Below are 288,358 nucleotides of genomic sequence, written 5' to 3'. Positions count from 1 at the left end.
CATGCACACAGGCATTCAGTGCTTTCAAGACAACAGCAGCACAAAACACAGTAAGATGTATTTTCTCCAAGTAAGTTGGTCGTTTTCCCTTTACTGCATCTTTGAAAGAAAAGAAATGCATTTAAGGACCTACAAGTAATCCATGGACTGTGTTTTCCAGTCACCCCATCCTCTTTCATGAGTCCTTGTTCATGCAAGTGATCTTCTCCCTGCATGGATCCCTCTCTCCTATACCTCCTCCTGCCCTATTTCTGCCAGCAAGCAGCTATATGAAGTGAAAGTGTTAGTCGCTCAGTCGTGCCTGACTCTTTGCAATCCCATGGACTGTAGCCCACCAGGCTCCTCCATCTATGAAACTTTCCAGGCAAGAATACTGGAGTGGATTGCGGTTTCCTTCTCTGGGGGATCTTCTTGACTCAGGGATCAAAACCGGGTCTTCCACATCACGGGCAGACTCTAATGTCTGAGCCACCAGGTGAGACCAAACTATATCAAGACTTAAGTCAAATGTTACTTTCTCCATAAAACATTCCAGAATCATCTGCTCTTTCCACCTTGCTCATCTAGCAAATGGTATGCATGCCTGCTAAGTAGCTTCAGCTTTGTTTGACCCTCTACAACTCTATGGACTGTAACCCGCCAGGCTCCTCTGTCCTTGGGATTCTCCAGCCAAGAATACTGGAGTGGGTTGCCATGCCCTCCTCGAGGGCATCTTCCCAGCCCAGGGATCGAACCTGAGTTTCTTATGTCTCCTGCATTGGCAGATAGATTCTTTACCACTAGCGCCACCGGGAAACCCCAGCACATGGTGTGCCCATCTGTAAAAATAATTATAGTTGCCCACACATACATAGCACTTACTTTGTGCCAGGCAGAAGTCTATATGCTTTATGTACAACTCATTCAATTCTCACACCTACCCTATGAGGAAGACAAACAGACACTGTTATTATCCCCATTTAATAGATGAGAAAACTGAGACACAATGAGGTTAATTGACATGTCCAAATATACTCGCAAAGTGATAGCAGTATGATTCAAAGCCACACACTCCAACTCCAGAGGCAGAGCAAGCCATTCAGTACCAGATTCTATACCACATTGTTTTATAATTAATATTTATTTAGATATCTATCTCTCAGTAGATAGTATGCTTCTTGGTGACAAGGACTGACTCTTTTTTTGCAAAACAAATAACTTTTTATCGAAGGATCATTGATTTGCAATGTGTTAGTTTCAAGTAGACAGCAGAGTGATCCAGTTATATATGTATGAAACTTTTTCAGATTCTTTTCCATTACAGGTTATTGCAATGCTTTATTGCATATAGTTCCCTGTGCCCTACAATAGGTCGTCTTGTTTACCTATTTTGTATGTAGTGGTGGGTACCTGTTCAACCCAAACTCCTAATTTATCCCTTCACCCTCCTTTCCCCTTTGGTAACCATAAGTTTGCTCTCTATGTCTGTGAGTTTATTTCTGTTTTGTAAAAATGTTCATTTGTATCAGTTTTTTAGATTCCATATAAAAGTGATATCACATGATATTTGTCTTTCTCTGTCTGACTTACTTCGCTTAGTATGATCATCTCTAGGTCCATCCATGTTATTACAGATAAGGACCATTTCTTAGTCATCTTTTTTCTTACAGCCTGGTACAGACCTGGCCCATGACAGATAGTTTAATAGTGAATAAATGTATTTGTTACTTGGTCTCTCTGCTGTTTACTGAGCATGTGGTGCCTGGCACCTCCCTTCTCCCTGGATCTCCCCAGCTCCCATTCTTCTCTTAACACCCACTAGAGCATCTTATTTCCGGCCTGTGTTCCTCAAGTCCAAATAAACTCTGAGGTGTATCTGTCTACCATTGGGGCTGTTGGTGGGATAGAGATGGGCCCAAATGACTTCTAATAAATACAGTACCTAATGTGCATATCTCAGCTTCAGGTTTAGACATGACCCCTCCTTCTCAAATTTCTTTGGTTCCCCCATCTGCTCGTTTCCACCATTACCACAAGCTGTCTGCCCAGAATTACTGGAATAGAGGAGGGGAACAGACAGGTAAGTGGGATGCTTATCCAGGGGGCTATTCATTCAAAAAGAACCTGACACACATGGAAAGTCTTGTCCCATAGCCCTCAAATACACATTTGAAACATGCAGTTTTGTTAAAGAATCATATCTCCAAGATAACACAGAAAATATAGGCATGGCTTTCACAATATACATTCTCTTTCTCTTAATAAAATAAGTGGCTACCATTAACATCCAACCACTGTATTAAGCCCTTTACATGCATTATCTTTTCTAATTTTCACAAAAACCAATGAGGGAAGCTATCCTTTTCATCTTCATTTTACCAATGAGTAACCACAAGCTCAGAGAGTTTAAATAATTTGCTGGGACTTCCACAGCTAGCAAAGGTCAAAACCAGGATTCCAGCCTCAAGTCCAGAGCTAAAGTGCTCCACACTTCTCCCTGTGGCCTCCTGGGTCACTTTCAATTGACTCCTAATTTCTCTAACTCTCATCTGCCCAAGAGAAAAACATGGGGGAAGAGAAAAGAGAAAAAAACAAGAAGGATAGGAATTGAAGAAAAAGAAGCAGATTAAGATGGAAAGGAGAGAACAGGCTGTAGAGAAGACATGGGAAGATAAAGAGGAACCAGCCTGGCTACTGTGTACCCCTGACGTCGTTACGTTCAATGCCAGATATGAAACTGCCGAGTAAGTCTTTTTCCATTTGTTTTATTTTTTAATTTATTTTTAAAAATTTTGTTCATTTACATTATTTTTGGCTGCACTGGGTCTTCGTTGCTGTGCGTGTGCTTTCTCTAGTTGCAGTGAGTCGGGGCTACTCTGGTTGTGGTGTTTGGGCTTCTCATTGCGATGGCTTCTCTTGTTGCAGAGCGCAGGCTCTACAGTGCCCAGACTTCAGTAGTTGCGGCATACGGGCTTAGTTGCCCCACGGCATGTGGGATCTTAGTTTCCAGACCAAGGATTGAACTTGTGCCCCCTGCAGAGGAAGTGCAGGGTTCTTACCACTGGACCACCAGGAAAGCCCCTCCATTTGTTTTAAATAACAAAATTCAGTAAATGCACTTCGGTGGGACATGGTAAGGCTGTGTCCCATATGAGCCAAGGCTGTCCATGCAGACATGCCCTGTGGGCAGAAGGAAGACCCAGATGGAGAGAACCAGAGATGCTGACCAGCAAGGTTGATGTAGTTGTTCTTCCTAAATCTCCTTTCCATATTTTTCTGTCTATCTCTTTCTCTTAATGTGAATGCATGGAAGTGTAAAATTGAGTCATTTAGTTAGCAAAATTAGGATTAATCTATGTAATCTTCTGTTTAGCCCTGCAGGGTTAACTCAGTAAATGTAGTTAGTGTGTGTGTGTGTGTGTGTGTGTGTGTTTCCACATGCATGCACGCGCGTGCTCAGTCTCATCAGACTCTCTGCAACCCCACGGACTATAGCCCACCAGTCTCCTCTGTCCTTGAGATTTCCTAGGCAAGAATACTGGAGTGGGTTGCCATTTCTTCCTCCTCCTGACCCAGAGATCAAACCCGTGTCTCTTGAATCTCCTGCAGGCAGATTATTTACTATCTCGCCACAGAGAAAGGTCTGATTAAGCATCATCAGATGCAAACCAGCCTATTCTATGTCCATCTTGTATTTTTCTCTCGGGAGTCCTCCACACCAATATTCCCCACCTGATTTGGACAATGTGTTAGAAATAGTCCCTAAATTTCTCTGTGTGTAACTGAGCAGGGCCCTATGGGGCCTTCCCTCCACCCTAGCACCATCTGCTTTCTCTGAAGTACCTATTGAATAGATAATAGTATTTGATGCACATTTCCTGAATTGTTTTGCAGATATAAAAACAAAAACAAACAAACAAAAAAAAACCCACTAAATGAAAGAACTACTTGATGAGCCTGAGCACACAGCCCCAGGCCTCCTGAAGCCTAAGGACTGATCACGTTCACCCCTGTAACACTACCCTGCTCCCTCACCATCAGCAGATCAGAGAATTGGGTTGGATAAGATCCATCTAGTACCCTTCTACCCCCACCTCCCTTGCCTGGCTTTTAAAAATCCTTTGCTGAAACCCCCCAGGGAAACCCTTTATAGAGCATGAGGCACCCATCTCCTTGCATGGCCTTGCAGTAAACTGTTCTCTGCTTCAAAGTCCCAACATTTCTGTTTGTTTGGCCTCACTGTGCATTGGAAACACAAACTTGCGTTAACACATGTCTTCACATTTCTCAAGGAGGAGGGAAAGCTTGTGTTCATTCCAAGTGTGTACAGTTGGAATTAAGAGAGGCAACACTGGAGCTCAAGAGGAGAGAGGAGGACTGGGAGTCCTGGCCAGAAAACAAACTGCCCAAATAAATACAGGAAGTCCAAGAAAAGGCAGAATATAACACTCTTTAAGGGACTAACAGTCTGTGAGCAATTAGCTGTATGACTGCAGGCTAATCAGCAACCTCTCTGATGCTTTTATCTGCAACAAAATAAGATGTTGAACTCTAAGATCACCAAGATACTCATCTGGCTATGGAAGCCAAGTTCTGCTAATCCATCCCGAGATTTTTCTGAAGAAAAATAACATCTTCAAGACAAAGGAGAACAAGGAGTGATAGATAGGAAATTACAGCCTCACTGCTTTCTCTTGATGAAAAGAGACCAATTCACAACCAAGTATCCTACCTACTGACCAGGAAAAGAGCTCTGGATATAAGCCAGTCATTTGTATTTCAGCTTTTCACTAGTGAAAATACTTGTCTATTTTAATTGAAGATTGAATTTGCTTAACTACTGAGTTGGTTTAATAGGCTGGCATTAGAATAGAAGATCTAACATGTATCTCTGTAATTTATCGTTTTTCATTGTGAATTCGATCATACATTTTGTATAAGTGCAAATGTAAAACATTTTGATGCAAAATTCATAGAGCAGAAGTCTATTAAAATGAAATTAAAATGGGATCCTTTCTCTTTGACAGCTAAGCTCAATAACTTTAGTCTCAGATTTATTGGGTTGGCCTAAAAGTTCATTTGGGTTTTTCCATAAGATGTTATTTTTAAGCACTGGACTATAGGTGGGGGTTGGATTAGGGGTCTAGGTAGGGGGAGTTTGTCTCAGCACCCCCTCCCTTCCCCGCCACACCCCAAGCCTCTCTTCTTAGCCTCCAGGTTGGAATGACCTCCCCAGTCACCCCCACTCCTATTTTATATTTGATTTTTGAGGGAAGGGAAGGGGAAGGGGAACCTTTCCTCCCTGCATTTTTCCACCTGTGATAACTCCCAGCTTGGCTTTGTCATTCTCCCAAAACTCCAGCTCTCCAGATAGCCCTCCATCCTATTTGCATCAAAACTCAGCGGCCCTGTCCTCCATTTCCTTAGGGCTGCATTCCTGAGAATTTGCAGTCGATTGTGCTGGCCTCCTAAAGGCCTGAATGCTCTGCAGGTGCATTGGTAGAAAAGGAGAGCAGGGGGAAAAGGAGGAGGTAACTCTGTCCAGGATGACTTTACCCTCTGCCCCAAAGCCTGGAGGGCAATTCCTGGTGCTCACCTTAAAAGGGTTCTTAATAAACAGGAGTGATTTCAGAGGCAAATACTCTAATGTATGCTCAGAAATATGATCAGTTATTTGAAGAGAGTCATCCAGGCAATAAGCACTAAGCAAGCTTGTCATATAAGAGAAAATTCAAGTATTTAGAAATGTTTAACATGGAAAGATACAAGCATCTGAATGCAGAGTTCCAAAGAATAGCAAGAAGAGATAAGAAAGACTTCCTCAGCGATCAATGCAAAGAAAGAGAGGAAAACAACAGAATGGGAAAGACTAGAGATCTCTTCAAGAAAATTAGAGATGCCAAGGGAACATTTCATGCAAAGATGGGCTCGATAAAGGACAGAAATGGTATGGACCTAACAGAAGCAGAAGATATTAAGAAGAGGTGGCAAGAATACACAGAAGAACTGTACAAAAAAGATCTTCACGACCAAGATAATCACGATGGTGATCACTCACCTAGAGCCAGACATCCTGGAATGTGAAGTCAAGTGGGCCTTAGAAAGCATCACTATGAACAAAGCTAGTGGAGGTGATGGAATTCCAGTGGAGCTGTTTCAAATCCTGAAAGATGATGCTGTGAAAGTGCTGCACTCACTATGCCAGCAAATTTGGAAAACTCAGCAGTGGCCACAGGACTGGAAAAGGTCAGTTTTCATTCCAATCCCAAAGAAAGGCAATGCCAAAGAATGCTCAAACTACCGCACAATTGCACTCATCTCACATGCTAGTAAAGTAATGCTCAAAATTCTCCAAGCCAGGCTTCAGCAATACGTGAACAATGAACTTCCTGATCTTCAAGCTGGTTTTAGAAAAGGCAGAGGAACCAGAGATCAAATTGCCAACATCTGCTGGATCATTGAAAAAGCAAGAGAGTTCCAGAAAAATGTCTATTTCTGCTTTATTGACTATGCCAAAGACTTTGACTGTGTGGATCACAAGAAACTGTGGAAAATTCTGAAAGAGATGGGAATACCAGACCACCTGACCAGCCTCTTGAGAAACCTATATACAGGTCAGGAAGCAACAGTTAGAACTGGACATGGATCAACAGACTGGTTCCAAATAGGAAAAGGAGTATGTCAAGGCTGCATATTGTCATCCTGCTTATTTAACTTATATGCAGAGTACATCATGAGAAATGTTGGGCTGGAGCAAGCACAAGCTGGAATCAAGATTACGGGGAGAAATATCAATCACCTCAGATATGCAGATGACACCACCCTTATGGCAGAAAGTGAAGAGGAACTAAAAAGCCTCTTGATGAAAGTGAAAGAGGATAGTGAAAAAGTTGGCTTCAAGCTCAACATTCAGAAAACGAAGATCATGGCATCTGGTCCCATCACTTCATGGGAAATAGATGGGGAAATAATGGAAACAGTGGCTAACTTTATTTTTCTGGGCTCCAAAATCACTGCAGATGGTGATTGCAGCCATGAAATTAAAAGACACTTACTCCTTGGAAGGAAAGTTATGACCAACCTAGATAACATATTGAAAAGCAGAGACATTACTTTGCCAACAAAGGTCAGTCTAGTCAAGGCTATGGTTTTTCCAGTAGTCGTGTATGGATGTGAGAATTGGACTGTGAAGAAAGCTGAGCACTGAAGAATTGATGCTTTCGAACAGTGGTGTTGGAGAAGACTCTTGAGAGTCCCTTGGACTGCAAGGAGATCCAACCAGTCCATTCTAAAGGAGATCAGTCCTGGGTGTTCATTGGAAGGACTGATTCTAAAGCTGAAACTCCAATACTTTGGCCACCTCATGCGAAGAGTTGACTCATTGGAAAAGACTCTGATGCTGGGAGGGATTGGGGGCAGGAGGAGAAGGGGACAACAGAGGATGAGATGGCTGGATGGCATCACCAACTCAATGAACGTGAGTTTGAATGAACTCCGGGAGTTGGTGATGGACAGGGAGGCCTGGTGTGCTGCAGTTCATGGAGTCGCAAAGAGTCAGACATGACTGAGTGACTGAACAGAACTGAACTGAACTGAACATGGAAAAGAAGTTTCTTAGAAAACCAAATATCACCCAGGAAGAGGTATCTGATTTGTAATTTTGACTCCAGAGGGAAAGTAAAAAGAATAAGGGTAGATTTCAATTCCATTTAAGAAAAATCTCTGAAAACGTTAAGAAGTACCTGTTAGTGGAATTGAAACAGGAGGGAAGAGGGATAGGGCACAGCCTTTGAAAGAATGACATGACCACCGGACCTGACAAAAACTGGTTAGATCCAACTAGGTCCAAGATGGTGGGAGATTCAACTTCCTGTGGAACTTAAGACTCATTATACACGTACTGTAATGCATTAACTAAATGACACACCGTAACAGTTCTTAGGCCAACACTAAAAGGCCAAAAAATTGGGCAACCCTAAAAGCCCAATTCCTGGAAATCTCTGCCCCTTCCCCAAAATAGTTGGACTAATCCTTCCACTTACTAGACTGTGAAATTACACAGCCCGTAAAACCTAATCACCTCACATTTCAGGCCCCCTGGCCTTCCGACATACCCACACTGTCTGCGGAGTGCATTTCTCCCAAGGCTGTTCTCCCCTTTTGAGATAGACCACATTCTGTCTCTTATTGTTCAGTAGCTAAGTCATTTCCAACCCTTGGCAACCCCATGGACTGCAGCATGCCAGGCTTCCCTGTCCTTCACTATCTCCCAGAGTTTGCTCAAACTCATGTCCATTGAGTCAATGATGCCACACCACCATCTTATCCTCTGTCACCTCATTCTCCTACCCTTAGTCTTTCCCAGCATCAAGGTCTTTTCCAAAGAGTCAGCTCTTTGCATCAGGTGGCCAAAGTATTGTAGCTTCACATTCAGCATCAGTCCTTCCAATGAATATTCAGGGTTGATTTCCTTTAGGATTGACTGGTTTGATCTCCTTGCTGACTAAGGGACTCTTAAGAGTCTTCTCTAGCACCACAATTTGAAAGCATCAATTCTTTGGTGCTCAGCCTTCTTTATGGTCCAAGTCTCATATCCGTACATGACTACTGGAAAAACCATAGCTTTTACTAGGTACACATCTCCATGCATTCTGTTTGTGGAATGTGCATCTCTCAATAAACATTCTTCTTACCTATTGTTTTGTCTTTTATTGAATTCTTTCTACATGAGACTTAAAGAATCTTTTTTTTAATTTTTAATTTTATTCATTTATTTTTTGACTATGCACAACAGTACGTGGGCTCTTAGTTCACTGAACAGGGGTGGAACCTGTGCCCCCTGCTTGGAAAGCACGGAGTCTTAGCCACTAACTACCAGGGAAGTTCGACATAAAGAATCTGAGCTTTGTTAAGTCCTGACCCCAGGTGTGTGATTTCAGTTAAAAGACTGTGGGTTCAAGTCCTGATCTGGGTTCAGGCTGGGTTCGAGTCTGGCCCATTGGTTCAAGTCCCATCGGGGTAGGGTGGTTTCAGCACGGTCTACTCTGAGATCAGAAACCTGTCTGGGCTCCAGATAATCACATAGGTTAACCAGTCACACTGAGGAGTTATTTTTGAAGAGGGAAATTGAATACTCTCTATGGTCAAGCACTGGGCTACCTTCTGAGGATGTAAAACTGAGTAAGGTATGGTTTCAACCAGGTAAGAAAGAGATATCAACAAGTAACAATGCCCCCAAGTAACTCACATCACTGGCCTCACCAGCCTACAGCAGAATGAGATTCCAGTTACTTTTTATATACTACACTTATTCCAGCACCATGCCCCACCTGCCTAAATTCCAGAAATAAACCTCCTTGAAGTGTCTCTCCAATTAGTCTCCTAGGATAAAGCTTTCTTATCTGGCCAACAAGGAAAAGAGCCTTAACAATTGAAAACCATGGCAATCCTCGTAGAGCAAGCTCCAGAGTGACAGTCGCAGCTGCAGGGGAAGCTTTCTTGGGACCTCGAGTGGGAGTGGAGGCTCCTGCTTGAGGCCGATCAGGAGACTTGCAGGGTGGAAAAAGAGCTTCAGAGTTCAGTGGCTGAGTAGATGCAGTTTGACCTGGAATTGATCTGGTAGCTGAATCCCAACCCCCAAAGGACCTGGTTTGCCCAGAAAACACGGCCAAGAAAAGTTGGATTCACAGGGGAGAAGTGTGTACCCAAAAAGGGTACCCGAAGTGGTGAGCTTTCTTTAGAAGACAGTTTCCAAGCCGAGGATAGCCGTGGATCTGTCTGTCTAACTCTCCCATTAGCCATCCAAGCAGAAATATGCTGATGACACTGACCTGCTAAGGAGGGAGATGAGAACATAAGGAGGGAGATGAGAACAGAGGGCCTCCCAGGTGGCTCAGTGGTAAAGAATGGGCCTGCCAAGCAGGAAACACAGGTTCAATTCCAGGGTCAGGAAGATCCCCTGGAAAAGGGAATGGCAACCCGCTCCAGTATTCTTGCCTGGAAAATTCCATGAACAGAGGAACCTGGAAGACTACAGTCCATAGTGTCACAAAGGAGTCAGATACAACTGCGTGATTCAACGCACAGAAATATGTTGATGACACCATGCTGCTAAGGAGGGATAAGAGAACAGACAGGTCTGAAGGACGAGGAAGATTTTCAGGAGGAGTCTCGTTATGCATGAGAGTTTCTTGCCCAGATTTAGGAAGTGCGACCAGCCTCAGCTGTTCATTCTCAGTTTCTGAATGTCGGTGGTTAACACAATCTTGTGGCCTCTGGCCCTTCTTACCTGCATTTACTCACATCACAGTGCAAACCTGAACCTGCAAAGTCAACATCACCTCTGCCGGTCCCGTTTCCCTTTCCAGTCCAGACACGTCTCCTGGGTCAAGATGCCAACCAAGGACAGATGAAATTCCTTCTGCAGAAGTGACCCTAAGGCTCCTTAGTGATCCTGAGCGGGGATTTTATTTTACTATTTGTCGTGCAAACAGGATGCCACCTATTTCAGGCACAACAGAATAATACACCTCACGGAAATGCCAAGAAGTCCTGGAGGGGGAGGAAATAGCCTTGATTCTGGACAAAAAGAAAAATTGTACTAATAATACTACCCCCAAAGAAACCACTTAGAGAAGTCAGATGATTTTCTAACACAGAGAGGCTGAAGTAAAACACCACGAACTAGAATGGATGCCAAAAGGAGGTGTCTTGAAAGAGTCAATATTGCAGCATTAATACCCAGATGGCTCTCTCTAGGGCACGCAAAGTCTGCTGGAGAAGGAAGTGGGTAGGAGGCAGGGGAGAAAGGCAGCTTCACACCAAGCACGGAAAAGAAAATATGCATTTAATTTGAAGCTGTCCTCCTGGGCTCCCCACTGTGTGAGCCCACCAGCAAACAGTGGAAGGGAAAACAGTAACATTCTGGGCTTTGTGTGTGTGTGTGTGTGTGTGTGTGTGTGTTCTCCCTTCTGTGAACTGTTACACGGTTCACACGTGTTACCAGGGCAGTGGATTCCAGAGGGGTCCTGCTGAACAGAGGCTCCTCTTCTTTGAATTACTCATCTGGGGGAAGAAGGGGAGGGATGTCCTGTAATCAAACTATTTCAGAAGAACTGGATTCAGCAAAATTTTAACTGTTTGTTTACTGCAGAGTTCTTAGACTAATTTACTCTGTTAATGTACATTATGACTTTCCAAACAGAGAAATATGTGGTGTTTCTCCAATTTAGATGAATGGGTTCTTTCTTGGGGTGCTTTCTGGATCTAGAGTTCTGGAAACTCGGCCTTGAAACATCACAGAAGCAATCCTTTATCCCCGTATCTGATCTGTCATTCAGTCTTGAGATCTGCCTCGTGGTCGCCACATCCTTACACCCTGATCCCAGCAGCCACCGCCTGGCTGAGCTGCCTGGGTCTGATTCTTCATCCCAAATTCTATTCAACATCTTCCCCATGTCTTATCTGACCAAGCCCAGTCTGACTCCTCCATCTGCCTTTGAGATCCTGCAAAACTGTCAGCTTTCCTTTAGTCTTATTCCAAAATAAGAATGAACATTTCGGGAGGGCTACGTACACAGAACTGCTTTCACTTTACTTCTTTTTTCAGAGATGTATTTGTTTTTAATTGCTTTACAATATTGTGTTCGTTTCTGCCACACATCAACATGAATCAAAGCCATAGGTATACATATGACCCCTCCTCCTGAACCTCCCTCCCACCTCCCACCTGTTCCCACCCCTCTAGGTTGTGACAGAGCATTGGATTTGACCTCCCTGAGTCATACAGCAAATTCCACTGGCTATCTATTTTGCACGTGGTAATGTATATGTTTCAATGTTACTCTCTCAATTCGTCCCACCCTCTGCTTGCCCCTCTGTGCCCATAGGTCTGTTCTCTATGTCTGTGTCTCTATTGTTGCCCTGCAGATAGATAGGTTCATCAGTACCTCACTTTACTTCTGTTAGCTCATTCAATCTCACCCCTCCTACAGCCTCTCTTAAAACTTGACAAATGGGAAATCCAGATAGAGAGAAGTTCAGTTACGCGCCCCAGGTCACCAGACTAACAGCGGCTGAGCCACAGTGTGAACCTCTCAAGCCCAGCTGCCAAACCAAAGCTCTCTTGCAGCCACAGCTGCCTGCCTCTGCACCCACCTGCTTGTCTCTGCTTCTCAGGGAGCCTTCCCAGCTGAGGAGCCTTCTCTCCCTGACCTTGTTCCACTGCATAAAATGGATGAGACTAGGTCCAACCTTGAAGGCTCTAGTTAGCCCTGTTGAGGAGTTTGGACTTTGCTGGGTGGGCCACAGAGAGCAATCAGAGGATACAGGAAGGTGTGTGGCAGCATTTAATGTGTGCTGATGATGGCCTGCTCCAGAGAAAGGGTACCAAATAAACTGGGCTGTTTGACAAAATCGGAGAAGGTTAGAGGCTCAGGCTAACACACACAGCCCATAAATGAATGAATTGATTGCATTCTCACAGCCCTACCTGTGCCCACTCTCATCACCCCCCATTTCACAAGTGAAGAATCTAAGGTACAGAGCGGTCAAGGAGTTTGCCCTATGTGACCTAGCTGGAAAGTGCTAGAACCAGGATTAGAGCTGAAACTGTTTCTAAAGTGATCCTCTCATGGTATTTCCCAAGTGAGCCTTATTTTGCTTCTCCTGAGAGTTTTCATACTGTTCTTTAAATTCTTCTCTGTGCTCAAGATATTCTGTGACTGTGTTTTGGCAGACTGGAAGGGGACAGGTTGGCTGCAGTGAACCTGGGAGAAGCTGCTGCAGGTGACCCCTCCTAGGGATGTCCTGAATTCAGGCAGAGGCTGGGAAGAGGCAGACAAGTGGGCAGATTTGAGAACAAGCCAGGAGGGAGACCCAGCAGGGACTGAGGTTGAAATTGGGGTGAGGAATAGAGAAAGGAGAAGGAAGACTCACCCCCAGCGGTCAGGCTGGACTGGGAGCTCTTCAGTGATTATTGGACTTCCTGGATGGTTCAGCTGGTAAAGAATCTGCCTGCAATGTAGGAGACTTGGGTTCTATCGCTGTCAGGATGATCCGCTGAAGGAGGAAATGGCAACCCACTCCAGTATTCCTGCCTGTAGAATTCCAGGGATAGAGGAGCTGGGTGGGCTACAGTCCATGGGGTTGCAGAGTCAGACACAAGTGAGTGACCAGCACTTGCACAGCGCTTATTGCCTTGTTCGGAGGTTACCAGAGCATCCTCCTGGCTGGACCGCCTGGCTCCCGTTTCTTCAACCGAAATTCTATTCTGCACACAGCTGACATCCTTTTCTTTACCAAATGGTGAATCAACTATGAGTACTTATAATGCACCCTTTTATTATTTTTCTTTCTAACAGAAATAGAAATTACCAGGAGACATATGTCACACACAGTGCTAGGAAGTAGAGAGGATGGGAGAAGACATGGCTAAAAGTACTCAAGAAGTTTTCTCTGCCCCCAAGTGTCCCCTCATTGATGCCTGAAATCCTCCATATGAGTCCTGAGACCCTCCAAATAGGAGATCTTGGAACACATGGAATCTGATATTCTAATTATTTATATGAGGACACTGGACCCAGAGAGATGATGTGATTGGTTCAGCTCACCCAAACTCATACTGAACCAGGGTTTAAAAGTACTTGAATTCCCTCAACTTTCTCTCTCTAAATTTATTTATTTGGCTATGCTGGGTCCTAGTTGCAACATGTGGGATCTAGTTCCCTGACCAGGGATAGAACCCAGGCCCCGTGCATTGGAGGCATGGAGTCTTAACCACTGGACCACCAGGGAAGTCCCAATATTCTCTCTCTAGAATCTTCTTGAATAAGGGAAGGCAAGGCAATACTTTGACATTCCCAGGACTTTTGCCTGAGTTCCTGAGTGGCTTTCCTCTGTTTCCAAAGGAAAGTTGCACAGGAAACTGCTTAAGACAGGGGTCCTCAACTTCTGGGCCATGAACCAGTACCTCCTGTCAGATCAGCAGTAACATTAGATTAGAAATAAAATACAAATAAAATAAGTGTAATGCTTTTGAGCAGGAGAAATATCAATAACCTCAGATATGCAGAGGACACCACCCTTATGGCAGAAAGTGAAGAGGAACTAAAAAGCTTCTTGATGAAAATGAAAGAGGAGAGTGAAAAAGTTGGCTTAAAGCTCTACATTCAGAAAACGAAGATCATGGCATCTGGTCCCATCACTTCATGGGAAATAGATGGGGAAACAGTGGAAACAGTGTCAGACTTTATTTTTCTGGGCTCCAAAATCACTGCAGATGGTGATTGCAGCCATGAAATTAAAAGACGCTTATTACTCCTTGGAAGGAAAGTTATGACCAACCTAGATAACATATTGAAAAGCAGAGACATTACTTTGCCAACAAAGGTCAGTCTAGTCAAGGCTATGGTTTCTCCAGTGGTCATGTATGGATGTGAGAGTTGGACTGTGAAGAAAGCTGAGTGCTGAAGCATTGATGCTTTTGAACAGTGGTGTTGGAGGAGACTCTTGGGAGTCCCTTGGACTGCAAGGAGATCCAACCAGTCCATTCTAAAGGAGATCAGTCCTGGGTGTTCATTGGAAGGACTGATTCTAAAGCTGAAACTCCAATACTTTGGCCACCTCATGTGAAGAGTTGATTCATTGGAAAAGACTGATGCTGGGAGGGATTGGGGGCAGGAGGAGAAGGGGACGACAGAGGATGAGATGGCTGGATGGCATCACCGACTCAATGGACATGAGTTTGAGTGAACTCCGGGAGTTGGTGATGGACAGGGAGGCCTGGTGTGCTGCTATTCATGGGGGCGCAAAGAGTTGGACATGACTGAGTGACTGAACTGAATTGAATGCTTTTGAATCATCCTGAAACCATCCACCGGCACAACTCCCATCCGTGGAAAAATTGTCTTCCACAGAACAAGTCCCTGGTGCCAAAAAGGTTGGGGACCGCTGGAAGAGGCCGCCAATATTTCATCAAAAGAATTCCTTTTTCTGCATTGAGCAGCAAGGATGGTGCTCTCGGTCCTTCTCCAAGTTGCAAAGGGACATTGTCCTCAGGGTCGCCATTACTCTCTCTACTCAATCCTTTAGGGAGCAGTCTACACAGGGTGAGATGGTTAGACAGCATCAAGGACTCAATGGACATGAATCTGAGCAAATTCTGGAAGATAGTGAAGGACAGAGAAGCCTGGCATGCTGCAGGCCATGGGTTCACAAAGAGTCAGATACAACTTAGCAACTGAACAACAACAACAACAGACCTCATTTAAACATCCAGGAGTACAACTCTGCCTTGGCTGAAGCAGATGGGCCCCAGTCCTCAAGTCTTAAATCCTTAGCAGGGAGGGATTCTGTCTAGCTCAGCTCCCTGCCTGGAGATAAGATTTTATTGTCCCTAATTTTTCAGACAAGGGCCTGAATCCCAGAGAGGTTAACCGACTTGCCCACGGTCACACCTCCAGTAATTAGAACAGTCACTTAAGGTTATTACCTATTTAGACTCCTAGTGGCATAGAATGTCAGTGCTGAGAGTGATCTTACGAGAACAGGGACCATATTTTCAGAACCCAAAACTAGGACATTTAGTTTGGCAAACCCAAGTGCCCTTATGGGGGCAGAGAACACATTATTAGAATTGGTGATGGCCCAGAAAAAGGGGGATGTATGGCTGTGGTTCTTAGACACCATCCAATCCAGTACCCCTCATTTCACAGTGGAGGCGACCGGAGCCCAAAGAGGCTCAGTGACTTGCCGGAGGTCGTAGGCAGAAACGTTTTCTGTTTTCTCAACTCTGAAGGTTGAGTCAACAGGGCGTGGGTGGGGGAGTAAAGAAGGGTCCATTGTTCCAGGCCGCTTGCCCTCCAGTGGACTGACTTGACCCCACTGTGCCTGCCTTAAGCCAGAGTGGGTGCGGCTGTCCCCTACACACCAGAGAAATAACATTCAAAGCCAGATAAAACTTGGGGTCTTGAGTTCTTCCAGACCTGGGCAGCAAGGCTGAAAGGAATCTAGAGAACTAAAAGTCCTTTTCCTTCAGGGGGTACCATTCGACAGAAAGGATATGCTACTTTCTGGGGTTTTCTTTTTTTCTAATTTCTTCCCAGAAACAAGATGTTAAAATGACAAGATATAGCTAATTACTCTTCCAGCTTTCTAAATTCTAGTGTAAATCAAAGAAACAAGTCAAGTTGACACATATTTAATAAGGATCTGCATAAGCCCTGTCATGAGAGAGGCACTATAAATATGTATTATTAAATCTTCAATTTGCCCCTAACCCTTGCCTCGTGCACTGCATGACCTCATTTTATATTTAGTAGCAGAAAAGGAGACCAAAGAACCAGCTCGAGCACTCAGGGTGAGCCCATTCCCAGCTAGTTCCTTTGGCCTGGAGGCCCTCAATCTCTAGATCAACATTCCTTCCCACATTAAAAAGTGCATTTTGTCGTGACCTTTTAACACCGTGGCCATCCAAATGAGGACTCTGAGCAGCAGATGGAACCCTTCCAAGAGTCTGCCTAACCTCTCCTCTATGCAAATGCTGATACTCTGCTGATGGAGAAATTGCTCCCGGAAAACCAATTTCCTCCTTATCGTCTTACAGGCTGCTGGGATACACCCTGCTGTGTAGGCTGGGCTCCTGGGCTGTTACCACACCATCCCCATCCCCGCAGAAAGAGGAATTGCTGAGAACCGCCTGCCCAGACTGAGAATTCAGAGACATGTTTGAATGGGAGCTGTGTTCCCACTCCCCAGTTTAGAAACTGTTTTCCTGAGGCTTATTTTCCAGTGTTCTAGTTGCTTTGCATCCTCGGGGCCCTGGAGCTAGCATTCTCAAAGCTTTGCCACCCACAATCCACCCGCTATTGTCAGGGTTCAACAAGCGTTTCATTCACTCCTTCCTTCATTCATTTCCTCTGAATTTGTTTCCAAAGGACCGTAACCTGCCATTCAAGCCCACCCTCTATTCCACTGGCAAAGAATCAAGACGGGAGGTGAATGGCCAGCCTGCACAATGGGCTCCCCAGCTCTGTCCAAATGACAGCACGTTTCCGTGTCCACTGTTCAGCCCAGCCTTCAATCCTGCCTCGGGTGAAAGCAAGTGACAGCGAACTCGAGAAGAGCTAATAACAACCTGATCTCCCAGATAGCATCTTCTTTAATTATTTAGAGAAAGGGACAGTCGGGTTTAAAGCCCGTCCTGTTCCAGTTCTTTTGTTAAAACCCTCTTAGAGTCAGTGACAGGTTGTGCAGCTGAGACTAGGAAGGGGCTGAGGAGGGAGTCCGGCAGGAAAGATGCTTTCTGAATGGAAAGGAAGGATGAGGCGAAAGACCCTTTGTTTACAGGACAGTTATACACATGATTTCTCTGCCAAAACTCCAGCAAACACGACTGATGGATTGTATTTTGCATTTTAAAAATATGTATTTATTTATTTGGCGGCACTGAGTCTTAGTTGTGGCACACGGGATCTTTAGTTGCAACAGGCAGACTCTTAGCTGTGGTATGTGGGATCTAGTTCCCTGACTTGGGCGCCCTGCATTGGGAGTGCAGAGTCTTAGCCACTGGATCTCCAGGGAAGTCCCACCTTGCATATTTTAAAGAGCGGATTAGACAAAGCCAAGAGAACAGCCAAGTCTAACTTCCATGGAAACTTGTTGGTGCCTATGGATGTAACAGAGGAAGCAAGATCTCCGGAAGCAGCTTTAAGGACCAGCTGTGCCACTGACTAGTTGTGTGATGTGTGTGTGTATGTGTGTGTGTGTGATGTGTGTATAATGTGTGTGTGTTAGTCACTCAGTCATGTCCGACTCTGCGAACCCATGGACTGTAGCCCACCGGGCTCTTCTGCCTGTGGGATTCTTGCCCAGGCAAGAATACTGGAGTGGGTTGCCATTTCCTTCTCCAGGTGTGATGTGGGATGGGTTATTTAACTTCTGTAAACCTTCTGTTTCCTCACCTGAAATAAACATCATAATAGCTATTCTAGAGGTGATCTGAGGATGAGATGAGAACAGCTTACATAGTAAAGGCACCATAAATGTTATCTTAAACATGAATTTTGTGGCTGTTGTTTTGTTGCTAAGTTGTGTCTGATGCTTTTACGATCCCATGGACTGTAGCCTGCCAGGCTCCTCTTTCCCAGGCAAGAATACGGGAGTGGGTTGCCATTTCCTCCTCCAGGGGATCTTTCCAACCCAGGGATCAAACCCCTATCTCCTGCATTGGTAGGTGGACGCTTTACCACTGAGCCACCAGGGAAGTTAAACGTGAACAGGGCAATCCATGAATTGGGGAGAAAGAAAGTCAACCAAGTGACTACGTGGACTGTTTTAACATTGTTTCTGTTGGATTTGTTTCCTTGCTGGACTTCATGTCCTGGAATATGCACTTGAATTCCTCACACGAATTTAATAAACACGTGCTTAATGAGGATTAGATGCAGCATTATAGTGGCGTTCTGGGTCTTTCGATTTGAGGTCACAAAAGGAAATTCAGATACAGATCTGGACGCTCACATGCTTTCTCAGTTGATAGGGGAAGCCTGGAGTCAGCTGCTGTTCCTTTCATGAGAGATAAAGTACCAGGCATGGGGAACAGGGGAGAAGGCTGATAGGAGAATGCAGACTAAGGAATCAGCAACATTAGAATAAACAGAACAACAACAACAACAAAAATAGAAGCGTGTTCCCCAGTGAAATCAACGCCTCCTCCCTCGTCTCTCCTGAGCCCTGTGGCTGCAGTGGACTTGTGTCTGCAACACTTAGCACAGTCCTCACCTGGACAAGATGATGTCCAGGTGTTGAAGAAAGTGACAGGAGGATAAAGTTTACTTACTAACACCTGGACAGAGTTTAATCTTGTGTGTGGCATCTCTCTAAGAACTCTATAAATATGAAGTTGGTTAATCTTCAACATAGGTATTTTATGGTCCCTGTTTTACAGCTGAGGAAACAGAAGCCTGACTGTAATAGCTATGTTTATTAAGTATCTCATATAATAATAACAAACATAGCTATCGTCACCCTGCTTATTCAACTTATATGCAGAGTACGTCATGCGAAATGTTGGCCTGGATGAAGCACAAGTTGGAATCAAGATTGCTGGGAGAAATATCAATAACCTCAGATACACAGATGACACCACCCTAATGGCAGAAAGCAAAGAAGAACTAAAGAACCTCTTGTTAAAAGTGAAATAGGAAAGTGAAAAAGTTGGCTTAAAATTCAACATTCAGAAAACTAAGATTGTGGCATCCAGTCCCATCACTTCATGGCAAATAGATGGGGAAACAATGGAAACAGTGACAGACTTTATTTTGAGGGGGCTCCAAAATCACTGCAGATGGTGACTGCAGCCATGAAATCAAAAGATGCTTGCTCCTTGGAAGAAAAGCTATGACCAACCTTCTAGCACATTAAAAAGCAGAGACATTACATTGCCAAAAAAGGTCCATCTAGTCAAAGCTACAGTTTTTCCAGTAGTCATATATGGATGTGAGAGTTGGACTATAAAGAAAGCTGAGTGCCAAAGAAATTATGCTTTTGAACTGTGGTGTTGGAGAAGACTCTTAAGAGTTCCTTGGACTGCAAGGAGATCCAACCTGTCAATCCTAAAGGAAATTAATTAGTCCTGAATATTCATTGAAAGGACTGATGCTGAAGCTGAAACTCCAATACTTTGGTCACCCGATGCAAAGAACTCACTCATTGGAAAAGACCCTGATGCTGGGAAAGACTTTAGGTGGGAGAAGGGGACAACAGAGGATGAGATGGTTGGATAGCATCACTGACAAGATGGACATGAGTTTGAGTAGCCTCTGGGAGTTAGTGATGGACAGGGAAGCCTGGCATGCTAAAGTCCATGGGGTCGCAGAGTCGGACACGACTGAGTGACTGAACTAAGTATCTATGATGTGGCGGGGTTTTAATGTGTCTTCAATGTAGTCCTCAGAACCCTACAAAATGAAGTTATTATTACTCCATTTATTTTTAAAATTTATTTAAAATTTATTTTGGGGGGTTCGCCATGTGGCATGTGGGATCTTCCCTTACCAGGGATCAAACTCATTCCCCTTGCACTGAGAATTCCCTATTACTCTATTTATTAATACTAGTCTTTTACAGATGAAGAGTGAAGTTCATGGAGGCTCAATGCCTGTAATGCAGGAGACCCAGGTTTGATTCCTGGGTTGGGAAGATCCCCTAGAGAAGAGAATGACTACTCCAGAATTCTTGCCTGGAGAATTCCATAGACAAAGGAGCCTGGCAGGTCCCAGTCCATGGGGTTGCAAAGAGTTGGACAAGACTGAGAGACCAACACTTTCAGTTACTTCCTTGTGGTCACACAGACACTGAATGGTCTGATTCCACTGCTCCCGACAGCCCCTGGACCTCCAGGATACACTCACTACCCTCAGGAGGTGAGGTGAGATCAGAGATAAAGGCTCCATCTAACATAGACACAAGTGACGTCAAAGTAAAGCAAAAATATCCTAAGTTCTAGCCTTCCCTCTCTTGCCCATCACCACTCCACTGTGGGACTGAAGCCCCGCTTGGCTGGGTGGTTTGGAGATAACCAGACTTACAGAGAAACCTGAAGTGAGATTCTCTCTCCTCCTCCTCAAACTACACCCTGTTCTGGACTTTTAATGACAGACATTCCACTCTGCTGTTGTCACCCTTGTGACCCCAGGCTGTCTCGGTCCTTACTCTGCCTTTATCTCAAAGATGAAAAAACAACCGCCTCTAGGAAGGGAAGAGCTCTGAATGAGGTGAGAGAGACAGGAGGAGAGCCGTGGCTGGGGAGCATGACAAAAATGAGGACCAGGGACCCAGAAGTGGGACTCAGAGGCATGTTCCCAGAGGGGCAGCCGACCCATGCAGGGTGAGACCACAGCCCACGCTCTGTCCGCAGACCGGAGCCCAGCTTCCAGAGCTGAAGTTGGCGACCTGCATTGACAGGTGCCTTCTCCAGGGCAAGGCGCTCCACAGTCTCAGGGCAGGAAGAATGAGCAGACAGCCAGGGTCTCTGGTTAGATGGTGGTATGTCTCCATCTCTTCTTGCCTCTGGGCCATCACTAAAGGTCCAGTGTTCGGCCGGTGCTGCTTGGAAGCCTCACCTTTTGTCCATTCCCGAGGGCTGAGGCACACCTGGCCCAGCAGGTTGGAGCTGGGTGGAGCGCTGAGACTGCCCTGACCCAGGGCAATTGTTACCTGGAAGGGCCAGAGCACAACCTTCAATCACGTCTCACCTGCGGTTGACATTCCCTTCCCCCAGCTTAGGGGCTTGGGTCCTTCTGGGCCGGACTGGAACCGGGAGAGCCTCTTAGCCAAGGCTTGGGGAGGATGAATTGAGACATGGGAAAAGAGGCGGCCTGCAGCAGCAGGTGGGGAGTTAGCAGGGAGTAACCGGTCTGGGACAATTGCCTAGAATAAACACTGTTGTCTGCCACAAGCTTTTCTGTGCCAGCCGGGGCCTGCTGAGCTGACCGTGCTTAAAGGGCCAGTTGCCGACCTAACAGAAGCAAGCAGAGATCTGTCCTGGGGGAGCTGATGGTGGCAGGAGCAGGGGTCAGGGGATGGGAAGTAAGTCTGAGAGCAGAGCATCCTGGCCCCAAAGGAAGGCTGGGAGTCAGGCTCGGTGACAGACCGTTCTGACCCAAGGCTGGCTGCCCGCTGTCATCTGGGATTGTTCAGTTGAAAAAAATGAGACCAAACCAGAAACAGAGCAGCCTCTCTCGATGTTTCGGGCTGAGTCTGCCTTTCACCCACTGCTCTCTCACGCCCAGGAATTCACGTGCTGCTTCATTTCCCCCTGTGGTCCCTCCCAGTCTCCATCCACCTAAGTGCTATCCTTTTCTGCCACAGGAAACTCGCACCCTTCTATTCTCATCTTCACTCCTCTGAAACCCAAACTGTGAAGACGAAAGATTTAACCATATTAAAATCCACACTTTACCCTCATTTTACAAGCAGTGATGTAATCCGTCTCCTGCTTCCTGGGGGAGGATGCATGGCCTCCTTCTCCATCTCCTCGTGTAGCAGGAAACTACTACCTGGATTCAAGGCCCCCTAGACGAGGGAGCTGTGGTTACCTGGAAACTGATCTGCAGTAAATACGCCTCCAGATTGAGTAGGGATTGTTTGGTCTTCTGGGAAACTGGTTTTACCTCTCTGCCCCAACCTCCGCCTCTGCTCCACCCTGAGGATATTTGAATTCAGGACTAGTCACAAGGATGTCCTGGAGCAAAAGCTTTCAGGACCCCAGTCAGTCAGGTGGAAGTTCATCTGGAGAAAAGAGAGGTGTTCTCTAAGGGAGAACCAAAGAGATCTGTTTGTTTTGTAAGAAGAGTGAGGCAGAGAGGAAGGAAGGAAGGAAGGAAGGGACGGAGGGAGGGAGAGAGAGAGAGAGAGCAGGGGTAGCTGGGGTGCTGCAGGATTCTAACTTGTCTGCTTTTTCTCAAGGTGCAACTTTCACCTGAGAGGGAACTAACAGGGCAGAATAAAACTGGGGTGGGGGGCAAGTCTAGCTGGGGTGTGTGTGTGATCAAAACAGTGGTGTTATACCATGTTTGGGGGCTTCCCTGGTGGCTCAGATGGTAAAGAGCAGATGGTAAAGATGGCCTGCAATGCAGAAGACCTGGGTTCAATCCCTGGATCAGGAAGATCCCCTGGAGGAGGGCATGGCATCTGACTCCAGTGTTCTTGCCCGGAGAATCCCATGGACAGAGGAGCTTGGTGGGCTACATCCATGGGGTTGTAAAGAGTTGGACTCAACTGAGTGACTTTCTGCCATAAGGGTGGTGTCATCTGCATATCTGAGGTTATTGATATTTCTCCCGGCAATCTCGATTCCAGCTTGATTCCCTTATAGCAGAAAGTGAAGAGGAGCTAAAAAGCTTCTTGATGAAAGTAAAAGTGGAGAGCGAAAAACTTGGCTTAAAGCTCAACATTAAGAAAACGAAGATCATGGCATCCAGTCCCATCACTTCATGGGAAATAGATGGGGAAATAATGGAAACAGTGTCAGACTTTATTTTGGGGGGCTCCAAAATCACTGCAGATGGTGATTGCAGCCATGAAATTAAAAGACGCTTACTCCTTGGAAGAAAAGTTATGACCAACCTAGATAGCATATTCAAAAGCAGAAACATTACTTTGCCGACTAAGGTCCGTCTAGTCAAGGCTATGGGTTTTCCTGTGGTCATGTATGGATGTGAGAGTTGGACTGTGAAGAAGACTGAGCGCCAAAGAATTGATGCTTTCGAACTGTGGTATTGGAGAAGACTCTTGAGAGTCCCTTGGACTGCAAGGAGATCCAACCAGTCCATTCTGAAGGAGATCAACCCTGGGATTTCTTTGGAAGGAATGACGCTAAAGCTGAAGCTCCAGTACTTTGGCCACCTCATGAGAAGAGTTGACTCATTGGAAAAGACTCTGATGCTGAGAGGGATTGGGGGCAGGAGGAGAAGGGGATGACAGAGGATGAGATGGCTGGATGGCATCACTGACTCGATGGACGTGAGTCTGAGTGAACTCGGGAGTTGGTGATGAACAGGGAGGCCTGGCGTGCTGCGATTCATGGGGTCGCAAAGAGTCGGACACGACTGAGTGACTGAACTGAACTGAACTGAACTGAGTGACTAACACTTTCACTTTGTACCTCCTTTGACTTATTTCCCAGCCAAAGACCATTCAGAAAAACCCTTAATGATTTCTTTCAGGAAATGTGTAGCACTTGTTCTGTGTCAGCTTTATCTTTACATCTCTTCATGAGAAAGGCAGCCTGAATACAAGTTCCTGGCTTCCTTGAAGGCAAAGTCCCGCCTGCCTAACCTAGTGCATTACATACAAGGCATTAATGAACATTTCTGACTTGACTTTTCCGGGCTCCCTGGGCTCCTCTTATTTGGTTTCATAGTAGCCTCTGTTATGACATTCCTTGGCAGAGGCTCTTAGCCTCCTTGCCATGTCTAATCAGGAAGCTCGTGACAGAAGGGGTAGCGAGGGTCCTCATTAAACCTTTTTGCAGTTTCCCACCTACTAGGGGAGGTACCACCAGCCCAGAGGCCAGCACCAAGACACTCAGGCAGAAGCACCTTTAGGGTTTTTACCATAAGTTCTGGCAGAAGCAGCTTCCCAAAGGAAACGTGCTGGTTATTGTACTAAAGTTTTGCTCTAAAAGGAGGAAGCTAAATATGGTGTCTGATGCCCCTAAAGGCTTTTGGGAAAGTTTTCTTTCGGGGCCAGAAATGGGTCTTTCCGTAAGGATAGAACTCAGCCAATCAGAGCTTTCTCTGATGATGTCATGCTCTGCCAACAAATTTTATTGGTGGGAAGGCTCTGAGGTGTTGTGAGGGTGTAGAGTTTCCACTGCAAGCTCAGGGGAAAATTGTGGCTTCGTTTAAGGTTCTACAGAATTCCACGGTGCTTATATTTCCAACCAAGCTGAGTTTATACTTGGCACTTGTTAAAAATTCGGGAAATTGAGAAACTTTCCTTTTTCCCTGTTGTCAAAAGTTGTTGATTCCTCAGTGGTTGGCTATTTTCCTGTACATACCTTCAGCAGAGACCTTGGGACGATGCTCAGCAGAGAATCAGTCCCTGATAGTAGACAGGGAATGACGTCACCGCAGGTTAGCTTGTAGAAAGGCATCTTCCGGTGAGGATGTTAGCGAGCAGGCTGTGTGCATGCATATATTTCCATCTGATGGATTCCCAGGCATGCACGTGCCGTAAGTTCGCTCTGCACAGAGATGCAGAACTGAAAATAGCTCAGAGCTTTTTTCCCCCTCCTTTCCATGTGTCCCCAGCTCCCCCAAGTGAAGCCCCTGCTGTCTGCCTGTCTAGGCTGGAGTTAGCACGCCAGCGTCTGTACTGAAGGCTAGTGCTGGTACAGTTTACCTCGAGCTGCGGGGGAGTTCCTTGGTTACCTGCATCCGTGGGCTGGGAGCAACAGCCCATAACCACACATTAAAAGGATGTCTCGGACTGACTCACAGTCTCTGTTATTTCAAACAGCAGGCCGTTCCGCCCCCACCACCTCTCCCTCAGGATAATCGACTCCACCCTCACCTCCTCCGGGAAACCTCAGAGGAGCCCCACCTTGCCTCAGCCTTCCCCATCTTCAGTCCAGTCCTCTCTTCCAGCTTTTATCCTTGTCACTCATCTTCCCAAATATGTGACACTTAATTACACTGTCTCAAATTGTGTTAGTGACTTATGAGTGTGCTTACATATTTCAGCTCTTCGAGCTTCTCTGTACTAACTATATTTACTTTCCCCCTGTCACATATTAGAGACAGTGCTGGGCATGGACTTGAATGCCCTGGGAATAAATACCGGGATAGGGACTTCCCTGTGGTCCAGTGACTAGGACTATGCGCTCCCAATGCAGGGGACCTGGGTTTGATCCCTGGTCAGGGAATTAGATGCTTCAACTAAGAATTCTAATACCACAATGAAGATTGACGATGCCTTGTGCTGCAACTAAAACCTGGTGCAGCCAAATAAATAAAATGGGATAATGACATTTGTGTTATTATTATATTGGTATTTTGTAAGATTAAATGAGATGATGCATGCTTGACATATCATTGGAGCTTGGTAAATAATAGCTGAATCTGAATCCTAGCATGTAAACTCTTTAGGAATTATATATGGTTGTTATTTAGTCACTAAGTCGTGTCCGACTCTTGTGACCGCATGGACTGCAGCCCACCAGGCTCCTCTGTCCATAGGATTCCCCAGACAAGAATACTGGAATGGGTTGCCATGCCCTTCTCTAGGGGATCTTCCTGACATAGGGATTGAACCTGGGTCTCTTGCATTGCAGGCAGATTCTTTATTGACGGGGCCACCAGTCATCCCCCAATGCCTAGTCTCTGAGGATAGAGACATTTAATAAATGTCAACTGGCATACCTTGATTTTTATTTATTTATAGTCAAGCCTCATGGCCTCTGGGATCCCCATTCCCCAACCAGGGATCAAATCCCGGCTCTTGGCAGTGAGTCCTAACCACTGGACCACCAAGGAATTCTCATACTTTGATTTTTAGGATACCTTTCTAGATCAGACAAATTCTGCAAATGGGTAATTTGGGGCATCAAGGAATTACAATGAGAATGAGTTAATATCATTTGATATTTAAGCATCTTCATCCGATGGTTCCCCCTGGTTTGGGAGGGAACTACTTTTAGTGGCATATTCAGGACCAAGGCAAGCAAGATCGTAATAAGCACATGGAGACACACTTGTCACTACAACAGACCTTTGTCCAGCTACTTCCTCCTATACTTCTGACAGTTCTTACTTTCAGCTGACACTCAGCTAATTAATTCCTACAGAGGTGTTAACAGATAAGGCATGACTGATAAAACATTTGCTGATAAAGGCTTGAGGACCCAGCCTGACTTGCTTTGGTGGACATCCTATCATATCTGCAAAGTGGCTTCTAAAATGTGAATGTGTTTCTCTACAGTCTCAAAGGAAACATTTTACTTGAGTCATAGACGAGGGCTTCCCAGGTGGCACTAGTGGTAAAGAACCCACTTACCAGGAGACAAAAGAGACATGGGGTCAATCCTTGGGTCAGGAAGATCCTCTGAAGAAGGAACTGGCAACCCACTCCAGTATTCCTGCCTGGGGAATCCCATGGACAGAGGAGCCTGGTGGGCTACAGTCCATGGGGTCGCAAACTCTCACCATCCCCAGCCACTTGCCGGGGTCCTGGTCCAGCCATTGAGGTCAGCGGCAGTCACTGCTGCCTTCCTGAGGTCAGCCATGTGTCCCCACTCCCTTCACAGTGTATGTCTGGAATGATGCCTGATCCAGCCTTCAGTTTTCCACGAAGCCCTGGCCCCTTGTTTAGACTGTGGGCTCTTTTTGTGGGCCATGGTGCTGCTGAGTTGGTTTCTGTTGTCTGTCTTACCTGTGCTAAGTTGCTTCAGTTGTGTCTAACTCTGTGCAAGCCCATGGACTGTAGCCTGCCAGGCTCCTCTGTCCATGGGATTCTCCATGGGCAAGAATACTGGAGTGGGTTGCTATGCCCTTCTCCAGGGGACCTTCCCACGTCTTACCCTCCAAGTAAAACTGATGACAAGTCACAGTCTGCTTTTTCTTGAGAGCAAGACCCAAACGGTGGTGCACATTTGAAGTGAGTTGTTCCAGTCTCACTTCCATCCACACTCCACTTTCTTGGCTTTTTATTCTGACACGAATTCCCACCTTTGGCACTGTCTAGCCCTGGCGGTCTTCCGAACTTTTTCCATCCTATTTGGACCAGCTCTCCTCCCCAGTTTCTAGCCAGCTCGTGCGTCCGCCTGGTATTTCCCTGATCTTGGGGGACAGGTCCACGTTCTACCTCCCACTTCCTCAGAAATCCTCATTCATTTTCCTGGCAGCCATGTCCTATCTCAGTCCTGTCTTTCCTCCCTCCACTCTGGCTCCAGCTGAGACTTAACTTGGTGCACTAAAGAGCACAGGAGAGGGAGGAGGACACCTGTAATCTTGGCCTCACCTTTTCCCAGTTTCCTCCTCTTCCTCACAGCCAAGGCCATTATTGATCATTTAAAACTCTGTAGCAAGCCTGCAACCATATATTCTGTTGTGTGTCTGTTTTTAAATTTTATTTATTTACTTTGGCCGCACAGTGCAACAAGTGGAGTCAAAGCCACCCCACCTCCCCGCTCTGGCCCTGCCTTCCCACCCCCACCCCGCCTCCCCCACCCATGCCTCCCCACCCACTCCCACCCACCCACCCCTTCTCCCTGTAGTGGAAGTGTGGATTCTTAACCACTGGACTGCCAGGGATGTCCCTGTGTGTGTATTTTTAAAAATCAGATTTAAAGTCTATTGTTTACTTGTCATGCTGTAAACTGGGAGTTTTGGATGAGGAAATGTAATCACCAGATGTGGCAGAGACAGTGCTCATGAGAAGCCCCATATGCTCCCCGTTTCCCAGCCTCCCTTGCAGGTAGCTGAGGGCTATGTGCACACTCTGGCCAGCAAACTAGAAACTAGACAAGAAAATATCATTTCGACCTCTCTGTTCCCCTGCGTTGACCTTGAGAGCTGCATGCTGAGATGGCTCCTTGAGCCACAGCTGATGACAGTGGGTCACCACTGACCCACACTGGCTTTTACATGAACAAGAAATACACCATTGGTGTGTTAAGGCACTGAAATTTTAGGGGCTTTTCTGTCTTCACAGCATAGCTTGACATCACTCTGACTCACGCAAGTGTGGAGGTTTATTCCTGACAACACCCAAGAACTGCTTTTTAGATAACTTAAAATGTATAAAAATTATCAGTGCTGATCATGGAAAATTATAAAATACAAATAAACAAAATGAAAGAAAATTAAAATCATCTATAATCTTATTAGCCAGAGATAAATACTGTTAACATTTTGGTGTCTGTACTTCATGTCTTTTTTCCCCAAGTCTATATAAATATATATTTATTTATTATTCTGGAATCTATTTCCTTACTTGACAAAATATCCTGTACATTTCCCCAAAACAATAAATATTACTCTATGACACAGTCTTTAATCACTGCGTAGCATTGCATATGGCTGTATCATAATTTATACACTGTTGGTGTCTGTATTCCTCTGCTTAAATTTTTTCAGTAATGTTTCTGCTCCTTTTCCACATATTTTATCCTTTACTTCCCCTCCCACTCACAGACTGACTCTATCCTCTACGTTCGTAGAATGCAAATGAGACATTCCAAAAATAATTAAAGTGGCCATGAAATTCACAAGGTGATATTTTTGGATGGGAAAGGAAGAAGTAAAGTTTTTGCAATGTACTTATCCTTCTAATTATTATTGTTATTATTAATCTTATTTGCTTGGGAAATCCTAGTTTTTATTCTCTGAGTAGTAATAAATGACGTGGAGGGGGCAAAGGATATGTCAGGATGGGTAGCAGGAGGAAGCTATTTAAGTTAGGATTAGGTGTGGCTGCAAGAAACAAAACCACATCAAACTCAAACAAACAGTAGCTTAAACAAGCAGAACTCTATTTCACTCTCAGAGAAGAGTTTAAAGGCAGGCGCTTCAATACCATACTCTATGGAGTATCAAAGCCAGACTTCTACTTGCTTTCCTAAACATTTTCTTCCACTCCCAGTCACCTCACAAAGTTCATACGATTGCGTTAACTCCAGCCATTACATCTACAGTCCATCATGAGGAGAGGATATTTTTAAAAAGGAGAAGAAAATGTCACTTTTTTGGGGAAATTGAACATATTATGTCTCTTTAGTCATTTGGTCACCTGTGGATGCATGAGAAGCTGGGAAATATAGTCTTCATCCTCAGTATTCATGTGCCTAGCTAAAATTCAGGAATGTTAGGGCCAAAAAATAAAGAATGCTATGGACTTTCCTGGTGGCCCAGTGGTTAAGACATGCTTCCACTGCAGCAGGCATAGTGGGGAACTAAGATCCCACAAGCCCCATGGTGCTGGCCAGGAAAAAAAAAAGTTATTGCCATAGAAGAAGGAGACAGTAGATATTAGATATCGGTAGACAATCAGATATCTCTGCCATTTGAACCACCAGATGATTAATAAATATCCACGTTTTTCTAAAGTAAATAATTTAATTTAACTGGATGTAACTATGAAACTATTTTAGTCCCTCATGGAGGAGGATCAAACTCAAGGAAAATATAGATTACACTAACAGTCAAATGTAATCAAACTCTTGCTTTGAATGAATGGGCTAAGTAAATACACATTCAGCACTTTACTCCCTGCAGGATTTCTGAAATCAGCCAGCTTCCTCTGAATGAACAAATGTTAACAGAAAGAACAACTGATAGCTCTGAGCACCTTCGTTGGCACCTGGTTCCATCCAGACGGAGCTATACAACCCATAATGAGCTGCAGATTCTGAGGCACACCCAGGTCCAATTCTCAAATCCCTCAGGCAGAGAAAGGGAGAAGGGTAGGTGATATGGAGAGATGAAGAAAGCCGGAGCCTTTGCTCCTGCTGCTTTGACCGTCTAGACTCTCTTGTCACTTCTCTACATGAAAAATAGCTGAGGGACTTCTCTGCTGGTCCAGTGGCCAGGACTCTGCACTCCCAATGCAGGGGGCCCGGGTTCGATCTCTGGTCTGGGAACTAGAGTCCACATGCAACAACTAAGACCAGACCCAGGCAAATAAAGAAATATTAAAAAAGGAAAGAAATGTTGCTCTTCTTTCTCATCATTTAAGGTACCATTCAAATATTTGCTTCTCGTGATGCTTTTTCTCTGACTTTAATTTTGGGGTCCATTCACTCATCCATTCGGCAAATACTGAGAAGTCTATCACAAACCAGGATTGGTACTTGGCACAGGGTGGGAGGGACTTGCCAGTGAACTAGACAAGTTTGTGCCCTCAAATCAACAGTAATTAGGATGGCTAGAGTAGTATTACCCCCACTGTGCTGGGTTATCTGTCTAAACAAAGGATAGAGAGCTTCTGGAGAGAGGAAACCTGGAGTTTTAATGAACAATTACTTATAGAGTGCTCACTATGTGCCAGTTACTGTTCTGTTTTATGCACATTAAGTATATTGATTCTTTCAAGTCTTGTAACAATCCCATGAGTTATAGTCTCATTGTTACTTTGAGTGTGTGTGTACTTAGTTGCTCAGTTGTGTCCAACTCTTCTGCGACCCCATAGACTATAGCCCCTCAGGCTCCTCTGTGCATAGTATTTCCCGGGCAAGGATACTGGAGTGGGTTCCATTTCTTACTCCAGGGGAATTTCCCAACCTAGGGGTCAAAATATCTCCTGCTTTTCCTGCATTGGCAGGTGGATTCCTTACCATTGAGCCACTTGGGAAGTCACTGTTACCTTATTTAATAGATAATGATACCATAGCATAGAGAGGTTAAGTGACTTTTCACAAGGTCAAAGAACCAGCAAGCAGTGAAGCTAAAATAAACACACATTCAGTGCTTTGCTGTGAGTTTGGCTCCAGTGTGCATGCTTCATTAATATGCCGTGTTTTATTATGATTCACACTACCTGAATTCCTAGGATTTAATAAAATGCCTGGAACATCGTAGATATTCAATAAACATATGCTGAATAGAAATGAGCCAGCTGCTTGACATTAGGCAAGTTATCCTTTCTGAAGTAGAATTTCTACAGAGAAGAAACTGGACTTGGAGATCTCTGGAATTCTTTGAAACTCTCTGTATTTGTTCCCCATTCACGTAGTACATAACAGATCTGAAAGAACTCTTAAGGGATCATCGAATGGAGTCCTAGAGTTCAGCCTAATTTCATCTGTAGCAGGTTAGGTGGGAACTCCTATATTGATCATGTTTTTAGGATGTCTTGCATCTAAGGAGTAGATGATTCATAGATTCTATAAATGATGTACTATACCAGGATAAGTGGGGTTTCCCAGGTGGCGCTAGTGGTAAAGAATTTGCCTTCCAATGCAGGAGATGCAGGATAGGCAGGTTTGATCCCTGGGTTGGGAAGATCCCCTGGAGTAGGAAATGGCAACCCACTCCAGTATCCTTGCCTGGAAAATCCCATGGACAGAGGAGCCTGATGGGCTACAATTCATGGGGTCACAAAGAGTCAGATATGCCTGAACAGGCACACACGTTCCAGGATAAATAGGATATCTAAAAAGTTCCTTCATTGGGTGCAAAGGTAAACCGCTTTTCTCTTGCACGGACAGTTTTGTAACAGAGTATTTTGGTCACATTTCACTTCGGTTTTAAGCAGCACTGGATTATGTTCTGAACTGCTGCGGACTCGTAACAGATGGAACAATGCTTCTAAGACCTCCAGTCTTTGTAAATGTGGCTACAAGCAATGCATTTTCCCCAGTAGGCTGCTCTAAATTACCTTTTTTCAGATTTCACATTGGGCCCCAAAGACCTCAGGATACACTGCCAGACCTTTGACCAAAGCCAGCAAAATCCCCTTCCTCTGACCAAATGCCAGCTTTGGTCACTACAATTTGGCCGTTCTTCTTCCCCCCACAGTCAGCTGGCCTTCACGTTAGCCTTCCCCACCCAGCTCCTGCTGCCTGGTAATCCCTGAATTGGCAGGACTGCCATCTGTGGTGAGTAACTGTCAGACAGGGGCAGTGCACCGGGCTAAAAGTGACTGTAAGGGAGAGCATTAGTGGTCATGAACTTCCCTGCAACTCCAACAGTTGTATTCTCTGTGGAACAGGGCTGTGTGCCCTTGCACTTGAGGATCTAATGTATTTTCATTATTTGCTTCATTCTGAAAGTCTCTGATGTAATGACTTATCATTTTGCAGCAGCAAGAATTGAACATATGCCCTGTGAGTTAAAAAAAAAGTTCACAGTGGATATAAAGTATAAAGTTCACAATTAAGTCCTTTTGCCAGTTAGTAATCACAATAAACTGTGGAAAATTCTGAAAGAGATGGGAATACCAGACCGCCTGACCTGCTTCTTGAGAAATCTATATGCAGGTCAGGAAGCAACAGTTAGAACTGGACATGGAACAATGGCTGGTTCCAAATAGAAAAAGGAGTACATCAAGGCTGCATATTGCCACCCTGCTCATTTAACTTATATGCAGAGTACATCACGAGAAACGCTGGGCTGGAAGAAGCACAAGCTGGAATCAAGATTGCCGGGAGAAATATCAATCACCTCAGCTATGCAGATGACACCACCCTAATGGCAGAAAGTGAAGAGGAACTAAAAAGCCTCTTGATGAAAGTGAAAGAGGAGAGTGAAAAAGTTGGCTTAAAGCTCAACATTCATAAAACTAAGATCATGGCATCTGGTCCCATCACTTCATGGGAAATAGATGGGGAAACAGTGGAAACAGTGTCAGACTTTATTTTTGGGGGCTCCAAAATCGCCGCAGATGGTGACTGCAGCCATGAAATTAAAAGACACTTACTCCTTGGAAGGAAAGTTATGACCAACCTAGATAGCATATTCAAAAGCAGAGACATTACTTTGCCAACAAAGGTCAGTCTAGTCAAGGCTATGGTTTTTCTAGTGGTCATGTATGGCTGTGAGAGTTGGACTGTGAAGAAAGCTGAGCACTGAAGAATTGGTGCTTTTGAACTGTGGTGTTGGAGAAGACTCTTGAGAGTCCCTTGGACTGCAAGGAGATCCAACCAGTCCATTCTGAAGGAGATCAACCCTGGATGTTCATTGGAAGGATTGATGCTAAAGCTGAAACTCCAATACTTTGGCCACCTCATGCGAAAAGTGGACTCATTGGAAAAGACTCTGATGCTGGGAGGGATCGGGGGCAGGAGGAGAAGGGGACGACAGAGGATGAGATGGCTGGATGGCATCACCGACTCGATGGACATGAGTTTGAGTGTACTCCGGGAGTTGGTGATGGACAGGGAGGCCTGGCGTGCTGCGATTCATGGGGTCACAAAGAGTCAAACAGGACTGAGCGACTGAACTGAACTGAACTGAAGGTTAGTCAAACACCTAACATCTTGTCATGGCTCTCCTTGGGCATCTAAGATTTTTAGAATTTTTTTAAAATTCACTTATTTGGCTGCACTGGGCCTTAGATGCAGCATGTGGGATCTAGTTCCCTGACCAGGGATCGTACCTGGGCCCCTGCACTGGGAACATGGAGTCTTAGCCACTGGACCACCAGGAAAGTCCTTGGGCATCTACGATTTGGTCTCCATTAATTTTCCTGACAACCCAGTGAAATTCTTTGACTATTATCCCAATTTTATGTAGGAGAGAATTCTATGTTCTAGTACTAGTCATCCATATAAAAATAGTTGAAAGTCTAAGAATGAGTCTTTCTCCCTGAGGTTTATTTTGTAGGGAGGAGGGATAGGGGCAACCTGTGGGTGTTGAGGTGAGTCCTAGCACACACCATTGTAGGAAGGCTCTGCTCTTGACTCATGTATGGATTTCTTCCCTTCATCTCCAATCTCTAGTTTCATTCCTTTCCTCCTTGAATTCTTGTAAGTAACATAGTGTTCTGTATGTATGTGTTTTCTATTTACTTATATGGCTTATTGGGCTGATATCTCATTTTCCTCCTTACTCTTTTAAATTTAAAAAAATGTATAAATGGAAAGACATCTATTTTTTAAATATTTATTTATTTTAGTTTTTGGCTGTAGTGGATCTTCACTGCTATACACAGACTTTCTCTAGTTATGATTAGCAGGGGCTGCTCTTTGTTGCGGTGTGCGCAGGCTTCTCATTGCAGTGCCTTTTCTCTTGTGGCGGAGCGTGGGCTCTAGCGCGTGTGGGCTCCGTAGTTGCAGCTGCCAGGCTCTAGAGCACAGGCTCAGTAGTTGCGGTGCACGGGCTTAGCTGCCTACCCTGTGGCATGATCCCTCATTCCAGACCAGGGATCAAACCTGTGACCCCTTTACTGGCAAGTGGATTCTTTACCCTTGAGTCCCCAGGGAAGTCCCTCCTAATTTTTAAAATCAAAACTATGTTTTTAATATCCATCCATATCACTAACTGTATATCTAGTTCTATGCTTCAATCTGCAGCATGCTATTGCGTAGGATACATTCTTAGTATTTTAGTTATCCAGTCCCCTTGTTATGGACACTAGGGGGATTATATATATAAACCATATATATATATCTCATATCTATATGTGTAGAAGTGATGTGCCAGAGCACATATGTAAACTCCAGCTTCACTAAGTACTGACAGATGGCTTTCCAAGTGACTATACCTGTTTTTCCTCCCACCACCAAGCCAGACTGTGGCATTATCTATCAAAGTATTCTTTGAATTGTTTTTTTTTGATTTCTTAAGTTATTGTATGGTTGGACAATTACTTGGAAGTATTAGCAAAAGAAAGGTAGGGGGACCTGGATGAGTTAGGGCCCCCCTTAGGCCTCTCCCCCAGTGATCCACTTCTCCCATCCTCCTGTCTTCCTCGAATATCTAGAACCTGCTGGAAGAAATTTCCTCTCTGAAAGTGAAAGTCACTCAGTCATGTCTGACTCTTTGCAACTCCATGGACTACACAGTTCATACAATTCTCCAGGCCAGAATACTGGAGTGGGTAACCTTTGCCTTCTCCAGGGGATCTTCCCCACCCAGGGATCGAATCCAGGTCTCCCACACTGCAGGCGGATTCTTTACCAGCTGAGCCACAAGGGAAGCCCTTCCTCTGAATCTTCCCCCTAAACAGCTTTTTTCCCCTTTTTCTCAGAGTTTTTACCATGTCTCGACAGAGTGTCTTTCCTGTTTTCTGCTCTTAGAATCCAAATTCTTCCCACTCTGGCAAGGTCCAGTTTAAGACCTAGTTCTTCCATGGAGCCTGTCTAATGATTCTCATCTACATGGGTCTCCTCTCATTTTGATTCTCTCTCTCTCTCTCTCATTTGAGGAGTTTTAAGATGCTTTTGAACTGTGGTGTTGGAGAAGACTATTGAGAGTCCCTTGGACTGCAAGGAGATCCAACCAGTCCATTCTGAAGGAGATCAGCCCTGGGATTTCTTTGGAGGGAATGATGCTCAAGCTGAAACTCCAGTACTTTGGCCACCTCATGTGAAGAGTTGACTCATTGGAAAAGACTCTGATGCTGGGAGGGATTGGGAGCAGGAGGAGAAGGGGACGGCAGAGGATGAGATGGCTGGATGGCATCACTGACTCGACGGACGTGAGTCTGAGTGAACTCCGGGAGTTGGTAGCATGCTCAGACAGGGAGGCCTAGAGTGCTGCGATACATGGGGTCACAAAGAGTTGGACACGACTGAGCGACTGAACTGAAAATATTTAATGTAACTGTTTTATGTTCCAAAAAGAAAGATCAGACAAATGAAATATGTCATATCTGGTCAGCCTTATCACTGGTTTCTTTTTTTTTTCAATTTTTATTTAATTATTTGGCCACCCTGCACAGCACATGAAACTTCCCCAACCAGGGATCAAACTGCCCCTTGCAGTTACAATGCTGAGTCTTAACCACTACGACACCAGGCAAGCCCATCACTGGTTTCTTTACTTCATCTGACTTGCACTTTCCCAGCACCTGTGGGAGAATCAGATATTCTGGGGTGATCTCACCCATCCCCTCAAGTCAGTCCTCCATAGGATTATAGAAAGATTTCACTAACAGAAAACACCTAGAACAAGCATTACACTGGCAAAGCATGCATGCGTGGGTCTTGCAAAATTCCTCTCATGGGTTACATGTGTCTTTATTGACTCAGAGTTTGTGGAGTTAAAAATGTGAGGTGAGTTCCAGATGCATCTGTGGAACTCTCTGCTGAGCTTCGGCCTGGCCCCTATAGTGCTGTCATCACTGATCTTTCAACAACCACCTGCTCATTTCCTGAGCAAACATAGTTCCTGCAGAAAATGATCTCTTTCTATCTCTTTCCCATCATCCACCCACCGAAATCAAATGAATCGGGAAACACACCCTTTCCCACCACTGATACATGATATTGTTTTCCATTCTTCGTTTTTCCATAAAACAGTTTGTAACAAAAATTACTAGTTCCTAAACCAAAATTGACTTTCTTCTTTCATACAGTCAAAACTTTGACATTATTCAGGATGGCATGAATCTAGCTTATAAAAGTACATTTTCCAAACTGTTTGGCAGCTGGAGTTTTACATGACAGTTGTTGTTGCTGTTCAGTGGCTAAGTCCTGTCCAACTCTTTGTAACCCTATGGACTGCAGCACACCAGACTTCCCTATCCTTCACTATTCCCCAGAGCTTGCTCAAACTCATGTCCATTGAGTCGGTGATGCCATCCAACCATCTCATTCTCTGTTGCCCCCTTCTCCTCCTGCCTTCAATCTTTCCCAGCATTGGGGTCTTTTCCAGTGAGTTGGCTTTTTCATCCAGTGTTCCAAGTATCGAACCAGGGTCTTCTGCATTGCAGGAGATTCTTTACCATTTGAGCCACCAGGGAAGACCAAGTGACAGTTATTGCCATTCAAATAAAAGCCCAAGTTACTGCCTAAGACTTCCAATGATGTTCTTTAAACAGAAATAACTCAGCAGGTACTCACCAAGGCCCTTTGTCCTTTCTTTGTATTCCTCCTAGACTGTGGTCATGATGCCTGGCGAAGAGGGTGTCACTTGGGTATCATGAAGATAACTGAACAGAAAGATAAAAGGAAGCTGGGTCTCTGATGATGTCTTGCAGTTACCGTACCCACCTTGGACTCAGTTCCTCTAGGTGCTTTGTAATGTAAGAAATAAAAACAAAACATTATCTAATTTGCTCAACCACTGGTTTGAGGGTGTTATCTATTACACGCTGTCAGACTCAAATCCTTATAGTCATTTGTCTCTGACAAACCTTTTCTCTCGAACAGTCTTGCATTGGATCCAAGGCAGCTTGGTAGGAAAACAAATCTGATTTTCCTTACAGAGAGCCCAAAGGTTCTCCAGGTCAGACCTCCTAGTGCCCACTTATCACAATGTGCGCTCTGCCTCTCTCTCACCTTATGAACCTTCTGTAGCTGATATGGGATATCACGCAGTGGCTCAGACATTGGTAACTCTTCCTTGCTGGTGGAGAACTCCCCCAAGGATAAAGGCTGAAAATGCACTTTCTTGATTTGCTAAGTTTCTTGCTATGAGGGTATGAACGTGCGGCCTGCTTCTGTCCAGGGAGGTTCAGAAGGGAAAGTCACTGGGATGCTCGCTTCTCTAATAAAAAGGGACCTGTGAAGAACAAACATCCCTTCCTTTTCACTGGAAGCATTGCTGAGAAATGCTGAGTCATCTTGTGTTCAGCGACACGGTGAGAACAGAAGTCCTGGATGGGAAGGCTTGGGTCCCAGACATGCCTCCAATGTCTGGGACACCGATTCTGAGCATCAGCTACCTTTGAACATCTGGCTTTTGTTTATTCCACTTTTGAGTATACTCTGTTACTGGTACTTCAAAGAACTCTAAATGATACAATAGTGTCAGAATAGGACTGGCTGCCATCTTCAGAATTTCTAGGTCTGTTTATTTTAAAAAAAAACTTTTTATTTCATAAGGGACTATAGCAAATTAAAATGTTGTGATAGTTTCAGGTAGACAGCAAAGAGATTCAGCCATACATATACACCTATCCATTCTCCCCTGAGCTCTAGATCTGTTTCTTTAAATTCCTCGTTTCCTTTGCCATGTAGATACCTGAACAGCCTGTGTTGCTGGTCATCAAACAAGCCCAAACAGGTCTGAATCTGCAAGGAGTGTAGTGCAGGGATTATGCTGGGACTCTACAATGTAATCTCTATTCTAATTCTTGACTTTTTTCATATTATAGATTTTAATATAATCACCACCTTGTGGTATGTTACTTTAAAAACAGTAAAAGAATTTGGATGCTTGATAAAAAGTCTTTACAAGGGAAACAGGATTGCTATTAAATATCAGAAGTATATATAAAAAAATCTACAAATAGGAATTAAAATATGTGGAGTCAAACTTTTATTACCTAATTGAAATGTTTGAAAATATTTTGCAGGTTTTTTTTTTTTAATCAACAATGAATAGCCTTCAAGCAAGATACCAAAGAGTAAATATTTTATTTGCTAAAAATAAGTATTGTCTTATTTCTATGGGTACATCCTAATATATTAATATTTGCAGATGAGATATTTGCTCCTAGTTAATCTTAGTGTAAAGTGAGCATTTCAGTCAATTATCTGAATAGTCTCAGACGAAACACTGGAATGATAAAACTTCTCACAGAGATTTGGGCAAGTCAGTGTGCAGTCTTTGTTTTCTTCCTGAAGAAGATACCATATGACCAAGAAGAGTGCTCTGACCTGTTATAATTAGGAAAAATAATCCAGTATCTCTGTGTGTTACAACCATACATTGTTACAAAGAATGTTCAGTTTCTTGAATGTCAAAGTGGTATTCCAAGAGGAAAGACTGCTGGATAGAGATTGGGAATTCTCTTTTAAATGGGAGTAACGAATTTAGTTGGGCAAACTCTGGGAGATAGTGAGGGATGCGGAAGTCTGTCATGCTGCAGTCCGTGGGATGGCAAAGAGTTGGACACAGCTTAGAGAGCAAACAATAACAGCTAATTTAGTAAGGAAATAGTGGGTTAGCCTAGGATTCTGGGTCAGTCAGAAACCAACCCTGATCTAAATAAGATTTAGAATTCTATGTGTAGTTATTACTAGAGGACTTTGACCACTCTTTGATTTTTATTCTGCTGGCAAGAACCCCAGGGAGGTGGTGGATGACAGGTGTCTCTTACCAAACCCCCAACTGCGACATTACCAATATTAATCTCCATTCAAGAGGCACTGGACAAAGGAGAGTTTTTGTGACTTGAGTGTACTGTGCTTTCCTTGGCAATACTCAGGCCATGGGAGAGCACATGACTGAAGCGCTATAGCCATAGAATCAGAGCAGAAAGGAATCAGAAGAGTTCGATCATCTTCATTTCCACAAATGACAAAGCACCTCCAGGAGTGTTATCCGGGCAGCTTCCACATGAAACCTCAGATCGCTTGACTCATGTACTTCCACATTCTTCCAGTACATTATTGAACCAAAAGGCTATTAAGAGAGTAATGCAGAAAAAATGAGATGCTCCAGGTTTGAGTGTCAATGATGTATATGAATTTACTCTGAAGAACACTGGAAATTGGAAAGGAATTTGCTACAGGTCTCAAAATCGAGGAAGACTTCACCAAAAATGCCAGAAGATTCCCCAAATAGTCTCAAGTTGGGTGTGATGGACTATAAACATCATGCTCACTGTAAGGAAGTTGTTCATATCTCCCCATTTTCAGGATTCTGGCCAACAGTGTATAAAAACCAAGGACTGGGCAGCAAGGGGTTCAAAGCCTATCATTATTAGGACTTTGAGGATGGCTAGATTGGAAATGGTGCGACTGGAGTTAGGGGGAGGGGTTTGCTTGACGGCAGCAGGTCTAAAAGAGACAGAGAGACAGCTAAGGGCAAACATGTATTGGGTTGGTGTGTGTGTGTGTATGTGTGTGTGTGTGTTAGTCACTCATTTGTGACCCCATCAACTGAAGCCCACTGGGCTCCTCTGTCTATGGGATTCCCCAGGCAAGAATACTGGAGTGGGTTGCCATTTCCTTCTCCGTTGGGTTGATACTGAAGTTCATTTGGGTTTTTCCATAATGTCTTATGGAAAAACCTGAATGAATTTGTTGGTCAATCCAATATTTACTGACTAAGTTTCAAAGCTGGGACAGTTGGTATAGATGGATGTCAGGGTCTCTCTAGTCGCACCAAGGTAAGGCACTCTTCCTGTTCATTATAGGTATTAATATTATTACTTACTCTTTTAATAGGTACAGTAATTTGCCTTTCCTTTGTCTCTGTTTTTTAAAAATTACTTTAACTCTTATAGACAACCAACAAGGGTCTACTGTACAGCACAAGGAACTTAACTCAATATTCTGTAATAACTTATATGGGTAAAGAATCCGAAAAAGAATGAAGATATGTGTGTGTGTTTAGCTGCTCAGTTGTGTCCAACTCTTTGTGATCCCATGGACTGTAGCCAGCCAGGCTCTTCTGTCCATGGGATTCTCTATCCAAGCATACTAGAGTGGGTTGCCATTCCCTTCTCCGGGGGATATTCCCCACCCAGGGATGGAACCTGCATCTCCTGCATTGCAGACAGATTCTTTACTATCTGAGCCACCAGGGAAGCCCCCCCCCCCCACCCCCACACACACACATGTATAACTGAATCACTTTGCTGTACACCTGAAAATAACACATTGTAAATCAACTATACTTCAATAAAATTTAAAATTTAAATATGTGAAATCCATGGCGTCATTTCCCTCTCCAGGGGATCTGTGAAGTCCACAGGGTTGCAAAGAGTCAGATATGACTGAGCAACTAACACACTTTAGGAGCTCTGCTAATGAAAGCTAACATACTAGCTTTAATACTATTAGATTAATCAACTCCATGTGAGCAACTGTGAGTGAGTGAGTGAGTGAAATCACTTCAGTTGTGTCTGACTCTTTGCGACCCTATGAACTGTAGCCCACCTGGCTCCTCTGTCCATGGGATTTTCCAGGCAAGAATACTGGAGTGGGTTGCCATTTTCTTCTCCAGGGGATCTTCCTGACCCAGGGATTGAACTCAGGTTTCCCACACTACAGGCAGACTCCTTACCCTCTGAGCCACCAAAAAATCCCATGAGCAACTGTGATGCTCTCTCAATTTACCTGGCGTCTCAAAAAAAAAAAAATTTGCTGCTTTGGGAGGTAAAAGGTTTTTTTAAGAAAAACATGGACCTGTGCTTAGAGGAAATGGGAGGAACAGGGCACACCATGCCTGCTGCTGTTTCTATCAGGGTGCCTCATCCAGGTGAAGGGACAGGGCCAAACAAACAGCTTTCCCGCGTCTGCCAAACGCCCTGGTCACCGCTGTGGCCTTGCCAAGGGTAGGGCTCTGCTATAGACTGTGCGGAGCTGAGAGCTGAATACAGATTCCTTTTCTGTGCCTCTGGCCCGTGGAGCAGGCTTGTCTGGCCCAGATTGCACTTGAATAGATGAAAAGAATCTGTTTTCGCCTTGGCCTGGGGCCTGCAGTCGAGACCACAAAGGCTAGCACAGACACACAGGAGTGGAAGGGCAGCTAAGAAATCGGAGAGAGGAAACTTAGGGGATTTTGAGAAGAAATAAACAATCCCTCAAGAACCTTTCCAGCTGATGTAGATTATGAGTTATTCGAATGGCCCCTTTGCTCTCATTTGGAGAAATGAAAACTGCAAAGATACTTGTTACAGCCTTCTGTGGGTTCACCAGACTGCTCTCAATCTTTTAAAGAAAATCTAGGTAAGAAGAAGGTTACTGGGGACTTCCCTGGTGGTCCAGTGGCTAACACTCTGCACTCCCAGTGCAGGAGGCCCCAGTTCAATCCCTGGTCAGGGAGCTAGATCCCACATGCCACAACTAATACCTGGCACAACCAATAAATAATTTTTTTTTTTAAAAGGGAAAGGTTACAGGCCTAACGGTGGGACCCCGGGAGATGAGAAACATCGTGAACAAGAAGGATTTCTCCCCCCAAGCTTGATCCAGGAATGCAAAAGTTTAACCAAAATTAGAGAAATGCTGGTCCATGCATGATAAAGAGCTTGGGAAAACTGGCAGTGATTTTTATCAATGTGCTTTGTTTGTTGGGTAATTATGAGAACCAGTCCCTTTGTTTAAAAAGAACTGTCTTTAGAGTAGTTGGGAAAGCAAGTCCTTACTCTCTTCCTATTTTGGTTAGAACCAATGAGATGGGATTTTTTTTACATGGGAGCAATGACTGTGCCTGACGTTTCTGCCTGGAGGGCTTGGTAGAATACAGTCCCAGGTGTAATCTGGAGGCTCTGTCTGTAGCCCAGACCCGGGATGCAAAAGGAAGTAGGGTCTGCAAGGCCTAAGCTCATGAGGAAGCTCCATCCTTCCAGTTGTGAGAATGGTTACTCTTGGCTATTTCCACATGATGGGAAACACTATGTGTTTGGGGGAAAAAAAAATATGTAGATCAGAGACCATCAGGTGAGACCTCTTCCATGTTTTTTCCCTCCAATTTATTTCTGCCCTTGTTGCCTATATGCTTGTCCCTGGCCTTTGCTATTGTGTTGTTGTGGTTGTTTAGTCGCTCAGTTGCGTCTGACTTTGTCACCCCATGTCCTGTAGCCTGTCTATGGGATTCCTCAGGCAAGAATATTGGAGTGGGTTGCCGTTTCCTCCTCCCGGAGATCTTCCCAACCCAGGGACTGAACCCAAGTCTCCTACTTGGCAGGCAGTTTCTTTACCACTGAGCCACCTGGGAAGTCCTTACTATTGCATGAGGTAGTATTTTTGTATGTCAAGTGTGGGAATTACTGTGTTACCACTACCCAGGGAGCATGTTAAAATGCAGACTCCCAGGCCCTGCCCTGGAACTATTGAATCAGAATATATGGGAGGGAGGAGGAAGGTACATCTTATAATGATCTCAAGTTTGAGAAGTGGACCTCGGAGGGCTCAGAGACATGACTCTAAACCACAGTGTTATGGGGTATTACGTGGTCTTAGGCAAATTATTTAACCTGTCTCAGTTCTCTGGGCAGCAAAACAGGACTCACTATACCTACTTGATATTGTTGTTGTAAATATTTATGACTATATTTTAAGTCAATGTACATATGATAGCATGGGGCAGAGTTAGTGTTCATTCTACATCAGAGATTGTATTTGCTGTCATCTGGATAAACCTTGAAGGTCAGAGCCTCCTGAAGTGGCTGCAGGTCAACTGGTTTAAACCTACCATGTCTGTCCCCCTTCACCCTTCATTACCCAGTCCCCCCACACACTCTGCGTTCATGAGCCAGGAAGAGCCAGCAGATAGAAGCCCTGGTCCCAAGGTCAGGACAGATTCTCCCTTGCTCTTGAAACTGCTCCCTAGCCTTGCTCTTCTTGTTTCTCTGTGCCGGCTCTTCTCTCTGGCTTCTGCATCTGCTGCATTGCTCAATGAGGTGGCCTCCTCAGGCTGCCTTGGATGGCTTGGGATTCTTGTCTCTCTGTATCTGCACGTTTTCTCTGTTTGGCATTACTCACAATTCTCTGAGGAAGACTCCCTCATCCATTCTCTTTCCTGTGGATCTCCCAGTGGTGCGACTATGTTCTCCATCAGAGGATGAGAATCTGGACAAACCACACCTTAAGTTCCAGTTCTCTGTGAGTAGACATAGACCAAACGATAGAAAACAACTGGAGTATTTGTTTAAAAATAGTGGCCTCCTAAAATTACAGCCTTTGGTCCTTACTCCATTTTATGAAAGCCTTTGTATGTTCTTTTAAAATACATCCCACTCTTTTGGGCTTTCCTGGTGGCTCAGTTGGTAAAGAAACTGCCTGCAATGCAGGAGACCTGGAGTTCGATCCCTGGGTCGGGAAGATCCCCTGGAGGAGGGCATGGCAACCCACTCCAGCATTCTTGCCTGAAGAATCCCATGGATAGAGGAGCCTGGTGGGCTGCAGTCCATGGGATTGCAAGAGTCGGACACGACTGAGTGGCTAAACCATCACTACTCTTTTGCCTTTCAAAGCTGAAATGTAGGTTTGTGCTGTGCCTTTTCAGGAAGGATGGTGTGCTCGGTAGCGTGTGTGAGAACAATTAAAACAGCACTGTGAGCAAGACAGCTTCCAGCCGAAGGAGAAGGCTTTTAACTGCTCAAAGCTTGAAATGCCAACTACTTGTGAGTGGGTGGTTATGATTTCTTTCTCTTTTTTCTTATAATTGTAAAGCTTCAGTGACTGGGTACTCTTCTCAAAAGAGCAGTCTAGGAAAGAAACATCTCCAGCAAAGTTGTTCTTCCTTAATGGTTGAGTGAAAATGCAAGCTATATAAAAGGAACATGAAGTAAGAATTTCTTCACTGAATCCCAAAACACCAAGTGTAAACGGATTCATTCTTATGTCTTTGTGATGGAAGGAGCTGTAAAATATTAGGGTCCTTGGTGCCCAGGTGTGAGATGGAAGGAATGGATGCATTCAGTCATTTCCCCAAGGTTGCTCTGTGTGAATCTCTGGTGGAAGCAGAACTTAAGTTAACAGCAGCAATTAGCACTTAAGTACCAGTTAGCCCTTGACATCGCTGACCCTCAGTCTCTGGAGAAAGATGCCACTTCTCGTGAGAAATAACTTTTTCTCTGTGTCTCTCTCACATACACACTCACACAGTTGCATAGAAACAAGAAACTTCACTTCTCCTTAGGTTCTGCCTTTTACAGACTAACTGGTATATGCTGATCACATACCTCAGAGACACACTGATTGGGACATGTGAGTAAGGAAAACTATACCATCTCTCAGGCTTCCCTGATGGCTCAGCGGTCAAGATTCTGCCTGCAGTGCAGGAGACCCAGGAGACAAGGTTCAATCCCTGGGTGGAGGAAATGGCAACCCACTCCAGTATTCTTGCCTGGGAAATCCCATGGACAGAGGAGCCTGGCAGGCCTCAGTCCATGGGGGTCCCAAAAAGCCAGACAGGACTGTGCACACATGCACACACATACCATCTGCATGGGGATCAGAGTGCACCAGACCAGAATTCTGAAGGCCACCAACCACAGTTATACTGCTTAGAAGTGAAATAAAAAGGGAGGCCTCAGGTTAACTCAGTCACAATGCAATAATGAAGACAGTACAGCTCAGTTCAGTTCACTTCAGTCTCTCAGTCGCGTCCGACTCTGCGACCCCATGAATCGCAGCATGCCAGGCCTCCCTGTCCATCACCAACTCCCGGATTTCACTCAGACTCACGTCCATCGAGTCAGTGATGCCATCCAGCCATCTCATCCTCTGTCATCCCCTTCTCCTCCTGCCCCCAATTCCTCCCAGCATCAGAGTCTTTTCCAATGAGTCAACTCTCTTTTTTTTTTTTTTTTAAATGAGTCAACTCTTTACATGACTGTAAGGTAAATAGATTTACATTTACAGAAACCTCCCTCAAAAAATGTACAATATAAGAAACATGAGAATAAAATTAATGAGTATCTGGATCAAGTATTGAGGGAATAAGCCATGACTGAGTATGTTTCCTATAATAAACTAAATTTAGGTAATAATTAGTACCAGGTAGCACTAAATGTGTTTCCAACTGCTCAAGGATTTTAGTCAATTAAAAAGTGTTTCAGTTCTACAACCTGAATGGGCTCTGGAACTTTTCTGGTTTGATCAGCCAAAACTTGGGGCTAAGGCCTGAGCCTGGAACCCAGCTTTGAGGCCCTTCTCAGGACTTCCTGGGCTTCCCAGGTGGCGCTAGTAGTAAAGAATCTGTCTGCCAATGCAGGAGATGCAAATGATGCAGGTTGAATCCCTGGGTTGGGAAGATCCCCTGGAGGAGAAAATGGCAACCCCTCCAGAGTTCTTGCTTGAAAAGTTCTGTGGGCAGAGGAACCTGGCCTGGAGGGCTATAGTCCATGGGGTTGCATAGAATTGTACATGACTGAGTGACTGAGCACAATCTCAGGATTTCCCAAACAAAGGCTTAAGTTGGACAGCACTTAGGGAGCATCTCTCCTGGTGGTCTCACTTTTTAACTAGACAAAATTCTTAAGCCACCGGCAAGGGCGGTAAGCATGGAATTCTAGGTATCAGCTAGCAGGTGAGGGAAGAACTCACAGGTCCAATAGTAAGAGAATATTAGAGGAAGTATGATTGGGACAGATGATCATACAAAAACATTGTAGATAAATATTTATCGACATGGAAAGTGAAAAAAACTTGTTAAAGAGAAAAGCAGATTGCATACATTATTTTCAATATGATCTGTTAAAATTTTTATAGAGAGACGTGTTTATGAAGATATGTAGGAGAAATATACCAAAATCTTAGTAAGGAGTATCTCTGAAGTGTAGAATTAGATTTTCCTATGCTTCTGCCATTTCTAATTTTTAAACAATGAGCTTGTATTGTTTTATCTTAAAAAAAAATCTTTTATTTTTACTTTCAAATATAAGACACTATTCAAAATGTTCCTGAATAAAAAGGCCACTTTTATTTAAAATAAGCACCAAGGTCCATACTTCCTTTTATCTCCTCAAGTAAGGAGAGATTCAGGGGCAGCTTCATAATTCATCAATCATTCATGTCTTCATTCACAATCCAGGTGTCGGGTATAGGAATTCAGGCAAAATAAAGCTGCATCCCAGGTTCCTGGGATGAAGAAGAGAAGGCAGGAAATTTCCATGGTGCCAGGCTAGCAGACAGAGTCTCCGATGGTAGTCAGCTACTGTAGTTCCTTTCATTTCAGACATACCCAGAGGATATTTTTTGGGGTGGGACATTTCAGGTCACCTCCTTGGGGTCTCCCTTGGCCCCTACTAGGGTGGCCTCTAACCCTTTCAATTGATTCCCTGACATAGATTCCTAGAAGCGTGGTCTGTTCTATAAAAGTATAAATTTCCGAGAAACAAAGTCACTTTAGCCTGAAGACCAGGTTTCGAGGCTGTGCATCAGTCGACAGTGGTTATGTAACGGTTTGTCTTTGTTCCTCTGGCCATCTGTGACCTCTCCACTCCTTCCTGCTGACACCATCCCCAACAGAAAAATAAAATCTGTTTAGCCTAATGTACCGCCTTCTCTCCTGAGCCTTCATGGAGAATAATAACAGCAGCTGCATGACTTTTGCTTAATGTAAATACTTTATTTACTTTTGTATTTAATTTATGCATCTGTCCAGTGTTTGCACAGCTGTTTGATGTCTGTGTGCCCATAGATTAGCCTTTGCTGATTTGATCCAGCTTAAACTGTAAGTGCTGAGAAACAGAGGGGGCTCTCAGTGCACTTTACCCAGCCTCCAGCATGATACCATACAGATGAAAACTTAATTAAGAATTCTGGAGGTTGAGACATCTCCTTGAAGGTATCTTTCTCCCTTGATAAGAACAATTTTACCTGATCTGCTCAGACAAAATGTGACTTTACATCAAGGCGACATTGTGGAGGTTTTTTTCTCTTCCCCAAAATGTACCAAATTATTTGGGGAAGTGTAGGATATGAGATTCAGCCTGGATGCAGGGCTAGTAATTATGGGATGGGTTGGGATGGAAAATTGCTCTTCCTGAGGTTTACTTGTCCATCAAAAAACCAAGAAAGGACTGGGTAGTGTAATGGCAATGGTTTGGTTAACCCATATCCTTGGAACTTAGTTTGCATGCCCGTACCTGAATGTGGACTAGTTTTTGATGTTGTCTTGTGGAAAGAGCTGAGGTCAGCTGTACCGGGTACGGTTACTGGAGGCAGGGGTGGGAATGCAAGGGCAAGGACCCCCCCACCCCCACTCTGCCCAATCTTTTCCCCTCCAGTAGGAGAGTGGGGAGAAAAAACAGTGGACAGGGATTTCTGTTTGGATGGGCTCTCTCTTATAATGTACAGGTATCACTGTCCTTCAGTAATGCTTTTCTCCAGTTTTATGTGACCTGACCATCAACATCCATTTTCTTTCTTTCTTTTTTTTTTTTTTTAAGATAAGGGACTTCCCTGGTGGTCCAGTGACTAAGACTCAGAGCTTCCAGTGCCAGGGACCCTGGTCAGGGAAATAGATCCCGCATGCCGCAACTAAGGCCCAGTGCAGCCAAATAAAATAAAAATAAATATTTGAAAAAATAAAAAGAGAGATAATAAAGATCAAGTACAGGTTGAATTTTAGGCAGAATTTGAATTTCTCTGTGCCTCAGTCTCTCTCAATGTGATTAGTGCCTCACACCTTGATAAAGCCTTAGACTTTGAAAAGTGAATACAAAGAACAGAAAACTGAATTACCTAAAGTGTAACTTTCTCAGAGGTTTGACCCTCTCTATCACTCTGCAACAAAGTATTTTGTAGAACTCTGAAACAAAGTATTTTGTTGCCATGAGTAAGATGGTTGCCATTGCTGTTTTGTTAAAATTCATCAAGAACTAAAGAGAAATACTTTTAAAATTAGATCATGGCTCAGGAAAGAAGGAGTGAACTGGTAAGTTTGGGTCTGTTATCAACTTTGTTTGAGACTGGCCTTTTATATCACTGAGGAGTAATGCTGTTTGTTTTCAGCATAAAACCCATAAGAGAAAAAATTGAGTGGGGAACAGGGGAATAATATTTTGATAGGGTCATTTTATTGTTTTGTCTGATGCATTATGACCTCTAACCTCCAACATATTTAGGGATCATTCATACTTAAACACAAAATAACTTCCAAAACCAAGTGCAAATGTTTGTTTGTTTGTTTTTTAAAACCCAATAAAATGGCATATTGGATTATTCTTCTCAAGTTGCCCAGGAAACTTAGTGTTGACTGCAGTAAGTTTCAGAAACATACGTGCATTCTCAGCCAACATGTATTTTGAATATAGCAGAGAAACATGGTTAAGACCTTCTGAAATGCATTGAATCTGGAAACTGGAAGCCAGAAAGGACAAAATCGTGGGAGGGGAATGGCAGGGAGCACCCTGGGAAAGCAGCAGCCCTGGAGTTGAATGACCTTCCTTTGAACCCGAGCTTTCCCAAGTCACTTTCCCATGCGCTTCCTCAACACTGGTTTCAGTTCTTTAGATCTCATAAAAGGCTTGGGGCTGGGGAGCATCACCACACAGCTGACTGGAGTGCTGATTCAGGCAGGGCTCGGAGGGAGGGCTGGAGATGCAGTGTTTACAGTGAAATACTGTGTGAGCGTGAGTGACCATGCATGTGTATGTGTGTGTGTGTGTGTGCATCTCTGTGTGTGTTTTCTCATAAGGAGTAGTGACATCTCACCACTGCCACAGCTGCCAATGGGAGATTTAGCTTTCTCCAAGTCACCTCAATTAAACATACATTTTAAATAAAGCAGCATGCTTGAGAGATACAGCTTCAAAAGCTCCTTGAGACCTGATTCCTCGTCTAAGCATTTCACTGTCCCTTAAGGATCTCATATAGAGAAATGTTAGAGTTGTCTCTTTGTTCATTCTTTCATGAGCCGCTACGAAATTTTGCTTGCAAAGAAGTGGAATTAATACTTCTACAAAAGCTTACATTTCAATGTGATTCCTTTCACTTCCTCGTCTAAGTTCACATCTTAGAAATGGACTCTGTAGAGCTCAGACAGTGGGTGAGACACTCGTATAACCATCTTGCTTTGCTATCTTAGGACATCTTTTCTGATCATTTTAGAAATGCGGAGTGATTTTCATGGGTCTTATGGGTTCCATCCCTGGTCAGGGAACTAAGATCTCACATGCCGCTCATTTCATCTTCATTTCAAAACATTAGGCAAAAAGAGTTTGGAAAACATAATTATCCCGGGTAATTTCCAGATTTCCTTTCTTCCAAAGCTTTTTCATAATAATTTAATTTTCCTACTTTTATGATACCAAAGTAAAGAAGAAATCAAGCAGGGCCATTTTGCAGATGGAAAAAAAAAACAGATGTTAATTGACTTATTTAAGGTTGCATGGTGGGACAAGATGAAAAAGGAAAGGGACAACTAGTTCCTTAAGTTTACCACATTTCGTTCCAACATGTTATTTCGGTTGGAAATGAAAAGGCACTTCATATAATTTGCTTTTGATTTTCTGTGTCTTTAACGTTTATATATTACAAATCTAATTGCAAGGTTAGAGTATGATTTTTTCCTTAAAGTCATTAAATTATTCATTAATACATACCCTTCTCTGCTGATTTCTTGATATAAACTTAGATTTTTGGCATAATTTATTTTGATTTGATCTGCAGTGAATTGCAAATAATATAATTTTTTAATTTGCACTTTTTCCACTTGTCATAAAGACACATCTATAGCAATAAAGAACAGCAGAAAATAAGTGAGGATATAGATTCTTTATTCTGACAATACCATTTATGCGTTTATTTGGCAACATGGATACAAAGGTGAATAAACAAATTCCTGCCCTAATGGAATGTTCATTTTGGTGAAAGAGATAAAAAATAATCAATTACAAAATACAATCATGGAGTGAAGGGGACAGAGAAGGCAGAACTATTTCTTTTATTTACTAATTTTTTTTTTTAATGTATTCATTTGGCTGTGCCAGATTTAGTTGCAGCATTCAGGATCTTTAGTTGCGGCGTGTGAACCCTTAGTTGCAGCATGTGGGATCTAGCTCCCTGACCAGGGGTTGAACCCAGATCCCTGCATTGGACGCATGGAGTCTTAGCCACTGGACTGCCAGGGAAGTCCCCAGAACTATTTAAGACAGCAACTTGAAAAGGTTAATTTAAAAGCCAGGAGAGGGTGGCCCTCCGTGGTTTAGGGACTAGCTGGAGGCTGATCACATAGCCGGAGCAGAGTGAGTGGAGAGGTGAGTAGTGGCTGAAGTGTGTGCTATGATTAGAAGCACAGAGCGCTGAAGAGTTTGAGCAAGAATAACCACATCTTAAGAATAGAAGTAGCCAATGCAGGAGACTCAACACATGTAGCTTCAATCCCTGGATCAGGAAGATCCCCTCGAGGAGGAAATGACAAGCTACTCCAGTATTCTTGCCTGGAGAATCCCACGGACAGAAGAGTCTTAGGGGCTTCAGTCCATGGGGTCGCAGAGTTGGCCAGGGCTGAGCACACATGCTCACACTCATGGCTACCTAAAATAAGGAGACCAGCCAGCCAGGAGAGAGATTGGAGGCGGCAGACGAGGGTGTCGGCAGTTAGGAAGGAGGGAAGAGATTGGATTCAGTGTATGTTTTGAAGGTAAAAATGGAAGGTCCTGCTAAAATCAATGTGGTGTTTGAGAGAGTTGTTTTTTGTCCTGAGACAGGGAAAACTTGAAGGAAGCAATTTTGGGCTTCGGTTTTAATGCTGAAAGTTAATGAGTTCTGCTTTGTTCACATGAAGTTTGAGATATTCAAACAGCGGTGTCACAGAGGCAGCTGGACATAGGAGCCTGGAGTGCTGGTGAGAGGTCAGGGTTAAAGATATACAACCGTGAATGGAGGTTATTTAACGGAGAGGGCTGTAGGAGACTGCTCTGGGAGAGGGCAGAAAGAAGAGGAAATGCACAAGGTCAGAGCCCTGGGGCAAGTCGACATTTAGAATTCTGCAAAGGGAGAAGGAACCTTTGGAGAAGACAGAAAAAGAGCTACTATCTGGCTAAACATTAAAGAGTAGATATGTAGATAGGTACAGCTGGTGTTAAAGTTCAGAGTCTGAAAAAATCTTTGTGGGAGTGCAGCCTAAAGTTCTAAATTATTGTAATGGAGGCTAATGAAACAAAATGTGACCAGGAGAGGACAGAAGATGGTAAGTGTATCATTTTAACGATTGCCCTGAAATTTAGCACTACTGACCACTTCCTAAAATGTTGCCTAATAGTAGTTTATTCTTATAAAGTGTTCAGTGTTGAGAGAGTTTACTTCATGGGCAAGCAGATTAACTGGGAGGATGCTACGTGCAGACAACATACCTTTTTTCAAATATCTATTTTGTTGTCCCGGAGAAGGAAACGGCAACTTACTCCAGTATTGTTGTCTAGAGAATCCCATGGACAGAGGAGCCTGCTGGGCTGCTCTCCATGGGGTTGCACAAAGTCAGACACGGCTGAAGCACCTTAGCATGCATGCATGCACTGGAGAAGGAAATGGCAACTCACTCCAGTATTCTTGCCTGGAGAATCCCACGGATAGAGGAGCTTGGTGGGCAGCCGTCTGTGGGGTCGCACTGAAGTGACTTAGCAGCAGTAGCAGCATTTTGTTGTCCTGTTTAACAGGGACATAATATGGAGCTGGCTCCTCTGGCCAGGAAGAAAATACATTAAAAAAGGCAATGTCAAGGGTCACTTTGGGAAACTTCTCTCCTAAGTGTGGTTGGTTTATTTTTCTCAACTTATTTTTTCTCAAGCCAGCTGCTGAACCTTCAATTTGGGGATAAGAGTAAGCTCCCTCTCTCCCCCTTGTTCAAATTCCCAGGCTCTTTCTAAAACTCAAGGTTAGGCAAGCAATGCAGTTGTCTCTGTGGCCGCCCTCCACGCTGGCTCAACTTGTCTGCACCGTGACGCTGCTTCAGTGCCTGGAGGGGACCGCAGTGCAACAGATCCTAGATGCCAGGAGTGAGCCCAGATGCTACTGTCCGGAAGACGACAGTGCCAAGGCCGAGAAAGGAGGCCAGGCGGAGGCCTCCCACAGCTCCAGACACAGAAGGAATTTGCCATTTCCCTCCCCAACCCCCGCCTCTCACCTTGAGAACACTGAACCAAACCAAAACAGATGCAGTTACTGAGCATTTTATATTCAGATAGGCTTATTCTTCTTTAGGGAATGTTGCAATTATTGGAACATATGTCTTGAATCACTAGAAGTGTTCTTAGGACAAAGGTAATCGGTTACAAACTCTGAAACACGAAGTTCAAACAGCTGCAGGGTTGCCCAGAAATCACAGCCTTCAGTTGCTCTGCAGGCATAGCAAGAGCAACTACTTATTCATAGGCTCTCTGGATGCTTCTTTCCAAGGAGGGGGAGTGTTGGCTTAGAACTAGAGTAAGAAGCATCAGCACCCTTGAGCTTGCTCAAACACCCCTGACATCTGGAATATACAGGAGGAATCCATTTGTTCTTTCTCTGAACTTGATAGAATACCAATGTGGGGAAAGCTACCAAGATGTTCTGAAACTCTAAAATGGAATATGTGTATCCAACATACACATAGATCCCAGTTCCTGTAGGTATTACTTACCCTCTTTACCAGCTGAACACATACCATTTAATATTTGGCCAGTAGAGCTGAATCCGGGGTATGATGACCAAACTCTGGAATGTGAGGGCCTTCCAAAAGAATTTGGAATGCCATGATCTTAGTTGAGAGTATTCAGGGATATCCTTTGGACCATAAGATCAAATCATTCAATCCTAAAGGAAATCAACCCTGAGTATTCATTGGAAGCACTAATGCTGAAGCTCCAATACTTTGGCCACTTGATGCAAAGAGTTCACTCACTGGAAAGATTGAGAGCAGAAGGGGGCGACAGAGGATGAAATGTTTGGATGGCATCACCAACTCAGTGGATTTGAGTTTGAGCAAACTCTGGGAGACAGTGAAGGACAGGGAAGCCTGACATGCTGCAGTCCATGAGATCAAAGAGTCAGACATGACTTAGCAACTGAACAACAACAACAAAGGGATAAGAGCCTTGGGCAAAACTCATCTCTCATGGTGGCTTGGTTTAATGTCCCATCCTGACCTCTTGACATCAAAGGAGATTTCTGTTTCATGCTCACCAATCCCCTAGGAAAAACACATGCTATTAATAACCCTCTCTGTACACTCTGCACACTCATCCCTCTCTAGCAGAGATAGCTCTCTGTGGTCAAAAGGTGAACCAATGGAACTCCTGCAGTTTGGAGAAAGAGTAATTTTTAAACTATGAGTTTGGATGAAGCTGTAGGTCTCCAGTTTTCTTCACTCACCTGGCTGTTTCTCCAGCACTTGGGAAGTACTCGTTTAGACCATTATAGATCCTAAGTCTACCTGTTTCAAGTAGATGGCTATCAAACCAGGATGTTGAGTTGTTGTTTAGTTGCTAAGATGTGTCTGACTCTGTAGACTGTACCCTGCCAGGCTCTTCTGTCTACTGGATTTCCCAGACAAGAATACTGGAGTGTATTGCCAAGCCCTCCTCCAGGGGATCTTCCCCACTCAGGGATAGAAACTGAGTCTCCTGCATTGGCAGGCAGATTTTTAACACGGTGCCTACCAGGATACATTTCTTTAATGTACGTGTCTTTAAATTTTCCCATCCAAGTCTGTGCCTCTATGCGAATCTCATTCCATCCCTTCCCTCCTTCTCTGCTAGAAAACATTCTGAATCTCCATCATTAAAGAACCCTTGATTATACTGAAGCTGGCAGGAGTGACATTATTGTACATGTTCACTCCCTAATTTCTCTCCAGGATGTGCTGAAATCCTGCTTCACATCCATGCCCTTGAAATCCTGCTAACTGTGGTCAAGGCCACGTTTTATATTCAGTGACTCCCACTGACATGACTATATGCTGAGTGGACCCGAATCACTGCAGTGACATTAGACGATGCAGTATTTGGCATGGGTGGATTTGAGTACTGAGTTAAATTATGGAGGCTACCCCCCTCCCAACATTCAGATCCCAAAGGAGTCAGAAGGAGTGAATGGTACATATACAAAAGAAAAAGATCAAAACAGAAAAGGGTAGCATGTCAAGATCTGTTCTGTTACACAGACCGCTTGTTGCAGGTCGAAGTATTGCGCAGCCTTTAGAGGTTGAACAAAAGGAGTAGGAGGGAGAACCAAGGGCAGTGCTATACACACGCAGGGCTTCACGTGTCTCCTGGCCACGGACCTTCCGGGGTTGCTGCTCTTTCACTCTTTCTTGTCCTTCCTCTCCCTTGCCAGGTCACTTCCAATCTTCCAGTCCGTAACTCTGAATGAAGACAACCAATAGAACTTTTAGGCCCAGATTCCAAATAATAACCGATGCGAGTTGATTTTAGACCAAAATGCGCAAGGGATGGAGAGACAGGGAGCTTCCCGACTTGCGGCAACGCCCCCCTCTGCTCCGCGGCGCGGTGACAGCACCCCGGGGTCAGCTGTGAGTGGAGAGGAGCCACTGCCGTAGTCTCGGAGGATGGCTCTTCCCGGCGTCGCTGCTGCTGCGGCAGGGTTTGTGTTTTTGCACCGCAGCACGGTGCAGAAACCGAGGCGGCAGACCTCGCCCGAACCCCCAAGGGTGCATCCCGGCACCCTTCCGGCGCCCTGCCGACCCCCGGAGCCCCCGGGGGAGCGCGAGCAGCCCACCCTTCGCCGCCCCCCCGCCGCGCACGTGCGCTCCCGGGACAACAGCAGGCGAGGCCCGGGCGCGCCCCCGCCGCCCTCGGCCACGCGCGCGCTCCGCCCGCCCTCCTCGCGCGTGCTCGTGCCCGGGGGCCGCGGCCGCGCGCCTCTTCTCCCTGCTGCGGGCGTCGCGGGCGCAGGAGGAGGCGGAGCGCGGGAGGCGGAGGCCCGGCCCGGCGGCGGGCTCCAGCGGGCGCGCGCCGCGAGCGGGGCGGGGGCGCTGCGGGGGCGGCCCGGAGGCGGCGGGCTAGGGGCTCCGAGCCCAGGACCGCATCCCCGGGGCCGGCTCGGCCGGGGGAGGGCGATCGCGGTGAGGGTCGAAGGGGAGGAGGACTCCGAGGCCGCGGCCGGGAGCCCGGCGTCCCCGCCCCCGAGCCTGACGGGGCGGCGCGGCGGGATGAGGCGCTGGCGCGGGGGGCGCCCGGCCGAGCCCCCGCGGCTGCCCCGGGCGGCCAGGCGCTAGGCTCGGAGCGCGGGCGGCGCTCGGCGGCGGCGAGGATCGGGACCAGGACGAGGACGAGGAGGAGGAGGAAGGAGAGGGCGTCGGGCCCGGCGCCCCGCAGGGCAGACACGGAGCGGCGAGCGGGGCGCAGCGACGCCGCGGCGGCGCGGCGGGGCCGCGGGGCTCGGTAAGGCGGGGGCCGCGGGAGGGCCGGGGGCGCCGGTGACGTGGGCAGGCGCCGCAGGGAAGGGCTGGGGGGCCTGGCTTTCCTTCTCGGGAGAAATTCTTTTTAAAGTAAAGGTTCGGGATCGAATGTTCTTGGAAGGCCATCTCGGGTTTCCCCCTTCCTCCCCCCTCCATCCCCCAACCCGGCTCCCTCCTCGGCCTCCCGGGGCTGACCGCGATCGGGCCGCAGCCGCCCGCGCCCACCACTTCCCCGCGGCCTCGGCGGACCGGGCCGGGCGGTTCCCGGCCTGCTGCGGCGCTCCGGGCCCGAGGCGCCGGGGCTCCGGGGCGCCCTGGCCGTGCCCGCTCCCCGCCGTGCTCGCTGTCGCGCCCGTGGAGTTTTCCCTCTCATCTTTCTAATTGGCTGAAGTTGCCTCTGCACATTGGACGGTGCTGGTGACTTTAGTGCCTTTTTCCTCCCTTGGTCTCCCCCGCCACCCCGTCCCCGTCCTGCCTTTCTCATTTTGGTGACTTGATTAAATATTCATGTTTAACAGTTTCGCAAACAGATGAACAGAAACGGTAGAGCGAGAAAGTCAAACCAGATTGCTTAGCTATAGCCTACTTCTGGACCCTTTATAACTCCACATTCTCTGGCTGAAGCTTAAAGAAGGTGGACGGGAGGAGGAGACCCCAGGAGGATGCTTGGGTTGCAGTTTGATAGTTATCTTTTAGGAAATAGAATTTGGATAATTATAATTTTGATCTGCATGCAGAATTGCAATCTGCTTTTAAACTGCTTGGGGCACTGCATGATGTTACATGGATAGCTGGCAGCTGGGCCACATTGCATTGTTGTCAGCATCTCTTTTATTTTCCATTCTTTCAGAGTTTTACTTGGCACAGATTTAGACCTTTTAAGTCAATCTGAATGGAAGTAACTTCTGATACATTGGTTGCTTTTGTAAACGTTGTCTATATTTGTATTTCTATTGGAAGAAGAAAAAGCATATGGTGCTAGAGTATTGTGGGTCTTAGCATCCAGAAAATATGCTAGTTTGAATCAGTAATTGAATTTGTTGTAACATTTTTGGGTAGTGATAATTTTGATTCATTAATATATTTTTCTTTATTGGGTACATTGGACTCTTAGAATATTGACATTTGATCCTTGTACTTGAGAAATAGAAGCTTTAATTGCTGCTACAACATGACCTCAAAGTTTTTCAAGCACTCATTGGTGTGAATTCCTTTTTAACACTGCTGTTTGTGAAGATGGGATATTATGATGCTGTGATGTCCGTTTTCAGGATTATCTGGAGTTGGCTTCATTCCTAAAATTTAGTGTGTGGTGATTCTTCATAGATTAAGTCTCTAGAATGGCGTGAGGTTGAAACTGTGCTCTAGCCGGTTGTCTTAATACGATCATCTCTATAGCAGTCTGTAGAATAAAGCAGCACTTTGGACAGAGACCTGTCCAGACCCAGCTGGGGTGGAAGCCCAGTTTACTGTATGGAGATGCACACTGAGGTGGCTGATAGGGTGTAAGTGGGCCACAGAGGAAGTGTTAGTTGGAAGAATCTTCTTTGGTTATGTAACTTTTTGTTTTCTAGGGAGAGACCAAGAAGCAGCCAGGCAGGCTCAACTGTCATTAGAGTCTTTGATGTTGGCTTGAGTTCCAGTAATTATGTTCCTTTTATTTTCTTTTCCTAACCCCCACATCATTTTCCAATCACCAGAAGCTATGCTGCAATTGGGCTCAGACTTTAATGGGAATTCATTCATCTCTATTTCTCTTTCACTTAGTCTCTCTTTATTTTATTTTTTTAAAGATATTTTTGGGGATGTGGACCATTTTTAAAGTCTTTATTGAATCTGTGACAGCATTGCTTCTGTTCTGTGTTTTGTTTTTTTGGCCACAAGGCATGTTGGATGTTAGCTCCCTGACCAGGAGTTGAACCAACACCCCCTGCACTGAAAGGCAAAGTCTTAACCACTGGACCACCAGGGAAGTCTCGTCTTAGTCCGTCTTTAGATTGGCTTGTTCAGCAGTGTTTTCCCTTTCTGTGCTGGCCTTAGTATGTTGTTTGCACAGTATACATAGATTCACTATTGACTGTAAATGCATCTGACGAATGTCAAGGATTAGCAGCTGTTTTCTTCAGAAGACTTTGATAGCATAAGGAAAATCAAATGAAATGCACTAAACGGTTTCATTGCTTTTGAAGATTATGACTAATAATTCATGACAATCTTTAGGGTTTAACCCATTAATGTGAAATTTGATGTCTATGGAAGTAGTTAGGAGGCAGCAGGGACTTAAAATCAGGTTGTGGTTGCAGTTCTGCCACTTAGTAGCTGTGTGGCTTGGTCCCTGCTTTGGGCAAGTTATGTACATTTCTGAGCCTGTTTTTCTTAGGTGTAAAATTGGGATGAGGTTTCCCAGGTGGCTCATTGGTAGAGAATCTACCTGCAATGCAGGAGACATAGGTTCGATCACTGGATCAGGAAGATCCCCTGGAGAAGGAAATGGCAACCCACTCCAGTATTCTTGCCTGGAAATCCCATGGACAGAGGAGCCTGGTGGGCTACCGTCCATGGGGTTGCAAAAGAATTGGACACGATTTATTTAGCGACTAAGCAACAACAAAAACAAAATGGAACATTGCAAGGAGGCTTGCATTGTCTTCCTTACAGAGAAGTCAAATGAAAGGATCTGAAAATACTTTGTATTGCTTCTTAAATTCATAGCCTATTACTGTCATTACCTATAAACTTAGTGTTTAGCTGTTTTAAATGTCTTAATACCAGTTTTTTAAAAGGCACATAAGGAATGAGGATATGTTAGATCTTTTTGAGTTCCAAAATTTCGTGATTCTGTCTCATTCTTAGGAAATCCATATGTAGTGTCTACAGTTTTGGACTCAGAGTTTTTGATTATTTGGGGACAGATGTTTAGTTTATTGAGACTTTGAGCTTCTGTAAAGTATCATTTCAGAATATTAAAGGAGATTACAACTTAGAAGTGTGAAAAGAGCTGTTTACGAAAATATATTTTATATTTGTCTGCATTATTTAGGATAGACATTGACAAAATTCAGTATGTAGGCCAAATCTGGCCTGCAGCTTATATTTTGTATGGCTTATGAACTAAGAATGATTCATTTTCAAATGGTAGAAAAAAATAAAAAGTATTTCGTAATGTGCAAGTTACATGAAATTCAGATACTAGTGCTCATAAATAAAGTTTTATTGGGATTATAGCCACACTTGTTTATGTCGTGTCTGTGGCTGTATTGGCTGTACAGCAGCAGGGTTGATTCCTTGCAACAGAGACAGTATGGTCTGTAGAGCTTAGCAGTTTTATTACTTGACCCTTTATAGAAAAAGTTTGCCAGTCTTTGCTTTGTTGTTGTTGTTCAGTCGCTAAATTATGTCATACTCGTTGTCAACCCATGGACTGTAGCCCCCCAGGCTCCTCTGTCGATGGGATTTCCCAGGCAAGAATACTGATGTGGGTTGTCATTTCCTTCTTCAGGGGATGGATCTTCCCGACCCAGGGATCAAACCTGTGTCTCCTGCATTGGCAAGCGGATTCTTTACCACAGAGCCACCAGAAACCCCCGTTTTTGCTTTAGAACATAAAACTTTTGCTCTGCTTAACACAAGCATGGTTTCCTGTCATAGCATTATAGGGATTAGGACCTCTGGAAAGGTACTGATTTTTGCTTTGGAGTCAGACAGACTTGTGTTTGAATGTCAGCTGTGACAGAAACTTTGATCCTGGACAAACAAATTAACATCTTGGTGTTTCAGGTACCTCCTTTGTAATCAGAGAATATAGAATCTGTCTTAGAAGATTGTAGTGATGGTTAAATGAAATGTTACATGTGAAGGCTTAATACGATATTGTTCAGTCGTTCAGTCGGGTCCAACGCTTTGCGATCCCACGGACTGCAGCATGCCAGGCTTCCCTGTCCTTCACCATCCTCCGGAGCTTGCTCAAACTCATGTCCATTGAATCGTGATGCTATATACGTTATAGGGATATAATAAGTACATAGTAAGTTATAGATGATGGTGATCATGAATTCTAGTTGTAAACAATACGCCTAAAATGTTGTACATCACCTTGCCCCAATATTATAGAGTTGTTCTCCTGAGTGGTATGTTACTTGGTACCGAATTTTTTCCTTTACTGAAACCATTAGTTTAGTTAACAGCTGATAAATGGGATAACTTGAGAAATCTCTCGTATATTGTACTATATTTTTATTAATCCTTTGCTTATTTAGATGATTAAGAATAAGTGGAAAGATAATTCTGCTCTGTTTTTCAAAGATCTTGGTTCTTGATAATTTCTTGGTACTAATGTATGTTTGCAAGCTGAATTTAAATACTGGTTCTATTTTGGTTTTGGTATTTCCTGTTTTTTGTTTTTTTGAAAAAGATATTTAGGAAAAGAATATTACATTTGGCCAGGGTTAGGGGACTTCTTTTAATGTTTGTGACACCCTTTAAGTCTAATTTAGGATTTGTGTTAGCATCTCTATTATAGCCTCTTCAGAGGTGGAATAATAAAACTTAATATTTTTTCCGTAAAGGTAGGCCTAGTGTACTTTCCAGAAGCTTCGTTGTTAAGCTGCTTTCTGAAATATTTGGTTTAAGTTATCTTACTATGGATAAATTGGATGTACTTCCCAGCTTCAAATGCTGGTTTATTTAACATTAATCCCAAACTTGGAGTGAGCAAATAAACAAAGGCTATTGTTCTAACTGAGTCAAACAGAACAGGGCTGGGGTCAGTGTGGCTCTTGCCATCCTACAAATAGTGCAATTTCATGCCTTGGGTGTTCTTTACAGGCTGAGGGATAATCCCAGGGAGACCTCTGGAGGGTGCTGATGTCCCCATGCTGTCCTTGGAGGGTGGGCAGAGGGCCTTTCATCAAACTGCAGAGCTACAGCCCCTGGAAAACAACACTTGTGGCCCCATAGAAACAGTAGAGGCCTAAACAAGACCCTCCATCTCGAGGAGACAGGATTTTCTTTTGATGTTAAAGCATATAAACCACAAAACCAACCAGAGAATTCCTGTTTGAAGAGGTGAAGACTGAGCGGGAATATTCCCCATGGCAGCAAAATGTAAAGATTTGGTAAAATAGATGTTTGCAGGTTCATAGTGTACCTGAACAAGGGGGCTTCCCTGGTATTTACAGGAGGTGTTTTAGGTAGGTAAAAGGAAGTGAGGAATGAGGTGTTTGGTTTAATTTCTCATATGTAATTTATGAACCAGAATGTTCAGAGTGGAAGTAGAATTCTGATTTTCAGGGAGATTGCATCCATTTACTACTTTATTTTATGCCCTGGATCATAGTAGGCATTAGTTTCAGAGCCTGTGGAGATGGAAAGCCCTGAGAGAAAAGGCACACATGGCCCACGCACCCTGGACACGGTGTGATAGGTGTACGTTGTCTCTGTTACCAAAGATAGGTACCACCCTCTGGGGAGGAGCTCTGAAATAGAATTCCATTCCTTTGCCCTTGAAATAGTATTAATAAAATCTTTATTTTGTGGGGTTCAGCCTTGTGGTCCTGAGCAGGCCATGTGATTGCCCTGTTTTTATCCCATTGTGTGTAGGATGGAAGTAGTAATTCCTGTTCTCTTTTTATTGGAGAGTTATATGGTGGAAGGACTCACAAGATGAGTAGCATTTTCAGTGACTGAAGAACATATTATGTGAACTTTAGTACTTACCTGGTTTATTAAGGGCAGGCAAAAAAGATAAGGAAGCTTTAACAGAGAAAGGAGATTTGAACTTGAAGTCAGAGGACCTGGGTTCTCGTCTTGGCTCTCCTGTAAATAAATCTGTGCCTTTGGACCAGTAATTCATCTTGCTAAAAACCTCATTTTCCTTATATCTATTGATGAAATGAGGGGTCAAACTAGAGGTCTCTGAAGATTCTTTGTCGCTCCCAAATTCCATGATTCTCCGATTTTTTTTTTTTTTTTCTTAAAGTAGGGACTATCCTCTTGCACTTCCCCAGTTTCCGTTGATCTTCTACCTGAGGAGAGCCTGACAAACAGTGGTCTTCAGGACTTAGTGACAGTCCTGCTCTGGTAGCGTACAGGAAGCCAAATGTCTTAGTGAACTGAAAAGTATCCGTTGAGTACAAGTGAGGTTTTTTTTTGGTACCACGCTAAATGCAGTGGAACCTAGGTATGAAAGAAGTTGGCATCGAGTCTCTTCCCTTAGGAAGTGTTCCATTCCATTGGGAAGATAAACTATATTATGAAGAAGAATATTATGAAAGAGTGGATAAGAAACAGTGGGATAATCATCCCTGATCTATCAGTGGCCATTCAAGGACTTGGGTGTACTGTTGGAAAGGATGCTTTGTGGCCTTGAACATTTGTAAAATAAACTTTTTAGACTGCCTTAAGCTCTGAAATTTGGTCATATTCTCCTTGAAAGAGCAGCAGCATCTTTGAATCAGCCTGTTAGGAGAAAGAGTCAGCCTGTTAGGAGACAATTCAAGTGAGAACTGTTCAATCCAGGCCAGATTTTTATACTCATTCTACATGATTGTTTGATTTACTAGATAGAAGAAAGGGATCACTTTAATTTTCTGGAAGTGCATTCAAGGGGCAACAATTCTTCTGAAAAGTCAAGCATGTGAGAAGTGACAGGAGACTCAACGTGTCTCTGCTTCTGGGCAATAACTCTGAGCCCTGGATCTCATTTCCCGCTTCTTAAGGCTTTTACTCCTGCCATTATTTTTTCCCTTAAATTATCATTCTCTGCTTACTGGATCATCTCTTTTAGTAGGCAGACGTGCCCTATATTACTTGCAGCAGTGATGATTAATTGTTCACCAGATGCCACTCTCTTCAGCTTCATTTCAGTAATAGGGCCCTCAGGTTTATCTGGCACATGGATGCCCAGCTGGACTGCATTTCCTAGCCTTCCTCTTACACGTGGATGTGACCGCATGATGAAGTTTGGGTAACTGGAAAATGACCAGAAGTACTATGAGCGATTTTTGTGTCAGGGCCTTAGAAAGAAAAAGTGAGTTGCTTTTTGCTTGCTCTTGCTTTCTGCTTTCCTCTTGGTCCCTTTCTGCTAGGAGAATATAGTACTGGTTTGTGTTAATTCAACCTTTCAGTTGAGAGCAATACTTTAGGAGGAGGTGGATCAGTAAGATGGGTCCTTGGATGATCTTATAGAGCAGAACCACCTACTACTGTTCATTTTTCTCTGGATGGTTAAGTGAGAAAGGAATATAGTTTTGTCTTGTTGAGCCACTAATACTTTAACAGGTATTAGAATAAATCACCTCTGTTAAATCATCTTCTCTCCTCCACCTTATGATTCCCTTCAGCTATTGCCCAATTTCTTTGTTCCATTTTGCAACAGGAGATGTTTATGTTTGCTGTGTCCACTTCCTTACCACTGATTCTCTCTTTAGCCTCATCTCTTTGAGCTCTTGTTCTCTGGAGGCCATCACGCCTTGACCTGCCCAGGGATTCGATCTCTAGGAGGCTGTCATGCCTCAGCCTGCCTGGGGATCTGCACCCTGACCTGGGACACCTGGCTCTCAGGTTGCAACAGTACTGGGTAGGATAAGCTTCAGGAAGACTCACTCCTAAGGAGGTCCACTCATGAAATTGAAGGAGGCCAAGGCCCAGGAGCAGAGAAGGCAATGGCAACCCACTCCAGTATTCTTGCCTGGAAAATCCCATGGACGGAGGAGCCTGGTAGGCTGCAGTCCATGGGGTCGCTAAGTGACATGACTGAGTGACTTCATTTCACTTTCTCCACTTACTGGCATTGCTTTTAATCAAGGCTGCAATGACTTGTATCTTGTCAAAGCCAGAGGTCATACAACATCTGTGTCTTACTGACCTCTCATCAGCATTTCCCACTGGCCGACTACTTTCTCTGACCTTATAGCTACTCATTCTCTATGTCCTTTTTGCAGCTTATCTCTGCCTACCTCCCCCTCTAAAATTTGGAATGTCCCTAGGCTCTCCTGATTTCATCCATTTTCATGGTTTCAGATACTGTTTATATGCCGAGGGGGCTCAGATTCCTGTCTCTGGTACTGATTTCTGGAGCTCTAGACTCATCATCTAATGCCATTCTTCCACCTGGATGTCTCATGAACAAAGCAGAACTGTGAATTACGCTTTCTTTCATTTACTCCTCCCTCCACTTCTTCCACGTCTTCACTGTTTGAAGTGAAGTGGCCAGACTGTCTACCCAGTTGTGCAGGCTCTGAGGTCATCCTCCATTTTTTCCTTCTCATCTCATGTTAATAAGTCCCATCAACTCTACCTTCAGAATTCAAACTGGACCTGACGATGTCTCAGTTTTTTCATGGTTAACACCTAGGCTAGCTGCTTTTGTCCTCTGGAAAATTATCTGCAGACTTCCCTGCCTCTGTCCTTTCCTCTGTCCCCTGTGCTCCACCTGTGTGTCCCCCACCTTCCTCCCACTCCTATCCCCTTGTTACTCAGGATCTTTTCAGTGATTCCATAGTTTTACCATTTCCACAGTGTCTTATAGTTGGAGGCTTACAGTATGTAGCTTTTTCAATTAGCTTCTTTCACTTCATAATAAATATTTAAGTGTCTTCCATGTCTTTTCATGGGTTGATATCTTATTTCTCTATCAGTTCAGTTCAGTCGCGTCCAACTCTTTGTGACCCCATGGACTGCAGCATGCCAGGCCTTCCTGTCCATCACCAACTCCTGGAGTTTACTCAGACTCATGCCCATTGGGTCGGTGATACCATCCAACCATCTTATCCTCTGTCGTCCCCTTCTCCTCCCATCCTCAGTCCTTCCCAGCATCAGGGTCTTTTCCAATGAGTCAGTTCTTCACATCAGGTGGCCAAAGTATTGGAGTTTCAATTTCAGCATCAGTCATTACCATGAACACCCAGGACTGATCTCCTTTAGAATGGACTGGTTGGATCTCCTTGCAGTCCAAGGGACTCTCAAGAGTCTTCTCCAGCGTCACAGTTCAAGAGCATCAGTTCTCAGCACTCAGCTTTCTTTACAGTCTAACTCTCACATCCGTACATGACTACTGGAAAAACCATAACCTTGACTAGACGGACCTTTGTTGGCAAAGTAATGTCTCTGCTTTTTAATATGCTGTCTCAGTTCAGCTCAGTTCAGTTCAGTCGCTCAGTCATGTCCGATTGGTCATAACTTTTCTTCTAAGGACCAAGCATCTTTTAATTTCATGGCTGCAGTCACCATCTGCAGTGGTTTTGGAGTCCCCCAAAATAAAGTCTGACACTGTTTCCACTGTTTCCCCATCTATTTGCCATGAAGTGATGGGACCAGATGCCATGATCTTAGTTTTCTGAATGTTGAGTTTTAAGCCAACTTTTTCACTCTCCTCTCTCACTTCAAGCTTCATCAAGAAGCTCTTTAGTTCTACTTCCCTTTTTGCCATAAGGCTGGTGTCATCTGCATATCTGAGGTTATTGATATTTCTCCTGGCATTCTTGATTCCAGCTTGTGCTTCTTCCAGCCCAGTGTTTCTCATGATGTTCTCTGCATATACGTTAAATAAGCAGGGTGACAATATACAGCCTTGACGTACTTCTTTCCCTATTTGGAACCAGTCTATTGTTCCATGTCCAGTTCTAACCGTTGCTTCCTGACCTGCATACAGATTTCTAAAGAGGCAGGTCAGGTGGTCTGGTATTCCCTTCTCTATTATAATTTTCTACAGTGCTCTTTCTTTTTAGCACTGAGTAATATTCCATTTTTTGGGTGTACTACGGTTTATCCACTCATCTGCTGAAGGACATCTTGATTGCCTCCAGGTTTTGGCAGTAATGAATGAAACTGCTATAAACATCCATGTTTTTTGTAGATAGGAGTTTTCAGCTTTTGGGTAAATACCAAGGAAGGTGATTCTAGGATGGTATGATAAGCATGCTTTTGAATGAAAGTTCTGTTGCCCCACATCCTTGCCAGCACTTGGTGGTATGAGCGTTCTGGATTTTGGCCATTCTAGCAGATGTATAGTGGGTGCTGCTGCTTTTCATCCCTTGACCGAGCTATGCATGTACCTCTTCAGCCATCTACAAGGAAGGATGGAATGTGCTTCCTTCAGGTCTTCTCATGGCTCTCTTCTGCTGCCCCAGAGAGGCCTGTATGCTTACCTGTGTACAGGCAGTTTCACAGGCTCTGTCTTCTTTATTACCTCATTTTATTTTCTTCATTTCAGTTTGCATTTATTTGCTTTTATCTTACATTTGTAACCCCATTTTCTGCAAGCTGTTTGAGAGGCCTGGGCTCTGTCTAGATATGTGTTGTATCCTTAGCATTTCTGTAGAGTGTGTATTTGTTGGTGCCAGAGAGGTGTCATCCATCGTGGGGACAGATGACAAGGTTTTCAGTGATAATGATAAATCATGGGACCCCAGGAGCAGCAGGGAAGGTTCTGACTTCCTGGAGGATGGAAAAGTCCCTTGAGACAAGGCTGCTGTAGTCTTTAAGTAATTAATATGGTAGAATGGAGAAATTTACTTCAATTTTTGTGAGGAGGCAAATGACAAGAGTGAGCTGACAGCAGGGACTTTTTAATAGAGAAAGGATGCTTCAGAGTTTAGCTTCCATTTGCCTGTGTCTCAAAGCACTTGTCTCTATATAGAGCTACCCGTTCACACTGCAGTTACATAGGCCTCTCGGTCAAATGTGGTCTTTACCTTTTCTCAGGATCAGAGTTCCTTCCACATTATCGTTGGAAGAGCAGCACGTACCCTCTGCTTCTGTATTTTCAGTGTCTGACTTATTACTCACCTGACAGCCCAGGTCTTTTTAAAAAATTTATATATTTTTACTGATGTATAGTGTTGTGTTAATGACTGCTGTATACATATATGTGTGCCTTCTTTTTCCTATTCTTTTCCATTATGGTTTATCACAGGATACTGAATATAGTTCCCTGTACTATACAGTATGATCTTGTTGTTGCCCAATTCTTTTTATTTTTTTAATTCAAAAATACTTTTTTTAGAGGGGGCTGTGCCGGGTCATTGTTGCAGCATGTAGGATCTAGTTCCTTGATCAGGGATCGAACCTGGGCCCTCTGCACTGGGAATACGGAGTCTTAGCCACTTGACCACTAGGGAAGTCCCCCCAGTCCTTTTTAAAAGGAATTATTAATGTTTAACATTCCTTGTTGTGTTAGAGTGGAATGTACCTGCCCTTCATTTCCAGCACCACACAGATCTGTTCGTTTTTTCACATGATGGCCTTCAGTTGTCATGTGAGAAATGGCTGGTTCTTTGATCTTCCCACTAACTTTTTTTCTTCCCAGACTAAATGTACTTATTTTCTTCAACTGTTCCTCATGTGACTGAGCTCCTTTTGCGGGCCCATCCCCAGCATTTCTGGAACTCGGGCAAGAATACAAATGGAAGTCTGTATGCTGTATGTCTAAACATTTGCACATTATTGATCAGGTGAACTGATACAGATGTTGCATCACATACCTTAACAAAGACAACTTCGTAATGACCTAAATCTGGGTCACAGAGGGAATTCTCTGACTCCTGGGAGTTCTATTCCACACCATGGGAAAGGGCAGGTACCCGTCTCCCTCCAGGCTCCTGGCATGAGGGACTTTTTGCATGTGCATATGTGTGGGCACTTGAAACCATGCATGCCTCTACCCCTTTCAGATAGCGTCGCTTTAATCATCCCTGGGCCCAGGGGATGTAAATACTGATGGTGTGGTCATTTGCTGTTGGAGGGTCCACTCAGGGAAGAAGCCTGAGCAAACCCTAGAAGTAGTCAGGAAATTCGGGGGTCCTGGTAAGAAGAGGGCTGGGGTGTGTGGACTGCAGTTGGGCATACCTGTTAGTTTAGGTCCTGAGAACAGTTGGCCCCATGGTCAAGGGAGTTGGTCAGCGGGTACCCCAGGTCCAATGTAGTACTGTTCTGTCGTTGTCAGATTCTGGTCTTGATTCTGTTTCCCAGAGCCATTTATTGTGGAAAAAGTTAAATTCCCTCTTACAGTGTTCCAAGCTAGACATTGCATTTTAATTAGAGCTCCCTAACTGGCGTGCCAGACAAGACTCTGAATGTATTACAGATAGGGCAGAAACATTTCCTCATTCCTTGGAGAGGATCGTCAGCGACAGAGAGGCGAGCGCTTCTCCTGACCTCTGGTGACCGCCTGCAGCCGGGCTTACTTGCCGCAGTGTGCCCACATCAGTGCTGTCATCTCCGTGTGTCCCGAGTGCAGAAGACAGAGGAACCCTGCTCTGCACTGCTGTCGGGCGACTGCAGGGCTCGCGGCATAGAGCGTTTACATACGGCTTTGAGAGCACTTCTATCAGCATCGGTATCTGGTCCGCCTGACAGTGTTGGAAGTGTCAAAGTAGGTTTGTGCCCTTCTTATTAATGAGGATATAGATCGAGGTTAAGTGGCTTAGTGTAGCTACACATTCTCACTCAAGTAGGACAGTTGAAACTAGAACTCCATTCTTCTGACTCTTATTCTGGTGTATTCTCTCTACTAACCCAAATTCCTTTTCTTGTACTATTTTTTTTTTTTTTTTTTGGACAGCCTATCACTTCTGATTCATGTAGGGCATGCAGGCAGTTGCATTTTTTTAGTTTTTCTGTCCCGACTTCTGTTATATTGTTTCCCTTTATTGTTACTTCTTAACCTAAAGATTCAACTTGACAATCCCTATGAAGTGGTATGATTTTTATCAGATTCAAACAGTTCATCCAGTGTCTTGCAACTTAACTGTGTATTATCCATTTTGATGGCTCTCTGCTCTGGATTCATGTCATAGTTAGTTGTTGCAGTGATGCTTGTCTGAAATGGTCATCCTGAGTTGTTTATAAAAGGTTAGATTACATTAAAATGGGAAAATGTGCAGTGCATTTTAGAAATATTTCTTTTCTAAACTAGTTATGATTTTTTATTTAGTGCCATTTTTTCATTGATCTTTACAAATGTTATTTTATTTAAACCTCAGAAATTTGTGGTCACTTACTCAAATGCCAGATTGATTTAGAATTCAAATCTAGGTCTGTTTAAACTCAAAGTACCTGTGTGTTTTCTTAGCACTAGTCTATGAATAATGAGAAATAATTTCTAAACATTTAACTTGAGCCTGAGAAAGGGATATTTCCCAGATTCATATTCTTACATTTGGCATAAGTTAATTCTCTGTTCAGTTCAGTTGCTCAGTCGTGTCCAACTCTTTGTGACCCCATGGACCACAGCACACCAAGGCCTCCCTGTCCATCACCAACTCCTGGAGTTTACTCAAACTCATGTCCATTGAGTTAGTGATGCCATCCAGCCATCTCATCCTCTGTTTTCCCCTTCTCCTCCTGCCCTCAACCTTTCCCAGCATCAGGGTCTTTTCAGATGAGTCAGCTCTTCGCATCAGGTGGCTAAAGTATTGGAGTTTCAGCTTCAACATCAGTCCTTCCAATGAACACCCAGGACTGATCTCCTTTAGGATGGACTGGTTGGATCTCCTTGCAATCCAAAGGACTCTCAAGGATCTTCTCCAACACCACAGTTCAAAAGCATCAGTTCTTCAGCGCTCAGCTTTCTTCACAGTCCAACTCTCACATCCATACATGACCACTGGAAAAACCATAGCCTTGAGTAGATGTTACTGCTTTGTTACTCATGCACAGAACAGGCTTCCTCACCAACCCTTCTCCCCACCAAATGTGAATAGTGCCTAGTTGAGAAGCCCTGCTGTAAAGGTTCTAAGTAGTCAGGGTTTTACTTTGAATATGTGTGCTTTTGCATTTAACCAACCCCATCATGGTGATAGGGCCTCGAATGTATGAGAGAGAATTTGTCAAACTCCCCACTTGGGGACAGGTTGTCAATGACATTAGAGCATGATGTTCATTCAATTGTGCTGCTTCTAGAGAATCTGGGATTTAATGCCAAAGGCTTCCTGAGTGATGAAAGGTTAGGCTTTTTATATTTAATGCGTATTTTTGTTAGAAATGTTCATGGGTGAAAGAAATGAAAGTTGCTCAGTCCTGTCCAACTCTTTGCGACTCCACGGACTATACAGTCCGTGGAATTCTCCAGGCCAGAATATTGGAGTGGGTAGTCGTTCCCTTCTCTGAGGAATCTTCCCAGCCCAGGGATTGAACCCAGGTCTCCCGCACTGCAGGCAGATTATTTACCAGCTGAGCCACCAAATGTGAAATATATGATACCAACCTGGCAGTTAGATATTGACCTGCTAACCAACATAACTTTTATGAGGAGTTGTGTTTATCGGTTAAAGCACAGATTTGAAGGGATGGTTGCTTAGCATTCTGAAACCAGGTTTCTTTTCCCTTGTTATTGAGTTCCAAGGCATGACTGGAACATCATTGCAGTGCCTTTTCCGGTTTCTTTATATTAATTTTACCCGGCTTGATTTTGTGTTCCTGTGTTCTGGATTGCTGAAACTATGTTCTTAAACTAATGCTTCATTCTGTTTACTCTAACTGATCACGAGCCATCAGAGGTTCTGTATTCCTACTATACTTAATAAGTGCTCTTGTTCCTACATTTGCTGATCTCTCTCGCTTCATTTTCAGGGAAACTCTTTTTTTTTCTTTTTAAATCATCCTTAATTTGTGGGGAGGGAGGTGGGAGGGGGGTTCATGTTTGGGAATGCATGTACACCCGTGGTGGATTCATGTCAATGTATGGCAAAACCAATACAGCATTGTAAAGTAAAATCAATCAATCAATCAATCAATCAATCATCCTCAATTCACAATTCAGTGTTGCTAAATGATACATGTCTGTCTTACTAATATCAGTAGCTACTCTTACTACTGCTAAGTCACTTCAGTCGTGTCCAACTCTGTGTGACCCCAGAGACGGCAGCCCACCAGGCTCCCCCGTCCCTGGGATTCTCCAAGCAAGAACACTGAAGTGGGCTGCCATTTCCTTCTGCAATGTATGAAAGTGGAAAGTGAAAGTGAAGTTGCTCAGTCGTGTCCAACTTTTGGCGACCCCATGGACTGCAGCCTACCAGGCTCCTCTGTCCATGGGATATTCCAGACAAGAGTACTGGAGTGGGGTGTCATTGCCTTCTCCACTGTTACTACTAACATTTATTTATTATTGATATGCCAGACTGTTATAAGCTCCTTACATACATTATCTGCTTTATCATCACAGTTGCCTCATGAAGTTGTTACTCATACTTTTTTTTTAATTATGATAAAATTTATGTAACAATTTACCATTTTAACTGTTTTTAGCTGTCCAGTATATTCACTGGCTATATAATTTACATATATTCACGTTGTTGTGAAACATCTCCAGAACACTTTCATCCTGCAAAACTAACAGTCCCTGCCTATTAAAGAATGCCCTGTTTCTGCCTCCTGCAGCCCCTGGTCCCCACTGTTCTAAGCATCCTTTCTGTTTTTATGAATTTGACTACTTTGGAGCCCTCATATCAGTGGAATCACGCACTGTTTGTCTTTTAGTGACTGACCTCTTTCACTTAGCATAATGTCCTCAAGGTTCAACCATGCAGTAGCATGTGACAAGATCTCCTTTCTTTTTAAGGCTGAATAATATTCCATTGTATGTATATGTCACATTTTGTTGATTCCTTCATCCTTTGAGGGATGGGTTGCTTCTGTCTCTTGGCTGTTGTGAATGCTGCTGCTGTGAACATGGATTTGCAAATACCTCTTTGAGATCTTGTTTTCACTTGTTTGTATATATGCCCAGGAGTAAGATTTCTGGATCATGTTGTTATTTAGTCGCTAAGTCATGTCTGACTTTTGGTGACCTCCTGGACTGTAGCCCACCAGGCTCCTCTGTCCATGGAATTTTCCAGGCAAGAATACTGGAGTGAGTTGCTGTTTCCTTCTCCAGGGGATCTTCTGTATGTGAAGTGGTATCTTATTGTGGTTTTGATTTGCATTTGCTTAGTGGTAGTGATGCTGAGGATTATTTTCGGAAACCTGTTGTCAGTTTTTGTATCATCTTGGAGAAATATATTCAGGTCCTTTGTCCATTTTTTATTTTTAGTTTTTTGGCCATGTTTCATGGCATGTGGGATCTTAGTTCCTCCACCAGGGATCAAACCCATGCCCCTGCAGTGGAAGTGCAGAGTCTTAACCATGGGACTGCCAGGGAGGTTACTGCCCATTTTTTAAAATAAAGTTTTTTGTAGTTGACTTGGCATTATATATGCTGAATATCAATCTCTTCCCGGATATGTGGTTTCAGATATTTTCTTCCATTCTGTGGGTGGCCTTTTCAGTCTGTCCATAGTATCCTTTGATGCACAACAGTGTTTAATTTTGATGAAGAGATGGAAACAAAAAAATGCTTGGTTTTTACTGGCTTTCTATCTTTTAGCATTACTGTCTAACCAAAATAGAGGCCTAAGCTTCAGCATATGGAGAGCTGAGTTCATGTAACTGTAGCTGATCTGTTTATATGCTAACCTCTTGGAAGTTAGAAAGGAAAGGCCTGAAACAGGAGAAAGGGTTTAGAAAATCCTTTAGCTTAGTCTTAGCTAGATTTGTGATATGAAAAATATTATGGTATTCTTAGTGTTTAGGATTAGGGACTTTAGCAGAAGTGGAAAAAAAGAAATGTTTGGTTAAATGAGCTGATAAAGGCCCTTGTGGTTTAGAAATATTTCTGAGTTACTGAAGTTCATGCAACAGGATCTGGAATAACTTTCCTGTTACTTTAGACCCTCTTTCTTTGTGTAGCCCTGTTCAGAGCCACCCCATCCTCCATTTCAATAGTATTTCGTATTCCTGTGATCTCTGTTATATGCATTTGTTCTTTTGGCTTCTTTCAGCTGTATTCCTTTCCAGTGTATGCTCATTACGCTTTTTTTAAAAAAGTGAGATTGGACCCATTTGCTCTGAGAGGACTGTGGTGTTTAGCATACTGTTGGGGGCTCAGTAAATTTTCAGAGGTATGTTCAGCCTTCTAGAGTATTTGCCTTCATTAGAAATAGTTACAGAAAGTTTTCTTGGTGGAGGAAACTGTCTCTTATCTTTGTACTGGCAGAGTCCTTCCTGCATCATGCTTCAGTTGATGTGTTCATTTAGTTCTCAGCTTTGCTGCTAAAAAATTTTCTTAAAAAGAAGTTTTTTTCTTTAAAGTTGTTCGTGTAATTCCCTTTTTGATTACTTACTGGTTAATTTTTTGGCAATTATTTTTTTGATTATTCAGCTATAATAGTATAAGAATAGATTTTGGAGGTTGCTGTTAGCACATAAAAGTAGTAGGAATTTATTTAAACATTGTTTTTAAAAGGACAGTTTTAACAATTAAATGTTTAACTTTAATGCTTAAAAAGTTGTCCAGGTATATGCATAAAGGTAAAATTACTAGTAGTCTAAATTATAATACTATATTTATATTATTTTTCCTAACATAAATTGCTTAGACTCTTCTGTTGTAAAATAAATTCTGTAACTTTGAGATTTCTTATTTAGATATATTTATTATCACATTTTAAGAAAGAACTTTTAGACTTGTAACTCTGTATAAAAGCCCATAATAAATTTCTTTACTTTTTACCATGCGGGTATGATTTAAAATAGAGAAAGGCAACAGGGATGAGAAAAATCCTGAAAAACGAAGGTCTTTAACAAAAGCTTTACTAAATCCTGTTACAGGAAGTATGATAATTATGACAAGAAATCATAAGACCACTTACTGTTCTTTGTTTGGCTAGAATCAACATTCATTTGCGCCCAGGTAAATAAATGATTTTATTTCACAAAAGAGATTTAATAATATATGGCTGAAGTGTAAATGAAATGCTATGGCCCTTCAGTTGAGTAATGCACATGCAGGCCGCAGATGTCGAAGTTTAGTCAGTTTTGTTGTTGCAGCCCGTGTCATTGAAGGAACGGAGACAAAAGTTTGTTTGTAACTACCATGGAACTGAGTACAAAGATGCCAGTGACCTCTGACCCTCTGAGGCTGTGCATCTGAACAAGGAATTGTTTGAGGATGGGAAAAGCTGCCTGTTGACTTGGGGTGTAGTTTTCCCTTGCTTTCTGTGGAATTGTTGAATGACCCGACTCCAGAAAAACAACGAAGCAAAACTCCCAAAACAAAAAGCTTAATTGGAAGAACTTCTTATTAGTCTCAGAGGAATCTCATGTCCACACAGCCAAATCTAACTAGATATTCCTTTCCTAAAGTGATAGTCTCTATAAGGATGTTGTCCTCACTTACAAAAACTGCCATGTTAATTACTGCTGTTCTGTGTGTTGACCGGGCTGGTTTCCTCCTCTGCAGTTCTTGTTATCTTCTCTGTAAAAGTGATCCTCTCGCTCTCCTGGTTGAGAAGTCATTCTGGATCTGGATCGCACTAATACCTTAGCTTTCTTTTCACATTGTTTAAAGGTTGGGCATTATTCAGACACTGAAACTCATAAATATTTGTCAAATGAATGAGTGAGTTAATACATCCACAGGAAAAATTTTGTTTTTTTGTGTATGTGACAATGTAGGAATGATGGCATTTGCAATAGTCTTTTTTTTCTTTTTTTCCTTCCTCCCATGGTGGTCAATAAAAATCTAGTAATATCTCTGAATATGAGAATACGATAAATGCAGCATCTCATTTGCAGATATAGAGTAGCTCAGCCTTTGAGTTACCTGTCTTGGTTGCACTAGCCAGTGTTCAGACTGGGCTCTGATAACAAGGTTTTCTTTCAGAATCTGTTGTCCTTGGAAAGACTGAGGGATCAAGACTGGTGTTACCATTTTGGTGAAAAGCTGGCTCTGGCTTATGTTGTTGCATAGTTCTTGTGGTTGTTCATTGGTTAATTTGTGTCCAACTCTTTGTGACCCCATGGACTGCAGCACGCCGAATTCCCCCGTCCTTCACCATCTCTTGTAGTTTGCTCAGATTCATGTCCATTGAGTCGGTGATGCTATCTCACCATCTCATCCTCTTTTGCCTCTTTCTCCCTTTGCCTTCAATCTTTCCCAGCGTCAGGAGTTTTTCTACTGAGTCGGCTGTTCGCATCAGGTGGCGAACGTATTGGAGCTTAAGCATTAGCATCAGTCCTTCCAGTGAATATTCAGGGTTGATTTCCTCTTGGATTGACTGGTTTGATTGCCTTGCAGTCCAAGACACTTACTGTGAGAGGAAAAGTTTGTATTCTGATAACTATATTTCAGCAGAAAAGTGCCATGTTACTTGACTTTCTGAGACGGCAGATGCTAAGTTAATTTGGAAGAATGGTAAATAATGCTTTATGTCAGACTGAGAATTCATTGTTCATTCTGAAAAAGTTTGTCGGGAAATACTGTCTTTAGAATTTAAGAAGTTCTATTTTTTTTTTTTGAAGGGGTATTCATTATTAACTTACTACATCCAAGAACTGAGTATTTTAGAAAACTTTATTCAGCTTTTTGGTAATTTCCTGTTTAAAAGATTAAAGTTGAAGTATGAAAGGAAAGCAGTCTAGGCATTGATCTTTAGCTGCTAGCTGAAGAAATGGTGGCTCTGCCTGACCTTTTAATGTTATAGAGGTGGAGCTTGTACATTTCTTTCTGAGAGGAGTAGTATGAAAAATGCTTTGGAAAAATAGCTGCCAGAATTCTACCACAGAAAATTGTCTCTAGTGCCATGAGCCACAAACTTGTAAATTGCTAGATTAAAAAAATATATTCAGCATTAGTAAAAGCAACAAGTATTCATCATAGCTATGGCAGAAGTTCCTAATTTGTCGGATACCCATTTCCCCGTATCTTCTTTCTAACAGAACTTAAAGTTTTCCTAGAAGCAGAAGTGTGCCTAGCTGAAAAAACCCCATACATTTCTTAGCCTCCTTTCCAGCCAGAGCAGCCATGTAACAGTCCTGGTCAGCAGATGCAGGCAGACATTTCTGAATGAAGATCTTTTGAAAGGCCTTTTATCTGTTTTTTTTTTTTTTTTTTTACCTCCTGTATAGAAATTAGACATGATGCTTAGGGCTAGACCAGTATTCTGGAGGCATTCAGAGGAAAGCCAGGAGATTTACAGAGATCTTGCTTCCCTGGTGGCTCAGAGGTTAAAGCCTCTGCCTGCAATGTTGGAGACCTGGGTTCAATCCCTGGGTCAGGAAGATCCCTTGGAGAAGAAAATGGCAACCCACTCCAGTATTTTTGCCTGGAGAATCCCATGGACAGAGGAGCCTAGTGGGCGATAGTCCAGGGGGTTGCCGAGTCGGACACGACTGAGCGACTTCACTTCACTTCACTTCCCCTATATATCCCTGAACTGCCAAATCAATGTCAGCACATGCCTCTCTGAACTTTCATTTGATGAGAAGAGTAAAACCGCTGTCTTCCTTAAACCTCTGTAATTTGGGCTTCCTATTACATGCATCAGAACATTATTCCTGACTGATACAATTATTTGTATGCCCATTATGATCTACTTTCTGGAGATTTGGAATCTTCTGATTATAATTTAACAGGAATTTTATCTAACTTCAAATCCAGAAGACACTGAGGGTTTTGGAATTCTTTCTGTCTTTAGACTTGATTGGATGAGCTGGATATCCAGCTGGATAGATATTGGTTACCAAGGAGGTTTGAGGAAATGCATGGAAATACTCATAAATAGTCTAGCATCTCCCACTATCACTTCATCCTCTCTTGCATTTAAGTCCTGGCTTCATCTGCCCACATAATCTGTGTTGAAACTACTGGTGCTCCCTCTGAATGGAGAGGGTTTCAGATAGTTATAGCATGGTTAGAAATCTGACTGATGACCTTTTCTCCCTCCATGCCAGGGTTAACTATGGAGGTGATTTTCCGTTTTTTTGTTTTGTTTTTTTAAACTTATTCAGGTGTAATGTACCTATGGAAGATGTGCACAGATCATACCTGTACAGCTTTATAACTTTTCACATACAGCTTTATGGCTTTTCACAAACCAAACTTGTCTGTGTAACCGGCATCTTGATCAAGAAATAAAGAAGTCCTGCTTATCGCTCTTGTGGATCATCAGTATCCTTCTACTGGCATCGAGTAGTTTTTGCCTCTATTTGTGTTGTTTATACATGGACTCATTCCGGGTGTGCTCTTTTGTTTTTGGCTTCTTTTTGCTCAGCATTTCTGTGAGATTAGTCCATCTTGTATATAATTATAGATCATTCTCATTGCAGTGTAGCATTCCATTGTGTGACTGTATCCCAACTTATTTATCTCATCAACTATTGGTGGGCATTTGGAGTGTTTCCAGTTTTGACTCCATTTTGTGTTCTGTTGGGTATGTTCTTTGAATGAAATTGCTGGATCACAGAGTGTCAGTGCTTGAGAGAGTCAGCTCCTCTGCATCCTCACCAGTACTTGATTTGTCTTTGTTTTTAACCTAGTCATTCTGGTAGGTGTGTGTATTTTGTGAAGTGCCTGTTTGTCTTTTGCCCATTTTTCTACTGAGTTGTATGTCTTTTCTTATTGTTTGTGGGAGTCCCTTTTATATTCTGGATACTAGTCGTTTGTCGGATATTTGTATTGTGAATTTCTTTTTCTATTCTGTGATTTGCTCTTTCACTCTTTACTTGTCTTTTGAGAAATAGGTCTTTATATAATCCAATTTATCAGATTTCCCTTTGTGTTTAGTGCTTTTTGGGTAATGTTAAAAAATATCTGCCTGCTCCAGGGTCACAAAGATGATGATCTGTATTTTGTTCTATAAAAGCTTTATTGTGTCACCTCTCATATGTAGATCTTGCTTCCACCTATTAATAGGATTACTTTTTGTCTAGATGTGAGCGAGGGGGTAACAAAACATTTTTTCCAAATGGTTATGTAGTGGAGTCAGCACCGTTTATTAAAAATGTTATCCATTCCCCACTATACTGAGTGTTAGGTTTCTCATAAATCAGGTAACCAAATATCTGTGGCTTGTTTCTGGACATGATTCTCTTCCATTCCATTAGTCAGTTTTTCTCCTCTTGTACAAATAGCATGCTGTTTTAATTATTATAGCTTTCTAATAGGTTTTGTTAACTCTTAGTGTTAAATTCTTTACCATCTTTGTTCTTCCTTGAGATGGCCTTAGCTAACTGGTGATCGTCAACTGAGTATGTGAAGTTCATGTTCATTCTGTATGCCTTCTGACCTCTACTGTACACATGCCTCAACCTGCTGAGTGAAATACTGGCTTAATCCACTTAGCTGTCATGTGAATCCAGTTAGGACCTCTAACCTCTTCATGGATTTTCACATCTATTGAGTAAACAGAAAAGAATTTCTTGGTACACATATAAATTTAAACTCAGTGCTCACTTTTAGCAGAAATCACTGCTGTGTGCAGTAATCAAATATTTAGTTCAAATGTGTATATTTAATTGCAGTGATGCTTAATTTTCTCATTTGTAAGTAATCAGCTGTTTTGTTTATTATGACCAGCACTGTAAATGCTGTGTTTGGGATTTTTTTGAAGCAAAAAGATAAAGCAGGAATAGTAAAATAAAAATAAGACAATTCCATCTGGAAGACTCAATCATCTGTGCATGACATTTAAAGGCAGTGATCTTTGTAAGTCACAGTGTGATATTGTGAGTTGGGAAAAATTTCTCCTCAGTATCCTGTCTTCTTTCTCCTTCCGTTTCATGCTGAATAAGTTGGGGGAAATCCCAAGTTTTCAAAGTAAAGCAATCGTTATTTTTCTTCAAAATCGATCATTCCTGTCTTATCTTTGTGGGGGGGCTGGGGAATAGGGAGGAGTCGGGAATAGGGAGGAGTCGGGAATAGGGAGGAGTCGGGAATAGGGAGGAGTCGGGAATAGGGAGGAGTCGGGAATAGGGAGGAGTCGGGAATAGGGAGGAGTCGGGGGGGTAGGAGGCCTTCCGGAGACAGTGACTGTGTGTTCCAAATTCAAACAGGACACGCCACCATATGTGACACGCTGCAGTTGGCCCTTGAGCAGGGCAGGCGCAAGCTGTGGATCCGCTTACATGTGGGTATTGCTCATTAGTAAACACTGCAGTACTGCATGGTCTGTATATTGGTTGAATGTATGGATGCAGGGGGTACGTATAAATTATATGCTGATTAACCTTTGCATTGTTCGAGCATCAGCTATATTTAAAATTGAGACTATCTTAGGAAATTGAAAATACATGAATTACTATAATACCTTGGGGGAACTTTTTTCTCATTTTTAAAATAGGACCAAATGATCAGACATCTGTATACATGTGTGCTGCAAGAACTTTGAATTTTTATCTCAGTTAACAGTGAGTTGCAAGTGTTCATGTTTGATTCAGAAACTGGAACTGACTGTGAATTAGGCACATAAGGGTCTAACCCCACCTGTTGGCTTTTAATTACAAATAAGGAACATACCATTTCATTGATAATATAATTAAGCTTAAGAGTAAAAAGTCGCATAATTATATGCCCTGTGAGTTAACCAACCCAGATTTGCTCTGATCCCTGGCAGCAGTCCATGTGTACAACCATGTAGTAGGCAGTTCTCTTGTGTGAGCGGGTCTGGTACAGATTTCTGCCTAAAGATCTCAGTGGCAGCATTTTTTGAGCAGGTATTTCCTGGGTGCATATTGATTTTCAAATACTTTCTAAGTTCTGGCAGTACAAAGATGAGCCAATTGGGTGCCTTTCTTGCCATCACAGAACTGTCCAACTAGAGTTGTATGCCCCAGGGTTGTAACTTGGTGTGTTTGCCTACTGGTAACAAGAAATTATTTTTCTCCAACTTTATTGAGATATAATTGACAAATAGTATTATATAAGTTTTATATGATGATTTGATGCACATATATATTGCAAGATATCTTTACCACATAAGGTTAGTTAACACATCCTTCACCTCTTAAAATTACTTTTTTTTTTTTTTTTTGGTTATGCTGACAGTATCTAAGATCTACTGTTTTAAAAATGTTCAGTTATTTTGTTGTTGTTGTTGTTCAGTTGCTAAGCTGTGTCCAACTCTTTGTGACCCCATCAACTGCAGCCTGCCAGGCTTCCCTGTCCATCACCAACTCCTGGAGCTTGCTCAAACTCATGTCCATTGAGGCAGTGATGCCATCCAAGCATCTCATCCTTTGTTGCCCACTTTTCCTCCTGCCCTCACTCTTTCCCAGTGTCTTTTCCACTGACTTGGTTCGTCTCATCAGGTGGCCAGAGTATTGGAGCTTCAGCTTTAACATCAATCCTTCCAATGACCAGGGTTGGTTTCTTTAGGATTGACTGGTTTGATCTCCTTGCTGCCAAAGGACTCTCAAGAGTCCTCTCCAGCACCACCATTCTAAAGCATCAATTCTTTAGTGCTCAACTCTCACACGCATACATGACTACTGGCAAAATCATGGTTTTGACCGTATGGAGTTCTGTCGGCAGAGTGACGTCTCTGCTTTTTCATCTGCAGTCTAGGTTTGTCACGGCTTTTCTTCTAAGGAGCAACTGTACAGTACAGTACTGTTGACTGGAGTCACTGTGCTGGATAGTAGGTCTGCAGAACTTACGTTAAAACTGAAGTTTGACAGCATCCCGACAATGCATGGGTAGCATCTACTAAATAGCTGACCACTGTTGCCTCTTAACCAGTTTGGTGATGATATAGGCTGGTGGAGTTTGTTGTTTTCCTCCATTGATAATCAGAGATTAGCTTCCCAGATGGCTCTGTGGAAAGAATCCACCTGCTAATGCAGGAGACACAGGTTCGATCCCAGGTTTGGCAAGATCCCCTGGAGGAGGAAATGGCAACCCACTCCAGTATTCTTGCCTGGAAAATCCCATGGACAGAGAAGCCTGGCAGTCTTTAGTCTGTGGGGTCGCAAAGAGTTGGACGCGACTTAGCAGTTGAACAGGGGCATGAGCACCAGACATGACTACAGTTGAAAGTAAAGCTGTTAAACTGGAAGTAGACCAATTAGTGTAAGTGATGGTAAAGGAGTTACAGAAAATAAAAGTAGACTGTAGTTGTTAAGTTAATGTTGGTTCGGAATTGGTTCTAAACTATAAATTATCTCCCTTTTCTGTGGTGGTGATAATACAGGGGTAAGTCATGTAAATACACTGGTATGTGTGAGATAAATGTCCTTTGTTCTTGTCTTTAACCTTCTGTAATTTTTGCTCTATTTCTTTGATCATATTTTAGTTACACGTGGAATTCATGTATTGTTGATATATTTCATTTACTAAGTTTCTATCAAGTATAATTTTAAAGTATAGTTGAATTTAAACATTGAGCTTAAGCAAATTAGATGTTAGATGCTTCATGTGTTTTCATGAATGCATTTACAGGTATTCATAGATCTACTTATTTTTAAAGGTTTATTCTTTTCTGCCACTTTTTTTTTTTTAACTTCCAGAGGCACATATTATTCTTAGTGAAACTGTTTGAATATTTTGTGATGTAGACTGGTGGAAAAATGATTCACTCAGCAGCATTGTATTCTACAGTCAGGGTTATTGGAGCATATCATATTTCATTACAGGAGAGACGCCTGAGAAGAGGAGAGTCTATAAACCAGATATAAGGAACAGTGTCTGTTAACTTCATTATCTTATCATCATCACCTGTTACTTAGTGGTGCCTCATCAAGATAGGATCCATTTACTTTCTTATCTACTGTTTTAGAATCCTTTTAACCAATATCTAAGAAATCACAACTTGCTGGTTTAAATTATAAGGTATTTTCTGCATCTAAGCCAAATTTGAAGATGAATTTTAGCATTCAGTATAATTTTTAAACATCCATTCCTTGAATAAACAATTCTTTAAAAGGCAAAAGTAATGTAATAGAATTCATATACTGCTGTGGGTGTGTTAAATGGTGTGATTTTTCTGTGGGGCAATTTAGGAATATGTATTAAGAGCCTTGAAATGTTACCTTTGACCTAGTAATTCCACTTTGAGGATCTTAAAGATTTAACCAAAGATACTCATTGGAGTATTCTCTAATGATGAAAATTTGGTAAATCATTATGTCCAACAAAAAATAGTTATGATATATTTGTATAGAAGAATCTTGCTTAGCCATTATAAAGATTATTACTTAAGACTAATGGAAAGTTATGATATAAAAGTGAAAAAGGTATGAAGAACTCTATAAGAAATTGAGCTCAATCTAACAAAAGCTAGCAGTTAAAAGCATGAGTCAGACCTGTATATTACAGACCTGGAAAGTTCATCAACTCACATAAAATGCAGAAAAGCATGGTGTAGAATAATACACATGCACAGAAAAGTAAGGTATTTATGAAAATACAGCAAATGGATCATGTTTGTATTTCTGTATAAGCATATACAGACATAGAAAAAAGTCTCTTTAGTAAAACTACTATTAATGACTGGAACTAGAGACAAGAAAAAGCTTTTACTTTGACTCCTACTTGAATTTTAATAAGAGTGTATCCATATGTTAATTTGTTATTAATGTTAAAAAAAACCTCAAATTTTCTGTTTTATGAAGAAAAAAGTTCACTGAGATCTGAGCAGTGGTTCTCTCTGGAATGTAGGAGCTCAGATAGTTCTTAATTTTCTCTGTATTTTTCTCTGTTTCCCAGAATTTTGGCAATGAACAGGAATTACTTTTATAATCTGAAAAAGCAGTAAAATGTAAAAAAGTAAAAAAGCTGAGATTACAGGTGGTAGCATGGTCTGGACTAAGGATTGCTGTGATTCAGATCCCAGCTGTACCATTCTAGAGCCTCGTGACCTTGGGGCTGGGGCTGGGGCTGAGGGAGCCGCTTTACTTTTCTCAGAGGATCTTTTTTGAAGATTAAATTAGGTGTGACATATGTAGGTTAGTTTTTATGTGTCTGGCGCGCGTTTGGTGCTCGATAAATGTTAACTTCCTTCTTGTTTTTCTCATTCATGACATAATAAGCTCTTCAAAACAGATGGAAACTACTGTAAAATTATTAACAAAAACATGCATGTATTCAGTAATTAGACAGTTGAAGAGCTTATGGTGTGATAGTTTCAGAAATAATCCTGCTACAGGATAGAAAGTGAGAATATTCATTAGAGGAAAACAAAGAGCTGTGGTATTTCACTTCTGATGACAGGGAGAGGCGGGTATGAGTCCTCATTTTTCTGTTTATGAATCAACTGTTCAGTTCAGTCGCTCAGTCGTGTCCAACTCTTTGTGACCCCATGAATCTCAGCATGCCAGGCCTCCTTGTCCATCACCAACTCCCAGAGCTCATTCAAACTCACGTCCATCAAGTCGGTGATGCCATCCAGCCATTTCATCCTCTGTCGTCCCCTTCTCCTCCTGCCCTTAATCCCTCCCAGCATCAGAGCCTTTTCCAATGAGTCAACTCTTCGCATGAGGTGGCCAAAGTACTGGAGTTTCAGCTTTAGCATCATTCCTTCCAAAGAACACCCAGGACTGACCTCCTTTAGAATGTAGTGGTTGGATCTCCTTGCAGTCCAAGGAACTCTCAGGAGTCTTTTCTAACACCACAGTTCAAATGCATCAATTCTTTGGTGCTCAGCTTTCTTCATGGTCCAACTCTCACAGCCATACATGACTACTGGAAAAACCATAGCCTTGACTAGATGGATCTTTGTTGGCAAAGTAATGTCTCTGCTTTTCAATATGCTATCTAGGTTGGTCATAACTTTCCTTCCAAGGAGTAAGCGTCTTTTAATTTCATGGCTGCAATCACAATCTCCAGTGATTTTGGAGCCCCCAAAAATAAAGTCTGACACTGTTTCCACTATTTCCCCATCTATTTGCCATGAAGTGATGGGACCAGATGCCATGATCTTCGTTTTCTGAATGTTGAGCTTTAAGGCCAACTTTTTTACTCTCCTCTTTCACTTTCATCAAGAGGCTTTTTAGTTCCTCTTCACTTTCTGCCATAAGGGTTGTGTCATCTGTTAGTCAGCGCTAATTTGTTTTCTAAGTATGGTTTAAAAAATTCAGCACAGATTCAACCTGAAGAGTGTTTAGTAGCTGTGTTATAGAGACATTGCTGTTTTTATTCAGCATAGCTCTCAATATTAAGAAATAAAATGAGGGCTTCAGGACAATCAGTCTTATATTAGTAAATCAATATGTAAAATGAGATACCTTAATTTCAGGGACATAAGATAATTAGGGGAAATAGACATCAACATGAAATTCTTAAAGCAGTTAACAACTGTATTCTTCTGCACGTTCAGTTCAGTTCAGTCGCTTAATCGTGTCCGACTCTTTGCGACCCCATGAATCACAGCATGCCAGGCCTCCCTGTCCATCACCAATTCCCGCATGTTTGTTAGATGAACAATAGAAAATACAGACATTTGCTTTTCCTGGTTTTGAAGAGGAAGTATCACAAGCTTAGGGCTTCCCCAGTAGCTCAGCAGTAAAGAATCTGTCTGTACTGCAGGAGACACAGGTTCAGTCCCTGGGTGGGGAAGATACCCTGGAGGAGGGCATGGTGGCCCACTCTAGTACTGGAGAATCCCATAGACAGAGGAGCCTGGCGGGCTGCAGTCCATAGGGTTGCAAAGAGTTGGACACGATTGAAATGACTGAGCACACACATCACAAGTTTAAGGAAGAAGATTGATGTTAGCAAGTGAGGGCAAAGTAGGATGTCATACTAGACGCATAGAACTTAAGAAGCACCAGCATTGCTGTCTCTGATGTTTTCATACAAAGAAACAATTTTAAAAAACACTAATTCAAAAAGATATGCACCCTAATGTTTTTAACAGCATTATGTATAGTAGCCAAGGTAATGGAAACAACCCAAGTGTCCATCAGCAGATGAACGGAGAAAAAAGCCTGGTATGTATATACTCAGCCATAAAGAAGAATGAAACTATTGCCATTTGCAACAACCGGGATGGACCTAGAGAGTGTTATACTTAGTGAAATATTTATAAATCAGGCAGAGAAAGACAAATACTACATGCAATTACTCATGTTTGGAATCTAAAACATTAGACAGTCAAATGTATATAATAAAACAGACTCCCAGGTATAAGAATCAAACTATAGTGGTTACCAGTGGGGAGAGGGAAAAGAGGAGAAGCAAGATAGGAATATGGGATTAAGAGGTCCAGACTACTGTGTATAAAATAGTTGAGTAACAGGGCCGTGTTGTACGGTGCAGGGTTATATAGCCATTATTTTATAATAATTTTAGATGGAGTATAATCTATAAAAATATTGAATCAAGATACTGAACACCTGAAACTAATATATTATAAATCAACTATACTTCAAAATGGGCTTCTGCCTACTGATGCAGGAGATGCGTTGGCAAAGGAAGATCCCCTGGAGAAGGAAATGGCAACCCACTTCAGTATTCTTGCCTGGAAAATCCCATGGACAGAGGAACCTGGCAGGCTACAGACCATGGGGTTGTAAAGAGTCAAACACGACTGAGAGACTGGACACACACACGCACATGCACATGCACTTCAGTACAAAAAGAAACGTTTTTTTAAGGTCTAAGAGGTTTGAACAGATATCGGGTGTTTCTTTTATTTCATTCATTTCCTTATTTAATCGTTTTTCTCTAAAAGATGAAATTTGATATCATGTATAGCTGGCTGTGTTTCTTCTTACAGTCTTTCTCTTGCATTGCAACCCTTCAGGAATGCCACATACTGAAAAACAGTTTGGGATAGATTTTCATGTGGTAGAGAATGAGTATAGTTTGGGAAACCACTCTGCTGTGTGACTCTGAGTCACCACAGGGCCTCGGCTGAGGGCCTGCACTCACAGCTTGGCGTGAGCACCTCTTTTCTTGAGTGTCTGCTAGTAATAAAAATGCCAGTATCAATGTGTGAAATCCTTTAGAATCAAGTCCTCTGAATTCGTTTCCACTCTGATACACATATTTTCCTTTATTCTGTACAAATTTTTTTCAAAAAGCTAAAAAAAAAAAAAACACCTTGAAATTTACTGTCCTTTCATACCTATATCTGCTATACTTTGTAGATTTCATCAGTGGTCAGTGTTCTTTTGTGTCTCAATAGTGTCTTTATGTTTTTAACCTTGTAGTTGTTTTAACTCATAGGTTTTCTAGGACATTTTGTGTTGTTTTAAATGAATTGTAAAATGGTCTCTTTTGATTCTGTCGCTTAGCTTAATGGAATCCTGTTACTTTCCTTACCTAATTTAGTGTGTTGTTGTCCTGGCCCTACAGCATTTGCTGGAAGCGCTAATCTGAGAGGCACTGTGTTACCCTCTTCTCTTGGTTTGCTGAATGACTGTGAGAGGCAGTGTCCCCAGGCTCCAGGAAGGCAGAGGCCCCTCTCCCCACTGTGTACTGTGTCTTGCACACCAGTGGGTACATGAGACACACAGAAGATCATGAGGGTGTGTCTAAGCTCAGATGGAGCAGAAGAAATCTTGGAGTCATCAGCATATCGTTGAGGGTGTGGAGCACAAGAAAAGGTAGAAAGGGAAGAATCAGCTAGGTTTTCATAAGTGTAGGAATGAGTATTAGTGATAACAGTATTTTTAAAGACTTACATTGCAAGCACTCTGCTGTCATTTATATAGGTAGTCATTTAATCTGTAGAGAGTACTGTGGACAAAAAAAGTTGCCATCTTTTGAAAATGATCTTCAAAAGATGGATGGAAAATTGCCGAATCATGCTGTTTATATATTGTGAAACAAAGTCTTTCTCTTTAGTGTAGAATTAGAAGATAAAATTAACTGATTTTTTTAAGGTACACTTCTTTGAAGGCATATTAATAAAATTTGGTACGCTTTTCTTGTGGAGGAAATGTTGTCAAAATAGTTGTATTTTTCTCCTCTTTTGACATATGCTGTTTCTGAGGACTCTTTAAAATCCTGGAAAAAAGTCTTATAGGTTACTTTGAAGTCATCAAACAGGAAGGGTTGAATGTATGAGAAGATAAACCTATGAATGAATTTAATTAATCAGTTTAAAATGACTGCTGGCAACTTGACTCATATCCAGCTTTGAATGATGAGTAGAACTAGGTCTGCACATCATTTACACTGTCAGTGTACAAACACCCTTGGTCTTTAACCATGGGTTGTTTACGTGGGAGTGTGATAATTTTCTATTCTGAAAATTGTGGGGAAAGCACTTTATTGCTATTGTTAATCTATAATGTACATTAACCATTTGTTGTATTCAAAGTGCTGCTGGGCCTGTAGGGGATGACTGATAAGATTTTAACCCAGGCTTCCGTGGTGGTTCAGTGGTTAAGAATCCGCTTGCCAATGCAGGAAACATGGGTTTGATCACTGTACTGGGAAGATACTACACGCTGCAGGGCAACCAAGCCCGTGCACCACAGCTGTTGAAACTGTGCTCTAGAGTCTGGGAGCTGCAACTTCTGAGCCCACGCGCCACAACTGCTGAAGCCCAAGCACCCTAGAGCCCATGCTCTACAACAAGAGAAGCCACCCCAATGAGAAGCCCATGCACCACAACTAGAGAAAGCCCCTGCAGCAATGAAGACCCAGCACAGCCAAACACAGATAACACAATTTAAAAAGGAAAGAAAATGGATGAGGACTTAACATACGCACACAAGGAATTAATCCTCGAATATTTGCAGTAGAGTATTTGCAGTAGAGTGTGGTAGACCTGAGTGATGGGAGAAAGGGGGCCACGAGAGGGGGAGATGCTCCCTTTGAGCTGAAAACAAAGTCAGCCACCAGCAAGTTTCAAATGGAACACTGGTGTTGTGACACATGTCTTCTCTTAAAAGACTTGTTTTAATCGCACAGTGGATAGTCGAGATGCATTTAGGGGGAGAGCAAGCTGAAGATCTTTTAACTCTCATTGCAGTGTTATGACTGATCACCCTGGGAATTAGTTTGAATTGCCTTCAGAGCCAGGGGTTTGCATTAGAAATTGCTAGAACAGATCAGGCCAAGGGTTTAATATCAGTATTTAATGGCCACTAGTGACCTCCACTTAAAAATAAGTCTGCTGCTGAGGGAAAAACATGATTTCCATCTCTGATAGGACCTGAAAGGTTAAGTATTGCCCGTTTCTTTGTGCAATGAATTTTAGCTTTGTCTTAGTTTTTCCCAGAACCTTTTGGGTTTGTTTTATACCTCTGTTAATTGTACTTTGAGGCATTGGTTTTCATAACTGTATTATATACTATAGGAAATAAAACTTCTGCCTTTTTCTTACTTATCCTAGTCATCATCAAAGAATCCTACCAGTTTATTGGTTTTGAATTTGATGATCTCACATTTGTACTAGTCATGCCTTCATAGATTGCTTTATTGTAACTATTCCCTTTTCTAACTGAAGAATTATTTTTGGATTTTGTTTATTTGATTATACCTTAGTTGAGCTTCTTTGACCTTTCATTAGTTCTGTCATATTTGAGTGTTTTTCTGTGTGAAATTTAAACACTTCCAGTTAGAAACAGTACTCAAACTGACTTGAGAGCAACCCCTCTTTAAATCAGTTTCTGATTCCTGAACCAACTCACCCAAGCTCAAGTTGACGTTGACATTTAAAGAACTGTAGTCCTTTCAAAGGCAGAGATTGTACTGTATTGATTTATGACCAGGGACTAGTATCATACCTGGTCCTTGTGGGCTATCAAAAAGGTTTGTTGAATAAATGAATGAATGCTGCTGCTGCTGCTGCTGCTAAGTCGCTTCAGTCATGTCCGAGTCTGTGCGACCCCATAGACGGCAGCCCACCAGGCTCCCCCGTTCCTGGGATTCTCCAGGCAAGAACACTGAAGTGGGCTGCCATTTCCTTCTCCAATGCAGGAGAGTGAAAAGTGAAAGTGAAGTCGCTCAGTCATGTCCTACTCTTAGTGACCCCGTGGACTGCAGCCCACCAGGTTCCTCCATCCATGGGATTTTCCAGGCAAGAGGACTGGAGTGGGGTGCCATTGCCTTCTCCAAAATGAATGAATGGGATATTGTCAAAGGTTTAATGACTATTTAAGTGGGTTAATTTATGACAACGATAATAATAGCAATAGTTAGAACTGGACGTGGAACAACAGTTAAAACCAGACTTGGAACAACAGACTGGTTCAAAATTGGGAAAGGAGTACATCAAGGCTGTATATTGTCTCCCTGCTTATTAACTTATATGCAGAGTACATCATGTGAAATGTTGAACTGGATGAAGCACAAGCTGGAATCAAGATTCCCAGGAGAAATATCAATAACCTCAGATATGCAGATGACACCACCCTTATGGCAGAAAGTGAAGAGGAACTAAAAAGCCTCTTGATGAAAGTAAAAGAGGAGAGTGAAAAAGTTGGCGTATTAAGCTCAACATTCAGAAACCTAAGATCATGGCATCTGGTCTCATCACTTCATGGCAAATAGATGGGGAAACAATGGAAACGGTGACAGACTTTATTTTCTTAGGCTCCAAAATCACTGCAGATGGTGATTACAACCATGAAATTAAAGATGCCTGCTCCTTGGAAGAAAAACTATGACCAACTTAGACAGCATATTAAAAAGCAGAGACATTACGTTGCCAACAAAGGTCTGTCAAGCCAACGCTATGGTTTTTCTAGTAGTCATGTATGGATGTGAGAGTTGAACCATAAAGAAGTGTGAGTACCGACGAATTGAGGCTTTTGAACCGTGGTGTTGGAGAAGACTCTTGAGAGCCCCTTGGACTGCAAGGAGATCAAACCAGTCAATCTAAAGGAAATCAACCCTGAAGATTCATTGGAAGGACTTATGCTGAAGCTCCAATACTTTGGCCACTTGGTGCAAAGAACCGACTCATGAGGAAATACTCATGCTGGGAAACATTGAAGGCAGGAGGAGAAGGGGATGACAGGATGAGATGGTTGGATGGCATCACCGATCCAATGGACATGAATTTGAGCATGCTCTGGGAGATGGTGAAAGACAGGGAAGCCTGGTGTGCTACAGTCCTTGAGGTCACAAAGAGTAGGACGTGACTGAGTGACTGAACCGCAATAATAGCAATAACTACCCTCAAACACAGGTCCTCACTCTAAAGAGTACTGAAAGATGAGAGAAGAAATTTGTAGGAATAGTGTAGAATTAAAGTTGCCTGAAAAACTACAAAATGCTGTCTATAAGAGTCTATAAGAAGGAAAAAAATCTATTAAAAAAATAATTGTATGTGTGTGTCTTGCAAGTTTTGGGGGAAGAATTTCCTGAAGAGGGAGTGGCATTTGAGTTGGATTTTAGAGTGATAGCTTGGTTTGAACAGATTGAGGCTGGTTTGATGGATTAATGTGAGAACAGACACAGGTGGAATAGTAGAGAACGAATTTGGAAAATGGCCAGTAGTCAGTGTTGGCAGTAATGTAGGGAATGAAGAGGATTAATTGGAGATGATGTTAAGGCTAATATACTAAGGAGTTTGGACTGTTATCTTGTAGGTCTTTAAAAACATTTGAAGGTATTTTATTTGAGCAGGAACTGATACCCAGTTTGTGTTTTAGGAAGGTCTCCTAGGTGGACTAAGTGATAGTTACTATTAGTTTTGAGAGTGAACTCTGGTGCCCTTAGTATGGGACACCTCCTAGCTCTGTCACTTGTGATAATCTGATCAATCCCAAGTTTATTTATCTGCAAAGTGGTGGTAATGATAGTACTTAGAGAGCTGTTGTGATGAATAAATGACATTGTACAGTGGAGTACTTGTTACAGGTCTTAACATAGAGTAAATGCTCCCCTGCAAATATTTGCTACAGAAGAAAATGACGATTTTGGAAAAGGGCAAAAACTGGAGGTAGAAAGAACATACCGGAAATAGGAAAACCAGTCTGTACTAACAAGGTATACTACATGCTGGGCTTTTTAAAATTGTGGAGATAACATTTTATTGCACTACTGAAAAGCCTTAGTTGCATTTTGTTAGGTGTGTGTGTGCTCAGTTGCTTAGTTGTGTCCTACTCTTTTGAGACCCCATGGACTGCAGCCCGCCAGCCTCCTCTGTCCACAGAATTTTAGAGGCAAGAATATTAGAGTGGGTTGCTGTTTCCTGCTCCAGCAGATCTTCTCCAACCCAGGTGGCACAGTGGTAAAGATACGTGTGTGCATGTGTTTAACATAAGTTCTCTGAAAGGGCAGTTGGTTATATTAAATCTTATCTGTCTTTTGTATCACAGTGACCTTAAGCCTGCATGTACACACCTGTTAGTGACTTGTAGATATGCGGCAGTGGTGGAACAGGAGATGGTTAGAAGCCCGGCTGCCTGGCAAGTCATTGATTGAAAAATGACCATCACTGGATTTTTCACTTAGTGCTTCTTCACTGTGCAGCTTTTTTTCCTACTGGGTCATGAGAAAGAGGAGGGTAGAAAAGAAAGGACATGAAAGGAGTAAGGCACCGTTTACTTTGGTTAGTTGTTAGGAGTTATTCCTGAGACAGTACAAAAGTTAGAAGGAAGACACCTTTAACTTAGGTGCGCTGTGTCCTCTAAGGGGCTACGAATAAATTCCATGATTGGCTTTAAGATAGAGATTCAGGGTGAATTGACTTTACCCAAGCTGATGGGGAAAGTTAGGAGTAGTCAGAACGGTGATTGAAAAAATTGAAAATTACCCTGAATCATTAAAGTCCTTGGGGTCAGATGTTACTCTGCTTTTTCTCCATGCCTGCTGTATCAGCAAACTCAACAGAGCTGAGTTGTCCCTACCCACTAGATAGATTTATGTTGACTTGGGGCATTTCTCACTTCCTCTGTTGCTCCGACTGTAGCACAAAATCACCCTTACCTGCTTAACTAGACCAAGGCAACAGCCATAAACTGGTCTCCTTGTTTGATTTCTGTCCTGCTCAGGACTAGTCTTTGTATAGCACCTGGATTAGTCCTCTTCAATATAAGCAAGGCCATATTCCTCTTTCACAAAATCTCCTAGTAGATTTCTATTTCAAGGGTTTTCAGTATCACCTCAGCTTGGAAGCCCTGCAAGGTCTAGCCCTATTTCTGGAGGTTTTTCTCCTCTCATTCCGCTTGCATAGCCACCAAGCTGCTCTTGCCCCAGGGTCTTTGCACTTATGGGTCCCCCTGCCCAGATGGTCTTTGCACAGGTACCCATGTAATTCACTCCATTTACTCTGGCGTCTCTTCACAGGCCACCTCCTCACAGAGGCTTTTCTGGTTACCGTCTGTAAAGCAGGCCTTCTCTGTTCCCTTTAACAGGCTTAAGTCTTCCCCACTAGGATGTAGACTCCAAGAGAGCAGGGGTTTTGTTTTCTGGAGTATTCCCACCAGCTAAGACTTAAATGGAGAAGGCAATGGCACCCCACTCCAGTAGTCTTGCCTGGGAAATCCCATGGGCGGAGGAGCCTGGTGGGCTGCAGTCCATGGGGTCGCAAAGAGTTGGACACAACTGAGCGACTTCCCCTTCTCTTTTCCCTTTCATGCACTAGAGAAGGAAATGGCAACCCACTCCAGTGTTCTTGCCTGGAGAATCCCAGGGACGGAGGAGCCTGGTGGGCTGCCATCTATGGGGTCACACAGAGTCGGACATGACTGAAGTGACTTAGCAGCAAGACTTAAATGGCCAGTAAATATTGTTTAATGGATGAATGACATTTACTGTTTTCATCAGTATTTATTAACAGCCATGTACTGGAGCAGGCAAAATGAAAATATGAAATATTTAAGAAGAGGAACAACTAGGGAACCACAGGATTGATTATATTACAATATTCAAGAAGTTTTTGCTTAAGGTCACAGTTGGTGGTATAGAGGATATATTCTTTAAAAATTTCTTCCCCTCTAGCTGTAAATTATCTTTCCTATAACATCATCTATGCTAAACTTGAGGGCTGACAAAAATTGATTCTTACAAGTTATTTAGGAGTTGACTGATTTTGTAACTCTGGTTAACAATATGCTCTCAATCTTGTATGGTTCTTTTTAGAAATGTAATTTTTTAGGGCTTATAGTATCTAAAAGTTTTAAATCTTAAAGCGAATTTCAGCGCTAGACCAAGTTTTGACAAAGGTTCAAACTCTCAGTTCCAAATGTCAGAGAATGATACTGAATTTAAATGGCTAAGTGAAAAACAAATGTTGCAAACACTAGAATGCTCTTTGGAATCATTGGGAAAACCAGCATGCTGTAGTGCATAAAACTAATGTAAGTCATACTTAAATCTGAATTCTTTCTTACTAATATTATGATTTTACACCTTTTTTTTTAACCTTTCTTGAGTCTGTTTATCTTATGAGTACAATGAGTATAAAATAACCTAGCTACTGTACAGGGTTGATGTATGAATTAAGAAAGAAGATATTTGTATCATATAGTTTGTATATAACAAATGGTAGATAATATTGTATATCAAATTAATAGTATACATACACATGGATGACTGTGAGTGCATCTATTTTTGTATTATGATAGTTGTGATATATTATTTCTAATTTGCAAAGGTATTTGACAGTATTAACCAGCATATTTTAAATCCATCCATTCATCTTGAAATCCAGTCAATTTGTTTTACGTTTTTTGTTTTAAAAGGAAGATATATTTTGAATTAATGGGTTATTTAAAATAGTACTAGAAGTATTAATATGAGAAAGAGACATAATTTCTGCTTTTAGAGGTTAAAGCAGTTTTAGGGTCTATATTTTTGAAGCTCTGTTACTGCATTTTAAAATTATACTGTGGATGTACCTGGTCATCTCATTGATGTTACTGTAGGACCACCTCAAGGTGTGGCTCAGTAAAATAAAATTGCACATGGAGGTAGCAGATTAAAAGGTACATATTTCAAGTAGCAGATTCTAACTTCATTAATCTTTTATGCTTTTGTAGGCTTTTTATGGTATAGTTTTATTCCTTAGATGTTTCTAGCTCTCAGGTGAGATAACTGGCTTCATTCTATGAAATACAGATTTTAATGAACCAATAGGCAACAATAAGAAAAACATTATTTCTCCCGAGTCCTTTGAATATGAATTAAGAAGGCAAATAAGATGCACCTAATGGGCTCATAAAAACAGTGCTGCAATAATGACTGATTAAAAAATCCAGTTGCATCCAATTTATTTGAGATATTACTTATGGCACTCTTCTGGTCATTGCCTATAGGATACCCTTTACTTAGAAACGTCCTCCTACTCTTCATACCCTACTCCTGTCTCCTTTCTAGCTGTGTATGGTTAAGTAGAGTCAGTGGTTGAGAAAATGCAGTAGACATTCAGGAAGTAGGGCAGTTAACTTGAAAGTTGCCTTAGAATAAGCTAAATGTGCTGTGCAGAAATTTTGCAAATTGTCATTAAGATTTGTGCAGATGTAAATGCAAATATTGGGTCCCTCTGATAGTTGGCTCTTTCAGATACTGTACACCGGGGTACACTGCTGGAGGCTGCTGCAACAGAAGTACTGTTTGAAATGTAGTCTTGTGCGGAAATACAGAGAACTGGAGAGCAGAGCGGGGCGGACCGCCCAGCAGGGAGTAGCCAGTGTTTGCTTAGAGGAAATCATTTGACAAAATGGGGCTAAAAGAAACCCTGATTGCAAGCTACTTGCTTTCTCTCTGTGAAATGATTTATCATTCCTGCATTTGATGTCTACATAGACAAATATAAAGGAGGTCAGTCACCAGTGGTCATCAATGCTACAAAGCAACTTACACGTTATATGTGAATGTCAGAGGTTATTCACCAGACAGTGGCATGAAAAGGTCAGAGCCAAATGTGTCATCTTTAAAGGAACTTCAGGGAATAAACATGGAACCCTTGTCCAGTATAGCAAGTCAGCAAAAGGTTACATTATTTTTTCAGTTTTTGTGTTAATACTTGCTGAATATTACAGACATTTGTGTTAGTTGCTCAGCCGTGTCTGACTCTTTGTGACCCCATGGACTGTAGTCCACCAGGTTCCTCTGTCAGTGAAATTCTCCAGGCAGGAATACTGGAGTGGGTTGCTATTCCCTTCTCCAGGGAGTCTTTCGGACCCAGGGATCGAACCCGGTTCTCCTGCATTGCAGCCATATTCTTTACCATCTGATTCAACAGGCAAAACTGTCAAGTAAATATATATGTCATCATCCTTTAGTGGTAATTCCAACCTAGTGAGAACTGATGTCCAAAATCAGGAATATTCTGGAATACACTAGACATTTTAGTTCATCTGTTATCTTAACTGCTTTCAAATTAAATGCAAATTTCTGGGGAAAAAATAGGGATCTTGTAAGTGGCACCCTATTTTATTATTTGTATACAGTTTTACTAACCTGGAAAAAAACCAGTTGATGGTAGGTTAGTAAACCACACTCTGTCAAGGTACAGCTGATGTCACATATGAGTTAAGTAGCTCTAAATGTCTTTGAAATTTCACATTTCTCTTAAAAATCCATATGACTTTTACAATGCCCACATCATAATACATTTAAATTTATATAAATATAACAATGTTTGAAATTAACCTCCCCCAAGAAGATGTGCCATTTTAACTTTTTGTATTCCTTGATACTTTGTTATAGTACTTCCATCGTGAAAAGTAATGTGAAGATGATAGGTTTTTGATGTAATTATCTAGTTTGAAATTTACTAGTTGGAAATGTCCCGTACAAGGAAGGACAATCAGCATTTCACTTCTGGAGTCTGTGGTTGGGTGTACAAAGGCAGTTATAGGTCATTTTAAAAGTACTATCTAACACTAAAACCCTACAATTCTTCCTCCCTCGCCACAGTTCTTACCAGAAAGCAAATAGGACCAGTTTTTTAAGTTTCTAGTTAAAAAGGTAAACTATCTTACTAGTAATTCAAAAGACGGATATGGATTGATGCCGGTTGTTGGTACAGTTTTGGTAGTATCAATAATATCAATCTTTTTCAAGCAGAAGAAAACGTAAATAAAGGGAAGAAATAAGCCACTCTTATTTTTTATGTAGGTAACATTTAGCATTCAAAACATGAAAAGAGTTGTTTAAAAAGCTTCAAATAAGATCTGTCAGAACCAGTGAACAGTGGCACTCTTTGTGAGCGATAGCCCTGTCTTCCAGACTGTGAGTGTGCACAATTACAAAGAGAATAGCTCCCTGGAGTACTTTATCATAGAAAAAGTTTCAGTGCTCTTTGGAATGTATTTGTTTTTATTGTAGTCTTCTTTTATTACTTTAAAATTTGGAATTTACTTTTTGAAAAATAAATACATTCAGATGTTCAGTATTCAAAATAGAAGAATTTATAATATTCACGCCTTGTGCTCTCGTAGAGATATTTTAAGCATTTGCAAGTATGAGTATAATTATTTTATATGTATATATTTTTCTTCTCCTTCATTTAATCTGAGATTGTAACCCACTATGTGTGTTGTTCTGTACCATTTTTTAAAACAATTCTGTATTGTTATGTGGTGTCTCCCTCATGGTTCTTTTTTCAGGACTGGTAATTTCTTGAATGGCTGTATCCCCATTTTTGTAACCAGTGCCTTTTGTTTTTCTTTCAAATTGTTGCTTTACTGTCTTGATTCCAGAAATATTTTAGTGTTGGAAATTGTTTCACACTTTTAGGCAGAAATATTGCAGAGTTATGAAAAGAATAAAGAATGTTGGGAGCTGGGTGAGGAAAGATAGTCTTTAGCCAGTTTTGATTGTGCGAGGTGAAGAGTTCGTGTAAGGACTTTTGTTTTTTCTATTTAAAACCAATTTCTTAATCTGTTTTCATACATGGCTGCACATAAGTGATGGCATTTTCTGGAAAGGGCTTTAAAAAAAAAAAACAACTTGAACAGTCCTGGGCAATATTTAGGCAGGCACTGGGAGAACCTTGTGCCATAGAGGCAGAGATTTGGTTTGTTTTTTAAGTACTTATTTATTTGGCTGTACCAGGTCTTAGTTGCAGCAGGGGAGATCTTCCATCTTCCTTGTGGCATGTTGCAGCATGTGGGATCTAATTCTCCAACCAGGTATTGAACCCAGGCTTCCTGCATTGGGAGTGTGGAGTCTTAGTCACTGGACCACCAGGGAGGTCCCGAGATCTGGGTTTTGATTCCCATTGAATTGGGAATGTCGGCAAGCCCAGAATTCTGAACTGACTATACCTTTTAAACTTTACTTCCTTTATATTGTTATGTAATAATAATAATAATAAAAATAAACCCCCAGTTGTCAACAACTCAAGAGATAACTGTATACATGGACATCACCAAATAATACCAAAATCAGTTTGATTATATTTGTTGCTGCCAAAAATGGAGAAGCTCTATACAGTCGGCAAAAACAACACCTGGAGCTGACCGTGGCTCAGATCACCAGCTCCTTATTGCAAAGTTCAGACTTAAATTGAAGAAAGTAGGAAAGGCCACTAGGCCATTCAGGTGTGACCTAAATCAAATCCCTTATGATTATACAGTGGAGGTGATGAATAGATTCAAGGCATTAGATCTGGTAGACAGAGTGCCTGAAGAACTATGGACAGAAGTTCGTGACACTGTATGGAAGCAGTGACCAAATAAAAAGAAATGTAAGAAGGGAAACTAGTTGCCTGAGGAGATTTTACAAATAGCTGAGGAAAGAAGAGAAGCAAAAAGCAAAGGAGAAAGGGAAAGTCATACTTAACTGAAGGCAGAGTTCCAGGGAACAGCAAGGAGAAACAGGAGGCCTTCTTAAATGAACAATGCAAAGAAGTAGAGGGAAACAACAGAATGGGAAAAACTAGAGATCTCTTCAAGAAAATTGGAGATATCAAGGGAACATTTCATGCAAGGACGGGTATGATAAAGGACACAAATGGTAAGGACCTAACAGAAGCAGAAGAGATTAAGAAGAGGTGGCAAGAATACACAGAAGAACTGTACAAAAAAAGTCTTAATGACCTGGATAAACACGATGGTATGGTAGAGCCAGACATCCTGGATTGTGAAGTTCAGTGGGCCTTAGGAAGCATTACTATGAATAAAGCTAGTGAAGGTGATGGAATTCCAGTTGAGCTATTTCAAATCCTAAAAGATGATGCTGTGAAAGTGCTGTACTCAGTATGCCAGCAAATTAGGAAAACTCAGCAGTGGCCACAGGACTGGAAAAGATCAGTTTTCATTCCAATCCCAAAGAAGGGGAGTGCCAAAGAATGTTCAAATTACCATACAGTTGTACTTATTTCACATGATAGTAAGGTTATGCTCAAAATCCTTCAAGCTAGGCTCCTACTGAGAAATTCCACATGTACAAGCTGAATTTAGAAAAGGCATGGGAATCAGAAATCGAATTGCCAACATTTTTGGATCATGGAGAAGGCAAGGGAATTCCAGAAAAACATCTCCTTTTGCTTCATTGGCTGTGCTAAAGCCTTTGACTGTGTGGTGGTTGGTGGTTTAGTCACTAAGTCATGCCTGACTCTTGTGACCCCATGGGCTATAGCCTACCAGGCTCGCCTTTCTCTTGCCTGGGGTTTTTCAGGCAAGAATACTAGAGTGGGTTACCATTTCCTTCTCCAGGTGATCTTCTAGACCCAGGAACTGAACCCGGGTCTCCTGCATTGCAGGCAGATTCTTTACCAACTGAGCTACAAGGGAAGCTCCTTTGACTGTGTGGATCACAACAAACTGTGGAAAGTTCTTAAAGAGATAGGAATACCAGACCACCTTACCTGTCTCTTGAGAAACCTGTATGCAAGTCAAGAAGTAACAGTTAGAACCTTACATGGAATAACGGACTGGTTCCAAATTGGGAAAGGGGTACAACAAGGCTGTATTTTGCCATCCTGTTTATTTAACTTATAGGCAGAGTACATCAGGCAAAATGCTAGGCTGGATGAATTACAAGCTGGAATCAAGATTACTGGATGAAATATCAAAACCCTCAGATATGCAGATGATATTACTCTAATGGCAGAAAGTGAAGAGGAACTAAAGAGCCTCTTGATGAAGGAGAAAGAGGAGAGTGAAAAAGCTGGCTTAAAACTCAACATTCAAAAAACTGAAATCATGGCATCTAGTCCCATCACTTCATGGCAAGTAGAAGGGGGAAATTTGGAAGCAGTGACAGATTTTATTTTCTTGGGCTGGCTCCAAAATCACTGATGATATTTAATGCAGCCATGAAATTAAAAGATGCTTGCCCCCTAGAAGAAAAGCTGTGACAGACCTAGACAGTGTATTAAAAAGCAGAGACTTCACTTTGCGACCAAGGCCCTTATACTCAAAGCTGTGGTTTTTCTAGTAGTTATTTACGGATGTGAGAGGTGGACCATAAAGAAGGCTGAGTGCCAAAGAATTGATGCTTTTGAATGGTAGTTCTGGAGAAGGCTCTTGAGAGTCTCTTGGACTGTGAGGAGATCAAACCAATCAATCCTAAAGGAAATCATCCCTGAATATTCATTGCAAGGATTGATGCTGAAACTGAAGTTCCAATACTCTGACCACCTGATGTGAAGAGTTGACTCATTGGAAAAGACCCTGATGCCAGGAAAGATTGGAGGCCGGAGGAGAAAGTGGGACAGAGGATGAGTTGGTTAGATTGAATCACCAACTCAATGATTATGAATTTGAGGAAGCTCTGGGAAATACTGAAGGACAGGGAAGTCTGGCATTCTGCAGTCCTTGGGGTTGAAAAGTGTCAGATGTGACTTAGGGACTGAACAACAACAACAAAGTCGTCAACAGTTTAGGCAGTGGTTCCTATATTCATTCTCTTGCTTCTTTTTAATATAGTCTTATTGCATCTACATATTCCTAAAAATATATTTTTTGAAAAGCTAGTTTTAAATTTTATAAGAAGTTATGCTTTGTCTAATCTCTTTAATTTCTTCCGCTTAATATTGTCTTAATAAAATTCATCTATATTATTATTTTCACTAAGATTTATTTACTTTATAATATGTATATATTTCATTTTATGATTATGACTACAATTTATTGATCCAGTTTTCTATTTGTGGACTTTGGGTTGTTTTCCAGATTTTGTTACTATAAACAGCTTTGAAGAGTATTTTTGTACTTGTTTTTTATTCGTACTTGTACAGGAGTTTCTCTTAGAAAGTAGGTAGGTATATACCTAGGAAATTAGGAAATTCTTAGGTGTATATCTAGGAAATTAGTTGCTAGGCATATGTGAATATTCTACTTCAGGAAATAATGCCAGACTGTTTACCAAAGCGCTTGTACTTCTTTCAACAACTAAATTCTTTCTTCTCTGTTGTGCATACCAGTTGGGTTCTAGTTAAAAAAAATACAAGATAATTTCAGAATTAGTGCAGTGTTATGCAAAGGATAGATAGTGTTGGGAGCTGGGTGCTGGATGGTCTTTAGCCAGTTTCTAATTGTTAGGAGTAGAGTGATGGCTGGTGATAAGGAGGGTTTGTTTTAGTTATGGAAGGCCTGGGGAGGCGGTCATTTGAGGTGAAACTTGGATGAAGGGACAGCTCAGTCAAAAATCAGGAACCTCATGAGTAGAGAGTGCAGAGGTGCTTGGGAAGAAATGAACAGGGTCTGTAGCAGGTGCGAAAAAGCCACTCTCTTTGGACAGCAGAGGACCAGGAGGGAATGAGAGGTAGGAATACCCAAGCATGATTGGGCAGTGATGAGCCATTAGAAATTTAAATAGGTGAGTGATACGAGCTTATTTAGATTTTGAAAATAGTACTCTCACTACCAGTTTATTCATGAATACTAGACCATGGTGCTTCCCCAGTAGCTCAGTGGTCAAGAAGCTGCCTGCAGTGCAGGAGCCGCAGATGTGGGTGTGATTTCTGGGTTGGGAAGACCCCTTGAAGGAGGGCATGGCAACCCACTCACTCCAGTCCTCTTGCCTGGAGAATTCCATGGACAGAAGAGCCTGGTGCTACAGTTCATCAGGTCACAGAGAGTTGAACATGACGGAAGCGACTTAGCCTGTACATAGCAGACCATGATGTGTAGAAATGGAAAAAGGGAGAGACGGATTAGAAGCAATGGCTAGTCCAATTGAAAGATGATGATAGCTTAGACTAAGGTAGCAGTGCAGAGCAGAGAGATAATGAGATTCAGGATATGTCTTGTAGACAAAATAACAGTGAAAGTTGCTTAGTCATGTCTGACTCTTTGAGACGCCATGGACTATGCAGTCCATGGAATTCTCCAGGCCAGAATACTGGAGTTGGTAGCCTTTCCCTTTTCCAGGGGATCTTCCCAACCCAGGAATTGAACCCAAGTCTCCCACATTGCAGTGGATTCTTTACCAAGGCAAAAAGCTACAAGGAAAGTTTTTGCTGATAAGTTCGTTTTGGATTTTTAGGACGATACAAGCTTTTGATTTCTAAAGTATGCTCTTTAATGGTAAAAAAAAAAAGAAAAAACAAAACAAAACAATGTGTTGTTAATGTGGGTCTTTCCTGGTGGTTCAGCAGTAAAGAATCTGTCTTCAAGGCAGGAGACGTGGATTCAGTCCCTGGGTTGGGAAGATCCCCTGGAGAAGGAAATGGCAACCCACTCCAGTATTCTTGCTTGGGAAATCCCACAGACAGAGGAGCCTGGTGGGTTGCAGTCCATGTGGTCACAAAGGTTCAGACATGACTTAATGACTCAACAACAAATGTTATTAATGTAAAAGCTTTGTCTCTGCTTTCAGTAAGTGCTCAGTGATTTTTAGTAGAGTTAACGGATTTTCTCTCATCACTTGAATCTGTTTTCTGGGATGTTGCACATGTTTGCCGCACGATATTAAAGCTGGTTCCTGGGTCTAGCTCCAGGTCTTTCCTGTACACTTTCTACCTCTGCAGCCCCTTTTCTGGCCTCCATCTGGGGACATCTGCCCTTGTTCCACCAGCCGTTTCTTGTTCTTTGTTCTGCATTCCTGCTGTTGCTCTTCCTTTGCAGGGATGTGCAGAGATTGCATCAGTTGGTTTTGGGCCATGCCATTCACACTTGACACTTGACGGTGGATGGTAGGCTGGGTCAGAACAGCCCGAGGCCTTGGAGATTGGGTCTGAGAATAGTAATTGAGTCTTAACTGTCAGAATTTCTGCAGAATCCAGTTACTTTTGCTTCTGTGAAATTAGAATTAATAAGATGCAGCAGATTGGTAAAACTGATGTTAGGTTTAAACACGTCTTTTCATGTAGCCTTCACATTTTAACCAGGTTGTGAAGTGAAGTGAAGTCGCTCAGTCGTGTCCAACTCTTTGCGACCCCATGGGCTATAGCCCACCAGGCTCCTCTATTCAGGGGATTTTCCAGGCAATAGTCCTGGAGTGGATTGCCATTTCCTTCTCCAGGGGATCTTCCCAACCCAGGTATTGAACCTGGGTCTCCCGCATTGTAGACAAACACTTTACCATCTGAGCCACCAGGGAAATCTTAGTTTTTGTAAATCACATCATGTTTTACTTATGTTCAGAAGGTCTGTAGTTGCTTGGGACTGGAGACTCTGTCCTCCAACAGTATCACGTATTCCTGGTTCTCTTCTTTGTATTACCCCCGCCAAGGGGTGGTTTTCTCCTATCTGAAGACCATGTTCAGTGGTACTTTTTATTCACTTACCTGCATTTGTGTGTGTGGTGCCCTACCAGTCCTTGAGTTCTAGCAGATAACAGCCAAAATGATTCAGACAGACCTAGTTTCACCACAGATGATGGAAGTTTCATATCTACACATAAATCATCTAAGGATAGGGGCTCAGGCAGGAGCTTGGGGAGGAGCACAGGAAATGTGGCCTGAAAGTCTAGAGAAAGTAAAGCTCTGGCAGGAACTATATTAGATAGCTGGTTGAATTGGGAGGGGGGATGTTTGGGAAAGTGAGTTGTAATAGTGTCTGGTGGCTGCTGTCACAAATGACAACAAACCCAGTGTCTTAAAGCTGCAGAAATCTATTCTTTCAGGGCAGTAGTCTGATCAAGGTGGCAGCAGGGCCCCACTTCCTCCAGAGGTTGTAGGATCCTTTAGCTTTTCTGCTATCTTTCTTTGGGTATTGATTTGGTTCTAGTAGGCAGTAGAAATTACTGGGTGATCACATTGAACATTTGATATCGTGGTTCTCTGCTGTGCCAGGGTGGGTTGGTTTTGCCCTAGTCCAAGAGGACCCCCTTTAATTCCGGGGCATAGCCTTTATTCTCAAGGAAAGAGCCTCAGTGTGAAGCCTGAGGTTTTTGCCTGGCAGCTTTTAGGCTTGGTTCAAATTCTGTTTCCCCTGGCGTGGCAGCAGCTGAGATGCCTTCTCAGCCTCTTTCAGCCTGCCAGCTATTGCTCTCCGGTGGGCTCCATAGAGTCTTTCTTGCACATGTGAGTTAACGAGTCAGCCACGAATTTGAAGTGACCTTGTTTTTAGAGTTTATGTCTCCGGTAGCCCTCTGTTTTCTGGAATTTCCACCTTCATAGGTACTATCCCTTCAGTGACCCCACGCTCTGTCATTTGACACCTCCAGCAAATAGGCTGCGGCTTTCTGCGCAATTCTGGTCACTCCCACACCGTGAGAATTGGGATGTACTACCCCAGAGGGAAAAGCTCAGAGATGTGGAGCTCACCCACGAGTGTGGTTGTTTAAGTGATTGAGTCTCTGATAGTTTTGCTGGTGTTCGGTTGCTTTAGCAGGTTGGGTTAACATGGGAAGCAAGCAGGGAGTGGTGTGAAGGAAGTTGATTAGTGTATGACTGGTATTGACATTTGAGGAAGAGGGAAGGAAGAGATAGGAGGGTGGAGAGAGAAGGTGAGCTATGATGCATTTCTAGAAGGGCCACAGCTGACTCCGAAATCGGTTTTCTGAAATCGGTTGGTCCTTCAGGGCTTATATCTGTTCATTAGATGTTCTGTCTTTTCAGGTACTTGTCTTACATTTTGTTCACAGTTGATAGTTTTTAACTGTTGGAGATAGACATTTGGTGGAAAAATGTAGGCAAAACCAGGATTTCCCTAGGTTTTAAAATTGAAAGTTATGTGTCTTTGATTTTCTGGTAGTGAATCATGCTTATGTTTGGCAGTGAAAACACTCCAGGTGATTTGCATTTAATTTGAAATACTTGCTTGTTAGTGTATTTGACAACAAAAAGAATGCTTCTCAACTGAGCTTTCATCTGTAATCAGAAAATACAGTTGTTTGCTACATGTGTAATAGCTCTCTAAAATAAGGCAGGATTTCTTAACACAAAACAAGGACATCAACACAACAGTAAATATTTGTACAGGAGCCATAAAATATGTGCTATATAACCATGAAAAATTATTTTATATATTGAATACCACATGAAGTTTTAGGCTCTTGTTTGATAGATTTTTATATTTTAAATGTTAGCCAATCATTGAATTGAGTTGATACACAGTTTATGATATTGTTTCTGTTGAAATCAATTAGTCCTAAGGTATTTCTTACTTAAAAAAAAGTTTTACAGTCAATTCTCTAATTTGAGAAATATTACTAATGGGAAATTTCATTTAAAAAACATATTCTACTTTAATTTTGATTTAGCCTGGAGAAAACAAAAATGCCTAAACAGTTTTTTGCTTTTTTGTCATTTCCCAACAAAAATGCTTTACCTTAAGATGTTTTGTACCAAATTAAAAAAAATGAAGCAAATCAAACAGACTAGTAAGTATATTGTGGAATAAATACATTTGCATCATTCATCATTTGTTTTACTTGTGTCCTTACTGTAAACTTAAATGATAGAGATCAGGGAGAGCAAAGATGAAAGCTACTTGACTGTTGTCCAGGCCCTAAAAGAATTACTTTTTTTCAGTAGCATCTGCAGCATTTCCTCCAAGATAGTGTAAATTTGGGGGAAAAAAATTAAGTAGTTTCTTTTTAAGTATATTTTGAAAAATAATCTAGATTGGCCAGGCAGTGTAACGTTTGTTAAACTTGAGGGTCATGTTCTCAGCCTGTGTTACCACAATCATTTCTTTTACAAGAGTGCCACCTGATGTTCCAGTTCTTCAGTAGCAGCTAACTGTGTATGTTCATTTAGCAGCTTAGACATCAGTTTGTTGCTTACTGTCCATCTGGCCACATTAGTGTTACATATATACATGTATCTCATTATGCATTTAAGGTGATAATTTTTGGTACTATTTAAGTGATAAGTAAATCCTTAAGTAAGTCAATTTAAAAAATTGACTCACTTTAAGGGATTCAGTTATTTTATACGATTCTTTTCCTGTGTCCCCAAACCTTGCCAAACCTCTCTGTATCTTACCTTTTGTACTCTAGCAAATTCTACAGACTTCTATTCCTCAGTTTGGTCTCTGAGTCAGATCAAATAAAGACAGCTGTGAAAGAGGGGTGTTCCGTGGGGTCACCAGATCGGTCTCTATATTGAGAATTCCTTGGGAATGAAGCTTTGAAACAGCTCCAAACTTCTGGTGTGTGCCTGGCTGCTGGTTTTCATGGGTTGCAGTTTGCTGGTTTTCAAGGCTACCATGGAAACTACGGGGCAAGGGTGGAATAAGGTCAGATTAAAACACCACAAAACTCACTCTTCCTACTGAGATTCAGTCTTCATTGAAAAAAGAAATAATGCACTCTGGATTGCTGCAAGCCTTTGGTTAATATTCAGAATTTTAAAAAAAATTGACGAGAGGATTTTCAGAGGTTCTTTCTTCACCATTTTTCACTGATATAACTCTCTTGGCTGGTACTTAAACCTCAATAAATGTGGCTTCCTTTCTTTGACTCACATTGGTTTGAATTACTGAGGTTTTAATACATAACCATTCTTTGTAGAGCTTTTGCAGTCTGAATGCAGGGACTAGAGCTTACTACAGTTCGAATATCTTGGCACATCTAGTGTAATTCTGAGAATCCTACAGTGATCATAGAGTAGGGGTGGTGTGGTCCCTGGTACACTGGCATTGACATCTATTGTCTTTACCTCTTTTTTTTTTTCCAGATGTAAAATTTCAGTTAGTATATAATAGTGTAGTCAGTTCATCTGTTTTCTTAGTTTACGCTTTATTGCTTCACTGTCACCATGCCTGTGAGCTCTTCATATTCAAAATGAAGGCCAGTAAATGGAGTTGGGCTTCCCAGGTGGTGCAGTGGTAAAGAATCTGCCTGCCGATGTAAGAGATTGGGGTTTGATCCTTGGGTTGGGAAGATGCCCTGGAGGAGGAAATGGCAACCCACTCCAGTGTTCTTGCCTGGTGAATCCCACAGACAGAGGAGCCGGATGGGCTGTAAGTCTATGGGGTCGCAAAAGAGTCAGACGACTTTGTGACTAAAGAACAACAACAAATGGAATTGGCGTCTTTTTATTTCTACACAGAAATTTCTGGTGTTGGCCCTTTTTATACTTTGAGATGGTACCAAAATGTGATTTGGTTTAAGTGGCACATGTGGGCACATGTCCAGCTGATTCTTTCTTTGCCTGAAACTTTGTTTCTGGTGATCATAGTAGACTTTATTAGACTTAGTTGTTTAATTTTTTTTTGTGTGGAATCCTGGCATATAGAAACCTGCTTTTAGAGAGTTAAATTTACCTTTCATTTTGTCAACTTTTACTCCTTTACCTGTTTTTTAAATAAATGTTTGATATTTAAGTTTATATTTAAATGAAATCTTTACTTCATTTTTAAAAAGTCAATAAAAAGCCTGAATTCATGAAAGCAGGTATCTTTTTCATTTTTGTTTCCTAAACTTTGCCAAGATTACATTTAAAAATGCCATCATTTCTGATTTTCGTGTTACCTGTTCCTGGTGTTACTCAGCCTTCCACCTTTTCTCTTCCTGTAATGTGCTGCTGCTGCTGCTGCTAAGTCGCTTCAGTCGTATTCAACTCTGCGACCCCGTAGACGGCAGCCTCCCAGGCTCCTCTGTCCATGGGATTTTCCAGGCAAGAACACTGGAGTGGGGTGCCATTGCCTTCTCCACCTGTAATGTGAATATCTACTAATTATCATGTCCTTCCTGTGTGTGGCATTTAGTCATGGATCATCTGTCAGCTTGGGCCAAAGAAAGATGTGAAAAAAAAAAAAAACTGAAAATAAACATTCTTCTATTCTACTGATACCACAGACTAATAGCTAAAGAGTTGGCTAATGAGAAATTTTCTAGCATTTTAAACATTCTAAGTGAGTTAGAAGTGAAACGTCAAAGTCGCTCAGTCATGTCTGATTCTTTGCGACCCCATGGACTATACAGTCCATGGAATTCTCCAGGCCAGAATACTGGAGTGGGTAGCCTTTCCCTTCTCCAGGTCTCCTGCATTGCAGGCAGATTCTTTACCAGCTGAGCCACAGGGAAGCCCAAGAATACTGGAGTGGGTAGCCTATCCCTTCTCCAGCGGATCTTCCCGACTCAGGAAATGAACCGGGGTCTCCTGCATTATAGGCGGATTCTTTACCAACTGAGCTATCAGGGAAGCCCTGATAGAGGTACAGAGTAGCTAAAATTCAATAATACGGTTAGGCCTGTTCTGTTCAAAAAGTAGCCGCTAGCATTCGGAGAAGGTGATGGCATCCCACTCCAATACTCTTGCCTGGAAAATCCCATGGACGGAGGAGCCTGGTGTGCTGCAGTCCATGGGGTTGCTAGGAGTCGGACACAACTGAACAACTTCGCTTTTACTTTTCACTTTCATGCATTGTAGACGGAAATGGCAACCCACTCCAGTGTTCTTGCCTGGAGAATCCCAGGGATGGGGGAGCCTGGTGGGCTGTCGTCTATGGGGTCGCACAGAGTCGGACACAACTGAAGCGACTTAGCAGCAGCAACAGCAGCCATTTGTGATTATTGAGCCCTTGGGCTATGACTGTTCTGCATTGATACATGTGCTTAAGTGAAAGATTTATATGGGATTTCAAGGACTTAGTATGAAAAAGAAATGTAAAATAGATCATTAATTTTTAAATATTAAATACGTGTTGAACTGATAATGACTTGGATGTATTAGAGTAAAATATATTATGAAAAATTGATTTCACCTGTTTTAATAAGTTTTATTACCAGGCTATTAAGAGATTTAGTATGTATACATCACTTGCATTGTTTCTATAGGGGAAGTCATCATTGCACTAGACTCTTGCTGATGGATGTGTTTGAAACATCAGTGTTGCCAGTTTCTAGAAGCTATTTTTTCGTTTTTATTTTCTGCATTACACTTTCTGCCTGAATAGAATGTACAGCATCATCTGTGTCAGTGAATTTTAAACATGACCTTATTTGGGAATCACCTAGGAGACATTTAATAAGTACTGATGCCTCACCTTATCCTTCAGTTCAGTCACTCAGTTGTGTCCAACTCTTTGCGACCCCATGAATCGCAGCACGCCAGGCCTCCCTGTGTTATGCCCAAGTCGCGAAATCTCCCAATGACCACCAGGGAGCCGATATCCGATGCAAAAGCAAGAGAGTTTTTATTTCCAAGCTCGAGCTGGGGCTCCCACCGATACCGACGCAGCAGCTATAGGGAGGAGCCCTGAGCTCTGGGTTACATTGCTTATATAGGGTATTATCGCGCGAAAAATTCAAAAAACGGGAGTCTCCGGGTCTGACTGGTCACCTTCTGGTGAAGGGTTAGGTGTTGAGTTCTGATTGGTTCTCCTTTCCCGGGCTTGACTTGAATTTCCCGGGCTGGCCAAGGGTTCTGATTGGTTCCCAGGCGGTGGGGTGAGGTCAGGGGATTTCCAAAGGCTCTTTTCCCGGAACCTTACAAAATGGAGTAGCTTTGATTCTTCACCTGTCCATCACCAACTCCCGGAGTTCACTCAGATTCACGTCCATCGAGTCTGTGATGCCATCCAGCCATCTCATCCTCTGTCATCTCCTTCTCCTCCTGCCCCCAATCCCTCCCAGCATCAGGGTCTTTTCCAATGAGTCAACTCTTCACATGAGGTGGCCAAAGTACTGGAGTTTCAGCTTTAGCATCATTCCTTCCAAAGAAATCCCAGGGTTGATCTCCTTCAGAATGGACTGGTTGCATCTCCTTGCAGTCCAAGGGACTCTCAAGAGTCTTCTCCAACACCACATTTCAAAAGCATCAATTCTTCGGCGCTCAGCCTTCTTCACAGTCCAGCTCTCACATCCATACATGACTACTGGAAAAACCATAGCCTTGACTTAGAGTTTGATTTAGTTGATGGGTCTCAGGCTGTGGTATGTATGAAAAAGCTCCTCAGATAATTCTAATATATTGTCAGGTTTGAGAACTGTTGTACTGTTTGGTTCAATTTTATTTGTTAAGTAGTTGTAGAAATGAATAGATATAACTTGGAGCAAATACAGATTTTGATATTAGACTGTTGAATTCAGAGCACATCACTTTTTCCTCTTTTGTGCATCAAAAGTTTGAACAAACATCGGGAGATAGTGAAGGACAGGGAAGCCTGGTGTGCTGTAGTCCACGGGGTTGCAAAGAATTGGTCACAACTGAGTGACTGAACAACAACATCAGGTTACCATAAATTGGTGAAGGGACTTTGAGATATGATTAAATTAAGAAGACATTATCTTGGCTATCTGGATGGGCCCATGGTAATCACAGGGGTCCTTAAAAGAGAGAAGCAGAGAATGATTGTGAGTAGCAGAAGTGAAGATGGGAGCAAAAGGTTGGAGTGATGTGTAGAAGGGGCCGTGTGCATACAAGTGGCCTCTAGAAGCTTTAAAAGGCGAGAAACAGATTCTCTTCTCTCTCCAGGGGACCAGTCTTGCTGACACTTTGACTTTAGCCCAGCAAGATTGATTTTCTTGTGAAATTTGAGATAATACATTTGTGTTGTGTTATGCTGCTTAGTTTGGGGTGATTTATTTCAACAGCATTTGGAAATGAATTCAAAGATCAAAGTAAAAAGGAATACATACAGAAAGCATTGTGTGCTGGGTGTGTTCTAAGCAGTTTGCATATAAGAGCTCATTTAGTTTACACCATAACCTTATGAAACAGGAACCACTGTTGCTAAACTAAGGCACTGAAAAGTTATGTAACATTTTCAGGACATGATAGATCTAATTAGAGAGATTAAAGAAATGTTTTGTTTTAGAAAACAATGGAATAACCTGTTATGTTTCATTTGGAAATGAACATAGGAACAGAAAAATTTAAAGAAGCATTGGGTTTACTCAGCTCTGATGAAACAAATATGAGAAACTGAATGAATTGATTTTTCTAGGAAAGTTGTAACAACCAAGCTTAACTTAGAAGAGAGAGAAGATGGAAGCAGAGTAATTACCATAGAAGAAATAGAAAAACTCGTTAAAGAGAAACCCTCCCTTTTCATATACCAATCTAACAGACTTAGGTGATACTGGAGGGGAAATCTACCATACTTTTATGAAATGGATAATACCAATGCAGTGTAAACTGGTAGAATAGAAAGCAGGGTTGCAAAAGTTTTACATAATGCTGGCAAAACTTGGCAGAGATTGTACATTGGAAGCTTGCTCAGTCTCACAAATGAATATCAGTATAAAATTGCCATAAATAAGTAATTAGCAGAATCAAAGCTCATTAAAGAATAATACACCATGGTCAGATGTGATTATTTACTAACCTCATGAATGCAAACACAGTTCCTTTTGTAAATCACCGCATAAGTAAATGAAAAGTCTGATTTCATCACTTCTGTAGATTTTGAAAAACTATCTCACGAAGAGTGGAATATGACTTAGCAACTGAAAAACAAAAGGCACTGATGGCTATTTGCTTTAAAACGATAACATCTATGTGTGTGTGTGTGTGTGTGTGTGTGTGTGTGTGTGTGTAATGTGTGTATGTCTGTTTCCAAAGCTGCATCATGATTATTGGCCCAACACTGGAAACGTTACCATTAACCAGAATAAAACAGTGATAATCAGTGACAAGAGGATTTCGAGAGGACAAGTTGCTCAAGTCTAGAGTCTTGAAGAATGAGTCATTGTTTACCCAGCAGATGAGTGAAAGTCTGTTCAAAGGAGAGGGGCTAAATATTTAGTACATAGTCACAGCAATGTGAAAAAAAAAAATTGGTGATTTCAGGGGAGGAATTTTCAGAAAAAAAGAAGAGGACTTGATTGGAGCTAGTGAAGGGAGGTAGTTATCCCTCTGTGTCCTCAGGCTCAGCACCTATGGATACAACCAAATGTAGATCGAAAATATTCAAGAAAAAAATTCCAGGAGTTGCAAAAAGCCAAAGTTGGATTTGCTGCAACAATTTACACAGCATTTACATTGTATTTACAACTATTTACATAGCATTTTGTTGTATTAGGTATTATAAGTAATCTGCTAAGTCAAGTCAGTCATGTCCTACTCTTTGTAGGACCCCATAGACGGCAACCAACAGGCTCCTCTGTCCCTTGGATTCTCCAGGCAAGAACCCTAGAGTGGGTTGCTATTTCCTTCTCCAATGCATGAAAGTGAAAAGTGAAAGTGAAGTCGCTCAGTCATGTCCGACTCCCAGCAACCCCATGCACTTCAGCCTACCATGCTCCTCCATCCATGGGATTCTCCAGGCAAGAGTACTGGAGTGGGTTGCCATTGCCTTCTCCGATAAGTAATCTAGAGATGATTTAAAGTAAATGAGTTATACTTGTTATTTGCAGATGCTACTCCATTTTATCAAGGGACTTGAACATCCTCAGAATTTGGTATCTGAGGGGAGGTCCTGGAACCAGTCCCTCAAGGATACAGAGGGATTACCTAATTTTTAAAAATCCTTTCATAGTGGCTTTTAAAATCAGTATATAGTGTTGATGTGCTCGGTTGCTAAGTTGTGTCTGACTCTTTGCAACCCCATGAACTGTAGCCTGCCAGGCTCCTCTGTCCATGGGGCTCTCCAGGCAAGAACACTGGAGTGGGTTGCCATTTCCTTTTCCATATAGTGTTTATAAGAGGAATTAAGTGGACTTAATGCAAGTTTCCACTGGTCTTAGGAGCTTTAAGAATAGAAGCTTTGGAAACTTTGATTGCTTACTTCAGTGTCTGTGAGCTTCACTTAATTCATGGGTTAGTTCTGAAGTCAGTGGACAAGGTGAAATGAAGGCTTAGTTGAAAGTATCCTTGAAAACCCTTTACATTTACTCTAAAGAATGGAATGAAAGCATATTGTTTTCACTAAATTCATTATCATTTTTTCCCAACAATGAAGCAGGTTTGCTTTTATATAAAGTGAAATATATTGAAGTCAGACTTTTTAGAAGCTCTGTTACAATAAAAATGCATGTGTTTACTTGGAATCAAACCCAGTTCTGAATAGATATTGTTGAGTTAGCATCAATTAATCACACGTGAAACTGTGCCACTCTCTAGCTGTTGTACTTGGAGGTTGTAGCAGATGCTTGTTTTCTTTTCTCTGTCTCCCTCTTCCTCCTCCTCCTCTTCCTCTCTCTCATTCTCTTTTTGCAGTAACCCTTGATTTTGCTTTGGGAATCCTTTCTTCCCCTAATCTTGGTTCCTTAGGGACCAGGCAGGATTCCACCTTCCTGTTGCAACAATGAACATGAAGTCCATGGCTCAGGCTCAGGCCCAGGCCAGTCAGCCGAGTGTACCCTCTTTCGGACAAAGGGATTTGTTTGGAAGTGGGTAAGGGGATCTAAGATGACCCAATTAAATGGACTCTGTGGTGGCTACCAGAGGAGAAGGCGGTGGGGAACTGTGGCCCCCTGTGGGTTAGGCCTGTAGCTTGTGTGTTACGTGATGTGGTGGGAAGAGGCTGGTCAGAAGTCAGATGGAAGTGGTGACAGCTCACATGACCTAGGGAGTGGTGTGTGGTCCCTGTGTTCCCAGGGGCTGGGTTCCGCTGGGTGCAGCCTTCTGCGTTCACGTAGTGCCTGGTTGGCAATCTAAGGCCTTGCTTGTTTCAGTGAAGTTGTGTTGGAAAATGGCCATGCCCATTCATTTACTCTTGTCTGTGGCCCCTTTCCTTTGATAGAGGCAGAGTTGTGTAGTTGTGACAGAGACCATATGGTTCACAAAGCTAAAATATTTATTATCTGGCCCTTTATAGAAAGAATTTGGTGACTCCTAACCTAGTGCTTCTGACAGATGAAATTTTGTATAAGCAGATGCAAAATTCATGCTAGGTGTAAATTGTTCCCTAATATATCAGTCACTTTGGAGCACATTTGCCTTTTCAAAGCAAGTGTTAATGGTCGAAATGTTTGTACCTGAAACCTAAGACTGTAGCCAACATCTGGGGAGACATCTTCCTAAAGCAGTTAGAACCCTTGAATGCATCCATACCTTAAGTGAGAGCACTCTTTGGGTATTTTCAGTCATTATGATCCATATGATCTTTTATGTTTAATCTGGTTTGAGTTGCATTTTCTATTCGTTTTAATAGAATTCTTTAGAAAAAAAATCTTTTTAGACTAAGTCTAGATTTACCAAAATGTTGCAGATAGTATAGAGTTCCTATTTATCTCATATCCAATTTCCCCTTTGGTTAAGATCTTACATTAAAATGGCACTTTTGTCACATGTAATGAACCAAAATTTACACACAGTTATTATCTAAGGTTCATATTTTATTTGAATTTTGATTTTTACTTAATGTCCTTTTTCTCTTCCAGGATACCAAAAAGCTTTAGTCATCATTTCTCCTTGGGCTCTTCCTGCTTGGGACAGTTCTCAAACTTTTTGTATTTTCAGTGCCTGGAGGTTATTTTGTAGACTGTCCTCAGTTTGAGTTTGACTTTTTCCTCATGCTTATACCAGGGTTATAGGTTCTTTGGGGGGAGTACTGCTACAGTTCTCTTTTTAAAATGGCTTCTCAGGCAACAGTCATGGACATAAGAAGACAAGTATGAATTATTGTTCTTCCCTGCAAGATTTTTACACGTTTTATTTTTAAAAAATTATTTAGAACTTACCTACCTTTTTCCTACAAAACTAAAATATAGTCTCTTTCCTTGTCTTGTCCTGCCCTCATTTAATGCCTCATTTATCATTCCTATAGCATCTTCATATAAGATTTGTCATGTTGGGTTATTACAATATTTGAAATAAATCTGTTTTTAAATGGCTTATGTAGGCTTATAAAAATGTTGCACTATTAAAATGTTATCTGAAACATGAAAGTTTAATTCAAGATAAAGAAACCTGTCCCTCCTGTCCCATCAGGAGTTTTGCTCTAATATCTGTATTTCCATAATGCAGAATTCTTAATGCAGCTGAGCTAGGCACACTGTTTTTGGCATGTCCTGCAGCACGTTACTTTATGTGGGTTTCTGGGTGCTGTGATACCTCAGACTCTCACATCCATCACTTTTCTCCATTGTTGTTCCCTACTGCCAATTGCAGGAAATTTCAGTACATTATTACATTCTGTCATTTGCCTTTGGCAAGTAGTTCTGACAAATGGAAGATTAAAATTTAGCTGCTATAGGTTTAAACCACATCCTTTGTGTCAGATAAAAATACCTCCTGGGGTATTTTCCTGGTTTAACTGAAGCAGTCATTTTGTCCATTTTCAATGAAATGGGAGTTTCTTTGAGCTTCACAGCATGGTGTGCCTTGGGGACATCTCTTGATTACCCTGTATCTCAATTTACATCATTTAAATTTCAAATAGCAGCATTTGCAAAATGAGTCAGAACGTTTGAGGCTTAGACAAATGAAAACTCATTGATTCCTTATACTATATTTTATTTGAAATGTACTGTTATGAAATATAAGCCTTTGGTGTGGTTTGGAAAATAAATAAGATACACATACATACACATATTTTGGGGACAACTCAGTAAAGGCCAGATGAGAGTATAATTTGAGATTTAAATCAATCATGTTTGGTAGCCCAAATAAGGTTTCTTTCTATGTAAAGTGAGCAGTATTTTAGCCCCCAAACTAAAACTTTGTTGCTTTCCTGTAAGTATCCTTGATCACAAATGTTGTTCAGTTGCTAAGTCATAACCAACTCTTTGGTGACCCCATGGATTGTAGCCCGCCAGTCTCCTCTGTCCATGGGATTTCCCAAGCAAGAATACTGGAGTGGGTTGCCATTTCCTTCTCCAGGAGATCTTCCCTGTCACGTGAGGGTACATTCCTTGATTCTTTGTCTCGTCACAGCAAAGATTTGGAGTGACGGACATTAAAGCCCCCTCGGCATGTCATAGCTCTCAGGTCTTGGATAGACCGTGTTATAGCTCTCAGGTCTCAAATGGACCATGTTATAGCTCTTAGACAAATCAGTGTTACAGCTCAGTGTTACAGCTCTATTTTATTTAGAAGATAGCAGGAAAATCCATCTTCGAGGTGTGAGGGCACGTCGATCCAAAGACACAAGGAGAAGAGCGCCCAGCACGCAGGAGAGAGAGAGCGAGCTAGCTTTGGCTCTTCTATTCATATGTTTATCTCTCCCTGGGCCTGTCCTCTGTAAATTGGGCCAGCCAGGAGTGGTGTTTGTTTTACCTGAGGTCCTCACTCTGGTCCTCGGACCGTCTTTTGTTTCATTTTCGCTGGCTTTTCCCTTCCTTGTCTTGTAGCCACTGCCATTTTAGACTCCTTTTCCCTGTTCTGCCTACCTAACATTCCCTGTCCAGGGATTGAACCTCCATCTCCTGCACTGGTGGGCAGATCCTTTGCTGCTGAGCCGCACGGGAAGCCCTGGGTCACAAATATTCAAGTACAGTTGCTTAAGTACATAACCTGCCTTCAAGTTTCCTAGAACATTGGGTGTAAGATACTTTGCTCTAATTGCCATCTGGAATGTTTCTGGTTGTACTGCCTTATGCCCAGTAGTAGCTGTTAGGTGCCCCCCACTGTGGTAGATTCATAAAGCATTTAAATAAGAAATATTATTTAATACACCAGAAATGGTGTGTATTCTGTTGAATTCTTATTAAGCAGCATGGTTAATAATGATTAGTATTGGTATAGCCTTAATGAGAATCAGTTGAGTTAAGTTCAGTCGTGTCTTAATTCTTTGTGACCCCATGGACTGTAGCATGCCAGGCTTCCCTGTCCATCACCAACTCCCGGAGCTTGCTCAAACTCATGTCCATCGAGTCAGTGATGCTATCCAACCATCTCATCCTCTGTCATCCCATTCTCCTCCTGCCTTCAGTCTTTCCCAGCATCCGGGTCTCTTCCAATGAGTTGGTTCTTTGCATCAGGTGGCCAAAGTATTGGAGCTTCAGCTTTAGCATCAGTCCTTCCAATGAATATTCAGGGTTAATTTCTTTTAGGATGGACTGGTTTGATCTCCTTGCAGTCCAAGGGACTCTCTCTCTCAAAAGTCTTCTCTAGCACCACAGTTTGAAAGCATCAATTCTTTGGCTCTCACCCTTCTTTATGGTCCATCTCTCACTTCCATACATGACTACTGGAAGAACCATAACTTTAACTATACTGACATTTGCTAGCAAAATGATGTCTCTGCTTTTTAATACACTAAGTTGGTCATAGCTCTTCTTCCAAGGAACAGGTGTCCTTTAATTTCATGGCTTGCAGTCACCATCTGCAGTGATTTTGGAGCCCCCCAAAATAAAGTCTGTCACTGTTTCAATTGTTTTCCCACTTATTTGCCATGAAGTGATTACCTCAAAGAGATCAAAGAATTCCAAAATGAAAAAGGCCAAAGAAGATGATGCGTTTTCTTCTTTCATGTTGTCACAACTCTGACCCCAAAAGTGACAACTTCCTCCTTGTCATATATTACAAACACTACGCTTTTCCTTCCATTTCTCCACATTGAGAGGTGGTAACTAGTTAGAGGGTATAGTTGATAGTTATATTACTATCTCACTCATTCAAGCCTCTTATTAACCACTTACATCTTGTGAAGAGCCCTTCCATATTTAAATTGATAAATTCTGAGTCACAGGAGTAAAATGGTTTTTATACTCTTCATTTAGGAATGCTGATTCGTTCACTTGGATTATTGATCATTTCAGACAGTAAAAGCAAATCATTTTGGGGCCTTAATTTTTGTTCTTATTGTTTTCCTATGTGACCACCTGATCATTAGATAGCTGGGCAGTCAGATAAATAGAATCAGCTGAAGAACTTCAGGTGCAGATTCTAGAATCAGGTTTCTAGAAATCCAGTAGGTCCTATGGGGGGTGGGGAAAAACCTGTTTTGTTTTTTTTTTAACCTGTCTTTTTTAAGCTACTCATTTTATTCTGATGCCCAGTGGTCCATGTTTGTGTGGTTCTATTACACACTCTCTGAGGAGCACCTGCTTTTGGCTTCTGAGGAGGGCCCTGAGATGTATAGGGAATGAAGAGCTGTTTGGTTGTGTCAGGGGTCCAGTAGTTCTGATGGTAACATCTTTTTTTCATAGTAAAACTCAGAACGGCTGAAATGGAGTATGTGGTAAATATTGATACTGATTTTAAAACATTTATTTTTTATTCAGTTGTTTTTGCAGTAATGTGATATATGCATTTTTGAAAAAGTCTTGTGATTTTACAAACCTTGTACTGAAAATAAAAGGTAAAAAATAGGGTTGCACAAATCATTCAAAATCTGTACAGCTTTCTACCCAGAGCACTAATAAAAGCAATAACATTTCTAATAACAGAGGACAGTTTAAAAGATATGTCAAATCGTGAGTTAGTGAAGAAGTAATACAGTAGATGTAGGATTTTACCTTTAAAGAAGGGTGATGGATGGTTGATAGAGCAAGCGGCAGAATGAGGGGCTGAGAGTGCTGAGTCACAGACACAGAGGAGACGTGCATCAAACGGAGGAAGCGCTGTGCAAAAGGCCTGGACACCGGCCGGGGCCAAAGTGAACCAGCAGCACCGCGGCCAGAGTGGGCATCGCGTACAGTTTGCCGACCCCCAAATTTTGCCACCACACTCCCCCGGGTAGTGAACTTGGTGTTAAACTGGACATACCTGGCTGAAGACATAATACGTGGGAAAAATTGTTACATACAATCTGAGTCATAGTGACACATTGCCCTACTTACCAACCTCATGTGAACTAATTCACGTTACAGAAACCTGTTGGAGCAGGAAGATCATACTTGGTGCCCGTTTTGGGGCAGGCCTCGTGATTAAGTGTGTGAGTTCAGGCTCCTTCCACCCTCGTGTTCCTTAGGTAGATCACTCTCCCTCTTTATGCCTGTTTCTTTTGTATTTTTAAAAGTATTTTGAAAGTGTTTCTGTAAGTGCTGTGGGAAAGCAGAAAGAAGAATGCTTGGACTGGGAAATAATTTGAAAATTTCCTTCGCAATGAACCTAAGAGGTTAGTACCACTTACAAATTGTGTGACTTTGGGGAAAGCCTCAGTTTCCTCACGTGTAATTCAGGGACAATGTTTTGATTGCAGCATGTGACTAGAATTAATATGAGATGCTATGTGAAAATTTACCATCCAGTTGTAAGATAGAAGAAGGAAACATGCGTTTCTGAAGTTAAGTTTCCTAGGTAACTTCAGAGTAGACCTTCAGATTACTTCTAACTTCTAAAGTACTGGGATCTCTGAAGTTTGTATAAGTTGCTAGTATTTATTTTCAGTTCCTGTCACAAATGTTTCTCTGGCCTTTCACTCTTTTCAGCTGTAAGTAGCCACTGGCCAAATTTTTCTTTACTATCATGTTATAGATATTTTCAGCAGATACTCATTCAGGTGAATGTTCTTAATTTCGAGAAACTAGCCTAAGAAAAAACGTCAACAACAGCATAAGAATTACCCCCGTATAAGTTTACTACCTGTGTCTATGCAGCTGAGCCTTCTGTCACTTTGGCATCATTTGCTGAATGTTTCGAGGAAGGGTCTTAGTGCCCTGACTGATAGCCCCAATTTTTCTGGTTGATTATTTTCATCTATTTCAGGTTAATCTTTAAGAAATTAAGACATTTACTTTTTGCCCTCCTCCTTTTTGCCCTCATATTGCCCTAGGTGATCAGGGACTTCATTTCATCCAGCTCTTCCTCCTTCCCCATCCCTCTTATAAAAAAAATTTTTTTTGCACTGCTGATTTCAAGTAAATTAAGTTCTAATTAAAATAATTTTCACCTTAAGGTTTGAATGCTCAACAAGCTTGACACTCTCAAAGATAATTTGCTTTTCAGATGGTTGTTCATCAAACAGATCTCTAAGTAGGTTATGAGTCATTGTTCCTAATGAGTGTGTGCAGATCCTTGAACTGTTTTGGGGCAGAGAAAAGGACTGAGGATCTCTGTTTTAAAGCTGCACTTGCAGAAATAGCCTCAGTTTTTTCCTTGGAAAACAATGCTGTAAATGACCATAGTGTCTGGTTTGTTTATTCCCAGTGTTGCACCTGTGTTTATTATTAAGCTATTTTATGTTAGACTATGCAGTTATTGATATTATAATGAATTCAATTCTCAGTGCTTTTTCTTAGAAGTTTATAGTTTTCTAAAATCTATTACTTCAGATGTAAAATTGCTACCCTTCACTTAGTTTAGTTTCTTTTACTAAAGTGTTATTCACTTTGAAATATGTCAGAGTGCTTTGAAAATAGTAAATCACTTTAGTGATCTAAGGTGATATTTTTGTTTTGCTGGTATGGTATCTTCTTTGTATGTTATATTTGTACATGACAGAATGGGTGATAATCACTGGCATGTTATTGGATGCTGGCAGAAAAATCAGTGCCTCCTGAATTGCCTTTTCCATTTGTTCACTTAAAGATGCCTTGTTACTTTGTGGATATGCTTGCTATTTGTAGAATCTTTCACTGTTGTAATAGTTCTTTGACTTGAAGATTCTGAAACACTGGCCAAATAGTTAATAGTGTTTTCTTGTGAGGGAAGGAGGTAGAGAGGAGATTGTCTAGTTCTCCTTGGCAAATCTATGTTACTTGACACTAACATGTTGGATTTCCAAGCTCATGAAGGTTTTTTAATGTTTATTCCTCTGTATTATTGTGAGTCCAAATTTTTTCAGCTTTGCAGCCTTATACATATTTCTTTGATCTCGTGATTCCTGCTAACCAATTAATATCAATTGTTTAAGAGCTGGTGAACTAGGCTTAAAATACTAGAATGTGATAGTCCTGCATTTCATCAATTTTCACATAATTGGTAATTTATTCCAGAATATCAGTTGTTCCTTTTTCATGCTCAGATAGGAGTGATTTTAATGTTTCTGTCCTTTTAAGAATATAGTTCACACAGCTTTCATGCTGCCTTCTAAAATAGTAGGAACTAATTGGTGGCAGACATCTTGGTATTAGTCATAGACTGTTCAGATGCATGCAGGTATTGCCATTGTCCTAGGCAGGTTGTGTAGGAGGGACGTGGAATGTCATAGTTGATAGCAGAGATTGCAAGAGCCCTTCTAGGTTAGAAGTTAAACAACAATGGAAGCTTTTTAATGTGCTGTACCTTGGAGAGCTACCCTACTATGCCTGGTGAAGTCATACAAGACTATATTATCTGTGGCACTTAGCTTACTCTTGTCTTAGGATTTTCTATCATTTTACAACTTTGCTGTTTATTTGATTACTGTTTATTTTAGAAGGCTGGTAGATAAGGCAGAAAACATGAGACTAAAGCAGTCAATATAGCCTTTAGGAATTAATGCCTGTAAAGGAAATAAGAGCTCAAGGAACCGGTAGAACAACACTACTGGGAGAGATAGAATCAGCAAGGCCTGGAATGCTAGAGATCATACAGGACCTTATTTCTTCAGCAGATGTGTAGCAACAAAGGAAGAGAGGAAATCCTTAAATCTCAAGATTATTAACTAAAGTATTAGCTAAAATATCATGTGTGAACTTCCCAATTCAGACAAACCGTGTTAAAAAAAAAGCTTTGTGCACTGACTGGGTATTTGTGATATTTCTTCAAGTGAGATAATAATATTTTAGTAATTTTAAAGAAGCCCTTATGAAAATTTTGTTTCCTCTTCTAAGGAGTTTAGCATTTTCTTCTAGATCCTAAATCTCGATTCATGAAACATTTTAAATTATACCTTCCATTTTTAAAGCATCTTTTATTTACAAATGTTGTGTTCCATGGGTACTTTTATATACTGTTTCGTCTATTCACTTTGATTGCAGTATGATTGGGTATGTTTATTCTGTTCAGATGAGGAAGTTGAGCTTCAGAGATCTTAAGTAAATTGCCCATATTCATACAGGTAATAAGTGGCACCAAAGGAATTTGAGTTATCTGGTCTTCATTAAATTAAAAAAAAAATCCAACATTATTTCTAAAATGGAAACCATAGACTCAAAATCAGTACTGTTTTCAGTTGCTTTGTGTTTCACTTCAGTGCTACCTGTAATAGTGAAATGGTAGCTTAATGAATTGTGTATCAATTCACCAAGTAAACATCAGTTCAGTTCAGTTCAGTTGCTCAGTCGTGTCCGACTCTTTGTGAACGCATGAATAGCAGCATGCCAGGCCTCCCTGTCCATCACCAACTCCTGGAGTCCACCCAAACCCATGTCCATTGAATTGGTGATGCCATCCAACCATCTCATCCTCTGTCGTCCCCTTCTCCTCCTGCCCTCAATCTTTCCCAGAATCAGGGTCTTTTCAAATGAGTCAGCTCTTCGCATGAGGTGGCCAAAGTATTGGAGTTTCAGCTAACATCAAGTTAGTTCAGTTTCTGCTTATCACAGCAAAGGCATAGTGATATAACATGAAGATTGTGAATCGACACTTAAAGACAGCTTTATTATTTTGCAAATACTGCTTGAGACAGCATAAAATGTCATTTTTATCATTATATCTTTTCATTATATTCATTGATATCTATGGTATGTTGAGATGGAAACTTAGCCTTCAACTATTCAAGAGAAGAAACTAGAGTAGATCTTTTAATTCATGAAGTTAATTTATTTAAAACTAAAAACTGAAATAGCTAATATATTTTTATATTAAAAATTAAACATTGTAGATAAATTTAAAGATGAAAGTAAGAATTGCCCATAGTCTTCTGTTGTGTAGATTGCCAAGCTTTTTTTCTATATGTGTGTGTATTGAAAATATGATTTTTCTTATAATGGAATCACATAAAAAATTTTTTTTTGTAGTTACTGATTCCAAACAAATACAATGGTTAAAAATTGCATTGGAGGAGTCCAGTTGAAGTATTTTTCTTCAACCAATATTATTTATATGAGATGATTCTAGAATGTGTAATAATTGATGGTAGGTAGTGATTCAGTGAAAACATAGCCTGAGATTATGTTTATTGCAAGTAATTTTCTACATTTATAATGAGCATTTTATATATATATATATATATTTAAAACTTGAATACCAGAAAGTATGCCTTTAATCTTTGTTTATTTGGATAAAGATGTAGAACTTAATTTAAAACGATAGACCATTTCACTTGAGTTTTGAGAGAACTTTTTCATATACTTGTGTAATTTGCACCTAATATCACTTATTAAGAAGATTGAAACTATCATGCTGAATTGACTTAAGATCTAATTTTATATGCACTTACTTTGTAATGCATAAGCTTTTAGTTCTGATTTTTTATTTTGCATTCTTCACATTCAGAAAAGGAATTCAGGTAATTAGAAAACAACCTCTTAATTTAATTGAGTTTGGTTTTCTTTTACTTATTAAATTACTACTCTTTTTAAAATAATGGTAAAAATTACAGAGTTAAGCCAGACATTTGCAGGTTGAGATTTCTTACTCTTCAGTGTTTGTATAATCACAGTGACGAAAACATTTTATGGCTTCAGTGATGATGATGAAAATGATGGCTATCATTTCTGGGCCAGGTCTTATGAACTGAATAATATGATAATTGTATTACATGCATTATTTCTAATACATACATTAACCTTGCAGGGTTGTTATTACTCTTTTAGAGATCACCAAACTGAGACTCAATTTAAGTTACTTGCCTCAAACCACACGATTTGTAAACAGCATGGTTGAGATTTGAGTCTCTGACTTCAAAATATTGATACTCCCAATTCTATTGAAAAACTGTTTTTTTCCCCCTAAGTTTTATAATCAGCTTTTTGAAATGAAACTAATTTTTTTCATGAATATGTTTTTGTGATGACATATTCACGTAGCCATTTTGTTTGGAAATTTTATTTAGTTCTTTTGAACAGTTCAGAGTTAGTGCTCTCTCTAAATACATGTTTCTACTAAGCAAAATCTTCTCTAACATGAAATGTTCCATTTTCTAGCCAAGTAGACAAAGCTTGTCCACAGAATGCTTCACAGCTATGATTCTACAATAGATACACCACATGGCTCTTCAGAAAATTATGTATTCTAAACGTGAAATGTGTGTCTGACTGTAGTGTATCCATGTGTATCAAAGAATTGTATTAGAAAAATTGAACAAGAATCCTTCTAAGATATTTTCAATGACTGAAGATTTTCCTCTAATGTAAAAAGTACCATATAAAATGTTCAAATGTCATCCATTATCAACCATTCTTCTACTATGTATTCATTCTACATTTTAATGGCTTTATATCTTCAAATTGTTTTTCTCTTAAAAAAAAAAAGCGTTCTACTTTGGGATTCTTAAACTGTTGCTAAGAATGCTTTTCCCCTTCCTATAGGAATTGGGAGCTTCTCTTTCCCTCAACTTCTTTGCCTGTTGGTCAGTAGAAGATGAAGAATCAGCTGGTTCTTAAACTACTGATAGGGACTTTTGGGATTTAGGTCAGGAACTTGTGCTCTGAAAAGTTTGCGGTGGGAGTGGTATCCGGTCAGATTTTAAACCAATCAGGGAAAAGGGTTAAATCCCCGCTATGGGCTGTAAGAATGGCCCTCTCAACCTCTGGTGGCCACAGGTCCCACTCTGCTTGGTTTCTTAACTGCCCCTACCTTTGATTTTTACTAGATATTTCTAAGCTACCAAAGAAGAGAACAAAGAAGAACGACCACATGTTGATTCTGAATTTAAACACTTTTTTTTTTTTTTGTAAAGCTTCTGATAGCACAGTCAGAACTGTGAGAACAAGTCTTGAACGAACGACTGCCTGGTGCATAAGTCAGCTTGGGAGGAGAGGAAGGAGGCTCTGCCTGCAGCGGGGATGCGGGGTGGAAAGGTGGGAATCTGATGTAACAGCAGGACTGGAAGAGGAAACTTCCCGATGCTTCATATTAGCCAGACTGCTCGTGATGTTCTGTGTGCAAATGCCACTTAATGGTGTACTTTTTCATGTTTGAAAGTGCTTGAGGAAGGGAGACAAATGAACCATGAGAGTGAAAGAGTGAAATAAATGATTAGAAGGAAAGATGTATAGGATCTATGAAACCACATGATTTTTTGCTAAATTGCCCTGCACAAAGGTTATACCAATATGTATTCCCACCAACAGTGTATATTCATTTTCCCACATCTTCTTCCAGACAGCTTGTTAAAACTTTAAAAAATCTTTGCCTGATAGATTAAAAAGGCATCTTATTGTGGTTTTTTTTTTCATTTTTATTGAGTGAAGTAAATAAGTTTTATTATGTTTTTATGATTCTTTCATGTCTTTCTGTTATTATTCTATTTATGCCTTTTGCCTGTTTATCTTTTGGGTTGTTGGATTTTAAAGATTTATAGGCACCTTATATATATGTGTGTGTGTGTGTGTGTGTGTATAAGAAATTAACCCATTGTGATAGGTTCCAAATATTTTTACTTAATTAATTACAGTTGACTTTATTCATAATTAAAGACTTTTTTTTTTGGTTAGGGAAGATTTTTAAATTTGTATGTAGTAAAATGTATCAGTCTTTTGTGGTTTCAAGGCTTCTTAAAGTTATATTTAGAAAGGACTTCCTCACAGTGAAGTGAACAAAAGATTTCCCATGATTTTCTTTTATGGTTTTATCTTTACATTTAAATCTTTGATCCACTGGGAATTTATTTCCGTGGATGAAATGAGGAAGGGGTTAAATTTAATTCTGTCTCCTCACTATCTCTTTGGAATCACCAACGTGGTCAGTAGATTAAAACTATATAGTTTTTGGAGCAACAAAATTAAAATAGTAACACATATATAAATTGTAGTTTTGTGGAACGGAAAGGTACCTTATAAACAAAGTCAGCTGGATGGTTCATTTCCTGTATTTTCAAATATGAAAATTCAAGGATGTCCCAGTAGATGCCTTTTAAAGTTTTATCTGGTCAGATTTAGTGTAAAACCAGGCTTGTCAGTAAAAGGCAGACACCCGTACCTGGGTGGTTGGTACCAGCATGGCTGTTTTTTAAGTAACAGTTGTGCTGTTGCTGGTTTTGGAGATGCTGTACTTTTCACTCACTTCCCAGCGAGTCATTTTACTGCTCCTCTGTGCGTCTGCATTTTAAGTTATGTGTAAAAATGTTGCATGCTTCTATTTCTGTAATTGTCAGCATCTTTTAATTTATGATACTTACTTTTTTTTTTCCCTTTAAAAGGCCATGAACAGGCCAGGCTGTTGTGTTCCACTTTGGATACCTGAGCAAAGGTGTATATGGCAGTTATTTTTGAGGGGAAGGAAAGATGGGTGTAATATTAGAAGGCATGAAGATGGGCAAGTCCCTAGACCTTGCTTATCTTCTCTGTATATTGAGAAGAGAAGAGAACTTTAATTTAGAATTAAATTTATTAAATAAATTAAATAATTAAATTAATAAATTAATTAAATTTAGAATCTAAATTAAATTTAGAAGTTTAATTAGGTCACATTTGTTTTTTTGTTTGGTTTCCATTACTCTAGGAGGTGAATTTAAAAAGAAATCAGAAAGTGTTCTATGTTTTCTTCTAAAGGTTTTATAGTGCCCAGTCTTACATTTAGGTCCTTAATCCATTTTGAGCTTATTTTTGTACACCATGTTAGAGAATGTTTTACCAGCACTACTTACTGAAGAGACTGTCTTTTCTCCTTTGTATGTTCTTATCTCCTTTATGGAGGAAACCTATATGTCTCTGATATTCTTGTTTCCTCCTCTTATGGAGGAAATCATAAACAAAATGAAAAGACAACCTATAGAATGGGAGAAAATATTTGCAAATGATGTACCTGACAAGGGATTAATTTATAAAATACACAGTAGCTCATACAGCTCAATATTAAAAAAACAGAACCCAATCAGAAATGGGCAGAAGACCTAACTAGACATTTCTGCAAAGAAGACATGTAGATGGCCAACAGGCATGTGAAAAAATGCCTGACATCACTAATTAATTGTTAGAGAAATTCAAATCAAAAGTATAATGAGGTAGATATCACTTTACTCTGGTCAAAATGGCCATCATCAAAAAGTCTACAAATAATAAATGCTGGAGAGGGTGTGGAGAAAAAGGAATCCTCCTCCCAGTTGGTGGGATTGTAAATCGGTACAGCTATTATGGAGAACAGTATGGAAGTTCCCTAAAAGACTACAAGTAGAGTTTCCATATGATCCTGTAGTGCCACTCCTGGGCATATATCTGGAGAAAACTGTAGTTAAAAAAGATACATGCACCGCAGCGTTCATAGCACTATTTACAATACCCAAAACATGGAAGCAACCTGAATGTCCATTGACTGATGAATGGATAAAGAAGATGTGGTACCTGTATACAATGGAATATTACTCAGCTTAAGTTAAAAGGAGTAATGCCATTTGCAGCAACATGGATGGACCTAGAGATGATCATACTGAGTGAAGGAAGTCAGAGTCAAATGTCACATGATATTGCTTATATCTAATAAAAGAAATACAAATGGACTTATTTACAAAATTGAAGTAGGCCCACAGACTTAGAAACCAAATTTATAGTTACCGAAGGAGAAAAACAGGAGGAGGGATAAATTAGGAGGTTGAGATTAACATATATACCCTACTATATAAAATAGATAACCAACAAACACCTAGTATATAGCACAGGGAACTATTCTCAATAATTTTGTCATAGTCTGTAAGGGAAAAGAGTTTGAAAAAGAATACACAGACACACGCACTCACACACATATGTATAACCGAATCACTGTGCTATACAATTGAAACTAACATGACATTGTAATTCAGCTGTACTTCAATTTAAGGGGAATGTGAATAGAATTTGTATCCTACTGTTGTGTGAAAATTGTATAAATTTTAATTATGTTAAATTGGCTCACAGTGCTTTTGAGGTCTGCTATATCTAATAAAAATTAAAAAAATAATAAAGTCTGAGGTAGAAAAAGGATATAGGTAAGAAAATTCAACTTAATAGCTAGAAAGCTTGAGAAGAGAGAAATAATTATTAAAAGAATAGGAACTGGTGAAAACTCATCTTCATTTGGGTTGTGTGTTTGGTTATGTAGGTCACACAGCCTAAAGGAGTGGGAGGGGTCCGGTGTCCCAGGTGTAGCAGTCTGACACATTGAGGGTGCTTCGTGGGACTTCCTGTCTTTGCCTCAGCTGTAATTAACCTTGCACGTAACAGCCTGTGGCCCCGCATGATCACGTTATTACTGGCGCCCCAGCCGCATACCTGTGTGTACATCAGTAGAGCTGAACAGCCTGGACACCGCTGTGCTTTTGCCCATGCCTTGAGGTTTGAACTTCTAAAACACAAGATGGAGACCGAAAGTGAGAGTAGCGCATCGGGAGATGACAGCGTGTTCTGGTTGGATTCGGAAGTTATAACCCAGGTGACTGGCAGTGAAGAGGGAGAAGGGGAAGAGCATTTCAGGTAATACGGAATTCACAGTCCGTTCTTTCTCTCTGTCTCACCTTTGTCCCTCTCCCCGCCTCCCTCTTCTGTGCTCCCCAACCCCCCTATCCTCTTTGTTTTAACCTCTTTTCAGTAAGATTTCTTTTCTCTGGGGGAAGATTTGGAGCTGAAGAGGACGGGTTTCTAGTTGTGTATATAGCATTCTTCATTCCACAGCTTGCCCAGAGCTTGTAAAAGGCATTTTAAATGACTTGTTAGAACACCAGGAAGAGAAGGTGTTAGACAGGTTTTGTAGTAGCATTTCAGGAATTTCAGGTAGAGACTCATAATGAACTATTACCCCTTCCTGTATCTGATTTGTACCTAACAGAAGTGACTTGGATCTGAATCTAAGAGATTTTTCTTTCTCTTTTTCCTTGCAATATGTTCGTGTGTGTGTGTGTGTGCGTGTGTGTGTGGCTGCTTTTGTTCCCTTATTCATGTGTATGAAACATTTTGATTATGTCCACCGATTAATTATTTCATGGATCAAAGCCTCTGACCTTATATTTCACCCACCTTATAGCTCTCCTCCTCCCACCTGCCCCAGCAAATCTCTCTTGGTTTGATCTCTAAGTGTATCTTCATAAATGAAGTATTTGGGAAGGCCACCTGATTAAGCAGCTCTCCAGGTTCAGTGCATTAGTGAAGAAAGAGGTCTCACCCCCCTTGTACACACAGTACCATTTGTGTATTAATTTTGTTGTGCTGTTACAAATTTTAGGAGGCCTTATTCTGGCTTTTCTTTTTCAACAGGTGTTAACAAATTAATTCTTTTGGAGATACTAAAAAAAAAAAACCTCGAAGAAGTTTATACTACATATTATCACTGCCACCCACATGGGCAATTAAAACACCTTTTACAATTTTATCTATGGGTAGTTGGGTAGGAGACTGGATCATTATTTTCATCAGATCTTGTCTTTAGTATTTGAAAAAGAGTTTTTCTTTCTCAAAGGATTTTTTTATTCACAGATTTTCCTTTTAAAGTCTAGGTTAAATGACAGATGAGATTGAATATTGGGGCTTCCCTGGTGGCTCATTCTGTAAAGAATTTGCCTGTAATGCAGGAGACCTGGGTTTTGACCTTGGGTAGATCCTCTGGATAAGGGAATGGCTACCCACTTCAGTATTATAGGCTGGAGAATTCCATGGACAGAGGAGGCTGGTGGGCTACAGTCCATGAGGTTGCCAGAGTCAGACATGACTGAACGATGACTAACACTTCACATACATCACATTGAATGTTAGGAACTCTTGATAACCACTGATTAACAAATTTAGTGTGGGTTAAAATGAATAGGAAATATGTTTTAAATTTTAAAGAATAATTCACAGTGTTCAAAGTATGAAAGTATGAAAATGAATGTTTTATTAGCATGTGAAAGTCTGTTTTTGCGTCAACTTTTTCATTCTCTCTATAGTTTTTATTTTAGCCTCTCTTACTGGCCTAAGCTACTTCTCTCCCAAGGTGTGCTGATGTTTCATATCACATATTCCATAGTTTTAAATATGCTCCGTGTGTCATGAACAGTCAGTGGGAATAAGGTATTTATTGTGTGAGAACTGTTTGGCCTCATGTTAAAGTCATGGAAGTTATTTTAGCCTGTTTGTCAAAGGAGGAGACAGCCATGTCCTTGTTGTAATGGACTTGGTTCCAAGATCCTCCCTTTGCTTGTGAGGCAACAGGAGGCTCTCTGGGGTTTTCTTTCGACAGTTCGTCCGTGTAGGCCTGAGTTTTTCTTCTCCTTAGGACCATGGGACCACATTTTCATCCCCGAGAAACTGAGCTAGGTGGTGCATTGTTTTAGGAAACCATGACACCGTAGGGCATTTGTCCTGTTGACAATATTATTTCATATCTGACTGTCATCATGACTCTCCCAAACCAAGTATGCCTTTGAGATTTGATCTTATTTTATTTATAAGGGTGACAGAGATCAAGGCAAGGCCACGTTTCATGTAGTCTTTCTCACCTATTCAGCAGTCAGACATGAGGAAATGCGCAGCAGAGTGCTTGCATGGCGTTCGCCTTGATGTTCCAGCTGAGATGCCTTGCAGAAAAAATGTGTGTGGGTATCGAAGATCAGGGTTGGATAGTGGAAGTTGTGGCTGTAACCTTGAGAGAAGCTATGGTGAACTCAGTGTTGTCTGTGACAGTTGTTTTTGTAAAATCAGTTTAATAGTTAAAAAATATAGAAAAGTTTTACCTGTTTCTTTAAAATCTGTGCTGATATACATTAACTAACCTGTTGTTATGATTACGGTCTAATTAATTTCCATGCGAGCACACACTCAGAAAAAGGGCAGAAGACTGTGTGCTATTCTTTTTCTCCGAATAACTTACGAATTAGATTTAAGTTCATTCTTTTTTTTTTTTAATATTTTTTTAAAACTTTTTAAAACTTTGTTTTGGGGTATAGCCAATTAACAAGTAGGTATTGTTATTTCCCATTTTCAGATGAGGAAATTGTAGCTCAGACAGCCACATAAACCATATGTGTAGATAAGTGTAACTAATATTGAAAGTTTTATTAAAAATTTTCTTCAGTTTTATTAAAAATTTTTTTATATCTGCTGCTAAATGTTATTTTTTAGTAAATAACAACCTTTAAGAAGCTACAGCTTAGTTCTCAGTTCTGAAATTCCTTCTCTGAGGAATTTTTGAGCACTGGTGATGTATCAGTTATACAGCCAACATGAAAGTGAAATAGCGCATACAGTAATGTGACCTTTTAAAGATGTGACCTGGAGGACACCTGGGAATTATTACTGACTCACGGTCATGAGAGGGTCTAGTTTTTTGGCATTTGAGGGCGGAAAGATTTATCATAGGACCTTGATTAGTGTTCTCTAGTATCACATTATTGTAGATACATAGCCTAGTATGTATAACAAACAATGACATAGAGTTTGAAACATTTACAGAGATGATATGTGTGTATAATTAAACCATATTTTTAGAACTCGTATACCTTTAAAAATTAGAGTCTACAGATGCACAGATCTCAGTCAGATCTTCACTTTTATCTCCATTACAAGACAGTTGTTTTTAAGAAGAGAAGCTTCTGACTCTAGTTAAGCTAGATAATTTGGCGTACATTTTAATTTTTTTTGAAATGTGTTTGTTGGTTTATAGCATCATAAAGCTAATAATAAGTGGTTCATGTATCTGATTGGTTGGTTGGTTGCTTGCTTTATTCATTCTCTGCCTTATTTGAAATGAGTTAAAAGAAGATTTTGAATTAAAAGATTTTGCAGCAGTCCAAATAGGTAACAGGGGCTTGGAATATGTTAGTTCTTGTAGATCTTCTTTCAGATCTAGGATGGCTATTTTAATGGCTAAATTCCTCTGGAAACCCACAGTTCTTTGCTTTTAATATGTTTGCTGTTCTTTTGTCGTCTGTAGAAATGTTTCATTTTAGGAATCCCAGGATAGAGAGGTAGCAATAACAGCTTATCATTGACATATATATCAGTATCACACCCAGACCTATTTTAAACTCTGTGATTTTTCATAGTCATCACACCCTTAATAATCTGTTATGTACAATACCAAAAAAAAAAGGTGTATTTTGCAAAAAAACAAAAAAGATATTTCTATTACTCTGTAACTTTGGGTGTGTGATCTGGAGTATAGTTACTCCCTGAAATATTCTTTCAATATGAAATGTAACTTTCACTCAAAGTCATCTCATCAGTGTCACAGAAATAGTAAATTTAATGGCAGTCGGAGTCAGATATGAACAAAGCTTAATCTCAGAAAATTTTGTTCAGTGTTGGAGTCTAGCCATTAGGCTGTCTTTGTTAATGTGTGAAATGAGTCTGTCTTAACCATGAAGCATGCCAGTGCAAGACTTTCTTGGTATTTCACTAATTAAACTCTTCGGGATGGAATCCAGGGTGAGCCTTTCTTACATCTGTCTGTATGAGGTTTTTTTTTTTTTTTTTTTTTTAATGTACAAGAAGGGCCTGAGAGCACAGAAAATTATAAAACTATATCAGAGTTCTTGGTTATTAAGTTGTGTATTTAAAGTGAAAAATTTTTAATCTTATTTCTCCTTAAGTTTTGGACTCAGCTTAAGCATTTAGTTCAGTTTAGTCGCTCAGTCATGTCCACCTCTTTGCGACTCCGTGAATCGCAGCACGCCAGGCCTCCCTGTCCATCACCAACTCCCGGAGTTCACTCAAACTCACGTCCATCGGGTCGGTGATGCCATCCAGCCATCTCATCCTCTGTCGTCCCCTTCTCCTCCTGCCCCCAATCCCTCCCAGCATCAGAGTCTTTTCCAATGAGTCAACTCTTTGCATGAGGTGGCCAAAGTACTGGAGTTTCAGCTTTAGCATCATTCCTTCCAAAGAAATCCCAGGGCTGATCTCCTTCAGAATGGACTGGTTGGACCTCCTTGCAGTCCAAGGGACTCTCAAGAGTCTTCTCCAATACCACAGTTTAAAAGCATCAATTCTTCGACGCTCAGCCTTCTTCACAGTCCAACTCTCACATCCATACGTGACCACTGGAAAAACCATAGCCTTGACTAGATGGACCTTAGTAGGCAAAGTAATGTCTCTGCTTTTGAATATGCTATCTAGGTTGGTCATAACTTTTCTTCCAAGGAGTAAGCGTCTTTTAATTTCATGGCTGCAATCACCATCTGCAGTGATTTTGGAGCCCCCCCAAATAAAGTCTGACACTGTTTCCACTGTTTCCCCATCTATCTCCCATGAGGTGATGGGACTGGATGCTATGATCTTCGTTTTCTGGAATTTGAGCTTTAAGCCAACTTTTTCACTCTCTTCTTTCACTTTCATCAAGAGGCTTTTAGTTCCTCTTCACTTTGTGCCATAAGCCCCCCTAAACAGTCAATTGCACGTTCAAACAGTAATTAAAATTCCTTGAAACATTTAAAGCTCTGTTTATAAATGTAATACAGTCAATTTCTTTTAAAATATATATATAAAATGACAAACCTGGGAAGACTACAATCAGAACAAGCAAAATCTTTCTAGATAGTTAATTTTAGAAGTCGCCTGTTGTATTTTTACTTTCCGTTAGTGATTAGCTTCCTTTCCACGCTCTCATATTTTCAAGTCAGTTTCTTTCACTCACATGTGCTGTTTGCCCTCATCTTGGCTCTCTGTTTTCTTCCCTGTTTCCCTTCCTTTTAAGATAAGGTCTTTAGAGTACTTCTCTCAGCCCCGTGATTCCCCATGAATCTTTTGTTTATCACCATTTTGCCCCTGCTTCCCTGGTGGCTCAGTAGTAAAGAATCCTTCCTCCCGCAATGCAGGCAACGCAGGTTCAATCCCTGGCTCGGGAAGATGCCCTGAAGAAGGGAAGGGCAACACACTCCAGTATTCTTGCCTGGGAAGTCCCATGGACAGAGCAGCCTGGTGGGCTATAGTCCATGGGGTCGCGAAGAGTCAGACATGACTTGGTGACGGTACGACAAATTCTGTCCCCATCCCCAAGCCCAGTGTTTTACTGAAATGATTTTACTATTTTTTGCCATTCAGTCAGATTTAATTATATGTGTCATTGTTTCCTCTCCTTTTTTTTTTATCATATTCCATCTTAAAGTGTCTGTTCTGGTCCATCTGTTATTTAGTTGATTTTTCTTGAATCTTTTGTTCAGATAAGTTATGAGTGATGTACTCTGATTTCTGGCCTACAGTCACTGCTATTTTTATTTATTTTTTTCTTTTCCTTTGTAGGTAACTTACTCTTTCTGAATGCTTGTAAAATTTTCTTTTTATTCTTAATTATGTGTATTTTGTCATCAAATCTTCAATTGGACCTCAGTGACTTTCAGTCTATAGATATACGTCTTCATATTAGGAAAGATTTTTAGAATTTTATTATTAATTTAATTGTTACCTTTTTTATCAGTAATAATTTTCTCCTCATGGAATCTATCTATTGCGTATTTGATCTCCTTAGTGTTTCTTTCATGATGTATCTGTCGTTGTTGTTTTTCAGTTGCTAAGTCATGTCTGTTTGTGACCCCGTGGACTGAAGCACACCAGGCTCCCCTGTCCTTCACCATCTCCCTGAGTTTGCTCAAACTCATGTTCATTGAGTCGGTGATGCCATCCAACCATCTCATCCCCTGTTGTCCCCTTCTCCTCCTGCCTTCCATCTTTCCCAGCATCAGGGTCTTTTCCAATGAGTCAGCTCTTTGCATCAGGTGACTGATTTATCTTCACATTTTGATTTTATGATTTGAGGTATTTCTTATACTTGTTCTTTAGGCCATTCTTTTCATCTTTTTCTTTAGTCTTTCAGATTCAGTTTGAGTGAAGTAATTTTTACGTGTTCTCGTTCTTATGTATCACTGACTTAATATTTATATAATAATTTTGGTTATTGTCTTTTCTGCTTTAACTTTGCAGCGTTGTTCTCTAAGGATGCATGTTCTGTTTGTTCTGACTGAAAGAATCGCAGCTTTTTACTGCTCAGGTCAATATTGCCCTTCTCTGTCTCCCTCCTTCAGATTTTCTCCAGTGGTCCCATGATGCTATAGCTTCTGCCTTTCTTTTCTTAGGTGAACACACCCTTGTTAATAACCCTAGTCCCTCTAATTGATTATTAAATTTATTTACAGAGTAATTTTCCAGCTTTTATTAATTCCTTGGGGGCAAGTACCTCTTTTGTTGTGGGGAGAAGTGGGAGTATAGCCTCCTTGAACCTCTGTTATTCTCCACTGGTTTACCAGTCAGTGTGATCCCATTTGCTTCTTTGTCTTCCAGAAGTTGAAGATTTCTGGCCTGCTGATCTCACCCAATGTTAATCTTTTAAGGATTTATTTTCCTTTTATTTGGCTTACTTCCTTTTCAGAGACTTGGAGAAGGAAAGCTCTATTTCTCAACATATATGCAATCTTGAATGGGAAGTTCACTGGTAGTTTTTTTCATGGCTTTTGAGGGAAAGCTTCTGAGGGGAACATTCAGTGAGGCCGAATCTTGGTGTCTGTCACCCAGTCCAGTGGGTCTCAAGAGGTGAGAATTGCTTGTTTCAGTGTCTTCTTCAGGCTGGGAGGTGGGATCTTCTAGTAGAAAGCGGTCCATCACACCTGGAATGCCTGAGATGTGTTAATACATTGCAGTTTTCCCATTTGCAAAACAGGGCTACTAACAGTATATCCAACAGTAACCAGTTAGAAGACATAATGGAAGAAAAGGTGCCATTTTTAAGAGCAACAACAAAGATGAAATGCTCAGAAATAAACTTACTAAGGAACTGCAAGACCTATGTGAAGAAAATTTAAAATGTTGCTGAAGGACATAGAAGTTTGGAACAAAAGAAAAGATATATACCTTGTTCATAACATAATAGTCAACATCATAAAGATGTTTATTATAAAATTAATGTGATAATAAGAATGCTTTTTAAAAAACCTAGGTAAATTGGTTTTGAAATAAATTGAGCTTGACTAAGTAATTGAGTCAAGAAACTTTGGGGAGAAGAAAAAAGCAAGGCTAGGAAGAGGATTAGTGTAACCAGATGTTATGGTATGAAGTCTCAGTGATTAAAACCTTGTGGTACTGGTATGAATAGAGGGCATAGGGGGGTGAAATGAGAAGCCTGGAAATTTACCCTAATACATAGGAAGATATGGTAAAGATGGCTTCTCCAAAAGCCAACGGGAACATTATGTACTATTCAATGAATTCTTTGGGGGAAAACTGAATATGCAGCTGTGAAAAATAAGGAAAATTGGAGACCTGCCTCATACCAAGGATAATTTCCAAATGATTGAAGAAGGTATAATGTATTAAATGAAACCACGAAAAATTCAGAAGAAAACATGGGAAAATTAAAAAAAAGAAAAGGTTTTGGATCAGGGTTGGCATTTTGAAATGACTTAAAATGCAAAACTCAGAAAGGGTTATGAAATTCAGCTACATAAAATATAAAACATCTGCACTATAGAAAACAAAATAAGCAAGGACAAATGACAGCCTGTTAAAAATACTTGGAATTCTTATTACAAATGAAGAATTAATCTCTTTAAAGAATTTTAAAAGACCAAAAATCCAACAGAAAAATGGGCTACTTTATAAAAGGAATTTTTTTCATCATTGAGTATTTGCCTTTCATATATACTGAACATATCTTGAAATGATATCTTATAAACTTGTAGTATAGTTTGTAGTAGTGAAAGATTGGAAATAATTGAAGAATTCACTAGTAATGGATGAGTTAAATTATGGAATATGTATGATATTCCACAGTGCAATATTGCACAGATGTAAAAATAGCAAAGAATATATGGAAATAATAGCAAATATATGGAAAAAATAGCAAAGAATGATATGGAAAGTCCTTAAGAAAATATTAGAAAACTACACAGCAGTGTGAAACATGATACTTTTTATGTAAAAAGTGTTGCAGTCCATGGGGCTGTAAAGAGTTGGGCTCACCTTGGCTACTGAACAACATGGGCTTCCCTGATGACTCAAACAGTAAATAATCTCCCTGCAATGGGGAGACCATGGTTTGATCCCTGGGTCAGGAAGATTCCCTGGAGAAGGGAATGGCTACCCATTCCAGTGTTCTGGGGACTTCCCTGCTGGCTCACATGGTAAAGAATCTGCCTGTAATGTGGGAGAACCCTGCAATGTGCGAGACCCAGGTGTAAAGATTAGGGTGGAGATGAAGGAATAAAGTTATTCTCCTATTTTTTACACAAAAGGTAGCATATTTATACATTGCTTTTTATGGATATATTCTTTAATATGAAAAATTATATATATGAATATATATATTCATAAAGTCTAAGAGAACATATAAAGTGGGGAATTTAATGGGCAGACTGGAGACAGGGAAGGGAGGAAGATTTTTCGCTATATACCTGTTGATACTTTTTTTAAATTTTTGCATGATAAAATTGTACGTACTAAGAATTTTATGAGGCATTTTCATTTGGAAATCACCAAAACTCTGCCTTCAATAGACCTCTGTTCTGTTTTTAGTGTTAGAAGTTCAGTTTAGCGTTGGAAGTTTAGTGTTCAGTTTAGTTCACTGTTAGTGTTAGAAGTTCAGTTTCTTTATTTTCTGGGAATTCTGGGAATATTAGATTTATGTAAGCACTTATCAGACCATATAAACCAGCCGGAACAGAGCTTTAATATTTTAAGGGGCTTTACAGTCTAATTTATTAATATGCTCTGAAGGGAGGAAAGTATATTACTCCCTATGATGACAGATACTAACTTTTATCACTTACAGACACATAGCCACCTTGTAGCTTCAGTTTCACAACTTAGAACACCAAGCTGACTACTTCAGGTATGTCCCAGAGATGTTCTTCTCTTCAGTAGAATTTAAATACATTCTTTCACAAGCAGACATAAAGAGACTAAAACCAGAAATAGAAACAAAGACTCTGGGGAATCAAAGAGAAAAGCAGAGTTGTACTGCTGCTTGGGACTTACTCCAGAGATCAAGAAAAGATACGCTCGTGAGTAAGCAGTCCCTAAGGTCACTTCTCAAGAAATGTGTCTCTTAGACTTCTCTGTGGAACTTTTATACTATCAAGTATAGTTTTTTGTTGTTGTTGTTGTTATGAACAAGAATCTCAAAAAATATAAAATGAATGTGTGTCAGTATCAAATAGTTTTTTAATGAGGGAAAAAGCAAGTTGGTAAAGCTTGTTCCCACAATTTAAAGAAAGTGCTGTTGTCTCTTCTTTTTCCTTTGGATGGGAAATGTCCAGGTCTAGACGTATCCTTTGGATTGTAGTCATTGGAAGGCTTTCTTAGAAATGGGAATTCTTATCAGAGTCTTTCTTGTTTCGGTCTCTAGGAAGATGAAGTCCTCAGTACATTCTGAAGAGGATGATTTTGTTCCAGAACTACACAGAAACGTTCACCCTCGAGAGCGGCCTGACTGGGAGGAAACACTTAGTGCGATGGTAAATCAGTTTTATGCAAATGTGTGTATGTATATTTTACTTGCATAAAGAAAAGGAACAGGGGAAGCATTACTCACAGAAACAGAATTTTTTGCTGTTGCTCATTTATTCAGGAAATACCTGTTGAGCAAATAATCTATTCAAGGCACTATTCTAGACTCTTGGGCAGAGCTGTGAATAAAACACACACATTTCCTGCCTTTGTGGAGCTTATATTTTAATAAGGTAGAAAAGGTAGCAAATAACTATAAACGTATAGTATGTCATGTGGTGGTACACGCCACTGAAGAAATAATGCGGAGTGGTGGGATCAGATTGGCAGAACATAGTGTGAAGAAGGGTTGCTCGCTATATAGGATGGCAAGACGGCCTCTAGGGGAGTTAAGGTTGGAGCAGACACCTGAGGGGTGTGAGGGAGTGTGTTTACCTGGGAATAGATCATTTTAGACAGTGGAAGAACAAGTTAAAGGCTGTGGCATAGAATTAAAAAGCAAGTTGGAAGAAACACGAGTAGGATGTGGCCGAAACTGAACTGGGGAAAGATGAGATCAGAGAAGTGGTTTCTTGTAGTCCATTATATGAGGACTTTGGTTTTTCATGCCGAGTAAGCTGGGAAACCGTTGGAGGATTTTTAGCCAAGAAGTGACATGATCTGGCTTAAAATTTTATAGGAAATCTCTCATCGCTGTGAGTAGGCTAAAGAAGGAGGCACAGGAGGAGGAGATAGGAGACCAGTTGGAAGATTGTTGTAATAGATGGACAATGATGGTAGCTTGAACCAGGATGGTAGATGTAAAAAAAGGCTAGACTCTGGATGTACCAATAGTTTCACAGATAAAACCAACTTTTTTTTTTTTTAACTAATGAATGAACATAGAGAATGAGATAAAGAAATGTCAAGGATGACTTCAAGTTTTTTGACTGATCAACCTGAAGAATGGAGTTTACATTCACTGAGATACTGGAAAAGCAGTTTTTATTTGTTAATAGGTGGAAAATTCCTTTGCAGTGTAGTTTTTCCACAGAAGTTTGAGTTATGCATTTAATCTTTTATAACTTTTTGTAATTCATATCCATCACTAAGAACAATGAAATTTGTTTTGTGGAGAATAAAATTTAATTAAAGTTAAAACTTAGTGATTCTTATCCAAATTAAATGCAAATGTTCATTTATCATTGCAGATTTGTGATAAGATTTTACGTATTTCAGTTTTGAAACTGTCTCTTTTCACTCAGGGATTGCCAAATATTTCAGTTTATTAGCATATGATTTTACTTGAGCATATTCATTGTTTATAAGGCATTTATAGAATTGTTAGTTTCTTCTCTTGATATTTTCCTTTTAGCATAATGTAACATTGCAAATTTGTACTCTAATAGATGTGAACACCTCCCTATTGAATCAAGTAATCCCTGGAGGTGCCAGCATGCCATTGAAAGGCTATTCAATAAATTCTTTTGTCCATGTAAAAATCTTTCACAGTTTTCTCCTTTATTTTGATAACCTGCAGTAAATCTACGTTGAGTTTATTGAATGAGAAGAAAGGTGATATTTGTTATGTGGTGGTTCATTTACTGTGTATTAAAATGTCATATGCTGTATACATGGAAAGTGACTGAATTCTGTTTCCTGGAGTTCCCATTGGTTTGTCTATGGAAATTACTGTTTGTATCATATGTTTTTAAGCATCTTTTATTTTTACATTGGTACTCTAATTTTTTTATGTGTAAACTTATTGAACGCAGGTGCTATAATTATGTTTTCTTTAAAAATGATTATACTGAATAAATAGTACATTGCAAGGTTGCAAAAAAAGTACAGTGAATGATGAAAAGGATATAAATGAGATTTGAACTGCTATTTTACTACACTTTCTCTAGAAAGTTATACTAATTTTAATGAGGAAGTAAGAGTAAAGAAAGTTGGGAACCTTTTTCTCTTTCAATAATAGTTTGTATTAAATATTATGTTGAGAATAAAGTTTATTATTAAGAGAAACCCTTATAAATGTTTCTCCAAAACAATTTCATGTATTTAATGTTTTAGTAGCTTTAGAAATAAAAGGGTGTGTTGAACTTTTATTGATTTGTGTTATATGGCCAGAATATTAGTTTTTTAATACATATCTAAAAGAAAATCAGAGATTTCTGAATTGTTAAAAATTTTATAAATAATCATTTTTAAATTGAGATAGAATTGCTATATTATGAACTAGTTTCAGGTATACAATATAATGTTTCTATATATGTGTATATTGTGAAATGTTTACCATGAGTCTAGTTAACATCCATGACCAATACATAGCTGCAGATTTTTTTTCTGGTTGAATACTCTTAAGATTTACTCTTTTAGCAACTTTCAAATACACAATACTGTAAATTTTGTGTATTACTATAGTAACCACACTGTACTTTATATCCCAGGACTTACTTATTTAAATAGCTGGAAGTTTGGACTCTTTGACTACCTGAATCCATTTTGCTTACCTACCTTTACAGCCACCAATCTGTTCTCTGTAACTTTGGTTCAGTTAAATTAATTATATATTTTTAAAGCTTCCACATATAAGTGAGATCATATGGTATTAGTCTTTCTCTTTTTCACTTATTTCACTTAGCATAATGCCCTCAAGGTCCATTTATGTTGATGTAAATGGTAAGATTTCTTTCTTTTTATGGCTGAATAATATTCCTTTGTTGTATATATACCACATTTTCTTTATCCATTCATCAATCAGTGAATACTTAGGTTGCTTCCATTTTTGGCTAATGTGAAGAATTCTGCAATGAATAAAGGGATGCAGATACTTTTTCAAATTAGGGTGTTCATTCTCTTAAGATAAATACCCAGAAATTGAATTGCAGAATTATATGGTAGTTCCAGTTCTCATTTTTTGTGGAACCTCCATAATGTTTTCTGAAGTGGTTGGATCAGTTTGTATTTATACTACAAGTGCACAAAGGTACTATTTTCTCTTTTCTCCACATTCTTGCTGATGCTTGTTTCTTTTTGATAGTAACTGTTCTAACAGGTATGAAGTCATAACCTATTGTGGTTTTGATTTGCATTTCCCTGATGGTTAGTGATGTTGAGCACCCTTCCATGTACAGGTTGGCTGTTTGTATGTCTTCTCTGGAAAAATGTCTATTCAGAACCTCTGCCCATTTTCCTAATTGGATTTCTTTTTTTTTTTTCTTTTTGCTATTCAGTGAGTTCTTTTATATTTTGAATATTAATCTCTTAACAGATATATGATTTATAAAAATTTTCTCCCATTTTATAGGTTACCTTTTCATTTGGTTGATGGTTTCCTTTACTGTACAGAAGCTTTTTAGTCTGATGTAGTCTCACTTGTTTATTTTTGTTTCTCTTGATTTTGCTTTTGTCGTCAAATGTAAAGAATCGTCTCCAGGACTGATATCAAGGAGCTTGCTGCTCTGTCTTTTCTTAGGAGTTTAATGGTTTCACATATTATGTTCAAGTTTTTAATCCTTTTGAGTTAGTTTTTGTGTGTGTTATAAGATAGTGGTTCAGTTTTGTTCTTTTGCATGTGACTGTCCAGTTTTCCTGACACCATTTGTGAAGACACTATCCTTTTTCCATTCTGTACTCTTGGCTTCTTTGTTGTATTTTATTGGCAGTATACAAGTGGATTGATTTCTGGGCTTTTTATAGTTTTCCATTCATCTTTGTGCCTATTTTTATGTCAATATCATACTGTTTTGACTACTGTAGCTTTGTAATATAGTTTGAAATTGGGAAGCATGATGCTTCCAGCTTTGTCCTTCTTTCTCAAGGTTGCTTTGACTCTTCCATGTCTTTTGTGGTTCCATACAAATTTTAAAACTGTTTTATTTTTGTGAAAAATGCCTTTGGAATGTTGGTAAGGATTGCAGTAGATGTAAAGATTGCTTTGAATAGAGTAAGCATTGTAGCAGTGTTAATTCTCCCGATCCGTGGGCATCTTTCTTTTGTTTGTGTCTTTTTTACTCTTTTTTCACCCATGTCTTAAAATTTTCAGTGTTCACGTCTTTTGCCTCCTTTGTTAAGTAAATTCCTGGGTATTCTTTTTATTCAATTTATTGAATCTCAGTTGTAAATGAAATTGTTTTAATTTCTCTGTTAGTTCACTGTTAGCTTATAGAAATGGAACTGATTTTTGTATAGTGATTTTTGCATCATGAAGCTTTGCCAACTTTATTCTAACAGTTGTGTGTGTGTGTGTGTGTGTGTGTGTGTGTAGTCTTTAGGATTTTTTTTAATATAATAATATCATGTCATCTGTAAATAGTGATTGTAAAACCATCACTTTCCCGTTTGGGTGCTTTTTGTTTCTTTTCCTTGCCTAATTGCTCTGGCTAGGGCTTTCAACTGTGTTGAATAGATGTGGCAAGATGAGCATTGTTGTCTTTTTCCTGATCTTAGGGGAAAAGTTTTTATCTTTTCATCGTTGAATATGATGGTATCTGTGGCTGTGTCAGATACAGCTTTCATTATGTTGAGATATATTTGCTCTGTACTTGGCTTTGTTGAGAGTTTTTTTTTAAATATCATAAATGGATGTTGAATTTTGTCACATGCTTTTTCTCCATCTATTGAGACGTCGTATGGTTTTTTTAATTCTTTATTTTGTTAATGTCATGTATCATGTTGATTGATTTGCAGATGTTGGACCAGGCTTGTATCCCTGGATTAAATCCCACTTGATCAAGGGTGTTTGATCCTTTTGATGTATTGTTAAATTTTCTTTGCTAATATTTTGTTGAGGCTTTTTATATCAATGTTCACCAGAGATCCTGGCCTGTAATTTTCTTTTCTTGTTGCATCCTTGTTTTGCTTTGATATCAGTGTAACTCTGGACTTCTAATATGGTTTGGAAGAGTTTCCTCCTCTTTCATATTTTGGAAGAGTTTGGCAAGAATTGGTATTGATTCTTCTTTCAACCTTTGGTAGAACTCACTGGTTAAACCACCTGGTCCTGGACTTTTGTTGATTGGGAGCCTTTCAATTACTGATTTAATCACCTTAGTGGTGATTGATCTGTAGTACATAGTCATTTTTAAGTCAAAAGAGAAGTAATAGTAAACCTTAAAAGAGGCCTCTGTCCTTTTGTGATTTATGGCTTCTGATTTATTTATTACTGTTCATAAATTTGTAGCTTAAACTTAAAAGTTTTTAAAGAAATCTCTTAAAAAAGCTATAGAATTTTTCTAAATTACTGATTGAAATACTTATTTGCAGTTATTTAACAGTGAAATCATTTAGTAAATAAATATTAGGATCTTGAAAAAATAAGATCAAAAACTTGAAAAGAGAGAATCTTTCACCAGTTTTAAGTATTTTAACTTAAATTGTCATTTAAGTTAAATTCTCAGTGTTTTTCCATTCACTTTATTTTTAGTATTGATCATTGCAGAATTCTCAAAATGGAGCCTGTTAATTCTTGAAATTTTTTGTTAGGAACAATTTCTCACTTCAGTTTCCTTTTCTACTTTAAAGTGAATGTGTTCAAGGCTCAGGGCTAAAAGCAGGTCATGTAACAAATGAAATTATTATTGATAAAATAAGGTCAATGGTCTTGGTTGAAAATGTTCATACACATGCTAACAACCAGAGTCAGGAAAATTAAAACCAGTTATAAATTCTGAACCTCCAAAATACAAAAAAACTAAAAAGGAAGGCAAAAGGTTAATGCTCAGTGTTGTGAGCATTGCCTGTGCTCAGCCATACTCTGTCCCCTTTTCTCCCTCTCTCTGCCCTTTCCCCACTTCTCCACCCCCCCCCCCCGCCCCATTTCTCTCTCTCACACACACGCATACACACACGCAGAAATTCGTACTTGTAAACTGCAGTCACACTCACTCACTCCTGAAGGGTCGACTTTCTTCCTGTCTCTCCCACTGAATGTTGGCGTTCACAGTGCCTGTGCGTTGTCTGTGTGTTAATTTCTTGCCAGGTCTTTGCTGTTCCTGCAGGTTCACTGTTGTCTTTGTACAGATGACTGCCACGTCCATGACTCTAGCCTGGTAAGAATTCATTTCCCACTAGAAGGTCTGTAGGAACCACTAACTACAGATTTTCACGAAATCCCATCTTTCCTCTCCCTGAAGTGAGTTGCTTCTTTTTAACTTTACAGGTTACGTTAATAACGCTGACTTTATTCCAGTCCCCCCAAGTTCAGAACGTTGCATTTGTGGTTTCATTTCATTTTTCTTAAAAGCAGGACCATGATCATTTTGCTCCAGTCACACTGTCCTCCTTGCTTTTCCTCAAATATGCCGAGCATGTGCCTGCTTCCGGGCTTTGCATTTGTATTTCTGCAGCTGGGAAGTGCTCTCCCTGCAGGGTCTGCACAGCTTGCCCATGCTCTACCTTCAGACCCCCTTCACGTGTCACACTTCAGGTTGCCTTGCACCTCCGGTGAAGTTCCAGCCCTGTCCTCCTCTCTGTCTTACACTGTTTGGATTTTCTCTGTGGTACTTGCAAATACTGAGTATTTATGATTATTACCTTTCTTTTTCGTTAGGGTGTAAGCCCCTTGAGTATGAGGACTTTATCACTGTTGTTTACTGTTTTAGCATCTGTGACCGGCATAGTAAATTATAAATAAATAATTTTTGAATGAATGAAATTGTCATTCTCTGGACAGATTGAGCTATTTGTTTCTCCTTGAAAAATATCCTGAATTTTCCTACTTCTTTATATCCTTTTTCAGATATTAAAATGAATTCTTGTCACTTTTCTTTTCTCTTTTTTTCCCATTTCTCTTTTCTCATTCTTTTTTTTAAACAAAAGTGAGACCATTGGTATACTTTTCTTAGACTGTAATACCCTTGGGCTTGTCCCCTTTCTATTGCCTACTTTGTCTTAATTGATGTATAATTGACTTACAATATTCTGTTGGTTTCAGGTGTTCAACACAGTGATTTGATATCTTTATACATTATAAAATGAACACCAGGATAAATCTAGTTAACACCTGTCACCGTACAGAGTCCCTAACTCTAGTCAGCCATGCTGTCTATTACCTCCTCATGACTGCCTTGGTTTTATAGCTGGAAGTTTGTACCTCTTCATCCACTTCACTTGTTTCCTGCACGCTGCCACCCTCCTCTCCTTTGGTGACTACCAGTATGTGCTGTCTATGAATCTGCCTCTGCTTCGTTGTGTTTATTTGTTTTGTTATTTTGATTCCACATATAAGAGAGTATTTGTCTTTGACTTATTTCACTTAGCACTTTGAGGACAAAGTTCCTTCATGTTGTTGAAATGGCAGGATTTCATTCTTAAATTTATGGATGAGTAATACTCCTCTGTGTATGTGTGTGATTGTGTGTGAGTGGGTATTTGTTCGTGTATTGTCTGGGTTAGGGAGCATAGAAACAGACAGGATAAAACACTGCCAATTCTTATTTTTTCAAGTTTTCAGTATCAAATTATGTTTTCCTGAAATGGATGCCCTTTAATCTGTGTGGTTTAACTGGTTCAGACTGTGGAGAAACAAATACTTTCCTTCTTACAGATGACACTTTTTAAAATTTTCCCAGATTGTATTTTTTTTTTTTTAACGAGTGAGGATTTCTTTTATGGCTTATATGTAAGTTGTGGTATACTCTCCAACCTTATAGGAAGTCAGTTTATTGCTGCAGATAGATGCATAGGGAATTTAATTGTAAATGGTGGGTGCTTTTATGAACATGGTATATTCGATAAGTGGTATGTTCCATACCCTCTGTTGTCTCTTTAATTTTCTGTTGATGAGTGGCACTATTTCTGTGACATTGATATAAATTATGTTTTGGAAGCATAAATAAGTGATGATTATAACATGGATAAACTGGGAAAATTGTGTTTTCCAAGAATGAATGTACTTAATGAGTATTTTCTTTAAAAAAAATTGATTTATTTTAATTGGAGGCTAATTACTTTACAATATTGTATTGGTTTTGCCATACATCAACATGAATCCGCCATGGGTGTACACCTCCCCCCCCAACCTCCCTCCCTGTACATCCCTCTGGGTCATCCCAGTGCACCAGCCCCGAGCATCCTATATCATGCATCGAACCTGGACCGGCGATTCGTTTCACATATGATATTATACATGTTTCAGTGCCATTCTCCCAAATCATCCCACCCTCGCCCTCTCCCACAGAGTCCAAAAGACTGTTCTATACATCTGTGTCTCTTTTGCTGTCTCACATACAGGGTTATTGTTACCATCTTTCTAAATTTCATATATATGCATTAGTATACTGTATTGGTGTTTTTCTTTCTGGCTTACTTCACTCTGTATAATAGGCTCCAGTTTCATCCACCTCTTAATGAGTATTTTCTAAAGGAGAAATTTCTTAACTTTTGATTTAGAGCGACAGAATGAAATAGTTCAAGCTAGGTACTTTCAATAGAAATATAAGAAAATTTATTTTATCAAAGAATAATATGTAGGTGAAGATGTTAGTTTATCAGACAGTTGAGGAATAGTGCTATATTTTCCTTTTAATTTTGTTTACTGATGCTTAAAAGAATTAATGATACCACTTTTTACGCCTGGGACATTTCTGGACTATGGGAAAATATTGCTAGACAAAACTTACATGGTTATAGGTATGTTTGAACTGTTGATTCAACAATTGATTGAATCAACTTGTTGAACTGTTGGTTCAAAAATATTTTCTCAAATCCGCTCTTGCTTCCTGGACCATTGGTTCTTTTGCCTAATTATTACCATTTTGTGTTTTTAGGCAGAGTCTTCCTGTCAGGCCCATTTAGATAGCCTGTAACTTTACCTCTGTGTCACGGTTCTACCTCCTGTTTAGTAGTTGTGGTTGCAGAGGTGTGTGGTCCCTAGTATGTCTGCCTGGGTGCATCATAGACTTGGCAGGCTTCCTTATTTTATCCTTGGATGTGTGTTAGGAACAATGGCCCATCTAGCACAGAAAGCCTGTTTGCAAAGGACAGGTAATATTTTAGTTTTCATTCTGCCAAATAAAGTCATCACCATTTACCAACCCAGGCCAGTACATTCTTTTTTTTGAAAACTCCTTTATATTTAAATTTTGAGTCAATTTATGAATAATTTACAGAACAAATGTTGTAAATCCATTATGTTAGAAATTTTAATGTGAATTTAAGTATAGCAGACCTCTTTATGTCAAGTGAATTTTGATGCACAGATATCATAGAAGTCAAAAGAATGTTGTCCAGGTTGTTGCAAAATTTTATATAAGTCCTTTAGTCAGTTGAATGACTGACTAGAGGACTCATATTTTTTATAATAGATGTGTATAATCATCAGTCTGAGATGTCATATTAATATATGTGGTCAATTTCACCCACGTTACTAGAATCTCACATGCCGCTTGCTGTTTATTCACATCTAACATTTAATGTTTCTAATCATTGTAAAAAATCGTTGTCAGTTTTCTCTTTTCTGTTATCGATGAAAAGTGAAAAATATGGAATTCTTACATACATTCAATCAAAACAAAATGCCAAAATCAGCAAGCTTTTAAAGTATTTTTTTTCTACTGAGGTATAATTGATTTATAATGTTAGATGAATTTTAGGTATACCACATAAAGTACCTTCTTTAAAGATGGGGCAACAATTTGGATAGCATAACATAAAAACTAGGTAATGATTTATTTCACTTCTGCGTCAATGGTGTAGGTCAGTGGTTGACAAATTCAACTTACTGGCTGCCTGTTTTTGCAAGTAAAATTTTTTCTTAGCATGAATCTATATTAAGTCATTTACAGATGGCTGCTTCTGTGTTGTAAAATTGTTGAGTTGTGGGAGAGACAGTGTGGTCCATAAACTTAAAATATTTACCCTCTGATCCTTTAAGAGAAAGTTTGCCAACTCCTTTTCTCTGTGTTTCCTTTTTTCCATTTTTTTTTAAAAAAGCTGTATTTTTTAAATTTTGTACTTTTCTAGTGTGGTAGGATTAAGAATGATGAGAGACACTGATGTAATAATACCTAGGAGTTTGAAGGAACTCTGTCTAGGTAGAGGAAAAATAATGCTGAGATCCTATATTAGATTTATGAAAAGGTTCAATGAATCCATAATGTAATTGCAAGATGGAATGAGTTCTATTTCATTACTGAAGAATATAATAACATTTTTTCCCTTTGGAAGACCTGTAGGACAGAATAAGAAGACTTTGTGGACAATTGATGATGAAACATCAACCCTTATAAATAAACTAAGGAAGTTTAACTATTGTTAACCTTATAGCAAGTTTAACCATAGTAAAGACAAAAACCTCGGACAAAATGGGGCCTGTTGTTCCTGATGGTGTTTATATATCCAGTGTTAATTCTTGTAAGTTCATACATTGTTACCTAATATTTTTCAAAAGTCATGGATTTAAACATTTAGTCTGTCTTGGCTAGTTTTTTCTTTTTTTTTTTAATAAGAAACATTTTTAAAATTTGAGATGATGTTATGTATCTCCTCCCTTTTATTGAGATATAAAATTGAAGTGTAACACTGTATTAGTTTCAAGTGCACAGTAGTATGATTTGATATTTGTCTACACTGAAAGATCACAACAGTAAGTCTGATGATTTGATATTTGTATGCTTTGTGAAAGATCACAACAGTAAGTCTGATGATTTGATATTTGTATGCTTTGTGAAAGATCACAAGAGTAAGTCTGATGATTTGATATTTGTATGCTTTGTGAAAGATCACAACAGTAAGTCTGATGATTTGATATTTGTATGCTTTGTGAAAGATCACAACAGTAAGTCTGATCCACATCTGTAACCATACATAGTTAACAAATTTTTTTTTCCTTGTGATGAATACTGTTGAGATCTACTCTCTTGGCGATTTTCAGATGCCCGAGACAGTGGTAGGAATTTCAGTTACTGTGCTGTACATGTACATTAAGTTCCCATGGCTTTTTTGTTTTATTGCCGGAAGTTTGTATCTTTTGACCTCTTCACCTTTTTCACCTACTGTCTCCCCATTCCCACCTCTGGCAACCACCAGTCTGTTCTCTGTATCTATGAGCTTGGTTTGATGTTGTATTGATTTGATTTTAGATTCCACATGTAGAGGAGACCATACAGTATTTGTCTTTTTCTGACTTGACTTGACTTAGCATAATGCCCTCAAGGTCCATCTAAGTTGTTGCAAATGGCAAGGTTTTGTTCTTTTTAAAGGTTAAGTAGTAGTCTATTGTGTGTATTTATCTTCTTTGGGAATCCCCTCTTAACTCATTTTAAATGGTCAATCCACATTATTCTCCCCTACTGCGTTATTTGACATTGGCTACAGCCGTTTTTTTTTTTTTTTTTTTCTGTGACAAGCCATAGATTGTATAGCATAAGTTTGTTTTTTTAAGATAGATATTTGGATTTGCTGTTTGCTTTCTCTGGAGTGTGAAGAATCATTTGATTTTCCAGTTTCTGTTGTTAAAATGATGCAGCTGAATGTATCACTAAAATTAAAAAATCACCAAGAAAACTGGCAGACTAAGGGTAGTTTTGCGGTATTACATAGATGGAACTTTCAAATATTAGTGTGAAAAATATATGTTGTGATCTCCTAATTATGTTCACATTATCACTTAAATTTTTATTAATCATCATAATCAGGGTTATTTTGTTCCAACAGCTTTGAGGGGAGAATTTGTGCTGAGGCACATAATACAATAACGACTTCAAAATGTGATTATAAGAGAATGAAAATTCTTAGTTTGACAGAAAATTTTTCCTTTTACAGTAAGGTTAAATATTTTTAGGTGACTGTTTTTCCTTGTTCTTAGCAATTTTAAGAGATTTTAAGAGATATAATTTTAAGAGATTATTAAATAAGTATGTATTTCTTTTGGTATGGAGTTAGCAGGACCATTAAAATGAGCTATAATCTGCTTTTTAAAATGTATTCATAATAAAGGAATGGTCATAAATCTTTTGTCTTTGTTTATTTAAGGCCAGAGGAGCAGATGTTCCAGAAATTCCTGGAGACCTTAGTCTTAAGACATGTGGCAGTACAGCCAGTATGAAGGTTAAACATGTGAAAAAGTAAGTATAATATTACAATGAGTTTTAATAAATGAAAATCAGTTCTTTAGTTCTCCTAAAACTTTTATCCAGATTTCTTACTAAATGAGCTCTTACTGTCCATACGTTGAATAATACTGTTATGACTCAACTGTTAGCAGAACAGGTCTGAAGATTACATGTCTAAAAATATACTTTAATTTTGTTCTTGGAATAACTTTCATGTTATTTTATATTATGTTGTGTTTGTTCAGTAGTAACAGTCCAAGTATATCTTTTTTGGTACATTTAATACATGCTATCAGTCATTTAGAAAAGTCAGTTTTGGTATTTTGAGTTAGGATATCGCTGTTTCTCAGCTCTGCATTTGAGAAAGCCTGATGTGGATGCCAGTGTTAGACTCTGAAGTGAAATCTGAGGGTGTCCATTTCAGTTTTAAACAGAAAAAGCATCTTTTCACCTGGTAAAGGGTTAGATAGCTATGTTTTTATTCTAAGTGGAGGAAAGACAAGGATAAAGTTTTCATTCTGCATCCAGACCCACCAATCCAGGACTGATGGGCTGTGACAACATTCACAGGTAAACGCTGGTTTTGTGTTTTGTGGTGGGAATGCTGCTTCTGCTTAGAGCAGGCTGTTCACAGTCTCCATGACATTTACCGAAAGCATAGTTTTTCTAGGGCCATTGACGTGGGTCAAGATCAGGAGAGTACTATAACGATGCTTTTTATTTTATTTTATTTTTTGGTTTTGACCTGTGCACTTCCCATTTGCCTCTGTGTTTTTGAAGAGGTTTGAGTGGATATTTATGCTCATGCACATGTGCTTATTAAACGTTTTGCTTGCTGCACGAGCTCTTAGACCTGTCTTATTTCCTCCTCAGGCTTAGTAGTTCCGACTGTTCCGGGATCTTATCTCTCATGTATTTCATCTACTGCAGGTTGCCCTTCACTAAAGGTCACTTTCCAAAGATGGCTGAATGTGCACATTTCCATTATGAGAATGTGGAGTTTGGCAGCATACAGGTATATTTGAGATATTTACTACATACTGAAGGGAGGCGTATTTATGTCTATATCCATATATCCGATAGGTGACACCTAGAAGTAGTTTTTCCTGTTGATGTCTTGTTGGTTGACGTGAAAATTTCTATTCTTTTCTCTTGACCAATATTTGACATGTGATGACTCCTATTTCAAGTAGTATTTCAAGAAACAGTATAGTCCAATCAGTATAAATTTCAGAATTTCTGTCAGATTCCTAGACTGTTCTGCAGCATGAACTGTTTTAGTGCTTACCTGACTCTGTATGGGTCATAGTGGTGATGGATAAATGAGTCAGGGTGAAGGTAAGAGTAGGATTAGGCAGAGAAGTGCTAATGGAATTTTTTTTCAATGTTTTTCTTATTGTGAAGTATATTATGTGTAGCCATGTATATAAAACACATACATTTATACGTATATATTATATACATATTTATGTACATTTAAAAGTCTAGGTTAAGAGAGAAATTTCTTGTGTCCCTCTTGTTGCATTTGTCTTCCCTACCCCAGTGGTTACTTATACCATTACTTCTGTAGTATTTATTACCTTACATCTTTTAAATAGTTTTACTGTCTATATGCATTCCTAATCAGTATGGTACTTAGCTTTACTTGTTTTTGAGCTTTATATAATTGGAATTATTCTAATTTGTTCAGCAAATATTTACCGAGCAGGTACTATGTATGAGGCACTGTTTGAGGTGCTTTGGCTGTGCTAGTGAACAACAGCAACCAAAATCAAAGACCCATTCTTAAAGAGCATAGAAGATGTCCAAGAACGTAAGAGCTACTGTAAAAAGAGTAGAGCAGGGTAAGAAGGGTCAGGGGTCACTTGGGGTGGGTGGGTAGCCCACCCATCAAACCATGGTGCGCTTCATTATTGAATGTATTCTTTCTTGCTTCTTTCATTTAACGTTGTGAAATTCATTCCTGTGGATGTATACAGATACAGTTTGTTCAGTTTGTTCATAGCTGTGTATTAATTCATAGTGTGCATATGTCACAAGTAACTTACCAATTCTTTCATTTGTCTGAAATTTGGGTCATTGTCAGTTTTTGGCTTTAAGTTTAAACAGCATCTCAGTGAACTTTGTTTTACATGAAACCTGACGTACAAATGCCAAACTACTTTTTAAAGTGGTTTACAAGCGTATACTTCCGTAAGCAGTAAACAGTAGTTGTCCCGCATTCTTCCCACATTCTTGGTTGTTTGATACTTGTTAATTTTTACCGATCTGATGGGGACGTAGTTCTCTCTCACTGCATTTTAATTAGCAGTCTCCTAATTTCTGATACAGTTGCCTATCTTTTCAAATGTTTATTGGGCATTGGAGAGTCCTAGTGTTTTAAATTCTAGATCAGCCCTTTGCTTGTTCTGTTTTATAGATTTGCTTATATTTTTTTTCTTCATTCAGGGAAATACTTTACATATTTCGGATGTTAGCCTTTTCATGTTGCATCTAGTCCTTTGTTGTTTTTGTATGTGAACTGAAAATACTTTCTCTCACACTGTGGCCTGCTTTTTAAATTTTATTCTGCTTTTAGTATGTGGATTATTTTATTCTTCATTTCATGTAACTGTATATTTGTATAAATCTTCCAGCTTGTGGTTTCCCTCTCATATTTCAGATGATCTCCCCTACTCTGAAGTTATGAAGATATTGTCCTAATTTTTTTTCTTAAAGGTTTCATAGTTTTGACTTTAACATTCAGGTTACTTGTAATTGTTATATATGTATAGTGTAAAAGGAGCAATGTTAATAATTTAGAACCTCTAGTGGGACAACCAGTCAGGGGACATAAACTGTAGCACTGGGGCTGAGCCTTGAGGCCCTTCTCCTGTGCAGAGAACTGTCCTTATAGTAGTATGGGTCGTTGGTGAAACAGTATTTCAATATTTTAACACTGTGGTACCCACCAGCCTTTTAAAAAAGAGTACAACCTTATTTTAAACTATGACCAGCTATATTAGTCAGAGTTCTGTAGTGAAACAGAACAAAACTCTGTGTGTGTGTGTGTGTGAATATGTGTGAGGATTGTGTGTGTGTCAACATGTGTAAGGATTGTGTGTGTGTGAATATGTGTAAGGATTGTGCGTGTGTGAATATGTGTAAGGATTGTGTGTGTGTGTGAATATGTGTCGGGAGAGAGAGAGAGGTTTTAAGGAGTTGGCTCATGTGGTTGTAGAGGTTTCGTGAGTCCAGACTCTCCAGAGTAGGCTGAAGACCAAGGGAAGAGCTGCTGTTGCAGGTTGAGTCCTGGGGCACTCTGCTGTCAGGAACCCTCTACTTCATGGAAGGTCAGTCTTCTTTTCTGTTAAGACCTGCAACTGACTGGAGGGTAATCTTTTCTCCTTCCCCTTCTCCCTTTCCATTATGAAGGGTAATCTCCTTTACTCAAAGTCTACTGAATTAAATGTTAATGTCATCTAAAAAATAGCAGTAACATTTGGAATAATGTTTGGCAAAAAGTTGACACATAAAATTAACTATCACAGTCTACCCCTTTTCAGCTTGGCATTCCTTAAACCATACTTACCACCAAAAAAGACAATAATGTCATATTTTTGTCTAGCATGATTAGCTACTTTTTATACAACTGAAACCACTAACCCTTTTCCTAGAGAAGGATGCTAAGTCCTTGGGTAGTGTTTGCTTTTCTTGGTAACCCATAACTAAAATACTATGATGTAAAGTTAAAAATACTTAAATACTATGATATACATCTTACATCGTATAAGGCAATAAGAGGGGGAAGAAAACGAAAGTATTTGCTTCTTGTGCATGCATGCCTGCATGCATACAAACACACTTCACACGAACATATTCATAATAAAATAAGGGGTAAGTACTCTTAACAAGTATAGTTCTTGGTTCTGTGAATGATCAGGTTGTAGGTGGTGTTACAGTTGCCTTCGTCCACTACTCATTCTATATTTTCCTCAGCAAGAACTTCAGCTGATTGTGGTTCTTTACCTGGTAAGATGACCCAAATCTTCAATCTGGGTCTGGCCATTAATAGTCCTGCCTGAATTGGGTTCTTGTTATTTTCCATTTAGTTTATGATGGGGTATGGTGATACTAAGAGACACCCTAGGGGGTCCCATACAGTCAGACTACTCTGCGTTACTTCCATCACAGTACAGTTGCCCAGTTTCCCCCATAGTGAGGATCAGTCATACCAGCCAATAGCATAATTCCCTTCTCTGCTTGTTGATTTAAAGGTGTAAGGAACCCAGAGGAGCTCAACAACACTCTTAGCTTCCAGTTCTGTGTCTTCTAGCGGAAACATTCCTCCCTTTGGAACTAAGACCTCTAGGCCAGCAGAGCATATAGTTGTGATGACAGGAAGCACCAATTTTGCTAATGAGTCACTAAGAGTAACATTTGAGTGGCGCCACTCCCATTTTCCACCCCCTTGATTCCTGGTTCTTCAGTCTGACTAAAGACACGAATGACTTTGTGTCTCATAGTAAAGAGAGCATGGGTCATCCATGGCATGATGGGTCTGTAGAGACACCCATTATAGTGCCCTTGGATACTTGGAATCAAACACTGTTAAGAGACAAGGTTTCTGGACTAACGCATATATGATATCTTTGAACATTTTTGTCAAACCAATGAATATAGTAAAATTTTCATTTCCCTAATGATTAGTAATGTTCATCATCTTTTCATATACTTATTGTCATTTGATAATTTGAAATCGTCTTTGGAGAAATGTTTAGAAATCCTTTCTGCATTTTTGAATTGAGTTGTTTACTTTTTTTGTTGTTGAGTTTTAGAAATTCTTCACATAATAGCCTATTGTGCTTTTAATTTAAAGTAAGTCATTATAGTTGGATCATGTATTTTTTTAATCATTGTGTCCATCTTTGTCTTTTGATAGTCAAGTTTAATCCATTTCATCCATAGTAATTACTGATTAGAAACAATTATTTGTCATTTTGTTATTTGTTTTCTATATATATTATAGATTTCTTGGTCCTTATTTTCTGTATTAGTCCTATCTTGCTTTTAGTTAATATTTTGGTAGGGAAATGTTTCAGTTCCTTTCTCATTTCCTTTTGTATCTATCTATAGATATTTTCTTTGTGGTTACCATGGGGATTACATTTAACATCCAAAAGCTATGACACTAATTTTACCAGCTTAACTTCAATGACATACACAAGTTCTGCTCCTTTACGGCTTGATCCTCACACCTTTCAGTTGTTGATATCATATAATTACATCTTTTTACATTGTGTGCTCTAAAACATAAACTAACAATTCTTTTGAATAAATTAGTCTCTTAAATTATGTAGAAAACAAAATGTAGGGTTATAGACTAAATTTCCAGTACTCACTTTTAGACTTATAATTTTGAAAAAGTATTAGTTTCTTAAGTCATGTAGGAAACAAAAACTGGTCATAAAGTGTTGTTACACAACCCGAGCTTTTGTGGTTGCCCATGTGATTACCTTTACTGAGGTCTTTATTTGTATGTTTTCTAATTCTTACCAAGTGTCCTTTCGTTGCAACCTGCAGGACTCCCTTGAGAATTTCTTGCAAAATATGCCTGATGTTAGTGAACTTATTCAACTTTTGTTTATTTGGGAATGTCTTATTTTATGTCTCACTTTTGCTGGGTGGTTTGCCAGTTATAGTATTCTTGGTTGACAATTTTATTCTTTCAGAAATTTGAATTTCTTGGCCCACTGCCTTCTGGCCTCCAAAGTTTCTGATAAGAAATCTAATAACCTCATTGAAGATTCCTCATATGTAACTAGTTGCTTCTCGCTTGTGATTTTTAAGATTCTGTCATTATATTTGGCTTTTGGAAGTTTGGCTATAATATGTCTTGTGTGGGTTTCTTGAAGTTCATCTTGGAGTTTGTTGGGATTCTTGGCTATTTATATTTATATCATCAATCAAGTTTTGTAAGTTTTCAGTGAGTATTCAAATATTCTCTCTACCCTTTGTTTGTCTCATTCTGAGATTCCCACAAGTCCCTTAGGCTCTATTCACTATTCTTCACCCCCTTTTTCCCCCCTGTGCCTCAAAATCAGTAATTTCCATTGAGCAAACCTTATCTTCAGGTTTACTGATTCTTTTTCTAGTTGTTCACATTTGCACTTAAGTCTCTATTGTGGAATATTCACTGTAGTTATTGTGCTTTCGGGTGCAGAATTTCTTTTTAGAAACTTCTTTTTGTTGGTATTTCCATCTGTTCATATGTCATTTTCTTTACTTTTTCCACATTGTCCTTTGGTTTTGGAGAGCATCTTTACGGTGATCGGCATAAAGTCTTTTCCTAATAGATCTACTGTCTTTTTTTTTGCAGATTGTTTCTGTTGGCTTATTTTTTTGCTTTGAACTAGCCATAGTTTCTGTTTCTTTGTGTACCTTGTGGTTTTTTGTTGATTTGGACATTTGAATCTTAAAAGTAGCAAGAAGCAGCTAGTCACATACCAACTAGTCCATCCTAAAGGAAGTCAGTCCTGAATATTCATTGGAAGGACTGATGCTGAAGCTGAAACTGCAGTACTTTGGCCACTGTGTGTGAAGAACTGACTCATTTGAAAAGATCCTGATGCTGGGAAAGAGTGAAGGCAAGAGGAGAAGGGGATGACATGATGAGATGATTGGACGGCAACACCAACTCAATGGACATGAGTTTGAGTAAACTCCAGGAGTTGGTGATGGACAGGGAGGCCTGGCGTGCTGCAGTCCATGGGGTCGCAAAGTGACTGAGTAACTGAACTGAACTGAGTCACATGCACGTAGTAATGTGGCAGCTCTGGCAATCTGATTTTCCCTTTTCCCTAAGGTTCTCTGTTTTTGTTTATTATTATTTTTTAAAACTTGTTGGCTCACTGTGTGCCAAGGACTAGCCTGATGTTTAAACTTAAGGTCTCCTCAGGTATTTCCTGAATCTTCACTTCCCCATGGACCTGTGTGTGGTCACTTCCTAATTTCCCCCATATATGCAATTGCTTTAGAATGTCCGAGTCTATGTCTGGCTCCTCAAAAGGGAAAAATAAAAATTAAGAAGGGAAAGGAGGAGCACTGGCCTTTAAAATTCTGTGGAAGTGGCTTTAGGCAGTGGGGGAGGGTTTTCCAACAATATGGGGGTGTAACAACAATGACTGTCTGCCTGTTGGCACCTCTGCTGTCTGGAGCAGCAGTTTTCAGAGCATGGATCCTTCTCATTTGTGGGATTGGGGTCCTTCTGCCCACCCTGGTTCTCACAAGCTGCCTGCAGGCTGCTCCTTGAGTGTATGTGGCATGTGCTGTGGACCTGTGCTGGACAGCTGCTGCTGTGCTGAGAGCTAGATGGACCACGATTCACCACAGTTTATCCTCTAAGCCTTCCCCTGGAAGTCCCAAGCCTCCAGTGGACTCCAGAGTTGCAGAATAATTGTATCAGATTCTGCCAGAATCTGGGAAATTCCTGGTGCTTCCTTCTCCACCATCTTCCCAGAATCCTCCTTCTCAGAGTCCTTACTTACTTTTAACATGGGATTGACAGTATGTTCTGAGGAGAATGTAAGTGGGAAAACTTAGTAAAATGTGTCTGGAAGAGGTGATGAACCTTGGACTTGGCACCTCTGGTTTATCCTAACAAGTATTCATCCTGTCAATGACTGACTCAGTTGTTGTCTAATAATATGTCCCAGTGGCAGGACATTCTGCAGTTGCATACCTTTTTTTAAAATTTATTATTCTGATTTGTTGAATTTCTTTTAGACGTACAGATTTCTTGTTTTCATATTAATATCTCTTTTTCTTCCTCAGATAGGGGGAATTTGTAGTTGCAATAGGCCATTGTATCCTAGAAAATGTCACTGTCCCCTAAATATTTAAAATCTGATAGTATTATATTTAACTTTAAGGCTTTGATTTATAAAATGAAAATAATTATTCTTAATCTCATATGTTATAAATTCTGATTCTCAATTTTATTTAGATGGAAAGACACAGTTGCTTATAAAATAATTTAGATGTAAAGATTAATTGCAATACGTGAACCATGAACTTCAGATGTTCAAGCTGGCTTTAGAAAAGGCAGAGGAACCAGAGATCAAATTGCCAACATCCGCTGGATCATTGAAAAAGCAAGAGAGTTCCAGAAAAACATCTATTTCTGCTTTATTGACTATGCCAAAGCCTTTGACTGTGTGGATCACAATACACTGGAAAATTCTGAAAGAGATGGGAATATCAGACCACCTGACCTGCCTCTTGAGAAACCTATATGCAGGTTAGGAAGCAACAGTTAGAACTGGACATGGGATAACAGACTGGTTCCAGATAGGAAAAGGAGTACGTCAAAGCTGCATATTGTCACCCTGCTTATTTAACTTATATGCAGAGTACATCATGAGAAACGCTGGGCTGGAAGAAGCACAAGCTGGAATCAAGATTGCTGAGAGAAATATCAGTAACTTCAGATATGCAGATGACACCACCCTTATGGCAGAAAGTGAAGAGGAACTAAAAAGCCTCTTGATGAAAGTGAAAGAGGATAGTGAAAAAGTTGGCTTAAAGCTCAACATTCATAAAACTAAGATCAAGGCATCTGGTCCCATCATTTATGGGAAATAGATGGGGAAACAGTGGAAACAGTGTCAGACTTAATTTTTTTGGGCTCCAAAATCACTGCAGATGGTGATTGCAGCCATGGAATTAAAAGACGCTTACTCCTTGGAAGGAAAGTTATGAACAACCTAGATAGCTCATTGAAAAGCAGAGATATTACTTTGCCAACAAAGGTCTGTCTAGTCAAGGCTATGGTTTTTCTGGTCATGTATTAATGTGAGAGTTTGACTGTGAAGAAAGCTGAGCGCCGAAGAATTGATGCTTTTGAACTGGGGTGTTGGAGAAGACTCTTGAGAGTCCCTTGGACAGCAGAGAGATCAATCCAGTTAGTCCTAAAGGAAATCAGCCCTGAATATTCAATGGAAGGACTGATGCTAAAGCTGAAGTTCCAATACTTTGGCCACCGGATGCAAGGAGCTGACTCATTGGAAAAGGCCCTGATGCTGGGAAAGATTGAGGGCAGGAGGAGAAAGGGACGACAGAGGATGAGATGCTTAGATGGCATCATCAACTCAATGGACATGAGTTTGAACAAACTCCGGGAGATGGTGAAGGACAGGGAAGCCTGGTGTGCTGCAGTCCATGGGGTTGCAGAGAGTTGGACATGACTAAACGACTGAACAACGACAATAAATACTTTAGATTGCACGGCTATGCTCAAATCCTACTTCAGCTCAATTCTAGCAGACCTTAGGGCTTACCTCATAGCCCAGTTGGTAAAGAATCGCCTGCAATGCAGGAGACCCCGGGTTGATTCATGGGTCGGAAGATCCTCTGGAGAAGGGATAGGCTACCCTCTCCAGTATTCTCGGGCTTCCCTTGTGGCTCAGCTGGTAAAGAATCTGCCTGCAATATGGGAGACTTGGGTTCAATCCTTGGGTTGGGAATATCCCCTGGAGAAGGGAAAGGGCTACCCACTCCAGTATTCTGGCCTGGAGAATTCCGTGGACTGTGTAGTCCTTGGGACCGCAAGGAGTCGGACACAACTGAGTGACTTTCACTTTAGCCTATCTCTGACTTTCCAGTTCAAGAATCAGTTCACTGTCTTCAGTTGTAATATGTAGTAGAAGATGGCACTGTCCTGTTGAGTAGTAAAAGGATACTGGTGTGGGGTGGAATGGGTGTGGCACTCGTTGTGCCATGCAGTCTTGACCACAGTGGAGATTATTAGTTATGCTTGATCTTGTTTACCTGAATTCTGAAAAGGAAGTACGGTTCCTGGATACTCTGGAATAACTAGATGACAGCTAATGTTCCCTCTAGCTGAGATGCACTGTGAGCTCTGACTTAAATGAGCTGGGGATGTGACAAAGGGAAGAGGTGAAAGGATGCAGTGACACAGGCAGAAAGAGGCTGTACCACGTCATGTTCTTGGTCCCCGTTCATATGGAGCACGAGGAAGCTGTCTACCAATTAGAATCATTACTCTAGTCACGGAAATAGGTTGCTGAAACATCTGTATTCCTGGAACATACCCTACTTCCAGGCTATATATTTTAAAAATAAATTCCCTTTTTTACTCACTCAGGATTTTATGATTTTTACATCTGTGTTCATTAATGATGTTGGTCTGTATATTGTACTTGTTCACTAACCTGAGTTAGAGAACTTCACTGCCCCATGACCTTTTAAAAATAAATGTCTTGAGATAATTTGTAGAAATGGGAATTACCTGTTCTTTGAAAATTTAGAATTTTCCTGTTTGGTTCTCAGGAGGCTTAATCTGTACCATTTCAGTTTATTGATATAATTTGATTATTGGTCTAGTCGAGATTATTGGTCTGGTTTTGTTCATTGGTTTCTTTGTAGGTCTAGTCAGTGTCTCCTTGCTGCTGCTGCTGCTGCTAAGTCGCCTTAGCCGTGTCCGACTCTGTGCGACCCCATAGATGGAAGCCCACCAGGCTCCCCTCTCCCTGGGATTCTCCAGGCAAGAACACTGGAGTGGGTTGCCATTTCCTACTCCAGTGCATGAAAGTGAAAAGTGAAAGTGAAGTCGCTCAGTCGTGTCCAACCCTTAGCGACCCCGTGGACTATAGCCTACCAGGCTCCTCCATCCATGGGATTTTCTAGGCAAGAGTACTGGAGTGGGGTGCCATCACCTTCTCCTTAGGTTGGTTTTTATCTTCTATATTTTCTTAGAAACGTGTCCATTTAATGTAGGTCTTCATATTTGCAGGTGTAAGTTGTTGTGTACAGATATTCTTAACGCTTGGTCTTATCAAGAAACCAACTTGGAATTTTATTCATCAACTTGAGACTTTTTGTCTTCTCCCTCCTTCATTTCTCTCTCCCTATTATTTATTAGCTTAAATCCTAAGCAAACTTTTTTCCTTAGATAAATAAAATTTTATAGATACTCTTGATACTTCGTTTGTTTTTGGCCATTGTTTTTTAATAAGTGCATTTGAGTTTGGACATTTTTCTCCCTGAGTAAACTACAGAATTTGACATTTAAGTTGTAAATTTCATTAAGAAATTGAAACCAGAAAAAACAAGATAACAGTACTTACTAGAAAGAGCTTATTATTTATTAATTAAAACTGCATGTCATTTTAAATTCTGTAAAATTTATTATCTTTATTGCACTTCTCTTTGTGGATCAAGTTCTTTGTCCAAAAAAGAAAGATTTATTCACATTCACAAGCTGTTTTTTAGTAAGAAGGAAAATCATCTCTTGCCACGTGTAGTTTATTCAGCTTTCCACTGTTGTCATTAGTCTCTGCTGTGCTTGGTGTGACAGCGCCATCTAGTGTATAGGATATGTGTGGTTTGCATTCTCTTATTTAGTTATCTGAAAATGTTAGTCACTCTGTCCTGTCTTGTGTCTTTGTGACCCCATAGACTGCAACCTGCCAGGCACCTCTGCGCATGAAATTCTGAACCTGTGAATTAATGTTTCTTTTTATTCAATTTCATATAAAGGATTAAGTTAAATTAACCCGAATGCAAGAGCTCAGATTTTGACTGAAATACAGCACAGAAAAAGTATGAATTTAATACTTGTCTCCTGAGGGTTCTCTGCTAAAGCTGCTATGCATGGGACTCGGAAATGCTACTGTGGTGTCATTCTTAAAACTAGGTTGTGCATTTTTTTTCAGTTAACACTTTCTGTCAGCAGACTCATTTGTATCAGCAGACATATTCTTGCCTTGATACTGAGAATGTAGGGAAAGGTCATAGAGTTTGATCCAACTGTAGAAATGTTGAAAAGTAAAAATATAAAATATAAACAAATTAAAAGGCCCTGAATTTTTATTTTAAATGAAATAATTGGAATTATAATAAAAAATACTAGCCAGTATTTATTGAATGCTTTCTGTGAAGCAGATGTTATACTAAGTATACTAAGTTATACGAAGTACCGTTTTGTTATTGACTCTTCATAACAGTTTCAGTTGAGGAACTTGAGGTAGAAGGAGTTTAAGAACTTACCTAAGGTCACAGCTGCTAAGTGGTGGCAGTCTGTGTTTGAATCAAGGCCGTAGAGCTATTCTGAACATTCTTTTGTGAAAGTACTAGAAAATGATACACTGACAAAACCACTGTCAAGCAGGAATAAACCGTAATTTTGAAATAGCCTACATCTTCAGTGCATTTAAAGGTAAAGCAGTTGATGATTAATAGTACAGTGTACCCTGTGCGTTGTTAAGTAAGTTCTTTAACTTCTCTGGGCTGGTTTCCTTTTTGTGAAATAGTGATAAACACATTTTCAAAAATATCAGAGTACTGTGATAGTTAAGTGAGGTGAAATTAATAAATGTTAAAGAACTTTGGAGAATGGCAAATGTTGTAAGTGAACTTTGGTGAATCAGGCCATAATCTATGAAATGTAGAAAGAAATACTTTCCTGATGACCTGAGGGTAGTGGTATCAGGATTGGGGCAGTGGATAAAGAAAATCATTGCAAATAGGAAGCGTTATAACTATAAGGAATTTTGTGATAAACTACCCCTCATAAGAAAGACTGTACTGATTATATTCTTGGTGATCTAGTAGTCAGTTTATTTAGATGTGATATTTCTTTTAATATACATACTAGCCTTATATAAAATTGTGAAATAGAGCATGTTAAAATAACAGATGCATTTTCTATAATTTTAATTGATTTAAAAATTGAGCTCCATTTTCAGATAGAATTAAACCTATAGGTTAGAATGTTGAAATTGTAATGTATTTATAAGGTTTGTGGTTTAAAAATAAAGGAAACCAGAGAAAACATTTTATTTCACCCTATAGAACAGGAACATTGAGGACCATATGTATGGATTCCACATTTTCAGTTTCAGTATTTCGGTATCAGCTTAGTCGCTCAGTTGTGTCTGCCTCTTTGTGACCCCATGGAGTGCAGCACGCCAAGCGTCCCTATCCATCACCATCTCCCGGAACTTGTTCAAACTCATGTCCGTTGAGTTGGTGACGCCATCCAACCATCTCATCCTCTGCCGGCCCTTTTTCCTTCTGCCTTCGGTCTTTCTCAGCATCAGGATCTTTTTCAAAGAGTCAGTTCTTCGCATTAGGTGGCCAGAAGATTGGAGCTTCAGCTTCAGCATCAGTCCTTCCAATGAATATTCAAGGCTGATTTCCTTTAGGATGGACTGGTTGGATCTCCTTGCAGGCCCAAGGGACTCTGAAGAGTCTTCTCCAACAGCACAATTCAAAAGCATCAGTTCTTCAGTGCTCAGCTTTCTTTATGTTATACTGATCTAATATTTAACAGTTTCAGTAGATTATTTTGGAAACAGATTAAGTTTTCTTCCTGGTTAAGAATTCCTCTAAATTTAGCCATTGACGTTTATAGAAACATGTACCAGCAAGAAGTTTTGGTACCTATCTGTGTGACTTTCAGGCATTGTGCTTATTTCCCCGTCTTCTTAATACTACTTTCAGTTTCAAGATTTAGCTTGTAGATGTTTCCAGTTAAAAATTATCTTATTTAGAAGTTTATGTTATTTGTATATAACCATTTGAAACAAAGGCCGTGATAATTTTACTATTTCTATCCCTACCAGAAAGTCTTCTCCCTCAAACCAAAACATAAATTTCAACCCTACTTTTCTACATATTCTATAGTAATACTTCCTGTTATGCCTAGAAATCTTTGTCATTTGAGGGGAAGATTTGAAATGAAGAGTTGACATAGTGAATTATCAGTGCTGCCATCAACAAAGTCCTGGATTTTAACTGGTTTGAGATTGTCCAGTTTAGAAGTTAGGTGTGTAAAACTGGTTGATGTATAGATATGCTGGAGTCACATTACACATGCAGTTCACTTCCAGGAGCTGGACTTACAAAAGTCATATTATTGAGTCTGAAACTGTGAAGAGTCTGAGATGTTTCTCTACTTAGAGGCTAACATGCCAGTTTGTCAGGGTTAATCTCTGTCCTTCTGTAACAGAAACGTGAGGTCTCCGCATCAGAAATCAGACCTTTTATAACCTCACAGTGTAACTCATGTTGGTTCTTTTTGCCTCAGTTCTCCATGAGGTGATGCAATAGGAACTAGATGTATACCTCATGTGGACAGTGGGTTTTCGTATCACGAGAGACAGACTCTGAAATTTTGAAATTTGGAGTTTCTGTTGGATAGCTGGTACTTCTGTCCATTTGCCTTTCTGGAGGTGGATGGAGGGACTCTGCTCTGGAAAGTAAACACACCCTCTCTGGGAGAAGCAGCAAAGATGTCTGTTTTACAAACATCTGGACTTGGGAAGAGAGAAGACTTTCTCCAGAGGCTCTGGCATTCGGGGATTCCCATTCAGTCTTTCTTTAACCTCAGTGCTGAAGTCTGTTTGTTCAAAATGTTTTGGCCATATAGCAATGTGAAAATACTCATGAAGCTTTGTTTCCCAACAAATATATGTTCTGGAGTGAGCACCTACAAGATGAGACTGTGATTCTGCTCTTATGTCCTTTAATCTTATTTCCATTTATTCTTCATGCTGGGAAACTCTTGTTGAGCTGAGGGTGGTTCTGGTGTTTAAGGATTAGCAAACCAGTTCCTTCTTCTGATACTCCCCTGCAGAAACAGTGTTCTTTTCCCCTTCTGGAAGGAAAAATTGACCATTACGTTTATTAAGATGCATGTAGTTCTCTAGCTTTCTCCTAAGAAATTTGAATTGAGATTTTGCCTCATTGATTTTAGCCTTATGTTCTGAAATTAGAACTTGCTTCACTTATTACCCACCTAAAAGGTAATATAGAGCTACATCTCAAATATAGAGTTATTCGTCCACTTGGTGTTCTCAACTCAGTAGTTTTGAAGACGTATTTTCAGTGTTGAATATTAGGATGTTGATCATAGGTGTGAGCAGACCGCATGCAACAGAAATTATTTTTCTTGTTTACATGTCTACTACAGTCTATGGAGGTGAGGAAAACTGTTTACAAACTACACAGGTATGTCATAGTGAAACTGCAGCCATAATAGCATTATAAAAGATGAATAAAAAGAAAAGAACTCTTTCTTTGCTCAGTTTGCAATCTGTTGATTAAACTTTGATGAATGGTTTTTATGTGGGTGGGGTGATATATTTTTATACAACTTTACGCTGATTTCCGTTCTCCATGCAGAGAAAGGACTTTTTGAACACTTGAAGGCTTGCTGAATAGAGTTGTATTTTTAAAGATCCTAACAACACTAATTTCAGCTTGGTTTCCATGGTGATAGAAAAGTGAATATAGGAAAAATAACTCCAAAAATAGATTTGTAAGAAATCCAGAAGATGGGACTTGAAAATTCTGTGTTCTTTTTCTTATAGGCAAAGGATTGAGATTAAGTCAAAGGAAGTAAAAATAAATCATTATGTTCCTGTCATATAAGTTTCTATAGGTAAATGTAGCCTCATCTTTCATGGTGTGCATACTCTAGGTATATGTGCTTCATGTACTGTGTAAAACATCCTGATGTTGAGACTTGTGAGTAGCAGAAGTCTTAATGACTACAAACAATTAATTCAGAATGATTTTACTGAATGCCTTGTCTGTGGCAGGTACTTTGAGTGTCAGTGACGAAGTAGATAAGAGAGTCTTTCCTCAGGGGAAGTAAGCAATATGCCAATAAAAGTAGTAAGATTGTTGGAGTTCTTATAGGGATTCAAAGGCAAGAGAGGTTATTTCCTGTGGCATTCAAGGAAGGCTTTGTTGAGGACTGAACAGGTTTTGGGTATGCACAGATAGACGTGAAGAGCCTTTAGACCAGGAGAAATACCACAGACCAAGGTCCCCAGAAGGAAAGGGGATGGACGGGTTAGAATGATGGTGGAAAAACAGGGTTTAGAAAATAATCTGGAGAAATGCCATCCTTCAGGGCTCATCTAAGGTGTTTGGACTTTGGCTTTAAGTTAGTTTCTTAGTAGGGACTGACAAAGTATTGAGGAATTTTGAGAAGCTACCGTGAGCAGTGTGTAGTAAGAAGTGGAAAGAAATCAGAAGACCACTCTACTTATTCATCGAGTCTGTTTGGATCAGATGCAGGGAGGCCCAGAGCTAGGGAAACAGCAGGGAAAGTGGGAGCAGGAGCAGGGTTGAGAGGCAAGTTTTGGGAGATAGGAGAGAATAATGAATTAAAGGTATAGGTTAGATCTTGACCCTGGGAATATGAAAGAAAGGATGTGTACAGAGGAGGAGGTGATAGAGGGCTCTAGGGTAATTAGGTTGGTCAGCTGGGGGAGTAGTTATGTTACTCACTTTGGGAATTCAAGAGGAAGAAGAGACTATACAGGCAAAGAGATTGAATTCAGTTTTGAAAATAAGTGCTGTATTCCAGTGAGACTGTGTCTGCTTATTCAACCATTCATCAGATAGTTACTGATTCCCACTTAAATTCCAGATACTTTTCATGATACTAGGGTAGGTAAACACCCATTTCATTTTTTTCATTATATATTCTATTTTTAAACATCTGTCCATGTGTATTGTAAATATTTTACCCCCATTTTGACTCATCTTTCACTTGGTTTGTTGTATCCCATTGTGATAACTATAAAAACTTGGATGGATAGTTGCTAATACCTATTTTTGTGAAGGGGTCTAAAGTTGGTGTTCTTCTATTCGTCCATCTTCCTAATATCACTCCTCAGATAATCTCCTTATGTCTTTTTCCTTCTGGAATTCTGATAATGTATTGCTTTGGTCCTCTTTATGATGTCCTACAGGTCCCGTAGGTACTTTTCATTTTCTTTCACGCTTTTTTTCTTTCTCTTCTTTGGACTATATATCTGTGTGTGTGTGTGTCTTTGGACTGTATATCTCTGTGTGTGTGTGTGTGTGTGTGTGAGACCACGCTGAGTGACTTGCAGAATCTTCTTTCCCTAACCAGGGATTGCAGCTGGGCCCTCGACAATGAGAGTGTGGAGTCCTAACCACTGGAGCCTGGACTGTATATTTTTATTTACCCGTTCTTTAAGTAACCTGATTCTTCTTCCTGCCCAAATCTGCTGTTGCTCTCATCTTGTGAAGTTTTCATTTTAGGTAACGATTTTGTCATCCCCCAAATCTGTGTTTGGCTCCCTTTTTTTCCTTTCTTTTCATTGATAGGCTCATTTTTTCCATACATTGTTTCCCTGCTTTCCTTTAGTTCTTTGTAGTTTCTTTAAGCTCTCTGAGTGTGTCTAATATCGTTTATTTAAAATCTACAAAATTGGGACTTCCTTGGAAGTCCAGTGGTGAGGACTTTGCACGGCCACTGCAGGGAGCACAGGCTCCAGAAGCGTTTTGTCAGGGAATTCCTTTGAATGCCAGGAGCTAAAAATAAAAAGTAAAACAAACAGAAATCTACTTCTCCAGTCTTTGCACATTTCCTTCGTGTTGAGTGTCCATTCAGCACTTAACCAAGCGGCTCATATCTCTGCCTGAGCTAAGGATGACGTAGAAGTTTGAGCTCAGGACCTTCGTGTGTCTTTGGTGTGCATGTGTCTTACCCTGAACAGATTCATGAGTTTCTGCTGTTTCTAGAGTAGGGAGAAAGCTGGTTCTCACTCTCACAAGAGAGTTTTTCCTTGTTTTTTTTTTTTCATGTTTCTGTGAAGGTACTGGAGTTTGTAGCTGCCCCCTGCACTGTTTTGTTGCTGCCATTTGACTTTTCTGTTTTGCTTTTCCCCCATCTCCTTGCCTTAATTTGGAAATCTGCTCTCTCCTTCTGTCTTTTTCCCCCTGCTTCGGTTTTGCTTAGGAAGGTTGATTTTGCTTCTATTCATAATTCTCTTACAGGTATTGACATGTAAAATTTTTTGCCTCTCTCTTTGTTGTTTGAAAGCTGAAGAGGGTTTTTCTGTCCTTTTAGTGGTTATCATTCCAAATTTAACTTGAACACCTAATTTTTAGTCTAAAGTTTATCAATCTCTTTACTCTTCTTTCAAGCAGTACCAGCTAGAATGATTTAAGCGGAATTACTCTTTCTTGTCTTTCATGGTTGTGTTGTTTAGGATTTATAGTTTCATCTCTTTATCTCTTATAATTAATCACCATTTTTGTTACACGTTAAGATTTGTTTTGATGCAATACTTACTTGCTGAATTCTTTGCTCAGTATTTCTGCTTTTTACCTTATTCTTTATCCTGGAATTCTTTTTCATCTTTAAGGATACATTTTAGAAGTCTGTTGAAGATGTATTGATGGGAATTAATTGCTTTTATTCATCAGAAAATGCTTTTTTCTTTTCTCTTGTATATTTAGGTTTGAATAAAACTTAGGTTCATTTATTTTCTTTTCTCAAAACTGTTAAGTTAGTATCAAACTTCTGCTGTCTGTTACTGTCGAGAATTTAGGTGTTGTATATTTACTTACATACTTACCCTTTCTGATGTTGCTGATCCCCTCCTGAAGTTCTGGGTTTTTGTGTGGTACTATTTCCCGTCAATCTGAGGAAGTTCTATTAGCTTTTATTGTTGCACTAATCTGTTAGAGACAGATTGTCTCAGCTGTTGTCATTTGTAAATGTGTTTATATTCCTAAAATTGCTAAAGCTTGTTTTTATGGGATACAGATTTGGCAGGCTTTTTCTTCCAGCACTTTAAAGTTGTTTCTGTTTGTTTTCTGGGCTCTCTTACTTCTGGTGAGAATTCACCTTTATTTTCCCCTTAAAGTTATATATATATATATATTTTTTGTCTACTTTCAAGATTCTTGTCTTTATTTCGTTGTTTGAAAGTGTGATTACGATATGCCTTGTTGTGACTTTTGAAACTGATCCTACTTGAGGTTCACTGTTTCTTGAATTTGTTAGTTGATATCATTTACCAGTTTTAGAAAATTCTTGTCTTTTGCCTCAGCAGATACTTCTCTGTCCCATTCAAATCCCATTTCCTTCTGGCACGCCTGTTGTACATGTTGCTTGTCTCAGAGATCTCAAGTATACTGTTGTTGATTGAGTGATCATTCTTTTTTTCCTCTCTGCCTCAGCTTGGATACATTCTGTTGATTTGTTTCCAAGTTCAATAATTCTTTCATCTACTGTATTCAGTATGCCATTAATATCTGACATCATAATTTTTATTTGTAGCATTATCTTTTGAATATATTTGCAGATCAGTCTCTGCTAGAATTCTGTGTATTCTTACTTTCTTACATAGTATCTTTTCAAACTAAATTTTAGAATTTCTACCATAATTAATTTAAATTCTTTTTATTATTTTAATATCTGGGGCATTTCTGTGTCTGTCCCTTAGCTTATTTGCTCTGTTGACCATGGATCACAATTTCCTGCTTCCGTGTATATTTTGTAATTTTTTAATGCCAAATATGTAAGAGATAGTAGAAACTAAAATCAATAATTTTTACCTCCAGGAATGGACTTAGCCCTTCTTCTTCCATTCTGTTAGATTGTTGTATTAGGGTGTGTTAGTCATGTTTGGAGTGAGCAGAGTCAAGCTGATCTGTGGTTGATTTAGACCTTGTGGTAATGTTGGGTTCAGTCATTCTGTTGTGTCCAACTCTTGGTGACCCTAAGGATTGTAGCCCACCATGCTTCTGTGTCCATGGGATTTCCCAGGCAATAATACTGGAGTGGGCTGGCATTTTCTCCTCCAGGGGATCTTTCCAATGCAGGGATCGAACCTGAGTCTCCCGCATCTCCTGCATTGGCAGGCGGGTTCTTTACCACTGAGCCACCTGGGAAGCCTGATGTAGACCTGGCCTTTGGCAACTTTACTTTGCTTTTGTTTATCATTACTTCTAAGTATTCTGATTCAGGAGGGTTTTTTTGGTTTGTTTGTTTTAGCAGGGAAGATTGAAAATCGTTGAGGTCTATTTGTGCTCTACTGTTAAGCCAGCAGTTTTGTGAACTGAGGGAGAGCAGCCCCTCTGGTTGCTAGTTCTCTTTGCTATCCAGCTTTTTCTGGCTCCCCTTCCCTCATTCTAGCGTGGAGCTGCCTTATACTCTTACACGCAGCGTTGCCCCAGTGGGGTTTCTCTCAGCTTTTCTATGCCCCTCCAATCTCTACTTGTTAAGTGTTCCAGGGGCTTCAGCTCTCTTGCCCTCTCTCCATCTCCAGTGCTCAGCTGTCTTGTGCTTGGGGAGGCTCTACACACGTCACACACGGGCTCATCTCTCTCTCAGTTCTCCTGCTCTCTCGCCCTGGCCCCACCGGTGGTGTGTTGATCTACTTGTTGATACCTGAACACCTGTGGGAGTCCATTGCTGAGTGCCTCGGACTGACTGTGTGCTGCACAACGCTCTTTGGAATTTTAGTTCCTCGCTCCAGTCCACAAGCAGTCATCTGAGGTTTGGCAGGTTTCTCCCTAACCTGTCTAAGGCAGGTTTCTTATCCTCCAGCATCCTTGCCAGGCATCCAGGCACATCCATAGGAATCTCTTCTATCTCAGGAAAGTCTTTTCGTCACTGTTTGCAACTTAGCTTGTGTAGGTTTCTTTTCAATTTTCAAGGAACTCATTTTGTAGTTAATCTGGCTAGTTTTGGCTAGTGTGAGAATGATTGTTATCTTCTAGATTTCTCCTACTTAATACCAGGAGGTTGGTTGTTTCTTTTTTTAATACTTTCAGTGATACTCCTTTTAAAAGTAGAGAATATATTCTCGTCAACTTTATTTTCTTACAATATTACCTATGATGATAGGTAATGATTGCTAAGTGCTTACTGAGTGCCATGCACCTTGGTGAACACTTTAAATGCATTATCTCATTTAATATGCACAGACTTGAGAATGGGTGTTTTTATATCATTCCCATTTTCCAGATGCGAGATTAGGTAGGTAGGTCAACATTATGTAACCAGTTAGTGGCACTTTTGAACTCAGGGTTGTCTGTATCTGGAGCTGAGTTTGCAAAGCACATCCCTAGATGGAACAGATGTGTGAGTGAATAAGTGAAGTGAGTACGGTGTAAAAAAATAACAAAGCAGGTAGCAAGATGAATGATAATTAACATTCCACCTAGATATCGATGGAAAATAAATCAGTAATAGCTTCTGCGACAAAGACTCTTGGAGAACACAGGCCTCATTCAAAGGGATAGTCACTTCTCAGCTCCAGCCAGTTGTTGCCCATGTGAGAATATGGGTCCAGTAGTTCAGACGTTCAGATTTTTCAACAGGAGCCAGCAATTTGTATTTTTTCATATGAAATCATTCAGTTTCTAAACGCTAGCTGTGGTTCAAATAAAAATAAAATAAAATCCAATGTGCAGGCCTACAATGGTGAGTCTGAAATAAAACATGTCTGCAGGCCCGTCCTGTTGCCTGAGCAGCCAGTGTGCAGTCCCCGTAATGGACCCTTTGCTCTCTGAGACCACTGGTCACACTGTCATTTGAGGCCCACTTGAACTTCCTTTCATATTTGTGCTATACATCAAGGACATGAAAGCCTGCTATAGAATGAATGTACTATTTTATTTTTTACTGCTGTTCTGTAGTTGTGCTAGTGTAGATATATGCCACAAAGACAATTTTTAGGAACATTTTTATTTATTTATTTTTTTAGGTTATATTTTATATTGGAGTATAGTTGATTTACATCTTACATTAGCTTTAGGTGTACAGCAAACTGATTCTGTTATGCATATTCATGTAGCTATTCTTTTTCAAGTAGAAGCATTTTTTTCAAAAAATCCTGACTTCATTTTATCTATCTGCTTTAAGCAATAAAGTTCTAATATAAGGCATATCTTACATTAAATTGATGTGAGGGCCCAAATATTACTGAATGCTGATCATATTCTTGCTCATTAATCATGACTTTCTTTTCCTCTCTCTTACCCTTTTTGCTCGACATAGCTATCACTTTCGGAAGAACAGAATGAAGTAACAAAAAATGGCTGTGAATCTAAAGAGCTGGTCTACCTCGTGCACATTGCTTGTCAGGTAATTTTGTGGGTGGTTCTCCATTTCACATAAAATTTAATAGGAATTAAATATAAATGAATAACATTGACTAAATATGAACAAATAACATGGACTGTGGTAACACAGGTATTTTATTCTTTCTTCCAGTCATATTGGCATTTCTGTGCTGTACTCAGAGTTGAAACAATCAATAGAGTCCATTAAATAGAAATTTATTTTACAAACTTGAAAATTCTTGTAAATTTTCTTGTAAAGGAAACATATCCTTTATTGATGATGAGATTAAATGGTTCAGCTAGTGCTTACATATTACAATTAAGAGAACAGACCAAATAGTGTCTGCCTCAGATGCACATTTTTCTAACCAAGACTTTAAGGTCCACTGTGGATTAACAGTAGGATGTGTGTATGTTTTAGAAGTATGCTCTTTCTTAACTCTCTTGTTAGAACTTTTTTGAGGCTTGTTAGTATGACTTGCTCTTAATGAGATTTCAAATATGTCACTTGTAGCATTGATTATTTCCTCCATCAAGTAAGCAGTTCCTTGATTTATTCTGTGTTCATTGAGCCTTCTTGCCTGTCTTTGAATTATTCACTGTAAAGTAAGTATTTTCTCGGAAACCTTTCTTATGTACAAACTTTTCAGTTTCCTTTGACAGGGAGTAAGATAAGGAATTTACATATTTTTTCCAAAAAAAGTATTATCCACGTACCTGAAGTTAAAAATTAAATAATCTGGAAAATGGCTATTTCATATGGGAAATACTAAGTTCCTAGTCTTGATGTGACTTTAAGGGCAAACCTTTCAGAGTTAAGTGCTTTTATTTGTAGGTGAGAGAATATGAGATTAGAAATTGAACTTAGCTTGTATATATATGTTCTAAGTTATATACTGTTTATACATGTTTTATTATATGTCATGTTGGTTCCTTTGAGAAAGTGGGAAGCTCTGAATCCGTGTTTCATGTCATATTTCATAAAAATGCTTTTACTGAGTTAATTTTTACATGAAAATTTCCAGTGCTTTTATGATGAACCATTAACAGGCGATTAGAAAGCATTTCTTCATTATCCAGAGTACATGATTGGCATGTCAGTCATGAACTTCTTATCCCATCAAAAATCTTCATCTTTTAGTGCCTTCTGTTCTTAGCAGTGATTTCCATTTGTTCCAACAGTGCAGATATTTTTATTCTTTCTCATAAGCAAAACATGTCAAAAATACCCATGCTGTCTGTAAAACATGACCTTCAAAAGGTAAGCGTGGCATTTTAGTACCATACATTAGAATGTGTAATTGCTACTTGATTATGCCTCCATGAAGTAGTGACCTAGATAGTTATGCTTTTTCCTGGTTGTAAGTATCTTGTCAAGCTGCTTAAAAAATTTCAGACTACTTGTTATGTTTTTATTACATCAAGGTAGTAATTTACTGCATTGTAATAATGCTGTCGTGTTTCTCCTCTGCCTCCTCACTGGAAGTAATTGTTGATATGTTCTCATGGCTTTCCTTCTGTATTCTTGCCATATATGTCATCCATAAACCATAATAGACCAAAGGCATTTTTTATAGCCAAGATAGACTCAAAATCAAACCTTCTAATTTTGCAAATGAGGAAATTGAGGCCCAAATTATGAAAGTTGCTTTCCTAAGCTGTATGAAATCTTAGCTGGAGCTCCTAACGACTTCAGTTTTCTGATTGCTAGCTTTTCTTATGTCTCCTGGGAATTCACAATATACAACAGATTTTAGAAATTGTATTATCTTCAAATGAGGTATGATCACCTCTACTCCTTATAATCTATTCATTATAGAAGCTAATTGCATATTTCATATCTTTCTAATTTCTTATTTTTAATAATGTGCACTTGAAATTTCTTTTTATTTAACCAAAATTCTTGGTCCTTCCTTTATAACACGCTTTCTTTCCCAGTTCCTTTTTCTTAGAAAGTGTCTGGTTAAACAGCAGAGATCTTTTCCCTTTCTGTAGGCTGTGGCACTGATTCTTCAGGTATTAACATTACATTTGGGTCTTGCAAAGTTTTTTTGCCTCTGCCTCTTAAAGCTTTAATTTCCTTTTAAATTGTGAACCCAGAAATGTAAACCATGTGTTCCATACTGCATAGATCCAAATTCAGTAGGCATTTTTTGATCACTTATATGTCTGGTACACAAATATTATGGCATACAGAGTATCATTTACTCTTAAAACAGCTCTGTGAGGCATATAGTCTGATTTCTATGATGAATGTAAGACTAAAGAATGTCAATAACTTCCCCATGGTCATGAAATTAAAGACCAGGATTTGAACCTCACTCTTGTGGGTTTTATCTGTTTTTCCATCATAATTCTAGTTTTATTTATACTTAGTTGGCCACTCTGAAATCTGCAGGCATATTCTAATGTTGTTAAAGAATTATAGAAATATACTGAAGCTAATAATCTAGTTTATTTGCATGACTTCAGTGGACAGGACCTGGATAGCATTCATATATGTAAAGATATATCTTCTATCTACTTACCTCTATAAAACTCGTAAGTGGAAGCCTCTGAAAGTCCAGGTTAACTGGCTGCAACCCTAGGCCAATAGGCTGTATATGTTAGTCACTCAGTTGTGTCCAACTCTTTGTGATCCTATGGACTGTAGCCCACCAGGCTCCTTTGTCCATGGAGATTCTTCAAGAAAGAATACTGGAGTGGGTTGCCATTTCCTCCTCCAAGGGGTCTTCCCAACCTAGGGAAGGAACCTAGGGACGGAACCTAGGGACCTAGGGAGTTCCTGCAGGAACTCTGGTCTCCTGCATTAGAGGCAGATTCTTTACCATCTGAGCCACCAGGGAAGCCCAATAGACTGTATAATCTGGGCAATAAAAAGGGGATGACAGAAGATGAGATGGTTGGATGGCATCACTGACTCAATGGACATGAACTTGAGCAAGCTCCGGGAGTTGGTGATGGACGGGGAAGCCTGGCGTGCTGTAATCCATGGGGTCACAAAGAGTTGGACACAACTGAGCAACTGAATTGAACTGATAAAAATATTTCCTAGCTGGTATACTGGGCCAAGAGCAGTTGGAGCAGATACCTGTCACTCAAATCTCATTCAGCCATATCCGTGTGTCTCAGCTGAACATTAACCATGGGCAAAGTGACTTTCTCAAATGCCTTGGAGACAGATGTACATAATGTCCTGCCTGAGCCCTCATTGCTCTCCCTCTCCTACTGATGGTTATTTAGAGTAAGTTGTCTTGACCAGTATAGCCATGTGCCTTACGTGTTCCTTCCTTTGTCTTTTAATTCTTTTCTCCAAGGAAACAGACTCGGGGAAGGGAAGGTGCTAAATGGAACAAACGGATGAGCTAGTGTGGATGAAGAAACACTCTTCCCAGTCTGTATCATGATATTGATCTGAGAAAAACACTTTGTTTTCTGCAAGCATACTAATTTTTCCTCTATGTATTCCCTGCTTTTCAGGAAATATCATGTATTTAGTTTGAAATCAATGAAAGTTAATAAAAATCCTGATATTCAAGAACAGGTCAAGGTAGATATGGAAAAACCTTTAATGTCTCAACTGTTGAAACTTCAATAATTAGAAAAAAAAACAAAATTAGATACACCTTGACACTAATTACATTAAGCCCCATTACATAGTATAAAGCATTTATAAGTGTAATGTCAGTGGTAGGGAATCTTAAAAGTGTTCTGTATTCTATTATTTTATTCATTAGCAAATAAGCAGATATCAGTTTTTAAGTGTTAACTTTGAAATGACTCATTTAAACCTAGCGATTATAAGAATTTATTCCGATATGTACCCTAATGAAAATTTTGTCTGATCTTTGCCCCTCTAAGTATAGTTTTATTAGTTTAAAAAAAATTGTTTCTTAGTATTTTGTTGTCCCATCCTAAGCTTTAGAGTAGTTGAAATGAATGGTTCTTATTAAAGTTGGATTTTATGAACTACCTTTGTATTTTAACCAGAATTCATCAATGTATAAGAAGTCATTTTTACTGAAGTGTTTTGTAAATATTTACAGTACTGTGAAACCTTTTTTAATGTCCCAGTTGATGGAATAGACAGTTGCTTGTAGGGGAATGCTTTTCTGTCTCAAAATATCTCCTGTACTCTGATGCTTGAAATTCCACCATCAGCAATGCATTCCTCAGTATTAAGTATCTCCTCCACTTGGTCCATTTAGCATATGTTGTTACTAAGGGGATGGAGTTGATTATTAATGTTTGAAGAGCACCTGTATATGGATACAATGTATAAGCAGATGGCAAAGTTCTTTTAAGTGTGAAAACTTTTCTATGAAATTTAGGTGTTACTATTCCCATTATGGCCCAACAAGGTACAGCAGCTTGACTATAGCTTGGTAATAACAGAAGCGAAATGAGTTGTTGCTGTACAGTCACTAAGTCATGTCTGACCCTTTGTGACCCTGTGAACTGTAGCTCGCCAGGCTTCCCTGTCCTTCATGATCTCCTGGAGTTTGCTAAACTCATGTCCATTGAGTCAGTGATGTCATCCAACCATCTCATCCTCTGTCGTCCCCTTCTCTTGCCCTCAGTCTTTCCCAGCATCAGGATTTTTCCCAATGAGTTGGCTCTTCGCATCAGGTGGCCAAAGTATTAGAGCTTCAGCTTCAGCATCAGTCCTTCCAATGAATACTCAGGGTTAATTTCCTTTAGGATTGATTGGTTTGATTTCCTTGCTATCCAGGAGACTCTCAAGAGTCTTCTCCAGCACCACAGTTCAATTCTTCAGTGTTCAGCCTTCTTTAAGGTCCAACTCTCATATCCATACATGACTAATAGAAAAGTCATAGCTTTAACTATATGGACCTTTAAACAAAAACTATAATATATATTTGCAGTTCTTTCTGAGAAGAACATTCTTCACCCATGTCCTTTGAAGACCCTTAATCATGGGAAAGTTTATCATGCAACAGAATTAATACTATGAATTAACTGTATGCATGATGAAGTTCATGAAAAGAAAGACCTGATTTAAATCTCAGCTTGACCTTATCCTGAACAGGGGACTTTACACAAGTTACTTGACACCTATGAGTGACTGTTTATTCTTCTTTACAATGGGAATGGGCTTCCCTGGTGGCTCAGATGGTAAAGAATCCACCTACAATGCGGGAAACCTGGGTTTGATCCCTGGGTTGGGAAGATCCCCTGGTAAAGGAAATGGCTACCCACTCCAGTATTCTTGCCTGGAAAATCCTGTGGACAGAGGAGTCTGGAGGGCTGTAGTTCATGAGATAGCAAAGAGTTGGACATGACTTAGCAACTAAACAACGTAACAATTTATTAACTTAAAAGCAGGATATTTTTTCTTCTCATTTGAAATACATTCTAAGAAGTCAGAGGTTTGATGGTCCTTTCTCTGTTTTATTTAATACTTACTCCAGGGCTTGGTTCTATGTAAATTTGGTCTTATATACACTGGGATTTTTCTTTTTTCTCGTTCTTCTTTATCATCTTTGTTAAGAATTGTTGATTTTTATTATCCTTGGAGAGCAATACTTACTGATATTATTCAGGTTAGAAATTTGCTGCAAATTAAAATTTAGACATGAATAATGAATTTTTTGTTTTGTTCTTTATAATAAATAATTGAATTTCTAAAATATTCTGATCATTTACTTTATTCAGCCTATTTGGAAATTACATGATTAAGGTTGTTTTTTTACATATAAAATTTAAAGTTCTTCTTCCATATCCACTAAAAAGATAGGTATTTTACTGATTTTAGACTTTTACTCAGTGACTTTAAAGCATCTTGGGAGGACTTGAAAATTATGTTTTAAGCTTTTAATTTCCTGCATGTAAATCTATATTAAAGAGCAGACATTTTACTTGCACAGGAACAGTTTTTAAAAGTTGAAAGAAATCAGTTTATTGATGTATAAGTAAAGCAATTTTGAAATCCAGTCCCCAGTCTTTACCTTTTGAGTCTCTGAAGGCTATTGCCTTTATGTGGTTGCTTGTTGATATTTATTTCTTTGAGTAAGACTCTCTAGAGAGAAGAGAACATGATTACTTTTTATAAATTTAATAAACTTGATTTTTTTTAGACTAATTTTAGGTTTACAGCAAAATTGGGTGGAAAATACAAGGTACCCATGTATCCCTCCTCATACATGCACCTCCTTCTCCACTGTGGACATCCTCCCACTAATGTGGTACATTGTTACAACAGATAAGCCTCCACTGACATACCATTGTCATAGGGGTTCACTCATGGTGTTGTTCATTCTCTGGGTTTGGATAAATTTAAAATGTGTATCCACTATTATAGTGCGCAAAATAGTTTCACTAGCTTTTGAATTCTCTGTGCTCTACCTATTCATCTCTCACTACTCCCTAGCCCCTGGCAACCACCAACTTTTTTTAATTGTCTCCATAGTTTCGTATTTTCTGTGGTGTCCTGTGGTTGGAATCATGTAATATGTTGCCTTTTCAGGATGGTAGATTCTTGCTTATTTCTTCATAGCACAGAATTATCATTATTTTATTTTTGTATTTAAGGGCTTAATTTTGTAACTTAAGGGCTTCCCAGGTGGCTCAATGGTAAACAGTCTGTCTGCCATGCAGGAGACTGTCACAAAGTTCCATGTCTTACCTCATTTTAGTGCTGAGTCATGGTCCATTGTCTGGATGTACCAAAATTTATTTATCAGTTCACCAGCTAATGGATGTGTCGGTTGCATCCAGGCTTTGGCAATTTTTAATAAAGCTGCTGTAAACGTTTGTTTGTAGGTTTGTGTGTGGACATAACTTTTCAACTCATTTGGGTAAACACCACAGAGTGCAATTGCTGGATCCTATGGTAAAACACAGTATGAGTAATTTTGTAAGAAAGTGATGTCTGTGAAAGAAGCCGTACCATTTTGCAAGGAAGGAAATTCCTGTATGTAACAGGAATTTATATAACATCATTTGGTGTTATCAGTATTCTGGATTTTTGTGACTCTATTAGGTATGTAGTGATATCTTCTTGTTTATATTTGCCTTGCCCTGATGACATATGATGTGGAGTGTCTTTTCATATGCTTATTTGCCATCTATATATCTTTCTGGTAAGGTGTCCATTTTTAAATCAGTTTTTGTTTCCTTATTGTTGGTTTTTAAGAGTTCTTTGTATATTTTGCTTGATAATCCCTTATCAGTAGTATGTTTTTTGCCAATATTTTCTCCCATGTCTGTGGCATTTCTTTTCATTCTCTTGACAGGGCAGAAAATTTTAATTTCAATGAAGTAAAGCTTATCAATTCTTTTTTTTTTCATGGATTTTACGTTTGCTCTTATATCTAAAGAAAGGCATCACCAAACCTAAGGTCATCTATATTTTCTCCTATGCTCTATTCTAAGAGTTTTATGGTTTTCTTACTAGGGTCTTTTTGAGTTAATTTTTGTGAAAGGTATAAGGTCTATGTCTAGATTTATTTTTTGTGTGTGAATGTTCAGTTGTTCCAGCGTCACTTGTAGAAAATTTAAAACAAAACAAAACTGTCTTTTTTCCATTGTATTGCCTTTTTTATCAAACATCAGTTGAATGTAATTAAGTGAGTCTGTGTCTGGGCTTTCTATTTCATTTATGTATATGTCTATTCCTTTGCCAGTATCATATTGTTTTGATTATTGTAACTTTATGGTAAGTCTTGAAGTTACATACATCAGTCCTCCAACCTTCTTCTTCTTTACTATTGTGTTAGCTATTCTGGGTCTTTTGCCACTCTATATACACTTTAGAATCCGTTGGTTAATATATGGAAAAATAACTTGTGGGGATTTTGTCTGGGGAAGCATTATGAATCTATAGATCAAGTTGGGAAGAATGAACATCTTGGCAATACTGAGTCTTCCTGTCCACAAACATGGTACATCTCTCCACATTTAGTCTTTTGACTTCTTTCACCAGAGTTTTGTAGTTTTCCTCATGTAGATCTTCTATATATTTTGTTAGATTTATATCTAAGTATTTCATTTTGGGGGTGGTTATATAAATGGTACTGTGTTTTTAATTTCAGACTCCACCTGTTTATTGCCTGGTATATAGGAAAGCAGTTGATTTTTGTTTATTAACCTTGTATCATGCTATTTTGCTATAATCAGTTACTAGTTCTAGAGGTTTTTTGTTGTTTTGTGTTTTCTACCTAGACGATCGTGTCATGTATGTATAAAGGCAGTTTTATTTCTTCCTTCCCAATCTATATATCTTTTATTTCCTTTCCTTGTCTTATTGCATTAGCTAGAAACTTGATACAGTTTTTAAAAGCAGTGATGAGAGAGGATATCCTTGCTTTGTTCCTAATCTTAGTTGGAAAGCTTCAAACTTCCCACCAAAAATCAGTTCCATTTCTATGAACTATGGTAACAGACTGCTAGAAAGAGAAATTAAGAAAGTAATTCCACAATTTCATCAAAAATAATAAAATACTTAGAAATAAATTTAACCTAGGAGGTAAAAGATCTATTATTTTGTAATAACCTATAATGGAAAATAGTCTGAAAAAATAATACATGTAATTTAACTGAATCATTTTGTGTACAACTGAAACTAACACAATCCTATAAATCCAACTATATTTCAATTTAAAAAAATCCAGAGCTTTGAAATTAAAAGTCACCATCTGTTTAATCTCTTTGATAGAAATATATATATGTTAAAATAGTTTTGATAATTTTCTGATATTTGAAGGGTTACATAATTTTTGAAATATATGTATGAAAGAAAAGATATTTTAACTATGCGATAGGTTATTTTTCTTTTTCTCTGCCTTATTGTTCATTTTTATTTATTTTTTTATTTTTGCCACCCCAAAAGAACAACTATTTAACCCACTGTTGTGACTCAGAAATGCTTTGGGTAGATGGCAGCTGTAGAAGTGAGAAAACAAAGGAGCTTACTTGAGCAAAGAGTAAAAGAAAGACTTTAAACAGTAGAAGAACAGCACTTAAAAATCATGTAGGCAAGAAAAGGAACATTTTACAAATGGAGGGAACGCAAGTAATTGAGCATAACTGGAAGCAAAGAAAGAGCGTGAAGGAGTAGTGAGTGGGATCACACTGCAGACTTAGACAAGCCCAGATGATGCAAGTCCTCATATGTGCAAGTATGTTTGGATTTGATTGACTAGTGGTTCCCAAATCAGGTGATCATCAGATTAACTGGACCCATTCCAGAGTTACTGAACTAGCATTTCTTAGAATTGGGATCCAGGGACTGTTCTTTAAGTTTTCTGCCACATCTGTTCTCTTATTTCATTCTAACAACCCCTTCTGAAAGACAGAGATGGTATTGCTCTCTGTGTAATGGAGAATTGCAGTCCAAAGTAGGAGTAGGCATATTTATCCTGTTAGTTATGGGCAATACCTGTGTTTAGAATTCAGCCTCTCTCCCGTGAAGTGGTACCGTCTGCTTCTGCCCTGTCTGGTGGAGGCAAACGGAAAAGAGCTACATTAGAGATTTTTCTTTATTTCTGAGACGGTTGCTTTTTCTCCCAGTTTCTCCAGATTCTTATGAGACTAAAGCCTCCACATAAAAATTAAATTGTCAACCAAATGGTGTGTAGTGGAGACCAATTCATCACTACTGCCCATGGGAGCTTTTGAAGCCTTCTGTCAGTGTGACCTGACAAGCTCTGTAGTTCATATTAGGGGAGGGGAGTGGAGGAGGAGATCAGAGGCAGGGAGGTCAGAAGTGATGTGGGTCCTCACTAAAGCTCAGGCTGTGAAGTGATGGATTCGAGAGAAAATTAGAAGACAGTACGTGATAAATATGTTCTATGACTAAATTTTCAAATCTAATGAGCTTCAGAGCTTAGGCAAGGAAAGGAAGAAAGACCGAAAAGTGGGGTGATACAGGGGGTTCTAGATACGATAAGTGCACCGAATGCTCCTAGATGAGATTTTAATGGTGTTGATTGCCAGTACGCTTCTGGTGTCAGTCACAGAAGATGTTCATGGTAACTGATCAGGAACCCAATTTTATTTTTCTTTAATTTTTGGTAGTATTCTTCCACACAGAATCATTTAATGGCTCTTTCTATGGGTTTAAGATTACATGCTGTCTTCCTTCTACCAGTTATTATTCCCATGGAGAACCAGTGGGCTTGACCAGTCATAAGAAGAGGTTTAGTGGACAGTTCTAGCTCATTTTCCATTATTAATGCTTTAATGTATAACTCACTAGAGGGTTTTGGAGTTTAACTGTTTACTGTCAAATTAATTAGTAAATATAAAATCTCATGGATAACCTATCATTATGGAATAAAGCCTGGTACATGACCACTCCCAATAGAGACAAATTATAGTGGTCTTTTTTTTCTTACTCATAGGGCAAAAGTTGGATTGTTAAAAGAAGTTATGAAGATTTTCGGGTACTTGATAAACATCTTCATCTGTGTATTTATGACCGACGATTCTCCCAGCTCTCAGAGCTTCCCCGTTCTGATGCTCTGAAGGACAGTCCAGAGGTGAGCATTCAGTACTTTGCAGAAGTAATCACTATTATGTAAATCAGCAGAAAATTTTTGCTAGTATACAAAGTAAAAGCTTATTTTGAGCACTCAGGAAGATTTATGGGATTATTTATTTCTTAAAACAGTAGAAAAATTAGTGATATTTTAGGATATTTCAAATAGGTTTGTTGTATAATTTTATAAAAAGAAACTCATATCTTAATATACAACTAGATGATAATATATGAGCAGATCATTTTTCAAAGAGAATATAAACTATAGAAGCAAAAATATGGGAAAATGTTGACCTCATTAGTAATCAAAGACATGTATATTCAAATGATGCTGTTTATTCAGTTTATGATGGCAGGCTGTGTCCATGCACTTATTTCCATGCCTGTCAAAATTTTCTAGTAAAAGTATACAGAGGTTTTTTTGTTTGTTTGTTTGTTTTAAATTTAAGAGGAAGGAGATTCTTTTATAACATTAGAAAATGAAAATAACCATCAGGGAGTCCAAAATTGTGAGGAATCTTGGAGTGGATGGGATAAGATTTAAGGGGGTAAGAAAATACAGTTTGAGCAACTTCTGCAGGAAGACTGCAGAGGGACAGGTAAACTAGAAATCTTCAGTGTAAAAACTGAATAAATGAAGTAACAGAAGAGCAAACAGAGGGCTTTCAGAAGCGTGATTACCATCCTTAGAGAAAGCAAGGCAGTCACATTCATGAAAAAAGAATAGAGTTTATAAAAATAAAATAATCAGAGACCTTAGAAATGAACATATGGTCATTTAAGTTAATTTTAATAATAACAAACATTAATAGCTGGATGACATGCAAAATGGACTTAGACGAAGAGAGAATTAGTGAGCGGGAAGGGCAGACTCTGTAAGAACACAGCCCCAAGGGGATAGAAAGTTGTGAGAGAACAGTCGAGAGTCCCAGAGAATAGATCCAGAAGTTCCCACAACTTCCTGCTGCTTAATAGGAGTTATTATAGGAGGAGAGATCGGATGGAAGTAGCTGAAAACATAATGGTTGTGGTGGTTTAGTCGCTAAATCGTGTTCGACTCTTGCCGCCCCGTGGACTGTAGCCTGCCAGGCTCCTCTGTCCATGGGATTCTCCAGGCAGTAATAGTGGAGTGGGTTGCCATTTCCTTCTCCAAAAACATAATGTTTCCCTAAATTAAAGAAGAGCCTGTATTCAGATTGAATCAGTCCATTAAGTGTTAAATATAATAGCATCTAGAAACACTGTAAAATTTCAAAATGCCAAAAGCAGAGAGGAAACCCAGAAAGCCTCCAGAGAGCAAAAAGGAGATTTTTCTCAAAGGAACAAGGAATGTATTGGCATTAGACTGCTTAGCAGCCACAATGGATGCTTGAGAACAGTGCAAGTCCCGAGGGGAAAACCCTTCCAATCTGTAATTAATTCCTGGGTAATTACATAGTAGAAGCAAAGTAGAGGCTCCAGGCATGCAAGAACTGCCACTGGGGCAAAGCCTCAGGAATGCCCTGAAACCACAGATTCTGTCGTATGATAGAAAACCTGGACGTCTCTCTGCCTCCATTGCCCTTCCCTGTCTGTTGGTTTTTCTTTCTCAGACTGTCTCAGAACATGACCGCTCCCAACAGGTACCGGGTTCTTGTGTCTTTGTAAAATAGCAGCCAAACAGAGCTGAAATTAGGAGTTCCTGAATCCTGCAGCCACTCCTGTTAGGCTGCTGTTGGGTCCCATGGCTGGACCATCAGCTGACTTGAGGTGAAGGATCACGCATGAACTGTCCTGCCATGGCTGGGTGGCTGAAGACTGCAGCAGGCCTTGGAGGAAGTGTCAGAGTAGTGGGGAGAAGTTGGGAAGGAAAGTAACTATGTCTGTGCTATCATTTTACATTTTCTGTACAAAAATAGAAAGAAAAGGCAACCAGATTAGAAGCTATATGACCCCTGATGAGGAGGAGCCGAAGTGAAGGTCCTGCAACAGATAGGGAATTATGTAAGTGCCCTTAGTGTCAGTTCATGGAGCTGCGAAGCTTCTGTAGAGAACCTCTGTGACTATGAAAATGCCTGAAAATCTGCACATTTTTTTCTCTCAGAAACAACCAGTTTACACCAGTTTCTTTAACAGTGAGAAACTGTTACCACTGAATCTTCTCTTTTTCTTTAGTCGGTCACTCAGATGCTTATGGCTTACCTGTCCCGCCTTTCAGCTATTGCTGGGAACAAGATCAACTGTGGACCTGCCCTTACTTGGATGGAGGTATTAATCTAGTTCACTCTTTATTAGAGTTAATTACCTACGAAAGAAATCCCATGTGAATTTTCATAGCTACTGAGTTTTAGGAATTGAATAAGTGGGGCTTATTCATGTCTTCTGGAAGATAGATATGGTACATTAAGTATTTTTATCTCAAACCTTTTTTGATAATCCAGGAAACTAGTTTTAAGATTATTTTATGAATCAGAATGACACCTGTTGTTTTGGTGTTCAATATATTCATGTTTATACATTTAGCAAGATGTGTATATATATATATAAATTTAATTGACTTAGTAGTGAAAATAGTTTTTAGTCATTTAGAAACAAGAGACAATTAAATCCTTTTAATGTTATGGGGAGGGAGGTGGGAGGGGGGTTCATGTTTGGGAACACATGTAAGAATTAAAGATTTTAAAAAAAAAAAAAACTAAAAAAATAAAGGATCTGATTTAAGAATGTCTTGAGTGATAGAGTATCCAGTCAGTATGTTAGATTTTTTTTCTTTAATTTGCGTAGGTAGAGTTACTTTATTCTCTAAGTGAAAATTGGGAAGGTGATAAAAAGTGGAAAGAATATAGATCTTAGAGCCAGTACAACTTGCATTGAGATCTTGTTTTTTCATTATTGGCTGTGTGATCTGGGACAAATTATTTAATCTTCTGTAATTTATGTCAGCTCTTTTAGCTTTAGCATCTTCATTGTTAGGTATAGATAATGATGATAAGTATCTTTTTTTAAGTTGTGAAGATTCAATTATATATGTATAATACATGTACAATACAATGACTGGCATATAGTAAGTAGTTTTTTTTTTTTAAGATTCTTTGGGTTATAGTTTTTCTAAATCGAGTCGAGTTATATAGATACACCAGGAAACTTGCAAGTCCCATGTCTTTAACCATCTCATAGTACATTTTCTTTGTTCTAGATTGATAACAAGGGAAATCACCTTCTAGTTCATGAAGAATCCTCTATTAACACTCCTGCTGTTGGTGCTGCCCATGTTATCAAGAGATACACTGCTCGGGCCCCAGATGAATTGACCTTAGAGGTGAGTGACCAGATGTGCTCTGTGTTAGCTCAGTCTGTGCTGCCTTTCTAGCCTCATCTTTGTGTCGATCATTTACTTAACGAAAAGCACCCGGTGTTTCTGCCCTTTATTGTCTTTCAGCCTGGCATGCCATCTATTTTTATTTTAATGACTATACTCATTCTTAAAAATTCAGCTTAAATGTCCCCCATTTTTTCTAGGAAGTCTCCTTGATTTTCTTCCTTCTACTCCAAGAAATACATACTCCACTTCTCCCCTACCCCTCACTCTGCCCCCATAACCCCTGCCCAGAGCCCACACTGAATGTCATTCTGAGCTTTTCTCAAGGCTTGTCTCTGAGAGGTCACTTATTACATTCAATCACAGTTGTTCTGCTCTGTTTGTCTCTGTGGGCTTCTTGAAAGCCAGATCCTCTTGTCTTTTGTCCTTTATTTTGGCACCTAAAAACAATACCCAGTGATACTTCTTTCTCATTGTTCATAGATTGAGGTAAAGACCAGATGAAAAGTGAAGTGAACATTTCTTGCTATCACATGCAAAAAGAGGGGATTTAAGTTTCTTCTGTTAATACTGGCTGATGAGAGATCAAAAGAAAATGCTGGCAGTTATTCAGTTTAAGAGGAAAAAAGTGTACGTTTTTACTGTACAGAATTCAAACATTCTCAACTAAATTTTTAGCTCTATATACAAAGAATCCTTGATCTTGAAAGATGCCATGTTTGTTAGCAAATATGGTTTTGTGAAGAGGACATTCATCACTAGAAAAATTAGTCATGAATATACCACAAAAATTTGTGAAGCAATATTGTGTACATTAGCAACATTGTTCTAAAGTGCCTAACTGGTTTATCACAGAGATCATCACTTATTTTGAATGAAGAATACAACTTCCTTTAAGTATATTATTAAAAACTATTCTTGCTATTTTTATACTTAGGATTTTGTAAAAGTTTGTGTAAACTCATTGGTTTGTCTTTTAGGGTGAACAAAGTCAGCTGCTCAGTGGGAATGTTATATATTGAACCGCCTTTTGAAAGAAATGTAGCTGTCGTTCAATTTTACATGTACTAAGAATAACCCAGTAATTGTAGACATCTTAGAGCGTTCCTATATAATGAAATAAGATACGTTAATTGCTCAGCCCAGTGCCTGGCACATGGCAAGCAGCTCACCGAGTGTATTAATAGAAACTGCTGTTGTTCTAAATATGGTAATTTAAAATTTCCTTTTATAAGTGAATCTGATCACCTTTAGTAGCAGCAGTAACAGTATTTTAACTCTGTGATGATGCCTAGTGTTAAAAAAATCTCATACTGTCAGTCAGGCTTTCTGAAGTTACTACACATGTTACTTGGACCACAGTCTTTGTGCTGCTTAACTTTTTGTAAACCTCTCCTTTACAAATGGTTAAGATTATTAAATTCTTTACAGAAAGAAATATTAATGTTTTTCCAGAAATAATGAGCCAGAGAATAAGATACAGTTCAGATTTAAAGTTTTACAGTTTAGATTTAAATTCTAGGCAGACGATTGCTTTACAATTTGATTAAAAACACTTCACTTAAAATGTTTTCTCCTAGGTGGGAGACATTGTCTCTGTTATTGACATGCCCCCCAAAGTGTTAAGCACATGGTGGAGAGGCAAGCATGGATTTCAGGTAGGCAACAAAGAATTCGGTGTGGAAAATTCAAAGAATGTGTTCTCTTTCAATAATATTTGTGTTTACAGTGGTGTGCTGGCAGTGGACTTTGTTATCAGAAATTTTGTCTGCAGTGGGAAAAAAAATGTAGAAGACGTTAGACTTGGGTTTCCTTTTCTAGTTACTGCTGTGGAAGATCTCCTCTTCTGTCCCACACGGTGGAATAGCTGAAGTGTGAGCAGAGCCACCTGCCTGCTGACCCCTTTTAGATTATCGGGCCTGTAACCACTTTTCATAGTGGTTTAAAATCATGAATCACATGTTTTCCCTCTAGACTTAAGTCAGTTTGATCAGTGTATTTTAATGCGTTATAACTGTTAACGTAAGCAGTGTTTAATAGCAGAGTAACAGCAGAGTCTAAGGCCGTCTCTTTCTCCTTGTATGCCTAAGCAATTTGAGACCTGACAACAGCATCTCCTAGACTGACTGTCACTAATTTCCACAGGGTAGAAAAGTTTCCTTTTAGCTTTTAAAACTATCACTAGAAGAACATCTAAAAATGCCTTAAAATTGTCTCCTTAGTATATAACTCGTGGGTTTTAGTTGTCTATTTATAAAAATGTTCCTAAAATGCTATGTAGATTAAATGCCCATGCTGTACATTTGGAAATGCTAATGGCTGTTATATAAATATAGCTTTATATGCATATAAAAACTATTAGGTTTCTATAACATGTATTTTATGAAAAAAAATCATACGTTTAAAACAGGACAGCATGGTGGCTAAGAACATGGGTTCTGGTGCTATATCTCTTGGGTTTTAATCTTGTGTTATTTTCAGCAAGTTGCGTTACTTCTCTACTTCAGTTTCCCCATTTGTAAAACGGGGATTGTAGGATTGTTGTTAATCTCTTAAGATTATCGAGAAGATTAAATCTGTGAGGATAAAATATGTAAAGTAGCTAGAGCAGACTTGATGCATATTTCTCACTCAATAAATGTTGATTTTTAAATGTAAATAATTCAAATAAAATTTGATTTGATTTACACCTCAATTTGTTATAAAACATTCATAACCATTTAATTTGATTAACACCAAATTGATTAACCTTGTGTCTTTGTTACCCCACAGATTTTCTCACGTGTATAATTACAGTCCTACTTTAGCTGTGCTGATTTCTTAATTGCTATTAATAATTGTTGCTTCTGATTAAATATAAAACTAAATGGAAAGCTGGTCTTAACCAGCTCTTTATTAAGGGATAAGGGATCCTTTATCTTATTAAGGGATCAATTCTTCATGTTCATGGAAGTGAGCTATAAATGGTAGGGGCCCAAACAGGATCAAAAAGTAAATTTGGCTTTTAAATGCCAGTTGTGTTTCAGTCTTGCTATTGCTTCCTCTCTTGCAGTCTTAGACCAGTCACTTGCTTTCTTTGGACTGCAGTAGCAGGAGACGAGGGGCTGGGCTTGGCCCAGGGGTAGCTTGGACAGTGGTCTTCCTGGGAATCGAGGCCATTTCGAGCTGCCCACTCTCAGGAGAGAGGGTGGAGGGGAGCAGAGATGTGGGCTGCTGCTTCCCAGGCTGTGGGCCAGCCTTGAGGTGTGCTGCTCTGGCCCCTGAAGGAGAGTGTTCTGGAGATATGTTGTCAGCACAGGGACCCCGTGTCTCCACCACGGGTCTGCTCTACTCGCTGTGTCTCTGATGTATTATGTGGGCTCCCCTGTTTCTCCCTCAGTCACAGGTATTGCTGTCTCCGGCCAGCTGTCGGGACATGATAAGGTGCCGGTGGCGTGCGGAACCCTTTCCCTTAAGTCCAGCGAGCTGATATTGTGCAGTTGTTGGCTCGGGACTTAATTTTTTATTATTATTTTCAAAATAATTAATAGATTCTTATCATTTAGTACAAACTTACAGAATAATTGACCAGATAATACACCAAGTTTCATATACTATCTGTCCCACACACATAGTTTCCCCTATTAACATGCTGCTTTATGTTTTATAATTCACTGAATGGAATTGGCAAAGTGTTGATCTTTCTTAACCACAAGCTGATGAGCAGAGTTTACCTACAGCGCAGTGTAACCACCGTTTCTAGGAGTGGTCCGAGACACCAGGGCCAGAATCACATGGATAAGAGTACAAAGTGTTAGTGTCACATCCTCTGCCACAGCGATGGAAACACACTTAATGAATCAGTATTTACACGTGATTGTTAACTGTAATCCGTATTTTCATGAAGACTCACTCTTTGTGATGTCTATAGTTCTGTGGGTTTTCACAAATGCATGATGACATGGATCATTCGTACAAAGTGATTTCCCTGTGCTGGAGATTTCCTGTGCTCTCACCTATCCATCTTCTCTCCTCCTGATCTCTGACAGGCACTGATTATTTATTATCTCCATAGTTTTGCCTTTTCCAAAGCATTATATAATTGGAATCATATGGTATAATATGGAGCCTTTTCAAACTGGCTTTCAACCTGCACTTAAGGTTCCTCCAGATCTTTCCATGATTTGATGTTCCTTTTTTATCATTCATTGTTATGAATGTGCCATAATGTTTTTCTATCCACTTATTAAAATGCATCTTGGTGCTTCTAGTTTGGGGCATTTATGAATAATATTGCTGTATATATCCACATGCATATTTTTGTGTGGATATGTTTCCAGCTCCTTCAGGTAAATACCATGGAGTGCACTTGCTGTGTTGTATGGTAAGATCATGCTTAGGTTTGTAAGAAACCACCAAACTGTCTTTTAAAGTGGTTGTGCCATTCTGCCTTCCCACCAGCAACAGTGGTGATGCTGCTCTGCATTCTCATCTACATTTGATGGTTCTCAGTTGTTTTTTTTTTTTTTTTCAATCATTCTAATAGGCGTGTGATGATATTTATTGCATTGTTGTCTGAATTTGCAAATAAAGTCAGTCCAAGGAATGGCATTTACTGATACAGATAAAGGTGTTGCAATGCTGTCTTCATTTATCTGTTACTAATAACTCCTTCTTCTCTCTCTTCACCTCTGATTCTCAAACTTATCTTGGTGAGCTTATGATGTGTTGCATAGGGAACATGTGAAAACGTAAAATCCTGTGACATAAACCCCCAGGTTCTGTCTCAGTGGTTGTGGAATAGGATTAAGATACATTCTTATCCTTGTGATTCTGGCCCTGGGGTTCCTTAGACCGCTCTGCTGGAAGCAGTGCTTACTCTGAGCTGTAGCTAAAGTCTGCCAATCAGCTGGTGGTTGATAAAGGTCAACATTTTGCCAAGTTCTAGTCTGTATATTGTTTTAGCCTAGAACATAATTTAGCTGTGGGAACAGAAGGATTAGTTCATCCATGTTTCTAAATTATACTGTGACTGTGTTTCTTTTCTTAAACTTCTAGGAGTAGGAAGTGTGAAATTATATTAACTATAGTAATTTAAAATTCTGAAATCTTTTACTTGTCTTCTAAAGAGTATATTGAGCCTTTTACCTTTGTTTTCTGAGGAGTTTCATCATACAATGTATAGTTAAGAAAGGGAAAAAAAAAAAAACCTCTGCTTTTTCTTTCTTGTTAAAAATACATGGCCTTTTTGTGTCTGTTTGTGGACTTTGGTTGGAAATGTGAGGTGAGGTGTCTGGAAGGTCTTTTTTTCCCCTTACATAACAGGCATATCACTCATGTAAAGCGTTAATGTCTGAGGATTATTTGTTTAGTGCCGTGTTTCTCAGAATTTTATTTGAGAGCCACAAGTATCAGAATGACCCGAGAAACATGTTAGAACCGTATACAACTGATCTCTGGAGATGGAGGACAGAAATCTGAATTTCATCAGGTTCTTCAGATGATTATTGAATATAAAATGTGAGAACCACTGACTCAGCCTCCCTGTGTTTATCCTGTGCAGATAGAGAAAGAATTAAAACACTGCTTAGTGAGTGTTCTCCTTTCCCCCAGAAAACCTCCTAAGACGTATTTGGGATGCAGTCAGTCTAATGGGTAAAATACCACTTCGAGGGTGACAGAATCCAATTCAGTCACGTTCTCTCAGTTCTCCACAAGATGGTCAAGGGTCACTGGATTTATTTTTCTAGTTACCCCAGTCTGTCGTGTGAGGGTTTCCATGCCCGAACGGCAGACAAGCAGCTCTTCAGTAATAAGCATCCCCTTACCTCAGGAGTTTAACGTGGTTCCAGAAAGCTTACTTTCAGAAAAGCCTTCTTTATCCCACACGGAAGATGTTTGGAAACCTTGGCTCTTGCAGTAAGTAGTTTAATAAAGGAAGACAATTCACCCACTTATTTATATGAAGCCATCATTTTATGTGCGGAATTCAAAGCTTCACCTTTTCATTACTCAAAATTATGTAGAGCAAAATATTTCCTTTCCAGTTAAGTAATAGGAAAATTACATAATTTTTCATCTGTAGTATTTACAGGATTTCAAGGGAAGGGGGAGTCAGAGTGTGGTGCTACAAATCCAAGGCATTGTAACACTTCTTGGTCCTCTTCTGTGTGCTTCCTGTTAACCTTTAATTCTCACACTACAAAGAAGGTACTTTTATTACCTCTCTTACTGACAAAGAAACTAAAGCGAAAGAGGACTAAACTACTGCTCTGTTACTATTTCGCTGTTTAGTGTCAGAGCTTAGGTAGAAACTTAGGTATTCTGGGCAAAGAGCAGATCATAGTAGTATTGCGGTGAACCAGTAGTGGCTTCTACTTGTCTACATGTGTGAATCATAGATTTCTAAAGTAGAAAAAACGGCAGAGGATCACCTGGTCCTAAACTGTCACCTTACAATTAAAGAAATCAAAGGAATTTGGAAAGATGGATTTGATTCACAAAGACAGTAAGTCAGTGATATAGCCAGAACATGAGCTTGGTGAGTCCCAGTTTTGTATTTCTCCCCATTTAGATCACAAAACATATGTAAATTTTCTAAAATCATTTTATTTCTTATTGCTGTCTTTATTTGTCTTACTAGTGCCATTAGCAGCTGCCATTAATGTTTAAAGAGAAATTAGTTTCTAGATAGTCTTTTGTTAATTTATAACATCAGAATATGTCCTGCCAAATGACTCTTAAACATTCAGTTTCATGGAAATTATTGAAAAAATGGCTTACAGAAGTAGTTCTTGGCATCATCAAACCCTACACCCATTTGTTATGATAAATAATTTCTAAAATCCTTCCTTAGAATTCAGAAATGAAATTTACAAATGACATAACAAAATACAAACACAATTTCAAAAAAGTCTATAATTTTTCATATATACTATAAAAGAAATGAAAGTGAGTTGCATACTTGAAATACAAAGTTGTGTATACTAAGGACAACTTCATGGAAGTCTTGTTACTTCAGATGTAATGTGCAGACCAGTAGCATTAACCTCAATCACAAAATAGAATAAAACTTAACTTGTAATAGCATCGAAACTATGAACTACTTAGGGATATATCAGAAGAAAGATACAAAAGATCTGTGTACTGAAAACTACAAAGCATTTCTGAGGTAAAGAATATTTAAAAAACGAGAGATATACACCCTGTGTATAGGTTGGAAGTCTTTATATTGTTAAAATGTCATCTCTTCTCAAATTGATCCCAGTCAAAATCCCAGCAGATTTTTTGTAGAAATCAATGCACAGATTTAACAATTCATATGGAAATACAAAGGACCTAGAAAAGAACAGCCAAAACAAATTTGAAAAAGAAGAGCAAAGTTGGAGAACTAACACTAATTGATTTGAAGACTTAACTGTGAAACTGCAGTAACAGGAGAGTATGGCATTAGGGGAGAGATGGATGAGTAAATCAACAGGACAGAACAGGGTCAGAAGTAGACCTACACATTCATGGATGCTTGTTTTCAACAGAGGTTCAATGTCCGTTCAGTGAAGAAAACATGATCTGTTTTACAAGTGATGTTGGGACAGTTGGATATCCATCAGTTCAGTTCAGTCACTCAGTTGTGTCCAACTCTTTGCGACCCCATGAATCACAGCACGCCAGGCCTCCCTGTCCATCACCAACTCCCAGAGTTCACTCAAACTCATGTCCATCAAGTCGGTGATGCCATCTAGCCATCTCATCCTCTGTTGTCCCCTTCTCCTCCTGCCCCCAATCCCTCCTAGCATCAGAGTCTTTTCCAATGAGTCAACTCTTCGCATGAGGTGGCCAAAGTATTGGAGTTTCAGCTTCAGCATCAGTCCTTCCAATGAACACCCAGGACTGATCTCCTTTAGGATGGACTGCTTGGATCTCCTTGCAGTCCAAGGGACTCTCAAGAGTCTTCTCCAACACAACAGTTCAAAAACATCAATTCTTAGGTGCTCAGCTTTATCCATATGCCTTCATAAACCCTTTTATTTATTTCTTGTGCCGTCTGCACGTATTAACACAAAATAGGTCATGTACCCAAAATGTGAATCTTAAAAGCTTCTGAAAGAAAACATAGGAGAAACTTTTGTGACTTTGGATTCAGCAAAGATTTCTTAGATGTATTATCAGAACAATTCATAAAATAATAAATTTCATCAAAATTTAACACTGCTGCTCTTTGAAAGGCGTTATTTTTAAGACAAAAAGACACATTACAAATTGGGAAAAAATATTTGCAGTGATTATATCTGATCAAGTACTTGTATCCACAACATATAAAGAACTCTCAAAATTCAACATGAAAACAGAACCCAATTTAAAAAAAATAGCAAATATGGGAACAGTTAACAAAGATACATGACAAATAAACCTGTCAAGAGATGTTTAACTGCAGTGATCATTAGAGAAATGCAATTAAAATAACAATGAGGCCTTGCTATATACTTATTAGAGCGGCAAGGATATGGAGGAATTGGAACACTGACACAGTTGGGGGCAATGTAAGATTCTCCAACGAATTGGAAAACAGTTTGTCAGTGTTTTAAACTTATATCGATGGCAAGATCCAGCCATTCCACTCCTAGGTGTTTATCCAAGAGAACACAAGGTCTGCCTTCATACAGAAACTTACATATGACGGTTCATAACAACTATATACGTAATGGCCCCAAGCTGGAAGCAACCCATTTATCTCATCAGCAAGAAATCAATGAATAAACAAACGGTGGCGTTTACACAATAGAATATTACTAAGGAATAGAAGGGAAGAATTAGTGATAAATACAGCAACATGACGATCCTGAAAATCATTACGCTGAATGAAAGAAAACCAACAACACAGAGTACATTCTGCATGACTCGATTCATATAAAAGTGTAGGAACTGCAGAGTGATGTGTAGTGGTAGAAACTTCGTTGTCTGTTGAGCAGGGGTAAGGGCTGCTAGGGAGAGGGAGAAATTACAGAGAGTTACAAGGAAACTCTGGGGGTTGATAAATGTATTCATAATTTTGAGTGTGGATACAGTTTTATGGGTGTCAACTCATCAAAATGTACATTTTAAATGTGCACAGCTTGTTTGTCAGTTATACCTCAGTAAAAGTGGGAAAGAACTGCAGAAGCATCTGTCTTAACTTTTCTTGTGTCTAATCCTATGACAGTTTCCATCTCTTCTGCCTCTGTGTCTCTTACATCCATATACTCTTCTTTCTTCTTCATGCCAAACTGACTCAGGGGAAGACTACCAGACTGAAGGTTCTCGCTCCCTCCTTTAAGCCCCTCCCTCAGCCTTGTCTTTTTCTTTTTTTTTTCTGTTATTATATTTTTATTAGCTACTCCTCTACCCTTGTGGATGCTGCATGCTCATCTTTTCTTTTCCTTCCCTCCTCTTCCTAGAGTGGAAATTCATCTTGACTCCTGCCAAATACACTGAATTCCTCTTACCTTTCTCAGCCATTTAAATTAGAGCTTTAGAAAATGCTACTTTTACAGAAAGAATAATACAGGAAACAGAATGATATAATTCACAGATCATATTGTTAGAATCCCAGTCATTTTTAACATGGAGCATTTTGAGTTTATTAGAATTAATTTATATTTGGTAAAATATTGGCTTGAGTATGCACTATGTTTTGTCAGACGTCTTCACTGTGACCCATCCTTCTTGGATGGCCCTGCATGGCATGGTTAATAGCTTCATTGAGTTACACAAGTCCCTTTGCCATGACAAGACTGTGATCTGTGAAGTGGCAGAAAATTTAAAATGTTCATTAACTGTAATTTTAGAGTTAGTTATGTGTATATTTTCAATGAAACACAGTTTCTTTTCTTTATGGTTGAAATTTTATAATAAGAAAATAGAATCTATTGCTTTTCACAAGTACACAGAATTAGACAGTTAAGATGACTGTCTTACTTAAAAGAGCTACAGTTAGAAGTGCTTTTGGCTTCAAGAAACAAAAGCAAACAGAAAAAGTATCATTGCTGCAGTTGAGTCAGCAGCTTAATGAAACTAGGCAGAATTATCTAAGCTTCTCTTGGCCTTTTTTTAGGGTCAGATGATTGCTACTGCTGATCCATTCCTAAAACCTGGTGCACAGCAGAAGGAAGAGACAGGATAGTGACACATTTTCACATGTGCCATGGCTACAGCCTGAATGCAAGGAATCTGGAAAACTGAGTATTTAGTTCAGCTAGCATTTAGTAATATTGCACTTAATACTAAAGGGAGATAGGCGAGCAGGGATGGATGGGAATTAGATGTTGGGTGAACCTCCCATAGACCTACCTCTGCATAATACACAGCAGCTTTTCCCCCATGTACCTGGACCTAATGCCTTGAGACATTTAAAAGGTGAAAGTGTAGGCACCCCATTCCAGTACTCTTGCCTGGAAAATCCCATCGATGGAGGAGCCTGGTGGGCTACAGTCCATGGGGTTGCTAAGAGTCGGACACGACTGAGCAATTTCACTCTTACTTTTCACTTTCATGCATTGGAGGAGGAAATGGCAACCCACTCCAGTGTTCTTGCTTTGAGAATCCCAGGGACGAGGGAGCCTGGTGGTCTGCCATCTGTGGGGTTGCACAGAGTCGGACACGACTGAAGCGACTTAGCAGACTTAACAGAACTAGTATGTACCAATTTGATACAGTTCCTTAAAGAAGATCATTAAGCTTTGTTGAGTCTTACAAAGAAATAATGGCAAGCTATTTTTATTTGCTGACAGATATTTGAGTTTAGAAACTAGGCTAGGTGCTTTTATACAGATTATTCAGGTAACTAATGATGTCCCATTTTTATGAATTAAGAAACAGATGTTAAGCAATTTGCTGTAGATCACAGAGCTTAGGAAATGAGTGATCTTTTCTCTATAGTGAATTGCAGAAAATGTACATAAATGGAAATGAATTAGAATTTTATAGAAAGAATGATATTTGATAGTGAGGAAACTTAGGTACCTATAGGCAAAAGGTCAGTCAGTCAGTTCAGTTGCTCAGTCGTGTCCGACTCTTTGCGACCCCATGAATCCCAGTACACCAGGCCTCCCTGTCCATCACCAACTCCCAGAGTTCACTCAAACTCATGTCCATCGAGTCCATGATGCCATCCAGCCATCTCATCCTCTGTTGTCCTCTTCTCCTTCTGCCCCCAATCTCTCCCAGCATCAGAGTCTTTTCCAGTGAGTCAACTCTTCACATGAGGTGGCCAAAGTATTAGAGTTTCAGCTTTAGCATCAGTCCTTCCAAAGAACACCCAGGACTGATCTTCTTTAGGATGGACTGCTTGGATCTCCTTGCAGTCCAAGGGACTCTCAAGAGTCTTCTCCAACACCACAGTTCAAAAGCATCAATTCTTCGGCACTCAGCCTTCTTCACAGTCCAACTCTCAAATCCATACATGACCACTGGAAAAACCATAGCCTTGACTAGACGGACCTTTGTTGGCAAAGTAATGCCTCTGCTTTAAAATATGCTGTCTAGGTTGGTCATAACTTTCCTTCCAAGGAGTACGCGTCTTTTAATTTCAGGCAAAAGGTAGTAGGTATTATATGTCACATCCATGCATTGGAGGAGCCGCAACCCTCTAGGGCTTCTAGTGGCCAACATACTAGGATGATAAAGAATAGATAATGTTGCACAAGTGCTTACTACATTTGTTTTGCTTATACTCATCTGTTTAATCCTCGTAACAAACGTTATGAGTTAGACACGATATCATTATGTTTAGAGGAAGAAACTGAAACATGGACCCTAAGTTATAAACCCAGCCTAGTAAGTGGCAGGCCTAGAATAGAACCGAGGCCCTCTTAATCCTGGGGCTAGGTGCATGCTCAGTTGCTTAAGTCATGTCCAACTCCTTGTGACCCCATGGACTGTATCCCACCAGGCTTCTCTGTCCATGGGATTCTCCAGGCAAGAATACTGCAGTGGGTTGCCATGCCCTCCTCCAGGGGATCTTTCTGACCCAGGAATTGAACCCATATCTCCTGCATTGCAGGTGGATTCTTTACCCACTGAGCCACCTGGGAAGCCCCAATCCTGGGGCTACACTTAACCACAAGTGATTCTCTTAGAAGTGATTTGTGTAAGAGAACATGAGAAGGATTTTTCAAGTTGATTCTCATCTGGTTCTAACCAATCTTGGAAGAATTTCTACTTGTTGATAGAATTTCACCAATAAAACAAATACAGCATCATTTTAGAAGGCGTGCATATACAAACTTTAAGATCCAAATTCAAATCTTTCAAACAAGCTGATAGTTTATTAATAAGCCCTTTTCAACTCATGATAACTGGTTACATCTTCATAATTTTAAGAGCTAACGTAGAATATCGATCAAGAAATTGAAGTAAGAATGCAGCAAATTAGTATGTGAAACACTCCCACGCAGATGAAAATTATACAGCTCAGACCTTCACGATGAGTCAGACTCTTGGAAGGCTGTTCCTTTCTTCCCCAGAGTCTGTCAACAGAGGGATGTACAAAGTGATGTAGTTTTCTTGTTTCAGCTTTAACATCTGCTGCTTGGCAGCCCAATCATATTCCTATCTAAGAAAACATCTATAAATATTGGTAAAAATTTCCTTTTTACTTTTGTTTCCTGGATTTTCGTATCTGTATTCATTCTGCTGGCTGTGCAGTATCTCTGGGTGATCTGGAGCTCAGTATTTTCCTAACACAGCTCCTTGGGGGTCTTCCTCATACTACAAGCAATTTGCTACCAGGTCAATTTGGTGTGCTTTTTCAAAGCTGAGATTGGTTGTTTTCTTCTCTTGCTTCCTCACTTATCCACACACTTCTGACTCTTTACCAAGAATGAATACCAGGATTTTAAGTGAGCAATCGTTCCATCAGGTTACTTTAGTCTTGTCATTTTTCATGGAACCTATGAGATAATGACGAAAAAATACACAAAAAAGTTGAATGTGGTTTAGTATTGCTTTAAAAAAAATCATAGAGAAGTCAGTAAATATGAAAGTGGGCAGTAGAAGTGTTCACACAACTGGATTGAAATTTCAGCAAAGTAAATTATTAACAGGTATAAATTATACCTCTTGCCATGCATAGCTTGGTATCAGACTAAATATTTTAACTGGAGTAAAAGAAGTTTGGGAAATTAAAAGCTAAAACTAGAAAAGAAGACTTAGACTTTTAGGCAAATAAAACACATGACTCTATATACTCATAGCAACAGATTGTTTTATTATTTGTTTGTGTAATTGGCATCATCAGTGATTTAGAGTCTTGGGATAGCAGAATCGCTGGGAGGGGCTGTGGAGCACATTACTGGAATTGAATTGGCAATGCTCACACACTGGTCTGTTCCCTGGTTTAGAATCCTCTCTTTGCTGCCTTTCTTCTTTAGGTGGGACTCTTCCCTGGACACTGTGTTGAGTTAATTAATCAGAAAGTTCCCCAGTCAGTGACCAACTCAGTGCCAAAACCAGGTGAGTACTCTTTCTCTTTAGCGTGGTTATTTACCCACTGCTTAAAGATCCAGATTTTCTCTTCCAGTCAGGCACGCAGCTTGTTTAGCTGTTGTGTTCATTGTCATAATATGCATTCTTAATTTTAATGTGGTTTTTGATTTTTAGTGTATTCTTTTTTCTCTGTTGATCATTTCACAAAGGTTTACATGCATTCAAAATTTTAGGCAGTTTTAAGAACTGTTTGCTCCATTAAGCCTTGTCATTATTTGCTTTTGCAATTATATAGTAGGAATGTAGCTAATTAATGAGCAAAATGATCAAAGAAAATGTCAGGTTTAAGGACCTGACATGGAGATAATATGATTAGCTGAAAATTAATAAATGAAGGGAATGTACATCTTATCAGTGCCTGTGAACATCCAAACTATTTTAAACAGCGTTTCTTATTACTTATATAATATATTTACAGTGCTGCATAAGTGTGTGGAATATTGTACAGATATGTAAAGCAATGTGTTACAGGGAGTAAAAATCAAAACAGTGGAAACTTCTGTTTTTATTGGGGTGACATAATCTGGACGAATTTTACAGAATACTTCATCAGGAACTTTTTAACGTGATGTAAATTTTTGGAAAGAAAATAAAAACAAAGAATAAAGATTTTAGAAGGAGGAGGAAGTGATCAAATGGATTTCTCCTTCTGCCCTACTCTGCCCTCATCCTGGGATTCTCAGTCTCTTTTCAAGGCATTTTTATCCTCTATTAAATCCCCCTTCTTTGGGCAAGCTTGTTAAGCATAAAACAACTTTGTCAGAGAGAACTTACTTATTCGTTAGTGGTTGTGTTGGCTGTAGTTTTCTTTTCTTTTTGAAATGTCGCATCAGTAACTTAAAAAAGAAATCCTGTGCCCACAAGCAGACCCTGCTCCTCCTCTCCCTTGCCCTAGCTCTTAGCAACTGCCAATCTACTTTTTGTCTCTAGAGTTCTCTGAGCTAGACCTTTCACACAAATGAAATACAATACAGTATGTAGTCTTGTTGCAACTGGCTTCCTTCATTTAGCATAATGTTTTCAAGGTTCATCCATATATCAGTGCTTTATTCTCTCTTATGGCTAAATAGTAGTGCATTGTATGGATATACAGTATTTATTTTATCCATTCACTTTGGGTTTCCATTTTGGGTTATTATGAATAATGCAATAATTAGTGTACAAGTTTTGGTATAGATAAATGTTTTCATTTCTTGAGTATGTATGTAGTAGTAGAATTGCTGGGTCATATGATAACTCATATGTTCAACCTTTGGAGGAACCGCCAAACTGGTTTACCTTTGTAAACCAGCTGCACTGTTTTACACTTCCACCAGCAGCGTATATGAGAATTCAAATTGTTCTCTTTCCTTGTTACTGTATTTTTGGTTATTGTTGTCTTAGTGGGTATTAAGTGACACATCTTTATGGTTTTGATATGCATTTCCCTGATGGCTAATAATGTTGAACATCTTTTTATGTGTTTACTTATTACCCATTTGTGTATTTTTGGAGAAATGTTCAGACCTTTGTCTATTTTTTAATTTGGTTGTCTTTTTACCATTGGGTCATGGTATACATTCCGCATACAAGTCCTTTATCAGATAATGTGATTTGCAGACATACATTTCCTCAAATTCTGTGTTTTGTCTTTCATTTTCTTGATGACATCTGTTGAAGCATAAATATTTTTAATTTTGATGAAGTTCAATTTATTTTTTTTCTTTTCTCACTTATGCTTTTGATGTTTATCTAAGAAGGCATTGTTTAGCCCCAGGTCAATATTTACTTCTATATTTTCTTCTAAGAAGTTTATAGTTTTAGATCTTCCTTTTTAGCCTACTACCCATTTTGAGTTAATTTTTGTGTATGTTTTTGAGGTCCAAGTCCATTGGATATCCAGTTATCCAAGCATGATTTGTTGAAAAGGTTATTTCTTCCCTATTTAATTGACTTGACTCCCTTGTAGAAACTCAGTTGATCTTAGATGCATAAATTTATTTCTAGATTTTCAGTTCTGTTCCATTGATCTATATGTCTGTTCATATTCCAATACCACCCTGTCTTGATTACCATTGCTTAGAGTAAATTTTGCAGTTGGGAGGTCCTCCTACTTTGTTCTTTTTCAGGATTGATTTGGTTTTTCCAGGTGCCTTTCAATTCCACATGAATTTTAGAATCATCTTGTTAGTTCTAAAAGAAGATGGTTGGAATTCTGATGGGGATTTATTGAATCTACATATCAATTTGGGAAGTATTACCTTCTGGCCAGTGTTTAAGTCTTTCAGTCGTTGAACATGAGATTATTTTCCCATTTGATTAGATCCTTCACGTCATTCAACTTTTGTAGTTTTTTTTTTTTTTTAAGTTTTGAATATCTGTTGTTAAATTTATTTTTATTCTTTGGATGCTTTTGTAAATAGAGTTGTTTTCTTAGTTTCATTTTCTTATCGTTCATTGCAAATGCATAGAAATACAATTAATTTTGTATCTTAATCTTGTATCCTGAGACTTGAAATGTTTATGAGTTCTGATAGGTTGTTAGTAGATTTCTTGGTATATTCTATATATAAGATCATGTCATTTGTGAATAGACATGTTTACTTCTTCCTTTCCGATGTGGATGTTTTTTATGTCTTACTCTTGCCCAGTTGCCCTGGATGTGTTACAGTGTTGAAGTTTTGAGAATAGGCATCCTTGTCTTACTTTTGATCTTTTAGGAGAAGTCATCTAATTGTTTGTTGTTGTGTAAAAACTTTTAACTGTGTGGTTTTCATAGATGCCCTTTGTCAAGTTGACAAAGTACCCTTCAATTCCTGGTTTGTTGGATGATTTTATCACAAAAGGGTGTTGTTTTTGTCAGAAATCTTTTTTAATGTAATTTTTATTTTTGGCTATGCTGGGCCTTCGTTGCAGCGTCTGCTCTTCTCTCATTGTGGCGTGTGGGCTCCTTGCTGCGGCGGCTTCTCTAGTTTTTGCAGCATGGGCTGTGGGGCATGCGGGCTTTGGTAGTTGCAGCTCCCAGGCTCTAGAGCACAGGCTCCATAGCTGTGGCGCATGGGCTTAGTGGTTCCATGGCCTGTGGGGTCTTCCCAGACTAGGGGTCAAACCCATGTCTCTGGCATTGGCAGGTGGACTCTTCACCGCTGAGCCACCAGGGAAGCCCTGGCTGATACTTTTTATCCATCTGAGATGATCATGAGTTTTTGTGGTCACTGCTTTAAAGTTACCAAAATTCTACATCAAAAATTTACTGTTATTTCTTGTATATTATTTTCATGTATTTCTGCTATATAAACTATATAACTCTTATTGATTATAAAGTCTTATTTTGATCATGTTACCTCAGATATACTATAAAATGTTTTTAAAAATTAGCTTAATATTGGTATTATATCAAATACTTTCTTATGTTCTGAATATGAAAGTGAATTTCTAGTAGTGATAACCTCCAGCACTTTTAAAACTTGAGAAAGTTAATCAGTTATTGACAGTTCTGGAAAATGGGTTTCTGTGAATAGACCTGTACGGCGTTGTTAATTCTAAATTAGTAGTGATGTATAATGACAGCACACCTTCAAAAGCTAATATTTAACTCTGATGGGCAACATTTCAGGGTTGGCATAGGGAAATGTGCATTCTTAATACATTTTGAAAAGGATAATGTGAGTTCTATCAGCCTCAGGCTTGTTTCACACTTTAAAACTGTCTTTGCCTTCAGTACAAATAGCTTGAATGTTCTATTTATTTTTAACATTGCCATCTGTCACTGTGAGATACCAGGTCTGAAAGATAGAGCTATAGTTTGAGACTGCAACTTAAAGCTCCCTGTATTATTGCACAACAAGGGCAGTAAGGAAAATTTTCCCTTTGGAACTCTTAATGTTCTCAGTATGACCAATTATTTGTGTCTGTAAAAATAAAGTTAATGAATCACCATGTCCTGACCAAGTTAGCACGTATCCATGGTACCTTAAGGAAAAGGGCGTGTGTGGGGTGGGGAGGTGGGGAGGAGAGTTAAGAGGAAGAAAGGTAAACGCTTGTTCCAAAGAAACTGGCGTTTGTTCCGTCCCCACAGGTTCTGCTTTGACAGCTGATGAGGCTGAGGTGAGTGGGAGGAAGAGGAAGGAAGCGCATGAGGACTTCTGTGTGTGTCTCCTGCTTGGCATTTACTGAGCAGTTATTTACTGATGTCTTTCTTCAAGTTTTCAGTCTTCTCAGCTGTTGCCTCCGCAGATGTTTCTTTTGCACACTTCTCTCCCCCTCCACCCCTTCCACATGTCACTCACCTCTCTGATGTTGGCTCACTGTCCTCTCTCCAGCTCACGTGCTTTCTGCTGACCTTTCTCTCTGTGCAGCCTCTCTTAAGCCCAGCTATGAGAATTCTGCAGTTCTCATAGCAGGTGTTTTCTTTCTAGGGTCAACACTTGGTCTTTATTAATTTCCATGGTTGAATCCCCCATCTTCCCATCTTATCCACCTTTTCTTCCAGAAAGAAAGAAAGAGCGAGTTTGGGGAGGGAAGGAGTAGGCAGAAGGTTGGGAAAGAGTGAAGAGAAAAGAAAAGAAAAGCTTACTTTATGGGCATGAGCTTCTAAAAGTGGAGGACTAGAGAATTTAGACAAACCTCCCCTCTGAAAACAGAAAATCTGGACAGAAATGTAAAAATATAATATAGTCTCTTTGAAGCATTGGAGAGTTAATAAGGTCCTGAGCAGTTACTGAGCTAAGATGAAGCAGAAGAGGGAAATCCAGAGAAGTGACCCAGTGGGGGGGGACCTGAGCCTTCAGGGTATCAATTGATGGAGCAGAGAAAGTCCTGGTGCTCTCAGAACAACGCAGGAAGCCCAATAGGGCCAAGTTGTTGATAATGCGCCAATTTTTAAGTTAGGAGTTGTGTTGAAATTGACAGCTGATTCTAAATTGAATGGAAATGCAGAGCCCAAAATACCTAAGACAATGTTGAACAAAATAGTGGAAACTTACAGATATCAAGACTTACTATTAAAGCTTCACTGATTAAGATACTGAGGTTGATACAAGGATAGACAAATAGAATGGCGGTAAAGAACAGAGTCCAGGAACAAACCTGTGGACATACATTAATAGATCCTTGATTTATGCACTGTAGAGCATTGTGAAAAGGACAGTCATTTCAGTAAATGGTGCTAGCTCTTGAAAATTATAGATCTGTATGTGAAAGGTGAAACAGCAAAGCTTCTGGAAGAGAATACAGTGGAACATCATCATGGGCTATTTTCATCATCTTGAAGTGAAGAAGTGAAGTGAAGTGAAGTCGCTCAGTCATGTCCAACTCTTTGCAACCCCATGGACTATAGCCTGCCAGGCTCCTCCATCCATGGGATTTTCCAGGCAAGAATACTGAAGTGGGTTGCCATTTCCTTCTCCATCATGATCTTGGGTTATACATAAAGCAGTAATCCTAACTGAAAAGCTTAATTATTAAACTTAAAGTTCAGAAAGTAAATTGCAATATACTATTAAGATAGTGAAAAGGGCAAATCTCAAAGTGATAAAGATATTTGCAGCACACTTATCTGACCAAGGTCACATAACGAAAGTATGTAAAGAATCAGAAAAGGAGAGATAAACTGATTTTTTTTAATTGCATGAAAACTTGAACAACAGATATCAAAATGCTGAATAAGCACAGCACAAGTTGTTCCACATCATGAGTCTTTAGGGAAATGCAAATCAAAACTTTATTAACTCATGAAAACACACTCACAAGAATGCTTAAAATTTAAGAGTAGCAATACACAAAGTTGGCAAGGGTGTAAATCACTGGGAATTCCCATGTACTGCAGGGTAGCGTGATGTGGGACAAGCAGTGTTTGGCACTGCCTACTAAGCTGTACACATATATACCTTGTGGCCCAGCAGCTCCACTCTTAGGTGTGTATGTAGTGTGTTCATAGCAACCTTATTCCTAATTGTCAAAAAACTAAAGAATTTCAAAGGTATATCCACAGTGGGATAGATAAATAAAGGCGTGCTCATTCAGTAGATTCCTCCACTGAAAATGAAATGAGTCATGGCTATGTGCAACTACATGGATGAGTCCCACACAAATATTGAGGGAAAGAAGCCTGATTTACCTACATACTTACACTGTATAATCCCATATATGTAAGGAGAGAGTTCAAAGTCATAGAGTTCAGGGCTGTTGTGTGGTGATAAACTTTAGGCAGTGGTACTTCTGGAGAGGAGAGTGAGCAGGTAGGTAGGAGGGAGGATCTGGAAGTGCTGGTAATGCTCTGTTGGCCCAGGTGGTGATTATACAGAAGCGTGAAGACATAGAGCATCTTTTCATGTGTTTGTTGGAGAAATGTCTATTCTAGTCCTTTGTCAACTTTTAATTGGTTGCTTCATGTTTTTTAACTATACCTCCTATCCAGGTAAATCCTCCTTACGGTATTGCTTTAATACACAAAGGCTGAAAATCACATTCTCAAAATAGATGTTATACTTCCATACTGTGAAGTACTCTGCAGCCCTCAAAAGAATAAAGTAGAAGCATATGTGCTCACCCAGGGTTTTTTTCCCTGTGATGTGTTGTTAAATGAAAGAACAAATCACAGAACAGTACAGTCCTGCTGTAAACTCATAGAGGATCAGGAGGATGCGTCCCTCACTGGAGAGGCGTGTGAGATTGCAAATATAGCAACAGACATTTCTTTTTTTCCCATTTGCTCTGTACTGTTTAACTCCTTTACACTAATCATGTATTACTCTTTATAGACCATAATCTCCCCTTCACTCTACCCTGTCCAAATAGGTAATTTCTAAGGTCTTAATGCAGCCACCCCATAAATAGGTATTTTGTGAAAGCAGATTTAATGCAGATGTTTTAGTTAGTTTATATACCTATGTGAGAAGCAGGACAGAGGTGAGAGCACGGGAGTCAGCCTTGGGTTTTAATCCCTGTGCCATGTTTTACTGTCCCTATGCGTGTCATTTGGCTTCTCTGATTTTTAATTTCCTCATCTAGGAAGTGAGCCAAGATTCATTTGAAGATTAGATGTAAAGCATTTAAAGCCCCCTGGATACTTAATCACTATCAGCGGTTATTATTTTATCAATTTATGCTTATCTACTATGTTATATCATTTAAATTCAGGAGTGTCTAAAATTAGGTCTATTTAGTTTATGTAGATAACTTATTTAATGTGTTATTTGTTGGTATAAATTTATATGTAAATATTTCACAGTATACCTGTAACAAACAAATTACAGTCGCTTTCATGGGCCCATGGTGTGGAAGCCAGCTTCTTTGGATGGCCACTTGAATAGAGTTTGCATCATAAATTTTTTTGCTAGCAGACATAGAAGGAGCTGAGGTTTTCATTTTAGGGAAAGACAGTGATCAAATGTAATACTAATGAAATCCTTACATTCATTTAAGAAGTAGTTTATAAAGCAACAGCCTGAATTTGTAATTTTGAAAGTAAAAAGTCCTTGTATTCTTTTAGAAAACTGGCCCTTCAGAATCTTGTTTTTGTTGTTGTTATTTTATTTGCAATTTTGCCTAATTATAGGTTTTTTTTTCCTTTATGTTCATTTGTTTGCTTCTGGGCTGTTTGTTTTCTTTCTTTGAGTGTGCAGCACTCTGCTCTTCTGTAACCATGCTTCTTCACTGTCACTTTAGCATGAAGCAGCCACGCTATAGCAAGTGAAAAGGTTCCGGTTTTTACTTCACCCCATGTGGAACATCGTATTGAATATTCTTCCCATTGAACACATGCTTACTTTATCGCTCTGGAGGCAGATGTCTTAAGAATCAGATATTAAAATCAGTGCCCTAGGAGGCATTGCTGTAAGATTTAAAGGAGTTCCAAAATGCTAGAATGCCCAGGTATTTTTCTCTCCAAATACACAGATACATCAAGATAATACTTTTCTCACTCTCAGGGAAAAACAGAGAATTCAAAATACCACATGTTTGCAGTTGCCTTAGACTTTTAGAATACTATATTTTTATTAAATTGGACCTTGAATCTCAATACAGCCTTGCAGGATACTAAGTATGCGGAATGTATTTTTGTTCCAAACACACCCCTTTTTAACTAGTAGAGCAACTCAGAAAGACTTCCACAATGTGCCCGAGGTTTCACAGCTGGTCTTGAGAAGTCTTTTGACCTCTCCTGTTAATCACCGCCCACACCTAGTACCCCTGGCCTTGCACCAGGTGGATTAAACTCATTTGAGATTGTTAAACTCAAAAACCAGAGTTTTCCCACCACAGAACACTGAATAGAGGTAAAGTTTATTGTTTCGTCTCCCAAAACAAATTATTTATTTAATATCTTTGGGTTCTATTACAACAAGAGAAAATAAAAATGTATTTCTGGAAATGAACAGAACAGTAATTAGGGCAAAAGATGTGTTAAAGGGGAAATGAAGATGACTGCTTATCAGAACCTACTTCATTCGCTAGTTTTGTTTCAGCCATCATTCTTTCTAAGCCTCTCTAATTAATTAAAAAATATATCTTTCGATTGCTCCTCACTGCACATAAAACGTACCGCCAGACTCGACTCTGCTGTGTCATTTTCAGCCATCCTCCTCCTCTGTTCTCTGGTTCTGTTCTTTCTCCCCGTGCTCGCTGGGCTCTGCTTTGGTGTGCTCAGAACATACATACATGTGATCATGTAGCTTTCCCTCTGCTCCTGCGGCCCCTATAGCCAAAATGCCCTCCTTCCCACTCCCCCTGAGTTGACATTTTCCTTGTATTTAGACTCAGGCCATAATCTTCTTGTGCATGAAAGCTCCACTGACTGGCTCTCCCTGGCCCACCTCTCCCTGACCAGCTCTCCCTGACCATTATTCCCAGGCCTGCGTCCTGTTTGCCCCCATGTCAGATCTAATAGCAGCTGTTTCCCTTGCTCACTAAGTTGCCATCTCCTCACTGGTGACAAATGTGTTTCATTCATCCTTGTCTCCCCCACAGGGTATGTGCACACGGGATGCACAATTAATGCCTGTGGAATTAGTCTATCTTAATATTTACTACTAAAATAAAACTTCAGAATACAACCTTTATAACGTGTAATCCCTGACTTCAGAAAACCCCAGTGATTTCCCTTTGTGCCAGAATTATACACTAAACCTTCAACCTGGAATTTAAGATGCTCCATAAAATACTGGAACATTTATGTTTGTAACCTGTTTTTCCCCTTTCTCATCTCTACTCAGTATCAATAATATGTTTCCTTATTCTCCACTTGGTTGTACTTTGGGTTCCCCCGCCTCTATGCCTGTGGTCTTTCTTCTGCATGAGATGACTTACTCTGTTCTTCACGGAGGCTCCTTGGGCTGCTGCTTCACAAACTTGAATGTACATTCAGTCTGCCTGAGAGAGAGAGTTAAAAACTGTAGATCATGATTCACTAGGGTGGGGCCTGATGTTCTGTATGTTTAAGAAGCTCCCAGGTAATTCCATAATACTGGTCCTAAGACTATGTTTTGAATAACAAAGGCCTACAGCCTACAGTAGCTGTTCCTTGTGTTACTCATTTAGAAACAGAGTTTGGTAATAAGTTAGCTTATGTTGAATTTTATGCTTCACTTTTTGTGTGTCTTTTTCCTTAACCTAGAATTGCTTCTGGATAGATATTCTCTTGTATATTACTTTGCATCCTTTATACATAGCATTTGTTTTAAAACAGTTGATCAATAATTATGAATAAGAATAATTTCTACTACTAGTATCAAAGGGCTTCCCTGGTGGCTCAGAGGTTAAAGCGTCTGCCTCCAATGCGGGAGACCCAGGTTCGATCCCTGGGTCGGGAAGATCCCCTGGAGAAGGAAATGGCAATCCACTCCTGTATTCTTGCCTGGAGAATCCCATGGATGGAAAAGCCTAGTAGGTTACATACAGTCCACGGGGTCGCAAAGAGTCGGACACGACTGAGCGACTTCACCTCACCTCACCTCACCTCACCTCACCTCACCTCACTAGTATCAAAGGCCTAAACTCCCATTTAGGCCTTAGCCAGTGCTTGGAGTAGGTTCAATCTAATCCTTGCCATATATAAAGCAACTTTTCCATTTCTGATCATTTCCAGTATTCATTCATTCAGTGATCAAACATTTACTGAGTGCATACCGAGTACTAGGGCTAAAATAGTGGACACAACAAACAAAAATATTGTCATTTTGCTGTTTGTATTCAAGTTGATGAGAGGGAAAGAAAAAGACAAACACATTAAACATACACTAAGGTGGGTAAGTGCTGTGGAGAAAAATGAAGCCTCGAAGTGAGTTAGAAAGTACTGGAATGTGGCTCCTATGGGGCTGTAATTTCAGAGGAGGAGAGTGGAGTGGTCAGGGAGGGGTTTATTAGGAAGTAATGTGAAAGTGAAAGTCGCCCAGTTGTTCTTTGTGACTCCATGGGTAGTCCCTGGGATTCTCCAGGCCAGAATACTGGAGCCTTTCCCTTCTCCAGGGGATCTTCCCAACCCAGGGATCAAACAAGGTCTCTCACGTTGCAGGCAGATTCTTTACCAGCTGAGCCACAAGGGGAAACCCAAGAATACGGGAGTGGTTAGCCTATCCCTTCTCCAGGGGATCTTCTTGACCAAGGAATTGAACTGGGGTCTCCTGCATTGGATTCTTTACCAACTGAGCTATCAGGGAAGCCCCATTAGAAGGTAACTTTGGGAGCCAAGACCTGAAGGAGATGAGGAGTAAAGATAAGCACTTACTTGTGGGAAGAGCTTCCAAGAGGGGAAACTGCAAGTGTAAGGACACTGAGCAGCATGTGTCCAGGCTCGTTAAAGACTCAGCAGGAAGGCCGGTTTGACTGGAGCAGCAAGTGAAGACATGGGTGAGGTCTGGAGGGTGGAAGGGCATCAGATTCTCCTTGGGGCTTGGGTGCCACTGTGTGGATTTGGACTTTGGTTTAAAGCTAGATGGGAAGACGTGAGAAGGTTTTGAGCAGAGAAAATTCTGTCATAAAAATTACCCAAATTATTCAAACCTTTGACAGTTTGTCTGTAAACTCTACCAGTTTCATGGCCAAAAACATATCCAGAGTCAGATCACATCTCACTCCATCGACAGCGACCCTCAGAATGACTAGAAAGTTGCCTTCTCAGGGAATTCTCTTATTGCCCCCACTAGCCACATAGACCCATCTTAGTTCTTCATAGGATAACCTCCATTTTATAAAATGCAAGAAGAAAGTAACAGGTGACCTCTCCTGTGCTGTTAGCAGTCATTGAAAGACAGAGCATGATGAGCCACATTTTAAACTTTGTATTTTAGAATAATTATAGTCTCAGACAAAGTTACCAGAATAGTACAGAGAGGTCCCATGTATTCAAAGCCCAACTTCTCCCAGTTGTCACACCTCACATAACTATACTGTACATCATGAAAACCAGGAAATGACATTGTCACCATGCAGTGAAGCAGATTACAGACTTCAGTCCCCTTTCCCCAAGGTTTGCACACACTCACATCCTTAACTGTATTTTTACATGGCAGAAAGTGCAGCCTCTGAGTTTCAGGTGGGTTGTTTTGTCATTCTCCTGCACTCAGGAGAGTTACCATCTAATTTATTTATCCCATCTGTGCTCGTATGTTGGGGAGCATGAGGGGCTCTTGAGTTGCACTGAGTGTCCCCCAGGTGGCTTTTCTACAGCAGGGACTCCCCTTCACCCTGCCCCCCTTTTCCCTCTCCCCCTCCTCTTTCTGTTGGGCCCCTACCCTTGCGTCTTCAGTGCTGAGGAAGGGAGCGGGGAGGAGGGGTGGCTGTGCCTTTTCCACCGTGAATAAACTCTTGGGAGCCTCATTTCCTATTCATCAATATAAATATCCGTAAGTCCACAGCTGTTCCAATGGTTAAAAAAAATCCACGTGTCTTGTTCCTGTCATGCCCTGGATTTCTCTGTGGTCTCTTCGTATTGTGAAATCACACCAATTCATTGTTTTTCTTACTGTGGCCTACCATTTATCAACACTCCTTTATTCAGAACTGCGACCAGAGAGGAAAGAATGATAAATACTCACCAGGCGTCTTGAATTCAACAGTTCCTGCTTGTGTGACCTTGGCTTCCTCATCTCTAAGACAGGAATAGTGTTCTCATCAACTTCATAGTGTTATAATGAAGACTGTCTATAAATTATTTAGAATCTTTCTGGCAAATGAAACATCATTTTGTTTACTAGAAACAAGTGTCTGAACATGGATTTATATTGGTATTGGTGAAAAGTCATTTAGAACAGAAAATATTAATTTAATATTAATATTTTAATATCTTCCAATTCATTAATTTTTTCATATCTAGTTGAGTTAACAGTGTAGTACTGCTATTTAGTATAAATATTGAATCTTTTCAATATTTGTATAAGTAGAGCTATAATTTTAACACTTGGCAGTACATAAAGGAGGAGGTCATAATCAGAAACATTTAATTCTGGATTTTGTTGTTGTTGTATTGAAGTATAGTTGATCATGTGCAATTCTTATTTTTTAATTCTGAAAAAAACTTTTCAGGTTTTAAAATTTTTCATTTGCATATTAAAAAATTGTGCATTCCGGTCTCAGAATTTTTCATGCAAAGGCGGTATACATTGATGATTTTTTGTCTGAGTAGAAAACAATCATGACTCATTATCAGCAAAGATATTCAGAGTTATGTTCTCCCAGCCTGTCGCTGCCAATTTAATGACTCAGCCTTTTGTAGACAGTACTTCCTGCTAGATCAGGTTTTTGTTGTGTTTTTTTTAAATTTTAATTGGGTGTAAATACCATCATTTTTATAGAATACACTGTCTCCCATATGGATAGCAAATATAAACAACTGAATAGTCAGTGACTTTTTAAAAAGTTAAAGTATTAATTAAGTATCAGTTTAGTCCTAGTGTTTTCTGAGCAGAAGACATGTACCTGTGTCAAGAGGGTGGGTGGAGTTATCCTGGCGAAGCCTGTTCTGCAAGTGTAGCTGGGCTGGGGCGTCTCTGCTGTGCTGGAAAGCAGGACATGCAAAGAGAGGATTAAGCTCCTGCAGGCAGAGCTCTTCCGTGCACACAAACCACTCTGCCTGACCAAAGACCAGAAACCGGGGCTAAGGAAACTGCTGGGAGCAGAGCTGGAGCCTCCGCGTGCTGGGAAGGTCTGACTGGGAGTCACCCTGTGGTGGTGGATAAGTCTGAGCCAGTGCGATTGTCCTTCATTCTGCACGGAATGCAGAGCCACGGTGTCCTGTCGAGCCTACTGCCGAGCGCAGCCATTTGGAGTAATTTTAATTATTGATCCTAAAACCTGTGCCACAGCGAGAGGTAAGGACATCTCAGTCAATTATTCAGTGTTTGACAAATATTTCACTGAGACTGTTTTTCATATTGCATTTGGGCACGTATTTCCTTGGCTGCTTTTAGGTGACTGGCTAATTATTTAACTATCCACAAATGGAATAACTGAGCTTTAACCTTTGGCGTGGTTGTAGAGAGGTGATCATTTTTTGAAGTAGATTTAACTATGTAGGTATTATCTCTTACTTTCCTACGTTCAGGAAATACTTATTTTAAAATTTCAGATCAGCTTATTTCTTAATGCTTTCCAGACCTCAGGTTAATGTGCAAAAGTTTGCATGTTAAAAGAACATATCTGTTTCATAAGCAGCAAATATATATCATATTTAAATTCTTTTGTTTCCTGCTAGGTAAATAACATCTCAGTTATTGACAAATAGAAAATAGGCAGCACTGATTTACTGTAAAGAATTTGGTAGTCTGTAGAGACTGTTCAAATTAGCACAAGGAAGTAATCCTGCCCTTTTTCTCCTCATTGGCATTAGTGAGGATAGCTATCTCTATCCATGATATATTTGCATTAATTCTTTTTTCCCATATTTATATGGTGCTTCTTCAGATCTTGGTTATAAATATTTTTCATTAAGATAACATGGAGACCACAGTTTTCTCTGAATCACAGACTAGCCCTGTTAAGAAGTTGAACATTTTTCTTTTCTACTACTGTTTAAATGATATTGATATTTTGATTTTCAAAACCACAAATGGAGAAAGCTCAGAATTTAAAGCTCCTTTTCACGGTCAACTATTAAAGAAGCACCAGTTGCTCATATGATAATGGTTTACAACTCTGACTTCTTTTTTAGCATATTATGTAGTACTATATGATATTCAAGATGAGAGAGCAGAAATCCAAAGTTTCTTAGGTTAAGTTTGCACATAAGACAATTATACGGGCAGAAACTAGAAAGTGACCCTGTGTTTGTGCACCTTTCCTTAGTGACCTCAGCCCTGAATTTAGGAGGTAAGACCAGATACGATCAAACCTGGTTTGTAAAGCCAACTCAGGTCCTGGTTAGCCCTGTACCTCGGAGGATTCTACAAATGTTCAGAGAAATTGCAGTGGTGAAACAACTCCTGTTTATTGACACACCCGTGATGCTGCTGCTGCTGCTGCTAAGTCGCTTCAGTAGTGTCTGACTCTGTGCGACCCCATAGACGGCAGCCCACCAGGCTCCCCCGTCCCTGGGATTCTCCAGGCAAGAACACGGAGTGGGTTGCTATTTCCTTCTCCAATGCATGTAAGTGAAAAGTGAAAGCAAAGCTGCTCAGTCATGTCCGACTCACAGCGACCCCATGGACTGCAGCCTACCAGGCTCCTCTGTCCATGGATTTTCCAGGCAAGAGTCCTGGAGTGGGTTGCCATTGCCTTCTCCGACCCTGAGTGATAGATATTGTTATTGCCATTCTCACTGTGTGTTTGAGGGAACTGGACTTAAATAGGTCATTTGCTCAAGACCTTGCATGTGGTAAGTGATTAGAAAGTAGATTCCAGCCCTCAGGTCTATCTGGCTCCAAGGTCCAAGTTCTTATTTCCCAGGCCAAAGGTCAGATCTTCCGTAGAGCAGGCGTCTAAGGCCTTTAAAAAGAGTTCTCCTTATCTATTATGTCTTCTTCAGTTATGGGATGTTTCTGCTCCAACTCCTGCAGAAAGAAAGGATGGGAAGGGAAGGGGGAAATAACCTACATAAAAACCGCCCCCCCCGATCATATCAGTGTTCCACACCAAACTTCATAGCTTAATAAAGTGCACAGGGTTTTTTGACATCAAAGTGAAATATGATTACATTTTAATCTAATTAAAAAAATAATTTCAAGAAAACAATTTTCACACTGTTAAGATTAAGGTTCAGCATGTTCTTATTTCTAGAACTTCAGCAATAGAATTTAAATTAATTTTTATTGGAGTATCGTTGCTTCACAGGGTTGTGTTAGTGTCTACTGTACAGCAAAGTAAATCAGCTACATGTATGTCCCCCTTTCCTTGGATTTCCTTCCCATTTAGTTTCTTTATAGTTCTCTTACTTTTGATGTTACTGAATTCCTAAGAATCTGTGCTTATTCCAATCTAATCTATAAGACAGATATATAAATCAGTGTTCTCTTAAAATAGTACTAGTTTTTAAGCTTCATATCAAATAGTACTAGTTCACCTTGGAAAAGTGAGAGCCCAGATTATTTAAAAATCCTCAGCAGAGATGCTTCTACAGTCTTTTTATTATAACCCATTCTAGTATTAGAATCCTTTAGTGTCAGGAATTTATATCCACCTCATGTTTCCTCCCACTCTCCTCTGCTAAAATGCAAATCTTTTTGTTCTGTATTTAGAAATGAAATTAGTCAAGAGTCTTTTATATAATAACTGAGTTGGTAAAGCTACCGAGATGAAAAGAAAATTTTACTTTGTTTTTGTACAGAGTTGAGGAACAACACCAATCATATTTCTTGTTTTAATTTGTAATTTAAAATTTAAAAATAAAAGTCAGTACCAGTTTAGCAAGAAAAATGTAAAATTTACTTATATTACCCTAAAATCACATAAGCTAAATTTGAGCCTTCTTTCATGTTCATTACTAAAATTTGTAAGTCCCAGAAAAGTAAACATATGATGTGAATAAGAAGACTGTCCTAATCATACCCTGATGCCCATTTTCCCAAGGAAACGGTGATTTTTGAAGCTCTTATCATAGCATGCCCTTCGTGGTTTATCTATCACTGTTTATGTCCTGCCCTGGGAAGAGCAGCAGTATGAAGTTGCTTTGGTTTCATTCTTAACTCTGAGAAAGAGATATTTTTATTCAAACATCCAAGTATTTTAGTGGAACACAGGCATACTGTTTCATGTAAGAGTTGTATTGGATATTCTGAAGAAGCAGTTTGTTGCCAGTTTTCTGCTTCTCTTTTTCCTAATGAACTGTTCTTATCTCCTCTGTGTCTGAACAGCTCTTCTTGAAAATTTACTACAGATTTATTTTCTAGATCTGTTAGTTTTATCCATTTGCACTCCTGTCTGTTATGCCTTTTGAAATGCCTCCTCTTCTCTGCTATGAGTAAAGGGAAACCTGTTTGACTTACCTAACTGTTAGTAGCTTCCGCTAGCTGTGTGTGCACGCATGCTCAGTTGCTCAGTTGTGTCCGACTCTTTGCGACCTTAGGGACTGTAGCCCACCAGGCTCCTCTGTCCATGGAATTCTCCAGGCAAGAATACTGGAGTGGGCTGCCATTTCCTCCTCCAGGGGATCTTCCTGACCCAGGGATCTCTTGTGTCTCCTGCATTGGCAGACAGGTTCTTTACCATAGCGCCACCTGGGAAGCCCCATTAGTAGCTTTCCAGGTTTTCAAACAAGAGCCATTACTGTCAGAGCTATTTTATATTCAGTATTGCATGCACAGTACATTTCTCAAATACCAGGTTTCCTCCTTTGAGGTTGGAATGTACAGATGCCAGAACCCTTCCAGCGGCCACATTCCAGAACTCATCCCTGGCCTGGGCTGGTCCCTGATGTTACCCCACCAGCTGTCACACACATCAGTCTGAGAACTGTGTTTTTTCTCTTATTTCCAAAATTGTTTATGATTCTGTACTTTCTTATTCCATAATAACTTCAACAGTATGTTAAGGTTTAATACTCAAATTTATCTACATATTTTGTTGGACATCTGCTTTGGGATGGATGGAGGCCAGTGAATCCCAAGGCTGAAATTGCTTTATTATTGCTTTAAAAACTAGCAGGAAACTCAGTAGTTCCTAGAGAGACAGCAAATATTTTACATTTTGAATATCAACCTGATAGAATATAAGTTTTCAGAAATTCAGGATGTATAGAAAATATTAACCTTTTTTTCTCTTACTATAATGAATTCCTGAAACTTAGTTCAAAAATTAATCTTTGTAAAATATATGGCACTTTTTCTAGTAAAAAGAATATTATAAATGGCCATTGTAGGGTTCACCAGGGACTTGCTAACAGATCAGAGAAACAGTGTATCATATGGCATGATCAATAACTGTAAATATTTTTAACAATTAAAAACAGTATGCTTTTGCTTCAAGTTCTGGAAATAGTTATAAGCATGTTGTATAAATGATGTACGTAAGGATTCCTTATTTCTAAATTTTCATGGGGAAAAATAAAATAAAGCAATTTAACTTTAAAAAACTAAACTTAAAATACTATGCTTGAAATAATAACATTTAACAATGGTCTTCCTATTTTAAATTTTTAAAGCAGCCTTTTCCAAGATAATTTAGAAAGCTGAATGTATTTTGTTATATAGCTGTCCAGTGGAATTTTAAATTATGTCCTTTTTTCCTCCTGATAAATTTTCCTAAAGCAAAGACATTTCCCACAGACTCTAGAGTTTTCTCTGCTTTTCTAACTTTATACTTTCTCAGAGTGTTTCTTGATTCCTTAAGTATTTCCATTGAAATCTAGAATTCATAAATTGCCTAGTTAAACTTCTCATGCTTCATATTATTAAACTGAGATCTAAACTAGCTACTTACCTTGTCTGAAAGTTTGCAGCAACTTATCAGCCAAATCAGGACTTAAACTACATCTCTGCATTCCTGGTCCAGTATGCTTCCACTTGCTCTTGTGTGCCCAATAATAGGCATGTTTGGATGGGCAGCCTTCATTGGACCATTTTATTATTGAAAGTTGAAAATTTAGTTGCTTAGTCATGTCCGACTCTTTGCAACCCCCAGAACTGTAGCCTACCAGGCTCTGTCCATGGGATTTTCCAGGCAAGAGTACTGGAGTGGGTTGCCATTTCCTTCTCCAGAGGATCTTCCCAACTCAGGGATTGAACCAGGGTCTCCCACATTGAAGGCAGATGCTTTACCTTCTGAGCCACCAGGGAAGTCCTTGTTTTATTATTAGAAAGACCTAAAAGCTTTCAGTTTAGGATCTCTTGGTTTAGTATGGTTTCTAAATCTTTAAATAGGATTGCTAACATTTTATCCTTGCTGAATATTTTTATCACATACAAAAGCTATATATTTAGATATTATAGAATAGCACCAAATAAACTAAAGAAAAGGAATTGAATTATGAGATTCAGTTCAGTTCAGTTCAGTCGCTCAGTCATGTCTGACTCTTTGTGACCCCATGAATCCCAGTACACCAAGCCTCCCTGTCCATCACCAACTCCCGGAGTTCACTCAGATTTATGTCCATCGAGTCAGTGATGCCATCCAGCCATCTCTTTCTTTGTCGTCCCCTTCTCCTCCTGCCCCCAATCCCTCCCAGCATCAGTCTTTTCCAATGAGTCAACTCTTCACATGAGGTAGCCAAAGTACTGGAGTTTCAGCTTTAGCATCATTCCTTCCAAAGAAATCCCAGGGTTGATCTCCTTCAGAATGGACTGGTGGATCTCCTTGCAGTCCAAGGGACTCGCAAGAGTCTTCTCCAACACCACAGTTCAAAAGCATCAATTCTTTGGCACTCAGCCTTCTTCACAGTCCAACTCTCACATCCATACATGACTACTGGAAAAACCATAATAGGTCATCTTAATAATTAGAGCTAGATACAGGAAGGGTATAAAGGTATAGAAAGAAAAGGTATGAAGTATCATTATTCTGATAACCTTATTATATTTAAGTTATTATTTTGAATGTAATGGGAGATGAATTAGATTTTATTTAGCACACCTCATCTGACAGAAAATTTGAATGATCAGATACTGGTTTGAATTCGAATTTAAATCATTTAGAGTGTGAAGCTAACTGAAACTGAATTTAAATTAGCTCATGTAAAGCACTGAAGCATAGTAGACCCTCAATACAACTTAACTATTCTATAATGTTATGAGATTACTCTAATTTCTAAGTTTTCCTTCAAGTTTCATTGGAGATTAGGTTTAGGGTTCAGTTTGTCTTTTTCTTTCTCTTGCCTTTGTAGAACTGGGAACAGGCCAGTGAGACAGCAGGTCTAACAAGACCAGAAAATGTACAGAGATAAAAATAGAGTCAGTGACAGAATTTCTTAGGGGCGTCCGTATTCCATCAAATGAAAACGTACTTTGAGTTGGATTTGCAAGAAACTCTCAGAGGGTGTTTCTCATAAGACTTAAAAAGATACAACATTTTCAGTCATTGCATTAAAGAAGTTCTTTTATATCATTATTCGTCTCTTTATTTATATTAAAGCTCTTCTATATTATGAAAAAAGAAAAGTTAGAAGAGGTTCTATACCTCAGTTACTGGAAAAAGTGTTTGTTTTTTTTTAAGTTCAGTTTATTTAATATTTGAGTCACATATAATCTAGCTCATCCAGAATTTTTTCTTTAAAAGTTTGTCAAATTATTACTCTAGTGAATCAGTTTAATTTCTAAGTCCATTTATTTTCAAATAAAACCTTTTTTGGTTTAGTGTAAAATTAATTGATATACTCAAAGCTATAAACGAAGTAAGAATTATGTCATTTTTCTCCAGCATGAGTTCTGACTTAAACTGATTCAAAAGTTATGTTCCTGAGTTGCCCACAGATCCTTTCAGGACATATGACAGTGCATGCTAAAAATAAGTTGATTTTGACAACTCTTCCCAATATCCCTTTTAATAAATTTGAAAATACTAACTAGCATAGTTCACCTCAGCTATTTAAGACTGTCACTGGAAAGATATGGCATGTTTCTTTGCTTCTATTTAAGACATGAGCAACCTAATACAATTTTTCTATTTTTAGAATTGTTTATGTACACTTGTACCCTGTAGAATTCTTTTATGTTTGAGTTTTTTATTGAAAGGCAGTGCTGATATGTTTACAAGATTCCTATGTTCATTACAGTTTCTAAGGGAGAATTTTGCCTTGCCTTAAGGCTTTGATGTTGCCACTTGCCTCTTCAGTCTGATGTACTCATTTACATCCTTGCAACAGATACGAGGCAAGCAGGAGCACAGGAGGTTTATCACATGAGTATGAAAGCAAAACTTTAAATGTACCTATGGTTGTCCCCAGTGGCTCGGTGATAAAGAGTCTGCCTTCAATGCAGGAGATGTGGCAGGAACCTCGGGTTCAATCCCTGGGTTGGAAAGATCCCCTGGAGAAGGGCATGGCAACCCACTCCAGTATTCTTGCCTGGAGAATCCTATGGACAGAGGAACCTGGTGGGTTATAGTCCATAGGGGTCACAAAGAGTCTGACATGACTGAAGCGACTTAACACAAGCAGGATGGTTGTCACATTCAAAACTTAAAAATTAAACAAGGCAAACTAAATGATTATCTTCATAGATACAGGTAAATCATTTGATAAAAGTCAACACTTGTTCATTTTATATATTTTGACAGTTAAAAATAGGGAGTTTTTAAAAAATCTGTTAAAGGTTTCTATCCAAAAACCCAAGAAAATTTTATTCTTAATGGTGAGATATAAGCAATCTATTTAGATCAAGAACAAGATCATCATTTATTCAAGGTTCAGTAAAATTAAACAAAAAGAAATAAACAGAAAGGAAGAAATAAACCTGTTACTTACAGATGATTGTCTACAAATCCAGAAGAATCTCCTGTCAAATTATTAGAACTAATAACAGAGTTGAGGACGGTTGCTGAATGAAAGATAAATTAATACGATGACAGCAGCACCTAAATTAAAAAAAATTTTTTTGTTCAGCAGAAAAAAAACACCTTTATATTTAATTCTCACAACAATCCTATTAGGTAGTTACTATTTTTAATGTTTCATAGAAGAGGAAAATGAAGGTCTTAGAATTGGGTCCCTTGTCCACAGTCATACAGGTAGAAGCTGCAGAGACGTGATTGGAACCCTAGTAATCTGATGCACCATGATACATGTGTTTCTGTTTTGTCGTTGTTCAGTCAGTCAGTTGCATCTGACTCTTTGTGACTCCATGGACTGCAGTATGCCAGGCTTCCCTGTCCTTCACCATCTCCCAGAGTGTGCTCAAACTCATGTCCATTGAGTTGGCCATCCAACTATCATCTAGTAATCAGTTATTAGATTTTTTTCTTTTTTGCATTTCCCAGGTGGTGCTAGTGGTAAAGAACCCACCTACCAATGCAAGAGACTTAAGAGATGCGGGTTTGATCCCCTGGAGAAGGGCATGGCAACCCACTCCAGTATTCTTGCCTGCAGAATCCCAGGGACAGCGGAGCCTGGTGGGCTGCTGTCTATGGGGTCGCAGAGTCAGACAAGACTAAAGCGATTTAGCTGCAGCAGCAGCAGCAAACGTACAAAAAAGTTTAAAATCAGTTTAAAAACCTTTAAAAAGTGAAAAAGTTTAGGAAATAAAAGGTTTAAAAGAAATAGGACCGTAAGTTTATGACCTCGGATAAGGAAAGATATCTTAAAGAAACCATACACAAAGACATGATTGGAAATTTATACAGTACAAGCCAAAGACTGGGAAACATGTTCTTGACAAAAAGTAACTGACAGGGGACTCATTTCCAGATTGTATAAAGATCTCTTGCCCATCAGTAAGAGAAAGACAGCCAGATAGTAAAATGGGCCAAGAATGTAAAGTTATTTCACTGATGAGGAAGACTGAATGACCAGTGATCATGGAACAGTGCCTAACCTTATTAGTAAGCACAGAAATGCACTTTAAAGTGGAATATAATATGTCATCCTGATGAAATTAACAAAAATGAAAATGTCTGATAGAAATAAATAGAACAAAGAAATGAAGAATGAAAAATGTAAGTATGTCCTGTGGGAATATTATGTTGGTAAATTGTTCTAGAGAGCATTTTAGCAAAGCTGAAGCATGGTTGAAAAGTAACATGCTGTACAGTCCAGTCATCCTCCTCAGCATGAGAGTGCCAGAGACATTCTCTCAGAATTATGCATCCCACCTCTAACTCTGTCTGCTTGGCCATCTGAACTCATTACAAATCTTAGAACTCGAGGCATATAGGCAAATAAACCTAATACAGAGCCCCTTATCTGGCACAAATCATCTTCCTTTAATTTCCTGAGAAATTCCTTCAAGCTCAGACTTCTCTCACATCGGTCTAGAAGATTCCTGAGACCCAATTCAGAGAACTCTGATTTAAGTGAAATATTATGAGAAAAGATTTTTTAGGATTTGCTGGAGAAATACTGTACTTGTGTAGTTAAAAACATCTGGTGCCCTGCCTGTCTGTGTCAAGGTTTCCTGAGCCCCTGTGAGCTGATTGTCGGTATCATAAAGCTTTACCTTGGAGATACTAAAATAAATACTGCAAAACTTTTAACTACTGGAAGGACTGGTTGGGTTGGGTTTATGTCAAGTCTTGAAAGAAGACTGCAATTGTGAAATCATGTCTAAATGATATGGAAAAAGATAGCCTTGTGGCACATGCTGCATTTTAACTCTTGACTAGGGAATGGTGGCTCAGATGGTAAAGAATCTGCCTACAGTGCAGGAGACCCAGGTTCCATCCCTGGGGAAGGGAATGGCAACTCACTCCAGTATTCTTGCCTGGAGAATACCATGGACAGGAGGAGTCTGGTGGGCTACAGTCTGTGGGGTCACAGAGTCAGACACGACTAAGCAACTCACACTTTGACATTTACAGGGAATTTGAACAGATGGTGGTGTGATTTGCTTTTGTTTTGTGTTTTATTTTTTATGCATTTTTTCTGTGAAAATGTCATTGTTTATGCAATGTGGGAGACCTGGGTTCGATCCCTGGGTCGGGAAGATGCCCTGGAGAAGGGAGCAGCTACCCACTCCAGTATTTTTGCCTGGAGAATCCCATGGACAGAGGAGCCTGGTGGGCTACAGTCCATGGGGTTGCAAAAATCAGACCCAACTGAGCAACTAACACTTTCACTTTCACTTACTAGTTTGTTATGGGTGGGGGCAGTGCAGTGTCCAAAAGAAACTTCTTTTAGCCATTTTATTATCTAAGAAATGGGAAGGAAATATAAAGTGAAGGAAAAATTAATGTGAAGAGACATTTATATTTGGAAGTGTTTATTAGATCTTATACAGACCACCTGAGTTTTAATCCTGATTCCATGACCTTAGACATGTTACTAAGCACTCTGTGCCTGAGTTTCTTCCTGTGAAAAGGGGTTAATAGTAGTATTTTCCTTATAAGGTCTTGTGAGAAACGAATGGTTTAATAAATATAAAATCTTGCACAGTCGCTGGCATGTAACTAAACATAAAATAAATGCCGGCTGTATCTGTATTATTATTTGTTCGGTATATTAATAATAATATAACCAAATAATAATATCGGTATTATTATTTATTTGTACTCCTCTCCTCAGTGAGCTCCAACAGCAAGGAGCTGGCCTCACCTGTTCCCCACCGTACTCTCAGGGCTGAGAACAGTTCCTGAGATGTGGTAGGCATTCACGTGCTTGTTGCTAAATAAATACAAGTTAAAATTCAGTTTTCATCCCTTTGAAACATTCCTGGAAATCTGAGACTAAAAGAATTCTTTCTCATATACATCGTATGCAGTTGTCAGAGTCAACAGATATTTTCACCAAATTCACCATCAAAATACAAATGCCTACTTTTTAACATGTATCTTGGATGTTCTGGCCAATTATTAAAATCTGGAAAAGAAATCAGAAATTATTCCTTTCAGAAACAGAATGGAATTACTGTATTTGCTCTGACACAGTTACATATCCATGAAATCCAAAAGGATCGACTAAAATCCTTCTTAAATTGTAGAGATTTTAGAAAATGATCAGATTTGAGCCATACATGAAGAAATCATTTTCTAATATACCTACTATTTTAGTAACTACCATAAGTGAAAAAAACTGTTATTCTACAGAAGCAGCAAAAAAAGCAAAATAAGTGACAATATCACTAACCAGAAGTATGTAGAATGTGTCTTTTCATAAAGAGAATTAGAAAACTTTGCTGCGAGATTTAAAACTTTAGAAACATTATGACAGGCCCTATTTCCAGGTAGAAAAGAAATTAAAATTCTTCCAAATATATAATGTTACATTACTGTAATGCAAATTTGCTTATTTTTATGTGTTAATCTTTTTTTTTAATGTGTTAATCTTACAAAAATGGTTTGATGGCCACACTTTAAGAACAAAGATTCATAACAGTCTACTAGAAACTGGGGAGAATAAAACTCATACAAGTTCAGTAACTTTTAATATACTAAATATGATATGTGTGACATCTTCTAAGTTACCCCAGTGTGCTACAAATGTCTCATTAGCAGATAAGAGAGCAGATCATTTAATTTTATAGCAAGAATCTCAGATACAAGTGAGGCTCTAATTTCCCCAGAGTGTCACACAGCATGTTAATGATGGCATCAAAATTATACTGATGATTCTAGATAAACTTTAAGTGGCTGGTATAGAAAAAATAAATTTCCTCTTTAATCTATGTACAAGGATGACAACCTTTTCCCAGTTCGCTCAGGACTTTCCTGATTTTAGCACTGAAAATCCCATGTCCCAGGGGACCTCTCAGTTATGGGCAAGCCAGTTACAGTTGATCATCTTTGTACAGTTCATAGAAAAGATGCTTAAGTCTGGAAGTAGTGTTTCCCATAAAATGTAAAGAAAATGTTTAATCTAGTCTGAGTAACCCATCTAGTGGTCCATTTGGGCCATAAGATAATCTCAGTGCACAGAATTCCCACAGGAGGATTCATCAGTTCATGGGCTTTAGGATTTGGGTTCACTCAAGAAACTAGAGTGGGGTTCAGTAAGACCTGTAATCATCTGCGGACCGAGCAAGAGGATTGGGGCCATGTGGCTTAGTCTTCTATCTTGCAGCTAATCTCTGAGCTTACAGTAATTTGTTGTATGTTGACTTCCAGAATAATTTCCCTTGCAGGATGCACTTCTCAGCAAAAATCATTTTTCTAAGGATTTGTTTGCTTTCAGATCTTTCACTGTTGTCTTTCTAACATATGTAAGTCAGTGGAAATATCTTCCTGTATATAATTTGCTTATCTCTTACTTTGATCTACAAAGGCTGTTAAGGTGATGTAGTATGTGATAGATGAATGTTAATAAAGATCTAATGCGTCTTTATGGGTGTGTGTGTCTTGTACTTTAACATAGCCGTTAGTTTGAGAATTGTGTGCTATTCCGTAATGGGATTGTCCTCTTTATAAAATGAGAAAGAGGGAGTTGTTTCTTTTTTAAGTTTTCTTTTCCAGATTATAAATGCCATGAAAATTTCTAACACTAAATAAAATACTTTAGAAATTAACTAGAAATGCAGTTTCTTAAATTTCTACCATGCTAAGTCTTACTTATCATGAAGATCTCTAAAAGTAATATATTAGAGTAAAACTCAAGTCGAAGTTACAGTCCTGTAGCATGCTTAGGTAGCATTGGGAAGTTGGCTGGTTTACCATGCTTAACTTAAAAGTCATGAATTATAATACTTCAGTTTGCACACAGTTCCATCAAATAAGACCACAAGCTGGTGAGAAGAACATGCAAAGCCATGCTTTTATTTGTAAAGCAACTCTTTCTTCAACTTCTGCTGAAAATTTCCTACAGAATATGTGGTCTACTTGTAATAGATTATTTTGTAGTTATTCTGTTGAGATCTGCACTTTGTTTCCTCTCACTACAACTAAGGTATTTTCTCTTTATTATTGTTTTTTAGTATCTAAAAAGCACGGCAAGCTCATTACTTTTTTACGCACATTCATGAAGTCTCGTCCAACAAAACAGAAATTGAAGCAGCGTGGAATCTTGAAAGAAAGAGTGTTTGGCTGTGACCTGGGGGAGCACCTTCTGAATTCTGGTTTTGAAGGTAAACATGAAATTTATAATCTCATAATTTCAGTTTCTAACTTCTCCCTGTTGATCTCCTTTAATCAGTTAGATATGGCAAGCAGCACCTGTTCCATTTGAGATCAGCAGGACATACCGAATGCTCTCAGGTGCTCGCCTGACTTCGGGGTAACTGAGAATCATGAGGGATCTAGGAATGAACTTTGGCATTAGAGATGCTTGTGATCTGTTCAGAAAGATGAAGACATTCTCCCCAAGGGTACAATAGCTCTGCCGGTTTGCATTATTTTCATGTCTCTCCAGATAATGTCCTCACTTTTCCTTCTCACAGTTTATTCTGAAATGTTCATTTCTCTTTTGGAAAAAAGTCATAGTTTTGAGATCATGTATTACCAAGACCAGCCTCCCAACTTTTATACCTAAAAATTTAAATTCCTTTCTCTATAAATTAAATTCTTATTCAAGAATTCAGTGCTTGGAAAAATGGATGGAGGGGCTGAATGGATAGAAAGAAAGGAAAAATGGAGTTTTTCTTTGATTTTCTTTAAAAAATCGCACTTTTCTCTACCATCTCTTTTAGATGCTAGAATATTAAGGAAGTACTTAACTATAATTTTGATAAGTACCAGAATAGGTGATTTGTGAAATTCTGAATCTTGATGGGAAACACCCATTATATACTTTTTAAGAAGACCACTAGTGAAAGTGTAAATATCAATAAATATCAAGTTCAAATTAAGGCCTTACTCATTGCCTAAAGAATACCAATATACTTATAATATGGATTTATTACAAACTATACCATGTTTCTTGTGGGAGAAGACACAATATTACTTTAAATAGGTGTTGCTGCTGCTGCTGCTAAGTCACTTCAGTCATGTCTGACTCTGTGCGACCCCATAGACAGCAGCCCACCAGGCTGCCTCCTTATGGAAGTTACTGAAAATTAAACAAAAAACAAACAGACAAACCAAAACCCTGAGGATTATTTTTGCAGCTAGTCAAAATGCACATGGAATAATAAGCCAAAGAGAAGATCACAGAACATTATGGGAAGGAAATCAGGGATAGGAGACATCTAACTACCAACATTAAAACAGTATTCAAAACTAGAATGTTACTGGTGTGGAGGATGAGATACAACTGATGAATGAAATAGCCTGGAATGTTCAGAAGTAGTCGTTGTTCTAGATGTGAATCCATGCTAATAAAGTGTTTCTTAAAAACCAGCTCATGGGGGGGAGTTCATTATAAATACATACAGAAACATGAAATAGCAATTTTGAAAAACTTAATTCTCGCTTTATGACCCTAAAAGTTTCAAATGTATGAAAGGGTTAACTATTTTTAACTCATAAAAGTGTTAATACAAAATGATTTTGTTTTGAGATCAATGAGGGAAAAAACCATAAATGAAGAGGTGATGCCAAACAAGTAGCTTCCATATAGAGTAAGTCCCCTACATACGAAGAAGTTCTGTTCTGAGAGCACATTCCTAAGTTGAGTTTGTCTGTTAATCCAACAAAGTTACGTAGGTATCCAGCTAACACAGTCGGCTATGTAGTACTGTACTGTAATAGGTTTATAGTACTTTTCACACAAGTAATACATTTTAAAAAAATAATAAATAAAACATTTTTAATCTTACAGTATAGTACCTTGAACAGTACAATACTGCAGTACAACAGCTGGAGCTTCTTAGTGGTACCAGCTACATCATCACTGCTTTGGCGCTTGCCTCCAGACAGCCTGGGCTTGAAATACAGATGCTACTGTTCTACTGTACTCTGTATAGTGCTATGCAGTGAAGTACATGAAAACACAGCCACTTGTAGAGGATGCAGGCACCTGACAGTATGCCAGACACATGAACTAACGTGTGTTTGGACATGTGAATGCATGTTCACATCTTTGAAAGTTCACAACTTGAAGGTTCAAATGTAGGAAACTTACTACAAATGTAAAGGGAAGGTGCCACAGACTGGGAAGGTCCTTTTTTCTTGGGTATGATGAAATGCTCCTAATATAGTAAGTGAAAATGTCATTCAGGTTTGTGAGAAAATTAAGCCCCTGGGTAGAAGAATAGAAAAAAGCTATAAATATATAATTTTGACAAGGAACTAAAATAGTAAACAAATGCAAAAAAAAAAGTGTCTATGCTTATTTGCAATCATGGAAATGTATCTAAGCAATTTTGAGACACCATTTTATATAAGTAAACACTACTGATATAACAAAGCTGCTTTTCTTTTTTTTTTACATAAATATTTTTGTATATTTATTGAAAAAAATCTGCATATAAGTGGTTCAAGCAGTTTTTTTTCAGTTTATTTTTTATTTTTATTTTTTTATTTTTTATTTTTATTTTTTTTTAATTTATTTATTTTTTTAATTTTAAAAATCTTTAATTCTTACATGCGTTCCCAAACATGACCCCCCCCTCCCACCTCCCTCCCCACAACATCTCTCTGGGTCATCCCCATGCACCAGCCCCAAGCATGCTGCATCCTGCGTCAGACATGGACTGGCGATTCAATTCTTACATGATAGTATACATGTTAGAATTCCCATTCTCCCAAATCATCCCACCCTCTCCCTCTCCCTCTGAGTCCAAAAGTCCGTTAAACACATCTGTGTCTTTTTTCCTGTCTTGCATACAGGGTCGTCATTGCCATCTTCCTAAATTCCATATATATGTGTTAGTATACTGTATTGGTGTTTTTCTTTCTGGCTTACTTCACTCTGTATAATTGGCTCCAGTTTCATCCATCTCATCAGAACTGATTCAAATGAATTCTTTTTAATGGCTGAGTAATACTCCATTGTGTATATGTACCACAGCTTTCTTATCCATTCATCTGCTGATGGACATCTAGGTTGTTTCCATGTCCTGGCTATTATAAACAGTGCTGCGATGAACATTGGGGTACATGTGTCTCTTTCAATTCTGGTTTCCTCGGTGTGTATGCCCAGCAGTGGGATTGCTGGGTCATAAGGTAGTTCTATTTGCAATTTTTTAAGGAATCTCCACACTGTTCTCCATAGTGGCTGTACTAGTTTGCATTCCCACCAACAGTGTAGGAGGGTTCCCTTTTCTCCACACCCTCTCCAGCATTTATTGCTTGCAGATTTTTGGATCGCAGCCATTCTGACTGGTGTGAAGTGGTACCTCATTGTGGGTTTGATTTGCATTTCTCTAATAATGAGTGATGTTGAGCATCTTTTCATGTGTTTGTTAGCCATCCGTATGTCTTCTTTGGAGAAATGTCTATTTAGTTCTTTGGCCCATTTTTTGATTGGGTCGTTTATTTTTCTGGAGTTGAGCTGCATAAGTTGCTTGTATATTTTTGAGATTAGTTGTTTGTCAGTTGCTTCATTTGCTATTATTTTCTCCCATTCAGAAGGCTGTCTTTTCACCTTGCTTATAGTTTCCTTTGTTGTGCAGAAGCTTTTAATTTTAATTAGATCCCATTTGTTTATTTTTGCTTTTATTTCCAGAATTCTGGGAGGTGGACCATAGAGGATCCTGCTGTGATTTATTTCTGAGAGTGTTTTGCCTATATTCTCCTCTAGGAGTTTTATAGTTTCTGATCTTACATTTAGATCTTTAATCCATTTTGAGTTTATTTTGTGTACGGTGTTAGAAAGTGATCTAGTTTCATTCTTTTACAAGTGGTTGACCAGTTTTTCCAGCACCACTTGTTAAAGAGATTGTCTTTACTCCATTGTATATTCTTGCCTCCTTTGTCGAAGATAAGGTGTCCATATGTGTGTGGATTTATTTCTGGGCTTTCTATTTTGTTCCATTGATCTATATGTCTGTCTTTGTGCCAGTACCATACTGTCTTGATGACTGTGGCTTTGTAGTAGAGCCTGAAGTCAGGCAAGTTGATTCCTCCCATTCCATTCTTCTTTCTCAAGATTGCTTTGGCTATTCGAGGTTTTTTGTATTTCCATACAAATCTTGAAATTATTTGTTCTAGTTCTGTGAAAAATGTGGCTGGTAGCTTGACAGGGATTGCATTGAATTTGTAAATTGCTTTGGGTAGTATATTCATTTTCACTATATTGATTCTTCCGATCCATGAACATGGTATATTTCTCCATCTATTAGTGTCCTCTTTGATTTCTTTCATCAGTGTTTTATAGTTTTCTATATATAGGTCTTTAGTTTCTTTAGGTAGATATATTCCTAAGTATTTTATTCTTTTCGTTGCAATGGTGAATGGAATTGTTTCCTTAATTTCTTTTTCTACTTTCTCATTATTCGTGTATAGGAATGCAAGGGATTTCTGTGTGTTGATTTTATATCCTGCAAAGCTGCTTTTCTAAATTATGATATCCAGTGCCATTAAGAACAGTAGAGATTTTTACCAGCAGGTGAAAAATGTTGGTTTCGGGTAGCTCTGGAAATTACTGCTTTTTTGAAAAACATTTTGGCACTCCAGAGCAAGACACCTTACAGTATTCCTTTCTTGTAGCAATTCTCTCTCAGGGTTATCCTAAGACTATAATCCAACAAAAATAAAAATGTTCATTATAGTATTATGCATGAAAGCCAAAAAATTGAATACTCAACTTTTAGGGAATTGCTGTATAAATTAAGAAGCCATTCAAACTGTAAATTTGAATACAGTATAGAAATTTCAAAGGTGCTATATTTTTCTTGCTTTATTTCTCTTTGCAGACACTGTGCTTTTCTAATGAACTGAAGGCATGTGGCTGCCCTGTGTTGAGCAAGTCTGTTGGTACCATTTTTCCAAGTGTTTGCTCACGTCGTGTCTCTGTGACACACAGAGGGTAGTTAAACCCTCCACCAGCAAAAAGATTACACCTCACTGCAGGCTCAGATCATAGTTAGCATTTTTTTAGCAATAAAGTATTTTTCTAATTAAATGTATGTACATTGTTTTTCAGACACAATGCTATGGCACACTTAATAGACTATACTATAGTATGAACATAATTTATATGCATTGGGAAACCAAAAATTTCTGTGACTTCCTTTATTGTGATGTTTGCTTTAATCTGGCAGTCTGAAACTGAAACTGTAGTATTTCTGAGGTCTGCCTATATGTAAAGAGTAGGTATGCTTTCTTGTGGGTTGCTGTTGCTGTTTAGTTAGTAAGTCATGGCTGACACTTGGCAACTCCTTGGACTGTAGTCTGCCAGGCTCCTCTGTCCGTGGGATTTCCCAGACATTGAACCCATGTCTCCTTGGGTCATGAAGATCCCCTGGAGAGGGAAATGGCAGGCCACTCCAGTATTCTTGCCTGGGAAATCCTTTGGGAGAGGAGCCTGGTGGGCTACAGTCCATGGGGTCATAAAGAGTCAGAGGTAACCGAGCAGGCATGCACTCAAGAAGGAGTGATCGTGGTATAAACAAATAAATATTAATTCAAAATGACATAGTTCTGTTGGCATCTAGAACCTAGTATAGCTACCTCTGCTTAGGGGTATATTCAAAGAAAGCTTTCCTAGGAGTAAGAGTTCAGTTGGGTTTTGAACAACAACCAAGAGTTTTCTATAAGAAGATGGTAGCAGAAGGAGAATCCAGGCAGAGAAAACAGGCTTCCTTTACCTGGAAATTGATGGACTTAGAGCATGGCTGGTTTGTTTGGTAAAAAATGAGACTTAACTTGGCCTAGAGTTGTGAAATATGGAAATATGGTAATACTAAAATAAGTGCAGATGGTGAAGGACCTTAAAATCCAGGCAGTTAAAGTATGACTCTGTGCTTGGACAGCTTGAGTTTGATCCTTATTTGTGCCATTTGTTTACTGCTTGTCCTTAGGTGTAAAATTTCATCACTCTTAAGATTCAGTTTCCTCTCTGAAAAGGGAGATAATGATAGAATTTCTCTGAAAAGTAAATAAGAGTATCTGTTGTAAAGCACTTAGTCTGGCATCTTTTGCTTGCTCAGTAATATACCTGCTTTCTAATAAAATTATTCAAAGCTGAGGAGTTTATGTTTTAAATATAAGTTACAGGATCTGACAGAATTTAAGACAGGATGCAGGAAGTACAACACAAGGCAGGAAAACCAAGGAAAAACCTTTTATAATAATAAAGGAATGATATATACACTTAAGTGAAATGCAGTAGATAAAATTGTCTTATTGAAGTATCTTAGTTGTTTCATTCACCACTCTTCCATCCCTAATAGAGTAGTTTTTTGCAGACCAAATGTTCTTTCAAGCTATTCTTTTCATGGATTGTAACTGAAAATGATGCAATGAACGCAGTTACTGAAGCCTGTGAATTCATCAGTCTGCAATGCAATATAAATGAAGTTCAAATTTCAGTTACTGTAGATTTTTGGTTAGAAAAATGTTTTCTCATAAATGTCAAATGTTCTGTTCTAGACCATAGGCCCAGAGTAGCTGGTTGTTTGTGTTAGTTGTTCAGAGAAGTAACCAGAGAGCCTTTCTTTTCTTCCTGCTTTCTGTTGAAGTGCATTTCATGACCAGCTGATAATATCGAGTCAAAAGTCAGTAATTTTAATATAAAGATGGGCAGGAAATTAAAAGATTTCATTTACTTGAAATTACTTTGACCTTTGCATTATGTTGATGTTTATTGAATATAATTAGAATTAGCATTACCTATGAAAAGATAAACTTTTAAAGGTGAAAAATTAAAGCACTTAGAGTAGGTAATTATCATGTTGGAATAAACATTTAAGTTTGCATATCCATTTGCTGAGTATGAAATTCAGGTGAGTAACTATATATATATTTTTTTAATCTAGAATGATGTTAGAGCTAAACAGTTCACCCTACCGTTGTAACAATCTAAACAAGTCTGTTGCAGAAGATCTTAGGGAAAGTATCCCAATAATTAATGAACTCTTCCACTTACCTCAGTGTAACAACATAGAGCCAGTCTTGATTATTCAGGAACCAGTTATCTAGTTTAGATGTGAAATTAGGTAAATAGGCGTTACCATTTTTTGTGGTAGATTAATCTCCACCCCCTTACAGCTTTAATTTGCAACTTTCATTTTGCTAAAACATTCTTATTTTTTGTGGCTTTGTTTCCATTGAATACTCTCAATTTAATCCATGTCTTCAAAAATTCTCTCTAGTACCCCAGGTTCTTCAAAGCTGCACAGCGTTCATCGAGAGATATGGCATCGTGGATGGAATATATCGTCTCTCTGGTGTTGCCTCCAATATCCAGAGACTACGGTAAAACCCAACATGGCTTTTTCTTTGTTGTTTCTACTGTAATTCATTAAAATGAAACTTTCAGAATTAAGTGACTTATATTGATAATCATTATTTTCTGTGAGATTGTTTAGATAAAGCAGAAACGTAGCTATATTGTTCTCTGTGTATGTTTTCGACGTTTCTTCATTTGTAGTGTCAGAAAACCTTGGCCTCTAATCTCAATACTTTTATTTTCTCTGCAATATTTGAAGATTTTTAAAAATTGAATTTGAACCTATGACAACTATGATAGATGAAAATTTACATTATAATAGAATTATTCTTTAATTAAAATTGACAAGAGTGAACCTGTTTATTATTATTTTTAATAAGAGTGAAGCTTCTTCTAATCTTCTTTCACCCAAGTTCTGTAGCATGTGCTCAAGCGTATATGTGTTACATATTCCACGTCCTTCCCATTAGACCCCTAGAGACAAAAATAGTGGTATCCTTTATACCAATAGAAATTTTAACTTTTTGTTAATCTGTTAGATTCCTATCTATTCTTAACATGCTATTATTTTTTATTTTTTCACTGTGGTACATGGTAATTGCCATTATTCTATAAGGATTTTAATATTCTAAATTGACCACAGAGTTGATTTCTGTTTTCAGAATACATGTTTGGAAAATACTTAAATTGATTCTGGTACTGAAAACAGTACAGTCTCTGACTTCAGATGCAGTGGATCTTGTATTCAGATTAATCCTCTAGGTTGACTAGTGGCCTCCGGTCTGTAGATTAATATTAGTCATCCTCCTGGAGAATAAGCTTAATCTGCCTTTGTGTTCTGAGCACAGTTTTTATTTCATTCACTAAATGCTGCAGATTTTACTTTCTGTGTTGGTGGAGAATTGTTTTATAATTGTTTCTGGCTTCCTTATCCCTCTATCATAACACATTCCTGAACTGTACTTCTTGCATCTGAGGAATTTCTGCACATAGTTTTTCATGGACCAGCTGCCATTCAACTCTAGTTTTCAGAACTGCCAAAATATTGGGCATTTAAACAGTTAGGAAGTAGAAGTCCTTTGTTTCGATCTGTGTGGTAAGAGCTGCTCTTTCACGCAGGTTTCAGAGATTTCTGTCTGTTTTAATATTAAAGCTATCCCCTGAATTTCTATTTAGAAAAACACTTGTCTCATAGTCAGACATTCAATTACTGCTGAATAACTTCTGTGAAATACAGTCATTTGAAGTACATATTTGCTCACTGAGCTGGAGGTTAATACTTTGGACCTTTTTTTCTGTTCTAAAGTCATATTTGCTTTTCTTTGAAGAAAAGTAGTTTTGTTGTCTCTCTTCTATCTTTTCAGCCATGAATTTGACTCTGAACATGTTCCCGACCTGACAAAAGAGCCCTACGTCCAAGACATCCACTCCGTGGGCTCCCTGTGTAAGCTGTACTTCCGAGAGCTCCCAAACCCTCTGCTCACCTACCAGCTGTATGAGAAATTTTCTGTGAGTACCAGTCACATTTAAATCAAGTTCTGTTTGCAGTTTTGCTGTGGTTTTGTTTGAAACCTGAAAAAGTTGATTTCCCCTGAAAGAAATAGTTATATGAGAAAAGAGCTCCTTTAAAGAGAAAATAAAGAACACTTACTGCTAGTTGGTCCACAGTCTTCACTGTTTTTGCACCTTTTCAGGGTCTCTCACTTTGAGCCATTGATCTTACTATAACCCTTGGTTATATGTTGGTTATCATAAAGTTTTAAAAATATTATCTTGTATTAGATTTCAGCGTCCCCATAGCGTGTGAACGAAGTTTACTTCATTGGTACTGCATTGTTTTTCCTCATCATTCAGCACCAAAGAGTAAGGTCAATGAATCTCAAAGTGAAACTGAATTGTAAGTGAAGAACTTTCATTTTTACCAACAAAGCCTACTAGTTTCTTTTGCATTATGATTGTTCCAGGATGCTGTTTCAGCAGCAACAGATGAAGAAAGGCTGATAAAAATTCATGATGTCATCCAGCAGCTCCCTCCTCCACACTACAGGTAAACCACGCACTGTAAAATGCCAGCCAAAAGTAGAAGTCAGTTGTGTGAACATGGGCTCCTGGGGTTTCTAACTGTTTAAATTTCCTCGGAGTTCTGACTGTTAAAACTTCCGTTTTTCCATACATTTGTATTTATATTTGTCTTTGTGTTCCCAAGGTCTGGGCACAGTGCTTGGCATCCAGCAGGCACCCTGGAGCCCTCTCTTCTGTTGCTTACTTTTACAGCCCAGATTAATTTGTATGTTAGCTTGGACTCTTGGAATTAGTTTGGAGGATTTCATTGTAACTTTCCTCTCCCCGACTAGCACAACCACACACAGCCCCTTCTCTCATCTTCCTAGAATGGTTGTATGAGTGCTCAGTGTTGATTTTCTACATTGCTGTATCTATGTAAATGTTATTTACAAACTACATCTAACAGTATAAACGTGTGCCTGCATGCTCAATCACATCCAACTCTTCTGCAACCCCATGGACTGGAGCCTGCCAGGCTCCTTTATCCTCCTCTGTCCTTGGGTTTCCCGGGCAAGAATACTGGAGTGGGTTGTCATTTCCTCCTCCAGAGGATCTTCCTGACCAAGGGATTGAACCCATGTCTCCTGCATTGGCACGCAGATTCTTTACCGCTGCGCCACCAGGGAAGCCCGATGTAATAGTATACCAGAATTTTTGTCCCCCTTTCTGGGGTAACCGTGCTTTTTTCATGGAGTGATGGCCTGTTTGGGGTTTGCTGAGTTTCTTTTTATTGCTAGCTTGTCTCCTGACTCTGTCACAGAATAATGGGTTTTCTCTCAGTTCAGGTCAGTCATTCAGTCATGTCTGACTCTTTGCGACCCCATGAACTGCAGCACGCCAGGCCTCCCTGTCCATCACCAACTCCCGGAGTCCACCCAAACCCATGTCCATCGAGTTGGTGATGCCATCCAACCATCTCATCCTCTGTCGTCTTCTTCTCCTCCTGCCCTCAATCTTTCCCAGCATCAGGGTCTTTTCAAATGAGTCAGCTCTTCGCATCAGGTGGCCAAAGTATTGAAGTTTCAGCTTCAACATCAGTGCTTCCAATAAACTCCAAGGACTGATCTCCTTTAGGATGGACTGGTTGGATCTCCTTGCAGTCCAAGGGGCTCGCAGGAGTCTTCTCCAACACCGGAGTTCAAAAGCATCAGTTCTTTGGCACTCAGCTTTCTTTATAGTCCAGCTCTCACATCCATACATGACCACTGGAAAAACCATAGCCTTGACTAGACAGACCTTTGTTGGCAAAGTAATGTCTCTGCTTTTGAATATGCTATCTAGGTTGGTCAGAGCTTTCCTTCCAAGGAGTAAGCGTCTTCTAATCTCATGGCTGCAGTCACCATCTGTGGTGATTCTGGAGCCCAAAAAATAAAGTCTGACACTGTTTCCACTGTTTCCCCATCTATTTGCCACAAAGTGATGGGACCGGATGCCATGATCTTAGTTTTCTGAATGTTGAGCTTAATAAGCCAACTTTTTCACTCTCCTCTTTCACTTTCATTAAGAGACTCTTCAGCTCTTCTTAGCTTTCTGCCATAAGGGTGGTGTCATCTGCATATCTGAGGTTATTGATATTTCTCCTGGCAATCTTAATTCCAGCTTGTGCTTCCTCCAGCCCAACGTTTCTCATGATGTACTCTGCATATAAGTTAAATAACCAGGGTGACAATATACAGCCTTGATGTACTCCTTTTCCTGTTTGGAACCAGTCTGTTGTTCCATGTCCAGTTCTAACTGTTGCATCCTGACCTCAGTTGTGTTTAAACATATCAAGCTACCATTTAAAAGAAACATTTCCCCATGAAAACACCCCTTGTGGTGCCTTAAATCCCACTGTTCGTCCAGGTCTCCTCCATGCAGCAGCAGCTCTTACCCTCCTCCTGGACCCTCCCTTCATCACTTTCTTCCTGACTTGGACCCCTTCTCCTCTGGACCTCTGCCTGTCACCTCCCCTGTGTCCACTCCCTGCTTTCCTAGTGTCCATCTTTGGTAACTTCCTGAGAATAGGTTTGTGGGAGGTGAATGTTCGGAGACTTTGATATGAAAATGCTCTTATTCTCCTCATACTTTTGACTGACAGTTGGCTATAGAATTTTAATCTGTAAATAGTATTTTCCCATAATTTTGATAGTATTACACCACTGGCATCTAAGCAAAAATGCTGCAGCAAAATCTGATACCAGTTCGAGTGCCACTATTTTAGTGTGACCTATTTTGTGTTGTTTAAATCCTTTTGGATGCTTTTAAATTTAGAACCTACCTAGTGGTTCGTTTCCATGGTAACTCATCTTGGAGCAGGCTCTTTTTCATTCCTTGCTCTGGGCACTCATTGGGCTTTCTCCCTCTGGAAACTTCTGAGAAATTTTCTTGTGTTATTTCCTTGATGGTTCTCAGAGCAGCTTACACCTCATCCCTTTTCTTTATTCTTTTTCTAGAATTGTTTTTATCTACTGAACTAAACTCTTTTGAGTTTCTTACCTTTTCTTTGTCAGTTTCCACATATGGATTTTCTCCAAACCATCTCATCATTAAGAACACTTAATTCTAAGAACTAACTGCCTTCCCTCCCTCTCTTTTCTCATTTCTCCGAATGTTTCTACTTTATAGCATCCTTCTCTATTTTGTTTCATGTGTATAATCTCTTCTCTCTGTGAAAATATTACCGGTAGTCATAGATTTGGTTTTGTTTTAAATTGTTATCTCTTTACCACGGTATTTGTTTCTTCCTCATGTGGCAGCTTATCTTCCTTTTCTTCTCAAGTCGCTGACAGGCTCACCTGAATCCTGAAGACTCATACGTTGACCACAATTTAACTTTCATTGCTGTTTCAAATAATACTCTTAAACTTCTATCTTCCATTTATTGTCTTTAATAGTTTTAATCCCTATAAGGTAAGGACACTTTGAGAGATGTATAGGTAATACCTTGTGTTTATCTAATTTAACTTACATTTAAACTCATCATTCTTTATTTTCCAAGATACTCTGCCCTATTGTTAAATCTCTGTATATATAAAAAATTGTTTACATGAATCACACTTGAGAATATATAAGATAAACCAGGAATTAGGATTTAGAGTAAGCTTTCTGTTCCAAGAGCATGTTATTTGCTCAAATAGTCTCCCCATTGGTGCCTGATAGAATTTTTCTTTTAACTCTTTTTAGGCTTGTGAAATATTGTCATTTTCTTTTATAGGAGAAAAATTTAAATTCTCTCTTGTTAGCATATCTGCTGCAAATAGAATACCATGACTTCATGATAGCGTTTGTCGGGAAACTGACTTTTGGAGGATTTACTTCACTGATGTCTCTGAAACTAGATGTGTAACAGGCAAATATTCCTCAAGATTTCTTTAAAACTCAGGCTGTTTCATTTTCTGAGCCAATCCTATCAAAAACTTTCATTTCTTACTGCCTTGGACAATTTTTTCTCGATATTCTATGGATGTAATTACTATATATAAAATCCATACTACTCTGACAGTTCTGTAGAAATAATCATATTTAAACCTTCTAGGCAACAGAAAACCTTGATGGGCTCTATAGGGTTTCTTTTTCCGTTTTTCCATTGAAAACCTAGAGATTAATGAGTGGAGCTTTTCTGCTCTGTACTACTACCTGATGTTTCTTTGTGTTAATATGCTGCATTTCATTTTCCAGAACACTGGAGTTCCTAATGAGACACTTGTCTCTTTTAGCTGACTATTGCTCCATCACAAACATGCATGCAAAAAACCTAGCCATCGTCTGGGCTCCAAACCTGCTAAGGTAAGTTGCATTTGACCCATGACCTCAAGTAGAAACAATCAACTAGCAGTCTAATTCTTCAGTGTTCTCTTAAGGAGAATTTTTGTTTATTTATTTATTTTTAAAATATTTATTCATTTGATTGTGCTGGGTCTTACCTACAGCATGCGGGATCTTTAGCTGTGGCATGCAGACTCTTAGTTGCAGCATGTGGGATCTAGTTTCCTGACCAGGGGTTGAACCCAGACCCACTGCCTTGGAAGCACAGAGTCTCAGCCACTGGACCACCAGGGAAGTCCCAAGGATAATTTTCAAAAGTAAAGCTGATCTGTTGTTTTTATGAGCATCTTCCCTAAAACAGGCGGTCGCGGTTTAGCCAAGGCACTGTCAAAGGGTGCTTTCTTCCTCTGGTTCACATGTGATTTACACACAAACCGAAAAGATAATGCTCTTCAAGACTGCTGTTCTGGGAACCCTCTGATGGTAGTGTCGTTTACCCCACAGATCAAAGCAGATAGAATCTGCCTGCTTCAGCGGGACGGCAGCTTTCATGGAAGTGAGGATTCAGTCTGTGGTTGTGGAGTTCATCCTCAACCACGTCGACGTGCTCTTCAGTGGGAAGATCAACGCAGTCATTCAGGAAGGGGCAGGTAGGCCCACGTGGACGCTCGTCCCCACTGGGACCGTGTCTTTAAACCCCCACCACTTCAGTGAGCAGCATCTCATATCTCAATTTAATAAATCTGTCTCCAAAGAAAGCAGCTGATTTATATCTGCTTCCCAAAACTCACAATTTAACAGTTCTGTTATGTGTTTTTAGTGAATACTAAATATTAGACCTACCATGATCTAAGTTCAGGGAACATAAAAAGTGTATCGTGTCACCTGTTATTGATGTGTGTGAAAGTGTCATATAGAGCAGCAGAAGAAAAACTCCTCCCAAAACTAAAAATGCATGACTGATTCTAGGCCTTGTCTGCAATCCTTTAAGAAAGGAAAATAGTTAAATTATTAAAGTAAATTAGTTACAGTATTAGTTAAATTAATTATTAAACTATTTAATAATAGTTAAATTATTAGTTAAATACTTGAGGAATTTTAAACTTTTATCTACTACTGTTAATAACCTAGTATGTCATTTTCTATTCCTCAGTATAAGGCTCTGTTACTTTTGCCATTTAAAAAATTTAATAAAATTTAAAACAACACAGAAAGATAGATAGATAGACAGGTAACCAGATTTATACACACACAGTCACAGATATTTATATTTTCCCCCCATGTCAGAAAGTTTGAGTCTCATCATTGCTTTTTTTTTTTTTTTTTTTCTTTTCAAAGCTTCTCTATCAAGACCCAAGTCCCTGCTGGTCTCGTCTCCATCTACCAAGCTGCTGACGCTGGAGGAAGCCCAGGCACGAACACAGGCTCAGGTCAATTCTCCAATTGTGACCGAAAATAAATACATTGAAGTAGGAGAAGGGCCTGCTGCACTCCAGGGGAAATTTCATACCATAATCGAGTTCCCACTCGAAAGGTAAAATTCATTCAGTCCTCCTTAAAACAACGTGCATTTCATGACTGTTTGTTCTTTTCTTTTCTTTTACTTTGGTATTTTAGTAGTATTATATTGATTCTGTCCGTCCCAGAAAAACCTGTTCATTCGACTGTGGATGTTACTTCGTGGGAATGGAAGCGAATGGTTATCAAAAAGCATTGCATCGTATCTTAAGAGAAACAGAGAATCAGAGCTGGGAGGACACTGACAAAGTCTGAGAACCACTGCTGTTCACGTTCTCGGCGTCCTCTCCAGCTCTGATTCTGTTTTTCTCCAAAGAAATGATAATAACACGGTTTCTGTAACTTCTTTACTGACTGATTGTGAGGAGACTAATGTCTGTAAGTTAATATTGATTGCAGGTTACTCCTCTGGCTGCTCCATAAGAATATGAGGATTTCAACTCCCTGGATAGGGTAGTGCTAATTGGAGCTCATTTCCATATGTTAGTGTACCTTTCTAAATTCTTTTCATTTCCCTCGACTGAAATGTCCTGACAACAGAAAGTTAGAACATACTCTTACTTGGCCATTCTGAGTTTGTCTTCAGCTTCTTGAATTTTTTCCTCTATGATTTCCTCAAAAACCTCTTTATAAAAGAGTAATCAAGAGTGTCGATGCTGAGTGGACCTGGGTTCCAACCTCGACGCCATCATTTACTCGTCTTACAGCATTAAACTTCTTCTTCTTACTTCCTCGACTGTATAATGAGAATAGTACTTAAAATGACAATAATAGTACCTACCTCAAATGGTTTTATATAACTTAAATGAGATATCATGTATACCAGTTAGCATAGTGCCTGGCATTCAGTATATATTAGTTACTTTTCTTAGTGCTTTGCTTCTTTTTTGGCTTAATTCTCTTTACACACACCTAGAATCATTTTCTTCAACTCTATTTTATTTTTGGAGATTTAGTGTTTCCTCTTCCTAAATATATCTTATTCTCACTTATTTTACATTTTGTGAGATTAGCTCTCAATATGAAAATCTGGTTAAGTTATCTTTGTGAAACTAATTACAACTATTAAAATCCATGCATTTAATTTTCATTTCCTGCTTCAGCAGCGCAGCTCAGCCGTGCTGTGCGGCACGCGCTCTGTGGAAGGCAGGTGTTGACTGTGTCCACCGTGCCTCTGCAGGCTGCTCGCCCCTTTCCATCATTTGTTCATCTTCAGTGAGTAAAGGTAGCCTCTTGGATGCCTTAATGCAGATCATTTTCTCTCTCCTAGGAGGAGGCCGCAAAATAAAATGAAAAAATCTCCCGTGGGGAGCTGGCGTTCCTTTTTCAACTTGGGAAAATCGTCGTCTGTTTCTAAACGGAAGTTGCAGCGTAATGAGAGTGAGCCCTCCGAGATGAAAGCCATGGCTCTGAAAGGTGAGTGTTCACGCCTTCCCTTCCCTCTGCGCCAGGAGCGGCCTGCGTGGGGGCTGCACCTCCCATCCTGTCACACTGCTCTTCTCTTACCAGGACACACACAGCACGTTCTTGTCACAGGCGCCAACAGGGTGTGTCCTCGTTGTACTGTTTCATGTGAACCGTCTTCTACCAATGCTTTATCCCCAGATATATAGTATATATAAGTGCACAGAAGTTCCCAGTTTCTTTGGAAACTATACAGGTTATATATCCTGTCAGTGTGTTTAAAAATTCATAACATATTTGTAATATAGTTTGTATATGGTTGATAATAAGTAACTGCTGTGGTATTTAAACTTACTCATCTTATATATTTATAGTTTTTTTTTTTAATGACAAAATCAGGTTTTGACATGTCTGTCAGAGTTTTAAATCTTACAACCAAAGAAGGTGTCTTTTTCTTAGATGATATGTTGAAGTGAGAGTATCTTATTGGATAGATAAATCTATTTCTGTGTTGTTGAAAGTACTGCTCTTTTAAAAATCATTTAAATCTACTGCTATTAACAGGTTCTGAATCTGTTAGTGCTTACTTCTCAGGCAATGCTAGAAATATAGCGTTCAATTCATTTAATTCATCGTTCTTTCAGTTTGCAATCATGTACTAAGTATGGGCTAGATATTTTGATAGCAGCCTCTGCAGAAAGAAAAAAAATTAAGACACTGCTCCCAACCTTCATGTCTTACTTGGGACATATGCATGTAAGAAAACAAATTTCATGCAGAATCATAGCTATTGAAATTGAGGCTTATGTGAGGCATTTATGGCAGGAGTGGCCAATTCCTATGGGGAGAGAGGTGGGTGGAGGAAATAGAACCTGTGACTCGGGTTTTGAAGGATAAGTAGGGATTCACCTGACCAACAAGGGACTGAGAAAGGTGTTTCGGGAAGTGGCAGCAGTGTGTGGGCGTGTGGAGCAGGAAGCATAAAGAACGTATGCGTGGGATGGTACACACAGGGGTTCAGTTCTCAGGGGCCCAGGGTGCTTGCCGGGGGTGTGGTTTTGTCCTGAGTTCCTTGGGTGTCACTGAATAGCTGCAGTATGTAACATGAGCAAGTTTGGGTTTAAGAAGGATGACTTTGGCAGCAATGTGGGGAATGTCCAGGAAGAGGGTAAGCCTGGAGTCTGGACGTAAGTCAGGAGACAGTTACAGCTGTTCAGGCAGGAAACGAAGAGCATCTGCAGTAAGCAGTGGCTGTGGGAGTGGGAAATAGATTGGAGAGGTATTTATGAGGCAGAATCGACAGGGTGGGCAGAAAAACGGTTGAGAAAGATGCGAACGGTAATTGTCAGGTGTTGATTAAATGGTCAGGGAGTTGCTATTATCACTGAAGGGAGTAGTGGGTTTGGGAAGAAAAATGACATGTTAACTTTGGACATAGTGAGTTGGACCTGCCCAAAAGGTGATGAGTACTAGGTACCTGGAATTCAATAAAGGACTTTAATCTGACTAGAAATACAGATTTGAAACTTGTCAGCAAACCAAGGGTGAGAACCCTAGGGATATTTTTTCTATGGCCAAGGGAGAGCCTGCTGAGTGAGAGAAGCAGGTTGGAGGCTGAATCCTGGAGAAAAGCATTGTTTAGAGGGTGGAGGGAGCAGAGCTGTCACGAAGGAGAGTGAGAAGAAGTGGTCCCTCGGCAGGGACACGGTGGTTGGTGTGCAGTCACTAAGTTGTATTCAACTCTTTGCGACCCCATGGACGGCATGTTGGCGTGGACTGCACACACCAGGCTTCCCTGTCCTGCACCATCTCCCAGAGTTTGCTCAAACTCATGTGCATTGAGTCGGTGATACCATCCGACCATCTCATCCTCTGTGAACCCCTTTTCCTCGTGCCCTCAGCCTTTCCCAGCCTCAGGGTCTTTTCCAGTGAGTCAGCTCTTCACATCAGGTGGCCAGAGTACTGGAGCTTCAGCTTTAGCATCAGTCCTTCCAGTGAGTATTCACGAAGGAAGGGCTTTACAGGGAAATGTCAGCAGCATTGAGCTCTGCTAAGAGATTGAAAGAGGATGAGGATATTTCACAAATAAATTCAACACTTGTAATTAATTAAATGGCCTGTTAGTTTCCTAGGACTACCGTAGCAAATTGTTACCAAGTGAGACAGATTGGCTGAAAACAACAGGAATTTATTTCCTCGCAGTTCTGGGAGCTAAAGACTGAAATCCAGGTGTCAGAGGGCCATGTTCCCTCTGAAGGATCTAGAGAATCCTTCCTGGGCTATCCCAGCTTTGGGGACACCTGCGTTCCTGGCTGGCGGTGGTGCCACTCCAGTCTCTGCCTCTGTCTTCACATGGCTTCTCCATGGTCTCTCTGCAGCTTCTCTTGTTAAAAGGATATGAGTCACTCACTCTAAATTCAGTATGAGATCATCTCAAGATATACCAGTCTTTAGGAAATATAAAAGCAAGTTTTAAAATTCGTCTCTATTCTGAAGTTTATTATTCTTTTAGAAAAGAGATTTTTCACATAGGAAACCACTTGAGAAGAGTACAACACATTATATAAAATGCAGAATTGAATACAGTTGTAGAAAATCTAATCATTCTTGAAACTTTAAATACATGTACAGAAAAACACTGTCCCCTTCACTGCATATGTGAGAGTGAATAAAACATCACACTGTTTGGTTTTGATTCTTCAGGTGGCAGGGCAGAAGGGACCCTCCGTTCAGCTAAAAGTGAAGAGTCTCTTACTTCTCTCCATGCAGTCGATGGTAAGACTAAAGCATCAGTTGTTTTATTCTAGAATATATTTAATAAAAAGATACACTGCTTAATAAATAGGCTGTAGATTATAATTTCCTAAAAATACTAGTTGTTGTTGTTTAGTCACTAAGTCATGTCCAACTCTTTGCAACCCCATGGACTGTAGTCCATCAGGCTCCTCTGTCCATGGGCTTTCCCAGGCAAGAATATTGGAGTGGGTTTTCATTTCCTTCTCCAGGGGGTCTTCCTGACCCAGGGATCGAACTCATGTGTCCTGTATTAGTAGACAGGTTCGTAACCACTGAGCCACCAGGGAAGCCTCACAATACTAGTATCTACTTAGTATTGTCCACTGATGCTTTAATATGCTACTAGTCTTTAATTTCTTCACTTTTGACATGATTGTGATTCAGTTTACATAAAAGTAGGTGAAGTGTTTTAAGTTAACCATTTATATTTATGCCCAGTAAAAGATGGTGTTAATAGTATTTCTTTAAATTTCAAAATGAGAGCACAGTGCTTGTCACAGAGTATAAAATTAAGCAGTATTGATGTTCAGACCAGTGACCTTTTGTCTTGCAAATTTCACGTGACCTTAAATCTTATATATCACTGGTTAGAGATAGTCCTCATTATCTGAGGATGATTTTCTACCAGGAGAATGCAACTGAAAGTGAATCTGCTTAAAATGGGGACCAACGTTATGGTTAATAGTACAAAAAGATTTGATTGCAACTTGGACAAAACTAAAAATGTTGAAGATAACTTTTTAAGCTTCCATTGAGTATAAGTCGGGTTACAGTTGCAGTTCTGTACTAACTTCCAGAATGAACAAAGGTTACATCAGTGCTGACCTGGAAGGAGGCAGAACTTCTTTGACAAAAACAGGTAGCAGCAAATAGGACTTTCCCCACATCAAGACTGGATTGTGTGGGAAGATAGGGAAGAAGCCTTTGTTGCAGAAATGATCGAGAACTGCATTGATTTCCTGCAGACTTTTCTTAATCCGTTGGTTTTCAAATTGTGTTCTTCTGAAGTTTCCCGGGGGTGTCCTCCTCCTGGTCAACTTTCTCATCCTCATTTACAGGTACTCATTGACCCATGGCTATACTTGGGATTCAACAAATCCCTGCCTTTCATGTCAGTGGGGTGTCTGCCATTTTCCTGATTTTCCGGGATTTTCCATTTCACTGAAGTTGAGAGTGGTTCTCAAAAATAGTGCAGTGGACTGGATAAGTGCATGTAGTAAGGTGAAAATGAAATTTGAGTAGGGATTAATTTTATAAGTGGTCAACACATTAGTGGATGTATTTGTGTTAAGACAATGTCTCTTTATGGTACTTCATCACTATGGCTCATCACTGTAACAAAATAATGAGATTAAGATAGAGGACTTCTCTTACCAGTTGGATGTTTAGCAATATCATAAAATAAGGTAATACTATTACCGCTCTTAAGGCTTTTGCCTGATAAGCTTAAAGCCTGTTCTTGCTGAAGAAAAAAAATAAAATTATTTTAAAATATCTGAAAGGGATACATTACTAAATATAAAATTATACTTTACTAAATATAAATACTTTTTTTGAGAAGTTCAATTTTGGGTATGAGGATATTTCTCCACCAAAACAAAAGAATAAAGCAAAAAAAAAGCCCTCTTTCTGTTGCCTATCTGAAGTACCATTTCAAGTGAGTAGTTGTACCTCACAAGTCATGTGTGAAGTCAGTGATAAAACAAGACAAAAAGAAATGAAAACTTGCCCAGTCACAAGAGTCCGTGTTGCAATAGTATAGAATCTAAGAGTTCTGAGTCCTTTTTCCTGTGGAAACCATCCAATGCATCCTGCCTCCAATGGTACTAAGTGAATCTGTTATTGAGCGTTTGCTTTGGGGGTTCCATCTGTGCTCCCCAAGAGACGGTTGCATTTCCTTACTGTATGTAGTGTATCTCTGCTGTACTAAGTAGCTGACTCACGGCACTGTGTGTCCTGGGACATTCATATTCTGACACTGCAACCCATTTTTGCCAGGTGACTCCAAGTTGTTCCGACCCAGAAGACCCAGATCTAGCAGTGATGCCCTGAGCGCCTCTTTTAACGGCGAGATGCTGGGGAACCGCTGCAACTCCTATGACAACCTGCCCCATGACAACGGAAGTGAGGAGGAAGTTGGGCTATTGCACATTCCGGCTCTCGTGTCTCCGCACTCAGCTGAGGATGTTGACTTGAGCCCACCAGACATAGGAGTAGCCAGCCTGGATTTTGATCCGATGTCATTTCAGTGCAGTCCTCCTAAGGCCGAATCAGAATGTCTGGAGAGCGGGGCTTCCTTCTTAGACTCCTTGGGCTACTCCAAGGATAAACAGAGTACCGATAAGAAGGATACGGAAACAGGCGGTAGCCAGTCACAGACTCCAGGAAGCACTGCAAGTTCTGAACCTGTGTCTCCTCTTCAGGAGAAGCTGAGTCCATTCTTCACCCTGGACTTGAGCCCAACTGAAGAGAAAGCATCGAAGCCATCCTCATTCACCGAAAAGGTTGTCTATGCTTTCTCTCCAAAGATTGGACGGAAGATAAGCAAATCACCCTCTCTGAACATATCCGAGCCCATTTCAGTGACCCTTCCCGCCCGGGTGTCAGAAGTCATCGGCCCCGTCGCAAACACGGCAGCTCAGAACGCACCTTCTGCAGCCTGGAACAAAAGTAGCGAAGAAAATGATGTCATAAATAGATCCCCCACCCAGGTAGTAAAGAGAAAAGCAAACGAGAGAGAGGCCCAGGAAGGGTGTGAGTGTGAAGCCCAGCCCCCGGACCAGGGGGCTGCTGCAGACGTAGACTCACCAGGGAAGGAGGAGCCTGCCTCAAGCAGTCAGAGTAAGGCTGTACCTTCTGGACAGACTCAGACAGGTACCATTTGTTTTCCTCCATTCTTGCTTTAAGCTAAGAGGGATCTTCCACCAACTGTGCCTTTTAGGAGAGAAATGTACTCCACAGCTAGCCTTTTATCAAAGAGAATGTTTTTCTAGGTGGTGCTGATGGCTCAAAGCCCTAAATTAAAGTCAACCAAAACATCCCCCAAAGGGCCAGCAGTCCTACTTCAGATCTTAATAAAGTCCCCTTGTCCAGTCAGAATTCCTGGATAATTTTTGCCCAGCTTCATAGCTCTTGATTCTGTTTCCTCTTCTGACAAAATTCTCTATATTATAGCCTTACACATTAACTAGCCAGCCTACACCATCAAATGTAATAAGTATTCTTAATAACTTTCTGCAAGCACTTGAAGCTTGTTTTCTAACCAATCTTTTCTGAGCCGGATGAGGGACTGGCTCCCTGCCTCGCCCATCTCTGTAGCAACCCAGGAGGAGACTGCAGTCTTAAACACTCTGGTTTAGTTTTCCTTCTGAACCAGATGTGTTTTCTGCAGTGTTTGCATGTGGGATAGAAGATTGAGGATGGCCATTTTGAAATATGGAAGGCACTTTTTTTTTTAGTGATCAAATGGGGGAATGTTTGGCTTTCCATGTAGGATAACACAAGCTGCTTTTTCACTTTCTTTTTTCCCAATTTCCCCCCAGGAGCAGACACACATGACCCCCCTCAGGATTCCGTTCCTGTAAGCTCAGTCTCTCTTATCCCACCGCCACCACCTCCGAAAAATGTGGCACGCCTGCTGGCGCTGGCGTTAGCGGAGTCTGCACAGCAGGCCTCCACCCAGTCACTGAAGAGACCAGGCACGTCCCCGGCTGCCTGTGCACACTGTGGGGACATAGCGGTGGCTGCAGCCGAGGACAGACCACCTGCTCCCTACTCTAGCGTTACTCTCGAGAAAGCCTATTTCCAAACCGACAGGCCAGCAGAGCAGCCCCACCTCCAGAACAAGGGCCCTGGGCATGGTGACCAGCCAGTGCCAGACACAACAGCTGCCAGTGACTATACCCATTCCAGCATCACTGACTCCACGGGGCAGTCCCCCCTGGCAGACTTACCAGGCGATCAGCCACATCGAATCTATTTATCTGGGGACCCAGAGAAGGTGAGAGTCACGTCCGTTCCCTCAACAGACTCAAAGTCTGATGATCTCATTACTTTCCCTGAAGACCAATCTGTGAAGACCAGTGTGCCAACCGTCTCCTTTGTGGACCATGATCAGCTCCATTTCTACAGTGGAGATGAGCCTCCTTCTTACCTTGGTGCAAGCGTGGATAAGCCCCATCACCCTTCAGAACTTGCAGACAGAAGTCCTGCCCCTTCTCATTTGCCTAGGGACAAGATCTGCCCTCCTTCCGGGTCCCCTGAAGAGAACACCAGCACAGCCCCCCTGGCGTACATGATGCATGCTCCAGCAGCAGCCATAGCAAGCGCCAGCGAAGCCAGCTGGGACGTGGCAGAACAGCCCAGCACAGTGGAGTATGTAACCGCCACCCTTCAGCGTGCTCAACGAGCCAGCCGTCCCCTACCCCTACCTCCTTCCCAGAGACCCGCAGAGCAGCCCCCGGTCCTGGGGCAGGTACAGACTACAGCCAGTATAGGACTAACCAATCCCCACAAGGTAAGAAGCGGGGCAGGCCAGTGGCATGCAGTGTTTCTCCAAAGGTGTGCCACTCTCCATCAGCGTGTGACGTTGCCTTGAGTGAGATCTGACATCTCTTTTTAAGTCCTAGGCCGATTTCTGTGAAACGCTTCCTGGTTGAGATGGGGATCTGCCTTTATCTTGATGCTGGCTTTTCTCTGAAAAAGGAGCTGCTTCTCCATGGCTGTGGTTTAACTATAACCCTCTCCCTTTACAAAGAGATTATGAGCGCAGGAGTCCACCTGGCCATTGGCTGTCAGAGTTGTGGGGTTTTTCCCGGCTCCCTCACTGACTCAGTGTGACTCTGGGCAAGCTGTCCAACCATCTCTGCCAGTTTTTCACGTCTGCACGGCCAAAGTGCTGTAGTCTCAGGACACTTGGAAGACTTTATGTCTTACCAACTTTCTCGAAATATCAGAGATGACAGTGTCTTAGGACTTTTTGTTTTTTCAGCATTAGCCAGCAGATTGTTGAATAGTCAAGCACCTGTTTTGATGAGAGAATGTTGTATGCAGACTGTGAAGGTTTTTTGTTGTCACCTTGGACTAAAAGGACTTCACTATCTAGTCCTCTATGGAAGATGCTATTTCCAGCCACTTGTTTCTCAAGGGCAGCGTGTGCAGCCTTGCAGTGAGAACCATGTTTGTCTTCTGCTGCCACAGACACACTGGAGCGGGAGGGAGAGGCGGAGGCTGTGTTGAATGCCACCTGGACATGTCCCTTCTTGTCCCTCCCTGTCCTGGGGGCTGAAAACTGCCCACTGGGCAGTGGGTATCACTTCAAAACACTCTTCAGGTAGAATCAGCACTGCTTGTGTAACAGAATGTTCTTGGTGTTGAGACTGAGCTGCACGGATAGACCGGGTACGTGGTTTCAAGCCTAGTGGTCTTTTAAGCAAATCATATCTGTCATGGTGCACCCCATCTCTTGAAAACCCATCCTAAATGAGAACAGCTCTCCAAAGATGGGCTGGCTGCCACACCAGGTGGCCACAGAGGCCTGCCTTCTTTTCCTGACTGTAGGGACAGGCAGGCCTCTGCCCTGTCCAGCACCTCTGCACAGCTTGGGAAATTTCCAGCTGCTGCCCACATGGCCGCAGCTTGTGAGTTATGAATTCAGTAATGTTTGATTCCGTAGAGGGAAGCATAAAAAAACACTCACAGTACTGTCATCTTTCAACAGGTTCAAGGAGCAGTTCCGGTTCCGGAGAGGCCGTCTGAACCCAGGGGCCTGGGTGACCCTGCACCTGTCCTGGTTGGGGATGGCGGGGCCGCTGCGCAGTGCCCAACCTCCGCTCCAGCTCCTCAGCCCGTCCTTCCTGAAAAGGTGCGGGAAGGTGCCAGGGCGCCCGCGCTGCACCTGCGCGCCGAGTCTGTGCCCGCGCACGCCTCCTGTGGCTTCCCCACCCCGGCGCCCCCCGCCAGGACCATGGAGAGCAGACTGGCCGCGGCCCTCCACTCGGGCAGCGCCGATGGGGCAGGCGGCGCCGGGTACCACTCCTTCGTTGCCGCTGCCTCCGCGGAAGAAACCTTGCCTTTGCCCCTCCCTGTCCCACAAGCCAAGCACGGCCCTCTTAAGACTGCTTACCCCACGTTCGCCAGGCCTGACCTCACCACGGAGCCCTTCGGTCCAGAAAACTGTCTGCATTTCAATATGACCCCAAACTGCCAGTTCCGCCCCCAGAGCGTGCCACCCCATCACGGGAAAGCGGAGCTGCACTCAGTGTATGCGTCCAGGTCGGAGCCACCAGCCTCCACGGGCCCCCGGTACAACACGTACGTGGCCCCCGGGAGAAGCGTGTCTGGACACCAACCGAAGCCGTGTAGCCGGGCAGAGTACGTGTCCTCACTGAGCTCGTCCATCAGGGGTGGCTGCTACCCCGAGGACATGCCGCCGTACCCCACCATCCGCCGGGTGCAGTCTCTGCACGCGCCTCCGTCCTCCATGATCCGCTCTGTCCCCATCTCCAGGACAGAGGTGCCCCCAGATGAGGAGCCCGCCTACTGCCCACGACCCCTGTACCAGTATAAGCCATATCAGTCATCCCAGGCCCGCTCGGACTACCACGTCACTCAGCTGCAGCCTTACTTCGAGAACGGCCGGGTGCACTACCGGTACAGCCCCTACGCCAGCTCGGCCAGTTCCTACTACAGCCCCGACGGCGCTCTGTGTGACGTGGACGCCTACGGCACGGTGCAGCTGCGGCCCCTGCACCGCCTGCCGGGCCGCGACCTGGCCTTCCTCGCCCCGCGGCTGCAAGGCAAGAATGTGTACGCGTTCGCCGGGGGTGCGGCCCCGCGCGCCCGGCCCAGCGTGGCCAGCTACTTCCCGGCCAATGACCACAGCATGGTCCACATGCCCCCGGTGGCCGACGCGAAGCACGCGTACGCCTCGTGGGATCTGGAGGACCTGGAGAAGTACCGCCTGCAGTCCATCCGCAGGGAGAGCCGTGCGCGGCAGAAGGCCAAGGGGCCTGTCGTGTCCCAGTATGACAACATGAGCCCGGCCGGCGCGCCGGATGACCTGGGCGGCATCTATGTCATCCACCTGCGCAGCAAGTCGGATCCTGGGAAAACTGGACTCCTCTCGGTGGCCGAGGGCAAGGAGGGGCGGCACCCGGCCAAGGCCCTGAGCCCCGAGGGGGAGGACCGCTTCTACCGGAAGCACGCGGAGCCGGAGCTGGAGCGCGTGCCCCACCACCAGGGCGGGTACGGCAACGGGCAGCCGGAGAAGCCGTGCCTCCCCCAGAAGCAGAGCAGCGTCAGGAACCGAAAGCTGCACGACGCGGGCTGCAGCCTCCCCGAGCACAGGCCGCATCAGGAAGCAAGCCATAGGCAGCTGTGCGACCCGAAGAATGGGCCCCCTTTCCCCCAGGGAGCCGGCCCGCTAGACTACGGGCCCAAAGGGCTTCCAGACCCTGCTGAGCCTGTCAGCTACCTTAACTCTGGAGGGAAATACGTGCCGTCAGGGCCGGAGTCTTTAAGACCGAGCCACAAAGAGGTGCGGCTCCCCAAGGAGCTGGAGCGGCCGCGGGCCCGGCAGCCCCCGGCCGCAGAGAAGCACCCCAGAGACTGCTACACGGAGGAGGAGCACCTGTCGCAGTCCGCGCTCCCGCCCCCTAAGCCAGAGAGGAGTCACAGCCTCAAACTGCACCACCCTCAGAGCACGGACAGGGACCCCGGCGTGCTGTACCACTACCACACCCACGGCAAGCGCCCGGGCCGGGGGACTGCCGGGCCGCAGTACGATAACCTGGAGGGCTACCACTCCCCGCCCCAGCACCAGCGAGGGGGCTTCGGAGCAGCGGCAATAGGCCCGTACATGCCCCCCGGCTTCCCCCACCCCCAGAGCAGGACATACGCCACCGCTCTGGGGCAGGGCGCCTTCCTGCCCACAGAGCTGGCCTTGCAGCCTCCTGAAACGCAGGTCCATGCAGAATGAGCCCCGGGAGCAATAGAGTTGACGCAGCCTCTGCTGGACAGTGGACTGTTCTATTTTTTTCAGTAACCAAAAAAAAAAAAGCTACAAACCGCCCCCCCACCACATTAAAAAAAATAAGAAGAAAAACAAATCACCATCTTTTCCCCTTTTCCCAGCTTCATCACCACCTCTTCTACAGACTGTTGTCATTTTTGTCATTTAAAGATCTGAACGATTGTGAAGCACTGTGTTGAAAACCTAGTAAAGAAATTTGTTACAGACCATACTTGCCACATAGGGCTGATTTGTAAGAGCCTGAGGACTGCCTTTAATGGAATTTGAGTTTGACGGTGTCCTTCCTAGCACTTGCTGCGTCCTTCAGAGCAGCTGACACCCACTTCTTAAGGTCTTGTGTGCCCTGTCCTGTCCTGTTCCCACTTGCTTTCCCAGTAGCCACAGCCTTGCCCAGAGAGTCACCCGTTTTCCTTGTCAGGTCATACCTCCTTGTCTTGGAAGGGGCTGTGTGTTAAATTAGAGTGGAGAGAAACTTCTCCCTGAGCCTTCACATAAGACTGTTATTGGACATTTAACAAATTATAGCCAAAAAAAAAAGGAATTAGGACTTTAAACATTTAATAGTCATTACAAAATGTCAGACCCATTAGATCCAGGCTGAACCATACTCTTCTCCTGGCTGCTCCACACACTTCAGTGAACAGGCTCATCCCACGGCAGAGGGGTTTCTAAGTTACAGTTAAAGAAACTTCTTAGGTGGAAGTCTGTGACCTTCGTTAGCACCAGAAACTACATCAGTGGTTCTAAGCTGCTGCCTGTCTTCAGTTTTTTTTTTTCTCAATAGTATTTGATAAATTGTGATCCTAGTGAAGTATTTTACACAATTTGTTTTCCTAAAGCAGTTTTTTTCCCCCTCATTTAAAAAACAATGAAAAACCAGCATGGTTTGCCTGGATAAACACACATAATATCACATGACTGTAAATTTACATATTAATTTGTTTCTAAACCAGGTATCCTGGGAATTCTTACAGTAGCTACAGGTTATTATTATCCATTAGTAAACTGAGCGTTCCTGCAATAACACTTAGCACAGCCCATTTGACCTGCTGGAATTCTGGGCAGCAATCGTTTAGGTCCCGAGAAATTACCGTATTGTGTCTTCCCTCTGTCCCTGGGCAATTGCAGTCTAAACTGTAATTGCCATCCACACCAGCATTTCAGGTTTAGTCCTCGCAACACTGCAGACATGTTAAACATGTTCCATATCCAGGACTTTCTTTTGAAAGTTTGCATTCCATTTTCTCAACCCACCCCACCACGAACGCCAGACCAGAAGGCAGTCCTGTATTTATAAAACGAGTTGAGATAATCATGTCATTCCATAACTCTTAATAATACTTGATTTTTATACATTCACATGTTTTAAATGCTCAAGTTTGTAGAAGACACTAGGAGAATTCCATTCCATTTACTGGATGGTTGCTGCTCTGGCTTTTTAAAACTTGGAACTAACGTTTATTTAGAGCAAAGAAAAATCTTTTAAGAGGCTAAATTGATGCTGCTATTATTGCTGTGAAATTGTGTAAAGATTAGGATTCATGCCAGTTTTTTTAAATCTAAAAAATCATGTGATTGCATTTTAAGGGTTTATATTTAGAAAAAGAAAATAAAGTTTTAAGAGCAACACATTTACTTATTAATATATGTGGAAATACTCTGTTAGGTGTTCTTTTGTTCCCCCAGAATTGATCGAAGAGATTCAATAAATATCATGGAGGAAATCCTGAAATTCTAGAAAAGGTCTGTGAAGCTCAGGCCTCAGTATAGACCCACCTGCTCTGTAGTCACAGTGGGAGGGAACCTGATTGGAAACTTCAGTTTAGCACACACATGAGGAGTTCCGTGCAGGAATTTGCTCTTTGGTGAATATGCAGCACTAATTTTTTTTCCAACCCTTACCATCTTTTTGTCAGTAGGCGACCGATGGCCGCTTTGAGGGAAGACAAGCCGTCTGAGCTCTCACAGGCAGCCCGGAGATTAGAGAGAGGAGCTGGTGTGGCCCCGAGACACAGATGGCTTTAGGAGCTGAGAGCCTAGAAAGATGTGGCTGAAGTCTGTCCAGTGTTCATACCTGTGGATTGGTCACACACACTGTTTACTCCTGAAACTAAAGTCTATTTTATAAAATGTTCCATGAGTGTGGAAATATCAGGTACATATTTTGAATACAGAAAAATGACTCAAACTCCTGGTAAAAGTGTGAAACATAAACTCTGCAATCTAGCGTTGTTTCACCGAGTGTAGATCCAGCCTTAACTTCGGGTGCAGTTACTGAGGGGCTTCGCCTGCATCCTTCCCTGTCTGGTTATCGCGGGTAGATGGCAGATCACTGTGAGCCAGCTTGCCTCAGCACAGCCACCTTGTTGATAGATGACATTGCAGGGTGAGCAACCAAGTGTCAGCACTTTTACACTTAGACGTGGAGCCTACGATCAAGGAAACGGAGCTGCCTTACTCGTGAAACCCAGAATTTTAATTCTGTTGGTATTTTCACAGCCATGTCTCCAGATTTTATCCTTTTTTGGCAAAATTCTGATGCCACAGCTTGGTTTGATTGAAATAAATATTCCCTGGATGTCTCATCAGGGACTCTGCTGACAGCCCCAGAGATGCCACCTCCTTTCAGTAGATTTCATCTGAGCCTTATCGACAGCTCACCGTCTTCAGGTTCCTTCTAAAAACATGAAAGTCCCTGGGACGGTCCCAAAGACAGGGCCTGCACATTTTTATAATGGCAAAGCATTTTTTAAAAGGGTTGGGTTGAAATATCTAGGAATAATCCTGTAAAGAAGAGGGACCATTAATGTGAGCGGAGATAGACTAGGTCATTACCACACCTGAAGCAGCAATAGGTGTATACAGTGTAAATTTGAAATCCACCCTTTAGTTTCAAAAAAAGGAGCCTGCGAAGCCCATTTATCTGTTTCCAGCCCCGTCAGTCACCCATCCAGTATGTTGGCAGAGTATTGTCTGAGCAGTGTGTGTAAGGAGTATTAATGAAAGCAAAAGTATGTCAGAAAGTTACTTCCAAATGGTTAGAGGCATGTGACTTTTAGTACTGTGTGTTAACGGAATGTCAGGAATGGTATATTTTAACTGTGTGCAAGATAATGTCAGTGTGCACAGAGGGTCTTTTTTCCTTTTTTGATTAGTGCTGTTAGTGTTCAAAGAATAAAAATGGTTGTTTTACAGTTTAGATTCCAAGATAGCAAAATCTGATTTTTCAACCATGACCTGCATGAGAGAAGCATCCTAGGAAGTCTTAGCTCATACTTCTGAGTTCTTAACTTTAATTTATATAGTGTTTTTTTTATGTTTTAATATTTTTGTGAACTGGTGTAAATTGTTAATGCATATAAGCTTGTGTATTTTTGTAAATAGTTTGTGATTTATTTCTTGACCCATATGTAAATATTTAGAGTCTCATTTCTTCAAAGCTTATTTGAAGCTGAGTTGTGGGTTTGGGGTTTTGTTCGTTTGTTCCTTTGTTTGTTTTGGTTGGGGTGGGGGGCGGGGAGAGAAGGGATTTTGTATTCTGATAATCCAGACGGAGATATCTTGTGGTTTAAAGCAAATGTCCCACTGAAAGCAATTCAAATATCAAGAAAATTATTTCAGGTTAAAACACACTTCCTGTGTACGTGTTTGCTTTCTAAACCTAATGTGAGTTATAACAAAGTAGATGGGTAATCAGGGGTAATCGGGGCTATTCTGGCCAAAAGATGAGTGTTTCTATGACACAAATTCTTATACCAAAAAGATACTTTATTTAAGGGAAGGGGTTTAATTTCTCCTGTCTTCATCTTTCACAGTAGGCTGGCTGGCTGAATTTTTCCCCAGGGCAGACAGGCTTTTTGGAACTGCAGGCATCTATACACTGGGCTGCCTCCTGGCTCCCAAGCTTAAGGTGCACAGGAGGGTGAACTAGCTTCTTAGGGTTCTCCAGAAGGGGGTTATGTATACAGCCATACTTCTCAAGATTCCCACAAAGCATCCTGTGTACTTTGGAGTGAAATGACCAGATAAGAATCTCCTACACTTGGTCACCTGTTTCCAGCTGGTGTGTGGATAAAGATGAAGCATTCCAATGTGTCAAATGCTGTTGGTCACCCAGCTGTCAGATGGGGGTCCAGATGCATTCCTGTGCCAAAGTTCTCAAATGCTTCTCTATCAACCAGAAATTTTTGAAGGAAAAAACAAACCCAGTATCAAGCTATTGAAATTCTAGTTTTCCTACTAGGAATGATAAATTACAAATCATTCTTCATCCTAAAATATTAGGGCCTGTCACTTTTTTGCCAGTCATTCAGAAGGAAAGTCACCTGTTCAGTACAGGTGACCCTGGTGTACCCATCATGTTCTGTCTACCTGCTACCACACTGCAGACCGGAAGCAAGGTGTGACATCTGCTTCCAGTAAAAATGCCCAGCCTGAACACATGTTCCCATGGAGACTGCTGCTCAGAGGGGATAAAAGACATAGATGACATCTCCACTGGGTCTTCCACTGTCCTTAATTTTCTGAAGTTCTCATTTCCATACCAGCTATTACCAAATGTCCTTCATACTGATGAAGATAGAGTACCTTCCTCTTAAAATGTATATTTACTTATCACTGAGAAATAGTGGTGAATACATTGGTGGCGTTTGAAATTTTCTTTTGTGGTTCTACAGGAAAGGGCACACTATAGTAATATTGACTCCCTGTTACATTAAAATTTCGAATACCTCCAAACACCTGAAATAAGACATTTTAGTTGCCATGTGTCTCACATAATTGCATAATTGAGAATGTATGTCTTAAAAAGAAAATTGAGATTTAATTGTTATTTTAAATATTTTAGTTAATTATAGTATTTCCAGAATATATTTCAAGTCACAAACTTCTTTTGCTGTTAGTATACCTAAGGACTCAGCATTTACACCTGTGGATCACTGTCCCATAAGATAGTGATACGGTCAAGACACACTGAGTTAAAAAGTGTTTGCTTCTACACATACCAAATGCTCTACCATGCCAGTCTATACATAAGAGTCCTATCACGGTCCTGTGTTTGTTTGTTTTTTTATTTCCTAAACCCTCCTTTCTGACGTTACTTCCTGCCACTGTCTACATGCTACCTGTCAGACTTCCTCTAAATAACCATTCAAAATAAATAAGCTTGTCAAAATGATGAGTAAAATTCTGAACGATTGGGGTTTTGCATCTGTATTTCATTACTTAGAACCTCTGATTCTTTTCTCCTAATAAGGTACTTGGATAGCTAGGTTTCAGAAGATGAGATTATTGTGTAAGATGCTTAGAAGGGAGAATAAAAGACTCTAAGAGTTCTCCCTACATTTGACCTTTTGTGAGAAAGCAATATGATTAGACACAATGGCATTTTCCATGCTAACAGCTCCGCAGAGAGGAATGCTGACCCACAGAAGACATCCAGCTCCTCCATGAACTCCAGGGGGAAGAGAGGAGTGCCAGACACATAACTTAAGTTGTCACACAGCCATTCAGTTAGTGCCCTTTTTTTCCATTTCCTAAAAACATCTTGCAAAACATCCTGAGATTTCTCAGCCACATGTTCATGCTTTAAACTGGGCAGATACTTCTCAAACTTTAGACTCCATATAAAGCAGCTGGAGGGCAGTTAAACATAAGACTCCTCGGGCAACCACCAGACAGTCTGGTGGGGCTAGGGTTGGACCCAGGAATCTACAGTTTTAGCCCCTATTGCCTGATTCTAGCACAGGTGGTTGAGATGTACTTGACAGCAGATGGAATGGGCCCCTATCAGAGGGAAACCAGTTCTAGTTTCTAGAGCTTTGCCACTTTTTCTCATTCACACCATGGTTCCCCATCTCTTTAGTGATTCCAGAAGTTTATCATTAATTTCTCTATCCCTGTGAATAAATATTAAGCCCAGGTTCAATTATTTATAGCAATGAAAGATAGAAAAATTATGTCTAATTGACCTGACAAGCAATACAGAAAAAAAAACATTCTCTAAAACTGGTAAGGTGCTCATGACTTTATAACATTGTCTCCTATTATACACCTACATAGTCAAGGTCTGTACCGTTGCCTCCCATTATACACTTAGACAGGCAAGGTCTATACCATTGTCTCCTATCATACAATTACATAGTCAAGTCTCATTTGTGAAACATTCAAGCTGTTAGGAAGTGTAGTTCATGTGTATTGCTATTCACACAGTCAATTCAAACACTGTATTAAGGGATAACAGAAATAACCCTTTGGACCAAGTGATCTGCCTGCCTTTCTCATCAAAACATTTACAAGAACTATCAGCACATAATTCAATACTTGACTCCTCAGTTGTGTGTATTTTATCAACTGTGGGCAATAGTATAGAAGTGTTTTGAACAGCCATGGTGACACTGTGCTTACCACATACTACAGTACCGGTCGCTGCTGTAAGCCTTGTGCGTCTATGAACTCATCTGTTCCCCATTAGTTTACAGATGAAGCCAAGGCGCACAGAGGTTAAACCCATCACCACTGCTGTATACAGCTAGTGAAGAGTGAGGGAGCTGAGAGTCAGACCCAGGTATTCTGAGAAGCTTATGCTCTAATAAAAGCAGACTTTAGAGTTGAGTAACTGAATCCTAACTGTTACAAATTCTAAAACCCTTAACTACTAAGCCTTTCTAAAATCATGCTAAACCATGGCTTTCTCCTCTCTAAAATGGGAATAATAATAATAGTACCTACCACTTGGGGTTGCTGTGAGAACTAAAGTAGATAATGTCCCTAAAGGGCAAAGCAGGAGAGCAAGTACCCGGTAAAAGTTGTCCAGGCTTTGTATTATGGGATGATGCAAGATTGTGCAGAATTAAGGAAGAGAAGATTCTGTTATATATCATTAAGAATTTAATCAGTTGGGTCAACATTTCTGTAAAACTGGAGGGTTTCACATAGTTGACATATCTTGCAGGAAGAGAATCTTGACTAGTAGAGAGAGATGCAAGACGTAATTTGGTGGTTAAAAGGAAACTTCAGAGGGAGACTGGTAGTGCAGAAAGCCCTTACTTTCTGTCCCGAGCCCAGGTTCCCTGCCCAAACCGTACACTCAGCTAAGGATGCCCTTCTCACGGGAGGCGATTTCTCCTCACTGGGTTCTCCATCAGAGAGTCTTCCTTGATGACCCAGTTCAAGACCACTGGATCCCCTCACCCTCTTAATTCTCTAAATAACACTTATTCAGAAAAGATTTGTATATTTTGCCTACTAATTGTCCGCATCCCTTCACTGATTTCTAAGCCCTACGATTCCTTGACACACAGTATGTATACAAATAGGCTTGTTGAATGAATGAATGAAAAATGTTAAAGAAAGAGACTACCATATGACCTAGCAATCCCATTACTGGGCATATACCCTAAGGAAACCACAATTCAAAAAGACACATGTACCCCCAGTGTTCATTGCAGCACTGTGCACAATAGCCAGGACATGGCAGCAACCTACATGTCCATTCACAGATGAAGGGTTAAAGAAGTTGTGGTACATATATATGGTGGAAAAGTGAAAGTCACTCAGTCGTGTCCGACTCTTTGAGACCCCATGGACTATACAGTCCATGGAATTCTCCAGGCCAGAATCCTGGAGTGGGTAGCCTTTCCCTTCTCCAGGGGATCATCCCAACCCAGGGATCGAACCCAGGTCTCCCGCATTGCAGGCAGATTCTTTACCAGCTGAGCCACAAGGGAAGCCCAAGAATCCTGGGGTGGGTAACCTATCACTTCTCCAGCAGATCTTCCCAACCCATGAGTCGAACCAGGGCCTCTTGCATTGCAGGCGGATTCTTTACCAACTGAGCTATCAGGGAAGGTGTGGTGGAATATTATTCAGCCTTTAAAAGGCATGAATTTGAGTCAGTTGAACTGAGGTAAATGAAACTAGGGTCTGCTATACAGAGTGAAGTAAGTCAGAGAAAAATAAATATTGTACATGAATGCATATATATATATAGGATCTAGAAAAATAATACTGATAAACTTATTTACAGGGTAGGAATAGAGACACAGACATGGAGAACAGACTTATGGGCACAGCAGGGGAAGGAGAAGGTGGGACGAATTGAGAAAGTAGAATTGAGACATACAGACTACCATATGTAAAATAGCTCATGAGAAGCTGCTATATAACCCAGGGAGCTAAGCTCAATGCTCTGTGATGACTTAGAGGGGTGGGATGGAGGGAGGGAGGGAGGAGGGAGGGGACATACATATACTTACAACTGATTCACATTATCGTACAGCAGAAACCTACACAAACTTCTAAAGAAATTATCCTCCAATTAAAATAAAATTTTAAAAAAGAAAGAAAGAAAGGGGTCATAGAAACAATAACTCTAGAAAATTCCTGTTTTGGCCACGCACAGTCCTGCGGGGAAGAGCTGCCTTTGTAACCAGTAGGCATCTCTAGACACCGAGACCTGATCTTTCCGCGGCCTGGAGAGCAGGATTTCAAAGAAGCCACCAGATGGCGCTGGTGACGCGCTGATTCCTCGAAAGTGTCCTGTGTGTGGGCCAGGGCGGCTGGGACCTCTGGATGCTCCCTGGGCTGCTTTCTCGCTCTTCTCTTCTCACCCACTTCCACAAGGGCACTTCAAGGGCACGGACGTGGACTGGAGAGCTGATATGAAGAGCCAGCCATGAGAACAGGAGGGTGAGACTGGAGCTGTGACACACAGGACCTAGATGAAAATGCCCTCTGTCCCAAGAACGCTAGGGAGAGGTTGCTTTCATTAGGAGACTTGATATTGTCTAAGGATCATTTCGTGGTTTTGTTTATTGCTATTTTTAGGAAATGGCATAAACGTTTGGAAACAGACGTCTCCATTTTCATAGGCTGAGTCCTGGAAGGGTTTCTGACCTTCAGCAGAGTTTCCAAACCTGGACACATCAGAATTCCCTGCCGAGTTTGTTTGGTTTTTTTTTTTTTAATATATATTTCTATGCACCACTGAATGAATTGTCTCTTTGATGGCCAGAGAACTTTTTTATAAAAAACTTTTTATTTTTTATTGGGGTATAGTGGAAAAGCCCCTGAGGCTGGGAAAGATCGAGGGCAGGAGAAGGGTGACAGAGGGTGAGATGGTTGGATGGCATCACCGACTTAATGGACACAAGTTTTAGTAAATTCCAGGAGATAGTGGAGGACAGAGGGGCCTGGCATGTTGCTGTCCATGGGGCCACAGAGTTGGACATGACTTAGTGACTGAACAACAAAAATACCTGAATAACAATGTTGTTATGGTTTCAAGTGAACAGTGAAGGGACTCAGCCGTATATATACATGGATCCATTCTTTCCAACTCCCTCTTCCATCCGGGTTACCAAAAAGCATTGAGCAGAGTTCCCAGTGCTGTATAGTAGGGCCTTGTTTGTTATCCATTTTAAATATAGCAGTGTGTACATGTCCATTCCAAACTCCCTACCTATCCTTTCCCTCATCCTTCCCACCACCTCTGCTGGCAACCTGTATTTTTAAATGGAACTCCCCAGAAGAATCAGTTTCATCCATGATTTAGATGCCATCATTCTTGGAGAGGTGTCATCCCCCAGGCTCATTCTAGAACCAACCCTCTCTGCCCACCACTCCCTGGCCTGTCGGGGGCTCAGCTAGCCTCACACGGAAGGAAAAAGCAAGGGCACTTTACAATCCAGGTGTGTGCAGCCTCCTTCACTCTTTCTCTGAGCCTAAGTGAAAAGACAGCCTCCAAACTGAGAAACTGAGCAGCCCCCAACTTAATCTGCCATATATTCTCAGGCTTCTTAGGGTTCGGATTAGGGAACAAAGTTTTCAGACTTTCCCATCCTGAATTGAGCTTTTAGGTTTACAAAGGGCTGGAAACATAAGTGTGATCTAAAACAGGTGGTTCTAACTTTCCCAAGCCCAACAGTTCCATGGGGCCAAGAGCCGTGTCTCTGGCTTGTTTCGCTCTCTTAATGATACATTTTGAGGAATAAAGTCTTAATTTTATGTAGTCTGCTTTATCAATTTTTCATTTATGGTTGGTGAATTTTATGTCCTATTTAAAAAGTCATTCCGTACCATGAGGTCACAAATTTAGAAATTTTATTGTTTTACCTTTTATACTGTAACTTATAATATAGCTGAATTGATTTTTCCATATAATGCGTTTGAACTGTGCTGGTGGAGAAGACTCTTGAGAGTCCCTTGGATTGCAAGGAGATCCAACCAGTCCATTCTGAAGGAGATCAACCCTGGGATTTCTTTGGAAGGAATGATGCTAAAGCTGAAGCTCCGGTACTTTGGCCACCTCATGCAAAGAGTTGACTCATTGGAAAAGACTCTGATGCTGGGAGGGATTGCGGGCAGGAGGAGAAGGGGACGGCCCAGGATGAGATGGCTGGATGGCATCACGGACTCGATGGATGTAAGTCTGAGTGAACTCCGGGAGATGGTGATGAACAGGGAGGCCTGGCATGCTGCGATTCTTGGGGTCGCAAAGAGTCGGACACGACTGAGCGACTGAACTAAACTGATGATATGGGGTGAGTTTAGCATTTTTTTCTATATGTATATAATTGTCTAACACCAATTATTGAGAAAAATTTCCTGTTCCCAAAGGTAATCAATTCTGTATTTATTATAAATCAAATGTTTGGATAGTCGTTTAGATTCACTCATTTATCATTTTCATTGCTCATTCATTACCATATCTTTGAACTTCTATGTGGGATCTTTTTAAAATTTATTTATTTTCTTAATTTTTATTGGAGTATAGTTACTTTTTCAGCTTCCCTGATAAGTCAGCTGGTAAAGAATTTGCCTGCAATGCAGGAGACCCCAGTTCAATTCCTGGGTCAGGAAGATCAGCTGGAGAAAGGATAGGCTACCCACTCCAGTAATCTTGGTCTTCTCTAGAGGCTTAGCGGGTAAAGAATCCACCTGCAGTTTGGGAGACCTGGGTTCACTTCCTGGGTTGGGAAGATCCCCTGGAGTAGGGAACTGCTACCCACTCCAGTATCCTGGCCTGGAGAATGCCATGGACTGTATAGTCCATGGGGTTGCAAAGAGTCGGACACGACTAAGCAACTTTCACTTTCAAGTTGCTTTACAATATTGTGTGAATTTCTACTGTAAGCAATCAGCTATGTACCCTGTGGGCACGCTCAGTTGTGTCTGACTCTGCGACCCCATGCACTGTAGCCTGCCAGGCTCCTCTGTCCATGGGAGTTTTCCAGGCAAGAATACTGGAGTGGCTTGCCATTTCCTCCTCCAGGCGATCTTCATGGCCCAGTACGGAAAGCACGTCTCCTGCATTGGCAGGCAGATTCTAAACCACCCAGCCACCGAAGAAAAATCAGCTGTACATATGCATATATTCCCTGTTTTGAATTTCCTTCCTGTTTGTGTCACCACAGAGCATTGAGTAGAATTTCCTGAGTTATACTGTAGCTTCTCATTAGTTACGTATTTTCTGTGTGTGTTAGTTGTTCAGTCAGTCGTGTCCGACTCTGTGACCCCAAGAACTGTAGTTCACTGGCTCCTTCATCGGTGGGATTCTCCAGGCAAGAATACTGGAGTAGACAGCCCTCTATTCCCTTCTCCAGGGGATCTTCCTGACCCAGGGATCCAACCTGAGGCTCCTGCATTGCAGGTATATTCTGTTTTTTTTTTTTTTTGGTTTATAAAATGTAATTTTATTTTATGCTACTCTGCTGTTACATAGGGCATAACATTTTCACCAGGCTTTTTTGGGACTACAATCAATGACTGCTGCTGCTGCTGCTAAGTCGCTTCAGTCGTGTCCGACTCTGTGCGACCCCATAGCTGGCAGCCCACCAGGCTCCTCCGTCCCTGGGATTCTCTAGGCAAGAACATTGGAGTGGGTTGCCATTTCCTTCTCCAATGCATGAAAGTGATTAGCAACATACAATAGTGGTCCAACTCCGTAAATAACAATCACTAGACAAACTGGACACCTCACATGTGCACAAATCTGCATGGAAAAGTACTAATGTTTTAGACAAGACTGTATGCTTTTTTCCCCCTTTCTAGTGTATTATTTTCTAGTGCTTCCCTGGTGGCTCAGATGGTAAAGCATCTGCTTGCAATGTGGGAGACCTGGGTTCGATTCCTGGGTTGGGAAGATCCCCTGGAGAAGGAAATGGCAATCCACTCCAGCACTCTTGGCTGGAAAATCCCATGGACGGAGGAGCCTGACAGGCTACAGTCTATGGGGTCGCAAAGAGTCAGACACGACTGAGCGACTTCACTTCACTTCACTAGTGTATTAAGAAATGACATGCACTTTAATTTGCCAAAAGCAATGGCTGTATTCTGGCAGCAACATGCTACTTCTATTACATAGTAAAGTGAATACCAGAACTACAAAGGCAGGAGGTGTAAGTGAGTTTTTATTGGGAAGGGAAGTTGTCAACTTAAACAGCAGCAAATGAAGAGTGAATAAGGAAACTCCCTGTTGTCACAGATACACAAGACCTCCATCACATATGATACAGGAGGTGTTTTAATCTGTGATCCCCCAGCCCCAAAATGACGAATGCTTTTCCATTCAATCTAATACTTCTGGATTCCTACTAAAAAGGAAAATATTAAGAGGATGGAAAAGTTGCTTACTGAAAGGAAATCTCTGAAGAAGAGCAAAGGAGGGAATGTAGAAATTAAGAAGTTATGTAGAACACTCTTTAAATTGTAATTAGCTACATTTTCATATCTTCACAGTAATACAAAACACAGTCACTTGCAGAACTAGTTCAGATTCCTTAAATACCAGATACATTTTTAGTCTTCTACATAAGTGTTTGGAAGTTACTTACGTTTGTATGAAATGAAGCTACGAATACTTCTCTACGGCAGTAACTGCACACCAGGAAGGCTAAGACAAACACAAATCTAGGTATGGAGTTTTCCCGAAGCTGCAGTGTGAAAAGACTCTAAACAGTTGATTCCATACACATGAATGGGTTTTTCTGCTATAGGAAATCCAAATGGAGTGAGGAATGGAGATGAGTAAAAAGGTCTTAAGGGGAGGAAAGATGGCACCGTGTATGCACTTCGTTTTCGGCCCCTTCTGTTGCATCACATTCTCCTGCACTGTCTGATGTCCGCAGTGTGAGGTTGTCTCTCAGCAGCTGCATGATGAGGGTGCTGTCTTTGTACGAGTCTTCCTTCATTCAATGTGTCGAGTTCTGCAATAGCCTCATCAAAAGCCGTTTTAGCCCGTGTGCAGGCCAGTTCCAGGTTATTGAGGATCTCATATTAGAGCACAGAAAAGTTAAGAGCCAGCCCCAGCCAGATGGGGTGTGTGGGCTGCCTCTCTTTCTTGCTTATGTCGAAAGCCTCTTGGTAAGCTCCTCGGGAATTATCTATCGTTTGCTTCTGATCATCACCACAAGCAACTTCAGCAAGGTACCAGAAGTAACCTCCCTTCATTTTCAGATAGGAGACCTTACTCTCTGGATTAGTTGCATTGGCTACTAAATACTTATCCAACAATTCCAGGACCGTGGTGCAGATGGACCTCAGCTCGGACTCCACTTTCTCCCGGTAGTCCTTGATCAGCTGCAACTTCTTGTCCGAGGTGTTGGTCTTCTGCTCAATGCTGGAGGTGACTCTCTAGGCGGCCCGGCGGCCCCCGACCACGTTCTTGTAGGCCACCGACAGCAGGTTGCACTCCTCGTTGGACAGCTCGGCGCCCTGCTCCGTCGTGGCCTTCATGCACGTGGCCATGTCATCATAGCGCTCAGCCTACTCGGCCAGCTTGGCCTTCTGGATCAGCTCCATCTTCTCCATGGGGGCCAGGGGAGCGGACAGCGAGGTTGAGCCTGGACCCCAGGGGCTAGCGGGGGGTGGTAGGGCGCAGCGAGGAGGCCTTCACATCTCCGTGGCCGCGGCGCGAGTCCCACCACTTGGATCCCTCTTCTCTGCAGGCATATTCTTTACTATCTGATCCACCAGAGAAGCCCCTATATGCTTTACACGTGGTATCAATAGTGAATAGGTATCAGTTCCAGTCTCTTGATTCCTTCCACCACTACCTACCCCTTTGCCCCTTAGAATCCACACATTTGTTCTCTGTCTGTGTCTCTACTTTTGCTTTGCAAATAAGATGATCTGTGCCATTTTTCTAGATTTCACATATATGTGTTAATATATGAAACTGGTTTTCCTCTTTCTGACTTCGTTCTGTATGATGGTCTCTAGGTCTATCCCTGTCTCTACAAATGACCCAGTTTTGTTAGTTTTCATGGCTGCGTAATATTCCATTGTATATATGTACCACAGCTTCTTTATCCACTCATCTGTCAATGGACATTTGCTTCCATATCCTCACTATTGTAAACAGGCTGCAGCAAACATTGTGGTCCATATGTCTTTTGAGTCATGGTTTCCTCTGTGCGTGTACCCCGTCGTGGGAATGCTGGGTCACAGGCATAGATATTTTAAAGTCTGTGTCCAGTAACTCCTATTTCTGTAGTGCCTCCAGGTCTGTTTCTACAGCCTATTTTTTTTTCTCTTAGCTTGTTTTCTTATTGTGTGCTAGTTATTTCTTGTTATCACAGACTTGATGGATACGAGTTTAAGCAAGCTCCAGGAGTTGGTAATGGACAGGGAAGCCTGGTGTGCGGCAGTCCATGGGGTTGCAAAGAGTCAGACACAACTGAGCAACTGAACTGAACTGATTCTTTTTGAAAAATTGTTTGCTAAAATAACTTGAGGACTCGAATGATATCACCTTCCTCCAGAAGGGATTTATGCTCATTTCTGCTATGTATCTAGGGATGCCAACAATTGAAGTTTCCGAATACAGCTCCAGACATGGAGAAAGCTTGAAGCTGAACTGAAGTCCCCATGAGAACAATCTGATATGTTCAGTTTGCTCTTTGGGAAGACTTTCCCAGCCCAAGGAGAACTGGCTTCATCAGGTCACCCTCCTATATCCAGTTCATCCCTACTCTGATGAGCTCACGCTCCCACTCAGGGGCAGTAAGCCCAGCAATGTGCCACCTGCAATGTGCGATGTGCCCTTCAGCCAGTTCCTGTAGAACCAACACATACTCCGAAAAGGGAAGTGGCCCCAAATGCCACACTTACCTCTCTGGGCTTCCGTGCTCTGTCCTAGGTCTTCTCCCAGTAACTCATCGTGATCTTGTTAACTTACTACCAACAGCTAACAGTGCCTTTGAGAGCAGTTTTTTTGTTTGTTTTTTCTGTTAATACCTTTATTGAGATACAATTCACCCATTTAAAGTGTACGATTCAGTGGTTTTTACTGTATTCATAGAATTATGCAACTATTACCACTATCAATTTTAGAACATTTTCACCACTTCAGAAAGAAGCCCTGTATCCTTTCTCATACCAATTCCCTTGATCCTAAGCATCCATTAATCTACTTTCTGTCTCTATGAAATGCTTATTATGACATTTCATATAAGTGGAATCACATAATACAAGATCTTTAGTCTCTAGCTTCATAGCATGCTTATAAGGTTCATCCACGTTGCAGCATCTATCAGTCTTTGATTCCTTGTGGCCAAATGAGAGTACATGGTGTAGAAATGCTACATTCTGTTTATACAATCTTGATGGACATTTGGGTCATATTCACCTTTTGGCTGTTGTGAATAATGTTACTAAGGACATTCATTCATGTTGGCGACTGTGTGGACATACCTTCTCACTTCTTTGGGGAGTGGAAATCACTGGGTCATATGGTGACCTGGTGCTTAACTTTCTGAGGGACTGTCATGCTTTCCCGAAGTAGCTGCACCATGTTACATTCTTGCCAGCAGTGCATCAGGTTTCTGATATGAGAGAAGTTGGCTTTTCTAAGATTTTTGTCTATCTTTCATATTTGTTCTCAGCTGGTTTGTTCTTCTAAATTACTGACTCTCCTTTACCAAGAGCAGAAGCCCTCTTAGACTTTCAGCAGAGTGGCTCCAGGCACCAGTGTTTATTCTTTAACATTTCACATCAGATATTTCCAGTAGGCAGGGGTTGCACTTGAGTATATCCTTGATGGAAAGGGAGAGAGGAGCATTCAGTATGCTGATTCAAGAGTTTGGGATAACTTTGGACCACAGGCACCCTTCACTTGTAGCCCTTTGGTTTAGAAACTAGCTCAAGTAAGAAATTTTATTCTTTTCTTTTTTAAAAAAAGTTCTTAATACTATAGATTCCACAGGGTCCTTTCAAAATGAATTATGTCTTTATGGATACATTTCCCTTGAAGTCATAAAAATGTATTTAAAATGTCTTCTACAAAATACCAAGCCCTAAAACACATTTTAGATTTTGACTTCCCAACTCAGGCTATTTGGAAAATAACTGAAAAATCTTTATGTGACTGAAAGAAGCTTTTTCAAGCTCCCCTTCATTACCTGAATCATTCATTAAAAATGCATCAACAGATTTTCACTGCTTTCCTGGGCTAGGCTCTGAATATTAGGCGTTTGTACTTTTAGCCTCAGAGAATTTATAATCTAGCTAAAACCAGAGAGGTGAAAACCATCTAAAGTGATAAATATGCATAGGGTCATGTAATGAAATGTACATGTATTATAGAGCCTAACAGCAAGAGAGAACATTTATGAGTTATTCTGTTTCACTGATTATTTATCAGAAACCCTCATGGCAATTCCTAGTTGTTGATTATCTTGGATTCCCTCTGAGAAAATCAAAAGTAACTGTGTAATGTAAGTGGCTTCTATTTATTAACAGTCCCTGGGACCTGTGAACTGAAAGTGGTATAAAATGCTGGACAAGGGGACAGACACGGGACACAGACTGCTTGGGCATGAATTTTTATGTGGATGTCTTCATTGGATGACTCTTGTTAAGTCACTGGACCTCCCTAGCCCTCTGTTCACTGTTCTATAAAATAAGGATGAGTGTTCCTAGTTTATAACATGCCTGTGCAGAACAAATGAGTTGAGATCAATCAAGCACTGAGGGGACTTGCCTGGTCGTCCAGTGGGTAAGAATCCACCTTGCAATGCAGGAATCGTGGGTTTGATCCCTGGTCAGAAAACTAAGATCCCACATGCCTCGAAGCAACTAAACCTTCATACCACAACTGGGAGTCCGTGCACCACAACAAAGACCCAGCATGCTGCAGCTAAGACCCAAGGCAGCCAAATCGAGAAACACAAAACATTTTTTTATTTTTTTTAATAATGCACTAAGAACCAACTCTGGGACATGGTAAAGCTCTCAAGCCTAAGTTCTTATTTTTCTTAATGTGTAATCATGGTTAATCATTTACTTGGGGGAACTGAGGTATAAACAGGAAAATACTTTGTGAATTATTAGCAGCAACATACACAGAAATGGAGAAGGAAATGGCAGCCCCCTCGACTATGCTTGCCTGGAGAATTTCACGGACAGAGGAGCCTGGTGGTCTATAGTCCGTTGGGGTCACAAAGAGTCGGACATGACTGAGTGACTAACACATACTCATAAAAAAAGGAAAGGGGAAAATCCATTTTGCTCCCAGCCAAGAGGCACTTAAACCAATATCCTTCCAGCCCCCACTCATATGTGAGGTATAGAAAAGCAGTTTCCATTTTCTCCTTACAAAATTTCTGTTTGATTTTTCTTACACTCAAGGCTGAAAGAATTGGCTGGCGGCATTTCTTACTGAAGGCAGTTTTACCAAAAGCCTTTGTACTTTGTGTCCAGCCTTAGTGAAGAGGGTTCAGCTGTGTCCGCATCACCTGAACCCTTCTTGGCCATCTGCTCTGCTCCCACCAGCTCAATCCTCAGTCCTCTCCTCCTACACCTAACTGCAGCATTTAACTCTGCTTATTGCATTCATCTCACTACATTTATTAAATACCCTGGGATAGTATTTGAATAGAATTGTATTGATATTTATCAATTACTGGAGAAGGAAAGAGAAACCCAATCTGGTTTTCTCTCCCAGAAAAATCCCATGAATGGAGGAGCCTGCTGGGCTACCATCTGTGGGGTCACAAAGAGTCTGACACGGCTGAGTGACTGAGTACTGTGTACCCCAACATTCCGTCTTGTTAAAATGTGTGTGCTGTGCTTAGTCCCTCAGTCGTGTCCGACTCTATGACCCTATGGACTGTTAGGCTGCCAGGCTCCTCTGTCTATGGGATTCTCCAGGCAAGAATACTGGAGTGAGTTGCCATGCCCTCCTCCAGGGAGTCTCCCCAACCCAGGGATCAAACCCAGGTCTCACACATTGTAGGCAGATTCTTTATTGTCTGAGCCACCAGGGGAGCCCGAGAATACTGGAGTGGGTAGCCTATCCCTTCTCTAGGGGAACTTTCCAACCCAGGAATCAAACCAGGGTCTCCTTAAACTGGTCTAAATAGACATTAAAAAATTACTTTTTCTAATTTTATTTTTTCATTAAAAAATTTTTTTTAACTTTCCCTAATTAAGTCCCATTCATCAGGTGACTTTTCTTCTGCCTCAACTTTGATGTTGATATTCTAAACATTTTGTCCTCAGTTTTTTAATTTGCCCTCAGTTTCTTCCTAGGAAATCGCATCCATGCCAAGGATTTCCTTCCCCACTTCTCTGTATATTTTGTTCAGAATTTCCTCCCAAGTCCAAACTTCCATCCAGCTTCCCGCTGGACTGTTCCCCGTGGGGTATCATACAAGCTCCTCAAATTCAGCATGTCTAAAGTGACTAAGACTCTTCCTCTCCAAACTGTATTTCCCTTGAAATATCCTTATTATCCTTTATGGACTGAATCACTCAAGTGGGAAACTCCAGCGTTCACCTACTTCTACAGCTGTAGCCCCACTGCTGGTAGCTCAGTTCAGAGTCTCATCATTCCTCAGCTGAAGTATTACAGCAATCACTTGTCTTGCCTCCAGTTTTTATTTTTATTTTTAATTTTTTAAAACATTTTTCTTTCTTTATTTGGGTGCCTGGTGGCAGGATGAGGGCACCCTCCCTGCACACGGGTCAGGCAGCTGCATCCCCCACCCAGGGTGGGGTAACCTTGCCCTCACCCTGACCCCCCAACTCTCACCCAGCTCCAGAGACTGTGCCATCCTGGGGGCTCCCCTGTCACTCAAATCCCCTAATCACCCTGTTGGAAGGTGCGGTCTGTTTCCCGCTAGGACTCCACAGGGCCAGGCAGGCCCTCTTAGGGTGGACTCAGAAGCCAAACTGTTGACATCAAAATCATGTCTCCATCCTCCCAGCTGATTCCAGGTCCCCCATCATTTCTCTAGGCCTCACTTTCCTCATCTGTGAAATGGGTACAAAATTGTTACCACTCCCCCATCTCCTCTCCCCTCCCCCTGCTCACCCTCCTCCTCCCTTACATCCTCCCCTTCCTCTTCCTCCCTCTCTCCCTCCTTCCACATCTCCTTCCACACCTTCCCCTCCTCCTCCTAAACTTCCCCCACTTTAGCCCCCAGAAGGCTCCCTCCACAGCTCTTCATCTAGGCAGCTGACACGTGGTCTCTGGGTAGATATGCAGGGAGTTTAGGTTCAGGCTGGCAGCTTTCGGTTCTAAGCCTGGGCCCTGATGAAGAAGGGAATGTTAATCATTAATATAATTTCTTTCCAGAGAAGCATAAGATTTTACAGCTGGAAGCAGCCTTAGAGAATCGTGATAGCCCACAAGTTACAATTGTGGAAACAGCGGGCTCTTGCTGTCCCTAAAGTCACAGGGCTGGTTGGCTAGTTACTGACTGTGCTAGTCCCACCACCCCAAGCCCTTCTCCTAAACCCTTTTTAAGCTTTTAAGTTTTTAGATGCATCTCCTAGACGAGTGAGAATAGCCCAGCCCTGCAGTTTCACTCTGGGTGGATAGACCTCTTCCCCCGGTGAGCTAAGCAAACCTGTAGAGGGAATAAACCAACTCTAACAATAATAACCATTATTGCCCTAGTGCTTCCACCACCGCTTCTGTTTGTATCCTGCACTTTCTGCACTTTCTCTAACCTCTTAAGAACTGGCAAATGAGGAGAAGCCAGTTTCAGCAGAAAGGATCTCCCAGGGAAGCTCAGAGATGCTCAGGCTTCAGACAATGGGGTCTGGAGGTAGTGCCTGGGCTGATGGGAGACCCAGGGCCCCACGGTGATGCCGCAGGCGCCTGGCACAATCTGGAGCCTGATGAAAATGAGCAGTGACTGTATGGACTTGTCTTTGCCGGCCACTGCCGGAAAACTCTGTCCCCACTAAGTCACTGGGTCTCTGAGTTCTGTACCTGGACGCCCAGCCTCACGTGACTCGAGGACAGGGTACTCACATTTGGTGATCTGTTCCCCCACTCCCCAACTCTGGGCCTGGACAGATCAGGGGTGTCCAGACCTGGTAAACAGCTCCAGGGGAATGGCCAGACTTGCTCTGAAGCCGGGGCGACTGGGAGACAGAAAGGTCTTTTGTTAAGGGTTTTAGAAGGAAGGAGAAGTTTGGGGATGGAATGTTGAGCAAGGAAAGGCTGAGGGAGTTCTGCAGCAGACAGACCCGTGGGGAAGCTCGGGGAGGAGAAGGTGGGTGGGAGGAATACGGTTCAGGATCCTTGTGGTCCCTGAGTTTTCTGATCAGATGATCCTCACAGTGGCAGTCCTTGACTCTAGGACCTCTTCCTGAAGCTGATAATGAATATGGTGCTAGAAACTTAGTGGCTCTGAGTTAAGGTGTAGGGGGGCACATGAGGATGATCATTCATCCCCCAAACTTGCAGCACACATCTCCTGTCTCCTGGAAATCAGATGCAGGGCTGGACCAGGAGGCAGGAGGAGCAGCCCCCACCCCCACCCACGTCCTGGGCCACTGCAGACTGCTGCCTTGGGCCCAAGGTCATGTTGGTGACAGAGCCACCTGTTTCAGGGATGAGAGGGAGGAAGAACCCCCGTTCTTTGCTGTCCTTGTCTCCACTTTCCTTGCTCTGATGACCTTGAAGAGCCTTCTTTTTCTTCTGTCCTAGTTCGGTTTCCATGGGAACTGGAGTGGCAGCATCATCATTCTGCTGAGGTGAGATCCCCCCAGGATGCCGTGAATACCCAGGAGAAAATGATCAGAGAAGAATATACCATCTCAGAAATTACCCTGCAGGGCACTTCCTAATATTCTGCTTCCGACATCTCCTGGGTTAGGTCTTTCGTTTTGTGTCCTCAAGTTCAGGGAGCCCGCCGGGAATGGGCGTTTGGTCCAGATCTTTGGTCCTTAGCATCTGTTCTGCTCCTGGTTGGTGTGATAATCACTTACTCCGTGAATTCCTGGGTAAGGATCATGAGAAGATGAAGTCATTTGATATCCTCTCAATAAATCCAAGGGCTTCCCAGGTGGCACATTGTTAAAGAATCTGCCTGCCAATGCAGGAGGTGTGGGTTTGATCCCTGAGTCAGGAAGATCCACTGGAGAAGGCAATGGCCACCCACTCCGGTATTCTTGCCTGCAAAACACCCATGGACAGAGGAGCCTAGTGGGCTACAGTCCATGGGGTCACAAAGAGTGGGACACAACTGAGTGACTGAGCACCACGAATAAATTCAGACAACCACATGTGGCGCCTTAAGCCCTGTCCTCTCCCCAAATTGCCCTCTGGCCAAGTGATTCGTGACAGAATCATGAGCGGCTGTAGATATATTTTACTTGAACTTCTCAGAAAAAGCTAGTGGTATGTTTAAGAGTGGTCACTTACAGTCAAACTGATTGACAGGCACTGGACTTTCTGGAATGAGCCATGGGCTGCTCAGCAGGTCCCTAGACAATGAGACAGATTCAGAATGAGCCATCTCCTATCCATGGTTCTTGCAGAGTAGTTGAGAGCACAGATTCTGGAGCCCGTCTGCCTGAATACAAATCCTGGCTCTGCCACTTAAGAGCTGGTGAACCTGAGCAGGGCACCTAGCGTGTCTGATTCTCAGTGTCCTCATCTATAAAATGGGATGATGATGGTTTCTATCTTATAAGTGACCGTATTAAAAGAATTAATACACACAAAATGCTCAAAACAGTACCTGTACATGGCAAGTCTTAGCCATCTTATTATTATCATAATTATCCTACTTTATTCATTCTGAGATGCATTTTTTCCCGTTTTTATATCTCTGAAGTCTGAACGGTTTTTTTTTTTTTTTGCTGTTTTCTGGGAACATAAAATATTGTGTATCTATAATAGATTCTGTTTCAGATTCAATTACATTTATTATAATCATTTTTAAGATCTCATCTCTAAAACAGTGTCTGGTCAATAATGAGGACACCATATAATTTTGCAAAGACTAAATAAATTCTCTCTAGGTCTTTTCTTCCTGGAGTCCTAGTAATGAAAGTTTTGCCATTGTGACCGTCAGCGTGGGCCCAACTCAGGCAGACAGATAGCGCTGATATTAGAGGTGCAGTCTTCCCCTTTACTGCTCCTTGGCCCTCAGAACAGACATTCCAGCTGGTTCTGCAACGTTGTGGAGATAAGGAATCTCAGTCTGCACCATCTGACAACCAGAGGGAGTTCTGTGTCTGTGTTAGAGTTCTTCAGGTAAACAGAACTGATAGGATGTGTGCTTAGGTATATTTTAAAGAATTGCTCATGGGATTACCTGGCTGGCAAATCCAAAATCTGCAGAGCAGGTTAGCAGGCTGGAGCCCCAGGAAGAAGACAATATTCCTGTTCAAGTTTGCTGCAGAATTCCTTGCTTGGGGAAGGTCAGTCTTGCTCTGTTCAGTGCTTCAGCTGACTGGAGAGCCCCACCCATGTTATAAAGGGCAATCTGCTTTGCTCAAAAGCCATGATTTATGGGACTTCCCTGGTGGTCCAGTGGTTAAGACTCTGCTCTGCCACTGCAAGGGACATAAGTTCAATCCCTGGTTAGGAAATTAAGATCCCACATGCAGTACAACTCAGCTGAAAAAACACAGCAACAACCAGACACCAAAGTCTGCTGATTCAAATGTTAATTTCATCGAAAACAGCCTCACAGAAACATCCAGAATAGTGTTTGACTCAGTATCTGGGTGCCTTAGCCCAACCAAGTTGATACATCAATTCACCATTGCATAGACTTATGGGGGAGATTTCTAGAGTGAAGGGCCTGTGTTTGTTAAAGACCATCCTTTCCATGGAGAGATCATGCCTCCTCCCTTGTGAGTTCCTGATGGGCTTAGATTTCACAATAGTCTCTTCTGTAATCTCCACAGCAATCCTGCACAGTAGACAGGAATAACTTCATTTTTCAAATGAAAAAGAATCCGAGGCTAAGTGTCTTATTAGTAGATACCTCTGGGATACTAGAAGTTGCCTCATTCAAGCCAGGTTTCTCTGACTCTAGCTCTTGCTTGTCAAGGGTACTAGTAGTGTTTACTGCTTGCTATTACATTATTATATTAAACACCAATGCTTACTTTGTTTCAGACACTGTTCTAAGCACTTTACATATATTAACTTTCTAAATTAACTCAATTTCCTAATCTGCTCCTAGAATTCTGAAGATGGATATGGCAAACAAGTCATCTGGAGGTGAGAAATGCCTGCTGTCCGCATTGCCTGGGCATGGCCAGGGGAGGGCTCTTTGCTTCCTGGGGCTAGTTATCTCTCTCCCTCCTGCCAAGCTTCTTTCCTGCTATTTTCACTGAGCAACTGATTAATGCCTGTGCAGGGCAAGCATGCCCACTCCATGGTGTTCTCACCTTGTCACTTCTTTGCACCTTCTAATGGCTTCTGAGATTAGCTCCTATCTTAGTTTGCCACATTTAATGAGGAGTGGGGACATTGACATGAACCAGGAATGCTGTCAACATCCCTGGCTCTCCAAGGTCCACATCCTGCTCTCTACTTTTGCACTTTTTTTTTTGGGGGGGGGGGCTGTGTTGTGTGGCTTCTGGGATCTTAGTTTCCTAACCAGAGATTGAACCCATGCCCTTGGCAGTGAAAGCGTGGAGTCCTAACCACTGGATCACTAGGGAATTTCTGCACTTCTTAATTGCCAGTAGCTCAGCCCTACCATCCTTCTGAGAAATGAAGACCTTGTTTGCAGGACCTCCATCTCTGAGCATCACTTAAGGGCTGGAGTCCTGTTGTGCACAGGGGAGCTGTGAGGTGTTCTCCTTACCTTGACTTCTGTATGGGTTCATTTCTGCCATAAAACCCCTTTATCTTTCACGTCAGACCAGAGTTTTGTGTTGAGGGAATCACAATAAAGGAGAGGAAATGCTGCCTTGATGGATAGGCCAGCTGGTAGATATTCGGCACATCTAGAGAACAAAGTCATCATTTGGTGTGAGCAATGAGTGCCACAGAGCCCCTGGCCATTAAGTGGGATGAGGAGGGTGGAGGTCTGGTTTGGGGAAAAAGAAAAAGGCAATTGCCCTTCATCTGGGCAATGAAGGATGAACAAGATATTGCAGGAGCGAAGGGAAGGGAGAAGAAGGCAATGGGAAAAATCTGGGAAGAGTCAAATGTCCCGTGAAGAGGGCTTCTCCACTGTACTAAGCATCCTACCTTCCCCTTTTTTTCTGGGGTCCTCTGACGATCCCTTCAGTGGTGGGCGTCCTCTGCTTTCTCTTCTTTGGTTGACGTTTCTCATCAGCATTTAAGCATTAAGCATCAGCATTTAAGCATCAACACTCAGCATTAAGCTGAGTCTCTGTTATCTTTAGAACAGCAGTGCACAAATCAAAACTCTTAAACTGTCTCCCTCCACTCCTTTTCTCTCCAGACACCCACTGCCCTAGTTACCACTTTCATCCAGTAGCTCAAGTCCCAAAAGAGGGAGTCAGTCTTTACATTCCTCACTAGTCTGTCCACTTCTCTCATTCCTTACCAGGTCCTGCCAGTTTAACTCTTAAATATATCGCCTGAAGGTGTCCACTTTTTATAGTGATGGTTAATTTTGTGTGTCCTCTTGACTACCTACAGAAAGTCTAGATTAAGCATTGTTTCTGGGTATGAAATTGGCATGTGAACTACCAGACTCCATAAAGTAGACTGCCGTCCCCAGTGGGAACAGACATCCTCCAGTCCAGTGAGGGCTTGAATAGAGCAAAGCCAGAAGCAGGAGGAATCGACCCATTTTGCCTGCCTCACTGATGACCTGGGACCTCTCACATCATCCTCTCCTGCTCTGGGACTGGGGTTGATGCCACTGGCTCCCTTGGCTTCCCAAATGGTGGACTCAGAATGAATCATAGTAATATCACCAGCAGATGGCAGCTCATGGGGTAGCCTTCATAATCACATGAGCCAATTATACACACATACACACACACACACACACACACACACACACACCCTGCTGGGTCTATTCCTCTGGAGAACCCTGACTAATACAGATGTGGGTACTGACAGTGGTGGTAAAGAAACAGTTTGAAGGATGAGTTTTCTGAATTGGTTGTGGGTTTCAGGAATTGGTTCTCTAATTTGATTAGAATTTAAAATGCTAATCACTCTATTTCCAGAAGTAGAGAGATAGTATCATGATAGTTCATGACATGAACTGTTTACAAAGATGTGCAAAACATCTGCATTGGATACTCCTAGTCACTGGCTCAGAACATGAAGAATCCACCTGCAATGAGGGAGACCTGGGTTGGGAAGATCCCCGGGTTGGGAAGATCCCCTGGAGAAGGGGATGACAACCCACTCCAGTATTATTGCCTGGAGAATGCCCATGGAGAGGGCTACAGTCCATGGGATCACAAAGGGTCAGACACAACTGAGCGAATAAGCATAGCACGGTCAAGTAAGATACAGGATACTGGGTGACTATGTCTGTGACACTTTTGAACATTTTTGGAAAACATTTCTAGAAATGAATATAATAACCTCATCTGGCTGCTCTTAACATCGCTGGACAAAGGGGAGAAAGCAAAGGATGAGCTCAGGGCTTTGAATTCCCAGTTTCAGAGCCACAGGTAAACCTGAGAGTGTGTGGGTGTGCCCTGATGAGACCCTCAGCTCCTGGAGCTGCAGGGCAGAGACAGCTGGGAGTCCAATTCAGATCTCAGTCTGCTGACTTACTCCCTAAGCTGAAATCTCAACCTCCTGGAAGTGTCTGGTGTCAAGGTAAGGGCGTTTGTCAGGGAAGAATAGGATCGGGAGTTGGAATGCAGGAGGTCTTCGTGAAGCCAGGACTTCAGGTCATCTTTGCCAGTGAAAGAGAACTCCACACCGCCAGCGGCAGTAGAATCCTCATCCCCAGAGTGTCAGTCTTTCCACCCCCATCTGAGGGGAGTCACTCTGCATTGCTTGGAGGAAGTGTGATGGCCTCCCCTGAGGCATTTGTCTTGCAAGACAATATGATTCTCTTCCTGCAACCCAGCCCTGCCACATATACACACAACACACAAACTATGTTGCATTAATATATTTATAATATATTGTAAATAGGTGTATATATGTGCATGTGCTCAGTAGCTGAGTCCTGTCCAACTCTGCAGCCCCATGGACTGTAACACACCAGGCTCCTCTGCTCATGAGATTTTTCCAGGCAAGAGTGCTGGAATGGGATGCCACTTCCTACTCCAGGGGATCTTCCCGACCCAGGGATCGAAACTGTGTCTCTTGCATCTCCTGTATTAACAGGCGGATTCTTTACCACTCGTGCCACCTGGGAAGCCCCGTGTGTGTGTGTGTGTGTGTGTGTGTGTGTGTGTGTGTGTGTACACACGCTTTGTGCATTCGCCCTCTAGCTGCCCTGTCCAAGTGGTAGGGTAGGGACCCCTCCCCTCCAAGATCAACTGATGGTGGTGGCTCAACAAGCAAGGAGGTCAGAGGGACCCAATGGGGCTCTGAGCATGGCTGGCCTGTGAATTAATCTGAACTGTGGAAAGTGAGCCCTCCCTCGGACCTATTATCCTGTGCACAGGAGCAAAGGGAACCTGAACCCTGTCTACCAGGAGGTGTCCCTGCCTGGCTGCCCTGTGCCAGAGGTATGAAGCACAGCTGGGTTGTGTCCCATAACCCCACCCCAAACCCTGAGCAAAGACCTTGCACAGTGTCGGGCATGTGCTCCGTACATCCGAGGAGAATTAGGGAGTGAAGAAAAGGCTGAGATCAGTTGCCAAGAAGGAGGAAGCAGGCAGGGGAGGTGGAAGGCCCTCACAGTCAGGGACAGCCCTGCTCAGAGAGACAGCCATGAAACAAGGCCCTCAGGTGCAGAAGCCGAAGGTACCTTGGCCCAAGAGGTTCTTGGAAGGCCAGTTATTGGGTGGAGAAGACTGGGATGGGCGAGGAAAGGAAGAGGAAAGAGAAGGGAGTGAGTGAAAGGTGCAGGAGGCTGGGATGGGAGGCTAGCTCAAGGGAGGGCAAACCGGAGGGGACAGGGGCGTGGACAAAGAAGGTTCCCTTCTCCGCAGCTGGCTTGTGATTTCCAGGGAGAGGAGCCAATCTTTAAGAGATGCCACTTTGAATGAGGCTCTTCCCAGGAAATCTCATAGAATTCTGTGACATTCCAGGAGGTGGTTATCGCTGTTCTCCAGCAGGGAAAGAGATGTGGAGGCTTAATCTGGATGAAAAGGCTTTTCTCTTCCCAGGATGGTGTGCACACTCCAAGTTCAGACAGAGATGCTTCCTTCATTCGCACCTCCTGCTCCTCGACTGTGTGGCATTTAAAGATAATGGTGAGGTATTAATGCAACCACAGGATATTAATGTTCATGCATGGCTTTTTTTTCTATTTATAGCTCTCACTGGAATCAGTAAGAAAATGCTTATTATAATCAACTCAGAGGTCAGGAAGGAAAAAGTGAGCCAAAGAATTATGGCTGCGGATCTTGGAGGGGTGTATGTTTTGCAGATCTGTGCTGTAAATGGTGAGTGGAAAAAGTCACCGTTGTGGACTTGAAAAAATATCCACAACCTAAGAGTTGAGAGTTATGTTTTACTCGGTGGGGAATTTTTAGGACTTTAAGCCTGGGAGACAATATCTCAAGTGACCCACTCTGAGGAGAGGAGGGGAGGAGCCAGTTGATATAAAAGTTTTGCAACAAAAGGCAGGTAATCTGAACAACAAAAGATTATTGTTAATTTAAAAAACCAGATAACCCAAGGTAAGGAATTTACAGTTTTTCTATGTATGGGAAGATGCAAGAGTCTGGGCTCACTGAAATTGTTCCCTTGATATGCACCTCGTCTATCTGGACCCAGTATCCTGTGTTTTCACACCCTGAGTTCCTCAGCGCTCGCCATTCGAAGTGGCTGAAGTCTGATGGCCACTAGATGGCAGGTATTCGTCTTCCTAAGTTCCCTTGGGGCTCACCAGCTCACCTTCTGTGGTGGCTGCAATCACTGTGACTGTGACATCCTCGTTCAGGATGTGGCGGGAAATTTCTCACTACCTATTGGGATTTTTTCTAAAATATGCCTGAAGGATTTTGCTACATAAATTTGAAGCACAAATGTCATGGAAATGGAAGTGTAATGACGGCTAGTCACCCTGGAAACGAAAAGCATGACTCATGACACAGGAAGACCGTCTTTAACTGAATAAAACAAAATAGAACTCTTTGGGACAGTTCATTGAATTGCAACCAAGGGTGCCTTGGGTTTACCTTCCAGAGCAGACTATTCTAGGTATAGTGATTATAAATTAAGAGATGGGGTAAAATAAGGGGGCAGTAACGTAGGAATCGAATTTTAGATGATGTATTGATCAAGTTCTCTACCCCTAGTCAATTTCTTAAGTTTTCTTCCCTGAGGTCTTGGACTGCAAGAGAAGCCCATTGTTTCATTCAATGCACTTTTCTACCCACCAGCTATTTCAAAAAATTCAAGGATCTTTTCTCCAGTTGATGTGAAAAATGCAAATCTGTAAGGAGAATATGGAAATTCACTCTTTTAAGCTAGCTACATGTCAGACATCACAATAGAAAGCACAGAGGTGACATGGAGCTTAAAAGGACGCTTCAAAAATGAAAATAGGGCATTTAAATGGGCAGTGGAAATCAAAAGAAGTTGCAAAGCTGTAGTGTGAAAAAGAAGTAATTAGGAGAGAAATTCAGAGCAATCTAGATCATGTGACATACAAGAAAGAAAGAATAACAGGCCAGATTCAGAGGGAAAAAGCAGAGGTTATCAGCTTTGCAAATACATCATTTGTACCTTTTTCCTAGATTCCACATATATGTGTTAATATACAATATTTGGTTTTCTCTTTCTGACTTACTTCACCTGTGTGACAGTCTCTAGGTCCATCCATGTCTCTGCAAATGGCATAATTTTGTTCCTTTTTAATAGCTGAGTAATATTCCGCTGTATATATGTGTTACATCTATATCCACACCTCTGAAAAAAGGAGGGAGAATATAGGAGTTTTGGAACAAAGGGTAGGTAGTCAAGATCATCAAAAGATTACCATTAATCAAAGAAACCGGATATGTCAAGTTAGGAAATTTAGCATTTTTCTATATATGGGAAGATGTAAGAGTCTGTGTGTGTGTGTGTGTGCACGCACACTTAGTTGTGTCCAGCTCTTTGTGACCCCATGAACTGTAGCCCTTCAGTCTTCCCTGTCCATGGGAGCTTCCATACAAGAATACTGGAATGGGTTGCCATTTCCTATTCCAGGGGATCCTCCCGACCCAGGGATTGAACTCGCATCACTTGAGTTTCCTGCATTGGCAGACAGATTCTTTACCACTAGTGCCACCTGGGGTTGGATCATCTGAGTCTGCTGCTGCTTCTGCTAAGTCGCTTCAGTTGTGTCTGACTCTGTGCGACCCCATAGACGGTAGCCCACCAGACTCCTCCATCCGTGGGATTTTCCAGGCAAGAGTACTGGAGTGGGGTGCCATTGCCTTCTCTGCATCTGAGTCTGGGCTCATTGAAATCATTCCTTTGATACGCACCTCACCTATCTGGGGCCAATATTCTGAGTTTCCTCAGGGTTCACCAGCTCACACAGATTACTGTGGTATCCTTGTTTACTGCTATGGCAGGAAATATTTCATTTCTCAGTCCCATTTAAAACCATTTGGCATGGACCCAATGTGCTCATGAATGTTTAGATAAGACTGAACTTCAAGGAACTTCTGGTATGAACCAAATGGCTCATGGGGATTTTCGACAGGATGCAAAGTCCTGCAAGGGGTCTCAAGGAGCAGGCTTCCACTTGCTTTTCTTTCTACCTCTTCTTGCTTCAAGGACAATCTCATCTGTGAACCCAGCTCCAACTCCCACATTTATGCTGACAGAATCTACTGTTCTGTCCTCTGGGCTCCAAACGTATATGCTCAAATGGCTAATTTTGAGTGTCCTCAAACATCCCTCAAACGTCCCTGTAGCTCAAACGGTAAAGAATGTGCCTGCAATTCAGGAGACCAGGGTTCGATCCCTGGGTTGGGAAGATCCTCTGGAGAAGGGAACAGCAATCCACTCCAGTATTCTTTCCTGGAGAATTCCATGACAGAGAAGCCTGGCGGGCTACAGTTCATGGGGTTGCAAAGAGTTGGACACAGCTGAGTGAATAACACACACAAATATGCCTCAAGAAAGGCAAAGGCACAAATGTAGTGGTTTGGGCTGAAACTAAACTCCTATTCATATGTCCCTTTCCACCACTACCCAGGTTAGTTGACTCTGAAAGTCAGAGGCCTGGGGCTCCTCCCTAACCTCCCTCTCCCCAGGGTCCCAGCCTTCTGTTCACTATTCCTCTTGTATTTTCTCAAGTCTCCTTACATCATTTCAGATCCTCTGCTGCCTTGTTAGTTCAAGTCGCCATCATTTCTCACCCCACTGGCTTCCTAATACGTCCTCTTGCTACTCTCTCCACTCTTAATCAAGAGTAATTATGCTAAAACTGATCATCTTTTGATAGTGTTGTTACAGAGTCCAAGTTCATTCTGCTCACTACTCGACAATGAATTGGAGACGAGGTGTTGAGGCGAGAAATATGGCTTTATTCGGAGAGCCAGCTGACTGAGAAGATGGCAAACAAATGTCTCAAAATAACCATCTTATCGGGGTCTCGACCAGTTTCTTTTGTAGATCAGAGATGGGAGGAAATGAGGAAACAAAGCAAAAAGGCCATTATTCTTGCAAATATCTCCTAGAGATAGGTAGGGCCTGGTGTGCTACAGTCCATGGAGCTGCAAAGAGTCAGACACGACTTGGCAACTGAATAACAACAACAATATCTCCTAGAATGACAAGCCTCAGGTAGGAGACGTGTTCATTTCTTTCTTTCTGCCATCTACAGGTGGACAGGGTTCTGAACAAAGGTGCTTTAGTTTAACAGTCAGGCAGAAGGTCAGGGTCCTGTGAGGCAGGCCATTAGTTCAGTTCAGTCGCTTAGTCATCTCCAGCTCTTTGTGACCCCATGGACTACAGCACACCAGGCCTCCTGAAAACCACCAACTCCCAGAGCTTACTCAAACTCATGTCCATCGAGTCGGTAATGCCATCCAACCATCTCATCCTCTGTCATCCCCTTCTCTTCCCTTCTTCAAGCTTTCCCAGCATCAGGGTCTTTTCTAATGAGTCTGTTCTTCACATCAGGTGGCCAAAGTATTGGAGCTTCAGCTTCAAATTCAGTCCTTCCAATGAATATTCAGGACTGATTTCCTATGGGATTGACTGATTTCCTATGGGATTGACTGATTTCCTATGGGATTGACTGATTTCCTATGGGATTGACTGATTGGCTCTCCTTGCAGTCCAGAGTCTTCTCCAACACCACTGTTCAAAAACATCAGTTCTTCGGTATTCAGCTTTCTTTATAGTCCAACTCTCACATCCATAACTGACTACTGGAAAAACCATAGCTTTGACTAGACAGATCTTTGTTAGCAAAGTAATGTCTTTGCTTTTTGATATGCTGTCTAGGTTGGTCACAACTTTTCTTTCAAAGAGCAAGTGTCTTTTAATTTCATGGCTGCAATCACCATCTGCAGTGATTTTGGAGCCCCCCAAAATAAAGGCTGACACTGTTTCCATCGTTTCCCCATCTATTTGCCATGAAGTGATGGGACCGGATGCCATGATCTTTGTTTTCTGAATGTTGAGTTTTAAGCCAAGTTTTTCACTCTCCTCTTTCACTTTCATCAAGAGCCTCTTTAGTTCCTCTTCATTTTCTGCCATAAGGGTGGTGTCGTCCACATATCTGAGGTTATTGATATTTCTTCTGGCAATCTTGATTCCAGCTTGTGCTTCATCTAGCCCAGCGTTTCTCATGATGTACTCTGCATAGAAGTTAAATAAGCAGGGTGACAATATACAGCCTTTAATGTGCTCCTTTCCCAATTTGGAAACAGTCTGTTGTTCCACGTCCAGTTCTAACTTGATTCTTGACCTGCATACAGATTTCTCAGGAGGCAGGTCAGGTGGTCTGGTATTTCCATCTCTTTAACATTTTCCACAGTTTGTTCTGATCCACATAGTCAAAGACTTTGACATAGTCAATAAAGCAGAAGTAGATGTGTTTCTGGAACTCTCTTGCTTTTTTGATGATCCAATGGATGTTGTCAATTTGATCTCTGGTTCCTCTGCCTTTTCTAATCCAGCTTGAACATCTGGAAGTTCTCAGTTCACATACTGTTGAAGCTTCACTTGGAGAATTTTGAGCATTACTCTGTTAGCGTGTGAAATGAGCACAATTGTGTGGTAGTTTGGACATTCTTTGGCATTGGCTTTCTTTGGCATTGGAATTAAAACTGACCTTTTCCAGTCCTGTGGCCACTGCTGAGTTTTCCTAATATACTGGCATATTGAGTGCAGCACTTTCACAGCATCATCTTTTAGGATTTGAAATAGCTCAACTGGAATTCCATAACCTCCACTAGCTTTGTTCATAATGGTGTTTCCTAAGGCCCACTTGACTTCGCATTCCAGGATGTCTGGCTCTAGGTAAGGGATCACACCATGGTGGTTATCTGGGTCATGAAGGTCTTTTTTTGTACAGTTCTTCTGTGTATTCTTGCCACTTCTTCTTAATATCTTCTGCTTCTGTTAGGTCCATGCCATTTCTGTCCTTTATTGTGCCTATCTTTACATGAAATGTTCCCTTGGTATCTCTGATTTTTTTAAGAGATCTCTGGTCTTTCCCATTCTATTGTTTTCCTCTATTTCTTTGCACTGACTATGTATGATTATACTAACAACAGCAACAAAAAGCAAGTCAAAGAAATAGTTCCAACTGTTTGGAGTCAGAATTGGCTTTTCCCTGCAACACTGTTATCTGCATCACCATGGTAGCCTTGTTCAGCCCAAATCCTGCCACTCTCCAGCTGCCGACTCCCAGCACCTTCCCTCTGCCCCCAGACAGTGCCTCCCACCTTCCCTTTAGGTCTTCCAGAATGTTTTTCTCTCTTCACAGTGTGAGTCTTCCTCAAAGCAATCCTGCCCCCAAGGGCTTTTCTTCACTGACTCTTCTTGATTAAGTCCTTCTCATGCTTTAGATCTCAGCTCAAATGCTGCTTCTGCCAACCAGAGAAGATCCCCTGACAAATGGTTTTTATGATTTGATTGCAGCATATACACAGGACAGACAAAAATTCACACTTTGTGTGAACTCATTGGATGAGTGCCTGCCTCTCCGCTGGAATGGAAGCTCCTTGAAGACAAAAGTTGTGTCTCTTTTGCACAGTGTGGAGACTCCAGTCTTGAGTGCTGTGCTGTGTCCACGGTGTCCTCCCTGCCTGGTATGGGTGCTCAGTGGAGTTAGCTCAAGGCTGGGTGTGTGAGTGAGAGGACTGGCTCCCTCTGTGGCCTTGAGGTTCCTGTTGGGAAACACTGCCTCCCTCTGGCCGTCCTCAGGGATGTGAAGGAGAGAGGCTGCAAGGCAGGGAGCAGGGTGGCCAGAGCTTTTCCTGGTCTATAGAGGAAAGGCTGTGATTCCTGTTTTCACTTGTAGAATCAAAAACAACCTAGAAACTGCGCTCACAATCATAACATCAGAAAAAGAGGTGCATGGGTCCAGTCCATGCCTGTGTGTTACCCTGGAGGAAGCCAAGAAAAATCCCAGTACTCAGACTTGTTCCTTATAGAATAAACTGAAGACAGTGGCCGTGATCTGAAAGTGATTGGTGTGGAGGGTGTGAAGGTTTGGCCTGGAATGCCTTTAAATAGCATAGTCTACATGTGCTAAATCATTAATATTCATTTGATGGCAAATCACTAACTTTATAGCCAACACCTGCATTTGGAGCCTTTTGATAAGTTTTCATGAATGTGTTCATGTATTTCACCTCATCCTTTCCTCTAGTCACCAACATGGGCATTTCTGTGTCTATAAAATAGATTTGAGATGAATGGTCAGTGAGATGAATCTGAGAGCAACTTTCACTTAACTTGGCTCTGGGTTTCTAGAGGGCAGGAGCCCTGGCTCACTCAGCTATTTCCCCAGTTCCTGGCAGGATGCTCAGAACATAGGAGGCGCCCATAGGAAGAAGTGATTATGAATTGTGCCTGGCTTGAAAGGATGCTTAGAAAGACTTCTGGGGACATCCGAATTCCACTGGTATAGAAGCATCTCCTAAACCCTTTCATCTGTAAAGGTTTCAATTTAGTTGCTGTTTTATTTTTTATTTTATTTTATTTTATGTTTTTAGTTGCTGTTTTAAATGCAAAGTCATCGGGATCATCATATGCAGAGAAGGAAGTAAGTTAACCTGGGGGCTAATATCCTTGGAGGAGCCTTTAGAGAAACAAATCCTGGGAGCAACTATGGAAGGGGGTGGGGAGGGTGGGCACAGGGTGAGCGTCTTGGCATTCTGGGTTGAAACTGGGGAGGGAGAGCCTGCAGAGGGGAGGGATCTGGAGAGAGCGAGAGCCAGGTTTCTGTGGGCGTCACACACGCCAGTTTCCGAGGTGTTGCACGCATTTCATGCGCAGGAGCAGCCCTTTACGGAATGAAATTTCCTTCTTTAAAGTGGAAACTTTAAAGGCTTTGAAAAGAGGCAAGTTTTCCCTTTCGGATGCTACCTGCAAATGTAGCAGAGAAGAGAGCCTGCTGTGTATGTGAGATGAATGGGAAGAGCTCAAGGACAGGGCCATGCAGGAGGACGGCTTTCTTCCTGTTCTGTTTTTTCAAAAATTATTTATTTGTTTTTTTATGTTTGGCTGTGCTGGGGCTTCGATGCTGCGTGCGAGCTTTCTGTAGTTAGCAGGGCTGACCCTCTAGCTGTGGTGCTCCTCTTGTTGCTGGGCAAGGGCTCTAGGGGTGGGCTCAGGGGTGGGTTGTAGTGCATGGGCTGGGCTTAGTTGTCCTGTTGTAGCCACACGTTCTGGGAAACAAACTCACTCAGAAGGACAATGCAGATAGTGGAGTGCAGTTTATTACACCGGCGGGTCCAAGGCAGAGTCTCCTCTTAGCCAAGGACCCCAACAAGTTTTTGTGAAAATCTTATATACCCTAAGTGCACATGCTCAAACCCGCCTCCCCAAATTCCTTGAAACTAGTCTGGACAAGGTAAAAGAGAAATACGATCAAAGTTAACCCATGATTCATGTGTCATAAGCCTAGATGGTTAAGCAGTGGACATTTATCAATAGGCCTGTGGTCATATCCCGATAAACATAATGGAATTTATGACTTTGTTCTGTTACAGAGATAATTAGCATATTCTTTTAGGTGACAGAGTCCAAGTTCAAGTCCCAAGGCTCTTTTATCTGGGGGGTCTGGTTTTCCATTGATATGCCATTTCTGTAGACACTGGGCACAAAATTCAGAGTCCATTGGGAGGGTGATCATGCGTGTAGCCTAATGTTCGCAGCCTGGCCTAAGATGGAGTCCAGCTCTGTCTGTTTCCTCCTTCCGTCCCTCGGCCTGTGGGATCTTCCCCGGACCAGGGCTCAAGCGTGTGTGTCCGGCACTGGCAGGAGGATTTTCTACCACCGAGCCACCAGAGAGGCCCTGATGCATAGTTTTTAACCTCTAACCAATGAGATGGTGTTGGAATGCCTAGTACACCTCCACGAAGCCTGGAGGGAGTGGTCAAGATGGACCTGAGTCCAAATTTTCCTGCTTTGTGGACCCACTGGTACCCTGGGAGGCTTGTGGAGAAGAACAGCTCCTCCATGGGATTCTATTCCTTCCTAGTGGAAAGACCACTGGGACCCCCGAGGGTAGGGCACGTCCACAAGGCAGAGTTCTCATCTGGCACTTACCCTGAAGAGAAGGAGGGTGAACCCGGGCTGTCCCCGAATGGGAGCCACAGGCAGGTAAGCAGCCAGGCTTCTGCCCATCGGGTACATCTGCCTTCGGCAAACATCCTTCCCCTGGTTCCCATCTGTCTCCATGGGCCAGACCCAGCTGGACTCTTCCTCTGTGAGCAGACAGATGGTGGGTGAATTCCTAAATGACCACGGCTGATTGCCTCCTCAGCTTAGAAGAGAAAGCGGTCACTGCTGAGAAGGGTCGCACAGTACTGACTGCATCTCTGAGTGGGGTTCTTTTTGTTTTTAATTTTTTAAAACTTTCCTTTTTTTTAAAAAAATTTATTGGCATATAGTTGATGTACAATGTGGTGTTAATTTCAAGTGTACAGCAAAGTGAATCAGTTATACATATCCAGATCTCCACTCTTTTTTAGATTCTTTTCCCATTTAGGTCATTACAGAGTATTGAGCAGAGTTCCCTGTGCTATACAGTCAATCCTTATTAGCTGTCTATTTTTATATATGTAGTGTTAATCACCCACTCCGGTACTCTTGCCTGGAAAATTCCATGGATGGAGGAGCCTGGTGGGCTACAGTCCATGGGGTCGCAAAGAGTCGGACACGACTAAGCAATTTCACCTAGTTCACCTAGCGTTAATCAGTCATGCCTGACTCTTTGCGACCCCATGGACTGCAGCTCACCAGGGTCCTCTGTCCATGGAATTTTCCAGGCAAGGATACTGCAGTGGTTTGCCATTTCCTTCACCAGGAGATATTCCCGACCCAGGGATCGAATCCAGGTCTCCTGCACTGCAAGCAGATTCTTTGCCAACTGAGCTACCAGGGAAGCCCCGTTTTGCATACAGTAGTGGGTAAATGCCAAAAGATGCTCAACATGGCTAATTATTAGAAAAATGCAAATCAAAACTACAATGAAGTATCACCTCACTGGTCAGAATGACCAAAAAGTCTACCAACAAGTGATCTAGTGGTTAGGATTTGGCACTTTCACTGCTGTGGCCCTGGGTTCAACCCCTGGTCAGGGAACTGAGATCCCGTAAGCCACGGAGCATGGCAGCCAAAAAAAAAAAAAAAGATGTGAAAAAATAATCTACAAACAAATGTTGGTGAGGGTGTGGAGAAAAGGGGACCCTCCTACACTGTTGGTGCGAATGTAAATTGGTCCAGCCACTATGGAGAATGGTGTGGAAGTTCCTTTGAAAACTAAAAATAGAACTGTGA

General features: G+C 40.7%; 1 protein-coding gene, 1 long non-coding RNA gene, 1 other non-coding gene and 1 pseudogene across 8 annotated transcripts; 2 read left to right on the top strand and 2 right to left on the bottom strand.

The window, feature by feature from the left end:
* Positions 1–55,471: 55,471 nt before the first annotated feature.
* On the top strand, positions 55,472–254,699 carry ARHGAP32 (Rho GTPase activating protein 32). 5 transcript variants are annotated; one of them, XM_069565476.1, is made up of 23 exons: positions 55,584–55,875; positions 136,973–137,081; positions 149,032–149,123; positions 149,640–149,681; positions 150,042–150,126; positions 170,953–171,039; positions 181,382–181,519; positions 183,673–183,765; positions 184,694–184,816; positions 186,397–186,474; positions 198,202–198,283; positions 224,212–224,361; positions 231,430–231,532; positions 232,871–233,015; positions 233,471–233,553; positions 237,231–237,338; positions 237,822–237,967; positions 238,656–238,851; positions 240,106–240,251; positions 242,943–243,014; positions 245,034–245,909; positions 246,578–247,551; positions 248,755–254,699. In XM_069565476.1, the coding sequence occupies exons 2-23, from the start codon at positions 136,977–136,979 to the stop codon at positions 251,011–251,013; spliced, it is 6,183 nt and encodes a 2,060-aa protein (XP_069421577.1). In that variant the 5' UTR covers positions 55,584–55,875; positions 136,973–136,976; the 3' UTR covers positions 251,014–254,699. The 5 variants fall into 5 exon arrangements, with proteins under 5 accessions (XP_069421576.1, XP_069421577.1, XP_069421575.1 ...); XM_069565473.1 differs by lacking the exon at positions 55,584–55,875 and adding an exon at positions 127,028–127,143; XM_069565475.1 differs by lacking the exon at positions 149,640–149,681 and having other exon boundaries at positions 55,472–55,875.
* On the bottom strand, positions 206,581–211,376 carry LOC138426742 (uncharacterized). 2 transcript variants are annotated; one of them, XR_011251738.1, is made up of 5 exons: positions 211,211–211,376; positions 210,331–210,383; positions 209,022–209,224; positions 207,605–207,667; positions 206,581–206,940 (listed from the first exon to the last, which is right to left on the bottom strand). It is a non-coding gene; the product is annotated as an uncharacterized lncRNA (long non-coding RNA). The 2 variants fall into 2 exon arrangements; XR_011251737.1 differs by lacking the exon at positions 206,581–206,940 and having other exon boundaries at positions 207,579–207,667; positions 211,211–211,366.
* Positions 208,036–208,107, top strand: TRNAW-CCA (transfer RNA tryptophan (anticodon CCA)). Its single transcript has one exon. It is a non-coding gene; the product is annotated as a tRNA-Trp (tRNA).
* A 9,405-nt stretch (positions 254,700–264,104) lies between the features above and the next one.
* On the bottom strand, positions 264,105–264,876 carry LOC138427254 (14-3-3 protein theta pseudogene; annotated as a pseudogene).
* Between the last annotated feature and the right edge of the window lie 23,482 nt (positions 264,877–288,358).

Source organism: Ovis canadensis, chromosome 21, assembly GCF_042477335.2.
Source record: "Ovis canadensis isolate MfBH-ARS-UI-01 breed Bighorn chromosome 21, ARS-UI_OviCan_v2, whole genome shotgun sequence".
NCBI classification, from domain to species: domain Eukaryota; kingdom Metazoa; phylum Chordata; class Mammalia; order Artiodactyla; family Bovidae; genus Ovis; species Ovis canadensis.
The sequence above is the reverse complement of the archived record's forward strand: the minus strand, read 5'-3'. Positions and strand labels throughout refer to the sequence as shown.

Excerpts from the sequence above, each read along its gene's own strand:
- ARHGAP32 (XM_069565473.1), top strand. The coding sequence starts at position 127,028 with ATGGAGACCGAAAGTGAGAGTAGCGCATCGGGAGATGACAGCGTGTTC. Across the intron at positions 186,475-198,201 it reads GAGGCAAGCATGGATTTCAG|GTGGGACTCTTCCCTGGACA; the intron begins GTAGGCAACAAA and ends TTTCTTCTTTAG. Across the intron at positions 247,552-248,754 it reads GACTAACCAATCCCCACAAG|GTTCAAGGAGCAGTTCCGGT; the intron begins GTAAGAAGCGGG and ends ATCTTTCAACAG.